General features: G+C 42.8%; 3 protein-coding genes, 2 long non-coding RNA genes and 1 other non-coding gene across 13 annotated transcripts in view; 1 reads left to right on the plus strand and 5 right to left on the minus strand.

Moving 5' to 3' along the window:
- tspan9a (tetraspanin 9a) overlaps positions 1 to 68,368 on the minus strand; it is a 279,052-nt gene extending 210,684 nt beyond the window's left edge. For 2 of the 3 annotated variants that reach the window (XM_090231846.1, XM_090231839.1), the window contains exons 1-2: positions 67,903 to 68,277; positions 34,667 to 34,731 (exon numbers count right to left, since the gene is read on the minus strand). The gene's annotated coding sequence lies outside the window, so the exon portion shown is untranslated. Of the gene's footprint in view, positions 1 to 34,666; positions 34,732 to 67,902 lie in introns of all 3 variants that reach the window. The other variant, XM_021601788.3, reaches the window with a different exon arrangement.
- A 10,585-nt stretch (positions 68,369 to 78,953) lies between these two features.
- On the minus strand, positions 78,954 to 193,318 carry LOC149985512 (uncharacterized). The gene is made up of 3 exons (XR_016495206.1): positions 193,204 to 193,318; positions 192,774 to 192,835; positions 78,954 to 79,087 (listed from the first exon to the last, which is right to left on the minus strand). It is a non-coding gene; the product is annotated as an uncharacterized LOC149985512 (long non-coding RNA).
- Positions 96,455 to 106,051, minus strand: LOC149985513 (uncharacterized). Its single transcript, XR_016482981.1, has 2 exons — positions 105,776 to 106,051; positions 96,455 to 98,178 (listed from the first exon to the last, which is right to left on the minus strand). It is a non-coding gene; the product is annotated as an uncharacterized LOC149985513 (long non-coding RNA).
- Positions 99,338 to 100,980, minus strand: LOC110512948 (uncharacterized). The gene is made up of 3 exons (XR_016482973.1): positions 100,554 to 100,980; positions 100,181 to 100,227; positions 99,338 to 100,044 (listed from the first exon to the last, which is right to left on the minus strand). It is a non-coding gene; the product is annotated as an uncharacterized LOC110512948 (transcript).
- prmt8a (protein arginine methyltransferase 8a) lies at positions 165,310 to 204,400 on the plus strand. Of its 2 annotated transcripts, none has more exons than XM_021601811.3 (10): positions 165,310 to 166,315; positions 168,122 to 168,355; positions 170,060 to 170,215; positions 179,726 to 179,789; positions 186,331 to 186,473; positions 186,720 to 186,807; positions 188,315 to 188,430; positions 197,687 to 197,837; positions 201,855 to 201,976; positions 203,495 to 204,400. In XM_021601811.3, exons 1-10 carry the CDS (start codon positions 166,247 to 166,249, stop codon positions 203,576 to 203,578), a joined length of 1,227 nt encoding a protein of 408 aa, XP_021457486.1. In that variant the 5' UTR covers positions 165,310 to 166,246; the 3' UTR covers positions 203,579 to 204,400. The 2 variants fall into 2 exon arrangements, with proteins under 2 accessions (XP_021457486.1, XP_090087952.1); XM_090231826.1 differs by having other exon boundaries at positions 186,331 to 186,477; positions 188,286 to 188,430; positions 203,495 to 203,710.
- A 4,487-nt stretch (positions 204,401 to 208,887) lies between these two features.
- On the minus strand, positions 208,888 to 236,248 carry cracr2aa (calcium release activated channel regulator 2Aa). Of its 5 annotated transcripts, none has more exons than XM_036977888.2 (19): positions 236,092 to 236,248; positions 235,596 to 235,735; positions 229,451 to 229,736; positions 225,502 to 225,613; positions 225,069 to 225,270; positions 223,708 to 223,854; positions 222,446 to 222,536; positions 222,225 to 222,320; positions 220,908 to 221,095; positions 220,719 to 220,790; positions 220,402 to 220,450; positions 220,136 to 220,224; positions 219,344 to 219,701; positions 213,676 to 213,805; positions 212,578 to 212,659; positions 212,153 to 212,267; positions 211,715 to 211,816; positions 211,136 to 211,212; positions 208,888 to 210,577 (listed from the first exon to the last, which is right to left on the minus strand). In XM_036977888.2, exons 3-19 carry the CDS (start codon positions 229,664 to 229,666, stop codon positions 210,490 to 210,492), a joined length of 2,214 nt encoding a protein of 737 aa, XP_036833783.1. In that variant the 5' UTR covers positions 229,667 to 229,736; positions 235,596 to 235,735; positions 236,092 to 236,248; the 3' UTR covers positions 208,888 to 210,489. The 5 variants fall into 5 exon arrangements, with proteins under 5 accessions (XP_036833783.1, XP_090087891.1, XP_021457510.1 ...); XM_090231765.1 differs by having other exon boundaries at positions 225,502 to 225,666; positions 236,092 to 236,215; XM_021601835.3 differs by lacking the exon at positions 236,092 to 236,248 and having other exon boundaries at positions 229,451 to 229,871; positions 235,596 to 235,745.
- Between the last annotated feature and the right edge of the window lie 52,110 nt (positions 236,249 to 288,358).

Here is a 288,358-nt window from a genome sequence, read left to right on the forward strand (position 1 = left end):
GAAGTTCTTCAAAGGTAAATTATTTTATTTGAATGCTTTTCTGTTTTTTGTGAAAATGTTACCTGCTGAATGCTAAAGCTAACGCTAAATGCTACGCTAGCTATGAATACTGTTACACAAATGATTGTTTTCCTATGGTTGAGAAGCATATTTTGAAAATCTGAGATGACAGTGTTGTTAACAAAAGGCTAAGCTTGAGAGCTAGCATATTTATTTAATTTCATTTGCGATTTTCATGAATAGTTAACGTTGCGTTATGCTAATGAGCTTGCGGGGATAAATACACTCCTGGATACAGTTTTCTTTGGTAGCCAAACGTGATGTACAAAACGGAGCGATTTCTAATACACAAAGAATCTTTTTGGAAAAACTGAACATTTGCTATCTAACTGAGAGTGTCTTCATTGAAAACATCTGAAGTTCTTCAAAGGTAAATCATTTTATTTGAAGGCTTTTCTTGTTTTTGTGAAAATGTTGCATGCTGAATGCTACGCTAAATGCTACTCTAAATGCTACGCTAGGTATCAATACTCTTACACAAATGCTTGTTTTGCTATGGTTGAAAAGCATATTTTGAAAATCTGAGATGACAGTGTTGTTAACAAAAGGCTAAGCTTGAGAGCTAGCATATTTATTTCATTTCATTTGCGATTTTCATGAATAGTTAACGTTGCGTTATGGTAATGAGCTTAGGTCTATAAATAGGATCCCGGATCCGGGTTTGCTCGCCGCAACTGGTTAACCATGCTATTGCATTCTACAATGGCAATCATAAACTGGGCAGTGCATCACTACGGTGCATGGAAATTGAGATTTGATTGTGTAAATGTGCTGATCAATGTTCAGAAATGACTTGAAGTGATTAGCGATAGTTCCTCTGGCGCTCGCAGCAACACTGGTTTCAAATGATGTGGTAAATTGTTTGGATAGGAAGAAACACTGTGCTGCTCTATTCACTAATTCAAAGGCCGGATCAGGCGTCATGAAATCTCTCCACGAAAATAAACTGGTCACATTCAGGACATACATTTGTAAGGGCTGTGTTTGTGCAAAATGTTTCTGTTAAAGAAAACAGTGTGGCCAGCTCAAACGCTGACTGTTGCGTCAATCGAAACTGGACGTCCTAAATACGCGTTCCAATCACGCCGGTTTGAGCGTACGCTGCAGGGACCACTGTAGAATGATCACACCGGTTTGAGTGTACGCTGCAGGGACCACTGTAGAATGATCACACCGGTTTGAGTGTACGCTGCAGGGACCACGGTAGAATGATCACACCGGTTTGAGCGTACGCTGCAGGGACCACTGTAGAATGATCACACCGGTTTGAGCGTACGCTGCAGGGACCACGGTAGAATGATCACACCGGTTTGAGCGTACGCTGCAGGGACCACTGTAGAACGATCACACCGGTTTGAGCGTACGCTGCAGGGACCACTGTAGAATGATCACACCAGTTTGAGTGTACGCTGCAGGGACCACGGTAGAATGATCACACCGGTTTGAGTGTACGCTGCAGGGACCACGGTAGAATGATCACACCGGTTTGAGCGTACGCTGCAGGGACCACTGCAGAACGATCACACCAGTTTGAGTGTACACTGCAGGGACCACGGTAGAATGATCACACCGGTTTGAGCGTACGCTGCAGGGACCACTGTAGAATGATCACACCGGATTGAGTGTATGCTGCAGGGACCACGGTAGAATGATCACACCGGTTTGAGTGTACGCTGCAGGGACCACGGTAGAATGATCACACCGGTTTGAGCGTACGCTGCAGGGACCACTGCAGAACGATCACACCGGTTTGAGTGTACGCTGCAGGGACCACGGTAGAATGATCACACCGGTTTGAGTGTACGCTGCAGGGACCACTGTAGAACGATCACACCGGTTTGAGCGTACGCTGCAGGGACCACTGTAGAATGATCACACCGGTTCGAGCGTACGCTGCAGGGACCACTGTAGAATGATCACACCGGTTCGAGCGTACGCTGCAGGGACCACTGTAGAATGATCACACCGGTTTGAGCGTTTGCTGCAGGGACCACTGCAGAATCATCACACCGGTTCGAGCGTACGCTGCAGGGACCACTGTAGAATGATCACACCGGATTGTTGCGCGTCAAAGAGTTAAGTCTCGTAGATCAATACACTACTCTTGTTCTGTTTATAAACCCTTTAGATGCCAAAATAATTATAGAATGCTGCTGTAGATTACTGAGAATTTTCAAGATAAAGCTCATTTTCTCACACATTTCAAACAAACAGACATAGCTCAAAAACAAAGAACAAATTACAATTACAAGTTTACTTACTTTTAAAAAGCATAACCTGTTCTTTAATATGACACTACATTCATGTCAATAGGAATTACACTAATGTTGTCTTCCATTGTGTAAAGACACTCACTATCAAAACACACAGCACAAAAAAAACTAGAACATTTCAACAGTAGTAAATTTGACTAAATTACTCACACAAAATGGACCAAATATAATATATCATACTTAGAAATATTATTTACATATAAATATTTGATAAATAAATTTTAAAAAATGTAACCAGAGGACAATATTCAGAAAGAATTTCAAAACTCACACAAAGTAGGCTATTTGATTGACGGCGATTCTTACTTCTGCAAACAACTATTTCAAAACGATATAAAAATGTAGATCACCTCTCTCAATAAGATTTAGTGCAGACCAGGCCTGACACAAAATGTAGAAATAGTAGCCTACTTTCACAACAATTCAGTGACTTGGATGTGGTGGCGGAAAGGTTGGTGTTTAACACCATATCTGAAAGAAAAACAGACTCCTACCACTTTTAAAAACAACTCCAAAACCCCTGCCACTGTGACTTTAGGTCCTGGCCGTGTGGTACAAAGGTGAATGGTGGAAACATAGGCTCCACTATCGGGTGTGCTCTCCCTCCTTCTCTCCCTCTGCTTCCTCTGTTTTCTCCTCTCCCTCTGCTTGTTCCCCTTCCTCTCCCTCCACTCTCCTCTTCCTCCTCTTCACTCTCCTCTTCCTCTCTCCCTCCACTCTCCTCTCCCTCCTATTCACTCTCCTCTTCCTCTCTCCCTCCACTCTCCTCTTCCTCCTCTTCACACTCCAGGGTGCCTGGCCTGCACCCTGCACAGCCTGATGCCTGCCCTGCACCCTGCACAGCCTGTTGCCTGCCCTGCACCTTAACAGCCTGATGCCTGCCCTGCACAGCCTGATGCCTGCCCTGCACAGCCTGATGCCTGCCCTGCACCCTATCTCTTCCTCCTCTTCACTCTCCTCTTCCTCTCTCCCTCCACTCTCCTCTCCCTCCACTCTCCCTCCACTCTCCTCTCCCTCTACCCTCCTCTTGCTCCACATCTCTATCCCTCCCATAATCTATAACTTCTCTTCCTCCCTGCCTTCTGCTGCTGAGCCCTGGTCTCTTTCATTGACCTTGAAGAACAGACTAAGAGGAAAAAAGAGGTAGAGAGAGAGAGAGAGGAACGGAGCAATAAATAGGATATAATTGTGGTCAGGATCATCTCTCTCTCTCTTCCTCACACACAAACACACACACACACACACACACACACACACACACACACACACACACACACACACACACACACACACACACACACAGTAAATGTTATCATCTGGATGCAATACAGAACTTTCAGTCATTCAATCCAAATTATTTTATGAAGCCCTTAGTGGTCAGATTGTTTCTCAGTTCATGTTGTGCATATTTGTGTCCAACTGATGGATAATCAGACAGGATAGGGTACACAAAAAAGATGTTCATGAACTATTTCCATGAGACAGAGAGCAATCATTCAAGCTCCTGATCAAGCTCCATTCAAGCTCCTGTACCAACCAAGTGATCATGACAGGATTTGCTAATCTGAGCGCTATTTCCCAAGTTTCACAGCATCGAACATCAACAACACCAAACATATATTCGATGTTTACCTTTTTCACTCACCTCGACATCATCACGTTTAAAGTGCAAGGATGTGTCTCTGAATCCGTATCACCAGCCAACATAGATACAGCCTGTAGAGGAAGTCGTGGCCGCTGTGGCGCCGTCATTTCCAGTAATTAACAGATTTTTTATTTTAAAAGTCAAATGACAGCATACCCTGTTTCCGGTTTTCTGGTTGATGACAACAGCCAGGCGAATACGACAACAGGTTGTTAGCAAGTTAACTTTGCTATATTGACACAGATATTATTGTTAGAAAAACAAAGAACAAGCTGTGTGCAGCCACTATGGTGATTTAAAGAAAGGCCGTCGGCGGCCGCTATGGGTTCTAAAGGGTTGAAATATAAATTTTAGGTATCATCTTAAAAGTTAGTGAAGAGATCAGGCCAGTGCATTCATGCAAAGGTTCAGGTGCTGTACTAAGAGTTGTTCAGAGTGTCATTGGTATTTTATTAAGATCACCAGTAGCTGTTGCGAAAGCAGCAGCTACTCTTCCTGGGGTCCACACAAAACGTGACACAATACAGAACATTAATAGACAAGAACAGGACGGAACTACATTCATTTAAAAATGGCGCACATATCCTACATACCCGAGTGGCGCAGTGGTCTACGGCACTGCATCTCAGTGCAAGATGCGTCACTATAGTCTCTGGTTCATATCCAGTTGTGATTGGAAGTCCAATAGGGTTGTACACAATTGGGCCAGTGTTGTCTGAGTTTGGCTGGGGTAGGCCGCCATTGTAAATAAGAATTTGTTCTGAAGTGACTTACCTAGGTAAATGAAGGTCAAATCAACACATACACACAAAGTATCTAGGTCAAATAGGGGAGAGGTGTTGCTTTATCTGTTCTGTGTTTTTAAACCAGGTTTGCTGTTCATTTGAGCAATATTTGATGGAAGGGAGTTCCATGCAATAATGACTCTATTTAATACTGTACACTTTCTTGAAATTGTTCTGGATTTGGGTGGTTGTAAAAAGACCCCTGGTGGCATGTCTGGTGGGGTAAGTGTGTGTGTAAGAGCTGTGTGTAAATTGGCTATGCAAACCATTTGGAATTTTCAACATATTAATGTAAGAAGTGATGCAGTCAGTCTCAACTCTTAGCCAAGAGAGACTGGCATGCATAGTATTTATATCAGCCCTCTGATTACAATGTAGAGCAAAACGTGCCGCTCTGTTCTGGGCCAGCTGCAGGTCTGTCCATATTAAAGAGATGCTCTGATTATTTTTTACACCACATTGCTGCAGGCTCAAGTCCTGCAGGCTCTAGTTTTATCCTATCCTGATTATTGTCCAGTCATGTAGTCAAATGCTGCAAGAAAGACCTAGTTAGGTCTTAGTTAGGTATTTCTTTGCAGCATTTGACTACATGACTGGACAATAAGTGAATCCATATGTTTTGACCATGACAGTTTACAATCTAAGATAACACCAAGTCATTTAGTCTCCTCAACTTGTTCAACAGCCGCATCATTCATGACCAGATTCAGCTGAGGTCTAGAACTTAAGGAATGATTTGCACCAAATACAAAGCCCTTAGTTTTGGGAGATGTTCAGGACCAGTTTATTACTGGCCACCCATTCCAAAACTGAATGCAACTCCTTGTTAAGGGTTTCAGTGACTTCATTATCTGTGGTTGCTGACACGTATATGGTTGAATCATCAGCTTACATGGACACACAGGCTTTGTTTAATGCCAATGGCAGGTGGTTGGTAAAAAATAGAAATGAGTAGAGGGCCTAGAGAACTTCACTGCTGTACACCACACCATATGTGTGTGACATTAGAGGAGCTTCCATTAAAGAAAACCGTATGCAGTATATCAGTTAACTAGTCTAAAAGTCCAATTGCAGAGAGCCATGTTAGCCTGTTGTTTCGAGCCCTGGGTTGTCTCATCCCCATCATGTAATCTCTCCATGGCATCAGATGGAGACGTACTACGACATTATTTATCTCTCCATGGCATCAGATGGAGACGTACTACGACATTATTTATCTCTCCATGGCATCAGATGGAGACGTACTACGACATTCTTTATCTCTCCATGGCATCAGATGGAGACGTACTACGACATTATTCATCTCTCCATGGCATCAGATGGAGATGTACTACGACATTATTCATCTCTCCATGGCATCAGATAGAGACGTACTACAACATTATTTATCTCTCCATGGCATCAGATGGAGACGTACTACGACATTATTAATCTCTCCATGGCATCAGATGGAGACGTACTACGACATTATTTATCTCTCCATGGCATCAGATGGAGATGTACTACGACATTATTCATCTCTCCATGGCATCAGATGGAGATGTACTACGACATTATTTATCTCTCCATGGCATCAGATGGAGACGTACTACGACATTATTTATCTCTCCATGGCATCAGATGGAGATGTACTACGACATTATTCATCTCTCCATGGCATCAGATGGAGATGTACTACGACATTATTTATCTCTCCATGGCATCAGATGGAGACGTACTACAACATTATTTATCTCTCCATGTCATCAGATAGAGACGTACTACAACATTATTTATCTCTCCATGGCATCAGATGGAGACGTACTACGACATTATTAATCTCTCCATGGCATCAGATGGAGACGTACTACGACATTATTTATCTCTCCATGGCATCAGATGGAGATGTACTACGACATTATTTATCTCTCCATGGCATCAGATGGAGATGTACTACGACATTATTTATCTCTCCATGGCATCAGATGGAGATGTACTACGACATTATTTATCTCTCCATGGCATCAGATGGAGACGTACTACAACATTATTTATCTCTCCATGGCATCAGATGGAGATGTACTACGACATTATTAATCTCTCCATGGCATCAGATGGAGATGTACTACGACATTATTTATCTCTCCATGGCATCAGATGGAGATGTACTACGACATTATTCATCTCTCCATGGCATCAGATGGAGATGTACTATGACATTAATCTCTCCATGGCATCAGATGGAGACGTACTACGACATTATTTATCTCTCCATGGCATCAGATAGAGACGTACTACGACATTATTCATCTCTCCATGGCATCAGATGGAGATGTACTACGACATTATTCATCTCTCCATGGCATCAGATGGAGACGTACTACGACATTATTCATCTCTCCATGGCATCAGATGGAGATGTACTACGACATTATTCATCTCTCCATGGCATCAGATGGAGACGTACTACGACATTATTTATCTCTCCATGGCATCAGATAGAGACGTACTACAACATTATTTATCTCTCCATGGCATCAGATGGAGACGTACTACGACATGATTTATCTCTCCAAAGCCTTGCCATTGAACTGTAAACAGAATGGGCTTTGTAAAGTTCGGTCCCTGTCTATATGGCTGTAACAATGTTCTTCGCTGTAAAATGTATGCGGAAACTGTCGGGAAAACAAGGCAAGCAGCAAGTTTCAGATTAAATTAAAATGAACCAATTAAAACCTACTCCGTGACCAGGCCCCGACGAAGGCAATAAATACACACAAGGGAAAGGAATTAAAATGCTGGAACTTTTTTTATGGTTGGCTGAGCCAACAAATTGTTTTACTTTCTACTTTTCGTGGCACCTTGTGGCATAGGCTATATTTTTTAAGGGAGACACTTGTCCTTCAAAAGTCTCTTGAATTAAGTCTCTCTTCAGCCCCATTCTCGTAGCTTCAGGGCTTGAAGGAGAAGACAACAGAAGACAACAGTACCTCTGGCATATGAGGAACAGATGGGTTTGTCTGATTGCCAAAATCAACTCAACCGAAATTGAACAAATTCAATAGTTATAGGTGGGGAGATATGAAGACCCTCAGGGAATTTGGGGTGTAATAATCTATGATTAGCCACAGAATCCCCCTCCGGGCTCCTCACTGCTATGGATTTATTAGCAAGACATCTGTAATAAGGGGAAGCAGAGCTAGCTGACTAAGCCAAGGGCCTTCCTTTCCGGTCAACACTTATGTTTCATAATTATTAAGACACAAAACAAAAAGTCACCTCCGACATTGACCAACATTTTTATTATATGCAAGCTGTGGGCAACATGGGCGTCGATATGAAATAAATCATGTTTTCAGGCTGTTGTTTTGGAGCCCTCCCATGGTCCTACTCTCCCACACACATTGTTTCAATGTTCAGGTCAAATAAACAAACTAGAATCCAAGGGGAGACCCCATTACAGTAGAATATCTCCATACTGAATAATACAACATTATGAGTCCGGAGGTGATGGTGTCCAATCTCGGCTCTCGTTTTCTGAATGGCACATCTATGCAGCACATGTTTACATCCCATATGCTCGTACCTCACGAGTAATAGGGTGCATAAATAATGCACGGTTTTACACAGTCCAGCGCCATCTAACGAATCCAATGACTTCAGAAATTGACTTCTATTACAGTTCTGCAATCTCACATGGGTTGGATTGCTTGCCGTGCATGCAGCCTGCTGATGACAACAACTAGCATGGCCATCCATCTCCTGTAGCTAGCTTCGTCCTCTCTGGCTTTCAGCAGCCCAAGCCCCAGCTGCAGCCTGACTTCTGAAACTGACTGACAGGAGACATGCTTTGTGTCCCAGGAGACGTGAGGAGATTAGCAGCTTGGTCAGTAGATAAACAGCAATCATCAAGTCCACCTGTCATTATAGGTCTGGGTTGGATCCCCCGCTGAAGCCATGCCATGGGCCTAGGAACCTGGCTGGCAGGATATGGGCAGCCTTGGTCTTCTTTGCTCCAACAAGCTCCCTGTAACGGTTTTCTTTCGGTGAAGGAGAGTCGGACCAAAATGCAGCGTAGCTATTGCGATCCATGTTTAATGTGACAAAGTAAACACGATCAAATACAAAAACAAATAAACATAACACGAAAACCGAAACAGCCTAATACTGGTGCAAAGTAACACAGCGACAGAAACCAGGACAATCACCCACAAACACACAGTGAAACCCAGGCTACCTAAATATGGTTCCCAATCAGAGACAATGACTTACACCTGCCTCTGATTGAGAACCATATCAGGCCAGACATAGAAATAGACAAACAAGACATCCAACATAGAATGCCCACCCAGCTCACGTCCTGACCAACACTAAAACAAGGAAAACACACACGAACGATGGTCAGAACGTGACACTCCTGGCCTTGACTGGCTGCCTAGCTGCCTCTTGTCTGTTCATTGAGACAAAGAATTTCCTTCCTGATCCTCCGTGCAATCGGAGGCATCTGCAAAGTTCACTTAGCCAAGATTCTTGTCTCCCGAAACGTTTACGGATGTAATGCAGCATTTGCCTAGGATATGCTGGGGAGGGGTGCAGCTGTGCTCCTCTCCAAACCCCACACAGACACCGGAGCCTATTGTGGAAGGGCAGGGGGCAACAAGTGCAGCATAGCTACAGAATGAACTGTCATCACCCGCAACCCCAGCATAATCTTGCAAATCATCTGCAAGGCATGACATCATCGGCTGGGTAGAGTTCACAACCTTGCAGCTAATACCGTTCTGTGGACCTGTGGTGCATTAGGTCATTAGACCCTGGCATTACAGTGACAAAGGAGAGTGAGGGGGGAGGAATAACAGATCACATTGACTGAGCCCCACTAGGCTACGCATCAGTTAGACCGGGCTACAGGGGCCCCTATCCTTCATGCAAATGTTATAGTGTCTATTGAGAGTAACGCCACACTGGATTTATGAGAGATAAAAACCTCTAATATTTTCTCTCTCTCTCTCCTGGTTTTAAATGAAGCTAATAGAGAAGCTTTTTTTACAGCATTAAGTGAGGCCGAATGAAGAGAGATAGAGAAAAACGAGGGATTGCGAGCAGAAGATGAAATATGTGCTTGGAAAACACAATTAGCAAGCATTGTCACTCGCTCTTATACCGCAGCACTGTGCAGTGCAAACTCAGCCTCACCAGAGACAGCGTCAAAGTCAAAGAGGGGATATGCAAAGATGGTCTGTCTTTACAGATAATGTAGGCTCCCAAATCCGACATCCCGTCTTTAATTCTCAACAACTCATATGGGATTATATAAACTTGAAGATCTTTAAAACTATTTCTCATCCAGCGCTATCGCAGGAACGAGGAGGGGAGAGGACAGCTAATGCATTGATCATTATTTTGCACACATTGTTTTATTCCGCAGGGTACATCTCCTCCACCACGGTGTGAAGATAGAAGACTAGCAGCCAATGTTACATAAATGGCTTCTAGCAACCCAATAGTTCTACAGTAGCTCCCTGTGTTGAACAACCTTCAGGTCTCCACCACTGGTGTTGATAGGTGGGAGAGCCACATAGCATGTGTGTTTCCTATTGTGGATCTGTCCTTCCTTTGTGTGTGTGTGTGCAGTGACCAGAACCAACCGTTCACGCTCCCCTCTACACATGCTCTACCACAGATCCTCATTACCCCCTGATGAAGGGAACACAGGGCCTGCCAGGCTGCGGCCCGTTTCTCAGGCATGGGCAGGATAGGGAATGCTGCCAGCCCCTAGTGCATGGCATCCGCTCATTGGGCACTGTGTCAGTAGACATAGGAGGAAGTGAAGGGACAGAGATGGGAGGGTGGAAAGAGAGAGTTAGAGAAAGAGAGAGAGGCAGAGACAGAGAAAGAAGGGGAGGCAGACGAGAGACCGACAGACAGAGAGAAAAAGAGAGAGAGCCATTAGAGGCAAATAGAAGTAGTGGCAGAGAGAGAAATACAGAGAGAAATGGGCTCAGCGTGGCCAGCTCAGCTCCAAGGAGAGGCTAGTATGGGCATACTCCGACATTGATCCCTTCTAAAACAAATGGCAGCCATGTCCTTTTTTACTGTCTGACACTCTATAGTGCAAGTTATTGCTCTACAACACTTTTTACTGGGGACCCGAGTAAATATGTGCCCATATTTCTATGGGCACAAGCACTGTTCATGACCCAAACTGTTCACACCTCTCTTGTTGGTGGAGAGTATTTTGCAGGTTTAAAGCAATTCTAAACATTTTCTCATTGGGTGCAAAGAACATTTTGCAGTTTTAAAGCACATTTTCTTGCAATTCTATACATTTTGCCATTTTTAATGTGTATTCATGTGATATTTGAGTGACAAAAAAATTACAACAATATCTATTGGCTAAAAAAAGTTTTTAAAAAGTTAGCTGAGATGGGCTAGAGGATATTGTGCATTCTACTATTATAACGTTCAAGAGTTCCTTTAAAAAATATTTGTTTTTCTTTTTTGGGGGGAGGGGGGACCCTGAGCCCCCCCCTGCCGACCACTCACCACTGGTCTACAACATCCATAGAGTACGACCCTACCTCACACAGTAAGCGGCACTCAACCTGGTGTTCAACCTTCCCAAGTTCCCCATTGTCACCCCGCTCTTCTGCACACTCCACTGGCTTCCAGTCGAAGCTCACATCCACTACAAGACCATGGTACTTGCCTAATGAGCAGCAAGAGGAACGCCTTCAAACTCTACACCCAACCACCTCTGGTCTCTTGGCCCTCCCACCCCTACGGGAGAGCAGCTCCCACTACGCTCAGTCCAAGCTCTTCTCTGTCCAGCTTCCCCCTGAAGCTGGGACAGCAGAGCCCCTGCCCATCTTTCAGAAAACATCTGAAACCCTCCTTCTTCAAAGAGTATCATAAAAAATAATCCCACAGCACCCCCCCTATATCACCTTCTCCCCCAACCCCCTTTCGTGAATTAACACTCGCACTTGACCCCCCCCCCCCCCCCCACTAGCTCTGACTTTGATGATAGCTACTTTATTGAGGAAAGATTGACTTACTATGAGTGTGATAAATGGTTGTCCCACCTAGCTATCTTAAGATGAACAAACTAAATGGATAAGAGAGTCTGCTAAATTACTAAAAAGTAAATGTATCCACAAACTCCAACACCCAACATTACCGTACTAGCGTGGATTCCATAAGCAGCTTCAGAGTGCCGGACACCATAAAGCTCGCTATAAACGCAGGTGAGGAATCCATAGAGAGAGAACCCTGGCCCGTTCTAAATGGCACCCAAAGGTAGTGCACTATGTAGGGAATAGATTGCCATTTGGAGCGCAGTCTCAGTCCAGTGAACCAGATGCAACCATTAGTTCCAGAGAGAGAAACTTCCACCTGATAAATCACACATGCACATCAAACGCGGGAGATACGGACGATTTGTTTGTGGCTCCCAAGAGAATCTATCCTCCGGCATTATTAAGGTTTGATAAGGGCTGAAATTAGATATGGCTGGAGGAGGAAGGGCGAGCAAGCATAGGAATTAATACAGGAAGTCCTGGTAGGAGATACTTGGGACTGTCTGCTGGTAATGAAAAAGTTCAGTAAAGCAAGTCTGGAAGAGGACAGGAAATTGTAGGAAAATTTGTAGGTCTGGTGTGGGAATGGGGTGTTTAACAAGCGTTTCATGAGGAGTTTGTGACAGATCGACAGATCGGGACTGTAGATTCAGCCACTCCTTCTTGGATGCGAACAGTCGGGTGTTCCTCACAACTCACCCCAATAGAATCAGATATCACACAGAACCTGTCCAGTGATCTCTGTCTCCTCCCTGTTCCCCATTCCTCACTAAGCTTTACTGTCCCCGGTAACTACGTGGAACAGGCCAGGTGGACTCCATAGAGCAGGGTTCTCCAACTGGCAGCGGGGAGATTTGATTTGGCCCCTTAAGTTTTCTGAGCAAAAAATAAATACATTGTTATTCTTTTTAATGTTTTAATTGTTGGACATAAAGGACTGTAAAAACACCAGCAAATCAGCTCCATGTCATTTACATTTTGGAAATCTGTTCCAATGTTTTCCCACGTATTAAAGATATACAGTATGTGATAGTGTACGATTTCAAGCAAGGTTTGAAATGATTATGTCTCAGTCAAATATGAGATCTGTTTGGTCTTCTTGCGGTCAATATGCAGTCCACAAATGAATTGTAATTATGTTCCGGCCCCCTGACCACCCCCCCATCTTTTTTCTTTTACGGCTGAATCTAGTTGATGATACTTGCCATTGAGGCTCGCCCTATGTACACTGCATTTTATGCCTTCTGCCTTGCCCTTGATTCTTATTTATTTGTCAGCTGACAGGAGTGTTGATGAACAGAAATCTCTGGATTGTCTTCCCCTGACGGCTTTATTAGGCAGAGGATGGGGCAGACGGGGACTGGTGCTCCATCGCCTGCCTTTGATCATGCAGTGCCCAGGGGATTGACAGTGTAACTGATCCCGTACAGGACAGGGTTCCATGGGTGTTGTACATCTCCTTATGGGGCCAGTAGCACCTCAGCGATGGGGCAATGATAAATCCAGACCGGGGGAGAGGTTTCGGTTTTCACATATATGGGAGTCTGGAAACATGGAAGTGACTTGCGGGCGGAGATTTTTAAAGCTCCTATTTTAATGTCCACCCGTAATTCAGAGGATGGATGTGCTGGCCTCTTCCAAGCAACCCTCCATAATATTTAGCGGTGGTGCTCTGGGAGCAGCGGGGCAGCGAGGCTGTGGTGTGTGTGCGTGTGTGTGTGTGTGCGTCATGATGCCCTCTGCGCCTGTCAGTGGGGGGGGGGGGGGGGGGGCGATGAGTCAGGCGCCTCGCAGACTCACTGGCACCTGGCCACTGTCCTTTAGGTGTCCTAGTGACCATAATGTCTGCGTGCGCTCACTGAGGGCTCCGCAGGGGAACACTAAGGCCTGAAAATCGCCCTGTGCCTGAGGCTGGGGTGTCATCAATACATCCTCCAGATGTGTGTGTGTGCGTGCGTTGTTTGATGGGAAAGGACACAGCAGGTAGTGTCGGCTGTATGCTTTTCTCATTGCAGGATTCACACTTTCCCCAGGCGTGATTTCCATCATCCACTCCACTAGTCCAAGCATGAATCCTTCAAAACCTACAGCGCAATCGTGAATAAAGCCTTCATGAGAAACAACCTTCAAATACTGGAATCATAATGAATGAAATCGTAAAAGTGTGCAAAAATCACTGTTCAAATCCAGGAAAAGGGGTACGAGTGAAACTTTCCAGAGGCAGGATTATGGAAAAATTCATTCCCTATCAGAGGACTTCTTGAATGCTCGTTTCAAGGTGACCAACTGAACATGGGAACATAAATCACACTTGCTATATGCACCGAGGGAAGCAATCATAACCTGGGGGTGAAAGTGCAGTATTGTACTGTGGGGAAGACGGCTGAAGACGGTGTATTTTACTGTGGGCATCGCTCCTTCTCCCCCTTCGCCGAGCTGTGGCATTCTCTGTGCGACAGTGATGAAACGTGCAGCGGGCGCATCACGACAGGCAGTGCACACTGAATAAGGGCTGACTCAAAGTGTCAGGATCCCTCCCATCCCTCATCACTCAGAGCCCAACTTCTGAGTGCTACTCTCCACAGTCTCCATGTCAAATGCCAGCCGTCCTCCACACCTGAGTGCTTAGTTTTAATGCATATTCATTCATACACACCGGGAGCTAGCCAACACTGTAAAAAAAAAAAAAAAGAGTTTTTCACAGAAACTTAATCGATGACATCAACGAGCATGCAAATAAGTTAGCGACGGCCGACATGACGGGATTCAGATCACGACCGCAGTGAGTCAGTGACCACCTAGGCATTGTCTGGTTGGAGTGTTCATCTAGAGAATCCCGGAGACACCTATAAAAAGAGTGAAGCCATCACACGTGTGACTCAGCAGTGGCAGCCATGATGGATCCCACAGAGAGCCATGCATACCTGTCTAGACAGCCTGTGATTAGTATTAGTCACTCTTATCTATAGGAAGAGACAACAGGAGAGCAGCTGAATGAACACACAACCAAACCAGGGGGATTCCAGAACGGTCTTTCCTAAGGTCTCCAAAGGTAGCATCTGTGACAAGCATCTGTGACAAGGCTGGCGGTGAGGTACCACACAGATTAGAGATCTATAAGCACAACGATCCATAGGCTTGTGGCTGTTGTCAAAGTGTTGAACAGGCCTAATTGAGAAAGAACAGGCTGTGTTAGCCATTGATAGAGTGAGCAACCATCTAGCAGCTTGATTGAGGAAATAGGTGAGGGACTGAAAGACTGGGCTTTGGAGATGTATAGATTAGCATTGCAAATTGATATATTGAGTCCTGAGTTGATTGACAGTTTACAGCAATGCAAAGCACAATATGTTCCTGTTCAAATGTTAACATTAAATCAAATCAAATGTTATTTGTCACATGCGCCGAATACAACAGGTCGTAGACCTTACAGTGAAATGCTTACTGACAAGCCCCTAACCAACAATGCAGTCTGAAGAAAAATACCGAAAAATAAATAAATAAAAGTAATAAATACTTCATGAGCAGCAGTAAAATAACAATAGAGAGGCTATATACAGGGGGGTACCGGTACAGAGTCAACGTGTGGGGGCACTGGTTAATCGAGGTAATTGAGGTAATATGTACATGTAGGTAGAGTTATTAAAGTGACTATGCAGCAGAGTAAAAGAGGGGGGGGGGGGGGGGCAAATAGTCTGGGTAGCCATTTGATTAGAAGTCTTATGGCTTGGGGGTAGAAGCTGTTTAGAAGCCTCTTGGACCTAGACTTGGCGCTCTGGTATCGCTTGCCGTCCGGTAGCAGAGAGAACAGTCTATTTTTATTTAACCTTTATTTAACCAGGCAAGTCAGTTAAGAACAAATTCTTATTTTCAATGACGGCCTACCAGGGAACAGTGAGTTAACTGCCTGTTCAGGGGCAGAACAACAGCTTTCTACCTTGTCAGCTCGGGGGTTTGAGCTCGCAACCTTCCGGTTACTAGTCCAACACTCTAACCACTAGGCTACCCTGCCGCCCTATGACTGGGGTGGCTGGAGTCTTTGACAATTTTTAGGGCCTTCCTCTGACACTGCCTGGTATAGAGGTCCTGGATGGCCGGAAGCTTGGCCCCGGTGATGTACTGGGCCGTACGCACTACCCTCTGTAGAGGAACATTAAAGGTTTGATTTTGTGTATTGCAGGTATATTTAATTGTCCATTACGGAGAATAATTTACAGTGGTTTTTAGCATTGCTTAACATAGACTCATTTGTGTAGATTTGATATTTGTACATTGAATTTCCTATTTTCATAACAGCCACCAAAGATCTTGCAGCCTTTGCTGAATAATGACGGAGAAAGATGCTGTGTTCTTGTGTATTTTGGGTTTTAGTTCAATGCTAATTATGCATTGGATTCCTATTGTCGATGATGACCTTGTGTTGAATATAATCACATGAACAATGAACATTTGGGATTATATCTAAGAGCGAAATGGATTTTGAATGACAATAAAAATGTGCTTACGCTATGATGTTCAATTGTATAATAAGATTCGGTAGACTTTTCTTATGACGAACATTGAATATTGACAATTGACAATCACAATGAAACTTCGTTCCTGGCATAGCATGGTAAGTTTTTCAAAGTCAAAGGTCCAGAATTTCATGATTGAATTGAATGACCATTTGGGAAGCTGGTGTAGTATTCTAGCCCATATCTACAAAAGGAATGCTCTCTGACCCCAAGGAAACATTGAGGAATTCCTGATATTGATTGGAATGACACGGTCACTCTGTATAACTTAACACCAGCTCGGGGTCCACTGAATTTTTACAAGGAGATTAGTAAGGTCTTTTCTAACATCTGCACTCGATTTCAGTTACCAGTTCTCAAGTTAAAAGGTTACTTGAAGCTTCCAAGGGGGGAGCACATAACACACTATTTTTCTTAGCGTGAGGATTATTACCAAGTAATACTTGAGATGGAACGATGTGGAAACGATGTGATCTGTGTCAGATGGGGAGAAATTGGTATTCAACACTGCTGCACATAGCTGTAATGACACAACTTTAGCATATTGGTATTCTAAATAGCATAATGTCTACCATTTGGAGATGTAATACAAATAGCTACTGTAATTACAAGTATATCAAAATACAACAATAATGTCATAGTTAGGCTAATATACAAATGTAAGCAAGTGTCTCTTGAGGTTGAATGCAAAGGTAATATTCTCATATTTCCTATTAACAACGATCAAAGATGTATAGATATTTTGAGATTTGACATGACTTCATAGACGATTTATACAAAAACTCCCAGTAATAAAGAACGAATAAAGGTGAGATATAACAATTACACCCCAACAACTGATCAGTTGTAATAGGTCTATCATATCAAAATGGAACCCTTATTGTACCAGGTAAGTTGACTGAGAACACATTCTCATTTACAGCCACGACCTGGGAAATAGTTACAGGGGGGATGACTGAGCCAATAGGGAGCTGGGGATGATTAAGCGGCCATGATGGTATGAGGGACATATTGGGAAAGATATGAACATTTAAAAAAAACAACAACCTGGGGCTACGACGACATTGCGTTGATCTACAAAGCAAACTGCTATCGTTTTCTATTCACTTGATTGGTGTAAAAGCAGATAACAAAGGTTAGCGTTACCACAGAGTGGCACTTTGAAGATGCAGTCACCATAGAGGAGACTGCTGTTTACCAAGCCAGGCTGAATGCAGAGCCCATAAAGTCCCTTCAACACGTCTGATAATGAGACAGAGGTAACTATAGTGACATGTCACACCTGGACACTCCTGGGTCTATTTCCCAAAACAACACCTAGGCAAAACACTTTATTTTGTCTTTCTGCCAGACAATATCAGAGGGCAAACTAGCTTTCTTAACCACAACAAAATGGCACATGGGAAAGCATGAGGCCTATTATATGACACCCTGATGTAAGACGATCACTTATCAACACATTTAACGGCCCCATAAAAGGAAGGGTAATCATACCAGCGCGTGGTAATAATAAACATTTGCATCATCATCATGGTTTGGACTTAAAGAGCCCCAATCAATCTGCAGTCATGGCCTTTGTTCTGATACTGGACTAGTATAGCCCACTGACGCACTGCAGGGCGAGATGCAGGGTGGCTGCAGTTCAAGCCCCACTCAGAGTGGAGAGATTTACTCTCCCAAGGGCAGGTCAGTCAGTCCCCAGGACGGTTATATATGGTCTGTTTAGTCACACTATATACTATACAGCCTTACTGGGAACCCCCCCCAACTAGATGAAATGTGGAAAATACATTCTACCACAGCACTTTTATTCATGGGGAAATGGTATTGTACTTGAAATGGAATAAGTGCATTGTGTGCAGAGAAAAGACGTGCCAACAGATGCTCCATGCCTCATGATGCGCAACTTGATACATCCTGCCATTTGGCCAGTAACCCTACTGCAATGTATTTATAATGGGGCAAGCTGGGAGATTCATATTGTGATCGTAGCAGTGCTCTCTCTATCCTTCTGAGCTCTTCCAGAAGGGCGAGGGGCAGTGAGAGAGGGACGGTCAGACAGAGAGGCAGCGTGGGCCTCAGCTCCAGCCCTGCAGTAACGTTGCTGCTCTCCGTGCTGCTATATTTACCCCTCTAAGCGGCCCAGCACATCACGTTGGGATTCTGTTACCCCCCTCGCGCCCCGGCATATACACTGCTAGTTATGTGAAAGCCTGTTGGGTCGGTCACAAGCCTCGCCGGCTGCCTGCGCCTGCCTGCATTCACTCCAGCTAACGCCATCCCACCCAGCTGGCCCCTCCGGACTGAGACAGGGGGTCAGCGGGGGACGAACCAGGGAGGGGACGGAGATTAATGACAGGGCATCGAGGACAGAATGAACTCAGCCCAAACTGGGATCGATACGGAGCACAGAGAGAGAGAGCTATGGGATGGTGGATGGCTCACTTCTCCTGATTTGGGCAGGGCAGGGGTTCACGGAATGCCACTGGCAGATCAGATCTCATCATGGTTTGATTGCCCCTGACTGACTGACTGACTGACTGGCGCAAGTAATGCTGATCTATGATGGAAATCACCAGTAGATCTTCTGGCCTCACACATCACATGAGACGGTTGATTGGGAACCCTGAAATAGAGTGGCTGAGTCACTTAAAGACGCCAATCAATCTGCAGTCAGGGCCTTCATGGCCTCTCTGCCAGTCAGTCAGTACTGCAGAGTCATACGTTATTCCAATTGAACAGGGTTCTGAAGTTTGCTTATGCAAATTGCATATTTAACTTTGACAGCTTTCTTGTTCAAATGTGATCACAGAAGTGATATAGTTCAATTTGACTACATCCAAAGCCATCAACTACACCCTAGACATAAGGCAAGTGCTGCTGCAAACCACCCAATCCAATATGACGTCTTCACTGACTCTGCCACCGAGACTACACTACTACCCTCTAGTGGTACAGTCGGGAGTATCATTCATACTGCATACAGTACAAATGAGTGATCATTTTGTCCTCAGAACATTGATTTTGAGTCATGGAGGTAGGTCCAGTGGCTCTTAGTAGGATATGATTGAATGGCCCAGAGGAGCGCTTTGCTTCAGCAGACAGCATCTCTGATGTTCTGTCTCAGCCTCCCAGATATCCAATTATCCACTGGCCCTGGATCTGATCTGAAAAAGTGTGATCTATACCGGCTGAGTGATAACATCCGCAGTACATTCAGATTGTTTTCTTCAATGCACTTTGTTTTGCAATGATTGAACAGCTCGATTTAACAGCAGTCTCATCTCTCAAACAAACACTGTAGTATTGTTGACAGTGTAATAAAAACATTTCAATGGAATTGAATTGAAATACAGCCACACATAGGACTTATGTGGCTCAGTTACTAGAGCGTGGCGCTTGTAACGACCGTTTTGTGGGTTTGTTCCCCAGGGCCACCCATATGGAAAATGCATGCACACATGACTGTAATTCGCGTTGGATGAAAGTGTCTGATAAAAAAGCATGTATTATTGTTATTATGTTATAAGTAACAGGTGAAACCATGGCAACACACAAAAAAGCAACGGATGGGTTTCCCTAGAGGAGGAGACATAAACTCCTATGTAGTTCTACGTCACTTTCACCAGATGGCGCTCATTGCGAGGAAACACAATCAGAGATTGCGCTTCCTTTGACTTCTCCAACCGTATCCAACATGTTCACTACCACAAGAGTCACAGACTGGTCGATTGCATATTCGATAATGAAAATAGATATGTTGCAGCCATCTACTCTGGGGTAGAAACGGTCCATGTAGTGGGGGGGGTCGTTTACCTCGGAGTAGTGGTTCAGAAACATCACCAGTAATGTTCCAGCACACAATCTGAACCTTGCCTCAGCCCATCAAAACAAATACCTCCTTGTTAAATAACCTTCTTTAGATAGTCCCCTAAGCTCTTCTACAGACCACACCACATTGCTCTGATGCTCCACACACTCTCCATCCACTCATCTACAATAAAAACCATCCCAATCTAGGTGGGTCCTGTTACCTACCAGCCAAGTGTAATATGCGCCATTCATCATCATCATCATGGCCTTTGATCCTGAGCTGGAGAGCACTTTGTTCAGTGTCATGTATGTGTTCGGGGTTACATCCACTGCTTTTTTGGACATAGAGTGGACTCACTCTGTTTGTAATAATATACTGTTTAACATGATTTTTGAATGACTACCTCATCTCTGTACCACACACATATAATTATCTGTATGCCTGTAAAAGAAAAGCTAATTGTTTGCCCACTAAAATAACATCAAATTGATCAGAAATACAGTGTAGACATTGTTATGGTTGTAAATTACTATTTTTAATGGAATATCTACATAGGCATATGGAGGCCCATTATCAGCAACCATCACTCCTGTGTTCCAATGGCACATTGTGTTAGCTAATCCAAGTTTATAATTTTAAAAGGCTAATAATTGATCACTAAAAAAACCTTTTGCAATTATGTTAGCACAGCTGAAAACTATTGTTCTGATTAAAGAAGAAATAATTGGGATGGCAGGTAGCCTAGTGGTTAGCGCGTTGGACTAGTAACCGCACTGAACAAGGCAGTTAACCCACTGTTCCTAGGCTGTCATTGAAAATAGGAATTTGTTCTTAACTGACTAGCTATATACAACTGGCCTTCTTTAGACTAGTTGAGTATCTAGAGCATCAGCATTGTGGGTCTGATTACAGGCTCAAAATGTCCAGAAACAAAGAAATTTCTTCTGAAACTCGTCAGTCTATTCTTGTTCTGAGAAATTAAGGCTATTCCATGTGAGAAATTGCCAAGAAACTGAAGATCTTGTACAACGCTGTGTACTACTCCCTTCGCAGAACAGCGGAAACTGGCCCTAACCAGAATAGAAAGAGGAGTGGGAGGCCCCGATGCACAACTGAGCAAGAGGACAAGTACATTAGATTGTCTAGTTTGAGAAACAGACGCCTCACAAGTCCACAACTGGCAGCTTCATTAGCTTCAAAACACCAGTCTCAATGGATCTTCTAGGCAGAGTTCCTCTGTCCAGTGTCTGTGCTCTTTTGCCCATCTTAATCTTTTATTTTTATTGGCCAGTCTGAGATATGGCTTTTTTCTTTGCAACTTTGCCTAGAAGGCCAGCATCCCACATTTTGTTACGTTAAATGTATTTCAATGTTTCTTTCCTCATCAATCAACACACAATACCCCATAATGACAAAGCAAAAACATATTTTTTAAACATTTTTGAAAATGTATAAATAACAACAAATCTGAAATATCACATTTATATAAGTATTCAGACCCTTTACTCAGTACTGTTCAAGCACCTTTGGCAGCAATTACAGCCTCAAGTCTTCTTGGGTATGACGCTACAAGCTTGGCACACCTGTATTTGGGGGCGTTCCTCCCATTCGCTCAAGCTCTGTCAGGTTGGATGGAGAGCGTCGCTGCACAGCTATTTTCAGGTCTCTCCAGAGATGTTCGATTGGGTTCAAGTCTAGGTTCTGGCAGGGCCATTCAAGAACATTCAGGTACTTGTCCCGAAGCCACTCCTGTTTTGTCTTTGCTGTGTACTTAGGGTCATTGTACTGTTGGAAGGTGAACCTTCGCCCCAGTCTGAGGTCCTGAACGCTCTGGAGCAAGTTTTCATCAAGGTTATATCTGTTCTTTGCTCCGTTCATCTTTCCCTCAATCCTGACTAGTCTCCCAGTCCCTGCAGCTGAAAAACATCCCCACAGCATGATGCTGCCACCACCAGGTTTCCTCCAGATGTGAGGCCAAACAGTTCAATTTTGGTTTCATCAAACCAGATAATCTTGTTTCTCATGGTCTGAGAGTCCTTAAGGTGCCTTTTGGCAAACACCAAGTGGGCTGTCATGTGCCTTTTACTGAGGAGTGGCTTCCGTCTGGCCACTCTACCATAAAGGCCTTATTGCTGGAGTGCTGCAGAGATGGTTGTCCTTCCGTAAGATTTTCCACAGAGGGACTCTGGAGCTCTGTCAGAGTGACCATCGGGTTCTTGGTCACTTCTCTGACCAATGCCCTCCTCCCACGATTGCTCAGTTTGGCCAAGCGGCCAGCTCTAGGAAGAGTCTTGGTGGTTCCAAAATTCTTCCATTTAAGAATTATGGAGGCCATTGTGTTCTTTGGGACCTTCAATACTGCAGACATTTTTTTATACCCTTCCCCAGATCTGTGCCTCGACACGATTCTGTCTCAGAGCTCTACGGACAATTCCTTCGACCTCATGGCTTGGTTTTTGCTCTGACATGCACTGTCAACTGTGGGACCTTATATAGACAGGTGTGTGCCTTTCCAAATCATGTCCAATCAATTGAATTTACCACAGGTAAACTCAATCAAGTTGTAGAAACATCTCAAGGATGATCAATGGAAACAGGATGCACCTGAGCTCAATTTCCAGTCTCATAGCAAAGAGTCTGAATACTTGTATAAATAAGGTATGTCTGTTTTAAATGTTTTAAACATTTGCAAAAATGTCTAAAAACCTGAATAAGGCTGTAACATAACAAAATGTGGAAAAGGGGAAGGGGAAGGGGTCTGAATACTTTCCGAATGCACTGTAATTAAGATCTAAATGGCAAAACTGATCCTTGATCAGCACCCCTGCTGTGCGATTTCTGGATGGTTACTAGTGTAGACTGTGTAACTGTGGACCCTTGTCTCAGCAGGCCTGATGGGAGATAAGAGTGAACTGTTAGTAGCCCATGTCAGCCCCACCACCAGCAGCAGGCTTGGCACAATCAAGCTGTGTGAATATGCCTTCAGCCAAGCCGGCAACGACACCACACAAGACAACTCCCTCATATTTACAGGGCTAATGGGAAAATGTACACAGCCAAGGTGATAATGAGAGATAGAGTGGAGAGAGGGGATACAGAGACGGGAGAGAGGGGAGTAGCGGTTAGGGCAGAGGCCTCGTTATGAGTCTCTATTGCTAACTCCTCACTGCCCGCTAACCCGACTCACTCATCCCTGACTGACTCGCATGCCTCTATTGCTATTCCACTGCTCACAGGAGACCAAACACAATCCAGACTTTAAACAAACACAACAACCAGGGCAAAGAGAATTAGGGCCAAGGGTCTGACGATTCACATGGAGTGAGAATAAGAGAATGGAGCGGTAACGAGAATGAGTTGGTGTGGGGTGCACAGTGGGCTCCAGTGAGGCAACAGTGTGAAAATAATAACACACAGTTTGAAATCAGATATTCGTTTAAAAATAGCATGTGTGATTAAAATATGTTGAACTGAACATAACAGAGTATGTGTGACTGCATATAACACAGACTATAACATAGACCCTTAGGGAGTCATTTGTACCCTGTAAATTTATTAAATGAAAGAAGAAGTCCCACTAATCTTCACTCACTCAAAAGACACTCTAAAGGTTTGTCCTTCTCTTCAAGTGCAAACAGACGAGCACCGCAGAGGAGAGGCAACACAATCAGCCCTCTTGATAAAACCAAAATTAGTAAGGAAAAGTAGCAGAGATGAATACCTGCTCAACTGTGTCCCTTCTATTTGCCGATCTGGCCTGTCATGCATGAAGATACTAAATTAAAGCTCATATCAGATTTCCCCTATCGTGAGCTTTTGGCAGTGTGCCAGTGATGGGATGGAATATAAACGTGTAGTGACTGGCCTAGTTTTGAAGTTCCATTGTCCTCCAACTAGCGATGCAGGGGTCTAATAAAAGAAAAGCCCAAAGAAGGTGTATTCATCTTCTTCACATTGCAGTTCTAAATTAGGGGCAACAAAATGTCACATTTCAATTTCAACCTCAATTTCACATCTTTCAGTCAAATACACAGTGGTGTGTAGATGGATAAAACTATTTATAATGGCCAATAACATAACCACTTCTTATTTTTACTAAAGAGTGCTGGATCCTCGTCAAAAGAATGTGTAAACAATAAATAACACAACACCCAGCAAACAACACATTTCAAAGTTTTGACATAAAATTCTCTTTAGGCTTTGTATCTCCTGTTGCAACCACTAATAATAATGAACCTACTGGATTAAGTTCACCAGCCAATAACAGGATAACTACAGAGACTGAGGGGCATACCACCAATTACATTGGTATTTTGAGGACGGTCTAGTACAAGATCGGCTTAAGAAGTATGAGCAATTTGCTCAAACGTCAGAGGGTCGACAATAGTTCAACTCTTGCACAGGCAGAACCCAAACTGACGTTTTGTGATGCACAAAGTGAAAAACATGTTTTTAGAATTCTTTGCACGTTTATTGAAAATGAAATTGGTACACCAATTTGTAATTAATAACTTCACTATGCTCAAAGGGATATTCATTGTCCGATTTTTATTTATTTATACCCATCTACCAATAGTTGCCCTTCTTTGCGAGGCATTGGAAAAACTCCCTGGTCTTTGTCGTTTAATCTGTATTTGAAATTCACTGCTTGACTGAGGGACCTGACAAATAATTGTATATGTGGGGTACAGAGATGAGGTGGTCATTCAAAAATCATGTTAAACACTATTATTGCACACAGAGTGAGTACATGCAACTTATTATGTGACTTGTTAAGCAAATGTTTACTCCTGAACTTATTGAGGCTTGACATAACAACGGGGTTGAATAGTTATTGACTCAAGACATTTCAGATTTGTATTTTTAATGAATTTGTTTAAAAAAAAACTAAAAGCATAATTCCACTTTGACATTATGGGGTATTGTGTGTAGGCCAGTGGCACAAAATCTCCATTTAATCTATTTTAAATTCAAGCTGTAACAACAAAATTTGGAAAAAGCAAGGGGTGTGAATACTTTCTGAAGGTACTGTAACTTCAAGGGCACATTCTAAATGTATTTCTAATGCATGCTTTACAAATGGGAGGTCAATACAGTATTTGGCAGTATAATACCAATATAATATAATACCAATACCAGTATAATACCAATAGGGATGTCTGCTTGAATACACAGTATGCACATTGATTAGACACAGTAAGTTTAACATAGTAAGAACACAAGAACTTCCTGTCTTCTAATTTCATGTCAAAAACCCATTTGAGCATTACATTTTGGTCAACATAATTCCTGAACCTGTTGACCCTCACACTGTGCTCTGTTCTGTTCTATCCCAGCCACCACATCACACAGAAAGGCCTTGTGTTGCAGCACATGCTGTGAAGAAAGGTCTTGATGTTATAACACAAAACACATAACTGAGCCTGTGAAATAGGACACCCTACTCAGTTTGACTTTAATGTGCACTGTGCCCATGCTGATGCAGACACACAACTACGTCTTCCTACACCCTCCCTTCACCTGCGCTCTTATTCTCGCTAGCTCTCTCAGCATTTACAACAGAATATGTATCACAGAATGTGTAGCTGCTGTAACATGTGCAGTGCAAAGGGTTGTTTCAGGACAGAGACGGCATTGGGCATACAAAGACTTGAGAGACAAGAAGGTGTCTAGAGTGACAATAACAATTCAACAACGGGATGTGCTGTGTGAAAATAACCGTTAGACTAAGATCATAACCTTGAAAATGAAACACACCGAGAATCTCACTGTCAATGCCCACAACACTATATGCTTCCTCCACGCTAGCTAGTATTGACATTATAATTAAATCACAACAGATTAGCTAGTTTCCATGAAACCGATGCCTTAATTAGCTGCCGAGCGCAGTGTCCTTAGCTAGCTATGTTTTGCTAGCTAGCAAATATGCTAATGTTAGCTAACTAAACATTTGGCTATGGGCTGGCACTGGCAGTATGGGATTATGGAGATTGAATTAAATTTTTTCTTCGTCATCTTGCTATGTAGTTATCTACCTGTGGTCATCTGGCTAGTATCAACAAGGGCGTTCTACAAAATAGCAACATTAGCACAGCTAGTTTGGAAGGTAGACCATAAGCAATACGCACGGATATGCATTGCCAAACAACACTACTGCCCCCTTCTGGTTTGGAGTATTTTAACAAGGCGTTTAATGTGTGAACACAAAAGAGATTGACTGCCGACACTGCGTTCAGAGGTGCTAAGTACTGTCGGCAGGCAAAAGTTTATCAATCCTGTGTCTGAGCATTTAGAAAGTGTTTTTCCAACAAAAGTCCGACTTCAGGCTATACCCAACATACAAAACATCACATGCATATTACGCACCCACACACATACCACAGAAACACCCAAAGATATGAACAAGTCACAGTTGGTTACCTCTTGACAGCAATTGCTGACACCGCAACCATAGTGTTACCTGCATCTATGACAGCGATATGCTATAGTAGCTACAGTGAATTTCACGTGCTTGTTAAATCAAATAATTTTAATACGGGCTCAAGTAGCAGAGCAGAATAGAATTGAAAGATGTTAGATAAGTCCATTAAATGTCTTCCTCAAACACCTCAAGAGTGGAAGGAGTGGAGGTGGGCAGAGCAGGATAAATTAAAAAAGTTTGAAAAAAGGGGCTCAGTCAAAAGGCAGCAAGCACAGCTCTACCTCCTTGTGGGGATTTATGGTGACAACTCTAGGCTTTTATTTGCTTTTCCCTCCCCAATTTCCCCCCAGGTAATAGATATTTCCCTGGGTGACCCCCTTTTCACTGGGCTAACGCAAGTAGCAGATGTTGCTACGCTACTGAGTTCCCAATAGGGAACACTGCAGCATGGAAACTACCTGCCAGAGGTCACTACTATACTGGGCACTGGGCAGTACACACACACTCTCAGGCCAGCCAGCCTGACCGGCATACCAAGCGTGGGTTCACAGCTCAGTTAATGAAAACACTGTGCTTCTCTGGGCCAAAGTTTGTGTGAGCTGGAGGGACTTATTGTTGGTAATTGCTGACGGGACACTTCGCTCTTGGTCAGCAAGATGCAGATGTAATTATTCTTCTGCTCTGCACCCTGGTTTCGCAGTTTGTCCTAGCACCTGGTGTACCTAGTTTTAATTGGAGCTCCTGAACCTCAAGTTCTCTCTTATTAATGTCAAAGAGGCTAATTCTGGTTTAGATCTGACATGAATTAAAACTGGAGAGGAAGCCTTGATGCTTGAGACTTCAAAGATTCCCAAATGTAACTTATTACATGTAACCTTTATGAACGTCCTCTTATGGGGGCTTCCTAGTGTGCTTCCATGTGTGTCTACTGTCCTCTGGGGGCAGTATTAATTACTACACTACTGAGACAGGACCAGGGCTTCCTAGTGTGCTTCCATGTGTGTCTACTGTCCCCTGGGGGCAGTATTAATTACTACACTACAGAGACAGGGCCGGGGCTTCCTAGTGTGCTTCCATGTGTGTCTACTGTTCTCTTGGGGCAGTATTAATTACTACACTACTGAGACAGGACCGGGGCTTCCTAGTGTGCTTCCATGTGTGCCTACTGTCCTTTGGGGGCAGTATTAATTACTACACTACTGAGACAGGGCCGGCTTCTTAGTGTGCTTCCATGTGTGCCTACTGTCCTCTGGGGGCAGTATTAATTACTACACTACTGAGACAGGACCGGGGCTTCCTAGTGTGCTTCCATGTGTGTCTACTGTTCTCTGGGGGCAGTATTAATTACTACACTACTGAGATAGGGCCGGGGCTTCCTAGTGTGCTTCCATGTGTGTCTACTGTCCTCTGGGGGCAGTATTAATTACTACACCACTGAGACAGGGCCGGGGCTTCCTAGTGTGCTTCCATGTGTGTCTACTGTCCTCTGGGGGCAGTATTAATTACTACACCACTGAGACAGGGCCGGGGCTTCCTAGTGTGCTTCCATGTGTGCCTACTGTCCTCTGGGGGCAGTATTAATTACTACACCACTGAGACAGGGCCGGGGCTTCCTAGTGTGCTTCCATGTGTGCCTACTGTCCTCTGGGGGCAGTATTAATTACTACACTACTGAGACAGGGCCGGGGCTTCCTAGTGTGCTTCCATGTGTGCCTACTGTCCTCTGGGGGCAGTATTAATTACTACAATACTGAGACAGGGCCGGGGCTTCCATATGTGCCTACTGTCCTCTGGGGGCAGTATTAATTACTACACCACTGAGACAGGGCCGGGGCTGGAACAGAACAGAACACTTTCCTGGTGCACACAGTTGCCTGGGGTTTAGGCCTTGGTCTTGTGATGCTGGGCAAATTGGGAAAACTCACAGACGACTATAGGAGTAGGGGGGGTCTTTCCTGTTGCCACTGATCCCAGGGCCTTGGAGACTGCCAGAAAAGAAGCAGGCCCTGTTCCAGCAGCAAGCCACCCTCTCTGGGTAGCCTCTAATTTAGCCCCAGGAGTGTACTTCCTGGTAGGCCCATTAAGAGCCTTTGTGTGTAGACTACCCAAAATACCCAAAAGGGTTTTCCCTCCTAATAGAGAGGGTATAAAATGTCCTAAAGCAGTAGGGGAATCAAATCAGGAAGGTATTTTCCACCACATAACGACATAATGAATCATGAAACACAGGAGGATCCCTAAACCTAACCAGATTAAAAAACAATACATCTGATCCCATTGGCCACAGACGTCAGTTCAACATGAAGTTGTTTAGATAACGTGAACTTAACGTGAAATCAACCCAAAAATTCACCATGTCATTGGATTTAGGGGGAGGGGGGGGGGGGGTTGAAATGATGTGAAAACAACGTTGATTAAACCTGTTTTCACCAAGTGGGATTTCATGGTTTCCGTATTTGGGGAAGCCCAGTGGTAATTTGAAAACAAAGTCATGAAACTATGTTTGGTAGATAATTTGATTCATGTCTTCATTCTTTTTCAAAGAAAGGGGGGTGTTGTACAACTGAAATGTGTCTTCTGCATTTAACCCAACCCCTCAATCAGAGAGGTGCTGCCATAATCGACATCCAGGAACTGCATTGCTCAGGGGCAGAAAGACAGATTTTTATCTTGTCAGCGTAGGGATTCTATCCAGCAACCTTTCGGTTACTAGTCCAACGCTCTAACCACAAGGTTATCTGCCGCCATGGCCTAGATACTGAAATCCTTTGAAAAACTTATACAACTAACAAATTCTTCACAATTATTCAAGTTTGATGGGGTACACAATAACAAATGCTTCACAATTATGAGGGTACACATAAATAGGCTATCACAAGACTGGAAGAAAGAAAGTAATTTACACTTGTGGGAATTGGCCTATATGGACAGGGCTTGTTACGTTCCCCAGTTTCTGTGTTGTTGTGGATTTGTATGTGTGTGTATTTTAGGAAATGGCTTCCTGGAATCCTAAAGTAGCTGATTGGTCTGCCCCCTCGCTGATTGGCTCTCTGACCCCTCCCTCTCGTCAGGGGAAACAGCTGTCTCTTCAATTACCAACTTATACTGCAGCTTGATAAAAGCCAGTGTTCCTTTGTCAGAAAGGACCTTTTTTTTATGTTATGTGTTGATTTTTGTGGCGGTCAGTAAAGGTTTTGTGGATATTATTTTGTAGCTGCTCCTTCTGAGGTATGTGTTTGCTAATAGGACTTGTTTTTGGTTATTGAAATTGTTAATTAAGTATTAGTTATTATTCTGTTTCATTTGTTCTCAGGGGGGAAGGGGAATGCACCTTGGGAGTGTTTAGGCAAGAGGTCTGCGGGCATACTAAAGTGTAGTATGTAATCTGTCTATGTACACTAGGGAAGACCTGGGCGGACCACCCCCTGTATTTTGGTTAGTGCGCCAGGTGGTGCTTAAGGTTAGATAAGAAGTGGTAATGTAGGAGAGGGGACTCCTTAAATTTTACTTTCTTTGCTTTGGTTTCATCCAGACCCTTTTGCCAATTAACATTCCCTGTGAACGGCATTTTTCTCTGCCTCTGTCCTTCCCTACACCTACGATCACATACTTTTTCACTCCACAGGGAGTTGAGATGTAGCAGGGTGTTGTGCCCCCCCCCCCCCCCCCCCCCCAAGAGATGTACGTAACCGGGCTAAATTGAAATGTTTCTTACAGAAAAAAATAAAGGCATAGCAATTGAAAGGGAACAGTTTGGAGATTATGGGAAAATGATCAGACCAAAGGTGAGGGCACAGCAGTTCACCTGACACACAACTGAATCCAAACTTTACATTTGCTTTTATGTGCATTTTACATTCTGTACTTTTTGCTACATTTATTGATGACGGCAATTGTAAATACTCCAGATGCATTCAGTAACATACAAAAATGACAACCCCTGCAAATCGTACACAGTTCCTAAGTCATTTCAATGCATCAGTCTTCAACTAAGTTCTTATTTTTTATCTCCTAGCTGTGCCATTGAGGAACAAGCACACTTGTAGTTAGTTTGGTTGGATCACAACCCTGCATCCCCGCCATCACACAATTACTGTTTACACAATCCAAAAACAGTCCATGATAAATCGCAATCTGGTTCAGGTTTGCATCAGAAACAGGTAATTTTGGTGTGTGTAGAAAGTAGCAACAGCCATTATATATTTTAAAACGATTCAAATAAACGCAACAGTTGGACAATGGTTGAATATACTCCAAACAGTTTAAATCCATCAGATATTGACTGACAAATAATGAATGTTCAGGGATTGGTGTGAATTCTGGTATTAAATATATTGTGAAATGTATTTTTCTTAATGCACTTATATACACTGCTCAAAAAAATAAAGGGAACACTAAAATAACACATCCTAGATCTGAATGAAATATTCTTATTAAATACTCCTCTTTACGTAGTTGAATGTGCTGACAACAAAATCACACAATTATCAATGGAAATCAAATTTATCAACCCATGGAGGTCTGGATTTGGAGTCACACTCAAAATTAGTGGAAAACCACACTACAGGCTGACCCAACTTTGTAATGTCTTTAAAACAAGTCAAAATGAGGCTCAGTGTGTGTGGCCTCCACGTGCCTGTATGACCTCGCTACAACGCCTTGGCATGCTCCTGATGAGGTGGCGGATGGTCTCCTGAGGGATCTCCTCCCAGCCCTGGACTAAAGCATCCACCAACTCCTGGACAGTCTGTGGTGCAACATGGTGTTGGTGGATGGAGCGAGACATGATGTCCCAGATGTGCTCAATTGGATTCAGGTCTGGGGAACGGGCGGGCCAGTCCATAGCATCAATGCCTTCCTCTTGCAGGAACTGCTGACACACTCCAGCCACATGAGGTCTAGCATTGTCTTGCATTAGGAGGAACCCAGGGCCAACCGCACCAGCATATGGTCTCACAAGGGGTCTGAGGATCTCATCTGGGTACCTAATGGCAGTCAGGCTACCTCTGGCGAGCACATGGAGGGCTGTGTGGCCGCCCCAAAGAAATGCCACCCCACACCATGACTGACCCACCACCAAATCGGTCATGCTGGAGGATGTTGCAAGCAGCAGAACATTCTCCATGGCGTCTCCAGACTCTGTCACGTCTGTCACATGTGCTCAGTGTGAACCTGCTTTCATCTGTGAAGAGCACAGGGCGCCAGTGGCGAATTTGCCAATCTTGGTGTTCTCTGGCAAATACCAAATGTCCTGCACTGTGTTGGGCTGTAAGCACAACCCCCATCTGTGGACGTCGGGCCCTCATACCACCCTCATGGAGTCTGTTTCTGACTGTTTGAGCAGACACATGCACATTTGTGGCCTGCTGGAGGTCATTTTGCAGGGCTCTGGCAGTGCTGCTCCTCCTTGCACAAAGGCGGAGGTAGCCGTCCTGCTGCTGGGTTGTTGCCCTCCTACGGCCTCCTTCACGTCTCCTGATGTACTGGCCTGTCTCCTGGTAGCGTCTCCATGCTCTGGACACCGCTGACAGACACAGCAAACCTTCTTGCCACAGCTCGCATTGATGTGCCATCCTGGATAAGCTGCACTACCTGAGCCACTTGTGTGGGTTGTAGACTCCGTCTCATGCTACCACTAGAGTGAAAGCACCGCCAGCATTCAAAAGTGACCAAAACATCAGCCAGGAAGCATAGGAACTGAGAAGTGGTCTGTGGTCACCACCTGCAGAACCACTCCTTTATTGGGGGTGTCTTGATAATTGCCTATAATTTCCACCTGTTGTCTATTCCATTTGCACAACAGCATGTGAAATTTATTGTCATTCAGTGTTGCTTTCTAAGTGGACAGTTTGATTTCACAGAAGTGTGATTGACTTGGAGTTACATTGTGTTGTTTAAGTGTTCCCTTTATTTTTTTGAGCAGTGTACATTTTCCTAATGGAATCAGGAATGTGTTTAAGCTAAAATAAAGAAAAGCGGTTTAATTTGAAGAAATACTGTAGAAGGGGTATATTTGACTGAATTAACATGACTGGGTAAAACAAGGCTGCAACCATCAATAACTTGCGGTCTCAGCCTGCCTGCACTCACCTGCTCTGTCTCAGCCTGCCTGCACTCACCTGCTCTGTCTCAGCCTGCCTGCACTCACCTGCTCTGTCTCAGCCTGCCTGCACTCACCTGCTCTGTCTCAGCCTGCCTGCACTCACCTGCTCTGTCTCAGCCTGCCTGCACTCACCTGCTCTGTCTCAGCCTGCCTGCACTCACCTGCTCTGTCTCAGCCTGCCTGCACTCACCTGCTCTCTCAGCCTGCCTGCACTCACCTGCTCTGTCTCAGCCTGCCTGCACTCACCTGCTCTGTCTCAGCCTGCCTGCACTCACCTGCTCTGTCTCAGCCTGCCTGCACTCACCTGCTCTGTCTCAGCCTGCCTGCACTCACCTGCTCTGTCTCAGCCTGCCTGCACTCACCTGCTCTGTCTCAGCCTGCCTGCACTCACCTGCTCTGTCTCAGCCTGCCTGCACTCACCTGCTCTGTCTCAGCCTGCCTGCACTCACCTGCTCTGTCTCAGCCTGCCTGCACTCACCTGCTCTGTCTCAGCCTGCCTGCACTCACCTGCTCTGTCTCAGCCTGCCTGCACTCACCTGCTCTGTCTCAGCCTGCCTGCACTCACCTGCTCTGTCTCAGCCTGCCTGCACTCACCTGCTCTGTCTCAGCCTACCTGCACTCACCTGCTCTGTCTCAGTCTGAGTAATTACTGTTGTATAATTCAACAAGTGTGTCAATAGCAGGATACCCTCGGATTAAAAATCAACATGCTTGGCTCTCGATTACACCTCTCTACACATACTTTATATTGTTTGCAATATCAAATAAAATGTATTTATGACATTTTTACATCAGATATCACAAAGTGCTATACAGAAACCCAGCCTAAAACCCCCAAACAGCAAGCAATGCAGATGTAGAAGCACGGTGGCTAGGACAAACGCTCTAGAAAGGCAGGAACCTAGGAAGAAAGCTATAGAGGAACCAGACTCTGGTTCTGGCTGTGCTGGGTAGAGATTGTAAGAGTACAAGGCCAGACATATCACTATAATCCAAGTGTTCATTTTCCAAAGTTGTTTTCATTTCAGGTCATCTAATTCGTAAATATTTCAACTGTATTAAATGATTACTTCACAAAAAATTGCAACCCATCAAAATAAATACATTTTCTTATCTTGTGAGAAGTGTCGATGATGTGTTAAATGTGTTCTTATAGAGTTAAGTGTTCTTTATAGATTCAACAGAAAGACGATGTATTCCACTGAGCCCATTTCAGCCATTACCGGTGTGTGTTTGACAGGTCCTTACAAACATTTCTGTGGTCGTAACGTTAATGGGAGAAAACAGGCACAAGCAAGAGCATGAAAGAGTTGCAGGAGTAAAATGAAAGCAATCTGGCGTGATTTAAGTGACCAGTGGATTTTTGGGCCCTTCAAACAGGAAATAGATGGCTGAAAATGACAGATCCTCAGGTGGGCAGGGCACCTGTGTTGCTATAGAAAGGAGCCATAACTGCATTCAGGTGTGTGTGCCGCAGCGAATGTTCTTCACAATAGACAAACACAGGCTCATTCTGTTCAGAACAACCCAGGGTATGATGTCATCTTGTAACTGTACATCAAACAGTGGTCATAAATTGACACAAGTTGACACGGTATAGGGCATCGGTTTTATGCTATGCACTTGGACTCGCAGGTGTTCGGCTTGCTTGTATGACATCAAAGAGGGATTTATAATAACCCTCAACGTCTCATCTTTCTCAGTCCTCTTAACTTATAGCATTTCCCTCAGACAACAAAAAATGTGCAAAAGTTATCAAATTAGCGGGAGGCACATTATTTTTGCTCGAGGTGCCCAAGTTCAGAACGGCTGTCAGTCAAAACCCACACAGCGCTGTGACGCGCAGAGGCAGAGCTCTGACGTCATGTATAGCGTGTTACTGTACAGCCACTGTGTTCCAATTAAAGGCACTTATCAGTGCACACATCTGCAATTTTCAACCCGTATATATTGGTATGAGTGTAAAGGGATACAAGGCGATGTCATGTCTTACCGGCTTAGATGTGGTGGAGGCAAACAGAACCGAAGCAGTGGGACCCCTGGTTGTAATGGGATGGCCTGTCAAACAAAAGAGAGAAAAACGGGCTGAACTACAAGCTGACGCTTTTGATGAAAATACAACATGGACGGGGGCATTTTACAGTACAAACCATATACAGAGACAGCTGCTGTAAAGAACAGGCACACAGCGGAATACGTTTTTTTTTGTGAGTAGTTATTTGTAGAAGCCAGAATGGAGTCTAATGTGACGGTAGGCTGTGTATTTTGTGAATGAGAGAGATTGCAGGAGAGTGGGGAATGTCATTCAGGGGCCATGAAAGGACTGGGGAGGCCCCAGTAAACAGCAGTAATACACCTGAAACACACACAACTCCAGGTAAACATCAACTGCTCGTGTGTGTGTGTGTGTGTGTGTGTGTGTGTGTGATGGTAATTATTACCATATTGTGCAACCACAAACACATGGAAATATTGCAGTGGGAAGCAGTGCAAGAAGCAATGCATGTGTGACGGCCATCGTATCCCTTTTTAGGAGTGAATTTAGTCCTAGAAGATAAGAGTCAGAACTGACACTACATTTACTGTGCATGTCATAGTAGTTAGCACAGCCAACCGCAGTCTATTTTGGGTCTTTGATCAACCGGACCAAATGTCTTATGGGTTTATTTCAACACTCAAGATGCTATTCTAGACTTGATAAGTAATCTATCGAGCAGAGATGTTGCGATAGCACGACTACATACTTATGTGCCAAATATGTCAGACCTGAGGTTAGAATGAGTCAGTGAGTGTCTAAGTGGGAAGAGTGCAGGTTGACATTGAGCGGACCGAGAACCTCCAGTCCAATCCGTGAGCTCATGTTGCATTTGGCCCTGCAGTTCAGAGTCTGAGTGGCATCTTTCTCCATTCTGCTGCTCAGCCTCTGTCTCGCTTTCTCTCTCTTTCTTGTGGGCTTTTTCTCTAAAAGCTGTTACGTATTCCCATGCCTGCTGCTGGGCCCGCCCCCCCCCCCCCCCCCCAACCGCAGCTCACGCTGCAGCCTGGGTGCTCTGTTTCCAGCCCCAGTCCTCCGGTCCCACTCAGTTCTCATTGGTGAGTGGAGGGCGCAGGAGAGGAGAGGGAAGGAGGGAATAAAGAGAAACGATAACTGAGGACGGGGCATTTTTAATAGAGCAATTTTTCTTCTTTTTTTCTATTTAAAACCAAACGTAAAGTCAACATGTCATTAGTTTTCGTTTTTGTTGTGGCTCCCAAACCATAAGCCTGTGGAACATAATGGCAATGAACTGGCAACTGGTATTTTTCTTTCTTCCTTAAAATTAATCTCCCCCTGATCCAAGTGTTTCCTTCATTCCGGGAAACCAGACTTCACACTCCAATGCTTTTGTTTTCCTGTTCTCCTGTGAAACCTTAAAGGGACAGTTCACTTTTTGGAAGTTTTAGCTCATTTACGACCTCCCCGGAGTTGTTTCCTCCAAACCGTTTTTAAACGGGTTCGCTGGTTCCTTAGCAATGTCCAGAATCTCCTGGCTAGTATTTTCATCATCCTTGGAAAATGGTACAAAAGCTTAACTTAAAAACTGTCCAACTAAGGTGCCAATGTACGAGCTCGGGGATATAGACAGAAACTCACTTCTTTGAGAGAGAATACCATCTTTGATGTTCGATCTCGAGGATTATCAAAGGAGAAGAGATCTTACACGACACTCAAAGAATATCAGGTGTGCCGACAAAGAAAAGGAACAAATCCCCTCGAGACATTTTCTTTCAATTTTCTGACCTTTTGCACCCTTTCGTAAAGTATTCAACAGATGACAACGCTTAAACACTGCACACTTGGATGTATTAATAACGACTCTGAAAGCTTTTTACACTACATCTGACTTCATTTAGCAGACTGAGCTAGTCTTTACCAAAAACCTGTGATAATTACTCCATCTGTACATTCATACAGCCTCCACACTAAGGATGAACACCAGTTGTGGCCTAGTAAAAGGAAACAAATGTGCTTCATATTTTACATAAAACATTCAGGGGTTTAAGATTAAACAATCAGGAAGGGAGACTAATGAAGTTGCAATGATTCCATACAGTAAATCCAATGAGAGCCATCCCCTCAGTGGCACAGCAATCAGGCCTACATTTGTTTGACCTCCATCAGACCCACAGTGAGAGGAAGTGGGGCCTCCCATCCTTTCTCTCTTCACTGGAGAGGCCTGCGAGCGGGCCTTAGCGATGGGGATCTTTTTGTCAGCGAGTAAGGGCCCTTCCTGTGGTGTTTGGTGCAGTGTGGTCCAGCGAGGGAGATGCCTCAAGTTGTTAACGTTGCAATTATATTCAGAGAATGCTGGAGCCGGGTCAGTCTTCATGGGCTCCAAGTTCCAACAGGAAAACAGAATTTAAAAAGATAAACGTTACATCCACTGAACATAAATATAAACGCAAAATGCAACAATTTCTCTGATTTTACTGAGTTACAGTTACAGGAAATCAGTAAATGTAAATAAATTCCTTAGGCCCTAATCTATGGATTTTACACGACTGGAAATACAGATATGCATCTGTTGGTCACAGATACCTTAAAAAAAAAAGGTAGGGGCGTGGATCAGAAAACCAGTCGGTACCATTTGCCTCATGCGGCGCGACACATCTCCTTCACATAGTTGATCAGGCTGTTGATTGTGGCCTGTGGAATGTTGTACCACTCGATCCAGAGCATCCCAAACAAGCGTCCCAAAGCCGATATTGTTGGGGTTTTTAACAAGCATTTCATGTCTGCTGGTTCAGTTTTTGATAATGGTGGGGCCCAGGCCTCTAACATAAGCTCTGTTACAGGCAACTATAATATAGGCCCTCATGTGAACCATTTGAACTTTGAGCCTGTTTTTTATGCTGAGGTCTATAAAGCACTAAAGAAATTGCAGTCATCATTCACTCTATTATACACTAGAAAAGTAACATAAAAGTGGATTTGGAGACTTACAGATGGCAAACACTTTAAAACAGAGAGGCCCGCTCAGAGCTTATGGCAACGGACACTTTTGGACAATCCCCAGGGCATATCTTGCAATGATGAAATCACTACAAGGCCTTTTTCCATTGCTGTGATCGTGTCAGAGGCGGAACGCATACCTACCTGTGTTTAATGGAGAAGAATCCATTCAAACCCATCAAAGAATAAATCAAAGCCTTTTCAACACTTTGCATACAATGCCTTTACAATACCTAGAGTATGTCCCTGTCTTCGTATAGTCCAGTCCAGTCATCCCATGGGTCTGACTATAACTTAACAGAGAGCGACAGACCAGGGGCCCACCTAGGGAGCACAGACAGTGTGGACAGGATGGGGGGGGACAGCGAGATGTGCATAGTAGGAGACTAATCAGGCTGAGAGGTCCAGAGTGCTGTCTCTGACTGGTGGGGTATGGCCAGTTAGGCTAGTAATGGTGGCCAGGAAACAAAGCAGCTGCTGAACAGACATGTCTGTCGCTGTGGAAGCTCACTGCATTCCACTGGCTGGTCGGTCACATTCTCACACTTCACTTCCACTAGGGCTTCCACTAGACGCAGTCAGTCTAAGCTTTTTACTCAACCGCGTGCTCACACAGGCGAGGTTACACACACACACACATGCGCGGCTTACACTGCGTAATTAGGCCATCTGTGCATTAACAGTGCAGATAGTATTGGGCCCATTTTATCACAAAATGGGACACAAGTTAAATCATCTGGAAGAAAGTTTTCCTCTCTGACCAAAACGTTTAACAAGCCTATGATCTCATCTATCACATTACAAAACATAAAAACATAAATTACCAAAATAACTCAAATGGGAAAAAGTTTCCATGCAAGTGAAACGAGATACATAAAAATAAACTGTTCAAATTAAACAGACACTTTCCAAGGATTTACACCAATAAACAGTTGTAGTAACACACTTTTGCTATTATTTGTTGTACAGAATTCCCTGATCGGTGACGTGGAGTTGGGCAGAGGGCATTCGTGGCAGGTGTGCCCTCTACTCAACTCTATGGTCACGTGAGGACGGAGTGCACCTGTGGCAGGTGGGCACTCAATATATTTATATGGCCAGGTATTTATTCCTTATACCTTCACCCAGACAGAGTTGAGTAGTTGAGCACACCAACAACTCTCACAACAACCAGTATTCATCATTGAATGTGAGTACAAACAGCTTTTATTGCATAGAAGAGGACTAAGAGAACTTCCTCACCTCTGTTTTGTTTGTGTGGGATTTTGGACGCTAATGACCGTCACGTGCTTCTGGCCAAGCCAAGCAGCCATTTAGTCATGTATCTGTTTTTCTTCGATACGTGTAGCTGGTAACCAATACATGTTTATTGTTTATGCACCTTTTTGTGCAGTTGCCTTTGTGATGAAATTATTGCCTGCTATTGCCTTGCTTGTTTGCCACGTGCTACGCTACGTACCGTTGAAGTCGGAGGTTTTACATACACCTTAGCCAAATACATTTCAACTCAGTGTTTCACAATTCCTGACATTTAATCCAAGTAAAAATTCCCTGTATTTGGTCAGTTAGGATCACCACTTTATTTTAAGAATGTGAATTGTCAGAATAAGAGTTATTTATTTCAGCTTTCATCACATTCCCAGTGGGTCAGAAGTTTACATACACTCCAATTAATATTTCGTAGCATTGCCTTTAAATTGTTTAACTTGGGTCAAACATTTCCGGTAGCCATCCATAAGCTTCCCACAATACGTTGGGTGAATTTGGTCCCATTCCTCCTGACAGAGCTGGTGTAACGGAGTCAGGTTTGTAGGCCTCCTTGCTCGCACACGCTTTTTCAGTTCTGCCAACAAATGTTCTATAGGATTGAGGTTAGGGCTTTGATGGCCACTCCAATACCTTGACTTTGTTGTCCTTAAGCCATTTTGCCACAACTTTGGACGTATGCTTGGGGTCATTGTCCATTTGGAAGACCGATTTGTGACAGAGCTATCACAATGACCCCAAGCATACTTCCAAAGTTGTGGCAAAATGGCTTAAGGACAACAAAGTCAAGGTATTGGAGTGGCCATCACAAAGCCCTGACCTCAATCCTATAGAAAATTTGTTGGCAGAACTTAAAAAGCGTGTGCAAGCAATGAGGCCTACAAACCTGACTCAGTTACACCAGCTCTGTCAGGAGGAGTTGACCAAAATTCACCCAACTTATTGTGGAAGGCTACCCGAAACGTTTGACCCAAGTTAAACAATTTAAAGGCAATTCTACCAAATACTAATTGAGTGTATGTAAACTTCTGACCCACTGGGAATGTGATTAAATAACTACAAGCTGAAATAAATAATTACAGTGCCTTGCGAAAGTATTCTGCCCCCTTGAACTTTGCGACCTTTTGCCACATTTCAGGCTTCAAACATAAAGATATAAAACTGTATTTTATTTGTGAAGAATCAACAACAAGTGGGACACAATCATGAAGTGGAACGACATTTTTTGGATATTTCAAACTTTTTTAACAAATCAAAAACTGAAAAATTGGGCGTGCAAAATTATTCAGCCCCCTTAAGTTAATACTTTGTAGCGCCACCTTTTGCTGCGATTACAGCTGTAAGTCGCTTGGGGGCTCTATCAGTTTTGCAAATCGAGAGACTGACATTTTTTCCCATTCCTCCTTGCAAAACAGCTCGAGCTCAGTGAGGTTGGATGGAGAGCATTTGTGAACAGCAGTTTTCAGTTCTTTCCACAGATTCTCGATTGGATTCAGGTCTGGACTTTGACTTGGCCATTCCAACACCTGGATATGTTTATTTTTGAACCATTCCATTGTAGATGTTGCTTTATGTTTTGGATCATTGTCTTGTTGGAAGACAAATCTCCGTCCCAGTCTCAGGTCTTTTGCAGACTCCATCAGGGTTTCTTCCAGAATGGTCCTGTATTTGGCTCCATCCATCTTCCCATCAATTTTAACCATCTTCCCTGTCCCTGCAGAAGAAAAGCAGGCCCAAACCATGATGCTGCCACCACCATGTTTGACAGTGGGGATGGTGTGTTCAGGGTGATGAGCTGTGTTGCTTTTACGCCAAACATAACGTTTTGCATTGTTGCCAAAAAGTTCAATTTTGGTTTCATCTGACCAGAGCACCTTCTTCCACATGTTTGGTGTGTCTCCTAGGTGGCTTGTGGCAAACTTTAAACAACACTTTTTATGGATATCTCTAAGAAATGGCTTTCTTCTTGCCACTCTTCCATAAAGGCCAGATTTGTGCAATATACGACTGATTGTTGTCCTATGGACAGAGTCTCCCACCTCAGCTGTAGATCTCTGCAGTTCATCCAGAGTGATCATGGGCCTCTTGGCTGCATCTCTGATCAGTCTTCTCCTTGTATGAGCTGAAAGTTTAGAGGGACGGCCAGGTCTTGGTAGATTTGCAGTGGTCTGATACTCCTTCCATTTCAATATTATCGCTTGCACAGTGCTCCTTGGGATGTTTAAAGCTTGGGAAATCTTTTTGTATCCAAATCCGGCTTTAAACTTCTTCACAACAGTATCTCGGACCTGCCTGGTGTGTTCCTTGTTCTTCATGATGCTCTCTGCGCTTTTAACGGACCTCTGAGACTATCACAGTGCAGGTGCATTTATACGGAGACTTGATTACACACAGGTGGATTGTATTTATCATCATTAGTCATTTAGGTCAACAATGGATCATTCAGAGATCCTCACTGAACTTCTGGAGAGAGTTTGCTGCACTGAAAGTAAAGGGGCTGAATAATTTTGCACGCCAAATTTTTCAGTTTTTGATTTGTTAAAAAAGTTTGACATATCCAATAAATGTCGTTCCACTTCATGATTGTGTTCCACTTGTTGTTGATTCTTCACAAAAAAATACAGTTTTATATCTTTATGTTTGAAGCCTGAAATGTGGCAAAAGGTCGCAAAGTTCAAGGGGGCCAAATACTTTCGCAAGGCACTGTATCTCTACTATTATTCTGACATTTCACATTCTTAAAATAAAGTGGTGATCCTAACTGACCTAAGACAGGGAATTTTTACTAAGATTAAATGTCAGGAATTGTGAAAAACTGAGTTTAAATGTATTTGTCTAAGGTGTATGTAAACTTCCGACTTCAACTGTATGTTTGGTTCATATTTGGAAACACCCGACGGTACTCAGTGGGTGAGAGGGCTGGTTACAGTGAATGTAAAGAGAAGGTGCTCATGGGTTTTTGATGTGCTCCTATAAACTTCACGTTAGAGCTCATGGTGCTTTTTACATGAAAATGCCTGTATGATGCACCTGCTACTCTTGCCATCTTCCCTCACAGCCCTAATCAGTGTTCCTCTTGCATATTCTGAGAGCTCCTATCCTCCACTGCAGCAGAACCAGCAATGTGCTAACAGTCCAATAGTCTTGTCCTGAGAGTGAATGATGGGACCCTCTCCTGACAGGCACAGATTTTCCCAGCTACACACTCACGCACATACACACACTGACATAATCTCTCCCCACAGCCCGCAGTACCCAGTTCCAGCTGCTTTCCCTGCACACTGGCAACTAACAGGCAGAGCTGAATGCCAAAGCTTTTTCATCGCTGCTAATAAAAATCATTTTGATTCCTGATGTTCTTGGACATGCATAAGAGAGCTTCTGAAAATATTTACACTGAGTATATATGAGGAGGGAGGGAGGGGGGAAGAGGGACTTCATATGGATTTAGTTAGGCTCCACAGAATGAAAGGCTGTTGAGTTCACAGTTTAGCTGCTGGGTCAATCACAATGGCATCAGCAAAGACAAGGTAGTGTGAGAAACACACATGCAAAGATACAACTTTGTTGAAGCACCCAACCTATGTCTGTGATTCACATTGGTCCAATCCCCTAGGCAAGGTGCATTTAAATATAATTATATTGACACTTTTCGAAGCTGAGGAGAAGTGAGGATGTTGGACGTTGCCAATAGGCATAGTCAATTAAATACCTCTTTACGTTGACAGATCTCAGAACCAAGGAACTCATGTCCGTTCAGCCTCTTGTTTCTGGATACTATACTTCCTCATGTCTGATTTCTTTCTCTTTTTATTTCCCCATTTTCTCTCCAATTTTCGTGATATACAAACTGGGAGCTACGGTCTTGTCCCATCGCTGCAACTCCCCTATGGACTCGGGAGAGGTGAAGGTCGAGAGCCATGCGTCCTCTGAAACACGACCCTGCCAAGCTGCAATGCTTCTTGACACGCTGCTCGCTTAACCCAGAAGCCAGCCACACCAATGTGTCGGGGGAAACACCGACCATGTCAGCGTGCACCCGGCCCACCACAGGAGTTTCTAGAGCGCAATGGGACAAGGATATCCCGGCCAGCCAAACCCTCCCCTAACCCGGACTACGCTGGGCCAATTGGGCGCCGCCTCATGGGTCTCTCGGCCGTGGCCATGCTGTGATTAATTCCCAATTTCTAAATTGCCATTTCAGAATAGGTACTGTATTATAATTCACACAAGCGTGAAGTCAGCTCAGTTGATTTGAGTAAGACTCAGTAGGCCTATTCTTAGTTCAATCACCCATGTGGCAGTGAATCAGGAAGTGTCAAACACCAGCTAGCTTATGCATGAACCACAGAGCTGGATTATGACTGAGCCTCATAGAAACTTCATTACCTTTGGATCCTATATTGGCTCCCATAGTGCAATAACAGTACATCAATCATGAGATTATTCATATTTTCAGTTCATCATCAGAAAGTCGTTTTATTGTTATTGATTTGATATAAATCATTTATTGCAAAATCCCTTGGCATTCCACATCTGAAACTGACCTGATAAAGAACAAAATGATGATACGTCATTGTCACATCCTGACCATCCTTCTCTGGTAGAGTAGGTCAGGGCGTGACTGGGGGGGTTTTCTAGTTATTATTTTCTATGTGGGGTTCTAGTTTATTTTTTCTATAATGGTGTTTGGTATGATTCCCAATTAGAGGCTGCAGGCTATCGTTGTCTCTAATTGGGGATCATATTTAAGTAGCATTTTTTCCCACCTGTGTTTTATGGATATTGTTTTGAGTTAGTGTATGTTACACCTCTTTGTTACGGTTCATTGTTTGTTTCGTTCTTTCTTTATTGTTTTGTTGTGTGGTTTACTTACTTTAAATAAAAAAAATGTGGAACCCAGATCACGCTGCACGTTGGTCTGAGTATGCTTCCAACGAACGTGACAGTCATCTTTGAGGTTATATCACTTGGAACACTCATTTTGGATCAACATCAGTTCTGAAAATTGCTTTTGGGCAATTCCACAGTAACAGAATGAGAATTAGATTTTTCCCTTTTTAAAATGTATGCCAAACAAAAAACAATGACCATTGATTGCATTGTTACTGTGGAATGGCCCTTTCACAAAAACCAAAAAAATATTCTCCCATATTCTTCTCACACACTGAAGATAAACTGTCTCCACATGAATTGCTTCTCAGTTATTCAAGTTATTAATATCCCCTTACAAATAACAGACACTTCCTGAAAAAGAGCTTGTGCCCATAATTGGCATGGAGGTCTCAGTGAGGCTGAAGGGCACTTTAAAATAAAATGTGTACTTATATGTGTACCAATATAGCCACAATAAAATGACAATGTGTATACACTAATTAGCATCCAGAAGCCCAATTGCTGTATATGTGTGTCTAGCAGTGAGACAGTATCTTCTAATCAGTAGCAGTATTAACCATTCGAATGCAGTAACACTATGGCCATTACTAGGTTGTACGTGTTATTTAGCTAGCAAACTAAAATTGTGATAGCATGTTGTACCACTTGGTCTTGCCTCATACCATGTGCCTGTGTAGTGTCCAATGAGTTGACTGAGCATGTCTGTGAGAGTTCCCACATGTCTATTGGAAAAGCCAGCACAGTCAAACCCAGACCAACAGCTGCACTGAGGATAGGCTATAGTATGCCCTGTGTCCATGTCTGTCCTGTGGTCACATCTGCACATGGTACATCATTCTCAACCACAGTCTCTAAAAGGAGAACAATGCTCATGGAAACGCCTCTGCGAAAGATCTCATGGATCTCTGAGTTATTCTCCCAGTTTGGGGCAGAAACCACTGGCATCCTCTGGACTGTGTTTTCCAGTGGTCTCCTTCAGGGAAGGGGAGCGAGGCCAATACTTGCTAATGGTTTTAAAATGGGATCAAACCCTTCAACCCCAAACTTCATCAAGTGTCCCAGACAATGGGTGTATTCAGATACTTTCCTGGTGTCCCATTTAGGTCCAGAGTTGGCTACGCTGCATGCGTGAGGTCAACCCCATTTCCATGTTAAGTGGGGACCCCTCAAACTGTGTGAATGCGTTGCATTAAACAACCGTGAAGCAGCACCGAACAGCTCCAACTGCTGCCCCCAGGTGGCGCATTCAGAGGCGGACAAAGAGAGAGGGAGGGAAGGGTCTATGGATTTCTGCGATAGTCCGAACAGTCTTTATCAATGTAAAGTTTCTCTGCGTATTGCCACAGCGTTGTTATTTTTATTTTAGCCAACCATCTGCCTGCTTGTTTGAGTGATAATGCAATGCGCAGGTTTACGCAGTGGCAAGGATTTATAACGCTTCAGTGGAGAAACAAATTCTGCACAACAATATGTAGAAAGCTCCAGACATTCATAGGCCACCATCTTGTCCCATTGCCTTCCATGGGAAAAAAAACCTGAATAACTCTTTCTCAAAAAAGCTAACACTGATTACAGGATTTATATGTATTTATGTGAGAAATGCTGACAGTCGTTTCCTTCCTGTGAACAGTCAGAAATCCATTAAATGTAGCTAGCTTGAAGGGAATATTTGACTTTGTTTAGTTGCATATGTAAGCAGAAAATAATGTTAATAAATCACTCTACCGTCTTTGCCCTGTCTAAGCCAGAAATTGTTTAGTGCCAAAAATAAGGAGTTAAATACATGTAAAAAAAAATATATAATAATAATAATAATGTTTCTGGATCTTTCTTACTGTATATCTCTCAGATATAGGACAGACACTTCCAAATAAACTTCCTTTTGATTTTTTGGGCGGACTTTCTGGTGTTCCATGTAGTGATACTTCAAGGGGTCTTAAAATTAAGATAGCAAAATGATCCTTAGTATGACCTTCTTAAAACAATTCCATAATGGAATTTCAGAAAACAATTCCAAAATGTTTTACATATTGGAAAACAATTCCCCCCTCCACCGGCTTAGACAGGGCTTAGAGTCTTATGGGTTAAGGTCCACATCGAAATGGCCATTGCAATGTATTTTAAGAAACCTTTACTATTCTCCCTTTTCAAAGAGTGACTGAAATGCTAAATTTGCTAAATGCTTTAGTCTGTCAGCAACACTCTTAGTACCACACTGCCCCTAAATGCTTTAGTCTGTCAGCAACACTCTTAGTATCACACTGCCCCTAAATGCTTTAGTCTGTCAGCAAAACTCTTAGTACCACACTGCCCCTAAATGCTTTGGCCCTGCCCGGGGGTGTCCTCGGATGGGGCCACAGTGTCTCCTGACCCCTCCTGTCTCAGCCTCCAGTATTTATGCTGCAGTAGTTTATGTGTCGGGGGGCTAGGGTCAGTTTGTTATATCTGGAGTACTTCTCCTGTCCTATTCGGTGTCCTGTGTGAATTTAAGTGTGCTCTCTCTAATTCTCTCTTTCTCTCTTTCTTTCTCTCTCTCGGAGGACCTAAGCCTTAGGACCATGCCTCAGGACTACCTGACATGATGACTCACGGTCCACCTGGCCGTGCTGCTGTTCCAGTTTAAACTGTTCTGCCTTATTATTATTGGACCATGCTGGTTATTTATGAACATTGGAACATCTTGGCCATGTTCTGTTATAATCTCCACCCGGCACAGCCAGAAGAGAACTGGCCACCCCACATAGCCTGGTTCCTCTCTAGGTTTCTTCATAGGTTTTGGCCTTTCTAGGGAGTTTTTCCTAGCCACCGTGCTTCTACACCTGCATTGCTTGCTGTTTGGGGTTTTAGGCTGGGTTTCTGTACAGCACTTTGAGATATCAGCTGATGTACGAAGGGCTTTATAAATACATTTAATTTGATTTGATTTAGTCTGTCAGCAACACTCTTAGTACCACACTCCCCCTAAATGCTTTAGTCTGTCAGCAACACTGTTAGTACCACACTGTCCCTAAATGCTTTAGTCTGTCAGCAACACTCTTAGTACCACACTGCCCCTAAATGCTTCAGTCTGTCAGCAACACTCTTAGTACCACACTGTCCCTAAATGCTTTAGTCTGTCAGCAACACTCTTAGTACCACACTGCCCCTAAATGCTTTAGTCTGTCAGCAACACTCTTAGTACCACACTGCCCCTAAATGCTTTAGTCTGTCAGCAACACTCTTAGTACCACACTGCCCCTAAATGCTTTAGTCTGTCAGCAACACTCTTAGTACCACACTGCCCCTAAATGCTTTAGTCTGTCAGCAACACTCTTAGTACCACACTGCCCCTAAATGCTTTAGTCTGTCAGCAACACTCTTCGTACCACACTGCCCCTAAATGCTTTAGTCTGTCAGCAACACTCTTCGTACCACACTGCCCCTAAATGCTTTAGTCTGTCAGCAACACTGTTAGTACCACACTGTCCCTAAATGCTTTAGTCTGTCAGTAACACTCTTAGTACCACACTGCCCCTCTGGTGGTTACCACTGCAAGCTAAGCAGGGTCGGGCCAGCTTTTGATGAGAGATGATCAGGACTGCTGCAGCAGGTGGTTTTGGAGGGCCAGTAGGGGGCACTCTTCTATCTGGATAAACAGTAGATCCCACTGCTGGATTGCAATGATGGGGAAACTGTGCTATGAGGGATGCTAACAGAGCAAGCTCAAAGTTAAATAGTTCAATCTGTCACGCAATCGTCTTCTTGTTATTTAATTAGGCTAACTTTCTTTTCAAGACAAATTTCCTAGTCTTTATAATGTTATTAGTGAGGGAGAAGATAAATAATCTAAATTAATTTGCAAGAAAACGCTTACAATGGCAACATGAAACAAATCAAATAGCTTATTTGCATGCAAATGACGTGTCGGTTTAGGAAAACATGAATCGTTTAACTGAAATATCTGAGGAGAACATGGCTTAATGCTTCATTTATGAAATCAACACACATCCTGAGTGTCCCGGCAGCCCAGTGAACTCTACTTCCTGCGTGTGAGGTCACTCATGTGGAAGAGTTGGGAGGAAGTGCGAGGTCCGGTCTGTTTTTTCTAAGATAAACACAGTGACACACACAATATATTAGAGCTCGGAATAACACTGAAAGCAATAGACGTGCACGCGCAAGAACACATGCGCTCGCGCATACACTCACACGGGCGCAGACACACACACACACACCACATAACAGGAAAATGGAACAAGAGGATTCGCATACCAAATGGGATGTTTGAGAGGCGTGTGTTATTGATACTCCCTGGGTCAACCACTGGGAAGGACATTCAGTACATCTATTTAAGGGTCATACAAGGCCAACTATTTAAGGAAACGCTAGGGAGCAAATCAGACGGAGATCCACATAATGCACCAACATTCAGTACATCTATAAGCACCGACACGACTGCATCTTTAGAGCACCATAATCAGTGCGTCCATCCGCTTCACATTGTGAACGTCAGTGAACCAGTAATATGATTTGAGATTTTGTTTAACTTGCAATACAGGAGAACCGGAGTGAGATTGAAAAGGCAAATGACCCATCACTAGCCACTCAACTAATGTTGGGGCAGACAGCAGGGCAAAGAGGAGGCTTGGCTGTTGCTTCCGGGATGCACTAATGACTGTACTAAAGCGGTGTCGAATATAGTTTACGGCAGAGAGGACAGACCAGTCCATCTGGGCTCGTCACATAAAAACAAAGTCAAAACCAATGAGGATTTTGCAAATCCAGGCGGCAGTGTGGAGTTGTGTTGTGGTAGGCGCTAAGAGGAGTTAAACAGGTAGAGAAGTCGAGAGAGAGAGAGAGAGAGCGCGAGGAGGTCCATGTTTACCAACGTTTAATTGCCACAGTGTGGTAGCCTAGCCAAGAAGCCCAGCCTTTCTTCTAGCTCACAAAGGTGCTTTTGATTATCGGCCTGGCGGAAGCTTGAGGAAGGGATGGCTGTGCCTTGTCAATGAGCTTCCCTTGTCTGCCATTAGTCACACTGGGGACAACTCTCTGAGGGCCTTCACTTATATTACCTACTACTTCACACTGGACAGGAGTGTTATGGTTTGACATCCCTGGTAGGCCTACTAAAAGCATTAGCTAGGGCAGTAGTATTTTTTCAAGGAACTCAGTCTGGCTTTAAAACTTACTCTTCAAAGTTGTAATAGTAGAAACTGGGTAGTGCATCATCATTTCCTCTTGTCATGTTAGTCGTTGCATACCTTAGAGAGCTATTTTTAACTTGTCTGAAATGTCCAGAAATGTCCAGATCAACTAGGTTAGGTTTTTTTGCCCATAGATATTGTTGATATTGATATTGATATTGATATTATCACATGAAAACACATTAGGCATGGTAAAATGTATAGAATTGCAAGAAAATAAGCTTTAAACCTGAAAAATTGTCTCCACCAACAAGAGGGGTGTGAACAGTTTGTGTCATGAACAGTGCTTTGTGCCCATAGAAATGGGGGGGGGGGGGGGGGGGGGGGCAGCAAATGAAGCATAGTGGACAGAACAAGCAAGAAGGTGGGCAGAGACAAGCAGGAGCTAGCAAGATCCTATTGGTGCATTATTGCATGTATGTGCATATTTACGTTGGGGAACACCTTCTCTGTGAACTGAGTGTGTCCAATTACTCCATTCGCCCTTGCAATCCTTGTAAAGAAAGGCATTTTTTAAATACTTTGTCAAAGGGCCACATCTACAAAACTTGCACTCTGTTTGTAACAGAAAATTACATTGAGCTCTTACTTTTTTTAAATGAGAAAATCAGCTGAATGTTGACCCAGTTCCATCTTCTCCCACTGCCTGCCACTAGGCTGTGGAAATTCCAACCGGATGCTTCAGATCTATACATCCGGTGAAACATCTGGCTCCTTGTTCTATCTGTGTTATTACTCTGGTTGCTATTGTAATGGATAGAAATGAACAAAACAATGATCTTCTACTTATTGTCTTTCATTGAACATTTTGTTTTGTGTTGCCACACTGTTGAGATGATAGCTTGCATGTATGCATTTCACTGTACTGTGTACACCACGTGTATCCTGTGCATATAATACACGTTGATTTCATCTCAGATTGGGGAACAGAGAGGGGTGAAATCCCGGCTAGAAAAGAAACTAATTCCAGGAACTGACTGTTCCGTGCTCGGAGAGAGACTAGGTCATGTGAACAACTCTGTCTGGAACAAGTGTAATTTCCCTGCTAAGCCTACCGGGGGCATTAGCTAGGCTACTAATTCACATTGGATAGGGGTCCTGGCTAAGGGAATAGATAAGTGTATTGCCAAAGGATTTTTCGTACTCTTTACGTGTTGCTACTGCAAATGAACATCATAAGGTCTTGTGATGTGAGGTACAAACGATTTCCTGAAACAACAATAAGACGGTTTCCTGCTCTAACAGAGTACACAGCGAGGTCAATGGTAGGAAAAGTCAGGCAATACGCAGTGAGCTCCTCTGTCTCGGATAAGTAATTGATGCTAACGACTAGCCTATGGATGTTAGGTAGGGACTAAATCATCTTGAGGTCAGAGCATGGATGAGAGTCTCCTGCAGTAATGTCCATTCATGTTCCTTCTGTAGCTTGGCTGTTGACACTGGTAGTCCCATGATCACAAACAGCCCGTCTTCTCACTGGCTCACATGGGCTCCGTCTCTTCCAGTGAGAAGCCTAAAGCCCGAAGGTTCCACTTTGTACTGTTCATTTTCACCACAGCGTGATGTCATTAACACTCCATAAAATATCATATTATGCTGAGGTACTTCTCAAAACGTATATAATTATTATAAACCTGTTTTATAGCCAGTTAAAATGTCACTTCATGATCAAGAGGATCTGAATACTGAAGCCTGTATGAGGGATCCACCCACACCTGGAACTATCAGTCCTCTAGAATAGATAAAACATTGAGCCGTCAAACACAGGCTTATCAAAAACTGTCATCAGCTAGCTGGCAGGCTATTGAAACAGAAATACATTCCATCTAACACTCTCCAGATAATGAGAGAGAGGTTAAGTACGGATCATTAAAGTTGAATTGCAACCCAATATGGCAAGTGTTAGACATTAATCCTATCAAACACTGAAATAATATATTCTCTCAAGAAAGATTGACTAGTTATCTAAGGCTACACAAAGAAACGGCCCCCTCAAGCCTCTGCTAAATAAAGGTTCACTACTTAAACCCCGAAGCTCATCTTCCAAACTCTCTTCCCCTTCAGCCAGATCGTTTTAGTCCTTCAGAAAAGAGCAGGACCAGACATCCCTTCAGTGGTACTGGAACAACATGGCCCAACCTATCCCTCAGATTGGTATGAGGCTTTCATTTCTGAGTCATTTTCTTCCTCCCAAGAGGAGCTACCATTTCGATCATGATGAAGTTAACAAATCAAATCACATTTGATCTGTCACATGCTTTGTAAACCACAGGTGTTTGCAAACAGTGAAAAGCTTATGGGCCCTTCCCAACAATGCAGAGACAAAAATATAAATAACAGAAAAAATAATAACACAAGGAATAAATACACAATGAGCAACAATAACTTGGCTATATACAATGCTTTCTGAAAATATTCAGACCACTTGACTTTTTCCACATTTAGTTATTTACAGCCTTATTCAAAAATGGATGAACCAGTCTTTGTCGCTCATCAATCTACACACAATACCCCATAATGACAAAGCAAAAACAGTTTTTTAGAACATTTTGCTCATTCATAAAACAGAAAAAATAAATAAACATCACATTTACATAAGTATTCAGACCCTTTACTCAGTACTTTGTTGAAGCATCTTTGGCAGAGATTACAGCCTCAAGTCTTCTTGGGTATGACGCTACAAGCTTGGCACACCTGTATTTGGGGAGTTCCTCCCATTCTTCTCTGCAGATCCTCTAAAGCTCTGTCTGGTTGGATGGGGAGCGTCGCTGTACAGCTATTTTCAGGTCTCTCAGGAGATGTTTGATCGGGTTCAAGTCCGGGCTCTGGCTGGGCCACTCAAGGACATTCAGAGACTTGTCTCGAAGCCACTCCTGTGTTGTTTTGGCCGTGTTCTTAGGGTTGTTGTCCTGTTGGAAGGTGGACCTTCGCCCCAGTCTGAGGTCCTGAGCGGTAAGGAGCAGGTATTCATCAAGGATCTCACTGTACTTTGCTCCATTCATCTCTCCTTCGATCCTGACTAGTCTTTCAGTCCCTGCCGCTGAAAAACATACCCGCAGCATAATGCTGCAGACCACCATGCTTCACTGTAGGGATGGTGCCAGGTTTCCCCCAGACGTGATGCTGATCTTGGTTTCATGAGACCAGAGAAACTTGTTTCTCATGGTCTGAGTCTTTAGGTGCCTTCTGGCAAACTCCAAGTGGGCTGTCATGTGCCTTTTTACTGAGGAGTGGCTTCCGTCTGGCCACTCTACCATAAAGGCCTGATTGGTGGAGTGCTGCAGAGATGGTTGTAGTTCTGGAACAACCATCTCCACAGAGGAACTCTAGAGCTCTGTCAGAGTGACCATCGGGTTCTTGGTCACCTCCCTGACCAAGGCCCTGCTCTCCCTATTGCTCAGTTTGGCCGGGTGGCCAGCTCTAGGAAGAGTCTTAGTGGTTCCAAACTTCTTCCATTTAAGAATTATGGAGGCCACTGTGTTCTTGGCGACCTTCAATGATGCATACATTTTTTGGTACCCTTCCCCAGATCTGGGACTCAACACAATACTGTCTCGGAGCTCTACATACAATTCCTTTGACCTCATGGCTTGGTTTTTGCTCTGACATACACTGTCATCTATGGCACCTTATATAGACAGGTGTGTGCCAAGTTCAATCAATTTCATTTACCACAGGTGGACTCCAATCAAGTTGTAGAAACATCTCAAGGATGTTCAATGAAAACAGGATGCACCTGAGCTCAATTTCAAGTCTCATAGCAAAGGCTCTGACTACTTATATAAATAAGGTATTTCTGTTTTTAATTTGTAATAAATGTGCAAAATGTTCTAAAAACCCATTTTGCTTTTTCAATATGGGGCGTTGTGTGTAGATTGATGAGGATAATTATTTTTGTAAAACCTTTTTAGAATAAGGCTGTAATGTAACAAATTCTGGAAAAAGTAAACTGTTCTGAAAACTTTCCAAATGCCCTGTACATGGGGTACACACATGTAGTGTAGGTAGGGATAAAGTGACGAGGCAACAGGGTCGATAAGACAGTAGCAGCAGCGTATGTTATGAGTAAAAAAAGGGTCAATGCAGATAGTTAACCAATAGCTACCCGGACAAACTATTTAGCAGTCTTATAGCTTGGGGGAGGAAGCTGTTCAGGGTTCCTGTTGGTTCCAGAATTTGTGCATCTGTACCGATAGAGTGTACAGTGCTGTACTGGGCCGTACACTCTATTCTCTGTAGCGTCTTGCGGTCAGAGGCCAAGCAGTTGTCATAACGAGCGCTGATGCAGTCAGTCAAAACGCTCTCAAAAGAGCAACCGTATAACTTTTTTGAGGACCTGAGGGCCCATGCCGAATCGTTTCAGCCTCCTGAGGCATTGTCGTACCTTCTTCACAACTGTGTTGGTGTGTGTGTGGACCCTGATCATTTCTTAGTCCACTACAGCCCCACTACAGCACACATAATGTAGCTGGTAGGAATCTTAAATGTGTCTAATCATTTGGGTTACTACCTCATCAGTGCTTTATCAATAGATGCCTTGTAAAAGTCCCTTTCTATCCACCAGCAGTAGCTTTCATGTCAAATTTGGGTTCAAACAGCCAGAGGCCGAGCCCAGGCCAGCTTGCCAACAACCCAGACAAAGGCAGTTGTCAACGGCTACATTCAGTCAGGAAATCCACCCAATCCACCATTAGTCAGCAAGCCGGACATTACCGACGCTGCAACATAGTGTTGCACTGAGAATGACTAATGGTGGAGTAACAGCCAGGCAAGTCTTTCTGACTTCTGAGGAACTCTAACCTCGAAAGGTAATAGGACGTGTTATATCTGACCTCATCTACCAAAATACACTCCGCTAAATAACAACTCTGAGCCGATAAGTAAGATATCAACACAGCTCAGTCTGAGCAGGACACAGCTCTCCTTCCCATTCACAATATGCTATCCTTGTTCGATAGTACCTGTAAAAGCCTTGACGAAGCTGAGATCCTACTTGGGATGTTTTGGCAGTCACACCAGAACAAACTCAGTATGTAAACGAGACGCTATTAAGCACAGGCGAACCGAGGTCAAAGCTCCCCGTCATTTTATAGCAAGTGCAGCACAACAGGATTCACACAGAGATTTCAATAGAAATATGTCTTAAAAATGGGAGCTTCGCTGCAGCAGCAAACTAAGCATGCAGAATACCTCGGCTCCAAAATACACTTGACTAGTAAACAGCAGCGTGAGGTCACTCAAATAGGCATGTCAAAATATAGCCACAGAATGTGCTCGCAGTGTATGTACAGCAGGAGGCCGCATCCGAGAAGCTTTTCAGAAATGCGCACTTCAGCACAGAAAAACATGGAGAGAATTTCACTGTCTGCCAGTAACACTCACACTTGACTCTTTTCCAACTTACTAGCTCTGACTTTGCTGATAGATACTTTATTGAGGAAAGATTTACTTACTATGACTGTGATATGTGGTTATCTTAAGATAACCACATAACTGTAACTCACTCTTCATAAGAGCGTCTGCTAAATTACTAAAATGTGAATGTAAATGCCAGCCTGAGATGAGTAGTCTGAAAAGTACGGGTGTGATCTGAACGGCTCTTTCTGTGAGCCAGCCAGGGACAGATGGACAGTCAGAGACCGACCCCCTGGACCGATCCAGCCAGGGATGTCTCAAATAGACACAGGCCATGCCTTGTTCCAGTTTGTGATTGGCCCTGAGCTGTAGCCACAGAGGGTACGGAATGGCACTGAGACCCAGAGAGGTCAAAGGGAGAAAAAAAATGTTGATGTAGCAGCAACACAGGCTTGCCCATTGAGGCCCAGTGGCACGGGATCTGCCCAGCACTGTTTAGCTGGTCCAAGATAATGGGAACTTTCATGAAGGGCAGAGGAAACTGGCTCAATGCTTGTCACCAAGATGAGTGAACGGGACAGACGGGAAATAAACATAGTTGGCACTGCTGCTGTTGTTTGTCTAAAACTGCTGTAGCGAATTAACCAGCGTATCTGAGAATAAATGATATGAGTATGATTGTTCATTCCGAATAGTCATGGAGGAGGATTGCTGTGGAAAGCACAGTGCCCTTTGAAGGAAGTTTGATATCAGCTTCATTATGCAAACCGAGCCCAATGAAGGGATCAAAACAATGAAAAGCAGCTGGGGGTTCTGGAGTGTAGTCATTTGTCTTTGGGTGTGGCGCTGGTATTAACTCTTACTGGAGGATGTAAGATATCCAGATGATGTATGAGGTTTGGGGTATGTAGCAAAGAACACATCCATCCTCACATGTTGTCCACCTATTCACACCACTCCTCCGAGAAGAACATAAAACAGGAAATTGACACATTTCTCCTCAGTTACAGGTCTAAGATGTCACTGACCCTGGGTCACCAAGAGAGCAGGAAGAGTTTGAGGAATGTGGGGTCAAAGCATAGGTCAAAGCATAGGTCTTAAGACGGTTAAATGAATTCCCTCTTCCAGTGCAAGGATATGAACCAGAGCTACACAGGCCGTGCGAAAAGGAAGAGAGAAAAGCAAAAACGGTCACCCATAAATCATTATCTGAATCGAGTAAAGGTCATAGTTGGGAAGTCCCAAGGATCCCGTTTATCCTTTTTTTTTAGGAAGGGCGTACTCTGACTTCTGCATTGGGAGTAACGCATTCGGAATGCTCTATTTTGCTTCTGTTTTCTCAACACTTTCCTCTGAAGGGTGAAGAATCCGAATTTACAGCAAAATGTATCAATGAAGACTGATAAATGAGAAAACGTCTAAACAAAAATCCTGTCGGGATGTTAGTAAAAGCGTGACAGACAGAGCTGTAAATTGAGTAGTCTGCCACAAGGGCCTACAAGTGAACCATTCAATGTGCTTCAAAGCATGTAAAGTGCCATGCACAATGCACATAACATCTGGAGAATGCATTGCATGAAGGAGATGCACCACAAAAGTCGCCCAGTTTCACTCATGGCTCAGCTTTAAGAGCTCAATAAACAACGAGGCCAACTATTAAAATAAAGGTCAAAGCTAGAAATGTGGACGCTGACAATGGAGAGCTAGTGCTATTGAGGAAACATGTCAGCCTGTCAGATCCAGGACAATGGACAATGCAAGAAATGCCATTACACTAAAAGTGCCAAAAGTGGTCAATTTTGACACCAAGTGTTAAACAATGTCATAATTTCTAAACCCTCTTATTGATGCTTCTGAAATGGTAGAACTTGTTTTAACACTAGAACACCAGAACCGCCACTTACGTTTGGTATTGTAAATAAAAAAAGTCAGCCAAAAAACTTCCCTGACTTTACCTAAATGTTCTATTTTACACTGTTCCATTTGTAAAAAAAAAAATTGAAATCACAAAAACAGAAAAGTATTTAGTCTTTTTACAATTTTTTTTTTACACACCTATTCCCAACTTAATCCACCAAGACAATGTGCTGTAGGATGTTAGTACCCAGACACCCACCAAGACAATGTTCTGTAGGATGTTAGTACCCAGACACCCACCAAGACAATGTGCTGTAGGATGTTAGTATCCAGACACCCACCAAGACAATGTGCTGTAGGATGTTAGTACCCAGACACCCACCAAGACAATGTGCTGTAGGATGTTAGTACCCAGACACCCACCAAGACAATGTGCTGTAGGATGTTAGTACCCAGACACCCACCAAGACAATGTGCTGTAGGATGTTAGTACCCAGACACCCACCAAGACAATGTGCTGTAGGATGTTAGTACCCAGACACCCACCAAGACAATGTGCTGTAGGATGTTAGTACCCAGACACCCACCAAGACAATGTGCTGTAGGATGTTAGTACCCAGACACCCACCAAGACAATGTGCTGTAGGATGTTAGTACCCAGACACCCACCAAGACAATGTGCTGTAGGATGTTAGTACCCAGACACCCACCAAGACAATGTGCTGTAGGATGTTAGTACCCAGACACCCACCAAGACAATGTGCTGTAGGATGTTAGTACCCAGACACCCACCAAGACAATGTGCTGTAGGATGTTAGTACCCAGACACCCACCAAGACAATGTGCTGTAGGATGTTAGTACCCAGACACCCACCAAGACAATGTGCTGTAGGATGTTAGTACCCAGACACCCACCAAGACAATGTGCTGTAGGATGTTAGTACCCAGACACCCACCAAGACAATGTGCTGTAGGATGTTAGTACCCAGACACCCACCAAGACAATGTGCTGTAGGATGTTAGTACCCAGACACCCACCAAGACAATGTGCTGTAGGATGTTAGTACCCAGACACCCACCAAGACAATGTGCTGTAGGATGTTAGTACCCAGACACCCACCAAGACAATGTGCTGTAGGATGTTAGTACCCAGACACCCACCAAGACAATGTGCTGTAGGATGTTGGAGCCCAGTCAGTCGCTAACGCGTCTCTCTCTCCTCACTGAATGAATGACAAATGGATGAATGGGCAATAACTGTGCACCTTACTTCACAATTGAATTGAAATTAGGCCTAACTGAATGATACGGAGGGTGAAGAGGTTAATGTAATGCAGAAAGACAATAGTGTTTGTGTTGTGCCTATTTATCAGCAGAAATTCATTTGATCGTGCGCCTTGTGGGTTGATACCATTATGTTTTACATTTTACTTTGTAAAAATAAGCTGTTATGGGACTGTTTTATTTACTATAACTCAATTACTAATCAAACGTATTGTAAGGGCAATGAAAACACGCTACATGTGGCAGTAGGCCTTTAGAATAATACAAAGCATATCAATGAATCTACAGTGCCTTGCGTAAGTATTCGGCCCCCTTGAACTTTGCGACCTTTTGCCACATTTCAGGCTTCAAACATAAAGATATAAAACTGTATTTTTTTGTGAAGAATCAACAACAAGTGGGACACAATCATGAAGTGGAACGACATTTATTGGATATTTCAAACTTTTTTAACAAATCAAAAACTGAAAAATTGGGCGTGCAAAATTATTCAGCCCCTTTACTTTCAGTGCAGCAAACTCTCTCCAGAAGTTCAGTGAGGATCTCTGAATGATCCAATGTTGACCTAAATGACTAATGATGATAAATACAATCCACCTGTGTGTAATCAAGTCTCCGTATAAATGCACCTGCACTGTGATAGTCTCTGAGGTCCGTTAAAAGCGCAGAGAGCATCATGAAGAACAAGGAACACACCAGGCAGGTCCGAGATACTGTTGTGAAGAAGTTTAAAGCCGGATTTGGATACAAAAGGATTTCCCAAGCTTTAAACATCCCAAGGAGCACTGTGCAAGCGATAATATTGAAATGGAAGGAGTATCAGACCACTGCAAATCTACCAAGACCTGGCCGTCCCTCTAAACTTTCAGCTCATACAAGGAGAAGACTGATCAGAGATGCAGCCAAGAGGCCCATGATCACTCTGGATGAACTGCAGAGATCTACAGCTGAGGTGGGAGACTCTGTCCATAGGACAACAATCAGTAATATATTGCACAAATCTGGCCTTTATGGAAGAGTGGCAAGAAGAAAGCCATTTCTTAAAGATATCCATAAAAAGTGTTGTTTAAAGTTTGCCACAAGCCACCTGGGAGACACACCAAACATGTGGAAGAAGGTGCTCTGGTCAGATGAAACCAAAATTGAACTTTTTGGCAACAATGCAAAACGTTATGTTTGGCGTAAAAGCAACACAGCTCATCACCCTGAACACACCATCCCCACTGTCAAACATGGTGGTGGCAGCATCATGGTTTGGGCCTGCTTTTCTTCAGCAGGGACAGGGAAGATGGTTAAAATTAGTACCAATGTCGAAACCAAGTACTTGCTCAATGGCTTTCCATATCTGGGAAAAGATTAAACCAGGCCAGTGGGTGAGCTACTGTCTGAGACTGTGGTTTTGAGACTCGTGGAGCCTTACATAGGCAAAGGCAGAAAGGTGACCATGGTCAACTTCTTCACATCAATTTCCCTGGCAGACAAGTTGATTGCAAAGAAGACTAGTCTACTCGGAACAGTGAACAAACAAAGGCTGCCCCGCTCTGCGCAAAACAACATACTGGTTGAGCTGTACTCCACATCAGTGATGGAGTGTGGTAAAGCAACTCACGGTGTACAGATGTCAAATAAATACCAGTGTTTGCATCCTCAGCACCATGCATCCCACTGTTGCCATCGTCAGTGACCAGAAGAAGAAATGGAGACGGTGGCAGACTGCAATAGCACAAAAGCATACACTACCGTTCAAAAGTTTAGTCATTAGAAACGTACTTGTTTTTGAAAGAAAAGCACATTTTTCGGCCATTAAAATACCATCAGATTGATCAGAAATACAGTGTACACATTGTTAATGTTGTAAATGACTATTGTAGCTGGAAACGGCAGATACTTTATGGAATATCTACATAGGCGTACAGAGACCCATTATCAGCAACCATCACTCCTGTGTTCCAATGGCACGTTGTGTTAGCTAATCCAAGTTTATCATTTTAAAAGGCTAATTGATCATTAGAAAACCCTTTTGCAATTATGTTAGCACAGCTGAAAACGGTTGTACTGATTAAAGAAGCAATAAAGCTGGCCTTCTTTAGACTACTTGAGTATCTGGAGCATCAGCATTTGTGGATTCGATTACAGGCTCAAAATGGCCAGAAACAAAGAACTTTGTTCTGAAACTCGTCAGTCTATTCTTGTTTTGAGAAATTAAGGCTATTCCGTGCGAGAAATTGCCAAGAAACAAGATCTCATACAACGCTGTGTACTACTCCCTTCACAGAACAGCGCAAACTGGCTCTAACCAGAATAGAAAGTGGAGTGGGAGGCCCCGGTGCACAACTGAGCAAGAGGACAAGTACATTAGAGTGTTTAGTTTGAGAAACAGACAAGTACTCAACTGGTAGCTTCAGTAAAGAGTAGCCGCAAAACGCCAGTCTCAATGTTAACAGTGAAGAGGGATGCTGGTCTTCTAGGCAGAATTCCAAAGAAAAAGCAATTTCTCAGTCTGTCCAATAAAAATAAAATATTAAGATGGGCAAAATAACACAGACACTGGACAGAGGAAGATTGGAAAAAAGTGTTATGGACAGACAAATCTAAGTTTGAAGTGTTCGGATCACATTTGTGAGATGCAGAAAAAATTAAGATGGTGGAGGAGTGCTTGATGCCATCTGTCAAGCATGGGGGAGGCAGTGTGATGGTCTGGGGGTGCTTTGGTGGTTGTAAAGTGGGAGATTTGTACAGGGTAAAGGGGATCTTGAAGAAGGAAGGCTATCACTTCAATTTTTCAAAGTCATGCCAAACCCTGTGGACAGCACTTAATTGGAGCCAATTTCCTCCTACAACAGGACAATGACCCAAAGCACAGCTCCAATCTATGCAATAACTATTTAGGGAAGAAGCAGTCAGGTGGTATTCTGTCTATAATGGAGTGGCCAGCACAGTCACCAGATCTCAACCCTATTGAGCTGTTGTGGGAGCAGCTTCACCACATGGTACGTAAGAAGTGCCAATCAAACCAATCCAACTTGTGGGAGGTGCTTCAGGAAGCATGGGGTGAGATCTTGTCAGATTACCTCAACAAATTGAAAACTAGAATGCCAAAGGTCTGCAAGGTTGTAATTGCTGCAAATCGAGGATTCTTTGACGAAAGCAAAGTTTGAAGGACATAATTATTATGTAAATTAAAAATCATTATTTATAACCCTGTCAACGTCTTGACTATATTCCCTATTCATTTTGCAACTCATTTCATGTGTGTTTTCATGGAAAACATAGACATTTCTAAGTGAAATCAAACGTTTGAACGGTAGTGTATATCTCTGCTATATACAGGTAGCTTTTCCAACTGCCAAACACCAAATATTATACCCTTTAATTACATTACATAAATATTACTGTTATTGCTATTAGTATTATAATTGTATATAGTTCTAACCTTTTCTATTCTATTTTCTCTTTTTGCAATAGGTTGGTGCGGATGCACTCAACCAGATGGCAAGACAGTACTCTGTAAAAGGAGGTACTCGCCCCTGGCCTGTTACGGTGTTCTACAACGTGCTCGACATTGCTGCTTTCAACACGCACCTGTTGTGCAAACAATGCCTTGACAAGACAATCAGCAGCAGAAATTGTATCATGGTTCTGGCATGTGAGCTTCGTAAGAACCACGTGAACGCCAAGAAAGAAGCTAAAGCCGTCAAGCAGGCCGCCAAGGCAGCAGGTCCTGCTCTCCCTCTTCCCCAAGCACCACAGCTCCAAGCAGGCAGCAGGTCCTACTCTCCCTCTTCCCCAAGCACCACAGCTCCAAGCAGGCAGCAGGTCCTGCTCTCCCTCTTCCCCAAGCACCACAGCTCCATGCAGGCAGCAGGTCCTACTCTCCCTCTTCCCCAAGCACCACAGCTCCAAGCAGGCAGCAGGTCCTGCTCTCCCTCTTCCCCAAGCACCACAGCTCCAAGCAGGCAGCAGGTCCTACTCTCCCTCTTCCCCAAGCACCACAGCTCCAAGCAGGCAGCAGGTCCTGCTCTCCCTCTTCCCCAAGCACCACAGCTCCAAGCAGGCAGCAGGTCCTGCTCTCCCTCTTCCCCAAGCACCACAGCTCCAAGCAGGCAGCAGGTCCTGCTCTCCCTCTTCCCCAAGCACCACAGCTCCAAGCAGGCAGCAGGTCCTGCTCTCCCTCTTACCCAAGCACCACAGCTCCAAGCAGGCAGCAGGTCCTGCTCTCCCTCTTCCCCAAGCACCACAGCTCCAAGCAGGCAGCAGGTCCTGCTCTCCCTCTTCCCCAAGCACCACAGCTCCAAGCAGGCAGCAGGTCCTGCTCTCCCTCTTCCCCAAGCACCACAGCTCCATGCAGGCAGCAGGTCCTACTCTCCCTCTTCCCCAAGCACCACAGCTCCAAGCAGGCAGCAGGTCCTACTCTCCCTCTTCCCCAAGCACCACAGCTCCAAGCAGGCAGCAGGTCCTACTCTCCCTCTTCCCCAAGCACCACAGCTCCAAGCAGGCAGCAGGTCCTGCTCTCCCTCTTCCCCAAGCACCACAGCTCCAAGCAGGCAGCAGGTCCTGCTCTCCCTCTTCCCCAAGCACCACAGCTCCATGCAGGCAGCAGGTCCTACTCTCCCTCTTCCCCAAGCACCACAGCTCCAAGCAGGCAGCAGGTCCTGCTCTCCCTCTTCCCCAAGCACCACAGCTCCAAGCAGGCAGCAGGTCCTGCTCTCCCTCTTCCCCAAGCACCACAACTCCCACTCAGTAAAAAGAAGAAACAATGTCAAGTCGGCAGGTGCACACAAAACAAGGCCCATACAAATTGTGTGCAGTGTAACCAATTTTGTATTAGCGGCTTGCTCACACAAAGCCCCGAAGCTGTGTGCTGACCGTGGAACCTGAATCGCAAACAGAAGACGCGATTGATTCATGTGTAAAGGCACGGGTATAAGGGGACAATACAGTGTCTGATACAATCAACAAAGGAATGTTTTTTTTTATATCCTGTCATGAATTTATTTCCATTGATATTTTTTTATGCAATGAATCCTTTACAATTGTTCTCGCACTGGTGCTTTTGTTAAGAAATAGAGAAAATAATTTCAACTGCACACCTGGCAAGTAATATAATGATTACTATTATTAATAATATCGTAATCTTTTTTTTCTACTACTTTGTCTAAAGAAGTTGTAACTGGACTGTTAATTACTATAACTATATTACTAATCGAATCTACAAATGCAGTTGATCAAATGGACTACACTGTAATGTTTTTATGTTTTTTCTAAGACTTTGTAGAATTATATAGAACATATATTTTTGTTATTCTTTTGGGGTGGGGGGGCATATTTCTATAAATATTTATTCATGCAATTCATCCCTTACAATAGTTTATGCAGTATGTATCAAGGGTTTATTAAACAAGCATGTTTGCACACCTTGTGAGATGATATGCATCTGATGCATATGCTAAAGGCCCAGCAACATTCTCTAGAGGGTACACAGTGCCTTTGGAAAGTATTCAGACCCCTTGACTTTTGTTACGTTACAGCCTTATTCCAAAAAATTTTAACTAAATTATCCTCAGCAATTTACATACAATACCCCATATGGAAAAAGCGAAAGCAGGTTTTTAGACATTTTTGCTATTTTTTTTTTTTAAAAACAGAAATACCTTATTTACATTAGTATTCTGACCCTTTGCTATGAGACTCAAAATGTAGCTCTGGTGCATCCTGTTTCCATTGATCATCCTTGAGATGCATCTACAACTTGATTGGAGTCCACCTGTGGTAAATTCAATTGATTAGACATGATTTGGAAAGGCACACACCTGTCTATATCAGGTCCACAGGATTGTGTCGAGGCACAGACAAAAATGTCTGCAGAATTGAAGGTTGCCAAGAACACAGTGGCCTCCATCATTCTTAAATGGAAGAAGTTCGGAACCATCAACACTATTCCTAGAGTTGGCCGCTTGGCCAAACTGAGCAATCGGGGGACAAGGGCCTTGGTCAGGGATGGTCACTCTGACAGAGCTCTAGAGTTAATCTGTGGAGATGGGAGAGCCTTCCAGAAGGACAACCATCTCTGCAGCACTCCACCAATCAAGCCTTTATGGTAGAGTGGCCAGACAGAAGCCACTCCTCAGTAAAAGGCACATGACAGTCCACTTGGAGTTTTCTAAAAGCCAAGACAATGCAGGAGTGGCTTCAGGACAAGTCTCTGAATGTCCTTGAGTGGCCCAGCCAGAGCCCGGACTTGAATCCGATCTAATATCTCTGAAGAGACCTGAAAATAGCTGTGCAGCAAAGCTCCCCATCCAACCTGACAGAGCTTGAGAGGATCTGCAGAGAAGAATGGGAGGAACTCCCCAAATACAGGTGTGCCAAGCTTGTAGCGTCATACCCAAGGAGACTTGAGGCTGTAATCACTGCCAAAGATGATTCAATAAAGTACTAAATAAAGGATCTGAATGTATATGTAAATGTGATATTTCAGTTTTTTTATTTTTTATTAACAGAAAAAGCCTGCTTTTTCTTTGTCATTATGGGGTATAGTCCCACAATACCTGATTAATCCCTGATTGATGAGAGAGAAATGCATGCATGAGAGCATCAGCTGCTCCGGATGACTGTGTAATCACCTTCTCCGAAGCCGATGTGAGTAAGACATTCACAAGGCCACTGGGCCAGACGGATTACCAGGACGTGTACTCCAAGCATGCGCTGACTAACTGGCAAGTATCTTCAACCTCTCCCTGTCTGAGTCTGTAGTACCAACATGTTTCAAGCAGACCACCATAATCCCTGTGCCCAAGAACACTAAGGTAACCTGCCTAAATGACTACTGACCCGTAGCACTCACGTCTGTAGCCATGAAATGCTTTGAAATGCTGGTCATGGTTCACATCAACACCATTATCCCAGAAACCCTAGACCCACTCCAATTTCATACCGCACCAACAGATCCACAGATGATGCAATCTCTATTGCACTCCACACTGCCCTTTCCCACCTGGACAAAAAGGAACACCTATGTGAGAATGCTATTCATTGACTATAGCTCAGCGTTCAACACCATAGCGCCCTCAAACCTCATCACTAAGCTAAGGACCCTGGGACTAAACACCTCCCTCTGCAACTGGATCCTGGACTTCCTGACGGGCCACGCCCAGGTGGTAAGGGTAGATAAGAACACATCTGCCACGCTGACACTCAACATGGGGGCCCCTCAGGGGTGCGTGCTCAGACCCCTCCTGTACTCCCTGTTTGCTCATGACTGCGTGGCCAGGCACAACTCCAACACCATCATTAAGTAGGCCTGATCATCGACAACGATGAGACAGCCTATAGGGAGGAGGTCAGAGACCTGACCATGTGGTGCAAAGACAACAACCTCTCCCTCAACGTGATCAAGACTAAGGAGATGATTGTGGACTACAGGAAAAGGAGGACCAAGCACGCCCCCATTCTCATCGACGGGAATGTAATGGAGTAGGTTGAGAGCTTCAAGTTCCTTGGCGTCCACATCACCAACAAACTAGCATGGTCCAAGCACACCAAGACAGTCGTGAAGAGGGCACGACAAAACATATTCCCCCTCAGGAGACTGAAAAGATTTGGCATGGGTCCTCAGATCCTCAAAAGGTTTTACAGCTGCACCATCGAGAGCATCCTGACAGGTTACATCACTGCCTGGTATGGCAACTGCTCGGCCTCCGACCGCAAGGCACTACAGAGGATAGTGCATACGGCCCAGTAAATCACCTGGGTCAAGCTTCCTGCCATCCAGGCCCGGCAGTGTCAGAGGAAGGCCCTAAAAATTGTCAAAGACTCCAGCCACCCTGAACAGCTAATCAAATGGCCACCCAGACTATTTGCACCCCCCCGCTGCGTGTACATAATTACCTCAATACCGTTGACTCTGTACCAGTACACCCTGTATATAGCCCTGCTATTGTTATTTACTGCTGCTCTTTAATTATTTGTTTTTCTTATCTCTTACTTTTTTTTGGAGGGGGGGGTGTATTTTCTTAAAATTGCATTGTTGGATAAGGGCTAGTTAGAATTTCAAGGTCTAAGGTAAGGTCTACTACAGTGTATTGTATTCGGCGCATGTGACAAATACAATTTTATTTGATTTAAAAAAATGATTTAATCAATTTTAGAATAAGGCTGTAACCTAACAAAATGTGGAGAAAGTCAAGGGGTCTGACTATTTTCCGAAGGCACTGTATGCTGAAAGGCCAGGCGGTTCTAGTGTTAATATGGGAAAATTATCTTTCTTTTGTATACTAGTGGTGACTAAGCTGAAAATGTGGACTCACTAGTCAATTTTGTGAGAGAAGCATCACATTTGGCACAGAGGTAGATGTACAGTATGCATCCTGAAAATATATATACTGAACAAAAATATAAATGCAACATATAAAGTGTTGGTCCCATGTTTCATTTTCGGAAATAAAAGATCCCAGAAAATGTTCATACGCACAAAAAGCTTACTTCTCTGAGATTTGGTGCACAAATTTGTTGACATCCCTGTTAGTGAGCATTTCTCCTTGCCAAGATAATCCACCTGACAGGTGTGGCATATCAAGAAGCTGATTAAACAGCATGATCATTATACAGGTGCCCCTTGTCCTGGGGACAATAAAAGGCCACTCTAAACATTTGTCCCACAACACAATACTACAGATGTCTCAAGTTTTCAGGGAGCGTGCAATTGGCATGCCGACTGCAGGAATGTCCACCAGAGCTGTTGCCAGAGTGCCAGAGAATTGAATGTTCATTTTTCTACCATAAGCCGCCTCCAATGTTGTTTTAGAGAATTTGGCAGTACGTCCAACCAGCATACCACGTGTAACCACACCAGCTCAGGACATCCACATCCGGCTTATTCACGTCTGTAATAAAGCCCCATTGAGGGGAAAAACTCCTTCTGATTGGCTGGGCCTGGCTCCCCAGTGGGTTGACCTGGCTCCCAAGGCCCACCCATGGCTGTGCCGCTGCCCAGTCATGTGAAATCCATAGATTAGGACCTAATGAATTTATTTCAATTTAATGATTTTCTTATATGAACTGCAACTCAGTAAAACTGTTGTAAATGTTGCATGTTGCGCTTATTTTTGTTCAGTAGAAATGGAGCCACCCCAGATTTGGAGTCACCCGCTGGGGGGCATTGCAGTCACTATATGTACAAATGTATGCTAAAATGTCCTGCCAATGTCTCTATAACAAGTCAAGATTCCCATCTTTCAGATGCAATTGGAAATTAGTTGATAGCCCATAGCCCATAGCGTTAGGGTCCATAGCGCTCCAAATGTAAAGCTAATATATATTATATTGCCTATTAGTGGCTATTTTATGTCTTACCATATGTCAAATTAGCTCAATCGCCAATTTCTCAGCCTCTTGAGTATCACAGAAACACAACACGTTGAATGAAAAACAGACAAAAAAGATCTGTTCAAAACATGAAAAACATACGAAAACGTCTATTTTGAAAAGACAAATTTGACTATAAATGCGTGATTATTTTAAAATATATGTTAATTTTGGGGAATTTAAACCATTTACGTGTGTTACAAATAGTTAAAGGTCCAATGCAGCCGTGATTAACGATCTCACTGTCATATCTTGGTCTGAAAAGCCATCGATACAGATGTAGTAACATTGTTATAAGCATATAAACAGGCTTTATCTCTGCTTCAGACACAGCCTTTGCAACACAGAGACAGACCATCACTATGGCACTCAAGCTATGAGACCCTGCCAGTAATCGCGCCAATTGTTCGACAAGGCATGCTTCTCACATACTAGCACTAGACGCCTCTCAGCTGTTCCTCCTCAAAGTGCTCTGAATTTATGTTTTGATTCGTCACATTCCTTAAAGCTGTGCATGAGAGAGCCATAACCCCTATGCATTCCTTTAGTTTTAGGAATACTGAATGCAGCAATCAACTGGCATCTTTTATGCTCACTAGTAGGATAATCACACGTGAAAACTATCTACCGAAAAGTAAATAATTGATGTAATCAGCCGTGCTAATTTTGTTTGTCCAGACCTTTATGTTAGTATGCTATTGGGACTATATGTACATTTAACACATTAATCGCACGTAACTAACATATGAACGTGATATAACGTTGTGGTAGACTACATTTCTAAACATATAGCAACAAGCCTACAACGTTATATTCTAACAAATTATAGGCTACATGTGCGCTCTCTCTGCATGAAGCCCAAAAAGCGAAGGATAGTCTGGATAAATCAACTGCATAGCAAAACAAGCTACCAGCTAAGTTGATAAAGTTATTTAACTGGAATTCAAAGTAACACCTAGTAATTGACTCAAGACAGTACTGTAGCCTAAATTACTGCAATATAATGTAGCCTTTAATATGCGGTCTTACCTGTGGAGAATCACCGTACAAGTTACTTTGTTGTTAACTGTCAGACTTGTATCAGCGCAGAACAAGTCCAGAAAAAAAACTATGCCTCGGAACTTCCAAGCAAATAATAAAGTTTGAATTCGTTCTTCCACCACGATATATTACTGTTTCCTAATGTGTTCCAGCTTTGTGCCTCCAAGGTGCCTCTGCTGTTTAGCGAAGACGTAAATCGCGACTTTCTGTACTTCTGACACCGTTACTCCCTCTAACTAACCTATGGTGATGATGGAAATGGATGTCCCCGGTTGGATACGGAAATCGAGCACGCTGGAAAACAGTAGAGAAGTTTACTTCTGCCGCTTTCCTATGCTAGTCGGAACTAGGAAACTCGGGAATGTCCTAATTGGTGATTCGTTGAATGCGGCACGTGTATAACTACAACCATTTAGCAAGTCGGACATTTCCCAACTTCCTAGTTCCGAGTAGTACTGGAACGCGGCATAACTACAGGGACTGTCTACAGGGAGGCATATTTGGGAATTCAATTTTCGGAGGAACCGTTATTCCAAAACTCTACAGTTTAGTTTTAACAATTTGAAAGTATCATGTAAAGTGAATTTCTGACAGATTACTCTTGAGAGTTGAGTCTTAGGGAATGTAAATATTCTTAAACAATGGATTATTCCTGTCAAATAACAAATAAAATAAAATGGTATTTGTCACATACACATGGTTAGCAGATGTTAATGCGAGTGTAGCGAAATGCTTGTGCTTCTAGTTCCGACAATGCAGTAATAACCAACGAGTAATCTAACCTAACAATTTCACAACAGCTACCTCATACATACAAGTGTAAAGGGATGAAGAATATGTACATAAAGATATATGAATGAGTGATGATACAGAACAGCATAGGCAAGATGCAGTAGATGGTATCGAGTAAAGTATATACATATGAGATGAGTAATGTAGGGTATGTACACATTATATTAAGTGGCATTGTTTAAAGTGGCTAGTGATACATTTTTTACATGTATGGCAGCAGCCACTCAATGTTAGTGGTGGCTGTTTAACAGTCTGGTGGCCTCTGTGATTTATCGGTGTTTTGTCACAAGCAACATCAGTAGGCTATACCTAAACCACAATGAAGGCCTAATGCTAATTCGTTTTGACATATGTTTTATTGCTGTAGTCTTATACGTTAACTAATATGTTAATACTTAGCTACTTGATACATAAAGAAACGTGCAATTGACTTCCATTTAGGCCTATGACATGAAGATACAATACAATAATACAATACTTGCTTTATAGGTCAATTTGCAACAACCTGGTTTCCGAGCATTTCGTATTATTCTGTACGTAAATGCATGATACCTAATTTATTATGATATATTGCGTTTGGTATGGTATGTATTCATTTGTGGATGTCCATCACTCATCACGAATGATATGTTATGAATTACAATTTGTATTATATGTTACACATTTGCAAAAAGTACAATATGTTACGAAATTCAAAACGTACAATATGTTACGAATTTGCGAAAGGTATGATAGGTTATGAATTCTAGCTAGGTAGCTAGCTCGCTAACGTTAGGTAGGGGTTAGGGTTAAGATTAGGGGTTAGGTTAAAGGTTTGGGGGAAGGGTTAGCTAACATGCTAAGTAGTTAAAAAGTAGTAAGTAGATGAACAGTTGCTAATTAGCTAAAATGCTAAAGTTGTCTGTGATGAGATTCGAGCTCACAACCTTTGGGACATTCAAGTTTTTCTTTGTTGGGACACGTGGTCCGTAATAAACCCTGTTCTGCGTCTAGGTCCGGATCCGGAATGCAGTCTGCCGGAGTATGGCTTGTTTAGCTCATGTCCTAGCCCTTCCTATTGGAGGACCCTGGTGGGGAAAAGTGCTCAGATTGATATGGCACACACCATTGACTAACGTCACATTACATTATAAAGATTTACGGAATGGATTTTAACAGACTTTGACCATATTGTTACTTATCTGTCTCGCTATGACATCATGTACCTAGATGTTCCCAAGGAGCATGTAACACAGCCTATATTTCCACTTCCCTTGTGAGACTGTTACGGAGGCTGGGTTTGTCCTGCTGCCAAGCCTCACAGTCCAGGCTTCGCTGGAAGACGACACACATGGCTTTGTAACAAAGGAAGCAACACTGATTTACATGTCTGTTTCCACTTTCCCTTTGGTCAATTACGTTCCTCCATGAAGTGTGTTAACATCTGGCCTTGTTGTTGGCTAACATGGTACTGCTACTTGTAAAGCCATTGTTATCAGCGTGAGAATCAGATCCACTATGTGAAACAGAAATCCTCTACAATCCTCGACAAATCTAAAAAGCATAACCATTAAACAACACATGGATGGAACCATTTGAGTGGAAATCAGTCGCCATTTCTTTAAAAACATTGTCAAATGACAGTTCACTTAAAACCTCTTCATGGAGCCTCTACCAACTGTAACTTCAGGAGCCAACAGCTTTCATTCAGACAGTAAAATTAAGACAAAGAAGGGTACTTAGGTTCAGATACTGACAGAAAGGAATATACTGTAAATTTAGTCCCACTAAATATATACTGAGTATACAAAACATTAAGGACACCTGTTCTTTCCATGATATAGACTGACCAGGTGAATACAGATGAACGCTATGATCCTTTATTGATGTCACTTGTTAAATCCACTTCAATCAGTGTGGATGAAGGGGAGGAGACAGGTTATAGAAGGATTTTTGAGCCTTGAGACAATTGAGACATGGATTGTGTATGTGTGACATTCTGATGGTGAATGGGCAAGGCAAAATATGTTAGTGCCTTTGAACGGGGTATGGTAGTAGGTGCCAAGCGCACCGGTTTGTGTCAAGAACTGCAACGCTGCTGGGTTGACACAACTGTGGGAAGCATTGAAGTCAACATGGGCCATCATCCCTGTGGAACGCTTTCGACATCTTGTAAAGTCCATGCCCCGACAAATTGAGGCTGGGGGGGTATACTTGGTATACAGTGTAGTATTTATTACTGTAGTGAAGCTTATTGTAGTGGAAGGACCATGACTGGTGGCCACTGGCATAGATGTGAATTACAATATACAGTGGGGTTACAGTGGCGTTCTGTGGAAATCCTCCATGCAAAACGGGAATCTCCCTCCCTGCTCCTGATTTACTGTAAATCAAGCTAACCATGCCAGGCTTTTTCTGCCTCTGTATGGGCCCATTTTAATGGAGAAGTGATTGCATTACAACACTCCATTATCCCACTACATCTTTTCTGCTGGCAGGTTTCCCACAACTGTATGAGTTGGAAGTCAGTACGACTGAAATGCATTCCCAACCAGGGTATGGCAAGGGAATTCTGTGATACAGATTGAATGGGTATCTAAAAATCTATCTACCTGCATGAATGATCACATACAGTGAACATATTTTGTTACAGTATTTATTATTTTATTTAACAAGGCAAGTCAGTTGAGAACAAATTCTTATTTACAATGACGACCTACCGCAGCCAAACCTGGACGACTGTGCGCCGCCCTGTGGAACTCCCAATCACGTCCGGTTGTAATACAGCCTGGAATTGAACCAGGGCCTGTAGTGACACCTCTAGCCACTTGGGAGCCCTTGTAGATGAATAAATATATATATATATTCACAGTATGTGCCCTCTGCAAAGGACTGATGATGAGAGGTGTACATACTATATTTGTATACTATATATTTTTTTCATCATAGTTATAATCTATGCTAGGCCAACATGTGACTGACGAGGTAGAGTCAGACCTCACTGTTATAATCATCAGCTTTTCCTTCCATTCTTACCTCCTTAGTTTGGTTCTGTGAACCACTCTCCCATTAAAAGCAGGTCACCATGGTCACCATGTATTAAACCCTCATATCAAACAGACTTTAATTAGCTCAATCAGAGCCAATCAGGCATGGCCCATTTGTCTGAAGTCAGTTGTCGTCCAATCACCCGGTGTTTATTGTTGTAACTGCGGTGGCTTTCCCCTCTTACTGGCTGAGACTCAGGTGCAAGATGTCCTCCGAGGCTCCGTCAGCCCACAGACATGGCTGGGGACCTTGAATAAGCCCAGACATTCCCGAGTGCTACTACATCATTAATCCAGAGGTTTGCTTGTTGAGCAAGAGGTTGCAATCTAATCCATTAAAACAAATGATAAAGTACTGGGAAGAATTTTATGGTGTAATGTCGTACAACCATCACTTACTGTATGTACATACTAAAGTTCAGCACCTTTGTAAACCAAAGTCTTCATAAAGTCTACCGTTCCTTTTTGCACAACATGTGTCCTGGCTGCTGCCTGTAGTGTGTTTGCTCACAGGGACAAATACTGTAAGACAGTACTATGTATAAAAGTAGACCACACCACTGTGCATGCAAACAAAGGCCGGATTAATGCAGGGGTTTACGGCCTGAATTATTTTCATTTTTATGTACACTACCGTTCAAAAGTTTGGGGTCACATAAAAATGTACTTGTTTTTGAAAAAGAAAAGCACATTTTTTTTGTCCATTAAAACAACATCAAATTGATCAGAAATACAGTGTAGACATTATTAGCGTACTTGTTTTTGAAAGAAAAGCAAATCTTTTGTCCATTAAAACAACATCAAATTGATCAGAAATACAGTGTAGACATTACTATTGTAGCTGGAAACGGCTGATATTGAGTGGAATATCTACATACATTAGGAGTACAGATGCCCATTATCAGCAAACATCCCTCCTGTGTTCCAATGGCACATTGTGGTAGCTAATCCAAATGTATCCTTTTAAAATGCTAATTGATCAATAGAAAACCCTTTTGCAATTATGTTAGCACATCTGAAAACTGTAGTTCTGATTAAAGAAGCAATAAATCTGTCCTTCTTTAGACTAGCTGAGTATCTGGAGCATCAGCATTTGTGGGTTCAGTTACAGGCTCAAAATTGCCAGAAACAAATAACTATCTTCTGAAACTCATGTCTATTCTTGTTCTGAGAAATGATGGCTATTCCATGCCAGAAATTTCCAAGAATATGAAAATCTCGTACAATGCTGTGTACTACTCCATTCACAGAACAGTGAAAACTGGCTCTAACCAGAATATAAAGAGGAGTGGGAGGCCCCGGTGCACAACTGAGCAAGAGGACAAGTACATTAGCGTGTCTAGTTTGAGAAACAGACGCCTCACAAGTCCTCAACTGGCAGCTTTATTAAAGAGTACCCGCAAAACACCAGTCTCAATGTCAAGGAAATGTACACTGTATATATTATATATACAGTACACAGTTTATCTGTAGTGCTCTGCTAATCATCAGATGGGGGAGGAGAGGAGGTCATGCCAAATAATGTCCCCAGGCCAAAAAGTGTCCCACCCTGGGATTTGATCAATTATTAGCGACCGTAGCTGTATGGTGTGATGACCTAATGATTCGAATGTTGGGGCTCATTACAGCCCAAATTATGTTATTTTCAATTATGTAATTTTTTTCATTATTATAATTTTTATCCAACCACAGTGTAATGAACATAATGGGAGACAGAGAGCTGGTTTCAAGCGCAGGGGGCAGCAGGTGTTTCTTGCAAAGGACCACAGGCGGAGGCAGGTAGCTGGGTCCAGGGGCAGGCAGAAGGTCCTACACAGGGGGTTCAAAATGGCAACAGTACAGGCAGGGAAAAGACTAGCAACTTAGTCCGGGAGATCAGGCAATAGGTTGATAACAGGAAATCCGACAGGCTAAAGTACAGGCAGTGAATAGGCAAAAGGCGTCATTAGTGAGGCAGGCAAAAAAAACATCATACACCGGAAGAGTACAGCTCTCCGAAAGAAGCGTGTCACAAAACAAACAATACCTCACAATGACAGGATGCAAAGACCTTAACTAAATACTATGTGATAATGACATACAGGTGTGTGAACAGCTGATTAGAATTCAGGTGAATGGGATCTGGCGAGTGAGCTGAGTTCAGGGGATTTATGTGTTTGACAGTGTGAACTGGAAAGTGAGCTGCGTTCAGGGGATCTACGTGTTTGAGCGTGTGAGTTGGAAGCAGACGTTACACACAGGAGCTCGCTCTCAATGTTCAAAATACACCAGAGAGCATAATTTAGCCACATAAAATCAATAGTTTATTACGTTTTATCACAAGCACATACAGGTATCTGCCTAAATGAAGGAAACGCCAACATAAAGTGTCTTAAAAGGACGTTGCACCACCACAAGCTGCCAGAACAGCTTCAATACGCCTTGGCATAGATTCTACAAGTGGACCTAAACCATGCCTGGAAAATACACCCCACAACATAACATATACTTTCTATCCCTTGTTTACTCAAGTGCCTCCTTTATTTTTGCAATTACCAGTATGCCTAATGTCAGAAAGGCCACAGTTTGGGCAGCATGCTCAACAAATATAGGCTACAGCTTGTTGCAGTGTGGCCATAGACATATCATTCACAGAAGGGTTTTGTAACCTCTTACCCTGGCAATTTGACTGTGAAACTCATGTGTGCACGAGCAATGTATGCCAGTCCTGACTTGAATGGGAACTGCCATCTATGGGGTATATTTCTATGGTTGATTGCGGGTATATGTTTTTCGTTTGCATATTTCACAGTACAATCCTATTATTTCTTAATTCGGACACGGATTTAATGAGTGTTCACTTATGAGAGATGAGTGACCCTTTAGAGATAGGCAGGCTGCTTTCATCAGCCTATTCAACTCAATAAACAAATGGCTTTGCTTATGGTCACAAACTTTAGTCTGGCAAAATAAGTGGCATTTTACAAAACATGTTCTAAATCTTTCAGAGTACATAAAGTCTAACATTGCTTCTATGAAAGAGATAACTATGTTTTATGATCTGCGGAAAGTGCATGTGATTGTAAAGAACAGAGGGTGGGATAGCCTAATTGTTTTCTCTCCCTCAAGTGTGGTTGGTTGTGATGTAGACAACACATGATGTCCTTTTTTATATTATAATGTACATAAACCATAACCACACCATAACTTTCCCGTTTAGCAGAGAAACTGTAATATGGTGTTGGCAAAGGAATGAACAAAATGAAGCATAGAAGGCTTGTGCTGTAGCCTAAATTGTACTTCATGATACATTGGCTGTCTAACCAAGTGTCCTTCAAATGACGTGCTCTGCCTCTGACAATTCAGTTTTCAATCAATTGTTATCTCATGTCAAAAGCACGGATATAGATGCTGAGTGCAGCGCAGGACCATAAAAAAAAGACAATATCTTGACTTGTCACTGTTACTGCAGGGAGGCTTGAATCGGGGGTTCACTAGTAGAGCCCTTCAGCAGAGAACAGCTCCTGCATGGCCCAGGGGATATGGTGGTGATGATGTTCCTATATCACAGCTGGTGGCAACACAGATCTCCATCACCGCTGATGGGAGTGACTGGCCAGTCAGAGAAGTCAATTATATCACATCTGGTGCATAGCTTAGTTATCTGATTATAATAAGTTAGAGAGACGTTTTATTTCTCTATTTGGTTAGGTCAGGGTGTGATGTGGGGTGGGCATTCTACGTTTTGTTTTCTATGTTACTTTATTTCTATGTGTTGGCCGGGTATGGTCTCAATCAGGGACAGCTGTCTATCGTTGTCTCTGATTGGGAATCATACTTAGGTAGCCCTTCCCCCCCCCTCCTTCAGTGTGGGTAGTTAACTTTGTTAGTGGCACTTAGCCCTGTAAATGTCACGGTTGTGGCTTTCGCTTGTTGGTGACATTTTAAAATCAAATGTACGCTCACCACGCCGCACTTTGGTCCACTTCTTTTGACGGCGTGACAGTAATACTGTCTCTACCCTTCTGTTTGTACACTACGTCTAATTCTGTTTACTTTAAAGGTTGAATGCAGATGTTTTGTCTTCTCTATATTCAGTCATTTCTGGATAACAATTAAGTACTTTACTATGATTTGTTTTCAAGTAGGATTGTCAAAAATAATACAAAAATTGCTTCTTAGCAAAAAGGAATTTCTCAAGTAATAATTTTGCTAGGACTGTCTGAGAGTGGAAAACTGAAACTTAGCTGTTATTGGCAGAGGTTTGAAACTCCTTTCTTATTTCTTCCTTTCTTGGACTAGTAACCGGAAGGTTGCAAGATCGAATCCCCGAGCTGACAAGGTAAAAATCTGTCGTTCTGCCACTGAAGAAAATTAACCCACTGTTCCTAGGCCGTCACTGAAAATAAGAATTTGTTGACTTGCCTAGTAAAATAAAAAATATAAAAAATTATTGGTCTATTACTAATTAACTAATTTACTGCATTGTGATGTCATCATGGAAGGCCACAACTCCCTCCTACCAAAACCCGCTGAAATTTCAGGCCGTCTTTTCAAACAGCTCTTACACTAAATGGGCATTATCATTGTTTTTTCTTCACAATTTCACAGTATTATTCCAACCTCATAGTGTGGCTATATATAACACAGACAAATCACTTTTTTGACTGCACTGGGCTTTTAAAGTATGTTGATGTTCTTATTTGTATATGGTGTTGGTGAATGTGGTATGAAGTTACACAAAGAATAGTAGCAAAACATCTATAACTATGTGTATCTTTAATATCTCTAGATCCTTTAGTGAATGTCCATATGTCAATGTGTTTCCCGTTCTGGGAGTGTGTCAACGTCCAGTGGCTCTGAGCGTATACTCAGGAGTTAAGCTTTCACACTGACTGTTGATTACAGGGTGGAAAGGGCTTTGATTTTACGACCCTAAAAACTCTATAGGGACTTCTCCAAGTCTGCTCATATAGCTTCTTAAATGGGATTTGCTTGTATTAGATTACATGGTTAGCGAGTTCAATTTCCCTGTTTTTAACATTAGGCTGTTTGTGAACAACGGCGCTCTATGCTGCTAGTTGACGTTCAATCTATGGGAAGCTACTTTAAAAAGCATTAAAGTAATATCCATTGTACATATTGGTCACAAATGTACTCTGAGGTAAGTGAAAATTGAGGGCATTTTAGGGCCTTTGGGCTTCATTGAACATGCTGCTGACATTTAGCAAGAAAGCATTTTTCATGTTAAGTCAAAATTCAGGTTCCTCATGCTGTATAACATAAAATACACTGAACAAAAATATAAACGCAACATGTAAAGTGTTGGTCCCATGTTTGAGCTGAAATAAAAAAAATCCCTTGTGATTCCATACGCACAAAAAGGGTATTTCTCTCAAATGCTGTGCACAAAGTTGTTTACATCCCTGTTAGTGAGCATTTATAATTTTCAACTGACAGGTGTGGCAGGTGTGGCATATCAAGAAGTTGATTAAACAGCCAGTGGGTGAGCCTGGCTGCCAAGTGGGTGGGTCTATGCCCTCCAAGGCCCACCCATGGCTGCACTCCTGGCTAGTCATGTGAGATTCATAGATTTGGGCCTAATTAATTTATTTCAATTGACTGATTTCCTAATATGATTTTTTATTTTTTTATGTTGCATGTTGCATTTATATTTTTGTTCAGTATATATAAGAATTGGGCACACCAAAGAAAAGTCACATATTTTACAATACATTACCAGATAAGTATCCTATACTATTTTTACCACACCGTACCCAGTTGTACAACAAATCAAATCAAATGTTGTATTCATTCATATCCTTGCTGGCAGGAGCTTGACAAGCAGCTGGGGGACAAGGACTCAAGGAGCCTAAGGTGGCAGATAAACCTTTCAACTGGAACCCAGAAGCTATTGAGATGATCATTTGCCAGAGGCAATGTCCTGGAATGTGAGCACAGCCATTTTTCCTCCATCATCACGCAATGCACATGCTCCGATCCCCATTCTGTGGGCCGTGCCACTGCCAACCACCCATCTGGAGAGAGGGAGCGTGAGAGAGTGTGTGTGTGTGTGAGAGAGAGAGAGATAGCGACAAGAGGGGCAGCACAAACTGGAGTAGAAATATTCCACAGCAGCACAACTCGCATCACATAATGTCCCCTTTAAACCTCACTTATAACCACAACACGTCTATTTCTATGGACACAAGCACTGTCCATGACAGTTCACACCCCATTATTTATACTTCACTGTATATACACTGAGTGTACAAAACATTAGGAACACCTTTCGTTGGGGCATGGATCCTACAAGGTGTCGAAAGAGTTCCACAGGGATGCTGGCTCATGTTGACTCCAATTCTTCCCACAGTTGTGTCAAGTTGGCTAGATGTCCTTTGGGTGGTGGACCATTCTTGATACACACGGGAAACTGTTGAGCGTGAAAAACCCAGCAGCACTGAAGTTGTTGACACACTCAAACCGGTGCGCCTGACACCTACAACCATACCCCGTTAAAAGGCACTTAAATATTTAGTCTTCTTCAATCACCCTCTGATTGGCACACATACACAATCCATGTCTCAATTGTCTCAAGACTTAAAAATCCTTATTTAACCTGTCTCCTCTCCTTCATCTATACTGATTTAAGTGGATTTAACTGGTGACATCAATAAGGGATCATAGCTTTCACCTGGATTCACCTGGTCAGACTAAGTCATGGAAGAGCAGGTGTTCCTAATATTTTGTACACTCATGCTATTGTCACATACACCAGATAGGTGCAGTGAAATGTGTTATTTTACAGTGTCAGCCATAGTCGTACGGCACACCTGGAGCAAATTAGAGTTAAGTGCCTTACTCAAAGGCACGTCGACAGATTTTTCAGATTGTCGGCTCAGGTATTCTAATCAAATCAAATGTATTTATATAGTCCTTCTTACATCAGGAAAAACTCCCTAGAAAGGCCAAAACCTAGGAAGAAACTCATAGTGGAACCAGGCTATGAGGGGTGGCCAGTCCTCTTCTGGCTGTGTCGGGTGGAGATTATAACAGAACATGGCCAAGGTGTTCAAATGTTCATAAATGACCAGCATAGTCAAATAATAATAATCACAGTAGTTGTTGAGGGTGCAACAGGTCAGCACCTCAGGAGTAAATGTCCGTTGGCTTTTTATAGCCGATCATTGAGAGTATCTCTACCGCTCCTGCTGTCTCTAGAGAGTTAAAAACAGCAGGTCGGGGACAGGTCCGGTGAATTCCATAGCCGCAGGCAGAACAGTTGAAACTGGAGCAGCAGCACGGCCAGGTGGACTGGGGACAGCAAGGAGTCGTCATGCTAGGTAGTCCTGAGGCATGGTCCTAGGGCTCAGGTCCTCCGAGAGAGAGAGAAAGAAAGAAAGAGAGAAAGAGATAATTAGAGAGAGCATACTTAAATTCACACAGGACACCAGATAAAACAGGATAAATACTCCAGATATAACAGACTGACCCTAGCCCCCCGACACATAAATTACTGCAGCATAAATACTGGAGGCTGAGACAGGAGGGGTCAGGAGACACTGTTGCCCCATCCGATGATACCCCAGGACAGGGCCAAACAGGCAGGATATAACCACACCCACTTTGCCAAAGCACAGCCCCCACACCACTAGAGGGATATCTTCAACCACCAACTTACCATCCTGAGACAAGGCCGAGTATAGCCCACAAAGATCTCCGCCACTGCACAACCACTGCACAAGGGGGGGTGCCAACCCAGACAGGAAGACCACGTCAGTGACTCTACCCACTCAAGTGACGCACCCCTCCTAGGGACGGCATGGAAGAGCACCAGTAAGCCAGTTACTCAGCCTCAGGTATTCAGACCAGCGACCTTTTGGTTACTGGCCCAACCCTCTAACCACTATGCTACCCGCCACCCTGCAATGACTGACATAACAAGAGGAAAACTGCAGATGCACTACCCAATTCCGAATTTGCATCTTGTGCATTTTACTATTACAACTTTATAATAGTAGAATGCACAAGATGCAAATTCAAAATTGGGTAGTGCATCAGCAGTTTTCCTATTGTTATGTCAGTCATTTAGTTGGTCACATTTTATTTGGATAGACCGCATAGTCCGTCATACAATCAATACATTTGTTGACAAGCAACTGCTTGCTAGGGTTACAGTTTGGGTTAGGTTTAGGGTAAGGGTTAATGTTAGGGTTAGGATAAGGTTGAAGGTTAGGATTAGGGCTAGAATTACGGTTAGCAGATAGTTAGTTGACATGTTACTGATAGTCTGTAGATGTAGATGATCAAATACACTGTCCCACTTCAGAAGTGCCAACTCCTGCAGCTTCAAATCTATTTACTATAATGTGGCCTTGCCGCTTTAGTGTTTATGTGATTGTGGCCTGATCGGTTCTCGTGTTTTATCATCCGCATTTTATCCTGTTAATGGAGAATACAAAAATAATTTATACACCTTTAGATTTTTCGTTTGTTTACATTTTTAGTCAAAAGAAAAATGGCCGAAGCATAATGTTTGATTGACTTCACAGGTTAATGCTATCAAAGGCGTGCCGTAACAAAGTGGACAGATGCACATTTGATCCATTACTTCTGGGGAATGGCACTGGGTTATTGTAAACACATAGGGTGTTTAAAAACAAATAAACACATTTTGATGGTCTTACCAAGAGCCGTCCCTTGAATAAATATAATAAATAAACTTCACTTCTTCCATCTTAGTGACACTAGAACTGGATATGTTGCACTGCCTAGAGCAGCTTGTTTCGATTCTCAGAGTGGCCCTTAAGTTCTATGTAATTACAGTGTGTTGGTCCATGGGGACCCTCAGTACATCAGGGAGGCCCCTCTGGGGTCGCAGCCCAGTGCCACAGCAAGGAAGGACAACTAGTCAGAATGAATGTGTAGCTACCTCATTTGTGACTTGCCTTCTCTGTTTTAAAAGCTCAGTTATAATAACAGTGTGTTTCACGAATCATGGAAAGAAACATTTAAACACAAAACACAAAAAAATGATTGCCCAAAAAAGTTGATGAATAATTAAGTATTGGATACTCTGAATGCTCAATATGCTGCAGAGAACTGGGTGATTGACTGTTAAGTGATTTTGTCAGCTGTGTTTTTCCTGTTGGGAAACAAAGCTCCCTGGTTATGAGCTCTGCAGGGATCCTCTGGAAGACTCCTACAATGTGAAAACATCTGACCAAGACACACAAGGAACTCTGTGTAAAATCTGATCTCTGTCACACACAGCACCGTACAAGCAGGCATTTTCCATAAAATAAGGTGGGTGGGTCATTAAGGGGACTTTTACAGCGTGAAAGCTTGCACATTATAGTTACTATGGGAACTGGGACTCAGTGGTTACTCCACTGGTGCCGTAATTAGGTCGTAAAGAAAGTGAGTGAGAAAGAGACTGTAAGTGTATGTGTGTGTTAAGTGTGTGTGACAAGTGCATGTGTGTGTTATCACCATTACCCCATGTTTAGGGGGTCAGGTAGACGTTAGAGAATGGCCAGGCAGCCATGAACTTCAGTCTCCCACTGTGGGGTTAATTAGAAGTGAGAGACTGTACCTGTTTATGCTTCACCGTTCACTTACTGACTTTTCTCCTTCCTATGACATCTGTCTTTTGTATCACAAAGGCCTCAAAACGGGCCAATTTGACATGAGGCAAATTACAGGATATAACAAACTCAGGGACATGAGTCTGAGGTTAAAACAACATTTGCAAATAACTTTCATGGCAGAGTAATGTACTACTATAGTCGTAAAATGATGTTTTCCAACAATACATGGCCATAACGGTGTGTACATTTTAGGAACACTAAAAAGTTATTTCCAGATTTTTTTTATTTGCCGAAACAAAGAAGGGATTGCACCAATCCAGTTTTTTGGGGTATTGTAGTGACTTGAACATCTTTAGACACAGGTGACTGACTGGCCCAGTTGGTCAGTGGTCATACTCTTACCAACTTCATTAATCTGCTTCTCTATTCAGTGGGTAGAAGAGTTTCATTCCAAAACGCTATATATCCATGTTCTGAAATGTTGGTTAATTAACTTTTATTGTTTAAAGAAATAATGAAAGAAATGTGCGTGTTTTTTCACTATCTAATTATGTCATGGGGTTGTTAAATGACATACATGTATTTGTTTAAAATCTATCACTTGTTGGTTTCATTTCAGAGAGACAAATAATCATTTGTTTTTTCTCTCCAAATGCTAAAAAAGGACTTTTTCCACATTTGATTGTTTACAGCCTGAATTTACAATGGATTTAATGTAGATATTTTGTTGTCACTGGCCTATACACAGTACAGAATAATTTAATTTTGCACGCCCAATTTTTCAGTTTTTGATTTGTTAAAAAAGTTAGAAATATCCAATAAATGTCCTTCCACTTCATGATTTTGTCCCACTTGTTGTTGATTCTTCACAAAAAATACAGTTTTATATCTATTTTGTTTGAAGCCTGAAATGTGGCAAAAGGTCGCACAGTTCAAGGGGGCCGAATACTTTCGCAAGGCACTGTATGTGAATTTTGTTTGCCCCCCCATCTATCTTCAGAGCGCGTGCTGCTAGGTGACCTAAACTGGGACATGCTTAACAACCCGGCCATCCTACAATCTAAGCTTGATGCCCTCAATCTCACACAAATTATCAATGAACCTACCAGGTACAACCCCAAATCTGTAAACACGGGCACCCTCATAGATATCATCCTAACCAACTTGTCCTCCAAATACACCTCTGCTGTCTTCAACCAGGATCTCAGCGATCACTGCCTCATTGCCTGCATCCGTAATGGGTCAGCGGTCAAACGACCACACCTCATCACCGTCAAACGCACCCAAAAACACTTCAGCGAGCAGGCCTTTCTAATCAACCTGCCAGGGAATCCTGGAAGGATATTGATCTCATCCCGTCAGTCGAGGATGCCTTCCTCACCATCTTAAGTGCCTTCCTCACCATCTTAAATAAGCATGCCCCATTCAAAAAATGTAGAACCAGGAACAGATATAGCCCTTTGTTCACTCCAGACCTGACTGCCCTTGACCAGCACAAAAACATCCTGTGGCGTACTGCATTAGCATCAAATAGCCTCCGTGATATGCAACTTTTCAGGGAAGTTAGGAACCAATATACACAAGCAGTTAGGAAAGCTAAGGCTAGCTTTTTCAAACAGAAATTTGCATCCTGTAGTACTAACTCAAAAAGGTTCTGGGACACTGTAAAGTCCATGGAGAATAAGAGCACCTCCTCCCAGCTGGCCACTGCACAGAGGCTAGGAAACACTGTCACCCCCATTAAATCCACTATAATTGAGAATTTCAATAAGAATTTTTCTACGGCTGGCCATGCTTTCCACCTGGCTACCCCTACCCTGTTCAACAGCCCTCCACCTCCCACAGCAACTCGCCCAAGCCTCCCCCACTTCTCCTTCACACATATCCAGATGGCTGATGTTCTGAAAAAGCTGCAAAATCTGGACCCTTACAAATCAGCCGGGTTAGACAATCTGGACCCTCTCTTTCTAAAATGATATGCCGAAATTGTTGCAACCCCTATTACTAGCCTGTTCAACCTCTTTCGTATCGTCTGAAATTCCCATAGATTGGAAAGCTGCCCCGGTCATCCTCCTCTTCAAAGGGGGAGACACTCTAGACCCAAACTGCTACAGACCTATATCTAGACCTGTATCTATTCTACCCTGCCTTTCTAAGGTCTTTGAAAGCCAAGTTAACAAACAGATTACTGACCATTTCGAATCCCACCATACCTTCTCCGCTATGCAATCTGGTTTCAGAGCTGATTATGGATGCACCTCAGCCACGCTCAAGGTCCAAAACGATATCATGGGGTGGCAGGGTAGCCGAGTGGTTAGAGCGTTGGACTAGTAACTGGAAGGTTGCAAGTTCAAATCCCCGAGCAGACAAGGTACAAATCTGTCGTTCTGCCCCTGAACAGGCAGTTAACCCACTGTTCCTAGGCTGTCATTGAAAATAAGAACTTGTTCTTAACTGACTTGCCTAGTAAAATAAAGGTAAAATAACCGCCACTGTGCAACTTATTGTGGGAAGCTTGTGGAACGCTACCCAAAATTTAAAGGCAATGCTACCAAATACTAATTGAGTATTTGAGTGAACTTCTGACCCACTGGGAATGTGATGAAAGAAATAAAAGCTGAAATAAATAATTCTCTCTACTATTATTCTGACATTTCACATTCTAAAAATAAAGTGGTGATCCTAACTGAGCTAAGACAGGGAATTTTTACTACGATTAAGTGTCAGGAATTGTGAAACAGAGTTTAAATGTATTTGGCTAAGGTGTATGTAAACTTCCGACTTCAGTTGTAGGTATTCCACTTGTCCAGATGGGTTAGAGCAGTGTCCAGTGTGATTGCGATTGCATCGTCTGTGGACCTATTGGGGCGGTAAGCAAGTTGGAGTGGGTCTAGGGTATCAGGTAGGGTGGAGGTGATATGTTCCTTGACTCGTCTCTCAAAGCACTTCATGATGACAGAAGTGACAGATAGTCATTTAGCTCAGTTACCTTAGCTTTCTTTGGAATAGGAACAATGGGGGCCCTCTTGACGCATGTGGGCACAGCAGACTGGGATAGGGATTGATTGAATATGTCCGTAAACACACCAGCAAGCTGGTCTGCGCATGCTCTGAGGATACGGTTATGGATGCCATCTGGGCCGGCAGCCTTGCGAGGGTTAACACGTTTAAATGTTTTACTCATGTTGGCCATGGTGAAAGAGAGCCCACAGGTTTTGGTAGCGGGCCGTGGCATTGTCTTGTCCTCAAAGCGAGCAAAGAAGTTGTTTAATTTGTCTGGGAGCAAGACGTTGGTGTCCGCAATGGGGCTGCCTGCCTTTCTTTTAGACCCTACTACGTACGTCTCGTGTTACATACATACATACATACATACATACATACATACATACATACATACATACATACCATAAACACACAAATAAATACAGAAAAAAACCAGAAGTCACTTGAACCCGGTCTGACACAAAGAGAAGATTCATGTGGTAGACAACTCACAGGGTTCCCAGCCCATGTTCCCTGTTATTGCAAGTACAGGTGCAAACTTGTGGACACCTAAAAAGTAACGTAGTGCTCTGTTATGAACATGTTTGTTTTTAAAATACCTGTTAGCACCCCAGACTCCTGCTGCATAGTCCAGAACAGGGCACACGCATGTCTGATGCAGTTTGGAATATGTGGCATAATCAATATCTTTGAGTGTTTTTTTCTATAACAAGAGCTCTGCTTACTGAGTCAGCCAGGGCAGATGTTGCGTATGGAAAGGTAACAAATATACACAAATATTTATAAATGCTAGTAAACTCCAAAATGTCTTCACCAAAACAAAACTGAAAAACACTTTTCTTAGTAGCTGGTTTTCTAAAAGTCATTATCTATGTTTTTGTCTGGTTAATCATGAGTCTCCATCTTTTACACCAATTGACTGCACATAATAACATGTTCTGTGTCATGGATCCCTCAAACTTTCATCACACACAACTGTCCCCTATTCCCACTGATTAGTATTTGTAGAAGTGTGCCCTGTGGTTTCCATTGGGCGGCCCATTATTGTTACAATGTTCATTGGTGGGTGTGAGTACCTGTGCGTTTTTGGGCTTTCGTGCCTTTGTGGATTGCGCAGATGATTACGGTTCTAGTCCCGTGTGTTAATCATTGTGCGCGTGTGTTATTTATTCGAGGTACTCCTCGCTCTTTTGTTTGGGTTTCAACCCTGTGTTTTTGTTACGTGTTTGGTCTTCATGCCCTTACACGGGACGCCGTAATTTACACGGCACGCCCCATAAGTCTCTGTCTCTCTCTCTCCGTGTGTGTGTGCTTATGTCCATGTGGAAATCATCAGCAAACATTCCAACAACAATTATATTAGTGTCTCCACACTGAGGGACACAATTCTCATAGTGTTGTCTCTCACTGTTGCTACCGGCTTCACATTATTGTAGCCTACATTCACTCTGGAAACGGTTGAGGCATCATATGATGTGATTTCATATCCACATTATTGTTGCTTGTAAAATTCTAAAGCAAAGCATTTCCCGCCAGTGTTGAAGTGGTCTGTAACTGGATCCATGTGTGAACTGAAGGGTTTTGATACCCAATAATGGTGATGCAAGACAGCTCTATGCACCCCACCCTGGTTTCACACCATAGTATGGAAATTACAGATGTAGGATTTTCATTTGAGCCAGTTTGCTACAGCACGAAATTAATCCTGGAGAAATAAATGTAATTATCATTCATCAAGATTTTTGAAGGGGTTGATATTTTTGTAAGGGCAAATTTAAGACTGACATTTCAAAGTGGAAATTACAAACTTCAGAAGCCTTTTAAAACCTCAAATACACTTCAGGTGTTTAATGTCCTGCATTGCAGGAAAGTTCACATGCAACAGGGTGATCAAATTAAGATCCTACATCTGTAGGTCATATGGGAATGATTTCTCCCTGTAAGGTTAGCCCTTCAGCCCTATTAATGTCCCCCGTCTACAGGGCTCCTTATCCCGTAAATTAGTTATATCTGACTGGGTCAGTCAGTAAGAACTGTTTATCCACTATCAGAAGTGCCTAAAATGACTCAGTTAGCCAAATAGAGGCTATGCCAGTGAAGGGGAGGATGGCTCATAATAATGCCTGCCATAATTCTCCGTTCCAGACATTATTATGAGCCGTCTTCTCCTCAGCAACCTCCACTGAGATATGCAATATCCAAAAGCCATGAAATATGATCCGACTGAAAAGCCTTCCCACTGGGCAGATGTCAGTTCAACATCTAATTTTAATTTACACTAGGTTGAGTTGTCAACGAACATCAATTCATCATCAACATCAACTAACAACTATCATCAACATCAACTAACATCAATTCAACAATGTCACCAAATCATTCGAATTTAGGCACTTTTGTAAAACCAATCATTTTTCCACGTTAATTCAACAGCATTCACATTGATTTGTTTTGGTTGAAATTGTGGCAACAACGTTGATTCAAACTAGTTTTTGCCCAGAGGGTTTGAGACTTGGCATCCTGTAATGGCCAAACTTCATGCAATTTCCGACAAACTGTTCAAATTAAGCCTAGAGTCCAGCATACTGTGCCTTCGGGAAAGTTCAGACCACTTGACTTTTTCCACATTTTGTTAGGTTACAGCCTTATTCTAAAATTGATTATATAGTGTTTTTCCTAATCAATGTACACACAATAATAAAGCAAAAACAGGTCAAATGTCTTGCTAATTCATTTAAAATGAAAAACTGGTATTATATTTACATAAGTATTCAGACCCTTCACTCAGTACTTTGTTAAAGCACCTTTGGCAGCAATTACAGCCTCAAGTCTTCTTGGGTTTGACGCTACAAGCTGGGCACACCTGTATTTGGGGAGTTTCTCCCATTCTTCTCTGCAGATCCTCTCATGCTCTGTCTGGTTGGATGAGGGGTGTAGCTGCACAGCTATTTTCAGGTCTATCCAGAGATGTTTGATCGGGTTCAAGTCCGGGCTCTGGCTGGTACACTCAAGGACATTCAGAGACTTGTCCCGAAGCCACTCCTGTGTTGTCTTGGCGGTGTGCGGTGTGCTTAGGGTAATGTTCCTTAGGGTAATGTTCCTGTTGGAAGGTGAACCTTCGCCCCAGTCTGAGGTCCTGAGCACTCTGGAGCAGGTTTTCATCAAGGATCTCTCTGTATTTTGCGCCGTTCATCTTTGCCTCGATCCTGACTAGTTTGCCATTCCCTGCCGCTGAACCCCCCAAGGACATTCAGAGACTTGTCCCGAAGCCACTCCTGTGTTGTCTTGGCTGTGTGCGTAGGGTCATTTTCCTGTTGGAAACACAATGGTGTTAGTTTTGAACCTGATGAGAAGAATAAGTCTTCCAGCCTAAACACCTGAGTACAAAGACCCCCTAATAGTCAAACGGTTGAAGAGCGACTGAACATACTAATTTCACATGTGTTTCTGTGTTGCTCATTAAGAAAAAAGGATTTCAGTCTTAGGTGTGGGATTTGATGTGGCAGTTACTAATGTCCGTCCCCCATGAGACACCATAGGAATGTAACCTGTTCTACAGTGAAGAAGTGGAGGGTAGTGCTCTCAGATGCAGGGTAGCCCAAGCTTTGTGGGCATGAAGATGCCAGAGATACCCAGACTAGTAAATTGGGCTATTAAAGGAACAGAAGTTGGGTATTGGAGAAAGGCCATCAGTGTGTGTTCTGCAAACAATACAGTGGATGACTTGAGCATGGTGAATGGATAGACTTGATTATGGACAGCAAGTAAGAAGGAGATGCGTGCAGAGAGAGGGGAGATGTGTGTTGTGGAAGAATGGTGTCTCTGATGGCTCAGAAATTTAACCTGACAAGAGTGAGGGTGTGGTCAAGACCTCAGCGTCCAAGCCTCTCCCCGATGGTCATGCAAAAGATGATTGTGGCCCAGTGGCAGTGACATTTTGAGAACATGGATCTCTGACTTTTGGCTGACCCATATGTAGTCCCTGGCTGGGCACAAAATAATTTGGGTACTGTTACATCGGTGAAGGTAGCTCGAAGTGAATGATTTTCTGTTTCTTCCGCCCAGAAGGAGCGGGCACTTCAAGTCACGCACCTCGGGATAAGATCTGTGACTTGCTTTGGTCTCCGGAGCAGGGCACCTTTGAAAGGAGTGATTACTGAGGTGGTATTTAAGTGTGGAGGTGGAGCAACTGAAATGTAGATGACCTGTGTCTGTGACACCCGCCGTTTGGTACAACGCAAACCCTGTGGCGAGCATAGTGAAATTGAGAAGACACTGTCTACTCTTGAGTTTTGAAGCAGTCTTTACCTGACAAAGTCATGTTAGGATATCTCAGTTATCCCGTGAGAGCTTTTGTGCCGAACCCACTAAGGTGTTTCAGATGCCAAGCTTATGGACAAGTTGCAGAAGTGTGCAGGAGGGCATGGGACAACGGAATGTGTAATATCAGTGGAAAAAACTGTCAATTGTGGGAGGTGATCATGTTGCTGGCGATTAGAAGTTCCCGGTGAGAGGGAGACAGGTTGAGGTTGTCAGAGTAGAACAGAAGGTGTCTTATGTTGAGGCAATAAAGAGTAGAGGATGATGGGTCAAAGGTGAGTAGCACGCCTAGGCCAATACAAAGTGATACGAATCTGTGCTTCAGTGTTTTAAATAGATGTTGGGGTGGCAGCTGCAGAGAAGTACTTGGGTGTACAAGGTTTTACTGCAGCAGAGTTACAAGGTGTGTTGAAAGAAAGGTGCCCATCCTCCAAGGCCATCGGTCTGGTGTAGGATCAAATAGGGACACAGTAGTGGAATGGGGTGTTAAAAGAAAAAGAAGTGTAGGGTTAGTTGGTGCAATGTTTTACATTCCCACTTCCATTTGACTTTTGTATCAAAAAATGTAACATGATCGATCACAAGGTAGCAATATGAGGCTTTCCAATCCAGCATATCACAGTCTCCAGTATCTGACACCTTGAAAAGCCAGGTGTGCACTTCAGTAGGTGGCGGCATGCACAAACAAAATGTTAGAATGCCATGATACTAAAGAAGACACCATAGGACCAAAGCCTGTATCACTTCCTCAAAATAGTCAGAATGAATCTAAGATAAATGAATTCATCTAAATCTGTAACTAGTTTAGATTTTTTTTTGGCAAGGTTTTGGTCGCACAATTTTCCATCTACTGTAGTTATGTAGTCTGGTGCAGTATTTCTCAAGTAAAAATATGCGTGCAGTGTCCGATCTGCTGAAGGTCTGTCTCACCATCTGTGTATTCTGCGGTAGGATTGGATAGAGCTCAATCATTGCAGCTGTGTGTCCCGTGTTGGTGGGCAAGTAAGCATTGTCGAAATCAAAACCCAACCCTCAAAGTAAATTATGACGAACACACTTACAAAACTCTGTTTTGGATGAGACTGACTTTATGACTGCAATTATCCTATTTACACTCTGTAGTAAATTGACACTAGAATAAATGTTTTGGACTAATATCGTTGCCACGCCGTCTTCTATCAGAGAAGTTGTTTGTTACCTTTAGTTGAGCTTCAAGGGTTCACTCCAAGGTAAATATCGACAAAAGTGAGAATCCATTTAGAAGTCAGTTTATTTACACAGAGCAGATCAGTATCTCTCCAGAAGCGCAGTCTGTGGGCCGACCAACCCTAGCGTTTACATTTAAGGATTTAATCTAAAACGCTTCATCTGATTTTAGTTTAAATAGATTGAATCTCATTGGAACCACATGGGGCAGAGAACAGTCTTAAACAGCTAAAATAAACTGCCATTAACATGGCTTTCGTTTTTTTTGTTATGGACTGATTTGATCTTTTGGTTACGTTTAGGAAAAGAGAAATTCAATTAGCGGTTTCCAGGGGCTTTATACTGTGCAGTTTGTCAGTGGGACAAAAAGGGACATATTGATGTACTGTATTGGTCTATGGTTGTGACAGAAGCCTTGTTTATGCCCGGGTCTAACATGCATCCTTTGTCCTTTGTTCTGATTGTGCCCACATTGTCAGATGTGTCCACACGTGGTAATAAAATGGTGTCTCTTATCCATCCATTGTGTCCACATTCTGACCAGATTTCATGGTCCCTCCATGTATGCAAATTACTGTATTTGACATATTTTTTTTCTAAATATTTGTTTATTTTAAGACATTGATGTCATACAGTAAGTCAATGGTGCTACCTGTAAATTATTTTAGTTTCAAGGGTTTCACTCTCCAGATCCGTCTACACTTATAAGATATCCAGACACAATGCATACCCGACTACCTCCAATCCGATCATAATCCGTCTTTTAATCGTCTACACTCGTCTGTGGGCACAATGTGGGCATAAAACTGAAACTCTTTCATTCCCTTTCAGGGGCAAACAGCGTACTGGGTTATCACGTCAACGTAGAAACAATGTTGAATGCATGGTAGCATATCCAATTACTCTCACACTGTACCAACAATTAGCGATCACAACTATGGCTGTTTGAGCAGCATGCTTTGTTTATACAGTTAATGTAACTATGCTTATGAGGTGGGGTTTGATAGGTTGGACCATTGAGGGATTTCCTCCATTCACAAAGGGAAACAGCTGGTGTGCCCCCACTAATTTGGTGAAGGAGGGAAAGGGGAACACCTAGTCAGTTGTACAACTGAATGCATTCAACTGAACCTTGTCTTCCGCATTTAGAATACCTTCAAAACGCTCCAACAGGGTCAATAGGTCAAACCGTTTTAATAAAGAGAAATCAAACATCCGCCACCTTTGCATCATTTGTACTTGGCTGGTCAGTCAACGCCCTGCAGCTCAATGAAGCGGCCTGTGTGAGGACCATGTCAGACAGTGTGAAGTGAACAACATAAAGAACCTTGTTAGGCTACAGACCAGAGAACTGATCTAGAAGGCCTCAGACAGTTGGCCTGATATTGATTTAAACTAGACTGAATGCTGCACGGTGCTTACGCATACATCCATTAACCCACAAAGGAGTTACATTGACATGACGGAACCTTGTGATGGCTAAAGGTGTCTCACTCTTTTCCCAATGCCCTGGCATGCTGTTCCTACTGAGGAGACCAGTGTATCATGCAGTAACGGTAAGACTGGTCCCATCTTGCTCATGTTCTCCCATTGTTAGTTACAGAGGACCATATGTTTAGCCTAGATTTTCATTCCCGATTTGTCCTTGACAGCACAACAAATAAAAAGGGCATTTTGGGATTGTGAAAGGAAATGAGTGTAGACTGGGAAGGGTTAGCATACATGAAGATACTCGAACGTCTTTAGCTGCAGTTGTGCATCCTATATTGTAAATTGAGCCCTAGTTATGGGGTACAACATCTCTTTATATCCCCGTCGCTAAATGCTTTGGCATTGGATGAGAAAAGAGGAGCCCAGATGAAGTCAATCATAGGCACGAATGACTTGTGGGATCAGAGAAGAATCCACTTCTCTGTAAATGTTTAACAGAATGCACATAAAGACTGGCTGCTCCTGTATGGAGAAAGTCTATTCTTCCTGTGCGACCCTGAGCATGGCTGGGAGGCAGCGACGATGGCAACCAGGCCTAGCACCTCTGGACGGTTAAACCTGCCATTGGTCAAGACCAGAACCCTGTAGGGCTCTAACTACTGCTGGGACTGGGGCACACATTGGCCTGTCTGCTGATCTGAACCTCAACTTCAACCTCTCTCTCTCTCTCTCTCTCTCTCTCTCTGCTTTCCATCTATTTCTCTCTGTCTCACATACGTCTCTTCTCCCTCACTTAACCCTGCTTCTCTCTCTCCATCGCTCCCTTTGCTTCAGTTAATCAGGCAGCATCATACATTACTAGCCCCTTGCGCTAGGAAGAAACCATTGGAAGAAATGTAATGTCTCAAACACAATCCTGTCAAACAATTAGAGTTTTGAAATTCCTGCGAGATTCATGAATGTTGATCACTGGTCTGTGTTGCTAGTAACCAGAGAGAGGAAATTCAACTTGAAATGCTGTTATTTTTCTGTCACCTTCTATTGTCAGTGGAAGCTTGTAAAAAGTTCCTTTAGCATGCTATGCCTGACCTTGCTTTGGGGAAGCTTGCCAGCCTGCCATATATTACCTGGGTAATAACACTAGCTTTGGGACAGTCTCCCTGCTTAGTAACTTAAGTGGTTTTCAAATCCTTACCATAGTGGACTACTCCACGACACACTCTGCTGAGACTCTGCTGAGCACAAGCAGTACACAGTTTCAAAGTTCCAAACTAGATAGTCATATTTTCTCCTCACCAAAGAACAGACATCAAGGTCAGCGGCATGCATCCTCTTAAACGTGCCTATTCATCATCAAACACTAAAACACTAACCCGTAACAACACAAGCAAATGTAATCCAAAGATTACTGTATATATATAAACAACAGTGGACATACATATTTTGGGTTGCATTCAGGGGAGAATGACTGCCCCTCATACTGCAGGCTGTTGTTTCCAGAAAGCAGGATCCAATCTTCATTCTTCATGTCCAATGTTCGTATAAATAAGTAATACATCCGAAGACAATCATTGTACCAATAATTGCTCCTTTTACACCAGTCAAAGGCTTGGAAACACATACTCATTCAAGGGTTTTTCTTTGTTTTTTCTACATGTAGAATAATAGTGAAGACATCAAAACTATGAAATTACACACATGGAATCATGAAGTAAGCAAAAAAAGTGTTAATCAAAAAATATAGTTTAGATTTTAGATTGTTCAAAGTAGCCACCCTTTGCCTTGATGACAGCTTTGCACACACTTGGCATTCTCTCAACCAACTTCATGATGTAGTCACCTGGAATGCATTTCAATGAACAGATGTGCCTTGTTAAAAGTTAATTTGTGGAATTTCTTTCTTCTTAATGCGTTTGAGCCAGTTGTGTTGTGACAAGGTAGGGTTGGTATACATGGCTATCATGAGGACCCCACAGGAAAGGAAGACCCATAGTTACCTCTGCTGCAGAGGATAAGTTCATTAGAGTTAATTAACTGCACCTTAGATTGCAGCTCAAATAAATGCTTCATAGAGTTCAAGTAACAGACACATCTCAACATCAACTGTCCAGAGACTGCGTGAATCAGGCCTTCCTGGTCGAATTGCTGCAAAGAAACCACTACTAAACGGCACCAATAAGAAGAAGAGACTTGCTTGGGCCAAGAAACACGAGCAATGGACATTGGACCGGTGGAAATTTGTCCTTTGGTCTGATGAGTCCAAATTTGAGATTTTTTGTTCCAACCACCATGTCTTTGTGAGACGCAGAGTAGGTGAACGGATTATCTCCGCATGTGTGGTTCCCACCGTGAAACATGGAGGAGGAGGTGTGATGGTGTGGGGGTGCTTTGTTGGTGACAATGTCTGTGATTTATTTAGAATTCAAGGCACACAACCAGCATGGCTACCACAGCATTCCGCTTAGTTGGACTATCATTTGTTTTCAACAGGAGTATTACCCAAAACACACCTCCAGGCTGTGTAAGGGCTATTTGACCAAGAAGGAGAGTGATGGAGTGTTGCATCAGATGATCTGGCCTCCACAATCACCCAACCTCAACCCATTTGAAATGGTTTGGGATGAGTTGAGTGAAGGAAAAGCAGCCAACAAGTGCTCAGCATATGTGGGAACTCCTTCAAGACTGTTGGAAAAGCATTCCTCATGAAGCTGGTTTGGCTTGTCACCTAAAACCCTCACAAACGTTTACAGATGCACAATTGAGAGGATCCTGTCAGGCAGTAACACCGCCTGGTACGGCAACTGCACCGCCCACAACCGCAGGGCTCTCCAGAGGGTGGTGCGGTCTGCACAACACATCACCGGTGGCAAACTACTTGCCCTCCAGGACACCTACACCACCCGATGTCACAGGAAGGCCAAAAATATAATCAAGGACAACAACCACCCGAGCCACTGCCTGTTCACCTCACTACCATCCAGAAGGCGAGGTCAGTACAGATGCATCAAAGCTGGGGCCGAGAGACTGAAAAACAGCTTCTATCTCAAGGCCATCAGACTGTTAAAACAGTCATCACTAGCACAGAGAGGCTGTTGCCTCAGTACAGACTTGAAATCATTGGCCACTTTAATAAATGGAACACTAGTCCCTTTAATAATGCCACAAGCATTTCCCTACACTCGTATTAACATCTGCTAACCATGTGTATGTGACCAAGAAAATGTGATTTGACTTTAAAAAATGTTTACATATCTTGCATTACACATCTCCTATGTATATACTGTGTTCTATACTATCTACTGCATCTTAGCCTATGCCGCTGTGTCACTGCTCATCCATATATTTATATATTCTTATTCCATTCCTTTACTTAGATTTGTGTGTATTAGGTATTTCTTAGATATTACTTGTTAGATATTGCTACATTGTCGGAATTAGAAGCACAAGCATTTCGCTACACTAGCAATAACATCTGCTAACCATGTGTATGTGACCAATAAAATGTGATTTGAGAATGCCAATCGTGCAAAGCTGTCATCAAGGCAAAAGGTGGCTACAAATCAAATATATTTTGATTTGTTTAATACTTCTTGGGTTACTACACGATTCCATATGTGTTATTTCATAGTTTTGATGTCTTCACTATTATTATACAATGTAGAAAATAGTAAAAATAAAGAAAAACCCTTGAATGAGTAGGTGTTTCCAAACTTTTGACTAGTACTGTATACGTATATACAGTCAATGGTTGCATTAGCAAGTTTTTAAAAAGCGGTCAATATATCTTTAGAAAACAGTCTTTATGACTATGTACATGTACACTGAGTATTCCAAACAATAGGAACACTAACCCTTTTTGCCATCAGAACAGTCTCAGTTCGTCAGGGCATGGACTCTACAAATCAAATCAAACTTTTTGTCACATGCGCCGAATACAAGTGTAGACCTTACCGTGAAATGCTTACTCACAAGTGATGGTGGCCATTTGATTAGTTGTTCAGCAGTCTTATGGCTTGGGTAAAAGCTGTTCAGGAGACTTTTGGTCCTAGACTTGGCGCTCAGGTACCGCTTGCTGTGCGATAGCAGAGAAAACACCTATGACATAGGTGACTGGAGTCTCTGACAATTTTATGGGCTTTCCTCTGACATAGCCTATTATATAGGTCCTGGATGGCAGGAAGCTTGGCCACAGTGATGTACTGGGCCGTATGCACTGCCCTCTGTAGCGCCTTACGGTCAGATGCCGAGCAGTTGCCATACCAGGCCGTGATGCAACCGGTCAGGATGTTCTGATGGTGCAGCTGTAGAACTTTATGAGGGTCTGGGAACCCATGCCAAATCTTTTTAGTGTCCTGAGGGGGAAAAGGTTTTGTCGTGCCCTCTTCATGACTGTCTTGGTGTGTTTGGACCATGATAGATCGTTGGTGATGTGGGCACCATGGGACTTGAAACTCTCAACCCGCTCCACTACAGCCCCGTCGATGTTAATGGGGGCCTGTTCAGCCCGCCTTTTCCTGTAGTCCACAATCAGATCCTTTGTCTTGCTCACATTGAGGGAGAGGTTGTTGTCCTGACACCACACTGCCAGTTCTCTGACCTCCTCCCTATGGCTGTCTCATTGTTGTCGGTGATCAGGCCTACCACTGTTGTGTCGTCAGCAAACTTAATGATGGTGTTGGAGTCATGTTTGGCCACCCAGTCGTGGGTGAACAGGAGGGGACTAAGTACACACATGTACTCCATGTTCACTCACAATCGAGTGCCCAAACACAACTCCAACACCACCATTAAGTTTGCTGACAACAAGGTGTCAAAAGCATTCCACAGGGATGCTGGCCCATGTTGACCCCAATGCTTCCCACAGTTGTGTCAAGTTTGCTGTATGTCCTTTAGGTGGTGGACCATTCTTGATACACACGAGAAACTCTTGACAGTGAAAAACCGGCACTCATATGGCACACATACACAATCCATGTCTCAATTGTCTCAAGGCTGACATCAATAAGGGATCATAACTTTCACCTGGATTCACCTGGTCAGAATATGTTATGGAAAGAGCAGGTGTTCTTAATGTATTGTATACTCAGTGTATATTTCTCCTTAACAGCATGGGAGTTTACATCGCTGAACTAAAACAGGGTCAAGGCGTGGTTGACTGTAAGTGCATGTAAACTCAAAGGCAGGCAGAGGTCATTAAGATGTGTTTTAATAATATACTGCAGGTCAGACATCAAGTATTACAGGAGGAAGGAGTAGGGCCATAAGAGGCAAGCAGGAGGCAGGGTCTGTTACAGAAAAACATGGGCCTGTGGTCTCAAGGTCAACCTTATCCTTTCACACAGCCAAGGAAAACAATTCACTTCTACATGTCAAATATCTTGTATGCAGGCTTATGGGTAGTGCGTGGCTGCATTGCTGCTGGCCCAGTGTGTGTCCTCAAGTGGTGGGCCACCGGCCATGGCTCTAGTTTCAGCAAGCTGCTCAGTGGAGACATGGAGCCAACCCAGAGCCTTCAGTAGACCAGGCTTTCCCTCAGACCAGGCCTCCAATCCCCATAGGATCCCTACATCAATCCGACCCATGTCCAAGAGTCACTCATCAAGGTTGGGTGCAAGAAGTGAGCTTAATGGTGTTGTTCACTGGGATCCTCCCCAGAGAGTCCACAGCTCCCCAGGAGATCTCAACACATAGTCCTGTTTCATTAGGCCTCATGTCAACAGGGCCCGCTGTGTGGCTTAGAACACACACACATGGTGTCTGCAAATGTCGATTCTATATAAAATTCTAATGCATGTGCGCATGTACGCACACAAGCACAATCACACACACACACAGGCTGTTTACACATAAGGCCATACTGTGGGCCTGTAAACTCACTGATTTCGTGGGCTGATGCAGTGTAGCATACATGAATTACAAAGCCATGAGAATAAGAAATTGCTTTACTAGCACAAGGTCAACTTCCACTTTATCCCAATGCCTCCAAAAGACACTTATACAGGTTGGAGAGTTCGGAGCAAGGACATCTGCACTGTGGTGCTGTTTTGGGGGTTAAGTGCCTTGCTCAAGGGGACAACGGCAGGAGATGGTATCTAGGATTTTGATACCAGCAACCCTCCAGTTGGTCAGCTCACTTCCCCCTCGATTTTTTCCTGTCAGACCCTGGATTTGAACTGGCAACCTTCCGGTTGCTGGCTCGCCTATCTAAGTTCCCTCTAACCCCACCCCTTTTCAGCTCTTAACTAGGAACGTATGATTCCACCCTGTTTGCCCTGACATCCTCTGAGTAGAGAGAAAGTGCCTAGCCAAGAGCTGAAAAATCTCCAAATCAAACACGGCAATGGCACATTCATCACACTTAAAGAGACTAAGCACTCAGCCATAACACACTAACGGAAGGTTTACTGAAACTCAGTAGAAATACAAGCAGCGTGAGTCCAACTAACCATGTCAGCCAATACCATACTCACATAGATCCAGCATGCAGTGCACATACAGAGAATCAAATCAAATTTATTTATATAGCCCTTCGTACATCAGCTGATATCTCAAAGTGCTGTACAGAAACCCAGCCTAAAACCCCAAACAGCAAGCAATGCAGGTGTTGATGCACGTTGGCTAGGAAAAACTCCCTAGAAAGGCCAAAACCTAGGAAGAAACCTAGAGAGGAACCAGGCTATGAGGGGTGGCCAGTCCTCTTCTGGCTGTGCCGGGTGGAGATTATAACAGAACATGGCCAAGATGTTCAAATGTTCATAAATGACCAGCATGATCAAATAATAGGTCTGGGACAGGTAGCAGGATTTCATAGCCGCAGGCAGAAGAGTTGAAACTGGAGCAGCAGCACAGCCAGGTGGACTGGGGACAGCAAGGAGTCATCATGCCAGGGAGTCCTGAGGCATGGTCCTACGGCTTAGGTCCTCCGAGAGAGAAAGAGAAAGAGAATTAGAGAGAGCATACTTAAATTCACACCGAATAGGACAGGAGAAGTACTCCAGATATAATAAACTGACCCTAGCCCCCCGACACAAAATACTGCAGCATAAATACTGTAGGCTGAGACAGGAGGGGTAAGGAGACACTGTGGCCCCATCCGATGATACCCCCGGACAGGGCCAAACAGGAAGGATATAACCCCACCCACTTTGCCAAAGCACAGCCCCCACACCACTAGAGCGATATCTTCAACCACCAACTTACCATCCTGAGACAAGGCCGAGTACAGCCCACAAAGATCTCCACCACGGCACAACCCAAGGGGGGGCGCCAACCCAGACAGGAAGATCACATCAGTGACTCAACCCACTCAAGTGACGCACCCCTCCTAGGGACGGCATGAAAGTGCACCAGTAAGCCAGTGACTCAGCCCCTGTAATAGGGTTAGAGGCAGAGAATCCCAGTGGAAAGAGGGGAACCGGCCAGGCAGAGACAGCAAGGGCGGTTCACTGCTCCAGAGCCTTTCCGTTCACCTTCACACTCCTGGGCCAGACTACACTCAATCATATGACCCAGATGAGTCTTCAGTAAAGACTTAAAGGTTGAGACCGAGTTTGCGTCTCTCACATGGGTAGGCAGACCATTCCATAAAAATGGAGCTCTATAGGAGAAAGCCCTGCCTCCAGCTGTATTCTTAGAAATTCTGGGGACAATTAGGAGGCCTGCGTCTTGTGACCGTAGCGTACGTGTAGGTATGTACAGCAGGACCTAATCAGAGAGATAGGTAGGAGCAAGTCCATGTAATGCTTTGTAGGTTAGCAGTAAAACCTTGAAATCAGCCCTTGCCTTGACAGGAAGCCAGTGTGGGGAGGCTAGAACTGGAGTAATATGATCCATTTTTTGGGGTTCTAGTCAGGATTCTAGCAGCCGTATTTAGCACTAACTGAAGTTTATTTGGTGCTTTATCAGGGTAGCCGGAAAGTAGAGCATTCTAGTACGTAGAAGTAACAAAAGCATGGATACATTTTTCTGCATCATTTTTGGACAGAAAGTTTCTGATTTTTGCAATGTTACGTAGATGGAAAAAAGCTGTCCTTGAAACAGTCTTGATATGTTCGTCAAAAGAGAGATCAGGGTCCAGAGTAACGCCGAGGTCCTTCACAGTTTTATTTGAGACGACTGTACAACCATTAAGATTAATTGTCAGATTCAACAGAAGATCTCTTTGTTTCTTGGGACCTAGATTACAGTATTAGTATTACAGTGAACTTTGGGGTAACATAATTATATTTTAACACAGTAAAAATGAACAGTAAACATTTTGTCACGTGTGACACTAGTAGATGAATAATACAGTGATTAACATGGCACACCATTGCTTCCTTATGATCTTGGGGGAGAAGAAAACTCCAGGACTTCTTATTGAGTCCAATCCTACTGTCAAACTCCTATCCATTTCACATCATTCCTTTGTACACCACACCAATGTAAGCCAAGTCACCATCCCGCACCACCTCCCAGTAATAACGACATCCAGATAAGCCTTCACTGCAGAGAACAACACTGTACACAAGTGAATAAACTATGGAAAACCTCAACGAACAACATGAAAATAATCCTGCACGAGTGGAAATAGGGGTAAATATACACACAGAAATGAAAGCAAATGAAAACCAGGTGTGAATGAACCAAAGACAAAACAAACGGAAAAAGAAAAATAGATCGGTGATGGCTAGTAGGCCGGCGACGCCGACCGCCGAGCACCGCCCGAACAAGGAGAGGAACCACCTTCGGTGGAAGTCATGACAGTAGGTGTGCTGTAAGTGGGTCCAGGATGAGTTGACATGCATCTGTGGACAAAAGGGGAGTTGAATCAAACCACGTCCTCATATAAAATGTTGTTTTGTAGGTACAGTACAAGTATTGATTAGTTACTATTCCACTATAGTTCTGAATATACAGTTAATTAGGATTAAAGAGACTTACATTTCCTCAGCCCTGATTTCAGCCTGTACTTTCCACCATGATCCACACTGTAGGAGAAACAGGTTATTGACTGACAAAGATCTAAAAGCAGCAAACATTTAAACCCATATTGTTGTGTTCTGGTGCAATATCCAAGTTCATTACTCGATATATACAGGTATTCTCTCCTACCTATTGCATACAGAACGGGAGTACAATTCCAAAAAGGTTATCAGAGATGCAGAAGAAGAGTAGTCCTGTGTTGGGGTGCTAAGTATGCTGACTAAACTTCCCCTTAATTCTACCGATCATGTCCTCATGTTACTGAGCCTACTACACCACATATGACACAACCGCTGCTCACACTATTAGGTAATCTATTCTTATGACTTACTTCAGCTTCATATGTAGGATGCACCAGAGTAGCTGGAAGCAGTCCCCCCTGCAGAGTCTCCCGGGTGATTGTAGCTCAGGTCCAGCTCTTTCAGGTGGGAGGGTTTTAACCTCAGAGCTGAAGACAGAGCAGCACAGCTCTCCTCTGTGACTATACAGCCTACAGAAAGACACAACTAGCTGCAGCAAACTGAAATGACGAGTGACCCAGGAATGTGTGTGCTTTGGGGACCTTTAACAGAATGTGACTGGCAGAATGGGCGTTGTATGTGGAGGATGAGGGCTGCAGTCGATATCTCAGATAGGGGGGATGCAGGCAGTGATGCAAATGGGCAGGAGGTCCTGTAACAGTCCTGTAGTGTAGCATCCGTGTCATCTGACCACTTCTGTACTGAGCGAGTCACTGGTATTTCCTGCTTTAGTTTTTGCTAATAAGCAGGAATCAGAAGGATAGAATTATGGTCAGATTTGCCAAATGGAGGGCGAGGGAGAGCTTTGTATGTGTCTCTGTGTATTTCAATTGAAATGCAATGTAATATATTGCATTATCATTTCCATGAGTGAGTATGCAAAATGCCTGCCAAGTTGAAAAATAAATAGAAAAGTGTGTTTAATATTTAATTTCTATGGTAGTATCCAGTACAACACAGACACCTTTAAAAATGTAATGTACATTTTATTCTATTTCTTTTTTTATTTCACCTTTATTTAACCAGGTAGGCAAGTTGAGAACAAGTTCTCATTTACAATTGCGACCTGGCCAAGATAAAGCAAAGCAGTTCGACACATACAACAACACAGTTACACATGGAGTAAAACAAACATACAGTCAATAATACAGTAGAAACAAGTCTATATACAATGTGAGCAAATGAGGTGAGATAAGGGAGGTAAAGGCAAAAAAAGGCCATGTTGGCGAAGTAAATACAATATAGCAAGTAAAACACTGGAATGGTAGATTTGCAGTAGAATAATGTACAAAGTAGAGATAGAAATAATGGGGTGCAAAGGAGCAAAATAAATAAATACAGTAGGGGAGAGGTAGTTGTTTGGGCTAAATTATACAGGTGCAGTAATATGTGAGCTGCTCTGACAGCTGGTGCTTAAAGCTAGTGAGGGAGATAAGTGTTTCCAGTTTCAGAGATTTTTGTAGTTCGTTCCAGTCATTGGCAGCAGAGAACTGGAAGGGGAGGCGGCCAAAGGAAAAATTGGTTTTGGGCGTGACCAGAGAGATATACCTGCTGGATCGCGTGCTACAGGTGGGTGCTGCAATGGTGACCAGAGAGTTGAGATAAGGGGGTACTTTACCTAGCAGGGTCTTGTAGATGACCTGGAGCCAGTGGGTTTGACAACGAGAATGAGGCGAGGGCCAGCCAACGAGAGCGTACAGGTTGCAGTGTACGCTCTCGGATACCCCGGCCAGGTCGATTAGAAAGGCCTGCTCGCTGAAGTGTTTCAGGGAGCGTTTGACAGTGATGAGTGGAGGTCGTTTGACCGCTGACCCATTACGAATGCAGGCAATGAGGCAGTGATCGCTGAGATCTTGGTTGAAAACAGCAGAGGTGTATTTAGAGGGCAATTTGGTTAGGATGATATCTATGAGGGTGCCCGTGTTTACGACTTTGGGGTGGTACCTGGTAGGTTCATTGATAATTTGTGTGAGATTGAGGGCATCAACCTTAGATTGTAGGATGGCTGGGGTGTTAAGAATGTTCCAGTTTAGGTCACCTAGCAGCACGAGCTCTGAAGATAGATGGGGGGCAATCAATTCACATATGGTGTCCAGAGCACAGCTGGGGGCAGAGGGTGGTCTATAGCAGGCGGCAACGATGAGAGACTTGTTTTTAGAGAGGTGGATTTTTAAAAGTAGAAGTTCAAATTGTTTGTGTACAGACCTGCATAGTTGGACAGAACTCGGCAGGCTCTCTCTGGAGTAGATTGCAACACCGCCCCCTTTGGCCGTTTTATCTTGTCTGAAAATGTTGTAGTTAGGGATGAAGATTTCAGAATTTTTGGTAGTCTTCCTAAACCAGGATTCAGACACGGCTAGAACTTCCGGGTTGGCAGAGTGTGCTAAAGCAGTGAATAAAACAAACTTAGGGAGGAGGCTTCTAATGTTAACATGCATGAAACCAAGGCTATTACGGTTACAGAAGTCATCAAAAGAGAGCGCCTGAGGAATAGGAGTGGAGCTAGGCACTGCAGGGCCTGGATTCACCTCTACATCACCAGAGGAACAGAGGAGGAGTAGGATAAGGGTACGGCTAAAAGCTATGAGAATTGGTCGTCTAGAACGTCCGGAACAGAGAGTAAAAGGAGGTTTCTGGGGGCGATAAAATAGCTTCAAGGTATAATGTAAAGACAAAGGTATGGTAGGATGTGAATACAGTGGAGGTAAACCTAGGTATTGAGTGATAATGAGAGAGATATTGTCTCTAGAAACATCATTGAAACCATGTGATGTCATAGCATGTGTGGGTGGTGGAACTGAAAGGTTGGATAAGGTATAATGAGCAGGGCTAGAGGCTCTACAGTGAAATAAGCCAATAAACACTAACTAGAACAGCAATGGACAAGGCATATTTACATTAAGGAGAGGCATGCTTAGTCGAGTGATCATAAGGGTCCAGTTAGTAGTGAGGTTGGTTGGGGTAACGGCGATTCAGACAGCTAGCCGGGCCATCGGTAGCAAGCTAGCATAGTCTTTAGCCACCTCGTGCGTTTCCGTCAGTAGATTAGTGGGGTTCCATGTGGTAGAGGGGATCAATCCAATTGGCAAAATAGATATAGTTATAGTGACACAAGAAAAATTATCCGAATAGACCTATGCTCAAATGCTTAAATGACAAATAATTTATCATGTTTGCCATTTAATTTCCTTGTTGTCATAGCATGAATTGTGACAAAAAGAAAAATTATTCTCAACTGTCAATTCACAATGCTTTTCCATACTCTGTGTGGTTTAAGATTGTCAAAATTCAATGATCAATCAAATTCGATTACATTGCTTCATTTTGACATTTCCTTTCCTCGTTTCACCTTTTTTATGTGTTAGACCCAGAGGCGGGACCAAGTCATTGTTTTTCAAGTCACAAGTAAGTCTCAAGTCTTAGCACTCAAGTCTCAAGTCCTAAACTTTGAGTTGAGTCCTAAACAAGTCATAAGAGCAATCAATTGGAGGCCACGGAAGGAGAGATGTATGGCATTGAAGCTTGCCTGGAGGGTTGTTAACACAGTGTCCAAAGAAGGGCCAGAAGTATACAGAATGGTGACGTCTGCGTAAAGGTGGATCAGAGACTCACCAAATACATGGGTAGCCTTGAGAAAGACCCCCCCCCCCAATAGTGATCGACTATCGAGGATCGCTATGGGGCACAATCGGGCGATGTAGGCTTGTACACAATCGCCCAACCTTAACACACACACACTCTCTGTGTGGTTACAGTAGGCGAACGTATGTCAATGGTTTTAGGAACAGCAGTAACATCAGGCAGGATTTAGGCTATCAACTGCCTAGCCAGTTGTAGCTCAATCTTGGGTGCAATGATCACGTTCCCACACTGACTGACTGTGTGGAGGATCATTGACTTAAAGTTAAGTTAGCCTACAATTCACCGGCGCTTGCATTCAAAGGAAAGGTGTGCCAGTAACGATTGAACCCGTAGGTAACAATGCGCACCGGTGCGCCTGCCAAGTTATATGGAGCAGTGAGCAAAACAGACCACCGCCTTTCTGATCTGTGTCACCAGAAAGCTTTTTCAACTTAAACTTTGATTTAGCCCTACATCTAAATAGTTTAGTCACTTTTACTTGATGAGACAGACTAGTTTCTTTAGTGAAAGGTTTAAAGAGCGCAACGTTTTCACCGTCTTGGGGATAATGTGGATAATAACCACTATAATGTGCTGTAAATCGAAATATAACAAGAATCCCCTACCACATAGCCCTGTAGCCAGTGGTGTACCTGTGCCTGGAGGAGTATGCTAAAATTTTGCCAAGAATTTTCCAAACTGCGATGTATAGGAAAAATTATATGAGAAACAGTGACATACACTCTGAATGACCTAAACTGATAAATCCATATTGGTCTTTCACAGTCAGGCCAACGCAAGCTGTACTGTGCAGTAGGCTAATAGTAGGTCTACTATTGATACAGATAAACTGAGTCAGAAATTCACAGAATTCAGATGTTCCAAAAAAATAACAGAATTGTATGTTCTAAGTCCATAACAATGCTTAAACCACACTAGGAGACCAATTTTGAGGTCTGGGAAGAATATATGAAATATATATTTTTGAGAGTAGTTACCCTTAATTTAAGTGTGCAGGCACCTAGCACTATTGTTTAATTAGCAGTGTTTCTGGAGGACGTGAGATGGATTTTGCAAAAGAAATGCCCACTGGATTGATGCAAATAATCCTGATATCATTCTGACACATAGGCATAGACTACTTTGTAGCTAGTTAACATTTAATAGAGAATGTTTTTGGGCGAGCCTTTCCATCTACCAGAAGACAATTTTCCATATTTTTTATTGATTTAACCTTTGTTTAACTAGGCAAGTCTGTTAAAAACAAATTATTATTTACAATGACAGCCTAGGAAAAGTGGTTTAACTGCCTTGTTCAGGGGCAGAACAACAGATGTTTACCTTGTCAGCTCTGGGATTCGATCTAGTAACCTTTCAGTTACTAGTCCAACGCTCTAACCACTCCTGACTGTTAAGCCTATAGCATCGCTATATTTCCTGTTAATTGTTTGAAACCTGGACATTTTTACTTCATATTACAGGCATGTCTTGCCCTGCTTCCAAGAAGTGTAGTAGCGTAGATCCACCATAGAAATGTGGAGGCAATTATTTTTATAAAGACTTCCTCATTATGCATTCTCCTGTTCTATTGGTTTTCTTTCAACTTTATTTAATTCTCTAGCAGCCAAATGCATTATCATAATGATATTAGCAACCCATGATAGTTGTTGCACTTGAAATTCCCCTTCTTCCTAATGGATATTTATATCTCTGCCCATGAAACCGCTTGCATGTGCAGCAGTAACGTTAGCGGTGCGTGGGTAAAATCACTGACGAAGCCAAGCCAATAAAAAAGCCATATTACAAACCAATGTTGGAATAAATGCGTTGTTTGCTCTAAAACCCATTCGTTCATATTCCACCGTGATATTCAATAAGGCAGTGACAACAAGACAGCAGTCACACATGTTACCTTTCTTGCCTCGCCTCCAGACCGTAGTCAGGACGGCTCAGGGGAGCCTTCACTTGATAGCTCCAGGGCCAGAGAAATTTACGGATGCTCTGGGGTAATTCCCACTTTTGGGGATCTTATTCGCTGCTAATGACGAGTTAGTCTGGAATTCCACTGAAGTAGTTAGCTTTATTAAAACGTGTACATTATTTGAGGTAGTCTGAATGACGAAATAAAATAGTGGGCTAACGGAGCAAAAAGAGCGTGGCTCACAGTACGGCCACATCCCTGTCACACACAATTGCGTTCCAAACCAAAAGTTAACTTACTACGTTACCCATAATGCACGTCAGTGTTTTAAAGCTATACCCCTACTTTACCAACAACACACAGTAGCGGAATAAATTCAACTACACATACGTTCATTTCATCACAAAACCGGAGAGCAACAGCTGTCTGGTGAAGTCCACAAAGAATATTGCATGCAAACAGCATGGTCAAGCAAGTTAATGTTTTCGACAGATTACTAAACAACTACTGATTTAGAACCACAGTGTTACCGCAAGTCAGCACAAAGACAACAGGAGCACAGCTATTCCAGCACCATTTCAACTTAAACATTTAAACATCATCAAATCAGTTTAATACACTGAAAACAAACTTAAAGATATCAAACACATTTTAGTCCAATCAATTTAGCTAAATATCATGTGGCTGTCCATGGGACTGATTTCTCTGTATGTGTGTACTCGCAAGTACATTTTGTTTTTTACTTGTAGACTAGTTGAACGCCAGTGCCATCCTCCTCTCTTTCATGTTGGCAAAATGGTCTATGGCTCTGTCATACAGTATACTTTTAGTTGTCATAGGCTACTTATGTAAAATGCTTGCTAGCCTGACTTCCTCGCATGGGCAACAACGAACCAGCTAAGTTAGGCCAGACAAAATTGATTCACTGTTTAACGAATTCCCTGCCCCCCCCACCCAGAAAAGTGAGGCGAGCGAGCGGAGAAAAAAAATGAATAATTAGGTGGATAAGGAATAACAGTACTTGTATCACATTGTCCTATGCTATATGGACATGAACAATAGGATAAATATTCAATTTCAGACTGATTTTCAGATTATTATTAGTAGTACACAAATTAACATGAATGTACATTATTCACATAGGATGTATAATAGAATACAATACTGTATCATATTAAAACAAGGAAAAGTAATGTATTATCAGTTCATTAATCTACTTAACTGTATAGCCTAGCAAATTCAAGAAAGATTGACAATAAATAATTGTAATCAAATTAAAATGTTGATGCATAATAATGAGTTAATTACCTGAATGCATCTCTATAGCCTAGGCGTTAACAAAATATTCATACAAATATGATTAGGCCTCTCATAGACTAGTAGGCCTTAGAGTATAACCTATCATCATCAATATAACAAATGTTGTTTATAACATGCACAATTAAAGGAAAAATGTATATAGATCAAGCGTGACTAAATTCGAGCCCAGTAAATGCCCCGATCTCTGGCCAGTCAATTGGTTAAGTTACATTGTTGTTTCGTCTATCGCTTCTAATAGAACTGAAAAGGATGCAATAACCATGAATTTAACCGACTGTTTGTTTATAATGAGGGACGTCCCACATTTAACCTGGACACATAAATAGAAGGAATTTGCGCTGGCTTCAGCCAGAAATGAAACATCTGCACGTCGCCTGCAGGTGCCAGCGTGTGTGTTTCACTGTACATAGTGATGGGCATTCCGGCTCTTTTCAGTGATCCGGCTCGTTCGGCTCAGCTCACCAAAAAGATCCGGCTCTTTTGGCTCCCAAACGGATCTTTAAAAAATACATGTTTTGTATTTTTGTGATAGTTTGACTATGATTGGTGTGAAAACAATTGAAATTAAATTATTAAATGAAATCATACTCTACCTTAACCACAATGTATTTAAAAATGTATTGGTTTGTTATGAAAAAGAATGCTATTAAACAATTGCATTTAAAGTACAACTTTGTTAATGTGCAGTAGATAAACAAAGTGCATGCAAATGTAACAATTCAAAACTAATACATTCGGAACAACATAATAATAGAATATTGCACCATATCAAAGAAAAATAAATAACAATGTGCAAAACTGCAGTATCCCACTTAAAACATTAAACTGGTCCCTCTTTTCTCTCTCTTCTTTATTGCCATGTTATAACCAGCAGCACACAGCAATGCTGACCATACTTTGCTTTTATGAGAGATTTGCATTCAGAAATGCAAGCTGCCTCACTTTCCAGGGGCTCATGCGGTTTCTTCTCTCAGTAACTATTTCTCCCGTTTTTGAGAAGACCCTCTCAGAGGGGACAGATGTAGCCACTATGCAGAGTCTCCCTGTCATGACTTTAGTAATCCGTGGGTAGACAGAAGCCTTGTTCTTCCCCCAGCTCAGAGGATCACCAGATCTTTGGAGGAGGGGCTCCTCCAAATAGGATCGGACCTCTATTATGACATCTGCTGAGGGATTCCTTTGTGCTGTATCCTCAGTTGCTCTCTCGTCAAACAGCATCCAAACAGCAGACATTTGTGGCACTACTGCTGGTGCTTCTGCTCCATCTGATCCCTCTTCTTTCTGTTGCCTGAGCCAGTTGACTGCTGGGGATGTCCCTCCCTGCTGCTGAGGTTATTATTTGAAAAGCATCATAAATTGCTCTGGCATCACTGAAGGCTAACTTCTTAAACCTGGGGTCAAGTGTAGAAGTTTCTGATAGCACAATATTATATTCAATTCTGTGGAACTTTCTGTCCATTGATGAACATAGGGTGTCCATCAACTCTGTCACATGTCCTGCGGTTACATTTGCTTCTCTCTGGAGGCTAGCTGTGATTCGCTGCAGACCCTTACACAGGAGTATCATTTTTGAGGCTGTCACATAGCTGAAAAGAGAGAACAGTAACTTATTAGTTCAGGTTCATGTTTTGTCTACAAATACTACATCCTCATCTACTGCTCATATACATATATAATACTAGATTAAATAATGATGTAGTAATAACTGCTTACTGTACCTCTCTCTACTGATCTCCACAGTGACCTGCTCAAATGGTTCCAGGACTCTGCACACCTCCTCCACCACGTCCCATTCCTCTTGGGTCAGAGCATTAACAGGTGCATTGACAATGGCCAGGGTAGAGATGACAGCATCCTTTGACTCAAGAAACCGCTTTAACATATAAAATGTTGAATTCCACCTTGTTGTGCAGTATTTTTTAGGCTTCAGCTCAGACATCCGCATCTGGCGATGTGTAGACTTTAGTTTTTCAGCACCTACTGTGCTCCTGTGGAAGTATTCCACAGCTGCTTTCACTTTGTCCACAGTGGCCTTCATCTCCTTCAGAACATCTCTTACAATCAGGCTGATTGTGTGGGCAAGACATGGATAATGGGTCCACTTTTCCCTGGCCACTCCCAACAGTTCCTCTTCCAAGTTCTCTGAGGTGTGTCTGTCGCTGAACTCAAAGCAGTCCAGAAGACAGCTAGACAGCGAACAATCTTCAATGAAGTGACATGTAACCGACATGTAAGAAGTGGTTACCCTTGATGTCCAGCAGTCAGTGGTAAGGCAAACTGCAGTAGCTTTTTGGACTCTTTCCCGCACTGAAGTCTGTGTGCTCTCGTACAGTTGTGGAATAAGTGATTTTGAAAGGTTTTTCCTGCTTGGAATTGTGTACATTGGATTTGGACTATTGCTATAATTTCTTAAACCTCTGTCCTCCACGATCGAAAATGGCTGGAAATGGGTGGCAATCATTTTAGCAAGTGCAATATCAATTTGGTCTTGTTTTGCTACAGACTTTGGCATAAACGGGTCCATAGAAGACTGCATTGCTGTGGGTCGCGGAGTAGACCTACTTGACTGAGTGGATACATCTCCACGCGTGGAAGTGCTGGCTCCACCACTATCACTAGCAGGCCCGCTAGTTTCTTGAAGCTCCGCTACAGCTAGCTTCACAGTTGGGTGCACAGTTCGCATATGCCGGTGTAGGTTGTGCGTAGAAACGGCTTTATTTGAGATTTGGTTTGGCAAATTCTACACTGTGCTCTAACAATGGCTACAATATTAAAATGCATCCAAATGCTACTGTGTTCCGACTCATTTTCTAGCTGTTGTAGTCACAGCTGTCCTTCCTCTCTCCCCTCGGCGGCTATGTGTGACTGTGCGTGAGTTGGCTCGGCCCTCCCTCACGCATCTTTGGTTCATTGGTTGATACTGCGTGTCTGATTGACAGGAACAACAGGTGAGGGAGGCTGTTAGTCTGAGCAGACAGTCAGAACGAATGTATGTGCGCTTGAGCATTTAGGCCTATATTGTTTATTTATTTTTTCGTTATTTTCATTAGTTAATTCTATTCACTTAAATCTTTTGATTATTCATATCTTAATTTAAAAATTAAAAATGTATTTTTAGAAATAGATTCGGCTCTTATATGCGAGCCGGCTCTCAACGTTCACCTACAAGAGCCAGCTACCAACGTTCACCTACAAGAGCCCCTTACTTATGGATTGTGGATCAATGACATGGGGTATCAGTCTACTCAGTGACACCCACAGAACGTAGTTCTTATTGCGCGACTCTGAAACCACTGTGAAATGAGACACATTTACTGTACCAGTCAACTTACTATGTGTACTGAACACTAATCCAGAGGAAAAACAATACAAACTTTGGGAAAAAAGCACTTGGGTACTGATTACACTGCCACCCCATTTCATTGAGCCCCAAACCTTAGGTAAGGCTGTACAGTCGTGGACAAAAGTTTTGAGAATAACACAAATATTACATTTCACAAAGTCACAAGTAAGTCTCAAGTCTTAGCACTCAAGTCCCAAGTCAAGTCCCAAGTCAAGACAGGCAAGTCCGAGTGAAGTCTCAATTCAAGACTAACAAGTCTAAAGTTTGAGTTGATTTTATTTTTACAGGGACAGTGCACATTTCACGTTCTGACCTTAGTTCTTTTGTTATGTCGTTGTTTTAGTATGGTCAGGGCGTGAGTTGGGTGGGTTGTCTATGTTCCTTTTTCTATGTGGTGTTTTTGTGTTTGGCCTGGTATGGTTCTCAATCAGAGGCAGATGTCGTTAGTTGTCTCTGATTGAGAATCATACTTAGGTAGGCTTTTCCCACCTGTGTGGGGTGGGTGATTGTTTTCTGTTTTGTGTATTCACCGTACAGGACTGTTTTGTTCGTTCGTTCTTGTTATTTTGTTTTTGTGTTCATGATAATAAATTATCAATATGGACACTTACCACGCTGCGCATTGGTCCTCCTCTTCTTCCATCACAGAAGAGCGTTACATCACATTAATCAATGTTTCAGTTAAAGTGCCAGTTTGAGCCAGCCGGCTAATTTTCAACCACAGTCGTTCTTAAAAACAATTACAATATAGACAATCATTGAGCAGTGAACACACACACAGAGCAACATAGGACAAGCAAGACGTAGCATAACGACAGAGCAACATAGAACAAAAAGCAGCAAGACAAAATTCATAAAAGCAACAAAGTGTTTCCACACCTCACAAGCTACAGACAACAGACAACATGGAAAGCGGCAATACACAGCTAGGGATTATGATCACAAATCTGACTGACCATGTATTCATACATTTTGTGAAAGTGTGATAGGTGGTGCAGTTATGTGTGTCGGATGGCAGTGTATTCCAGACATGGGAAGCTCTCACAGAGAAAGCGGATTTACTAAAGGTGCTTATCCTTAAGGGAACTATACAGTCACCTCTCATGGCAGACCTTGTGGATCTGCTGCCATATGTTTGGGTTTTCTGTTTAACAAAAATACTGAGTGGAGGGGGAGCCAGGATCTTGAATACAAGACATGCGTTGGTGTATTGCACAAGATTTTCCCAACTCAGGAGCTCATGCTTTCTGAGGATGTAACAGTGATGATGGCTATTGGGCTTCCTATCAAGCACTTTGAGAGCCTGTTTGTAGACAGACTGAATAGGTTTTAATGTTGTACAGCAAGCTTGGGCCCAACTAGTCAAGCAGTATGTTAAGTGTGGGAGTATCATAGATTTGAAGTACAGTTTTGCTACCTCTGCAGTCAAGCAATTTAGTATAAATTGGAAATTAGCTAGGTTGAATTTGGTTATCTAAATGACCTTTTTCACATGCTTTTTAAAAGAGAGGTTGGAATCAAGTATGATGCCAAGGTACTTAAAATCAGATATCACCTGGAGCTTCTCCCCTGACACATAGACATCTGGCTCAGTAGCATCTGTTGCCCTCTTTGTGAAGAACATGCAAACAGTTTTTTTTTCACATTGAGATGCAAACATGAGTCACTGAGCCACTTTGTATCCTGGACCATTACAGTAGTGAGTTCTTATGCAGCTTGTTGTTTGCTCTTTGCATGCACATACATCACTGTATCCTCTGCATACATTTGAACTTCAGACCCAGTACAGACAGAAGGCAGATCATTAATGTACAGGCTGAACAGGAGGGGCCCCAGTATTGACCCTTGGGGCACGCCCACATCATAGCTAAGAGTGGGAGACAGCTCATTGCTCACTCTGACACACTGAGTTCTGCCTTCAAGGTATGATTTCATCCATCTCAAGGCATCGGGGGAAAAGTTGAACTTGGACAATTTTGTGATGAGAATCTCATTGTTAACAGTATCAAAAGTCTTCTTCACCAAATGTAATACCATTTCATATTTTTGACAAGAGTAATAGTTAGTATATTACATTTACACAAATTATGAATGATTTAAAAAAAATACATATCTATTACTTTCCAAATAAACTTTATATTTCCATGGAAATACATGGGTAGCCATGAGAAAGACCCCCCCCCCCCCCCCCCATAGCGATCAACTATCGAGGATCGCTTTGGGGCGCAATCAGGTGATGTAGGCATGTACACAACACATACACACACACACACACCCTCTGTGTGTGTGGTTACAGTAGGCTAACGTGTGTCAATGGTTTTAGGAACAGCAGTAACAGGCAGGATTTAGGCTACCAACTGCCTAGTCAGTTGTAGCTCATTCTTGGGTGCAATGATCACGTTCCCACACTGACTGACTGTGTGGAGGCTCATTGATTTAAAGTTACGTTAGCCTACATGCTACACTAGCAAAGTTATAAATTATATAGCTGCCGGCTATATTATCCACGACTTGATTGATTGCTTGGAGATCATGCAGTGTGATTTTCTGGATTTTTGTTTTGGATTCCGTCTCGCAGTTGAGGTGTACCTATGGTGGAGGTTGACCTCTGCATGCTTTGTGGGTAGGAGGACCTGCGTCGTCGGCAGTGTGTCGAATACTTGTTCTCCCCACTGTATGTATCTGCTTTAAATGTGTGTTTCTTGTGCAACTTCAAATGTCAAACAAAGTTGGAGGTTGATGCGCCTCCGTCTGTCATTTTCTTCCCGCATGTTTTGCAAGTTGCAATCCGTTGATACAGCGTCTTTATATCTGAACATAATAATTTTGGGTATCATCTTTCCAAGGGCTCCATCTGAATTCACCCGCCGACGTTCCTATGCAATGCCACGCTCAACTTTTTCTCGGCTGGCACAATTTGACTGGCTGCTGTCAGATTCAAACTGTAATCCATTAAATGAAGAGTTGATGCGCTGCACACTGTTTTTAATAGCATCATTTCTAATATTTGGGCTTGGGGAGGGTATCAAGTCAGTTCGAGTCAAAGGCTCAAGTCCAAGTTAAGTCATGAGTCGTTGGTGTTAAAGTCTGACTCGAGTCCAAGTCATGTGACTCGAGTCCACATCTCTGGAAATTAGCATTGCAGTTGTTAGCGGAGCTGTTTTACAAGAAAATGGCTGAGATGACAATGTTATTGGAGTTAGTATGTTAGATTTGTCTTTTTAAATTTAAGCTAACTGTTAGTGAAGTTGGTGGTTACTATTGGTTTCAGATCTGAGGCAATAGAAAAACTATCCATCATGTTTTGTGTTTTGGCAAAGAGTCGGTGTGACGTCACGCATCCAAGAAGCCTCAACCAATAACCCAATCACCCAACAGATATAGCTGACTTTGCCTCTGGGTATCCACCGAAAGGATATTTTGCGAACAGATATGTGATAACCCAGCATCTCCCAAAAACATATGTTTTATGGTGTCTGACAGCATTGACATAAATCAAATGTATTGCATTTTATACAAAATAAATACATAAATTGGCATTTCTTTACATGGTGTGATAGCTGATACTTTTTCTCTAACAAAATATATACAGGTAACTGCCAAAATAAAGCAAACATTTGAGTAAATGAGGGATACAAAGTATATTGAAAGCAGGTGCTTCCACGCAAGTGTGGTTCCTGAGTTAATTAAGCAATTATCAGTCCATCATGCTTAGGGTCATGTATAAAAATGTTTAATTGACCATTATTTTGGCTCCCATGGCCGGAAGAAGAGATCTCACTTTGAAAGTGGGGTCTCAAAAAAGCATAGGGAGTTTAAAGGGTATGTGTGTGTGTGTGTGTCTCAGTCACCAGAGCTCAATCTAATTGAACACTTATGGAAGATTCTGGAACAGAACCTGAGACAGCTTTTTTCTATCAACCTTAGCAAAACACCAAATTATGGAATTTCTTGTGGAAGAATAGTGTCGCATCCCTCCAATAGAGTTCTAGACACTTGTAAAATCTATGCCAAGGCGCATTGAAGCTGTTCTGACGGCTCATGGTGGCCCACGCCCTTTATTTGGTCAGTTACCTATATTTCAAATGTTGTTAATATTTAGAAAAATATTTATTATTTGAGTCCCATCTTTCCAGAATCCCTGAAGGACATCCACTTCTCTTGCATGGGTACTGGATGATTGCATAAGACACTCAAAAGGCTGTTCCTTGACAACGTAGAACAACACACCACTGTCCAGAAGCACATAACGCCTGTATGGGCCCATACCAACATCCTCTAGTAATGTACAGTATGTGGATGCAGTGAAGTAGAGGGAGGTGGTGGTGGTGGTGTGGGAGGATTAAGAGGAGGAGAAGGAGTAATGTAGTTCATCTAACTCCAATAGGCCCATGTCAATTAACACTAAGTGAAACTCAGTATTCTTGCCTATGTCTCCAGTTTGGATGTCTCAGCCTCATGACCGACCAGCCTATATAGAAACACATCCATTAATGTATTCCCTGCCCTACCATACTGTAATGTGCTGTTGATTGCCCCATTAATGATGTCAGCAATGGAAAAGTCAGTGAATGCTGATCGTCCTGTATTTGTGTAAGGCATGATTGGATTGGTGTTTGAATACAGAGCTCTGTATTCCTTGGCACGGGCTGGCTCAATATTCACACCACTGGTCTGTTAATCTGGCTGCTCCAAATGCCTTTCTGAGAGCCCTCATCAGGCCATCTGCAGAGGAGGCACCATGAGGCAGCCATTTTGGATCTGTGTGGTCCAGTGACTGTGTTTGGTTTTCTTCACTCTAGTGCTGTAGACCGCCAAGCCATTAGCAAAGCAATGCACACACTGAAGTGAATAATGCAGTGTTCTCTTCATCCAGGCATTTCAATGGGCATTTTAATGGTGGGGTCCTCCTCCGCTCCAGTAACAGTCTGCTGAAATAATCCTTTAAAAGGGCCCATTTAGAGTGCTGGAATCACAGCCTGGCAGTTAGGGAGAGGTCAGCAGGAATTCCCGCTGGGATCAACTTTTCATGCCTCCCCACATCTACCACACAGGCTTTTACGGGTCAGACAAGCCTTGTTTCCTGACCGCGGTGGAAAGATGTTTTCAGCCTGCCGACAGGGCCCCTGCACTTATCTCTGCACACGCCCATCCTCTACCATGATTTATTTCCAAGTGAATCTGATTGATTGGTGGCAGGGGTCTGTGCCTACATACTGCAAAACTATGGAAAGGGTCCCGAGACAGGCCACAGATCTCCGGCGTACATTGTCTCTGATCATATCCATATTGGAATCAGGCTGAGGAATTGCCCACTTCCATCTCTCATTGTTTTTACCACAGCAATGCCTCCCCGTGCCAGACAGAAGAGAGTAGGGAGAGGGAGATGGAAAAAGGCAGTTGACATTAAAGGGGCTCGATTTCAATCTGCACGCTCAACGAGGCTGCGGTTCGGCCCCCCAACCACACTGTAGTAACCTGTCAGTGGTCCACAAACTAGCATACTCACTAATGACATGACTAAACCACTGCTTTGAGGAATTTAATATGCAAACAGTCATCTCAAATCACCCCCAGTCTCTGATGATCATTGCTGGGAGGGACTTTTTTTCCCCAAGCACAACAAAATAAGATAGAGGCATGCCCAGTTCTTTATATGCACCCCCACCTCTAATCAAGGGTTTTAAAGTGGGTGTATGATGGGTTGGGAGTGGTCAATCTCGCTTTAACCAACTTGTTGAACATCTTGGCCATGTTCTGTTATAATCTCCACCCGGCACAGCCAGAAGAGGGTTGGCCACCCCTCATAGCCTGGTTCCTCTCTAGGTTTCTTTCTAGGGAGTTTTTCCTAGCCACCGTGCTTCTACACCTGCATTTTTGTTGTTTGGGGTTTTAGGCTGGGTTTCTGTATATCACTTTGTGACATCAGCTGATGTAAGAAGGGCTTTATAAATACATTTGATTGATTGATTGTTAAGAATGCGGTATCGGAAAATGTCCATCACAACTTCTCCTGTGTCATTGTGTGTGGTGTAGCGGCTGTGACCTGTGAGTGTCAGCTGTGGAGGAAAGGAGGGGGAGACAGAACTTGATAAAGATGATCGCAAGGTAAACATTTACTGAAGATGTATGATGTATGCAGAGTTAACTGCCACTGGAGACAGCTCCAGGGTCATGTCTGTAGGCGGCAGATAGAGCTGTGGGCAAAGATAGGGACTTTAGGAGAGCTGCTTCACACCCTGCCACTGGGGGAGGATGACAAGGTCAAGTCTCCCAGTTTGGCCAGTGGGATGGATAGACCACAGAGAGGTACATTTATCTCAGCCTTTCGTCTAAAAGTCCTTTAGAAACAATGAAGGAAGCACAACAATGTGGGAAATCTTGTCCTGCAGCATCAAGAATAACGTCTGATTATCTGTTTGACAAAATGTGATCTACTTTTCCAGGACAGGTAACAGCACTTTTCTATTCTTAAAGAATGAAAAAAACCTAAACGATTCACTTTCAAGCAAGCTTTACCTATAGACAGTTACTTAATTATACCCGTGTGGCAGTAGGCAGGTGTAGAGGGTTGAGACTGGACGATATTTAGAGGAGGAAAGAGGCTGAGACTAGTCCTCCAGAGCAAGGCAGACAAGTGGACACACACTGAGGCACATTTCATTCTCCCCCAAAATCCTTAGCTACTCCTGCGCCCCAACCTCACCCCTAAACCCACCATCCACTCACTCCCATTCCCCTTGCCCCCCACTCAATAGCCAAGTGAAAACACATCTGTCATCTCCTTCTTAGGTTTCCAGCTCCACTCCCTCTGTCTGCCTCTCTCTATGTTTATTCAGACTATTCTGTCTGGGACAGTGAATGGAATAATAATCCTGCGGCCCCATTTACACTGTGACTTCTGCACTGTCTGTCACTTGCGGTGGCTGAGTCACCCACGATGTTACTTCTAACCCCTTGATGAGTGGAACTGCTGTATATATCACAAGACAGATGGCACATACAGTAAACCCTGTTTGTTATTTCCATGTTAAACTTAAGCTCTGCTTTGTTTGAGATTGGGTGGGATGAACATACACCGTTTTTTTGCATCCCACACACCCATTCTCTCTACTGAGAGCGATGGGGATTGATTTATAAAAGTGTATGGATAAACAAAGCGATGGGTTGTGTGTCTAAGGGGAGGCGTGGGATTCGCTGCATGGGCCCGATAAAAAGTACACATTACTGACTTGTAATTGGAACCAGGTACAAATGATGTTCCTCTGCTTGTCTATGGGCTGTTTTCATTTCCAATGTTGGATGCTTCCCTCTCTGAGGTTATCTGCGATGCTGTCTAATTACTCCAGTGATAAAAGTGTTGTTGGATATTGAGTAGGCCTAGGGCTGCAAAGCTACCGGTAATTTACCAAAGTCAGCAGAATCTTCAGTAATTTTGTTAATTAACAGGTCATCTATGGCGATATATGGTAACTTGTGTCATTTATACTTGAAGAACTTTTAAAGATGCACTTTGCATTAGAGGTCGACCGATTATGATTTTTCAACGTCGATACCTCAAATAAATAATGAAACATGTTCAATTTGGTGTAAATAATGCATTAACAAAGTGTTGAAGAAGAATGTAAAAATGCAATATGTAGGCCTCCCGGGTGGCGCAGTGGTTAAGGGCGCTGTACTGCAGCGCCAGCTGTGCCATCAGAGACTCTGGGTTCTGACGCACAATTGGTCTAGCGTCGTCCGGGTTAGGGAGGGCTTGGTTGGTAAGGATGTCCTTGTCTCATCGCGCACCAGCGACTCCTGTGACAGGCCGGGCGCAGTGCGCGCTAACCAAGGTTGCCAGGTGCACGGTGTTTCCTCCGGCACATTGGTGCGGCTGGCTTCCGGGTTGGATGCACGCTGTGTTGGGTTGTGTATCGGAGGACGCATGACTTTCAACCTTTGTCTCTCCCGAGCCCGTACGGGAGTTGTAGCGATGAGACAAGATAGTAGCTACTAACAATTGGACACCATGAAATTGGGGAGAAAAAGGGATTATTTTTTTATTTTTTTTTAAATAATGCAATATGTGCCATGTAAAAAAGCTAACGTTTAATTTCCTTGCTCAGAACATGAGAACATATGAAAGCTGGTGGTTCCTTTTAACATGAGTCTTCAATATTCCCAGGTAAGAAGTTTTAGGTTGTTATAGGAATTATAGGACTATTTCTCTCTATACCATTTGTATTTCATATACCTTTGACTATTGGATGTTCTTATAGGCACTTTAGTATTGCCAGTGTAACAGTATAGCTTCTGTCCCTCTCCTCGCCCCTACCTGGGCTCGAACCACGAACACATCGACGACAGCTACCAGCTATCGCTCCACAAAAGCCGAGCAACTACTTCAAGGTCTCAGAGGGAGTGACGTCACCGATTGAAACGCCATTAGCGCGCACCCCACTAACTAGCTCGGGAGTTGATATGCTTGAAGTCATAAACAGCTCAATGCTTGAAGCACAGAGAAGAGCTGCTGGCAAACGCACAAAATGCTGTTTGAATGAATGCTTATTAGTCTGCTGCTGCCTACCACCGCTCAGTCAGACTGCTTTATCAAATATAAAATCATATACTTAACTATAACATAATAACGCACATAAATACGAGCCTTAGGTCATTAATATGGTCAAATCCGGAAACTATCATTTCGAAAACAAAATGTTTATTCTTTCAGTGAAATACGGAACCGTTACGTATTTTATCTAACGGGTAGCATCCATAAGTCTAAATATTCCTGTTACATTGCACAACCTTCAATGTTATGTCATAATTAAGTACAATTCTGGTAAATTAGTTCGCAACGAGCCAGGCGGCCCAAACTGTTGCATATACCCTGACACTGCGTGCAATGAACGCAAGAGAAGTGGCACAATTTCCCCAGTTTAATATTGCCTGCTAACCTGGATTTCTTTTAACTAAATATGCAGGTTTAATAAAATATATTTCTGTGTATTGATTTTAAGAAAGGCATTGATGTTTATGGTTAGGTACATTCGTGTAACGATTGTGCTTTTTTCGCAAATGCGCTTTTGTTAAATCATCCCCTGTTTGGCGAAGTTGACTGTTTTTGTAAGGAATAAATAGTCTTCACACAGTTCGCAACGAGCCAGGCGGCCCAAACTGCTGCATATACCCTGACTCTGTTGCACAGAACGCAAGAGAAGTGACACAATGTCCCTAGTTCAAATAAATTCATGTTAGCAGGCAATATTAACTGAATATGCAGCTTTAAAAATATATACTTGTGTATTGATTTTAAATTAGGGCCGATTTCAAGTTTTCATAACAATCGGTAATTGGATTTTTGGATACCGATCATGGCCGATTACATTGCACTCCACGAGGAGACTGCGTGGCAGGCTGACTACCTGTTTTGCGAGTGCAGCAAGGAGCCACGGTAAGGTTCTACGGTGACGAGCTTCTTCTGTTGGCACTCCAATATGTCCCATAAACATCACAAATGGTCCTTTTGTTCGATTAATTCCGTCGATATATATCCAAAATGTCCATTTATTTGGTGTGTTTGATCCAGAAAAACACCGGTTCCAACTTGCGCAACGTGACTACAAAATATCTCAAAAGTTACCTGTAAACTTTGCCAAAACATTTCAAACTACTTTTGTAATACATCTTTAGGTATTTTTTAAAGTAAATAATCGATAAAATTGAAGACGGGGTGATCTGTGTTCAATACAGGAAGAAAACAAACTGAAGCATGCTTTCTGGTCATGTGCCTCTATCAAACAGTACACATGAAGTGACCCTCGTTCAAGATGGCCGTACTTCTTCATTACACAAAGGAATAACCTCAACCAATTTCTAAAGACTGGTGACATCCAGTGGAAGTGGTAGGAACTGCAAGCAAGTCCTTTAGAAATCTAGATTCCCAATGAAAGAGGGTGACCTCAAAAAAGAATGAGTAGCAAGCAGTTGAATTTGGGCATGCTTTTCATCCAAAATTCTAAATGCTGCCCCCTATCCTAGAGAAGTTTTAAATTGAAGAACCGAAACCACCCGGTACCATTCATAAGTCCTACCCAGTCATTAGTTCTACTCAGTCATCTTGGCTGAGTACAGGGGTGGAGGAGCAGAGCAGACCAGAGAAGAGGGTGGTAGATCAGGGAGTGATAGCCAGCCTAGGTGATATGATATAGGTGACCCAGGCAGTGGCGATTCTAGCTTGTATGGCTCCCTGGGCGAACCCCCACCCCCAACAAATAAAAAAATAACCACTCTGCACTAACTGTCATTTTTATTCAGACATTTGGAACTACATAAATGAATAATCGTAACATTTAAAACTATATACATCTAAATATATATACAAAAATAAGACTCATAAATATCAAAAAGAAGTAACCTGATTATTACACTATTGCACTTCAAACAAGAAACACACAAATTAAATTGCACAACTCATTTCATTACTAATTGCATTAGTACTGTACAAAGTTAGAGGTGCGCTATTTGATAGATTCCCCTGCTCCCCGTACCCCGGGCATCCTGTGGGGAGACCTGAGGTCAACCTACCCCCGCCCCCTCCCCATCTCGTACTTCTGAGATGCCGCCCAGGGCGGCTGCCTATGTCGCCTATGCCTAAATCCTCCACTGCCCCCAGGGAAACCTTTAGAGCGGCAAATCTGAATTTGGAAATCTAAAGAATCCTGGCTGCTGCTGACACAATTCTTCAAAGGAAACCCCAGGCCAAACCGACTGTCATTGGGTATAAGGATGAACTGGCAGACGAGCAGCTTGGTAGTTTCACTTCCTCATCACCGTCACTGACAGGCAAACATTCTCACTGTATGTGTACTGTTGCATTTATTAACATGGTCTAACCAGCTGTGAGATGATAGAGATGACTGAATGGATATTGGATATGTATTGGATATGCCAACAGCAAAACTAAGAAAACAACAGCATATAAATCAAACATGTACATATAGAAACAAGACATTTCACTCTTCTGATATGCAAAGAACATTTAGGCCTGTTATTCATATCCCAGGCAGAGTCATATTTTATTCAAGAAGATTGTGTCACCCTGGTGTCGAGAGAAACAGTTCTAGTTTCACTGCAATGCAAAAAAGGGAGAGGATGAAAGATGATAGTGCCCCCCCGGCCAAACACAGATCATAACAAGGATGATCAGGTGGGATGTTACGGTGAGGCACACAGGTGTCCTATTCTCAGGCCCAATCTGAACACCGCAAAATGATTAATGACTGTATGCACCTGGCCAGATAAGGGCTAGTGTCGGCCTCTGCAAATGATCAAAACTCAGTAATGACAAAAAAGGATTTAGGGGACTCGCATAAGAAATCCCTTTCTCTTTCAATAGATAAGACAGTCCCACTAGGCTTTGCTGACAGTTTTCTGAGACACATTAGAAGATTTGCCTGTCTGTTTAGCAGTCAGTACAATCGCTCTAGCCTGTATTCAACTGTGAATAGTCCCAGCTTGTCAGAAGGTTGTCATGGTAGCACCACAAAACATTGCTATTATAAAAACAATTCAACACAAGATTTGTCGAAAGTGTTTTACAGGTCATATCTTTTCCAAATAGGAGAATGGAACGACAAGAAGTTGCTAGAAGCTGGTATTTGCTTTAAATAAGTGTTTGCTATGTAACTCCTATTCTAACCCTGAAGGAGAATATTGGCTAAAGGTACACACAACAAAACTATACATTCATAGAATGTAGTTGAACACAGACAACCAACTTCATCCTCAAGAAGTTCGGTGACATTGACCTGCCTTTGACATATTGACCTGCCTTGTTTAAAAAGTGTACCAGCAAAACGCTGTACTCTCTGATGCTCTGAGGGGCTGCTCTGTACTCACAGCTAATGCCCAACATTGTCATCATATTACCCTCTCAGTAGTGAGCAAAGCACATCCCTTTTCCTAGTTGACCAGGAAGCCCTTAAAATGTCACGAGAGGAAATATTAACCATCAGAAGTGCTGATATTTAGCCATTGGAGGCCAAGCTGCCTTGATGCTGCTTCAGCCACTGCAGCTGATTGTTGGGGTGTGGGTGAATTTTATTTTATGAGACTGCTAGATGGGGGGAGTCTTAGCTGCGTGAGATGTTTATCATTGGGGCCCAGATTGCACAAGATCGGGTTTAAGGGCTCTAACCTTCCGAAGAAGCACCCTAATGCCCCTTGATGGATGATAACGTCAGAGAAAGTCACTGCTGTCTGAGAGAAGTGCTGTCTGAGAGAAGAAAGATGGAGACAGGGAGACAGACAGTATTACTGCCATAGCTGTACGGTATTCTGACAGTGTGCACTTTCTCATTCAATTCATTAACTTTGAATGATATAATGCCTAGTATAGATCATCATCAAATGAACGAAAGGGGGACAGAATGTTGAAATAGCACACATAAAGCAAACTTAATTCCTTTAAATAATATTTATCCTGGACCTTCTATCAATATTTCAATTTATTGAAACACTAACAGTGAGCTACAGGGTGAAGTTATGCAGATATGCCAGCCTTTTTTATTGCACAGAGACTGTTTTCCTTTCCATCCCTGGTATAAGTCTTAGACAGACAGACCCTCTCAATCCCCTCAGTGGCCCTCCTGGGATGGCTCTTAATTTGTTTGATCTGAATTTCAATTCCTAATCCCCCCCATCATCCCCTGTCATCTCCACCCACCAAACCCCATAGGTTACCTAGCCTAGTTCCTTATCTCTCAGAGCCACCGTTCAGCTTAGACGTCCCCCTCATCCTGCTCCACAGACACACACGCTGACAATCCCATCAATATGCACATCAGTGGTGCCGTCTCGCTCCTGGATCTATCTTTCTGTGACAAAAAGAATGTAAAGTCGTCAGCGTTATAGACCTGACTTTCATGTCCTGGAATATAGCCTAGACAGGACTTGGAGTTTTAGTTTGTTACCTTTACACTACATTCAGAGTCGTTATAGGTGCTGCGTTTGAATAACTAGCATCAATACCCTCTATACTGAATCTCTACTTCGAGTAATTGGGAGAGTGGTATCACCTTTTATTTTCTGGGGGCTAATGAAACAGCACCCCCTCTGACTCAGTATTTGTAGCCCATCTGTCTGGTTGAAAAGAGTATATGACACTATTGTCGCCCGTAGAATTGAATGCAAGGGAAACCAGCAAGCGTTTGGCCTCCATTGATAAAACAAGTATAAAATAATAGCCAATCAGCACTGAGTTAAACTAAGTGAGCTTTGGTCCTGTCGCAACAAATAAAAGTGTCTAGATGTTGATGGCTAATTTCAACTAGCTTGCCTGGCACATCGTTGCCCATGAAAGTCAACATGTTTTTGAGTCAATAGGTTTTTGAGTCAACATGTTTTTTCTACTTGCGCACACACACACACACGTACACACACGTACACACACACACACACGTACACACACGTACACACACACACACACACATACACACACACACACACACACACATGTACACACACACGTACACACACACACACACACACGTACACACACACACACACACACACACACACACACACACACACACAAGCAATGTTGAAATTAAACTGGTACTGGAATAGTGGAGGCAGCGCCTGTTTTCTTTGCGACTTGCGGTAACTTCCATGGATCTAAGTCAATAGTTGTTTATTAGAACAGAAAAGTCGGCGACATTCATTTTCTTGACCATGCTGGAGGTCATGTAACTATTTGTTACATGCAATATGTTTTGTGTACTTCACCGGATAGATGTTGCTCTCCAGTTCTGTGATGAAACAAAGGTGTGGTTGAATTTACTCTGCTACTATGTCTTCTTCTTGTCTCGGCCTTAAGGCGTCAGCATGCTTCAGTTTGGGTGGCGCCTAGTCGAACTCAGCTAGTCGAACCGAACGATTGTGCTCGCATACTCCCTTAAAATACCTAGTACTGTTTGTCCATTTTGAGACACCGTAACCAGTATACACTTCCTCAAAATAGTTAGAATTAATCTAAGATAACTCATATGTTTTTAGGTTTTTTCCTTGGAGATCTTAGTCGCACAATTTTACATCTAACTAAGATGTTTGGTGCAGTATTTCTCAATGGAAAAAAAATGCATGATAACGAGTCGTTTTTCATTCAATGACAACAAAGACTTTATTAAAGAATCCCTACTTTTGACCAATTCCCGACGAAGAGGCATAGACCGACTTCGGCTTTCGGCTACCGAATTCGACTACCGACTTCGGCTTGCCTTGAGAAAATGTTTTGTTTGCCCGAACAGCCGACAAAACCCTTACGGAAGTCCAAAACGAACAAAAAAGTCACAAAATGTCATCATAATATACAGCATGCACAAACTCTTCCAAACTGTTTTGTCTGGGAAGCATGCAGACGCCTTTAGGCCTATATATCACATTGTCAAGGCACATGCACTAACAGGCTACTGATAGTATTTGAAATAACTTCAAGTAGCATTTGAACCCAGGCCTGCTATGGACGAATGTGCTTGCTGACGCCCGTTCTCATCCTCACCCCGTTCTTACTCTGATCCCCAGCAGTTGGTGCTCTGCTCTAGAGATCACATTGAGAATTCATTCATTAAGTCACATAGGAATGCAATCACCCTGATGGGAACTTGACAAATGGCAAAACACGGGTCTGCATGTTTTGTTCGAAATGTCATGGAAATGAATTAAGATTTCAGCTTCATTCCAAGGTGTCTGACTAGAAACGAGCAGTTTTCCAGGCTTTTCATCGCAGCATAGACCCACCTACTGGACCATCATCTCAGGTTGAATGTTCTGCATCTTTTCATTCAACTATGTGTTGACACAGGCAGCCCAATTCTGATATTTTTTTCACTAATTGATATTTTGATCTGCTCGAAAAGATCTGATGTGATTGGACAAAATACCAATTAGTGGAAAAAAGATCAGCATTGGGCTGCCTGTGTCAAACCCTAAACTTCCTGCAAAATCCAATCAGAATAACTTAGAAATGAATAGTCAAAGCTACACATGGCATGGCCAGTACTGATGACATTCTGACTGTCTACATTTGTGTTGGTGCATTTTACCTCGAAACAAACATGAAGGGGCCCAGGACATGAATTGGCCTGTTTGAAATAATTATAAATGTTACATGACTCTATAGTGAGTCATAGCAAACACGGGGAGTGCCTGGAGCCCAGTCAAGCTCTGGTGAACATGTGATTTCAGTTTCACTGAGTGGTTTGGATTGTTAAGGGGGTTATACCAACGGAAAGTGCCACCAACTTATTTAATGGCACTACTTCCAAAAAACAAAGCCCCCTTCCCTAATGTTGTGTTAGGACTCATTGGTGGCTCATGGCTCCTTCTCCCATGTCTCACGACCAACAATGGTTTCTGGCAGGCTAGGAATGTTTTTTTTCCCCCCACCGGGTAGTTCCAGTACTCTGAACAGCATGCTAACCAGGGCCTCATTTCCCAGAGACTTTGTATTAAGATCTTTGTTAGACATCTCAATTGTACATCTCACCTCCAAGATGGCAGCCTGAAAGTTTGGCGTATTGGCAAGCGTTTTTTAAATCCACGCTTTTATATGAACGTTTATAGATACTGGCCCTTTTTGTACATGAAGTCGATGTCCTTTTGACAAAGTATGCGGTTTTAATCAAAAGACCACAGGAAATACACCCTATTTAACATGTTTGTATATTCCAGCAGCCACTGTCCCTCCAAAAGGGCGTTTATGGTCGGGGGAAAAACGCCAAATAGAGGGTGGAGACCTAATATTTACACTATGCCTGTTGCTGTCTGGAGATGTCCATTAGTGCCCTGTTCTGTTTTCTAGAGATAAATCCATTCGCTATAATAAAGAGGGTCAGAAGGGAAGGAGCAACGACCGTCTCTTTCAAATGCCAACGTGAATTCTGGAAGGAGCTTCATTGAGGCGATTGGACTGCATGGGGTCAACCCTCATCTCAAGTGAACAATTTCAGCTGACAGTTCCAACAGAGACCTTGACTCTAAAAAAGGTTTTCCAAGTCTTGATCTTACATAAACACAAACACAAAAGGCGGGGAGTTTGTGTTTATGAAAGATCAGATATTGGATTCAACTATAGATCAGATTTAAACCATGACGCGATTAAAGCTGTGTGGTTGGACATTTTTTAAATGTAAACCTACTATAGTTGGAACCTGTTATAGACCACCAGATCAGTACAAGTTTTATGAGTTGTTGGAGGAGACTTGTTCCAACTGTACAGACTTTGGTGAATCAGAGGTTATTGTTATTGGTGATTTTAATACAAATATGCTCAAAAAGGGCCATGTTATTTTTAAAGCTCTTAAGAATTTAACAAATATTTTTTGTTAATACAAGCTGATTAATGAGCCCACCAGGGTCTGTCCTTCTACCCAAACCATCACTGACCTTGTGTTGGTGTCGGATAGATCAAGGATGTCAAACAGTGGGGTTGTAAACTATGGGCCCAGTGATCATTCCATCATCTTCTGTGGAAGGAAGGCTCAGAAAACAGTTTTTAATTGTCATAACTTGCTAAAAAATTAGGGCTATGAAGAATTATAGTGCAGATACTTTTGTTAATTGTTTGAGCAAATTGGCTGGTCTGCTGTATTGAAATGCAATGAGGTGGAGAATGCCTGGGGCCACTTTAAGTCATTGTTTTTACATGCTGTAGAAAAGCAGGCTCCAGTAAAAAAAAAGTTAGAATTCAGCAAAAAACTGAACCATGGATAAATTATAACATTTTAAAGGCAATTAAGTGTAGAAATGAATGCTTTCTGGAGTTTACGAAATACAGGGCAGATAATATTTTTTTTTTTTTTTTACCTTTATTTAACCAGGCAAGTCAGTTAAGAACAAATTCTTATTTTCAATGACGGCCTGGGAACAGTGGGTTAACTGCCTGTTCAGGGGCAGAACGACAGATTTGTACCTTGTCAGCTCGGGGGTTTGAACTCGCAACCTTCCGGTTACTAGTCCAACGCTCTAACCACTAGGCTACCCTGCCGCCCCGTATATTTATAGACTATAAGAAATTAAGAAATGAGGTCAACAGGATGATACAGAAGGCAAAGAAATAATATTTTAATGACTAAATAAACTCAAAAAGAAATGTCCCTTTTTCAGGACCCTGTTTTAAGATAATTCGTAAAACTCCAAATAACTTCATAGATCTTTATTGTAAAGGGTTTTAACACTGTTTCCCATGCTTGTTCAATGAACCATAAACAATTAATGAACATGCACCTGTGGAACAGTCGTTAAGACACTAACAGCTTACAGACGGTAGGCAATTAAGGTCACAGTTATGAAAACGTAGGACACTAAAGAGGCATTTCTACTGACTCTGAAAAAAAACAAAAGAAAGATGCCCAGGGTTCCTACTCATCTGCGCGAACATGCCTTAGGCATGCTGCAAGGAGGCATGAGGACTGCAGGTGTGGCCAGGGCAATAAATTGCAATGTCCGTACTTTGAGACGCCTAAGAAAGAGCTACAGGGAGACAGGACGGACAGCTGATCGTCCTCGCAGTGGCAGACCACGTGTAACAGCACCTGCACAGGAACAGTACATCCGAACATCACACATCCGAACATCACACCTGCGAGACAGGTACAGGATGGCAACAACTGCCAAAGTCCCTCCATTAGTGCTCAGACTGTCCACAATAGGCTGAGAGAGGCTGGACTGAGGGCTTGTAGGCCTGTTGTAAGGCAGGTCCTCACCAGAAATCACCAGCAACAACTTTGCCTATGGGCACAAACACTCTGTCGCTGGACCAGACAGGACTGGCAAAAAGTGTTCTTTACTGATGAGTCGCAGTTTTGTCTCACCAGGGGTGATGGTCTGATTCGCGTTTATCGTCGAAGGAATGAGCGTTACGCCGAGGCCTGTACTCTGGAGCAGGATCGATTTCGAGGTGGAGGGTCCGTCATGGTATGGGGTGGTGTGTCACAGCATCATCGGACTGAGCTTGTTGTCATTGCAGGCAATCTCAATGCTGTGCGTTACAGGGAAGACATCCTCCTCCCTCACGTGGTACCCTTCCTGCAGGCTCATCCTGACATGGCCCTCCATCATGACAATGCCACCAGCCATACTGCTCGTACTGTGCGGGATTTACTGCAAGACAGGATTGTCAGTGTTCTGCCATGGCCAGCGAAGAGCCCGTCTGGGACCTGTTGGATCGGAGGGTGAGGGCCATTCCCCCCAGAAATGTCAGGGAACTTGCAGGTGCCTTGGTGGAAGAATGGGGTAACATTTCACAGCAAGAACTGGAACATCTGGTGCAGTCCATTACGAGGAGATGCACTGCAGTACTTAATGCAGCTGGTGGCCACACCAGATACTGACTGTTGATTTTGACCCCACCTTTGTTCAGGGACGCATTATTCCATTTATGTTAGTCACATGTCTGTGGAACTTGTTCAGTTTATGTCTCAGTTGTTGAATCTTCTTATGTTCATACAAATATTTACACATGTTAAGTTTGATGAAAATAAATGCAATTGACAGTGAGAGGATATTTCTTTTTTTGCTGAGTTTAGTTGAAAAGTAGGAACAATCTGAGTCAATTATGGAAGTGTCTGAAGCTGTTAGGTTACAGTAACAGATTAAAGACCAAAGCTCTCAATCTCAGCTTGGATATTGGAGGAAAGGTAACATCAGACAAGACCATGGTTGCAGACAGTCTGAGTAGCTATTTTACAACTATAGCTAATACATTAGTTAGCAAGTTACCTTATCAATCAGGTTGCTATGGGGAGAGTCATTTCCAGCAGTTTTACTCACAGCAGGGTATTCAAGTAGATTATTTTTCATTTGAAAGAGTCAACTATGCTAGAGAGGCTGAAAGTACTTGACCATTCCAAAGCAACTGGTCTTGACAACATTCCTGACAGATCTCTAAAGGATGCTGCGGTAATAATCATCCCCTGTGTAACTCACATTGTGAATCTGTCTATTGAACTAGTGAATTAACCAGCTCTCTCGGGAAGGGAGAGAGTGGCCGCCCTCGTCTCCTGTCTCACAGGAAGAGCACTGGAGTGGGCAAACGTCGTGTGGAGAGAGGGAGACACGATGTTGGACCACTTCGAGGAGTTCACCCGTCGCTTCCGGGCCATCTTCGACAATCCACCCAAAGGTAGAGCGGTGGGGGACGAGGAGCGCCCAGGAATTCATCCTGGAATTCAGGACCTTGGCCGCCGGAGCAGGCTGGAACGACAGGGCCCTCATCGACCATTATCAATGCAGCCTACGAGAGGACGTCCGACGTGAGCTGGCCTGCAGGGATGCCACCATCTCCTTTGACCAACTGGTGGATTTGTCCATCCGGTTGGATAACCTGCTTGTCACCCGCGGATGTCCAAAGGGGGCTCTGTTGTTGCCATCTTCCAGCACCCACGCTCCGGTGCCCATGGACTTAGGAGAGGCTACTCATAGGGAGACTGGAGGAGGAGCCATCACATGCGTCATCTGTGGCCGCAGAGGACACACTGCCGGTCGGTGCCGTGCTGGTTCCTCTGGGAGTCGAGGCAACAGGCAGGGCACTCTGGCAATCCAGAGTCCTCTGTTGATCAACTGTTTGTGCCTGTTTGTTTCAACTGTTTGTGCCTGGGTCTCCTCCTCATTCCCAGCATAAGGCGCTCGTCGATTCAGGCGTAGCTGGGAATTTTATAGACAGAGCGTTCGCGATCAGTTTAGGGATCCCCATTTTTCCTGTAGTTAGACCCTTCCCGGTACACGCTATAGATAGTCTACCACTAGGGTCCGGGCTAATCAGGGAGGCCACCATCTCCTTGGCCATGGTTTTGCATGGGGATCATGAGGAGAGAATCAGCCTCTTCCTCATTGACTGTCCTGCATTTCCTGTGGTACTAGGCCTTCCCTGGTTGGCTCTGCATAACCCCACTATTTCCTGGCAACAGAGGGCTCTCACGGAGTGCTCAGGGAGGTGTGTAGGCGTTGCCGTTGGTGCTACCACGGTGTAAAGTCCAGATTAGGTCTCCACCGTGCACATCCCCCCAGAATATGCCGATTTGGCTCTCACCTTCTGTAAAAAGAAGGTGACTCAACTACCACCTCATTGATGGATGGATCACGGGTGGATTGTGCGATAAATCTCCTGGCAGATGCTGCACTTCCCAGGAGTCACGTGTATCCCCTGTCGCAAGCGGAGACGGTGGCTATGGATACATATGTCTCTGAATCCCTGCGTCAGGGGTAATTTTGGGCCTCTACTTCACTTGCCTCCTCGAGTTTCTTTTTTTGTGAAGAAGAAGGATGGAGGTTTACACCCGTGCATTGACTATAAAGGTCTCAATCAAATTACGGTGAGGTACAGTTACCCCGCTACCTCTTATCGCCACTGCGATTGAGTCAATGCATGGGGCGCGCTTCTTCACGAAACTGGACCACAGGAGTGCATATAACCTGGTGCGTATCTGGGAAGGAGACGAGTGGAAGACAGCATTTAGTACCACCACAGGGCATTATAAGTACCTCGTCATGCCGTACGGGTTGATGAATGCACCATCAGTTTTCCAATCGTTTGTAGACAAGATTTTTTTGCATGGGCAGGGTGTAGTGGTGTATATGGATGACATTTTGATATACTCCGCTACACGTGCCGAGCATGTGTCCTTGGTGCGCAAGGTACTTGGACGACTGTTGGAGCATGACCTGTGTGTCAAGGCCGAGAAATGCCTATTATTTTCAGCAGGCCGTCTCCTTCCTAGGGTATCGCATTTCCACATCAGGGGTGGAGATGGAGAGTGACAGCATTGCAACCATGCGTAATTGGCTTTTTAGGGTTTACCAATTACTACCAGAGATTTATCCGGGGTTTTGGCCAGGTTGCTGCTCCCATTAACTCACTGCTAAAGGGGGGTCCTGTACGGTTGCAGTGGTCAGCTGAGGTGGACAGGGCTTTTGGGCAGCTAAGAGCTCTGTTTACTTTGGCTCCCGTGCTGGCCCATCCGGATCCCTCTTTGGCATTCATAGTGGAGGTGGACGTGTCCGAGGCTGGGATAGGAGCCGTGCTCTCTCAGCGCTCGGGTACGCCACCGAAACTACGACCCTGTGCTTTCTTCTCGAAGAAGCTCAGCCCAGCGGAGCGTAACTATGATATGGGGGACCGGGAGTTGTTGGCTGTGGTTAAAGCGTTGAAGGCGTGTAGAAATTGGCTTGAGGGGGCTAAACACCCTTTCCTCATCTGGACTGATCACCGCAACCTGGAGACGAGCACACTGAATCCTTGTCAGGCAAGGTGGGCCATGTTCTTTACCCGTTTTGTATTTACCTTATCCTACAGACCAGGTTCCCAGAATAAGAAGGCAGACGCACTGTCCCGGTTGTATGACACAGAGGAGCGGCCCATGGATCAGACTCCCATACTCCGGCCTCCTGCCTGGTAGCGCCGGTCGTGTGAGAGCTGGATGCGGACATTGAGCAGGCTTCGCGGACATGAGCCCGCTCCCCTCCAGTGTCCCGTTGGGCGTATGTACGTTCCGTCTGCTGTCCGTGACCATCTAATGGGCCCACACGTCTCCCTCCTCTGGTCATCTGGGGATCGGGTGGACGGTGCGCTGTCTGACTGGGAAGTACTGGTGGCCCACCTTGGCAAAGGACGTGAGGGTTTATGTTTCCTCCTGCTCAGTGTGTGTCCAGTGTAAGGCTCTGAGACACCTGCCCAGAGGTAAATTACATCCCTTCCTAACAGATCTTCCTCTTTCACAGGGAAACACTACGATCCTGGTCGTTGTGGATCGTTTTTCTAAGTCCTGTCGTCTCCTCCCTCTGCCCGGTCTTCCTACGGCCCTACAGACTGCAGAAGCCCTATTTACTCATGTCTTTCGGTGCCTGAGGATATAGTGTCCGATCGGGGTCCCCAGTTCACTTCGAGAGTTTGGAAGGCGTTCATGGAACGTCTGGGGGTCTCAATCAGCCTTAACTCAGGTTTTCACCCCGAGAGTAACGGCCAGGGGAATGGGCGACGTTCGTGCCCTGGGCCGAGATGGCGCAGAACTCGCTTCGCCACTCCTCCACTAACCTCTCCCCCTTTAAGTGCGTACTGGGGTACTAGCCGGTTCAGGCGCCGTGGCATCAGGGTCAGACGGAGGCTCCTGCGGTGGATGACAAGTTCAGGCGCATGGAGGAGACATGGCAGGCCACCCGTGTACACCTCCAGCGAGCCGCACATTGCCAGAAATCCAGCGAGGACCGTCACCGCAGTGAGACCCCGGTGTTCGCAAACCGTAACCGTAACCTGTCCCTCCGCCTGCCGGATGCTGGGTCCGCGGTTTGTGGGGCGCATTACTTTTGTTATTTCTGTGGTTTTGGCACTTGTATGTTTTTAATGTGCTGTCATTTGGAACGGAATTAAAGTGTGCCTGTTTGCTACACTCTGCTCTCCTGCACCTGACTTCGCATCTGCTACACACGCTTAACAGGATCATGAGATTCTGTTAATCAAACTAAGAACCATGGGCATTAACAATTTAGCAGTAAAATGGGTAAGCTCTTACCTGCAAGGAAGAAAACAGATGTTGGATGTGGATGGAACCCTGTCTAAACCCAAAATCTTGAACTGCGGGATACCCCAAGGGGTGTGCTGGGTCCAGTTTTATTTATATTGTATATAAATGATCTGAAATCTGCCTGTACATGTGACATGTTCCTATATACAGATGATTCTGCACTGTTGGTTTCCCACAAAGACAAAAATGTGTTTGAGAAATCCCTCAGTGATGAACTTCTTAATGTCATTAAATGGCTATATGACAATAAGCTGTCGCTTCACCTTGGAAAAATAGAGTCCATCTTGTCAGGGTCAAAAGTGAAACTGAGGAAATACCCAGATTTTAAGGTGGTGTAGGTGACATAGTAGTCGCAGCAAAACAAGTATCTTAAGTATCTTGGATGTGTGCTAGATAATCATCTGACAGGGGAGAGCATGGCACAAAATGTTATTGCCAAAGTGAACCATAAAATTAGGTTCCTGGCTAAAACCTCCAAATATTTGGATAAGAATGCAATGGGGACATTGGCAGGGGCTCTTGTTCAGTGCCACTTCAACTATGAATGCTCTTCCTGGTACAATAGTGCCCCCAAGATATTAAAAAATTAATTGCAGACATCTCAGAACAAATTAGTCAGGATTATTCTTAAACTTCCAGCACTTACACATCTTGACTACTCCCACTTTGAAAGCCTTAGATGGCTAAAAGTGGAGGAGAGAGTTGCTCAGATAAAATTGTGTCTTGTACATAAGATTGTCCACAGTATGGTCCCCAGGTACTTATATAACTACCTTAACTTAGTAAGGGATAACCATAACTATTCAACTGGAAGGAGTGAAACTGACATTGTTCTTTTTAGATATAAAAGTGGTATAGGGAAAAAAATGTATACTCTGCTGCCATTCTTTGGAATAATCTTCCAAAGAATTTGAAACTTAAAACCTCCATAGGTAGTTTCAAGTTCTCACTGAAAAAAATGCTTAATAGTAGTATGTCTCAAAAGTGAGTGGTAAGATTAAAGTAGGTGGCTGAGAGGGACATGCCCAGGATAGCCTTTTGGTTGCCTGTTGTTTATTATATTGTGACTGTCTTGTGTGTGTGTGTGTGTGTGTGTGTGTGTGTGTGTGTGTGTGTGTGTGTGTGTGTGTGTGTGTGTGTGTGTGTGTGTGTGTGTGTGTGTGTATATATATAGACAGTTGAAGTTTACATACACCTTAGCCAAATACATTTAAACTCAAGTTTTTCACAATTCCTGACATTTAATCCCAGTAAAAATGCCTCGTTTTAGGTCAGTTAGGATCACCACTTTATTTTAACAATGTGAAATGTCAGAAGTTTACATATACTCAATTAGTATTTGGCAGCATTGCCTTTAAAATGTTTAACTTGGGTGAAACGTTTCAGGTAGCCTTCCACAAGCTGAATTTTGACCCATTCCTCCTGACAGAGCTGGTGTAACTGAGTCAGGTTTGTAGGCCTTCTTGCTCACACACGCTTTTTCAGTCCTGCCCACAAATGTTCTATAGGTTGAGGTCAAGGCTTTGTGATGGCCACTCCAATACCTTGACTTTGTTGTCCTTAAGCCATTTTGCCACAACTTTGGAAGTATGCTTGGGGTCTTTGTCCATTTGGAAGGCCTATTTGTGACCAAGCTTTAACTTCCTGGCTGATGTCTTGAGGTGTTGCTTCAATATATCCACATCATTTTACATCCTCCTGATGCCATCTATTTTGTGACGTTCACCAGCAAAGCACCCCCGCAACATGATGCTGCCACCCCCGTGCTTCACGGTTGGGATGGTGTTCTTCGGCTTGCAAGCCTCCCCCTTTTTCCTCCAAATATAACGATGGTCATTATGGCCAAACAGTTCTATTTGTTTTTCATCAGACCAGAGGATATTTCTCCAAAGAGAAAGATATTTGTCCACATGTGCAGTTGCAAATTGTAGTCTGGCTTTTTTATGGCGGTGGCTTCTTCCTTGCTGAGCGGCCTTTCAGGTTATGTCGATATAGGACTCGTTTAACTGTTGATATAGATACGTTTGTACCTGTTTCCTCCAGCATCTTCACAAAGTCCTTTGCTGTTGTTCTGGGATTTATTTGCACTTTTCGCAAAAATATGTTCATCTTGTCACACCCTGACCATAGTTTGCTTTGTATGTTCTATGTTTTGTTTGGTCAGGGTGTGATCTGAGTGGGCATTCTATGTTGGATGTCTTGTTTGTCTGTTCCTGTGTTTGGGCCTGATATGGTTCTCAATCAGGGGCAGGTGTTAGTCATTGTCTCTGATTGGGAACCATATTTAGGTAGCCTGTTTTGTGTTGGGTTTTGTGGGTGATTGTCTATGTTGATTGCTTGTGTCATCACAGTTCTCATTTGGCTTCACGGTCGTTATTTGTTTATTGTTTTTGTATTCAGTGTTCAGTACTTTCTTTAATTAAATATCAAGATGAACACAAACCACGGCGCGTTTTGGTCCGCCTCTCCTTCATCGAAAGAAAACCGTGACACATCTCTAGCAAAGAACGCGTCTCCTTCCTGAGCGGTATGACGGCTGCATGGTCCCATGGTGTTTATACTTGCGTACTATTGTTTGTACAGATAAACATTGTACCTTCAGGCATTTGGAAATTGCTCCCAAGGATGAACCAGACTTGTGGAGGTCTACAATTTTTTTCTCTGAGGTCTTGGCTGATTTCTTTTGATTTTCCCATGATGGCAAGCAAAGAGGCACTGAATTTGAAGATGGGCCTTGAAATACATCCACAGGTACACCTCAAATTGACTCAAATGATGTCAATTAGCCTATAAGAAGCTTCTAAATCCATGACATCATTTTTTGGAATTTTCCAAGCTGTTTACATCCACAGTCAAGTTAGTGTATGTAAACTTCTGACCCACTGGAATTGCGCTATAGTGAATTATAAGTTAAATAATCTGTCTGTAAACAATTGTTGGAAAAATTACTTGTGTCATGCACAAAGTAGATGTCCTAACCGACTTGCCAAAACTATAGTTTGTTAACAAGAAATGTGTGGAGTGGTTGAAAAACGAGTTTTAATGACTCCAACCTAAGTCTATGTAAACTTCTGACTTCAACTGTATTAGCAATTGATTGTTTATATATTAAGAGTATGTGAGACAAGGAAGATGTACCTGTCCATAGTTGTTTATTAGGAACAGAAATTGTATTAATTATCAGATGTTGTGAATCAAACAACAATTGTCTGTTGTCATTACAATCGCCGACTAACCTTGTTTTATTCCACCTTTCCCTCTTCAAAAGGATCACAGTGGAAATAAGCTGTTAAGCTTTATTGTGTTATCCTTGATGATTTTCTTAAATTGTATGTGGAGGCGTCAACAGCTGGAGGGGCCTTATGTATGGATTTCCAAATTGTCAGATACATTCAAACAAACCTTCTTACTATTTATATTGAGTAGCCGTGGTTCTTAAAAACTTGTGTATATCTAAAGACCACTCTATAGAAATATAGAGCTGCCAAAGTGCCTTGTTAGATGCTTTTTTTGCCATTACGCGTCACTTTATTCAAATAAGATCTTTGCTGTAAACATATAATCAAGATGTTTAGGCTATCTTTCTGACTGTGGCCGCCGATAACTTCAGAATGAAGTTGACTACAAATACAAAGTTGCCAAAGTATTTGCAATTGTTATAAACAAGTGAAAGATAAAATTATGCTTCAAATGAAAACCGAGATGACTGCAATTAAAAGATACACAGGCAATTTCAATCATATTGAAATCAATTATATGTTCAATCTATTGAGTTCGATTTGCACATACGATACTATCTGTAATTTTTTGCCTCATGTGTTTCATGATGTGTGACATGATGTAATGCATTATTATTGTGTAAGTATAATAAGCCGTCTCAAAATACTATTTTCTGCCATAGGTGGTAATATCGCTCTAGGTGCTGATCCGCAACTGGGAAACGAGGCCCTGGTCAGTTTAGGATAGATTGACTTCATTCATTGGGGCATCCTCTTTTTGAATTCACCTCCCAAACTGTCTGTGTCTGAACTCAATCCACACTGTGGGCCTGCTGATACCGGTAACACTGTACTTGACGAGGGTATACAACAGTAATTCATATGAAACCATTCATAACACTTTCATGAGTGTTGCAATCATTCATTCAGTATCATTTGTATTTTTACAGCCGCAGTACCCAATGTAGTTACCCTAAGAACACAAGAACACATGTACACTGAGTTTACAAAATATTAGTAACCTTTTTTGATGTCACTTGTTAAATCCACTTCAATCAGTGTAGATGAAGAGGAGGAGACCGGTCAAAGAAGGATTTTCAAGCCTGGAAGATAATTGAGACATGGATTGTGCATTTGTACCATTCAGAGGGTGAATAGGCAAGACAAACTATTTAAGTGCCTTTGAACGAGGTATGGTTATAGGTGCCAGGCGCACAGTTTTGTTTGTCAAGAATTGCAACGCTGCTGGGTTTTTCAAGCTCAACATTTTCCCATGTGTATCAAAAATGGTCCACCACCCAAACGACATCCAGCCAACTTGACACAATTGTGGGAAGCATTGGAGTCAACATGGACCAGCATCCCTGTGGAACGCTTGACACCTTGTAACGTCCATTCCCCAATTAATTGAGGCTGCTCTGAGGGCAAAAATGGGTGCAACTCAATATCACACTCAGTGTAAGAGTTCAGAATTGAATAAGATTGTCTAAGTCATGATCATTCCTAAGACTGTTCAACCAGTGGCTTCCCCGACACATTGAAAGCTCACAAGAGGGAACAGAACACTCAATGTTCTTTGACACAAAAAATGTAAGTGTCTGTTCAAAATGTTAGTTTTGCACATTATGCTTCTATGATTCGTCTTATTCCCTGGTTGAAGTGACAAATACACTATATATATATATACAAGACTATGTGGACAACCCTTCAAATTAGTAGATTTGGCTATTTCAGCCACACCCGTTGCTGACAGGTGTATAAAATCGAGCACACAGCCATGCAATCTCCATAGACAAACATTGGCAGTAGAAGTCAGTTCGTCAAATTTCTGCTCAGCCACGAAGTGGTAGGCCACACAAGCTCACAGAACGGGATCGCAGAGTGCTGAAGAGAGTAGCGCGTAAAAATCCAATTTGTCATAATTCTCAGTTATTTGATTGAATGGGATAAATACTCTCGCCGCCCTTCAAAACAACAGGTTCGTGATCTGCGTGGCTATGGGACCAATGCAGCATACGGTAAGAGAGCAATGTTGACATTTTCAGTGGGTGCTGCTCTATTTTCTTATCATGAGCTCTCTCTCTGACACAGATTCGGCTGGTGGTTTCAGTGTAGGTACAAATAGGTCACGTGACGACTGCAAAAGTTTTTTTTATTTTTATAAAAGCATTGGTTTGTATGTTTAAGCTAGATCTGTATCCCAATTCAGAGGGATTGAAGCACAATGCACCTCAGAAACTATAATTGTAGTGGGAGTGTGTAAATGTGGCTGTGGACACCTTCAGACAAACTGATGAGCCTGGCTATGGGACTCTCAAACAAAATAATCCAAAGGTCAACAACAACAAAAAGTTCAGTCTTCAGCTAAGCTAGAGAAGGGCGCTGATGGGTGACTGTCAAACGGAAGGTAAGTCAGACTGTTCAGACGTGGTAGGAAACATTGTTCCCCGTTTTGCACTCTAGGACTCCACCTTAAAAAAGTTATGCTATCTAGCTCCCCTCCTTTGTGTCCCTGTGGAAATAGAGCTGCATTATTAATATAACTCAGCATAGCTCCTCTGTAAGTTGCAGCATTAAAGGAGCCAGTGGTGGGTTTATGCCCAGATTTGTTCTACTACAGCGGCCCATTTCCACACATGCAGCTGGTTCATGAAATATGGATAGGGAGATAGGGAGGGCTACAGAACTGCAAGGGAAACACTAACTGGGAGGGCTACAGAACTGCAAGGGAAACACTAACTGGGAGGGCTACAGAACTGCAAGGGAAACATTAACTGGGAGGGCTACAGAACTGCAAGGGAAACACTAACTGGGAGGGCTAAAGAACTGCAAGGGAAACACTAACTGGGAGGGCTAAAGAACAGCAAGGGAAACACTAACTGGGAGAGCTAAAGAACTGCAAGGGAAACCCTAATTGGGAGGGCTAAAGAACTGCAAGGGAAACACTAACTGGGAGGGCTAAAGAACTGCAAGGGAAGCACTAACTGGGAGGGCTAAAGAACGGCAAGGGAAACACTAACTGGGAGGGCTAAAGAACTGCAAGGGAAGTACTAACTGGGAGGGCTAAAGAACTGCAAGGGAAACACTAACTGGGAGGGCTAAAGAACTGCAAGGGAAGTATTAACTGGGAGGGCTACAGAACTGCAAGGGAAGCACTAACTGGGAGGGCAAAATAACTGCAAGGGAAACACTAACTGGGAGGGTTAAAGAACTGCAAGGGAAACACTAACTGGGAGGGCTAAAGAACGGCAAGGGAAACACTAACTGGGAGGGCTAAAGAACTGCAAGGGAAGCACTGTCTGGGAGGGCTAAAGAACTGCAAGGGAAACCCTAACTGGGAGGGCTAAAGAACTGCAAGGGAAGCACTAACTGAAAGGGCTAAAGAACTGCAAAGGAAACACTAACTGGGAGGGCTAAAGAACTGCAAGGGAAACACTAACTGGGAGGGCTAAAGAACTGCAAGGGAAGCACTAACTGGGAGAGCTACAGACCGGCAAGGGAAACACTAACTGGGAGGGCTAAAGAACTGCAAGGGAAGCACTAACTGGGAGGGCTAAAGAACGGCAACGGAAACACTAACTGGGAGGGCTAAAGAACTGCAAGGGAAGCACTAACTGGGAGGGCTAAAGAACGGCAAGGGAAACACTAACTGGCAGGGCTAAAGAACTGCAAGGGAAACACTAACTGGGAGGGCTAAAGAACTGCAAGGGAAGCACTAACTGGGAGGGCTACAGAACTGCAAGGGAAACACTAACTTTGAGGCCTAAAGAACGGCAAAGGAAACACTAACTGGGAGGGCTAAAGAACTGCAAGGGAAACACTAACTGGGTGGGCTAAAACTGCAAGGGAAACACTAACTGAGAGGGTTAAAGAACTGCAAGGGAAACACTAACTGGGAGGGCTAAAGAACGGCAAGGGAAACACTAACTGGGAGGGCTAAAGAACTGCAAGGGAAACACTAACTGGGAGGGCTAAAGAACGGCAAGGGAAACACTAACTGGGAGGGCTAAAGAACGGCAAGGGAAACACTAACTGGGAGGGCTAAAGAACGGCAAGGGAAACTAACTGGGAGGGCTACAGAACTGCAAGGGAAACACTAACTGGGAGGGCTAAAGAACTGCAAGGGAAACACTAACTGGGAGGGCTAAAGAACGGCAAGGGAAACACTAACTGGGAGGGCTAAAGAACGGCAAGGGAAACACTAACTGGGAGGGCTAAAGAACGGCAAGGGAAACACTAACTGGGAGGGCTACAGAACTGCAAGGGAAACACTAACTGGGAGGGCTAAAGAACTGCAAGGGAAACACTAACTGGGAGGGCTAAAGAACGGCAAGGGAAACACTAACTGGGAGGGCTAAAGAACGGCAAGGGAAACACTAACTGGGAGGGCTAAAGAACTGCAAGGGAAGTACTAACTTTGAACCGTTGCTACACCAGTAGTGATTTTACAGTATGAATGAGGACATTATGGTAAATAACTATCCTAATGTCATTGTTGATCATCATAGGTTCTGTCTCATCCAGGCAGAACTGCGTGACTCACTTGATCGATTGTCAGTAGATATTCCCGAACATCATCTGTAGATTCTCTCCGTCACCTCGGTCCTTAACTTGAGGGCAGTCGGTTAACTGGACTCTCCCCAACACCCCAAGCCATAATGAATGTAGTGTGACAGGAGCACCAGCGATGAACGTGAGACTTAATTAACAAGCCTGTTCATCACAGCAAGAAATTAGGTTTTGTTTAGGAAGTGTATGTGTCTGTTCTGGGGTCCACAGTCATTCCTGCCTCCTGCAGGATAAGCAATTGCTCTGTGTGTCAGAGGTGCTTACGCTCAAAGGAAACTCAACTCAGACAGCGTGGCCCCTGGAAAAAGTGGTTATTAGGTGTGTGTGTGTGGGTGTGTGTGTGTGTGTGTGTGTGTGTGTGTGTGTGAGAGAGAGTGTGAGTGGGCACACCCGTGTGCATTTCTGTGAATGTCTATGTGCATGCGTTTCCATGACTGCTGTATATGGTGTGTGTGTGTGTTTGTGTGTGTCACAGGTGGGATGAATGCCCTAATTACTGTGCATGCTTTGGCCCAGGTTCCTAATTGAGTGTTTAAAATCAGTGATTCATTGAAATATGTGATTGGCCGTCTGTGTTTTCTTGCTCCTTTATAACCATTTTAAAAACAAAAATTTGTTTGAGGTGCAGCCGCCCTTAAGGGTTTGTGTCTGTTCAGCCAGCAGTCATTTGCTGACATGCTTACGTTAGTCGACATAGTGATGACGGGTGTGTGCGCAGTGGTGTAGGCTGATTGGTGGTGCTCATGCTTCCTATCACTCAGAAGTTATGTAGCAAGCTAAGGTGACACCACTGCCATGGACGTTTCCCAGTTGTTTAATATTTTCGAAATCATAGTATCAGAACACCTTTAAAGCCTCAATGGATAACCACAGCAGTCAACTAGCTAGCTGTTCAGCTTTCTAGCACATTTACTCATTTGTTTGTGAAAAACAAGCTATTTAGCTACCACATGTTCTTGTCAATACTGTTAACAGAGAAGCTAGCAAGCAACAAGTTATGACAAAAGTCTAAAAACCACTTGAGGGCAAATAAATCAGATTTGACCATTTAGACATGTCACATGGCCAGGAATCAGATTTGAAGAGGGTTTGAAATGTGCCTTAAAATATCTGATTCCATGTTCAGACAACAGGAAAAATAAGGTTTGAATCGGATATGCAACAAAAAAATAAGATTTCAGTCACATTAAACTGACAATGTGAACACTGCTTAAGGTCCCCCAGTCAAGTCTTAATTTTAAGCACTGATTCAACTGCAAAGACCAGGGAGCTTTTAGAAAGCTTCATCAAGGGCAGTGATTGGTAGATTGGTATCAATAATAAATCAGACATTGAATATCTCTTTAAGCATTATTAATAATTATGTTATGGGTGATGTATTAAACCACCCAAACACATGATTTAGTCCTTTTGAACTGCGCTACAGGACAGGAAGGAAACTGCTCAGGCATGTCACCATTGGTGATTTTAAAACATCTACAGAGTTCAAAGGCTAAGATGGGAGAAAACTGAGGATGGCTCAACAACATTCTAGCAGTAGTGTAAAAAATACTTTAACGTACTATTTATATTTTTGACAATTCTTACTTTACTACATTCCTAAATAAAATATTGGACTTTTTATTCTATGCATTTTCCCTGACAACTAACAGTACTCATTACATTTTGAATGCTTAGCTGGACAGTATATACATTTGAGATGAGTAATGTAGGGTATGTAAAGATTATATTAAGTGACATTGTTTAAAGTGGCTAGTGATACATGTATTACATAAAGATGGCAAGATACAGTAGATGGTATAGAGTACAGTATATACATATGAGATGAGTAATGTAGAGTATGTAAACATTATATTAAGTGGCATTGTTTAAAGTGGCTAGTGATACATTTTTACATCCATTTTTAAATGGCTGTTAAGTTGCCTATGGTACAGTAGAACCTGTGTTGCCTATGGTACAGTAGAAGTGTTTTTCAGATCTCCCTATGCTCTAGGGTGTGTGTAGTCAGATCTATGGTACTGAATTAAGTTTAGTCACAGCCCTCTCGGCCAGGGTGTGACATTTGACTTTGTAGGCAAGGTTTGGGTATTGAATGGAAAACATGGAATGGATACATACACTTGGGCTCCCGAGTGTCGCAGCAGTCTAAGGCACTGCATCTCAGTGTCAGAGGTGTCACTACAGTCCCTGGTTCAAATCCAGGCTTTATCACATCCAGCCATGATTGGGAGTCCCATAGGGCGGAGCACAATGGGCCCAGTGTTGTTTGGGTTTGGCTGGGGTAGGCCGTCATTGTAAATACGATTTTTTTCTTAACTAACTTGCCTAGTTAAATAAAAATTTAATTAACATATGCCTGGTAGATGTGCCCAGATTTCACCTATACAGAGCTGATTATTTCCTTGAACTCATTTAATGATGTCACAACTTTTGAAATCATGTTCTTTCGATCCGGAATCCTTTTTCATCAAGTGCAAGTCCTTCTATCCACCACAGGAATTTGCCTCCGTCATCCTGGCGAGTGTTTACATCCCGCACAGCGCATGCGAACACACAGCACGATGGCTACTTGCTGACCAGATCACAGAGGGGGAAGGGAAATACCCGGATTCAGCTCTTACCATCCTGGGCGATTTTAATCATACCTTTTTGAGAGACGAGCTGCCCAGATACAAACAGCTGGTGAAATGCCACACTTGAGAGCAGAATACCTTGGATAGTGTATACAGCACAATCAATGGAGCATAACATGCTGCCCCCCACCCACCCCTGGGGATCTCTGACCATGTGATGCTCCAACTCATCCCCACAAAGAGGCTGAAAACCGCCATGCCTGTTAAGAAAACAGTGAGGAAATGGACTAGTTAGGCCATAGGGGAGTTAAAGTACTGCCTGTACTCAACTGATTGGGACATACTCTATTTATAAACCCTGGTTCACTGCTGAACTCAGAGCTCTGCGCTCAGCTAAAGAGGTGAAACATAGGAGCAACAACAAAGAGGACTATAGAACTATCACAAAGGGCCCTCAGCCATCAAGATTCTCCTCAGCCATCTTGCCCCTCAACTGGCAACACCCTCAGCCATCAGGTCGCCACCTCCCCTGCTGCCACCCTGCCCCAATCCCATCTACTTCTTATTTACCCTCCCCTTTCCACCTCCCCTTCCCACGTCATCACAGAACATGAGGTGAACAAGCTCTTCAATAGGAAAAACTGAAGGACTCAAATAGCGCACCTCTAACTTTGTACAGTACGAATGCAATTAGTAATGAAATTAGTTGTGCAATTTAATTTGTGTGTTTCTTGTTTGAAGTGCTATAATGTAATAATCAGGTTCTCTTCTTTATAAGTGTGTTATTATATTTGTCTATTTGTGGGATATAGGATTTGTGCAATTTAGTTTTATTTGTGTTTTTTGTTAGCAATAGGGTAATAGTGTAATAATTTGATTATCTTTTTATTTGTATTTATATACTACAATTTGTTTCTATTTGTCTTTGTTACTTCTTTTTGATATTCATGAGTCTTATTTTTGTATATATATTTAGATTTATATAGTTTTAAATGTTATGATTATGTATTTGTGCCCAGGGGGCCATAGAAGCTAAAACCACCACTGCTCTCCCCCTTCCTCTAATCACTTTACAGCGTTGGGAGGAGCAAACATGGTCAAACAACTCAAGTTTGCTGATGACACCACCATGGTCTGTTTCATCTCCGACGGCGATGGGTCCAAGTACTGAGGTGAGGCTGACCGACTGGTGGCCTGGTGCAGTCGCAACAACCTGGAACTCAACATAGTCAAAACCGTGGAGATGGTGGTGGAATTCAGAAAACAGTCCCACAACATCTCTCCCCCTCTAGATTGATTTCTCAGCCATCAGCACGGCCAATCCATTCAAATTCCTCGGGACCATAAATCTCTTACGACCTCAGGTGGGAGGACAACATGACAGCGGTGACCAAGAAGGCTCAACAGAAGATACTATCTGCACCAGCTGAGGAAACTCAAACTCTCTCCGACAATTCTTGTTCGGTTCAACACGTCAATACCCACCTCTTTTATCACCGTCTGGTTTGGGTCTGCGTCTGCCCACAACAAGGGCAAACTGCAGCTCATCATCTGGTCTGCGGAGAAGGTCATCGGCTGTCACCTGCCCTCCATCAAGGACCTGTATCCCTCCAGGACAAGGAAGAGTGCAGGTAAGATCATTGCCGACCCTGTCCACCCCGGACATTTCCGCTCTGGCAGATGGTTCAGGTCAATTATGAACCATAACCACCCGCCAGCTGAACAGTTTCTTTCCCCATGCTGCGACCCTCATAAACAGGCCATCGAGCTCCTAGGGTTTAAGTGACTTTGCATTGGACCCATTACGGCACGTTGTCATCAATGACCTCAAACACTAATCTGCACAATACTGTATATGCTCTGTATATATTTACCACGGCAGAATCCCTCCCTCTGCTTATATAGATACATTCCCTCTGTAGATTGTATATGCCTACTGTAATCAGCCTATACTTCAGAGTTTTATGGTTACTGTTCCGATATTGTATATTCTGTATGTGGACTTCTGTATGTTCGGCGTCGTAACTGACTTCTGTGGGTAAATGCTCACCTTCGATGGCCACTGGGATGCTGGAGAAGTGTGCTCTTCACGGATGAATCCGGGTTTCAACTGTACCGGGCACATGGCAGACAGCGTGTATGACGTCGTGTGGGCGAGCGGTTTGCTGATGTCAACGTTACGAACAGCCTATGGTGGCAGTGGGGTTATGGTATGGGCAGGCATTAGTACGAACACAATTGCATTTAATAGATGATCATTTGAATGCACAGAGATACCGTGACGAGATCCTGAGGACCATTGTTGTGCCATTCATCCGCCGCCATCATCTCATGTTTCAGCATGATAATGCACGGCCCAATGTCACAAAGATCTGTACTAAAATAATGGACATGGGTTCTGCTGTCACCAAGAGGTACACCAGACGAATAGACTTAATTTACAAGTAAAGGTAGGCCTAAATGGATTTTCCTTTGTAAGCCTACTGTCAAATCATTCCAATAGACAATATCCCTTTGAATGCATTTGATTTATCAAGCTCGAATTTCATTTTGATTGGACTTTTTTGACCTTTTGAACTGCAGTTTTTAGTCATTTAGATTGTTGGTATGGCCTTTTTTTAAACTTGATTTATTGTGTGTGTAATATTTCACGTATTATTATTTGTGTGTTTGCGAGCGTTGGAAGAATGCGAGTTATTCAGATGAAATGTGTCCACATATAGTTTTTTTTAGTGCTACTTATCAGCGTATCTGGATGCTACATTGGTCTATGGCTGAGCTGAGTTGAGCAGTGTATCGTTTTGTTGGATGAAATATGCCATCATCGGAGGCTTTGCATCTTGGCTACATTGATATTTACATTTGGTGATCTGTTGTTGTTGTCAATTTCAGTTAATAGCCTATCGCTGTTGTATGGTGAACTCGGGCTTCATCAAGATTTATTTGAGTAAATCTGGCTTTGATAATAGCCTGTGCTTACCCAGCCACTAACCTCACCACAGGTCACTGCCACCTGCACCGAAACCTGTATTTGTTTGATTTAATTGTTTGTATTGTTTGATGTATCCTCTCTCAATTTTGTGTTGAGCTAACTCTGTGGTTCATGGAAACCGAGACTGGGAGAAAATGATCGAAAGTTGTGAACTATGACCTGTCTACGACCCTCCTTCTATGTTCTTCCACTGTCTTGCCTGTGGCAACTGTTACTCAGAGCTACCTATGCTCTTGGTTTAAACCTAAGGTGGTGTAGTCGGAGCTATGGTACTGAATTGAGTTTAGTTACAACCGCTCTCTTGCAGGGTGTGAAGTGTGTGTGTGTGTCTTAGGAAGGGGCTTCTCATGCTAGCTCCATGTCTCTGCTTCTCTTGGGCACTAGGCCATGTAGCCTATGGTTACTGTTACTTTAGCTCAACAAGCAGATGCGGCCCGGGCTTGGGGAGGGTTTGAATCCCTTCAGCTCTGTGTCCATTTTCAGAGCTGAAACTTGCTATCGCTCTTCCAGGCATACAGGTTCCCACAAAATCTATCAAATAGACAAACTGAACAGTTAGTTTACTGTTTCCCCCAGTGGATAGATAGAAAGCAGCAAACAGACGGACGTTCCATGTCTCTGTGGGCATGACAGGTGTTTGTGTGTGTGTGTGTGTGGGTTCAAAGTCAAATAACACATTCAAGGAGTCAATTAAAAACACAAGTAGTCTGATCTGGCTCCACAGCGGTGACATGTCCCCTCAGAGTGTACTGCTTACTACACAAACACATAATGAGCTAGGCACATCAAAATGTTACTTTTTAATTGCACAAGGTCAAATTTACAGAACTGACAGGAAATATGACATTGTTTGTAACTTGTGTTCTTTAAGCCTCATTAGGAGTGCTGCAATGTCACACCTTTATGAGTGAAATCATACACTTTTTCAACAGAACAAAAGCACTGACATTCAAGTGTTGTGGGACACACTCATTGCAAGTGAAACACCCAATGTGAATTCCTCATGGACTTACTCATGTAATAATTTGAGTGTGGTGCTTTGGGTCAGTGAAATATGCAGTGACTTCAGTCTTTCCATCCTCAGCAGTGGCATGGTGACACAGCAGCATACATTTTGGGCTGGGCTGTAATAATCTACATAGTGCTGTGGATAGTCTGGCCATTCTTTTGGACCGTGCCATTTATCTCAGCAGTGACTCCACAAACATACGGACCTAATTCTGGGAACTTAGGAGGCTACTAATAATTAGCCTTTTCAATTAATGCTCCCAAAGAAACCAGACTAGTTTACGTCAACAGGAGATGAAACCCACATTATTTTAAGAGTATGCAATGATATGTGCTTCTAGGGCAACTACAACATCCGTTGCTGTGAAAGCCAACATCACGTTGACACATTTTAATGGCGAAGCACACACACTTTATCATTAACTCTAATCAGAGATATTGGACGGATGCCAGTCCATGCCTGCAGGCAACAACTGTAGCTAAAAACAGACCTGTAATTAAAAATGTCCATGTATCCACAACACACAATGAGATCTCCAGACAACTACTTTGATCTGTCAAGCTCAGCTCTCCTCCAGTGGGACTGAATGACAGCTCAATCCAGTTTTAGCTAGCTACAGTCTACACTGAAGAACACTGTGCTCACTTTAACAACAACAAATGACCACAGGGATAAACCAGAGTCCCAAAACTCAGAGGAGGATGGGGAGGATCATCCTACTCAGTGAATTTCATAAAAAGTGTATAACATTAATGTTATCCTTTTTAAATAACACTATACTGAATATATTCACATCACCAAATAACTGATTAAAACACACTGTTTTGAAATGGTCTGCAGTAGCATCAACAGTGCCCTCTATGGTATCGCCATGGTGTACCCGGAGGACAGCTGTGTTCCGTCCTCCTCTGGGTACATTCTTCAATACAAAACCCAGGAGGTTCATGGTTCTCACCCCCTTCCATAGACTTACACAGTAATTGTGATGACTTCCGGAGGATGTCCTCCAACCTATCAGAGCTCTTGCAGTATGAACTAACATCTTGTCCATCCAATCAAAGGATCACAGAATGAATCTAGTACTGAAAGCATAAACAACAGCTAGCTAGCACTGCAGTGCATAAAGTGTAGACAGTTTTGTACAAATTATTTTCTTCCAAAATTAAGGTTCTGCAGAGAGAGAGCTAGCTATTTTTCATTGTATTTTTTTTTCTTACCTTTCACTTACTTTTCTTTTTTTTCTTACCTTTCACTATTAGCCTACTCAACAACCTAATTCAAATAGTGAGAAATGCTATTTATGTTAGCTAGCAGGCTAAGGCTATTTAACACGGCATCTGTTCCAAGTGAAGGTAAGTGTTCGGTTTTATTAATTTACTGCAATCGGGGCCCGCTGGTGTAATTGCTAAACTGCACTGCGTAATTGTACTCATGGATTGGATTCTAGGTTTACTAATGGGTTAGTTCTAGTTTGTTGACCATAGCGTTAATATGATATTAATATGATGTAAGCTGTGTAACAGTTTGGATCCCTACAAATCAGCCGGGCTAGACAATCTGGAGCCTATCTTTCTAAAATGATCTGCCGAAATTGTTGCAACCCCTATTACTAGCCTGTTCAACCTCTCTTTCGTATCATCTAAGATTCTCAAAGATTGGAAAGCTGCCGCGGTCATCCCCCTCTTTAAAGGGGGTGACACTCTAGACCCAAACTGCTACAGACCTATATCGATCCTACCCTGTCTTTCTAAGGTTTTCGAAAGCCAAGTTAACAAACAGATTACCGACCATTTTGAATCCCACCGTACCTTCTCCGCTATGCAATCTGGTTTCAGAGCTGGTCATGGGTGCACCTCAGCCACGCTCAAGGTCCTGAACAATATCATAACCGCCATCGATAAGAGACATTACTGTGCAGCCGTATTCATCGACCTGGCTAAGGCTTTCGACTCTGTCAATCACCACATTCTTATTGGCAGACTCGACAACCTTGGTTTCTCAAATGATTGCCTCGCCTGGTTTACCAACTACTTCTCTGATAGAGTTCAGTGTGTAAAGCTGGAGTGCCTGTCGTCCGGACATCTGGTAGTCTCTATGGGGGTGCCACATGGTTCCATCCTCGGGCCGACTCTCTTCTTTGTATACATCAATGATGTTTCTCTTGCTGCTGGTGATTCTCTGGTACACCTCTACGCAGACGACACCATTCTGTATACTTCTGGCCCCTCTTTGGACACTAACCTCCAGACGAGCTTCAATGCCATACAACTCTCCTTCCGTGGCATCCAACTGCTCTTAAACGCAGGGGAAACTAAATGCAAGCTATTCAACCGATCACTGCCCGCACCTGCTCGCCCGTCCAGCATCACTACTCTGGACGGCTCTGACTTAGAATATGTGGACAACTACAAATACCTAGGTGGTTGGTTAGACTGTAAACTCTCCTTCCAGACTCAGCATCTCCAATCCAAAATTCAATCTAGAATTGGCTTCCTATATCGCAATAAAGCATCATTCACTCATGCTGCCAAACATACCCTCGTAAAACTGACCATCCTACTGATCCTCGACTTCGGCGATGTCATCTATAAAATGGCCTCCAACACTCTACTCAACAAACTGGATGCAGTCTATCACAGTGCCATCTGTTTTGTCACCAAAGCCCCATATACTACCCACCATTGCGACCTATACGCTCTCGTTGGTTGGCCCTCGCTTCATACTCATCGCCAAAACCACTGGCTACAGGTTATCTACAAGTCTCTGCTAGGTAAAGCCCCGCCTTATCTTAGCTCACTAGTCACCATAGTCATGGTGACCATAGTCACCATAGCAGCACCCACTCGTAGCACGCGCTCCAGCAGGTATATCTCACTGGTCACCCCCAAAGCCAATTCCTCCTTTGGTCGTCTTTCCTTCCAGTTCTCTGCTGACTGGAACGAACTGCAAAAATCTCTGAAGCTGGAGACTCATATCTCCCTCACTAGCTTTAAGCACCAGCTGTCAGAGCAGCTCACAGATCACTGGATCTGAACATAGCCCATCTGTAAACAGCCCATCTCTCTACCTACCTCATCCCTATACAGTATTTATTTATTTATCTTGCTCCTTTGCACCCCAGTATCTCTACTTGCACATTAATCTTCTGCACATCTACCATTCCAGTGTTTAATTGCTATATTGTAATTACTTCGCCACCATGGCCTATTTATTGCTTTAACTCCCTTATCTTACCTCATTTGCACTCACTGTATATAGACTTTTTGTTTTATTTTGTTCTATTGTATTATTGACTATGTTTTGTTTATTCCATGTGTCACTCTGTGTTGTTGTATGTGTCGAATTGCTATGCTTTATCTTGACCAGGTCGCAGTTGCAAATGAGAACTTGTTCTCAACTAGCCTACCTGGTTAAATAAAGGTGAACTAAAAATAAATAAATAAATGATTGCCACACCGGCAGTCATGAGTCTTGACCGCAGTCAAATTCTACGTGACCATTAAGCCACGGTAATATCCTTTTATGCACTCTGGACATGCGTTGGTAGTACCCAACTAGCTAATGACCAAAATTAAACTAATTCTAGTTATCACCTTTGAGTGTGGACTGTATTATTATGCATACTAGATGGACTGCTTATCTTATGCTCCAAACCTTCTAGTCTGGGAGAGAACGTATAGGCCTAGGCGATGCTGTTGGTTCATTAATTGTGTAAGGCGGCTTACAGAGTTAGCCTACATTGATAGGGAATTTATATTTGATTTTGAATAGCCGAGTAATAGGGAATTAAATATATATATATTCATAATTAATAGGCTGACACATTACATTTAGCGACAGAATATCTCACAACCGTGCATTTCCATCTCCTCTTTTTCCTTTCATTCCTTTCTCAAGCATGCAGAGATGAGGGTTGTGAATTAAATATGTTTTGTTGTGAAAACATGTTACTGTCGATGTTCCTGAACAGATTTCACTTGGTTTCCAAAATTAAGCACTAGGTAGCTGCATGGTTTGAGAGCCCATTGCATACAGAGTTTGTGCCGAATATCACCTGTCGCACAGCGAGAGTCTGCATGCTCCTCAAACGGTGGTTGATGCATGAAGTGAAATAAGTGTTGTTATGAGCCCAGACATTTCTATATGCAATCCCGAGGGAAAGCAGAGTTTTGATGGTTGCCACTAAAAAGAAGAGGATCCCAGCAGCTACAATAGTTCTCAGCTGCTCTGCTATAGACCAGAGTAGCCTCCCGGCATGATTTAAACTGCAGACGGATTACATTTACTTTTCCCCTGCCCCTGTTCCTACCCATTCTATATTGAAACAAATTTGACATATTAGTAAAGACAAGACTCAATTGAGAATAGTCTGATGGGTGAAAATATGATCACTTGATGAGAGAACAGAGTGTGCAGCCTGATGCAAGGAACAGAGCGCTAGCTTTTTTTTGCGAAATTATCTAATAGTCAATAGCCTATAGTCTCATCACGCATTCTTGATTTTCTAAGTCATTCTAAGGTTTGTATCATTCACAACTAAATTTGTCAAATAACTCAATCTAGTGTTTCAACTCATCACTTTTACACTCAACATAGCCACTTCATATGCACATTTGCGCCGGGATGGGAATAATATATTTTCTTTATTTTATAAAAAAAACAAGTTTTATCCCATCGTTGCAACTACTGTGCAGACTCGGGAGAGGCGAAGGTCGAGAGCCCTGCGTCCTCCTAAACACGACCCTGCCAAGCCGCACTGCTTCTTGACACACTACTCGCTTAAGCCAGTTGCACCAATGTGTCGGAGGAAACAATGTACAACTGGTGACCGAAGTCAGCGAGCATGCGCCCGGCCAGCTAAAAGGAGTTGCTAGAGCGCAATGACATTCCAACCGGCCAAACCCAATTGTGTGCTGCCTCATCAGTCTCCCGGTCACAGCCAGCTGTGACACCGCCTGGGATTGAACCCAGGTCTGTGGTGATGCCTCAAGCACTGCGATGCGGTGCCTTAAACTGCTGCACCACTTGGGAGGCCCTCCTTTCTATTTAATTAATTAATTAAACTTAAATTATATTATTGTTAATAAATTCATATCATATAAATGAATTGCACTGGACATATTCTTATTGAACTAGCCTAGAGCCTATGGATGGCGCATAGCCAGATAACCTACAGTAGGAAATCAATTTTCTTCATATCATAATATTTCTTTAGACCTGCATAAAATAATTAATGTTTTTTTATTATGATGTTGTATATTAAATGCATTTATTAGCCTTTTTAAATACAGATGTTTGCATCAGCGGCTTGTATGAGTGGTGGCCTGGAGATGCAAAACATGTTTATATGAATTAACTGTCAATTACCGTGAGACCGGTAGTCGTTTGCATGACAATAACCAGCTGACAAAATGTTATAACCGCCACAGTGGTTAGCGATTATGGTATGAAGGTTTGGCTTGGAGAGGTTTTTGCCCCACATACAGCTGTTGTGTTGTGCACAGAAGTCCACAAGCAAAGGGAAAAGGTGAGAGGAGAGCACGTAGATGCGAGAATGAATTATTGGCTACAATGAGCAAAGTGATGATGCTGTATGTGGCTGCTACGAAAGTGAACTACGTGTGCGGGTGACACATTCCACCATTTTTGTTGCAAAACGTTTCTTAAATGGAAGCAAACAGAACGAAACTGGGAGGGACCTACCTGAACTCATTTTAGATGCAATACGAAACGTTTAGCAACTGTTTGACTAATGATTACACCCCAGTTGTCACCTTGACAACTCAAATTTGTCTCTCGGCCTGTGCACCTGTGTTATAAACTTTAAATTGTAGGCTAGGTTGTAGCAACCTCATGATAGGTATAGGGAAAATGTGAGTATCATGTAGTAGCCTAAACCTGTCAATTGTGGAGTTAGGTGAATAGAATATAAATGACAGTCATCCAATGTGCAGTAATAGAAATAAGGCCATGCTCATAAAAAAAATCAGTCTTGAACGGCACAAACCGCTTCCTTTTGGGAAGGGTAGCTCTCATTATACTATCGAACTACAAAAATCACTTATCTCCCTCACTAGCTTTAAGCACCAGTTGTCAGAGCAGCTCACAGATTACTGCACCTGTACATAGCCCACCTATAATTTAGCCCAAACAACTACCTCTTTCCCTACTGTATTTGTTTTATTTATTTATTTATTTTGCTCCTTTGCACCCCATAATTTTTATTTCTACTTTGCACATTCTTCCACTGCAAATCTACCATTCCAGTGTTTTACTTTTACTTTACTTTATATTGTATTTACTTTGACACCATGGCCTTTTTTTTTGCCTTTACCTCCCTTATCTCACCTCATTTGCTCACATCGTATATAGACTTGTTTCTACTGTATTATTGACTGTATGTTTGTTTTACTCCATGTGTAACTCTGTGTCGTTGTATGTGTCGAACTGCTTTGCTTTATCTTGGCCAGGTCGCAGTTGTAAATGAGAACTTGTTCTCAACTTGCCTACCTGGTTAAATAAAGGCGAAATAAATAAAAATATATCAAATTGTAGACTTGTCCATGCAAGATGAATGAGCCGTGCAAGAAAAGCTATAGAAAAAAACAATAACTATCTGTCCAACTATATTCCACTGACAAACAACAACAATGACCAGTAATGAGCACCATCTGAAGAACCAAACTCTCATGACTCCTGCTCTCTCTCCTTTTTAATATGGAACACCGCTGCAGCTGTCAAACAGTGCAGGGCTCGCTCCCCAGTGATTGACATGGCTGAGTGAGGACACATGGAGAACTGACTCTCACAGAGAGTACTCATGAATAACAACACTGTTGAGGCCCTTTACGTTTAACCCTTTGACCCACCACATAATGTCCTAGTTAGCAAACTTGCCCCTCTGTGTAATACACAAGTTAGACCAGTATCGGTTTATCAGGAAGTACCCCAGAGGGCTTGAAGGCCGGTGCTAGCAGGTATTCCAAGGAGGAGCGAAGTTTGCAGGCTTTCTGTACTGTATGTACTGTAGGTCTTCTCATCTGGAGTTATGGTTATAGTGCTAGAAATGTGAAGATTATAACTGGAGATCATATGTCACCACAAAATACATAACCAGATGACTTTATTACAAGAATGTTCTAAGACAAAATATAAAAATACGTATTTCCCTCCCCCCCACTGAGCAACAGATGAAGTGAAGCCTAACCACAATGACGTGACAGCATAGCGTAGCTAGCGTAGCATATCATCGGTGAAGAGCTGCTATTTCAAACCTGACAAACACACAAAAGGCTTATCACTTTATGAAGGTCCAATCTTTCATTGGGATTGATACTGACCACCACTTTCTGTCCATTGTAAATGGATGGTTCCTGATTGATGTGTAAAATAACAAGTGGAGCGCAAACCTATGGCAAGAGTGAGTGAGAGAGACATGAGTGACGTAACTGTTGGTTCCAAGCCAACCGTTGCTTGGTACCAGATGGCAACGCCTACTGTATCTGTTGGTCAGCAGTGTGTGCTTGTATCTCTGCGCGAGTGTGTATGTGTACTTGATGCAGGACGGGGGATGGCACCCTTAATCACAATATAAGCTCTCTTTTTGTAAAGGCAGATCAGCAAGTGTATTTATTAGCCTTGAAAAATACAATGGAATAAGTTGGAAAGAAGAGCTTATGTGTGAGACTGGTTTGATAATGATTTGATATATAGGCAGGAAACAACAAATATAGGCAGGAAACAACAAAATATATGATCAGTTGTTCACAAATAAAATAATTTAAAAAATTAACTGCAGTCTATGTGCTTCCAGACAGCTCCCATGCACCCTGGGATGCCAAGTTAAAAAAACGGTTCGAACCAAACTAGTCTAATGTCTCTAATTTTCTCATATTTTCAGTCTTTGTATGCGGCAGTCACACACCACTCTGTGCTATTGATCTTGAGTCATTTAAACAAACAAGCCATACACCTCAACCTAGAGTTTAGCAGTCATATCTTTGTATCAAGAATGTCAAGGTCGAGGTTAGGCATATGTAGGTAAGGTACTGATCACAGATTTGGCACATCATTGTGCACCTGTTGTTAAACCATGACATATTATTGAGGCAAAAATTACAACCAGTAGCCTACAATTAGCTAAATAAAAACTAAATTGATTGAACATGACATTTATTTAAAAATTAATGAAATACATATGCCTATGTAGACTATATCCTATAGGCCTACTGTAGTATGTACAGTTGAAGTCGGAAGTTTACATACACCTTAGCCAAGTACATTTAAACTCAGTTATTTAATCCTAGTAAAAATTCCCTGTTTTAGGTCAGTTAGGATCACCACTTTATTTTAAGAATGTGAAATGTCAGAATAATAGTAGCGAGAATGATTTATTTCAGCTTGTGTGGGTCATAAGTGGGTCATAAGTTTACATACACTCAATTAGTATTTCGTAGCATTGCTTTAAATTGTTTAACTTGGGTCAAACGTTTCAGGTAGCCTTCCACAAGCTTCCCACAATAAGTTGGATGAATTTTGGCCCATTACTCCTGACAGAGCTGGTGTAACTGAGTCAGGTTTGTAGGCCTCCTTCCTCACACACGCTTTTTCAGTTCTGCCCACAAAGTTTCTATAGGATTGAGGTCAGGGCTTTGTGTTGGCCACTCCAATGCCTTGAGTTTATTGTCCTTAAGTCATTTTGCCACAACTTTGGAAGTATGCTTGGAGTCATTGTCCATTTGGAAGACCCATTTGCGACCAAGCTTTAACTGATGTCTTGAGATGTTGCTTCAATATATCCACAGAATTTTCCTCCCTCATGATGCCTTCTATATTGTGAAGTTCACCAGTCCCTCCTGCAGCAAAGCACCCCCACAACATGATGCTGCCACTCCCGTGCTTCACAGTTGGGATGGTGTTCTTCGGCTTGCAAGCCTCCCCCTTCTTCCTCCAAACATAACGATGGTCATTATGGCCAAACTGTTCTATTTTTGTTTCATCAGACCACAGGACATTTCTCCAAAAAGTATGATCTTTGTCCCCATGGCAGTTTTGGAGCAGTGGCTTCTTCCTTGCTGAGCGGCCTTTCAGGTTATGTCGATATAGGGCTTGTTTTACTGTGGATATAGATAATTTTGTACCTGTTTCCTCCAGCATCTTCACAAGGTCCTTTGCTGTTCTTCTGGGACTGATTTGCACTTATCGCACCAATGTACGTTCATCTCTAGGAGACAGAACGCGTCTCCTTCCTGAACGGTATGACAGCTGCGTGGTCCCATGGTGCTTATACTTGCGTACTATTGTTTGTCCAGATGAACATGGTACCTTCAGGAGTTTGGAAATTGCTCCCTAGAATGAACCAGACTTGTGGAGGTCTACAATTTTTTCTCTGAGGTTTTGGCTGATTTATTTTGATTTTCCCATGATGCCAAGCAAAAAGGCACTGAATTTGAAGGTAGGCCTTGAAATACATCCAGAGGTACAACTCCAATTGACTCAAATTATGTCAATTAGCCTGTCAATTATATGTCAATCAGAAGCTTCTAAAGCCATGACATCACTTTCCGGATTTTTCCAAGCTGTTTAAAGGCACAGTCAATTTACTGTATGCAAACCGCTGACCCACTGGAATTGTGATACAGTGAATTATAAGTGAAATAATCTGTCTGTAAACAGTTGTTGGAAAAATTACTTGTGTCATGTACAAAGTAGATGTCCTAACTGACTTGCCAAAACTGTAGTTTTGTACACAAGAAATTTGTGGAGTGGTTGAAAAACGAGTTTTAATGTCTCCAAACTAAGTGTATGTAAAATCAAATCAAATCAAATGTGTCTGTCACATACACATGATTAGCAGGTGTTAATGCAAGTGTAGCGAAATGCTTGTGCTTCTAGTTCCGACCATGCAATAATATCTAACAAGTAATATAACCTAACAATTTCACAACAACTACCTTATACACACAAGTGTAAAGGAATGAATATGAATATGTACATAAAAATATATAAATGAGTGATGGCCGAACGGCATTGGCAAGATGCAGTAGATGGTATAGAGTACAGTATATACATATATAAATATATTATTATATATATATATGAGTAATGTAGGGTATGAAAACATATAAAGCGGCATTGTTTAAAGTGGCTAGTGATACATTACATCAAGATGGCATGATGCAATAGATGGTATAGAGTACAGTATATACATATGAGATGAGTAATGTAGGGTATGAGAACATTATATAAAGTGGCATTGTTTAAAGTGGCTAGTGATACATTACATCAAGATGGCATGATGCAATAGATGGTATAGAGTACAGTATATACATATGAGATGAGTAATGTAGGGTATGAGAACATTATATAAAGTGGCATTGTTTAAAGTGGCTAGTGATACATTTAATTACATCAAGATGGCAAGATGCAGTAGATGGTATAGCAGTATGAGATGAGTAAGGTAGGGTAAGTAAACATTATATAAAGTGGCTAGTGATAAATTGATTACATGAATTTCCATTATTAAGGTGGCTGGAGTTGAGTCAGTATGTTGACAGCAACCACTCAATGTTAGTGATGGCTGTTTAACAGTCTGATGGCCTTGAGATAGAAGCTATTTTTCAGTCTCTCGGTCCCCGCTTTGATGCACCTGTACTGACCTCGCCTTCTGGGTGATGGCGGGGTGAACAGGAAGTGGCTCAGGTGGTTGTTATCCTTGATGATTTTTTTGGCCTTCCTGTGACATCGGGTGGTGTAGGTGTCCTGGAGGGCAGGTAGTTTGCACCCGGTGATGCGTTGTGCAGACCTCACTACACTCTGGAGAGCCTTCCGGTTATGGTGTGGAGCAGCTGCCGTACCAGGCGGTGATACAGCCCGACAGGATGATCTCGATTGTGCATCTGTAAAAGTTTGTGAGTGTTGTTGGTGACAAGCCAAATTTCTTCAGCCTCCTGAGTTGAAGAGGCGCTGCTGCGCCTTCTTCACCACACTGTCTGTGTGGGTGGACCATTTCAGTTTGTCCGTGATGTGTATGCCGAGGAACTTGAAACTCTCCACCCTCTCCACTACTGTCCCGTCAATGTAGATAGGGGGCCGCTCCCTCTGCTGTTTCCTGAAGTCCACGATCATCTCCTTTGTTTTGTTGACATTGAGTGTGAGGTTATTTTCCTGACACCACACTCCGAGGGCCCTCACCTCCTCCCTGTAGGCCGTCTCATCGTTGTTGGTAATCAAGCCTACCACTGTAGTGTCGTCTGCAAACTTGATGATTGAGTTGGAGGCGTGCATGGCCACGCAGTCGTGGGTGAACAGGGAGTACAGGAGAGGGCTAAGAACGCATCCTTGTGGGGACCCAGTGTTGAGGATCAGTGGGATGGAGATGTTGTTACCTACCCTCACCACCTGGGGGCGGCCCGTCAGGAAGTCCAGGACCCAGTTGCACAGGGCAGGGTCGAGACCCAGGGTCTCGAGCTTAATGACGAGTTTGGAGGGTACTATGGTGTTAAATGCTGAGCTGTAATCGATGAACAGCATTCTTACATAGGTATTCCTCTTGTCCAGATGGGTTAGGGCAGTGTGCAGTGTGATGGCGATTGCGTCGTCTGTGGACCTATTGGGGCGGTATTCAAATTGGAATGGGTCTAGGGTGTCAGGTAGGGTGGAGGTGATATGATCCTTGACAAGTCTCTCAAAGCACTTCATGATGGCGGAAGTGAGTGCTACAGGGTGGTAGTCATTTAGCTCAGTTACCATAGCTTTCTTGGGAACAGGAACAATGGTGGCCCTCCTGAAGCATGTGGGAACCGCAGACACCAGCCAGCTGGTCTGCGCGTACTCTGAGGACGCAGCCGGGGATGCCTGCAGCCAAGCGAGGGTTAACACGTTTAAATGTTTTACTCACATTGGCTACAGTGAAGGACAGCCCGCAGGTTTTGGTGACGGGCCGTGTCAGTGGCACTGTCTTGTCCTCAAAGCGAGCAAAACAGTTGTTTAGTCTGTCTTGGAGCAAAGCATCGTGATCCGCGACGGGGCTGGTTTTTCTTTTGTAGTCCGTGATTGACTGATTGACTGATACCTCTAGTGTCTGAGCCGTTGAATTGCGACTCCACTTTGTCTCTGTACTGACACTTAGCTTGTTTGATTGCCTTGCAGAGGGAATAGCTACACTGTTTGTATTCGGTCATGTTTCTGGTCACCTTGCCCTGATTAAAAGCAGTGGTTTGCGCGTTCAGTTTTGTGCGAATGCTGCCATCAATCCACGGTTTCTGGTTGGGGAATGTTTAAATAGACGCTGTGGGTACAACATCACCGATGCAATTGTTAATAAACTCGCACACCGAATCAGCGTATTCGTCAATGTTGTTGTTCGCCGTAATGCGGAACATATCCCAGTCCACATGATCAAAGCAATCTTGAAGCGTGGAATCCGATTGGTCGGACCAGCGTTGAACAGACCTGAGCGCGGGAGCTTCCTGTTTAAGTTTCTGTCTTTAGGCTGGGAGCAACAAAATGGAGTCGTGGTCAGCTTTTCCGAAGGGAGGGCGGGGGAGTGCCATATATGCGTCACGGAAGTTAGAATAACAGTGGTCTAGGGTTTTGCCAGTCCTGGTAGCACAATCGATATGCTGATAGAATTTGGGGAGCCTTGTTTTCAAATTAGCCTTGTTAAAATCACTGGCTACAATAAAAGCAGCCTCAGGATATGTGGTTTCCAGTTTACATAGTCCAATGAAGTTCTTTCAGGGCCGTCAATGTGTCTGCTTGTGGGGGGGAATATACACGATTGTGATTATGATCGAAGAGAATTCTCTTGGTAGATAATGCATTTGATTGTGAGGAATTCTAAGTCAGGTGAACAAAAGGACTTAAGTTCCTGTCTGTTATGATCACACCACGTCTCGTTAATCATAAGGCATACACCCCCGCCCTTCTTCTTACCAGAGAGATGCTTGTTTCTGTCGGCGCGATGCATGAAGAAACCAGGTGGCTGTTCCGACTCAGATAGCGTGTCTTGAGTGAGCCATGTTACCGTGAAACAAAGAACGTTACAGTCTCGGATGTCTCTCTGGAATGCTACCATGCTTGGATTTCGTCTACCTTGATGTCAAGAGACTGGACATTGGCAAGTAGTATGCTCGAGAGCAGTGCACAATGCGGCCCGTCTACGGAGCCTAACCAGAAGACAGCTCCGTCTGCCGCCTCTTCTACAGCGTCGTTGTTTTGGGTCGCCGGCTGGGATCTGATCCATTGTCCTGGGTGGTAGGCTAAACAGAGGATCCGCTTCGGGAAAGTCGTATTCCTGGTCGTAATGATGGTGAGTTGACGTTGCTCTTATATCCAATAGTTCCTCCCGACTGTATGTAATGAAACCTAAGATTACCTGGGGTACCAATGTAATAAACACGCAAAAAAACAAAATACTGCATAGTTTCCTAGGAACTCGAAGCGAGGCGGCCATCTCTGTCGGCGCCGGAAGTAACTTCCGACTTCAACTGTATCTTTTAATGCAGTCGTCTCGGTTATCATTTGCTTGTTTGTAACAATTCAAAAGACATTGGCAATTTTGTTCTGAAGTTATCAATAAATATCTTGATTCTATATTTAGCGGCTATCTTCTGGGAAGGGCAAAAAAAACATCTAAGGCACACACAGCTGTTCTAGAGTGTTCTGAGGCAGTCCAAATCAAATTAAATACATTTTTATTTGTCACATACACATGGTTAGCAGATGTTAATGTGAGTGTAGCGAAATGCTTGTGCTTCTAGTTCCGACCATGCAGTAATATCTAACAATCTCACAACTACTATCTTATTCACACAAGTGTAAAGGAAACTTTGGTAACGATGGTTTTGGGAAGCTGCTCTGACATTTAATGATGCTCCTACAAAGGTTCTAACGATGAACATAGCCTTAAAATGCTTTTGGGAAACCGGGCTCAGATAGCTATGTAGCAAGTAAACAGTAATAGTGTCACGATTCTTCAAAGTCGAACCCAGAAGCAGACCAGGACAAGGAGAGTAGAAAAAAGGTGAGTATTTATTTACAAGTGAATGGGTAGATATATCCAGGTGGTGTAGCGGGTAGCGGTGATGAGTTGATGGGAGTAAATAGGTGGATCCAATGGGGAAGCGGAATCTTCTGACGACCAGGCAGGAATGAGGTAAATGATCCGGGTGAGTAACTGAAGACAGAACAAACAGAGGTAAGTTCAAGGCAAGCAATACGTAACAAACAACAAAACAACTTCTATCCAACTTGAGGCTGATACTCTGGCACAACATACTGTTCATGGCTAACGATCCGGCAGGGAATGGATGTCAGGTCCGGGCTTATGAAGAGGAGAGATGATCAGGACCAGGTGTGCAGATAGCTGATGGGATACAGGTGCGGGTAATCAGAAACCCCAACTGGCTACATTGCCTGGCAACCAGACAGGGTGCGTTCCAGGACGCCGGAAAAACTCTCCAGGACAGAACATAGGTAAAAAACAGACTCAGGAAACGGGATTCGTGACAAATAGTCTTTACACAGGAATCGTATTTCTCTTTCTTTGCCAGAGGTAGCCTACTCAAGGCTTTACCAATCACTAAGAGTGCTATCTGTATTATTAAGGCCAGGTTTCAATCCATTTCAATTGAATTTCCCGATTGAGACAACATCTGCTGCGGTTTCCCGTGAATGCAAACTCCTTGAACATGGTAACATTGCCTTTAAAAGCTGTATTTCCAACAACCCCTGACCGGATTGAATCCCGGCCTTACACTGGCTGCTATAAATGGCTAGGCAATGCTTGACACCGGAACTAGATAAGTGTTTGCTCTCAGTAAAACTAGCCATCTAGGACATGACAAAACAAAAGCTTGTATGAAAACTTAGCTAGCTACCAAATTAAACTGGATTCTCTGGCTACAATAGCCAGGACAACTATATACTGTAGACTATATGCACGTTTCTTTTGTGAAACTATTACTGTATGCGAAATGGCCCCTAGCCTCTCTCGGGACTGTTTTCCACTGAGGTATAATAAAACTGGATACTGCGTCCAAGATGTCTGCCTGTTGTTTTCAAGGTCATCTACTCACGTTCGCAATGGAGATTGATTCATGGACTGTCTACAGTGCCTTCGGAAAGTTTTCAGACCCTTGATGTTTTCGACAATTTGTTACGTTACAACCGTATTCTAAAATTGCTTAAATTATTTTTCCTCTTCATCAATCCACACACAACACCACATAATGACAAAGGGAAAACATGTTTTTCAATTTTTTTGCAAATGTATAAAAAATAAACAGAAAAAAAGTATTTACATGATATTTCAGACCCTTCGCTATGAGACTCAGGTGCATCATGTTTCCATTGATCCTCCTTGAGATGTTTCTACAACTTGATTGGAGTCCACCAGGGGTAAATTCAATTGATTGGACATGATTTGGAAAGGCACACACTTGTCTATATAAGGTCCCACTGTTGACAGTGCATGACAGAGCAAATACCAGGCCATGAGATTGAAGGAATTGTCCGTAGAGCTCCGAGACAGGATTGTGTTGAGGCACAGATCTGGGGAAGGGTACCAACAATGTCTGCAGCATTGAAGGTCCCCAAGAACCAAGGCCTCCATTCTTATATGTAAGAAGTTTGAAACCACCAAGACTCTTCCTAGAACTGGCCACCCGGCCAAACTGAGCAATTGGGTGAGAAGGGCCTTGGTCAGGAAGGTGACCAAATACCCAATGGTCACTCTGACAGACTTACAGTGTCCTCTGTGGAGGTGGGAGAAACTTCCAGAAGGACAACCATCTCTGCAGCACTCCAGCAATCAGGCCTTTATGGTAGAGTGGCCAGACAGAAGCCACTCCTCATTAAAAGGCACATGACAGCCCACTTGGAGTTTGCCAAAAGGCACCTAAAGACCATGAGAAACAAGATTATCTGGTCTGATGTAACAAAGAATGAACTCTTCGGCCTGAATGCCAAGTGTCACGTCTGGAGGAAACCTGGCACCATCCCAACGGTGAACCATGGTGGTGTCAGCATCATGCTGTGGGGATGTTTTTCAGCGGCGGGGACTGGGAGACTAGTCAGGATCGAGGGAAAGATGAATGGAGCAAAGTATGATGAAAACCTGTTCCAGTGCGCTCAGGACCTCAGACTGGGGTTCACCTTCCAACAGGACAACGTCCCTAAGCACACAGCCAAGACAACGCAGGAGTGGCTTTGGTACTAGTCTCTGAATGTCCTTGAGTAGCCGAACCAAAGACCAGACTTGAACCAGATCAAATATCTCTGGAGAGAACTGAAAATAGCTGTGCAGCGACGCTCCCCATCCAACCTGACAGAGCTTGAGAGGATTTGCGGAGAAGAATGGGAGAAACTCCCCAAATACAGGTGTGCCAGGCTTGTAGCATCATACCCAAGAAAACTCAAGGCTGTAATAGTAGGTCAATTCACAGTTCACTGAGCTGGAATGAACTCGCTCACAATCCTCTCTGTTTAAACAGAGTAGACTAAAGCCAGCCTGGGTCAAGCCAGCCAAACAGAGGAAGAACAGAGCAGAAAAAGAAACAGAGCGAGAGAGAGAGAGTGAGATGAGAGAGAGGGACAAGAGAGAGGTGAATGACTACATTTGAATCCTCTTTTCAATATCTGTTCAATAGAATGTATGCTTTACTATAGGACTGCACCTGTTTTGCTTACTCACAAGATAACAAGAATAATGTATTACACTATACAGAATCATCTCAAAATACAAATATTAATAAAATATATAAAAAATGGACACATCTATCTATAGATCTGCAAGGTGCAATCAGTGACTGTATGCCAATTGTTTTTTGGGGGGGGTTCCACAATCGTTGATGTCGTGCAGCATGTGGATATGCACAAAATGTCAGTGAGCATTACAGAAATATCCCCCTGCTGTACTCTCCTACATGGGTACTCCCACTCCCTCCTGTGAGAGTGCAATGTACTGGGACTACCACGCAAATGTGGAATATTTTGGAAATATCTCTAGGGACTAGGGGGAGGTGCTCTAAATTTCAGACTAAAAGTTTCACTGTTAAATGGGAGGGAACACTTCTCCAATCAGAACACCCTGCCGAGGTAACTGTGAGACAACAGCAGGAGTCAATAGACAGCTCTGAGCAGCGTCAGTAAAAAAAGAAGCTAATCATACCAACTCATTGTATTTCATCATTGTCATTCCTTGTTACTTTGCTTTTTTATCAGACGATACGATAGGATATTTTCAGTAGCAGTCGTTTGCTAATGAAAAGGCGGGTATATAGATCAGGCGAAAGCAGACAAGGTAATTGAAGCAATTTCAGCGCATCACTTTTAATGTAGCCTCTAATGGGGAGAATGGAGGACAGCTGACACAATGAGACTGTCTGTCCTCTGCTGAGAACTGTGCTCAGAGAAATAGAGAGTCAGATGGACAAGACACTGATGTAGCAGCAGATCTGAGAAGCAATAAGACTTAAGCCAACGGCGTGTCCACCATTTGAACACAATCTGTCCCCACCAATCTGTTCGATAGTCAAACATTTTTCAAGGACCTCCAGTGTGTGGGTGTGCATGCATAATTGCAGTATCTGGGTGTCAGGGTGTTTGTGCAGGCTTTAGTACACCATTTCTGTACTCAATGCATGGTGTGTGCAGGGGCCGTGAGTGGTTTTGGTGGCAGAGGTAGGTAATTGCCTGAAAAGAAACACAGCTTTTACTCAGTCAAATTGCACACCAAAAAACCCAGGAAAACTCAGTCTTGAGCAGCACCACAATATATACTTGCAAAGGAATGGAATAGCTGAATAAAAATGAAAGAAGTAGCTAAATAAAAAATTGACATGGGCAAGCTAAAATTGTCATCCCTTACTTGTCTGCACAATCATTTTGCCAAGCAGGGGAGGGGGGATTTAGGGATGCTGTCTCTTTTAATCTCAGTTGTGGGGAGGGAGAGGGAGCAGGAGAACCTCACTGACTAGACACCTATCCTCTCTCTGAGGGGTTTGAACTCATTTCAAAGGACAGGATCAGCTGAGAAGGTGAAAAACCAAACCCGCGAGCAGCATGCACTGATTTCACACGCGCACTGAGTTGGTGGTGCCTTCTGTTTCAAGTAGCAAGGCTTTGAGCATCCTGTCATATCTTCACATTCAAGCTGAGAGTAAAGTTGAACTTTCCATATGAGGCTGCCTAGCAATTCGACAAAGTGGAAATTAGATCAAGCAAAGCATGAGCCCTTCTATGTTTTGGAGCTGCCTGCGCTGAAATGGACTCTTCTACAGTAGTTATTGCGTTATTCATAGGTTTAAATAGGCAATGCTTGCAGTATAATCTCGTGGAAAATAAAATGGCACGAACATCTGTAAGGAGTGATCAAGAGTGAGACAACCCAAAGCTTTAAGGAAATAACATGTTGTCTGCTTTTCTCAAAGACATCACAGCAATAGGGACATGGGTCTCTATTTTTAGACACCAATGTTCCGACAATAAATGAACAACTTGCTCCTAGATGTGATCTGATAGTGTGCGTTGCACCTGATCTAGAGTAGCCTACATCGCTGGAGAACATGGAACGCCGTTTACCTTATTCATTTTCCTCAAGGGTTGCAAAGTGATGAGAGGTTTCCGGAAAATCTCCTAGAAAGCGACATGGGAGACATATAACTTTTGCACAATGGAATCCAGAACACTTTTATCTGCTAATAGAGGTGGCTACTCCTGTGAGACTTTGTCGTTTTTTTGTCTTTGAAATATAATTTCACAGCAATTGTGTCTGTAAATTACAAGTTGAGGAAAAGTGTGGACAAAAATAACTCCGACTAAATCCTTTCAAAAATAATAATTTCATCCTATCGAGACCAAATCTCCTGGGCTTTTATGGGAATTAAACACTCCTCCCGCTGTATGCTGCTCAGGGGGAAAATGGCGGAGTCTGAGAGCACTGAGGTAGGTGTGCAATCTTCGATTAATTCATAGGCAAAGCTACACAACAACGTGAGTGATGAATAGTCTACTGCGCTGTTACTGTCAGGCTAATTTCTCATTTCAAGCATGGAAAGCACATCGCGCACAAGTGCATGCTGGTACCTCTGCAATATATGTGTTGGTACGCTTTGGGTCCACGTTATGTGTTGGTACTCTTTGGGTCCACTTTTGTGCAACATAGACTATGCCCTGTAAAATGTCTATACCAATTGGCACGCTCCACTCATACAACATTTTTATCCTAAGCATACAGTGACTTCAAACTGTTCATTGACCATTAGTTGAGTTCCGTAAACGTAATTGATTCGTGTGACACTCTGTTTAATAGGAGCTACCCTAATGATAGCCTACTCGTGTCTGCCACTAATTATTTTGGCGTGTTGGTAATCCAGAGAAAGGTTGCACTCGGTCAGTCATAGGTCAATATTCAGAGAAACGTGATTTAAGGCGCAAGCCCGCGTTTATAGCTCGTGCGCTGTCCTTGGTCCTGTAGCAACCTCAAACTGGAATGGCTATTTTGGCTTGCTCCTTGAGTGGACCATCCGGCGAAACGCATAGCCGCGGTTTGTAGGGGTGCTGAGGGTGCTGCAGCACCCCCTGATAAATCACAATAAAAAACGAATTTATATACATATGAAACATTCCACCAAATTACTGCACTAGGCCTTTATTACTCCCTGCATGAGCAGAGAGAGGAGAACAATTCTCAACAGCAGAGCAGGGAGTTTACTTTAGATGTAGTTAACATGAGAATTGTAGCATTCTATGCTTGAGAGTAAAAGTTTGAGGAACAGAGGATAGGTGGTGAAAAAAAGATGACTGTGGTACCCATATAGTTTTGATACACTTTTTTTCTTGTCTCTGTCTGTTTTTGCCCATCCTGTTTGTCCATCAGTGAAAGTAATGTTTGTTGCCATGTATCTTCCTGCTTACCCAGTATGTGAATAGAACAGGTTATTCTGTGTGAATGGAGCCAGTGGTTGGAGCTGCCTGTTGCTCCACCCCCTGTTGACAGACCATCCCCATTACTCAGCACAACAAGGACAAAGACAAAGCTGCACAGTCAGAGTGGCTGCCGAGCACAAGACTGAGGAGAAGGACTGACTATCTTTAACAAGGCCAGATCAATATCACTGATAGCCATGAGAGTGAAATCTAAATCTTAAGATATATGTGCACCAGGGAACAGAAGATGACATGGGTTGAGTTGAATGCTCAAATGAGTTTTTCCCCTTTTTCCTCTCTTGATAATATGTCTGGAAGGGAAGGAAATCCTGGATCCTTTTTCTTCCGCTGAGCTATGGGCTGATCAGACAGGCTTCTGTCTGTACACTCCCATCAGGCATTACAGGTGACAATCAGAGTTTTACAGGCACACCTTCTGTGTAGAATTCTGCATCTTCTGCTTTCCTCAGACAGACTTACAGACATACATCCTGTCAATACTGTTAGTGTTGTCTCTAGACAAATACGCTTGGTCCGCTCACCTCTGCTGCTCCATGGGAAAGCCAATGACTGTTGAAAGAACAAATGAGATAGGAAAATAGCAAAGAAAATAAACTGCTGCAAGATCTGTTCTTCCCGCAGATTGGGAGCAGAATGCAGAGTGTTGTGCTAACACAAAATCAATTCATTGGCTTTTACAGTTTTATCATCATACAGTATGTCCTTCACCCACTGTTTCTCTGTAGAAGACCTGACTTTTAGAAATCTGCTCCGGCCCCATGATGTCTTTATTGTGTGTTACCATTCTCTAAAAACCCTTAGCAACAGCAGCAGCCACAGCCAATCCGCATCATCCAATCTCAGCGCGTGCAGCCCACCTCGCTGCCCAAGCCTGTGCCCTCTGTCCACCATGTCCCGCGGCCGCCCCATACTCCCCACGCTGCCTCCCTGCCTAGCTGCCCTGGCCGGGGGAAGATGGCCAAGTTCCTCAACCCTGAGGAGATGACCTCCAGGGACTACTACTTTGACTCCTACGCCCACTTTGGAATCCATGAGGTAGGGCTGCCCAGGGGCTGTATGCATCAAGCTTCTCAAACTTAAAGTAGTAATGCTGATCTAGGATCAGCATAAGATTAGTCTTGATTTTAGATGAGCCCTCATACTATTTTTTATTATTATTATTATTAGTATCATTATTATTATTGTTATTATTATTAGTATCACTATTATTATTGTAGGTATTAGTATTCTTAGTATCATTATTATTATTATTAGTAGTAGCAGTAGTATCATCATTATTATTATTATTAGGAGTAGTAGTATTATTCGTATCATTATTATTATTATTATTTTTATTATTATTGGAATTATTAGTATCATTAGTAGTATTATTATTAGTATCATTCTTCTTCTTATTAGTATTATCATTTTTCTTCGTATTATTAGTATTATTACTATTATTAGTATATTATTATTAGTAGTAGTAGCATCATTATTATTATTAGTATCATTAGTTTGTATTATTGTTAGTATTATTAGTATCATTATTATTATTAGTAGTAGTATCATAATTATTATTATTATTATTATTAGTAGTAGTATCATTATAATTATAATTATTATTATTATTAGTAGTAGTATTATTAGTATCAATATTTTTATTATTATTATTAGTAGTAGTATCATTAAAATTATAATTATTATTAGTATCATTGTTATTATTAGTATCATTATTCTTATTATTAGTATTAGTATAACCATTATTATTATCATTATTATTATTATTATTAGTATCATTATTATTATTATTATCAGTATCATTATTATTAGTATCATTATTATTAGTATCATTATTATTATTATTCTACTTTAAGATGCTTTGTAAATATATTCTCAGTTCTTACCAACTGTGTTCTTACATGACTCTATGTAAAGTTAGTTCCACTAAAGGCCAGCCCACATTAGACCACTTCACAGAACTGCAGCTCCTCCCCAGAGATGTACTGTGTTCCAGCTAGTTCCACTAAAGACCAGCCAACCAGCCTAACACTTCACAGAACTGCAGCTCCTCCCCAGAGATGTACGGTGTTCCAGCTAGTTCCACTAAAGACCAGCCAACCAGCCTAACACTTCACAGAACTGCAGCTCCTCCCCAGAGATGTACTGTGTTCCAGCTAGTTCCACTAAAGACCAGCCAACCAGCCTAACACTTCACAGAACTGCAGCTCCTCCCCAGAGATGTACTGTGTTCCAGCTAGTTCCACTAAAGACCAGCCAACCAGCCTAACACTTCACAGAACTGCAGCTCCTCCCCAGAGATGTCCAACTGTTCCAGGGTATATGGGAGGAGGGTGTCAGAAGGGTAGAGAGCATATTTCAAGTAAGACCTGTGAGATGGGGTTTGTTCTGTGACATTTTTGAATTCACTAGGTCAGATTGGTTTTTATACTTTCTGCTCTGTGAATGTTCCTGACAGACAGAGAATGGTTGATTTGACTTAAGAGAGATATGCAGTAACCCCCCACTGTTTTTCAATGTGGACCAGTGTGTCTGAAATGGAACGGTGGGATTACAGTGACTGGCGGATTCATGTTTAATATACTGTATTTCATCCACTCACACTACACTCAGTCTACGTTCATATTGTCAGGTAAGTTAATATGGCTTTGATTGAAAAACACCTTGTTTTTCACCTGGATACAGTGTTAGAAGTGGTTTTGACATCTCCCACCCTGACACCAATCATTTGTCACTGAACAGGAGATGCTGAAGGACGAAGTGAGGACGCTGACCTACAGGAACGCCATGTACCACAACAAGCACGCCTTCAAGGACAAGATCGTCCTTGACGTCGGCAGCGGGACCGGCATCCTGTCCATGTTTGCAGCCAAGGCGGGAGCCAAGCACGTGTACGGGGTACGAGAAGCTGTCTCACTCCTTGCTCCCTGTCTGGCCTCGGACTAGAATGTTATCAGGCAGAACCATCATAACCGACAGCGTCAGGAAATGCTGTGAAGCCTAGCCTGACAAGCCGCTTGCTCTCCCCAGACCGTGTGCATGCGTGCGTCGCGTGAGTGTGTGTGCGTGCGAGTGTGTGTCTGTGTACTTGTATCTTTACATGTGTATATGCATATGTACATATATTTGTTTATGAATGTATGAGTTTGTCACGGTGCAGACTTGGTTTACCTCAGGTGGTTATTTGCTGTCTGCTTGTCAGGCAGGTTGTCTGGATAAGCTCTCTCTATTTTAGAGCTCTCAGATGCTGAGTTGTGCATTGTGGAGCAGAAGTAATTTCCACTCTAGGCAAATCTGAAAATGCATGCTGGATTTGGGCCAGTAGCTTGTTGACACCCCTGTGGTTCTCATTTAGTACATTGGTCTTGGACAGGATTTTTTGTCAGTTTGTGTAACTGTGTGTGTGCGTGTGCGCATGCGTGTGCGTGCATGTATATATTTATTGTTCTGGCAATAATCACCAAAAAATGTCATTGGGAGGAAGGGTGTTTGACATGCTTTTCACATTTGAAAGACCTTTGGCAGCAATTACAGCCTTGAGTCTTCTTGGGCATGACACTACAAGCTTGGCACACCTTTATTTGGGGAGTTTCTCCCATTCTTCTCTGCAAATCCTCTCAAGCTCTGCCAGGTTGGATGGCGGGCGTTACTGTACAGTTGTTTTCAGGTCTCTCCAAAGATGTTAGATCGGGTTCAAGTACGGGCTCTGGCTGGGCCCCTCATGGACATTCAGAGACTTGTCCTAAAGCCAATCCTGTGTTGTCTTTGCTGTGTGCTTAGAACCGTTGTCCTGTTGGAAGGTAAAACTTTGCCCTAGTCTGAGGTCCTGAGCGCTCTTGAGCAGGTTTTTATTGAGGTTCTCTCTGTACTTTGCTTCGTTCATCTTTCCCTCCATCCTGACTAGTCTCCCAGTCCCTACCGCTGAAAAACATCCCCACATCATGATGCTTCCACCACCATGCTTCACCGTAGGGATGGTGCCGGGTTTCCTCCAGACGTGACGCTTGGCATTCAGACTAAATAGTTCAATCTTGGTTTCATCAGATCAGAGAATCTTGTTTCTCAGAGTTTCTTGAGTCTTTAGGTGCCTTCTGGCAAACTCCAAGTTGGCTGTCATGTGCATTTTGCTGAGGAATGGTTTCTGTCTGGCCACTCTATGACCATAAAGGCCTGATAGGTGGAGTGCTGCAGAGATTGTTGTCCTTCTGGAAGTTTCTCCCATCTCCACAGAGGAACTCTAGAGCTCTGTCAGAGTGATCAGCGGGTTCTTGGTCACCTCCCTGACCAAGGACCTTCTCCCCCGATTGCTCAGTTTGGCCAGGCGGCCAGCTCTAGGAAGAGTCTTGGTGTTTCCAAACTTCTTCCATATAAGAATGATGGAAGCCACTGTGTTCTTGGGGAGCTTCAATGCTGCAGACATTTATTGGTACCCTTCCCCTGTACCCTTCCCCAGTAACCTTCCCCAGTCTCGGAGCTCTACGGAACATTCCTTCGACCTCATGGTTTGGTTTTTGCTCTGACATGTTCCGTCAACTGTGGGACCTTATATAGACAGGTGTGTGCCTTTCCGAATCATGTCCAAACAATGGAATTGACCACAGGTGGACTCCAATCAAGACGTAGAAACATCTCAAGGATGATCAATGGAAACAGGATGCGCCTGAGCTCAATTTCGAGTCTCATAGCAAAGGATACTGAATACTTATGCAAATAAGGTATTTCTGCTTTTTATTTTTAACACATTTGCAAACATTTCTAAAAACCTGTTTGCGTTTTGTCATTATGTGGTGTTGCGTGTATATTGCTGAGGATTTTTTCCCAATGTAATCCATTTCAGAATAAGGCTGTAACGTAACAAAATGTGGAAAAAGTCAAGGGCTCTGAATACTTTCTGAAGGCACTGTGTATATGCCTCGTGTAAGATCTTATGATCTGTGAACGGTACATTATGCAGACAAAATCTTATTGCCGTTATGTCCCTTATAGTGTGCGCTAACATATGGAGTATGTCTAGTTTATAACCATTTTCACAAATGTATTCAACATTACAAATATGAATATGAATCTCAGAAGTGCCCTTTTCATTATAAGAGCTATTGTTTGGAACAATATGCTGCACAAGTACATCACATTTCCAGAGTGGGCTCTCTGTTAATTCTGAAGGTCTGATACATTTATTTATGAGCACCAACAACACAGTGAATGGTAAATGGATTCAATGGATTTGATCTCATGGATGGTCATTCCTTGCAGGGTTTTTCTTGATCAAAATGGGGCTTACAGTACCTACAGAAAGTAGAGTGCCTTGAGAATGTATTCACACCCCTTGACTTTTTCCAATTTGTTTTGTGTAACAGCCAGAATTGACATTTTATTCAATTGAGATTTTGTGTCACTGGCCTGCACACACTACCCCGTAATGTCAAAGTGGAATTATGTTTTTAAACATTTTTGCAAAAAAAAAGTCAATAACCATTCAATCCCTTTGTTACGGCAAGTCTAAATAAAAAATAAAAAATAAACAAGTCACATAATAGGTTTTATTGACTCACTCTGTTAACATAATTTTTGAATGACTACCTCATCTCTGTACCCCACACATACAATTTTCTGTAAGGTCCTTCAGTCGAGCAGAGCATTTCAAACACAGATTCCACCACAAAGACCAGGGAGGTTTTCCAATACCTCGCAAAGAAGGGCACCTATTGGTAGATGGGTAATACATTTAAAAAAGCAGGCATTGAATATCCGTTTGAGCATGGCGAAGTTATTAATTAGACTTTTGATGGTGTGTCAATACACCCAGTCACTACAAAGATACAGGCGTCCTTCCTAACTCAGCTGTTGGAGAGGATTTCACCATGAGGCCAATGGTGACTTTAAAGCAGTTAAAGAGTTTAATGGCTGTGATAGGAGATAGCTGAGGATGGATCAACAACATTGTAGTTACTCCACAATACTAACATAAATTACAGAATGAAAAGAAGGATGCCTGTACAGAATAAAAATGTTCCAAAACATGCATCTTGTTTGCAATAAGGCACTAAAGTAAAAAAACATGAAATTCACTTTATGTTCTGAATACAAAGCAAATCCAACACAACACATCACTGAGTACCACTCTTCACTCTTTCAAGCATGGTGGTGGCTGCATCATGTTATGGGTATGCTTGTCATCGGCAAGGACTAGGGAGTTTTTGAGATAAAAATAAATGAAATAGGCCTCCCGGGTGGCGCAGTGGTTAAGGGCGCTGTACTGCAGCGTCCCTGGGTCAGAGTCCCTGAGTCCCTGGGTTCGCGCCCAGGCTCTGTCGTAACCGGCTGCGACCGGGAGGTCCGTGGGGCGACGTGGCCTAGCGTCGCCCGGGTTAGGGAGGGCTTGGTCGGTAGGGGTGTCCTTGTCTCATCGCGCACCAGCGACTCCTGTGGCGGGCTGGGCGCAGTGTGCGCTAACCAAGGTGGACAGTGTTTCCTCCGGCGCATTGGTGCGGCTGACTTCCGGGTTGGATGTGCGCTGTGTTAAGAAGCAGTGCGGCTTGGACGCATGACTTTCAACCTTCGTCTCTCCCGAGCCCGTACGGGAGTTGTAGCGATGAGACAAGATAGTAGCTACTACAACAATTGGATACCACGAAATTGGGGAGAAAAAGGGGTAAAATAATAATAATAACAACAATTTTAAAAATGAAATAGAGCTAACAGGCAAAACCCTCGAAGAAAACATACAAATAAATGTAAAGTCTGCTTCCCAACAAATACTGGGAGATAAATTCACCTTTCCACAGTACAATAACTTTAAACACAAAGCCAAATATGCACTTAGCAAGATGACATTGAATATTCCTGAGTGGTTTTGACTTTTTTGAATCGGTTTGAAAGACTTGAAAAAGACTGCCAAAAGTGTATTGACTCAGGGGTGTGAATACTTATATAAATGAGATGTTTCTGTATTTCATTTTCTATAAAATTGCAAATCATTTTAAAAACATGTTTTCACTTTGTCATTATGGGGGATTGTGTGTAGATGGGTGAGAATTCTTTAAATATTTAATCCATTTTGAATTCAGGCTGTAACACAACAAATGTGGAATAAGTCAACGGGTATGAATACTTTCTGAAGGCACTGTATCTAGGTAAGACAACCACATATCAGCATCAAATATATAGGATACCAACATTCAATTTCAGGTAAATAATTAATAAATAGCATTTTGCAAGAAAATCATTATAATTCATATCTGAAATCTATGAATAAAACGTCTGAGAACAGTGATATTTTACACAACATGAAGGTCCCAGAAGCAATCATTTCTGATGACAAAGCACAAATGTGAAAATTTGGTCGATATAACGTTTTGGAAATAAAGTCTTCAAATGTAAAAAGCATGTCAAACATCCTTCCTCCCAAGGAAGTTTCTACGCTGGCGTGGAATCTCCCAGTGGTACAACTAGCCTATGTGCAATTACACTGTGTACAAAATATTAGGAACACCTGCTCTTTCCATGACATAGACTGACCAGATGAAAGTTATCATCCCTTCTCACCTTCACCTTGAATCCACTTCAATCAGTGTAGATGGGGAGAAGACAAGTTAAAGACAATTTTAAACCCCTGAGACAATTGAGACATGCATTGTGTATTTGTGCCATTCAGAGGGTGAATGGGCAAGACAAGAGATGTGAGTACCTCTGAACAGGGTATGGCAGTAGGTGCCAGGCGCACCGGTTTGAGTGTGTCAAGAACTCCAACTCTGCTGTCAAGAACTGCAATGCCTTGTATGTCAGGAATGGTCCACTTCCCAAAGGACATCCAGCCAACTTGACACCACTGTGGGAAGCATTGGAGTCAATGGAACGCATTGGAACGTTTTTGACACCAGAGTACATGCACCTGATGAATTGAGGCTGTTCTGAGGCTGCGTGTGTGTGTGTGTGTGTGTGTGTGTGTGTGTGTGTGTGTATGTGTGTGGATCATCTGGTCAAATTACTGTTCTTCCAATACCGATACTGTGCAGCACTTAGTTGAACAGTCTGTATGCAGATATGTGCCTGCCTTTAAGCCAACCTTGTGGAATTTATTCCTTAGAGGTAGCTATGTGACAATTGGAGACTGTCTCCAGGGAGAAGGAGCTGTGTGACTGCATGTGGGTGAGAGACAGTTTGATGCCTTCTGGCATCATTGGGAGCTGGGAGGCAATGTGAGGGACATTCAGATCTCTGTCAGTGAGAGCGCCCACTCAGGCATGGCACTGAAGGTAGGTTCTGGATCTGTCACTGTCTTCGGCAAAGGGAGAAATCAGTACCAATTAGTGTGAGCTGACACACACACGCGCGCACACACACACACACTCACAGGCTACACATTATCGATGACATTCTCTCCTCTACATGCCATTTTACAGCAGGCCAGGCCTGGGGGAACAGATGTGTGTGGCCAGTGGTGGCAGGCTGGCAGCTGACTGATTACCATGGGCACTGCTACTAATGGGCTGTAGAGGTCCAGCTGTGCCCAGGTTGACAGCTCCAGAACAGCAATGCAAAGAGAAGGCAGGCCACAGCTGGGTCCTTCTACCCCGGCATTACCAAGGGCTCCAGCATTAGCCAGCTTCACCCTGTCCTCTCTGTTTTCCAGAGAATAAATGGGTGGTCTAGAGCATGAATCACCTCGTACAGCTCAGAGATACTTGCAGGGTTGGGGAGTAACTGATTACATGTCTTCGATTACACGTATACTGGTTACAAAAAAAATGTAATAAATTACATTACCCGCAAAAATATTGTAATCAGATTAGAGATACTTTGAAAAACAAGATGATAACTTCTTGGATCACTTTTAAATTCAGAAAGGATGTTTGCAAAAAGTATATTATGACAACTTTCTGCTTTCTCAATGACATTCAATTCATAATTGAAAAAAAGGCACAAGTTTAAGTTTGTTCCACCTGAGCGAGTCTGACCACATGTCAGAGATAACTATGATGACACACCGAATGCGTTTGATGGATCCTTTTTGTCTTCTTGTAATGCCTCTTAAGGGGATAGTAATCAAAAAAGTAACTGAAAGTAATTAGATTACATTACTGAGTTTCAGTAATCCAAAGTTACGTTGCTGATAAAAATTTGGACAGGTAAGAGATTACATTTAGAAAGTAACCTACCTTACCCTGGATACAAGCCCATAGTGGGAGTTATTTAGCGTACATGGGAGTAGAAGTCTATACCTGCAGAATCCTGACATTTTCAAGGTTTAATATTGATTGCTATATAATTATTATTATTATTTTTCAACCTTATTTAGCCAAGTAAGCTAGTTGAGAACAAGTTCTCATTTACAACTGCGACCTGGCCTAGATAAAGCAAAGCAGTGTGTCACAAACAACAACACAGAGTTACACATGGTATAAACAAACATACAGTCAATAATACAATAGAAAAATACTATATACAGTGTGTGCAAATGAGGTAGGATAAGGGAGGTAAGGCAATAAATAGGCCACAGTGGCGAAATAATTACAATATGGAAATTAAACACTGGAGTGATAGATGTGCAGAAGATGAATGTGCAAGTAGAGATAATGGGGTGCAAAGGAGCAAAATAAATATAATAAGTAACAGTATGGGGATGAGGTAGTTAAATGGGCTATTTACAGATGGGCTATGTACAGGTGCAGTGATCTGTGAGCTGCTCTGACAGCTGGCGCTTAAAGTTATCGAGGGAGATATGAGTCTCCAGCTTCAGTGATTTTTGCAGTTCGTTCCAGTCATTGGCAGCAGAGAACTGGAAGGTAAGGCGGCCAAAGGAGGAATTGGCTTTGGGGGTGACCAGTGAAATATACATGCTGGAGTGTGTGCTACGGGTGGGTGATGCTATGGTGACCAGTGAGCTGTGTCATTTTGTAAATGAAATAGGAGGCCGATTCTAGATAGAATTTTGGATTGGAGATGCTTAATGTGAGTCTGGAAGGAGAGTTTACAGTCTAACCAGACACCTAGGTATTTGTAGTTGTCCACATATTCTAAGTCAGAACCGTCCAGAGTAGTGATGCTGTACGGGCGGGCAGGTGTGGGCAGCGATCGGTTGAAGAGCATGCATTTAGTTTTACTTGCATTTAAGAGCAGTTGGAAGCCACGGAAGGAGAGTTGTATGGCATTGAAGCTCGTCTGGAGGTTAGTTAACACAGTGTCCAAAGAGGGGCCAGAAGTATACAGAATGGTGTCATCTGCGTAGAGGTGGATCAGAGAATCACCAGCAGCAAGAGTGACATCCATTGATACAGAGAAAAGAGTCGGCCCGAGAACTGGGTTGGCACCCCCATAGAGACTGCCAGAGGTCCGGACAACAGGCCCTCCGATTTGACACACTGAACTCTATCTGAGACGTAGTTGGTGAACCAGGCGAGGCAATCATTTGAGAAACCAAGGCTATTGAGTCTGCCAATAAAAATGTGGTGATTGACAGTCAAAATCCTTGGCCAGGTCGATGAATACAGCTGCACAGTATTGTCTCTTATCGATGGCTGTTATGATATTTTTCAGGACCTTGAGCGTGGCTGAGGTGCACCCAAGACCAGCTCAGAAACCAGATTGCATAGCGGAGATTGTACGGTGGGATTCGATATGATCGGTGATCTGTTTGTTAACTTGGCTTTCGAAAACCTTAGAAAGGCAGGTTAGGATAGATATAGGTCTGTAGCAGTTTGGGTCTAGAGTGTCTCCCCCTTTGAAGAGGGGGATGACGGCGGCAGCTATCCAATCTTTGGGGATCTCAGACGATAGGAAAGAGAGGTTGAACAGGCTAGTAATAGGGGTTGCCACAATTTTGGCGGATCATGTTAGAAAGAGAGGTTCCAGATTGTCTAGCCCGGCTGATTTGTAGGGGTCCAGATTTTGCAGCTCTTTCAGAACATCAGCTATCTGGATTTGGGTGAAGGAGAAATGGGGAGGTTTGGGCAAGTTGCTGTGGGGGGTTCTTGGCTGTTGACCGGGGTAGGGGTAGCCAGGTGGAAAACATGGGCAGCCGTAGAAAAATGCTTATTGAAATTCTCAATTATCGTGGATTTATCAGTGGTGACAGTGTTTCCTAGTCTCAGTGCAGTGGCCAGCTGGGAGGAGGTGCTCTTATTCTCAATGGACTTTAGAGTGTCCCAGAACTTTTTGTAGTTAGTACTACAGGATGCAAATTTCTGTTTGAAAAAGCTAGCCTTTGCTTTCCTAACTGCCTGTGTATATTGGTTCCTAACTTCCCTGAAAAGTTGCATATCACGGGGGTTATTTGATGCTAATGCAGTACGCCACAGGATGTTTTTGTGCTGGTCAAGGGCAGTCAGGTCTGGAGTGAACCAGACCAGATCTGTTCCTGGTTCTACATTTTTTGAACGGGGCATGCTTATTTAAGATGGTGAGGAAAACACTTTTAAAGAATAACCAGGCATCCTCTAGTGATGGAATGAGGTCAATATCCATCCCGGATACCCGGGCCAGGTCGATTAGAAAGGCCTGCTTTAGGGAGCGTTTGACAGTGATGAGGGCTGGTCGTTTGACCGCGGACCCAGTGCGCACGGCATGACTGTGTCCCTGCTTTATTCATGTGAAGGCTTTCAATTGAATTCTCTAAAGTTGATAGAGGAGAGCCTTCATTATATAAAAATGTCTTTATTGTATAAAAACTACATTTTTGTCAGTTCAATAAATCAAGCACATTGGAAGTGCAGTGAGCGCAGTTGGGCGCTCCTGGTGGGGTTCCAGTCTATGGGCCTCGGGCCCCTAAAGTGTGGCCATTGTGAAATCCAGACAGGACGGCAGAGTACCACTGACATTGGGTGAGCTGCTTTTTTATACAGGCAGAGATCAAGCTGTGCTAATGTGCTCTGTGTGTGTGTGTTCGTGTCAGTGTGCCTTGTGAGTGTGTCTGTGTTAAAGGGGGAGAGAGAGAGAGAGAGAGAGAGAGAGAGAGAGAGAGAGAGAGAGAGAGAGAAATAAGAGAGAGAGAGAGTGAGTGGGTGAAAGGTTCTTCGGGTCCTGCTTCCATTGGTAGGACTGCGGGCAGGCGGCTTGTGAGTAACCTGTACTTGGCCCATTACCTGAAGTACGCAGCTTTGACAGCTGGGCACAGGAAAGGACAGGCTGATATATTCTTTGTTTCTTTAACTTTACTTAAGAGCACTTCAAGTTCTGGTCTCCCAGTGCTAACTACCATCTCAGACCCCACCTGGTTGGACATAGTTAGAGAGTGGCATATCCCACCATTATGATCCAAACATTCTCCACGTGCGATGCACAGTGGAACTGTTTAGGGTTAACTTAAGCCTTTTTCAGTCCCGTAATGAGTTCAAGCATCTCTTTATTTTGGTGATCACTGGTATTAGTGGCAAAATGTTTGAAATTATTTATGTTTTGCTTTTTCCCCAGATTGAATGTTCCAGTATATCGGAATACTCTGAGAAAATCATCAAGTCTAACCACCTGGACAGTGGTAAGAGCTGAAGGTCTTTCTTATTCACGGTGCCTATTCACTATTCTCCTCAGAGATGCAGTACAACAGGGATGTGTGGCAGAGTCTCTGAAAGGGGAGGATACACCAAGAACATGGGAAGTTGTGTGCGATAGGTTAATTTAAAACATAATATGAAGGTAACCTCTATTCTCACTTATCTGTAGTACGGTCATATTTTATAGGGGAACAACAACACATTCATGGAAAATGGTCACTCAGCTATCAAATCAAATCAAATGTATTTATAAAGCCCTTCTTACATCAGCTGATGTCACAAAGTGCTGTACAGAAACCAAGCCTAAAACCCCAAACAGCAAGCAATGTAGGTGTAGAAGCACGGTGGCTAGGAAAAACTCCCTAGAAAGGCCAGAACCTAGGAAGAAACCTAGAGAGGAACTAGGCTATGAGGGGTGGCCAGTCCTCTTCTGGCCGTGCCGGGTGGAGACTATAACAGAACATGGCCAAGATGTTCAAATGTTCATAGATGACCAGCAGGGTCAAATAATAATAATCACTGTGGTTATAGAGGGTGCAACAGGTCAGCGCCTCAGGAGTAAATGTCAGTTGGCTTTTCATAGCCGATCATTCAGAGTATCTCTATCACTCCTGGTGTCTCTAGAGAGTTGAAAACAGCAGGTCGGGGACAGGTAGCACGTCCGGTGAACAGGTCAAGGTTCCATAGCTGCAGGCAGAACAGTTGAAAATGGAGCAGCAGCCCAACCAGGTGAACTGGGAACAACAAGGAGTCATCAGGCCAGGTAATCCTGAGGCTTGGTCGTAGGGCTCAGGTCCTCCGAGAGACAGAAAGAGAGAAAGAAAGAAATAATTAGAGAGAACATACTTAAATTCACACAGGACACCGGATAAGACAGGAGAAATACTCCAAATAACAGACTGACCCTAGCCCAATACTGGAGGCTGAGACAGGAGGGGTCGGGAGACACTATGGCCCCGTCCGACAATACCCCCAGACAGGGCCAAACAGGCAGGATATAACCCCACCCACTTTGCCAAAGCACAGCCCCCACACCACTAGAGGGATATCTTCAACCACCAACTTACCATCCTGAGACAAGGCCGAGTATAGCCCACAAATATCTCCCCCACAGCTCAAACCCAAGGGGGGGGAGCCAACAGCTAACAGCTTAGCCAAGTTGAGATTTAAGCCCTAACAAAATAATAGCAGCATAAACAAAGTGGCACCAGCAAAATAGATCTAAATAAATATGGATGGGGTAATTGAGTGGACCAGCTCATTTGTAACCTCCAGTGTGTTTTGGAAAGCTTTTGGCAAGCCAAGGACAGAGTGCAAACTGGGACCAATCCTGGGGGGGGGGGGGGGCTAAGTGTTAATTTCATGCTGACAAATACTTCCTTTCCTGGAGAAACTGTATTCAATAACTTCCAGTAGGAGGACAAAAGCGATTGTCGCCAACTAATTTCTGCCAGAGTGAGATTTGTTTTCTTTAACCTCCAGCTGAGCTGGTTTACATGAGAACACTAAGGGCTGGCTCTACATAGGGAAAGGTGGCACTGGGATACCATAATATGGTATATGACGTAATGAGCGCTCACCACTAAAAGTGTGTCTGAGATCTTTTGTGTTCGTATGTGACAAAATGGCGTCACGGCCCAATAACAGAGTGACACATCGGTAACACTTTACCTAAAGGGGGTATACATAAGACATTCATAACATCTTTATGAAACCAGTCATAACACCTTCGAGTGTGGCAGTATCATTCATTATAATGTGGTGCTTACTGTATGTGTAGACAGGGCGCATAATGACTGGAAAGGGGACTTCAAATGTGAAAAAAATCAAATTTCAAGAAGAGGTAAATGTTTGCATCTAAAACAATATTCCCAGTGCAATATGGTGCAGTATATTTGAACTTCATTTTGTTTGTCTCGGAGGAGTTTTGCTTCAGAGCCCAGTCTTCAAGTCATCATTGTAGCCAAAAGTCTGATTTGATCTGAATGACAGAAATAGCTTGTTGTGTAAAGAGAATAGAGATGTTTAATCTCTGTGCTGTAGCCAGGGTCACCTAGTTTCCCGTTATACACTAAACTCCTTGCCATTATTGCATTACACAATTTTGGTCTCTACCAGACATCAAATACACTGAGAAAGTCAAAGCGTACCCAAAAGCACTTCAGCCCAACTTGAACAAAAAGGGGACTTGATAATCCCGAAAAAGCTTTCCTAACCACAGGATACTTCAACAGGTAACTATGCCAGCAGCATACCACCCTGTATCCCACTGATGGCTTGCCTCTGAAACAAAGCAAGGTAGGTCCTGGTCAGTCCCTGGATGGGAGACCAGATGCTGCTGTAAATGGTGTTGAAATGCCAATCCCAATACCCCAAGGCATTGATGGGAACATTGCCCTGTGTTGGGTGCCCTGTTTCGGATGGGATGTTAAACGGGTGTCCTGACTCTCTGTGGTCACAAAAAATCCCCTGGTGCTTATCATAAAAGTAAGGGTGTCATCCCCGGTGTCCTGGCTAAATTCCCAACCTTGCCACATTATCATCCCCCTCATTCCTAATTGGCATATATCACTCCTCACCTGATAGATGATGTGTAGTGAGCGTTCTGGTGCAAATTGGTTGCCATGCATCACCCAAGTGGGTGCTACACATTGGAGGTGGATGAGGTGTGCTTCCCCCTTAATTTGCAAAGTGTTTGGGTGTCTCAAAATCGCTATACATGTCCAATCAATTAATTATCCCAGAGAAAAGAAAATGAGCTCTGCATAGATCTGTGTGTATTCAAACAGACAGGCTTGCATTTCAGTAAGAGGCTTTCATGAGAGAACGATAGAGTCGTTGCTTTGATCAGAGCTAACAAGGTTGTGTTTATGTCATTTGCAAGGACAAGCACACTTACTGTACGGATTCTTTCAGGTAAACGTGAAAAAAGACAGATGGTTCTTTTGCTGTTTGTCAACTGTTGCGATACATTTTGGACAGTGCGCTAGAGTTGTTTGTCTCGGTGTTAGAATGATTTGGGGTGTAGGGTTAGGGGTAGAGGGTAAGGGTCAGCTGGTATGATTAGGTGGTTTCGGGTAAAGGGTTAGAGCAGAGTTTCCTACACAGCTGATTCAAATGATCAAAGCTTGTTGATTAGTTGATTATTTGAATCAGCTGTGTAGTGCTAGGGCAAAAAAAACAAAAAACGGCACCCCCTGGGGTCCCGAGGACCAAGTTTAGAAAACCCTGGATTAGAGTTATGGTTGGTTCAATTCAGCCAATTCAGGAAGTAAACTGAAATTCCAATATCAATTCTAAATTTCCTCATTGCCAACAATGAGAAAAAATCAGAATTTGAATTTCAGTGTACTTCCTACATTGAAATTGAGTTGGGTTAGGTTTAGGGTTAAGGTTTAGGGTTAAGGTTTAGGGTTAAGGGTTAAGGTTTAGGGTTATAGAGGGTGAGGGTTTAGAAGAGACCGGTATAGCTCCCCCTGCAGGAGCAATTCACATGGGTGTTCCTGCTGGCCCACTGACCTTCATGTCTTAAAATAGTGATGGACTGCCATTTCTCTTTGCTTATTTGAGCTGTTCTTGCCATAATATGGACTTGGTCTTTTACCAAATAGGGCTATCTTCTGCATACCAACCCTACCTCTTCACAACACAACTGATTGGCTGAAACGCATTAAGAAGGAAAAAAGATCCACAAATTAACTTTTAACAAGGCACACCTGTTAATTGAAATGCATTCCAGGTGCTTTTCTGGCCTTTTCTGGCCTCTTCCTCCTTCCTGGCTTCCTCCTGAGGCTTCTCCCTTCCCTTACTGGCAGCTTCATTAAATATTACCCACAAAACACAAGTCTCAACGTCAACAGTGAAGGATCTTGGACTTCTAGGCAGAGTTCCTCTGTCCAGTGTCTGTGTTTTTTTGCCCATCTTAATCTTTTCTTTTTATTGGCCAGTCTGAGATATGGCTTTTTCTTTGCAACTCTGCCTAGAAGGCCAGCATCCTGGAGTCGCCTCTTCACTGTTAACGTTGAAGCTGCCAGTTGAGGGCTTGTAACGCGTCTGTTTCTCAAACTAGACACTAATGTACATGTCATCTTGCTCAGTTGTGCGCCGGGGCCTCCCACTCTACTTCTATTCTGGTTAAAGCCAGTTTGCACTGTTCTGTGAAGGGAGTAGTACACAGCGTTGTACGAGATATTCAGTTTCTTGGCAATTTTTCACATGGAATAGCCTTCATTTCTCAGAACAAGAATAGACTGACGAGTTTCAGAAGAAAGGTCTTTGTTTCTGGCCATTTTGAGCGTGTAATCAAACCCAAAAATGCTGATGCTCCAGATATTCAACTAGTCTAAAGTTAAAGTCCAGTTTTATTGCTTCTTTAATCAGAACAACAGTTTTCAGCTGTGCTAACATAATTGCAAAAGGGTTTTCTAATGATCAATTAGCCTTTTAAAATGATAAACTTGGATTAGCTAACACAACGTGCCATTGGAACACAGGAGTGATGGTTACTGATAATGGGCCTCTGTACGCCTATGTAGATATTCCATAAAAAAATCTGCCGTTTCCAGCTATAATAGTCATTTACAACACGTCTACACTGTGTTTCTGACCAATTTTATGTTATTTTAATGGACCAAAAAATGGCTTTTCTTTCAAAAACAAAGACATTTCAAAGTGACCCCAAACTTTTGAACAGTAGTGTACTTAATGAGTATATACTGCATACTATATACTATTAGTTAATTTTTGTATACTGTAAACGAACGGTATCCTTTCAGTTGAGAGTACTAGCGCATGTCTACTGGAAGTTGATGCTGTTGCTATGCAACTTTATGCTAGCTTGTTAGCATAAGAAATTACTAGCTAGACATCTTACGACTTCATTAGCAATGTCCATTGAGAATGCACCACGACTATACCACTTAGCTAAGCTAAGAATGACGTGAATAATCAAATCAATAAAAGTTTTCCTCCATCTGTATTTGATATTTCATTATTTGTGTCCATTCCTATGTTTAACCCTAAATGGCTCATCGGCACGCGATGCACTGTATGTGGCTCGAGACAGACATACCACACACAACTATGTAATAGTTCATATACTGGCAAGTTTGATGTATTAGTATCCACCTAACATTAGGGAGCTAGCTAATATACATACATACAAGCATCTGCTGTAATGATATGCTACGCAGTTTAAGGCTAGTAGTGTAGCTAACAAATAATCAGCCAACATAACATGTAACATAATATATTTGAAAAGTAATTACTTTTTTATTTAATTGCTCAACATTTTCTTAACATTTGTAATAATTAGTTAAAGCAATTAAAATTTACATTTTGTATTTACATTTGTATCATCTCTCATTGGACTTTCTTCAAATCTGCAAATGTTACGAAGCCATGTCCATTTTCTTGAAGAATTGCATTATGGGCCCTAAAAGCACAGCAATACTGTCCACTGCTTGTATATTTCGAAATTTGTCGAATTTAGTATGACATCCGGGAACTTTTGGCATGCTAACTATATCCATACTATGACCAATAGTACTCAATACATTTTTATAAGAACAGTCTGTAACGGTTTTCTTGATGAGAAGGAGAGTCGGACCAAAATGCGGCGTGTCTATTGCAATCCATGTTTAATGAAGTAACACACTAAACACAAACACTACCAAAACAATAAACTTAACGAAAACCGAAACAGCCTATACTTGTGTAACCTAACACAGAACAATGACATCAGGACACTAAGGACAATCACCCCAAAAACACACAGTGAAACCCAGGCTACCTAAATATGGTTCCCAATCAGAGACAATGACTAACACCTGCCTCTGATTGAGAACCATATCAGGCCAGACATAGAAATAGACAAACAAGACATCCAACATAGAATGCCCACCCAGTTCACGTCCTGACCAACACTAAAACAAGGAAAACACACACGAACGATGGTCAGAACGTGACACAGTCTAACTTTACACGCATTTACACACGCATTTACACCGTGCTTCTTCACCTGCATTGCTTGCTGTTTGGGGTTTTAGGCTGGGTTTCTGTACAGCACTTTGAGATATCAGCTGATGTACGAAGGGCTATATAAATAAAATAAATTTGATTGATAAAAACTGTGGATGGAAACGTGCTTAATGATTACAATCTTTCTGTATGAATGTATCTTCCCAGCTAGCAAATCATTTTCTGAGAACCGTGTTTCTTACAGCTTGGGTAGAACATGTGGTTCTTTGCTTATTTTGCATATAACCTTCCCACAACTTTCTGGAAAAAAATAAAATAGAAATTGGTAATGTTCTAGGAATGTTCTCCAACTGGTTTGACATTGACAATGGTCTCAAATTGTTCAGAACACTTTAAGAAAGTAAGTTGAGACCCCGACTGAGTTAGAAGCAGAGCCTAAGTGATTGTGTTCTGTGCTGTGGTGTTGACCTCCTATGTACAGTACTCTTCACATAGACCTAATATGATTGGCTCCATGGTAATGGTGTGTTATGGTATGTCTTGCAGTTATTACTATCTTCAGGGGCAAGGTGGAGGAGGTGGAGCTGCCAGTGGAGAAGGTTGACATCATCATCTCAGAGTGGATGGGCTACTGTCTCTTCTACGAGTCCATGCTCAATACCGTCATCTTTGCAAGAGACAAGTGGCTGGTAGGCATGTTTGTGTGTGTGTGTGTGTGTGTGTGTGTGTGTGTGTACATATGTGTGCGTGCACATGCATTAACCAGACATGCTAGCAGAACGAACAACGCTCAAACCTCACAGACTTAACCAGGGATGAAAACCATAACCTGGCTCGGTGTTTGGTTCTTCTCACATGCAGCACAGCTGATAAATGACATGTCTTGTGTGCAGGATTGATTGCAGGGTGTTTTTTCCTCCCCATATTTTACACAGAAACCCGGCGGTCTGATGTTTCCCGACCGTGCTGCACTGTATGTGGTGGCCATCGAGGACAGGCAGTACAAGGACTTCAAAATCCACTGTGAGTGTGTTTGTGTGTGTATGTTTAGTTGGCCCTGGGCCCTCACATAAGTCCTGCTGCCCGTAACTCGTTCTCTATTCCCAGGGTGGATCTTACCTGGCTTATGTTTCTGCTTCGCTAATAGACCGTGAATGTAGAACAACCATAGCAGCACATGCAAAAAAAAGAAACACACACACACACACACACACACACACACAGACACACATACACACACACACATTAGTGTTGGTGCATTTGAACTTTTCAAAGGCATAAGTGGTGATTGATCTGATATTACAGGTCAACAAACCTCTCCATCTCTGTGCTAGCCCACACTAAAGCTCTCCTGGAGGATTTGGTGGAATTGTTCGTCTTCATTTCAGCACAGAGACCAGAGACAAGAGCCATGGCAGCAGAACAGAGGACAAGAAGCAGAAGCAATACACACACCCACTCCACATACACACCGCCACAACTAGGGAATTACACACCATGAGACAGAGCTCCTTAGGCTTACAGAAACCCAGGCCACATGACTGAGCACTGAAGAGAAGTCCAGCTAGTGCTGTTTCGCTCTCTGCATGTGCAGAGGGATGTTTTAGGGAAAGGAAAGCTTTGAGAAGAGATAGAAGACGATTGGGGCACATTGTCCATGTTGGTCCCAGTCTGGTTCCAACAAACAGATGCTTATACTGTAGATGCCTTTTGGGAAGGGATGGCATGCTGGATCACTTAGTGCTCTAAAATAATGTTCTGTCTTCATGAGAGAAGGGCTGTATTCATTAGGGCATACCATAGCAAAACATTTTGCAACAGAAAATGGAAATTAGCATTTCTTATTGGAGAAAATCAGATAGTGCCTTCCTGTTTCAGTCCATTTTCTTATGTTTAATACTTAAGGAATATGACCTATGACCTTCAGTTTTAGGGCATGAGAATGCACATCAACAGCTGAGGTGCGACCTGCTCATTATTCCTTCCTCCTCCTATCATTAAACTTAAGTGGTTCCACTTTAATGGGACACAATAGAGATGCTTACACACACACACTATCCTATCTTAAAGATGCACTTCGGGATCTAAAATGATACAAACATTTGACAGTCCATCTTTAAGTACTGTGGCCATGCATAATCTATGATCAGTTAGCCTGAGGAGAAAATATATTAGGGAAGAGAAGGAGAATCTCTCTGTTTACTGCCATGCCCTGCACTGCAGTGATGGTTAGCTGGCAAAGTGCAACAGAGTCTAAGGAAGCTGTCTACCCGACCCTATAGAAGGGCAATGAAATACTGTAAATCCGACCTAGTGAGGGACGAATACAAAATGGCCCTCAATTCTGAAATGGCCCTCAATTCCCTGTTTAGTCCGCTACTTTTGACCAGAGTCCTTGGGCCCTGGTCAACTACATAGGGATTAGGGTGCCATATCGGATAGACACAATGTATTCCTCCCTCTCTAGGGAGGACTTATGTAATATCCCTTCTTCCACAAAGGTGTTCCATAATGAGCTGTGTTTCCACAGGGTGGGAGAATGTGTATGGCTTTGACATGACCTGCATCCGTAACGTGGCCATGAAGGAGCCCCTGGTGGACATAGTGGACCCCAAACATGTGGTCACCAACTCTTGCCTGATCAAGGTCAGATATGTCTTCACTTCACTTACCTGGATTTCTGCATAAATGAGTCCTAAGATTTGATCTGATCTTCATCTTAGTCACAACAATAGACAAACAAAGTGTGCTTAAACTAATAACACACAAACTATTGTATTTTTCTTGTCTATGTTGAATACATCAATTAAACATTCACAGTGTAGGTTGGAAAAAATAGGTGAACCCTTGGATTGTCCACCCGGCATCCAGCGAACTGTCGTACAGTCCTGAACAGAACTACAGAGCTCACTCTACTTCCACCCGGCATCCGGCGAACTGTCGTACAGTCCTGAACAGAACTACAGAGCTCACTCTGCTTCCACCCGGCATCCGGCGAACTGTCGTACAGTCCTGAACAGAACTACAGAGCTCACACTGCTTCCACTCGCTCTGGAAGATGTTACCTTGAAGATAGGCTATCCAGTGTAGTCGATGGTTCTCAGTTGTGATGAGAGTAGTAGAATACGTTGGTTTGAAGAGTAGTAGAATGGTCCCACTTAAATTCTCTTTTCTAGATACTTTACTTAGGACAGCTAATCAGCCATACCAGTGATTGTTCGGGAGTTGACGTTATTGTCTCTACCTCGTGTTGAGATTTCAAACCATTTTGGACGTGATTTGCAGCTAAAACGTCTCTCTGGTCTGATATGTTCATTCTTAACCCACCGTTTTATGCAGTTCATTCAAAAGTGGCGGTTCGTGAGGCTCAAACGCTCTCTGACCTCACTCAAGGGGCGGTGACTACTCACTTGTACAAAGTTATAGAAACAATTTCCTCTTATAGTCTCTAAGATCACATCCCTCTCTTAAAAAAAACACTTTAATAATTTTTCATATTTCATACACAACGTAAAGGATGGAGACTTCGTACATATAGTGTATTTACTTTTCAAGTTACAGTATCTCCTTAATAACATTTTGAATGACATCACAAAATAACAACCGAAATGACATTATTATTCTTTTGGTCGCCTCTGACCATTCCCCGGCGGGAAACATCTGTGGATAAAAGGCACATTTCTGTGTGAATTTGGAGAGGGAGATAGCTTAAAAGTTCTAATCCTTGATTTACAAAAGGGTGTGAATTGTCAACCCCCCACCCTCCCCACGAAGGAGAGGGGTCATCCACTGCAAAGCTGATCCGACCCATCTGGATCCTCACAGGACAGTCATGACACTGTCATAGACACTATTATATGCATATATATACAGTAACAGTCAAACGTTTGGACACATCTACAGTTGAATTCGGAAGTTTACATACAGATTAGCCAAATACATTTAAACTCAGTTTTCACAATTCCTGACATTTAATCCACGTAAAAATTCCCTGTCATAGGTCAGTTAGGAACACCACTTTATTTTAAGAATGTGATATGTCAGAATAATAATAGAGAGAATTATTTCTTTCAGCTTTTATTTCTTTCAACACATTCCCAGTGGGCCAGAAGTTGACATACACTCAATTAGTATTTGGTAGCATTGCCTTTAAATTGTTTAACTTGGGTCAAACATTTCGATAGTCTTCCACAAGCTTCCCACAATAAGTCGGGTGAATTTTGGCCCATTACTCCTGACAGAGCTGGTGTAACTGAGTCAGGTTTGTAGGCAGCTCCTTGCTCGCACACACTTTTTCAGTTCTGCCTACAAAGTTTCTATAGGATTGAGACCAGGGCTTTGTGATGGCCACTCCAATTCCTTGACTTTGTTGTCCTTAAGCCATTTTGCCACATCTTTGGAAGTATGCTTGGGGTCATTGTTCATTTGAAAGACCCATTTGTGACCGAGCTTTAACTTCCTGACTGATGTCTTGAGATGTTGCTTCAATATATCCACATAATTTTACATCCTCATGATGCTATCTATATTGTGAAGTGCACCAGTCCCTCCTGCAGCAAAGTACCCCCACAACATGATGCTGCCACCCCCGTGCTTCACGATTGGGATGGTGTTCTTCAGCTTGCAAGCTTCCCCATTTTTTCTCCAAACATAATGATGGTCATTATGGCCAAAAAGTTATATTTTTGTTTCATCAGACCAGAGGACATTTCTCCAAAAAGTATGATCTTTGTCCCCATGTGCAGTTGCAAACCGTAGTCTGGCTTTTTTTATGGCGGTTTTGGAGCAGTGGCTTCTTCCTTGCTGGTTTCAGGTTATGTCGATATAGGACTCATTTTACTGTGTATATAGATACTTTTGTACCTGTTTCCTCCAGCATCAAGGTCCTTTGCTGTTGTTCTGGGATTGATTTGCACTTTTCACACCGAAGTACGTTCATCTCTAGGAGACAGAATGCGTCTCCTTCTTGAGAGGTATGATGGCTGCGTGGTCACATGGTGTTTATACTTGCGCGCTATTGTTTGTACAGATGAACGTGGTACCTTCAGGCGTTTAGAAATTGCTCCCAAGGATGAACCAGACTTGTGGAGGTCTACAATGTTTTTGTGGAGGTCTTGGCTGATTTATTTTTATTTTCCCATGATGTCAAGCAAAGAGGCACTGAGTTTGAAGGTAAGCCTTGAAATACATTCACAGGTACACCTCCAATTGACTCAAATGATGTCAATTAGCCTATCAGAAGCTTCTATAGCCATGACATAATTTTCTGGAATTTTCCAAGCTGTTTAAAGGTAGATTCAACTTAGTGTATGTAAACATCTGACCCACTGGAGTTAAAGACACAGTGAATTATAAGTTAAATAATCTGTCTATTAACAATAGTTGGAAAAATTACTTGTGTCATGCGCAAAGTAGATGTCCTAACTGACTTGCCAAAACTATAGTATGTTAACAAGAAATTTGGTTGAAAAACTAGTTTTAATGACTCCAACCTAAGTGTATGTAAACTTCCGAATTTAACTGTACTCATTCAAGGGTTTTTCTTTATTTTTATTATATTCTACATTGTATAATAATAGTGAAGACATCAAAACTATGAAATAACACATATAGAATAATGTAGTAACCAAAAAAGTGTTTAACTAATCAAAATATATTTTAGATTTTAGATTCTTCAAAGTAGCCACCCTTTGCCTTGATGACAGCTTTGCACATTCTTGTCATTCTCTCAACCAGCTTCATGAGGAATGCTTTTCCAACAGTCTTGAAGGAGTTCCCACATATGCTGAGCACTTGTTTGCTGCTTTTCCTTCGCTCTGCGGTCCAACTCATCTCAAACCATCTCAATTGGGTTGAGGTTGGGTGATTGTGGAGGCCAGGTCATCTGACGCAGCACTCCATCTCTCTCTTTCTTGGACAAATAGCCCTTACACAGCCTGGAGTTGTGTGTTGGGTCATTGTCCTGTTGAAAAACAAATGATAGTCCTACTAAGCGCAAATCAGATGGGATGGCGTATCGCTGCAGTAGCCATGCTGGTAAAGTGTGGCTTGAATTCTAGAATAAATCACAGACAGTGTTATCAGCAAAGCACCCACACACCATCACGTCTCTTCCTCCATGCTTCCTTTTGGGAACCACACATGCAAAGATCATCCGTTCACCTGCTCTGCAGCTCACAAAGACACGGCGGTTGGAACTAAAAATCTCAAATTTGGACTCATTAGACCAAAGGACAGATTTCCAACAGTCTAATGTCCATTGCTTGTATGTTTTGGCCCAAGCAAGTCTCTTCTTCTTATTGGTGTCCTAGTAATGGTTTCTTTGCAGCAATTCAACCATGAAGGCCTGATTCACATAGTCTCCTCTGAACAGTTGATGTTGAGCTGTGTCTATTACTTGAACTCTGTGAAACATTTATTTGGGCTGCAATCTGAGGTGCAGTTAACTCTAATGAACTTATCCTCTGCAGCAGAGGTAACTCTGGGTCTTCATTTCCTGTGGGGTCCTCATGAGAGCCAGTTTCATCATAGCTCTTGATGGTTTTTGCGACTGCATTTGAAGAAACTTTCAAGTTTTTTAAATGTTCTGGATTGACTGACCTTCATGTCTTAAAGTAACATTTCTCTTTACTTATTTGAGCTGTTTTTTGTGACTGCACTTGAAGAAAGATTGGCTGACCTTTATGTCTTAACCTTTCTGATCTCCCCATCCCGGATCCGGGTTCGTGAATACAGACTCAAGCTCATTACCATAACGCAACGTTAACTATTCATGAAAATCGCAAATGAAATGAAATAAATATGCTAGCTCTCAAGCTTAGCCTTTTGTTAACAACACTGTCATCTCAGATTTTCAAAATATGCTTCTCAACCATTGCAAAACAAGCATTTGTGTAACAGTATTGATGGCTAACGTAGCATTTAGCATTAACATTCAGCTGGCAACATTTACACAAAAAAACAGAAAAGCATTCAAAAAAATCATTTACCTTTGAAGAACTTCAGATGTTTTCAATGAGGAGACTCTCAGATAGCAAATGTTCAGTTTTTCCTGAAAGATTATTTGTTTAGGACAAATCGCTCCGTTTTCTGCGTCACGTTTAGCTATGAAAAAAACCCTGTATCCAGGATTGTGTAAATCTATCAGCAAGCTCATTAGCATAACACAACGTTAACTATTTATGAAAATCGCAAATGAAATGAAATAAATATGCCATCTCTCAAGCTTAGCCTTTTGTAAACAACACTGTCATCTCAGATTTTCAAAATATGCTTCTCAACCATAGGAAAACAATAATTTGTGTAAAAGTAGCTAGCTAGAGTTAGCATTTCGCGTTAGCATTTAGCGTTAGCATTAGCGTTAGCATCCAGCACGCAACATTAACAAAAACATAAAAGCCTTCAAATAAAATCATTTACCTTTGAAGAACTTCTGATGTTTTCAATGAGGATACTCTCAGTTAGATAGCAGATGCTCAGTTTTTCCAAAAAGATTCCTTGTGTATTAGAAATAGCTCCGTTTTATACATCACATTTGGCCACCAAAAAAAATCCATAAATTCAGTCCTCAAAACGCAAACTTTTTTCCAAATTAACTCCATAATATCGACTGAAAACATGGCAAACGTTGTTTAGAATCAATCATCAAGGTGTTTTTCACATATCTCTTCATTGATACATCGTTCTTGGACACATGCTTTCTCCCCTGAATCAAATGGTAAAGTGGAAGCAGCTGGCAATTGCGCACCGAATTCGACGCAGGACACCAGGCGGACACTTGGGAAATGTAGTCTCTTATGGTCAATCTTCCAATGATATGCCTACAAATACATCACAATGCTGCTAAGACCTTGGGCGAACGACAGAAAGTGTAGGCTCATTCGTTGCGCAATCACAGCCATATAAGGAGAGAATGGAAAACAGAGCTTCAGAAATTCTGCTAATTCCTGGGTGATGCATCATCTTGGTTTCGCCTGTAGAATGAGTTCTGGGGCACTTACAGACAAAATCTTTGCAGATTCTGAAACTTCAGAGTGTTTTCTTTCCAAAACTGTCAAGAATATGCATAGTCGAGCATCTTTTCGTGACAAAATATCGCGCTTAAAACGGGAACGTTTTTTATCCAAAAATGAAATAGCGCCCCTAGAGCTCTAACAGGTTAAAGTAATATTTGAGCTGTTCTTGTCATAATATGGACTTGGTCATTTACCAAATAGGGCTATCTTCTGCATACCAACCCTACATTGTCACAACACAACAGATTGGCTGAAACGCATTATGAAGGAAAGAAATTCCACAAATTAACTTTTAACAAGACACACCTGTTAATCTGCACATCTACCATTCCAGTGTTTAAATTGCTATATTGTAATTACTTTGCCACCATGACCTATTTATTGCCTTAACTCCCTTATCTTACCTCATTTACACTCACTGTATATAGACTTTTTGTTTTCTTTTGTTCTACTGTATTATTGACTATGTTTTGTTTATTCCATGTGTAACTCTGTGTTGTTGTATGTGTCGAATTGCTATGCTTTATCTTGGCCAGGTCGCAGTTGCAAATGAGAACTTCTCAACTAGCCTACCTGGTTAAATAAAGGTGATGAAAAAAATGAAATGCATTCCAGGTGACTACCTCATGAAGCAGGTTGAGAGAATGCCAGGAGTGTGCAAAGCTGTTGTCAAGGCAAAGGGTAGCTACTTAAAGAATCTCAAATATAAAATAATTTGGCTTTGTTGAACAGTTTTTTGGTTACTACACGATTCCATATGTGTTTTTTCATAGTTTTGATGTCCTCACTATTATTCTACAATGTAGAAAATAGTAAAATGAGTAGGTGTGTTCAAACATTTGACTGGAATTGTATTTATATTCCGGACTGACATGGTTCGTTCTGATATTTTTGTATTTGTGTGTATTGTTAGATATTACTGCACTGTTTGAGCTAGAAACATAAACATTTCACTGCACCTGCGATAACATCTACAAAATGTGTTTACCTGACCAATAAAATGTGATTTGATTTGTATATGTGGGTAGGATTTGTTGAGGCCCCGCAGTGTTAAAGCCTACAGTTTAATCAGAAAGCACTGACTCAGCGTTGTCTCTGGGCTCATGCAGAGTGGGATTTACATAACCATCTACCCCTCAGAATAAATAAAAAAAAACATGACTTTAAAAACATAAGCTCATTCAACATGAACCTATTAAAAAACATTCTGTATCAATGAGGTTTGCAGTAGGCTATAGGCTGAATACATTATAATTGCATATTGGCTACACTTGAATTGCCCTGCCAATGTTATTAACCTCACACCAATTTTAAAAGTATATTTCAATACGTGATGTACTGGTAATAGATCATTTGTTGTATTACTTCTTGTGAGGCATAAATGTAAATCATTAGCGTGTTTTTTTTATTTTAGTGGTGACTGATGGTGCCTATATGTGATGGTCAGTCTCAGCGGATGGAAAGTGGGAGGGAGATGGAGTGTGTGTGAGACTGAGAAGCCCCTTAAATTGAAATTGAAAGAGAGCAGCTGATAGGCTGCCTCTCACCGTCCCTCAGCTCTTCCTCCCTCCTCTGACTGACTCCTTCCATCTGATGGCGAAGTTCGAGGAACACTTTATTTCTGACTCACGCAGAAATTCATGTTGTTACTCGTATGACCAGGGAACGTGAAATCCTCCTCGATATTGGAAAGACACATGTCGCTAATAACAACGCAAGTCTATCGATACACTTTGTAACGCGAGTGGATGGGGAGCGCGTTTTATATCTTATAAAAGTGTTGAATAAAGTGACAGTGTTGAATACAATCTTAAACATGAAGTCAATCATAAAAACAGCAGATATTGCTGTACTTGTTGACAGTCTCTGTCTAGTTATGGTTTTAAAGTTTCGAAATCAAATCTCACACGTTAGAGTCGACTATCAACTTCGCTGTGGGCTCGTGGAAGCTGCAGACAAAGTGATTTGATCTCATTGGTCAGCCGTAGACTATTTGCACTTGATTTGCTCTCCGGGCCCGCCGGGTAGGCGGAGTTTGTACCTTCAGACATTAAATGGTTGAAAATGGGAACACTTCGAGTACCTGGCTCGCAGTGCAGCTGAATCAAGTACAAATACAATAAAAAATGGTGCTTTTTGTTTGGTGATTGACTGACTAGGAAAGCCATGGAGATCGCGATCGAACGGTTGGTGATCACTGGGTTACAGTAAAAGGACAGTAAACAATCCACATACCAATTACAATTCAGAGTTGTATGACCTCAGCTGTAACTAGACCATATGTTACCGTAACGTGATCCTTCACATGCTGGCCATCCTTCACTACTAGGTACAGGGATTGTTCCATGCATGATGCTATGCATCTATTCCCATGTCTAGACCGCTAATTGTGTAGTTTGTCCGAGGTGCCCTTCATATCTCGTTTATTGATTGGATTGTTCTGCCCTTTTTCTCAGTTCCGATGTTACATAACTCAAATGTATTTCTATTGTTCTAAAGCCATTAGACTGTAATAAGAGGAAGCAGGGAAATAATCTTTGAAACAGTCAGTGTTTTATATTCAAGATTTTGACACTGGTGCCTTATTTGTCCTTCGCGCCTGTAAAATGAAACCCCTTTGAAAATAACAACCCACTCACAAGCTGTTGCATGTCTTCTAAATGGATTACAGGATGAATCGTGTCATTAATCTTGTACACAGACAGTGTGCAAAAAGGAGCTTAGGCTGTTAAAAAGATGAAATGAGTGCCTCATGTTCAGAACTTTACCTTTACTGTGAGTGAGATAGAGAGAGCTGAATTGAATTGTTGTCCTGCACTATAAAAAAAAAATGACTTTCAGGAGTTTGTGGTGCATGACCAAAATAAACAGTTTTTACTCTTATGGAAGCTGGGATTTGTTTGCGAAAGGTAGCAGGAGCTTGACTTTGTTATTGCGCACTTTTGTTGTTTGTTTTTTTACTGCTGATCGCGCGATACACACAAGTTATTTTTCCACTGCAACTATGTGGGTCTCACCAGAACAGAGAGCTGTGTTCCACTACCATATGCTCTCCTCTCTCTCACTGCAGAATCACGAGGCATCAGATACCCTGTTAAAATATGGGATATGAACCAGGGGAGGTCTATAAAGGAGCAGGACACCAGTACAACAGTACCCTGACAATAGTTACTGCCTTGGTTCCCCAGCCAAATGACCCCATCTTCTCCTCGTTCTCCCCCCTATAGTGGGGTTTCCTTGGCTGGTCCCTCTGGGGGGAGGGGGTACTGGGGTTTGGTTTCAGCTGCGTGAACCTTGAACCCAAAGGGAGAGGTTGGAGCAGAGTAGCAGAAAGCAGAGGCTTCAACCTTGACAGAGAGAGTAAGGGACTCGGGGATAATACAGGACACAGTGCTCAGAGGCACCGCCACATAGATCATATGACACGCATATAAGACCTGCACCTGGACACACTCACACCTCTCATCTCCTTACAATACTTACTGTAAGACTTGACCAGCCTCCCATGGCACACTGCTTAATGGCCACCCACAGAGGAAGAGTTAGGCCTACCGATGTAGAATCTTAATTTGACCTGTATTTTCGCAGCAAAACAAATCCTGCAGCAACATAATTTTGCTTGATCAGTGGTTAGGCTATTAGCTGGTCCAAATGAGGGTACATGAAAAGTGGAAGACTGTTTATATAACTGTGATTAGTACGGGTTTTCAGTGAATTTATGTAAGTCACAAAATTCTCAGCAACAAAAGAGTGATAAAAATATAATCCTACATCTGTACATGTACATGTACAGAACCCCAATCACTATGGATTCTGTATGTGATAAGCATTAACAATGCTAGATGTAGATGTAACAGAGCAGTGTGGTTATTCTCTCTCTTCAACAGGAGGTGGATATCTACACAGTGAAGACTGAGGACTTGTCCTTCACTTCAGCCTTCTGCCTTCAGATCCAGAGGAACGACTACATCCATGCCCTGGTCACCTACTTCAACATTGAGTTCACCAAGTGTCACAAGAAAACTGGCTTCTCCACCGGTATGTCCTCAACTCTCTTTCTCTTCTCAGTCTTGTTCTCTCTCTCTCTCTCTCTCTCTGATTTTTCACACAGGCTTCTATAATATATTATGAACTGGGTGCTTCGATCCCTGAACGCTGATTGGTTGAAAGCCGTGGTATATCAGACCGTATACCATGGGTATGACAAAACATTTTTTTGAATGCTCTAATTACGTTGGTAACCAGTTTATAATAGCAATAAGGCACCTCAGGGGTTTTAGTATATGGCCAATATACCACGGCTAAGGGCTGTATCCAGGCACTCCGCGTTGCGTCGTACATAAGAACAGCCCTTAGCCGTGGTATATTGGCCATATACCACAACCCTTCAGGCCTTATTGCTTAAGTATACTACGGTATAAATACTATAGTATTTACTGTACTGCTTTTGCTGATTTTACTGTAGTATTCATTGTAGTGGTTTTGCGGACGAGAGTTTGCGGACTGTTGTGTTTTTGCGGACATTACTGTAGTATTTACAGTAATATTTTTGCCAAAATCTAGGACCAAAAGTATTTGCCAAATCTAGGACCAAAAGGCTCCTTAACAGCTTTTACCCCCAAATCAAATCAAATGTATTTATATAGCCCTTCGTACATCAGCTGATATCTCAAAGTGCTGTACAGAAACCCAGCCTAAAACCCCAAACAGCAAGCAATGCAGGTGTAGAAGCACGGTGGCTAGGAAAAACTAGAGAGGAACCAGGCTATGAGGGGTGGCCAGTCCTCTTCTGGCTGTGCTGGGTGGAGATTATAACAGAACATGGCCAAGATGTTCAAATGTTCATAAATGACCAGCATGGTCAAATTATAATAGGTCTGGGACAGGTAGCACGTCCGGTGAACAGGTCAGGATTCCATAGCCGCAGGCAGAACAGTTGAAACTGGAGCAGCAGCACGGCCAGCTGGACTGGGGACAGCAAGGAGTCTGCTGACTGCTGAACAAGGAGTCATAAGACTGCTGAACAATTAATCAAATGGCCACCCGGACTATTACATTGACCCCCCCTTTGTTTTTTACACTACTGATACTTGCTGTTTATTATCTATGCATAGCTACTTCACCCCTAACTACATGTACAAATTACCTCGACTAACCTGTACCCCCGGACATTGACTCGGTACCCCATGTATATAACCTTGTTATTGTTATTTTGTTGTGTTACTTTTTTATAATTTTTTACTTTAGTACCAGAGCGCCAACTCTTTCTTGAACTGCACTGTTGGTTAAGGGCTTGTAAGTAAGCATTTCACGGTAACCTGTTGTATTCGGCGCACGTGACAAATAAAGTTTGATTTGTTTTGATTCATTAGCACTCTTTGTACTGTAGTACTAGCATCTCTCCAGTTCACTGTGTCGTTATCAGACCAGCTCCTGACAGACCCAGGGTTTCATCCTTTTAATTGGCAGCAGCAGCAGCAGATTACAGGCTAGGAGAGTCCTGTTGCTCCCTGCCCACCATCCTCCCATCCTCCCTGTGGGTTCCATCCCGATCTGTATTCACAGACAAAGACCCACCTTTAATGAGCTCTTTGATGAGTCAGAAAGGCCTGGAGTACAACAGCAAACACTGATACCACTGGAAATTAGAAGACCTTTGAGTCCCCAGTTGATTTGCATGATCCAGAGAAGTTGTGTTATGAGCTGAGTTAATTCGGCAAGAATCGTGTTTGGATTTGTCAGTGAGCGACCTCTAGTGGTGGTATGACGTAATCGCTCCTCTGTGATTATATGCATAATGTCTACAGTAGTTCGCCTTCATCAGAGTTTGTGATGCAAATAGGAGACTTTAAACTGTGATTTTCTGTGGCTTGCATTATGCAGAGGCAGTGGCTAGATGACCATGTGTTGTCACTCTTAAAAGTGGACAATGTCTTACTTTTGACCTCCAATCATATACAGCTCTTCCAGCTCTTCTTATATTGATTTGAGCCTGTCCATCAAACCAAATCCCCTGAGCCAATGCTAAACCCGGCTAGCCTCACTCAACCTCTGATACACATCTAAATGCGCACATGGAGGCCTAAGTCCTCTATGGCCATTGATTTCCTATATTCTCCTGTAGGACAGGTATTTCTAGTTTCAAGTTTATTCGCCACGTGCACAGGATACAGCAGCTGTAAAACAGTACAGTAAAATTCTTACTTGAGAGATCTTTCCCAACATTGCAGTGATTATATAGATAATAGAACAACACAAGAAGTACAATATATTGAAGAAACACGAGAATGCAAATATATACAGGTATCTTATTCAATGTACAGGGGTACTGGAGTGGTTGAGGTGGGTTTATACTGTACATAAAACGTGACTGGTAGTAGGATATACTATACATGTAAACATGGATGAAAAGTGACTGGTAGTAGGAATATACTGTATAAATACTTATGGTAATACACTAATGGTAATATATACAGCACATGGAAAAAGAGCACACAGAGATACTCAGACATATGCTGTATGCTGCTGGAAAATATCACCCATTGAACCATCATAACAAACACAGCCTTATCTATTCCGTTCAGGTTCCCACTGAGTACAGCTTTCATAATCTGTGTGTTTATGCAGCATGATCAGCAACTCAATTTATCCATGAGCCCTCAAAAGGCATGCCTTTAAAGTCTGGGGTACAAAGTTATCCCAGGACAGCCGGCTGAAATTCGATTAAAGTTGTATTGACCTTTGAGCCTTGGCCAAGCGGTAGTTTAACAGCGCAGGCACAGGTGGGCGTACGTTGTTTTGGGCGGGGGTATTGGCTATCAGCAGTATGCAGCTGGAGTGAAGCTGAGACACACAAATACAAACACACGCATGCGCGCATATCGTTTATAGACCCATACAAACACACATGTACAGTCAGGTTCAAAATGATTGGCACCGTTGATAAAGTTGAGCAAAAGAATATTACAAATACTTAGCTATATTTTAGGCTCCAACTATTTTTATTATTATATTATTTTAGAAAACAATTGATCAGAGAAAAATATTTTGTTTAACAAGTCATATTTTATTTTCTCAAAAAGATAGGGGTCAAAATGATTGGCACCCCTGTTTTCAATGCATTCCAATACCTCACCTTGCGAGGATAACCACACTGAGGCATTTTCTAAAATGGTTTATGAGGAGAACACATTGGGAGGGATCTTAGATCATTCCTCCATACAGATCCTCGATATCCTTCATCTGCTCTTATGGACTTCCCTCTTCAATTCAAACATCAGGTTTTCAATGGGGTTCAAGTCCGGAAACTGAGATGGCAATAGTAAAATGTTGATTTTGGGGTCAATTAACCATTTCTTTGTGGATTTTGATGTGTGCATGGGGTCATTGTCTTGCTGGAAGATCCACATGAGCATATACACACAAGCACACATACTGTACACATGCACAAACACACACACACTTCAACTAGCAGAATGCATGTGGGCGAGGTAGTGGGAGAATGGAGATTGACAAGGACAAACGTCAGTAGGGAGGGTCAAGTCAATCAATTCCTCTTATCTGTCTATTATATCAATGTCATTTGATACCCTGATTTGAACCAGAATTTTAGCATGACCGATCCTCAGTGCTGTATCTACGCTTGTAAATAGCATGATGATCATATAGTGAATCACGTATATTCACAGTCAGAACCATGGGTAACATTTTTTCAGAACCAAGAGATTAAAAAAACGAAAAGAAAAAAACGTTGTCTAATGTTACAAAAGTTGTGTCTTCGTGACTAATAAGTGCATCAGAGGTCCAATGTCAAAGGTGAAAAGTAAAATTTATGTTAGTTTTTGTTGGGGGGCAAAACTTTGGCTAATGATTGTTTTGGTTTTAAGGGTCAGGGGTCATGTCCACTCTAAGAGCCAAATGAACTCTGCGCACTTCACTTGAGTTTCTGAACAAATCTCCCATTGACAATAATGCATTATTTATGTGAAAATATGAATTAAACATACAGATCTGAAGTTCAGATTTGGCCCTAACTGCATGCCTGTTTTCCTACAGCCCCTGATGCTCCGTTCACACACTGGAAACAGACAGTCTTCTACCTGGAGGACTACCTGACCGTAAAGAGGGGCGAGGAGATCATTGGCAGTATTAACATGAAGCCCAACGAGAAGAACATAGTGAGTGTTCTGGAATCTATGACCAGTAAAAAGTCATTCAATTTGAGACACTTGTAGGTGCGGTTTCCAGTCTTGGACTAAAAAACAAGGTTCAATGGAGAATCTGCTGAAAATGCTTTGTAGTGCTGGAATAGTTTTAATAGTGTTCGGTATACTGCCCCATCTAGGGACCAGAGTCCTGGGGCCTCATTTATCAACCGTGCATACATTTCATACTAAATTCTGGCATATATGAGCATTACATCCCCGCCTAGAAATTGCCCTCTATTTACCTTTTATGGTAGCAGAAACGTCATCATTTACTGTATGATTTGGAAATGTTGGAACTGGGCCATGACCGTTTCGAAAAGAAACACAACGGCAAATTTGATGACATTTCTGTAAAGGTGTGAATAGAACGTTTTAATATTTTGCAGTGACTTTGTCAAACGAAAAATGCATGCTCCCAATAGCAAGTGCCAAACACTGGCCGCACATTCTGCAAGATTGATTGTCTATTCGAACGATTGTAAAGTAAATGCTACAGCCCACACTTCTATGCAAAATAAAAATTGTTCTTCAATAACTTGTTGATCAGTAGATGATTGTATTTCTCCTGCCACGGTATAGGCTTTGAGATGAAATAGGCTATGATTTCACGCTCCTATCGCACAAGAATACTGTAGCCTACCCATACTGTCAAATAGTTTAAATAGGGTACCAGTCTATTTACTTTCAAGCATGCTTGGCTGTTGAATGAGTGAAGGATGAATGGTAGCCTAATATGTGTTGTGTAGCGAGAATAAACAAGTCATGTCAGAAAAGGAGATGTCCTGCAATGTGATTATGATTTAGGCCTATTCAATAGAATATGAAGAAACATAAGGCTACCTACATGCTGCTGTGTGATCTCCTTACCAACGGCAAATGCATCATTACTTTTGAATGTTTTTATTAGCCTACCAGTGTGCGTAAAACACAATTCCCCCCAATACAGTTGTCCAACCATTAGAAGTTGTGTGTACGCATGGTCTGAGCTGTGCGTGGAGATGCACACTTTTCCCATCAAGTTCAAAATGTATAAATACCAACCTTTGCGGGAAGACTGGCGCATGCAAGGTTCCGAGTTTATTTTGTGCACACGCACCTTTGATAAATGAGGCCCCTGGCCCCTACCTACTGTATGATAACTACAGACGCAGGTAGAGGTCATACATACATTTGTACTTGTCTAACAAAATAAAGTCATAAGGTCAAATCAAGTCATTTCAGGCAGGCGGGGCATTTAAACCAACATTATATGGCTAGAAAGAAACCCAATTCCACTACTACCTCTCTACAATAGACTGCTTGTTTGAACTTCAATCATCATCTTTTTGATAGAGGTCAAAGGAGAGAGAGCACTAATCACTCCCAGACCAAACAGCAGATGAGGATAGCAACAGCGTCAGTGCCCCACTCCTGATTGAACACTCACTTAGATTTCGCTCTCTTTTATTCCCCTGGTGAATTACCTCTCTCTCTCTCTCTCACACACAGCGTGACTTGGACTTCACCTTTGAGCTGGATTTCAAAGGACAGATATGCGAGGCAGCCATCTCCCACGACTACAAGATGCGCTAGCTAGGTGTCCAATAGGGAGAAGCCGGCGCGCTATGCCGCGCCTGCAGCCCCACAAATACACAGAGGGAAAGAAGAGGCACCTCTCGACAACAGACAATAATGAGGATGGGATGGAGGGAGGAGAGGGAGTGCATTGGAGGGATCAGAGAGGGTGGGATGGAGGGAGGAGAGAAGTTCGGATAGAGGTAGGAGATGAAGGGATGAGAGAGGGTGGGATGCAGGAATCAGAGAGGAGATAGAGAGAATAGATGAAGGGATGAGAGAGGATGGATGGAGAGAAATGGAGGGATAGGGTAGATCAGAGGAGGCAGGTTATGATGAGAGGAGCTCATCAGTGCAGGGCTGACACTCCAAGCAATATCAACATGCTTACTTTGACACCTCTAACTGGCACGTTACTGTTAGGCCAACTGTTCAGAGGACAACTTTGAATGTAACACCTTATGAATTCAAGAATGTTCTAGTCATTATGAATGTTATTGATTGATCTATACTGCATGTGAGAGGTGGCAACCAATGTTATCTTCTACAGCAAGTTTGGAGCCCATATGATCAATTACTGTATTTTTCAGGAACTTCACATTTATATTGCATATAATGATAATATATATATATATATATATATCCTACAGTCAGTAGTTATGATTTTTATTCAAATAGGCTTTTTAAATGACCCAATTTTGCATGTTTTTTAATCATCTTCATATCTGGTAAAAGTACAGTAATTGAATATATCAGAAATTCAGTACTGCATACTGTATTGTGTAAGGATGTGAATATATATATATACTGCTCAAAAAAATAAAGGGAACACTAAAATAACACATCCTAGATCTGAATGAATGAAATATTCTTATTAAATACTTTTTTCTTTACATAGTTGAATGTGCTGACAATTTCACACAAACATTTTCAATGGAAATCAAATTTATCAACCCATGGAGGTCTGGATTTGGAGTCACACTCAAAATTAAAGTGGAAAACCACACTACAGGCTGATCCAACTTTGATGTAATGTCCTTAAAACAAGTCAAAATGAGGCTCAGCAGTGTGTGTGGCCTCCACGTGCCTGTATGACCTCGCTACAACGCCTGGGCATGCTCCTGATGAGGTGGCGGATGGTCTCCTGAGGGATCTCCTCCCAGACCTGGACTAAAGCATCCGCCAACTCCTGGACAGTCTGTGGTGCAACGTGGCGTTGGTGGATGGAGCGAGACATGATGTCCCAGATGTGCTCAATTGGATTCAGGTCTGGGGAACGGGCCAGTCCATAGCATCAATGCCTTCCTCTTGCAGGAACTGCTGACACACTCCAGCCACATGAGGTCTAGCATTGTCTTGCATTAGGAGGAACCCAGGGCCAACTGCACCAGCATATGGTCTCACAAGGGGTCTGCGGATCTCATCTCGGTACCTAATGGCAGTCAGGCTACCTCTGACAAGCACATGGAGGGCTGTGCGGCCCCCCAAAGAAATGCCACCCCACACCATGACTGACCCACCGCCAAACCGGTCATGCTGGAGGATGCTGCAGGCAGCAGAACGTTCTCCACGGCGTCTCCAGATTCTGTCACATACTCAGTGTGAACCTGCTTTCATCTGTGAAGAGCACAGGGCGCCAGTGGCGAATTTGCCAATCTTGGTGTTCTCTGGCAATGCCAAACGTCCTGCACAGTGTTGGGCTGTATAAGCACAACCCCCACCTGTGGACGTCGGGCCCTCATACCACCCTCATGGAGTCTGTTTCTGACCGTTTGAGCAGACACATGCACATTTGTGGCCTGCTGGAGGTCATTTTGCAGGGCTCTGGCAGTGCTCCTCCTGCTCCTCCTTTCACAAAGGCGGAGGTATCGGTCTTGCTGCTGGGTTGTTGCCCTCCTACGGCCTCCTCCACATCTCCTGATGTACTGGCCTGTCTCCTGGTAGCGCCTCCATGCTCTGGACACTACGCTGACAGACACAGCAAACCTTCTTGCCACAGCTCGCATTGATGTGCCATCCTGGATGAGCTGCACTACCTGAGCCACTTGTGTGGGTTGTAGACTCCGTCTCATGCTACCACTAGAGTGAAAGCACCGCCAGCATTCAAAAGTGACCAAAACATCAGCCAGGAAGCATAGGAACTGAGAAGTGGTCTGTGGTCACCACCTGCAGAACCACTCCATTATTGAGGGTGTCTTGCTAATTGCCTATAATTTCCACCCGTTGTCAATTCCATTCGCACAACAGCATGTGAAATTTATTGTCAATCACTGTTGCTTCCTAAGTGGACAGTTTGATTTCACAGAAGTGTGATTGACTTGGAGTTGCATTGTGTTGTTTAAGTGTTCCCTTTATTGTTTTGAGCGGTGTATATAAAAATGTGTATTTGCAGTCAGGCAAAGTACTGTAGCTTTTCAGGTGGGTGCAAAATAACAGTATGAGAGCTCACATTTGCACAGCTTGCACTCCAAAGTGGTGGTCTGTGGTTTCTGTTAGAGCTGTGATGTCAACATTGTAATCAGTATAGACCGGGGCCCTTGTCTAGATGCCTGCAAAAGCTCCTGGCTACAAAGCCTACATCTATAGTGCTGTATTTATCATACTATAGACACAGTGGGGCAAAAACGTATTTAGTCAGCCACCAATTGTGCAAGTTCTCCCACTTAAAAATATGAGAGGCCTGTAATTTTCATCATAGGTACACTTCAACTATGACAGACAAAATGAGAAACAAAATCCAGAAAATCACATTGTAGGATTTTTTATGAATTTATTTGCAAATTATGGTGGAAAATAAGCATTTGGTCACCTACAAACAAGCAAGATTTCTGGCTCTCACAGACCTGTAACTTCTTCTTTAAGAGGCTCCTCTGCCCTCCACTCATTACCTGTATTAATGGCACCTGTTTGAACTTGTTATCAGTATAAAAGACACCTGTCCACAACCTTAAACAGTCACACTCCAAACTCCACTATGGCCAAGACCAAAAAGCTGTCAAAGGACACCAGAAACAAAATTGTAGACCTGCACCAGGCTGGGAAGACAGCTTGGTTTGAAGAAATCAACTGTGGGACCAATTATTAGGAAATGGAAGACATACAAGATCACTGATAATCTCCCTCGATCTGGGACTCCACGCAAGATCTCACCCCGTGGTGTCAAAATGATCACAAGAACGGTGAGCAAAAATCCCAGAACCACACGGGGGGACCTAGTGAATGACCTGCAGGGAGCTTGGACCAAAGTAACAAAGCCTACCATCAGCAAGGGCATTGAAGATGAAACGTGGCTGGGTCTTTCAGAATGACAATGATCCCAAACACACGCCCGGGCAACGAAGGAGTGGCTTTGTAAGAAGCATTTCAAGGTCCTGGAGTGGCCTAGCCAGTCTCCAGATCTCAACCCCATAGACAATCTTTGGAGGGAGTTGAAAGTCCGTGTTGCCCAGCAACATCCCCAAAACATCACTGATCTAGAGGAGATCTGCATGGAGGAATGGGCCACAATACCAGCAACAGTGTGTGAAAACCTTGTGAAGACTTACAGAAAACATTTGACCTCTGTTATATACCCTTTGTTGGCAAAGACAAAGTATTGAGATAAACTTTTGTTATTGACCAAATACTTATTTTCCACCATCATTTGCAAATAAATTCATAAAAAATCCTACAATGTGATTTTCTGGATTCTTTTCCTCATTTTGTCTGTCATAGTTGAAGTGTACCTATGATGAACATTACAGGCCTCTCATCTTTTTAAGTGGGAGAACTTGCACAATTGGTGGCTGACTAAATACTTTTTTGCCCCACTGTAATTAGGTAATCACAATTTTCAACAATAACCATGATCTCTTAAGTTCTGTAAAATGGTTGATATGGAGACACTGAAGCCACACCAGGGGAAGATCTTAATTCCATAATTCTCATGTCTTCTTGCCTCGCCTCCTCAAAACCCATTGGATGAGAAAGCCAGAGGTCCCGTCCCTCTGACCAGCTCCACTGGGTTTTGAGATGCAGACGAGGAGAGGACGCAAGGTTTATGCAATTGAGATCGCTCCCAGCATTCAGTGGGTGGGGCCTCACATCGTTACCATTATTTCCTCTGGCTCCACTGATCTCGGCTCTGCGACTGGCCTGTCCTCAGAGCCTCGCAGATCTCATCAGTTAGTCCCGTCCTTAGAATAGTAGCAAAGTGTTCATTCTGGCCTCTCTGCTCGGCACGTCAGTTGACAGCAGCTCCTTCCCTTGACCTGTGCTCTTACTAAGGTTGTCTCCAAGGCAACAACTGGAGGTGTCCTCCAGTCCGTCCAATTGTAGTACTGTTACACCAGAGGTGTCAAACTCTTTCCACAGAGGGCCGAGTGTCTGCAGGTTTTTCCGTTCAATTAAGACCTAGACAACCAGGTGAGGGGAGTTCTCTACTAACTAGTGACCTTAATTCATCCCTCAAATAGAAAAGGTGGAGCGAAAACCCGCAGCCGTTCGGCCCTCCGTGGAATGAGTTTGACACGTGCGTTTACACCATCCTTCCTTTACGCAGCCAAGATCCTCACTCCCAGTCCCCTCGCTCTCCCATGCCTTTCTGTGAAGCTCATCAGCACATCACTTATGACTGTTCAGAAGATATAGGACATGCCATGTATGAATAGACCAGTGGCCAGTAATGAGTGAGTCACATTTGATGGATGTACAATCTGTTCAGTAAAGTGTCCGACTATGTTCAGTTTCATGTTGAGCGCTTACTTGTGAAAGCATAGATTTGTATAGTATTCTATTGTAGACGCTGTGCTATACACACAGTAGATTAATAATAAACTAAACATGTAGATTAACAAGTTGATACTGGATCAAAAGCAAAAGTAGTTAGAAAGACTAACTTCAATAGAATCCATTTAATCATTTTCAGTAGCATGCACTGTTGTCTTTGGAATTAAGTCAGTGATTTAAGCTAACTTTAAGGTTTGGCCTTTAGCAGATCTAACACGACTAGTGTTATTCCAGTTTACCCCTCATGGCATTCAGTTGGTTATTTACACCAAGTACTAAAACAACATGGTTGCCCATTTCATGTCAGCTACTGAAATTGTGCTGTGTGTGTTAATTTGGTATGACAATTCTGAGTTGAAAAATAGTTCTATTCAAGCTTTGTATTGTATTGTTAATTTTACCTCCCGTCATGTAACAGTTAAATAAAAGTTATCGCTCAAGATCAACATTGTCCACTAGGTGGCATCTGAAATTCAAGTTTCACAATTGCATCCACTTTCCTACTTCAAGGAAGTGGTGTTTGAATTTGTTAGATTATTTCATTTAAAAGATCACTGAAATATACAATATCTGTTTATTATTCAGAGAAACCATACAACATTTTTCCTATTTACATTTTCACATACATTATTGTGCAAGAACACAGGCCCAGTAGCGTGGCGCAAATGCAACTGAATTGGTTCATTTAGAGTAGTCATGGCGCTATGGCACACTGTCAAATACATAAGGAATACTCTCTATACCGGAGGGCTCCAAATTACAATCTCAGTATCCTTCAACATCACAGAACATACACATACAGTACAGTACGTATCTAAAGATACCTCCAGTCTCTCATACGTATCTATCGGTATCTGAGGTACTTTACAGGTACAGTGATGGCATACATTGCAATGTGTTAGATTTAAAATGGAACATTTGTTCAAGGATACTTGGCACAATATACATTCTTATGGAATTATTAGGAGAACTGTTTTAGTGCGCCCACAAACAAATACTTCTAAGAGAAGGCAAATCTCTTGGCAAAACTAAGCAAACTACAGTACAACAGAACTCATTCATAGAAATAACACTGTGCCAATTACATAAAAAAGCTAAATAGTGGTGACGGTTTATATGCAAACGCTTTGAGAGAGGTATAGTATGTCAGAGCTTTACTACCTTCCACTGTCAATGCAAAGTGTAAAACAAACATTTGTGTAAAAGGAGAAGCTGCCAATTAGACTTTCTAGACACGTACAGATGTAGGATCTTCACTTGATCACTGCTGTTGCTGAGAATCTGTGCCCCAGAATTGACATAGATTCACTAAAAACTCACATTATATTAACAGTATTGCACTTTTCATGTAGCCTAATCATGTAGCCTAATCTAGCAACATTACGTCGGCAGAAAAGTTAATGGACTAAACGTTCAAATCCTGTTGCTGCAGGATTATTGTGCTGCGACAATACTGGTCAAATTAGGATCCCACATCTGTAGTTGACTACTGGTAAATCGTCCCGACATTACATATACAACACAGTAAACCTTATTACATTTGAGGGATAAGCTAATCTATTCATCAAATTGATCTGAGATGATCTGACAAATGTTATAACCCTTCTCTACTATTGGAAAATGTTAAATTGGTCCTGAACGAAATTCAGATTTCACGAAACCTAACCCAACTATTAACAAGGTTTACTTTTATTTTTTCAGTACATTTGTCAGACAGTGTAAACTGTACTGAATTAAATATAAAAGTAGTATAGTTACTGGTTTTGACTTAGCTAGTTGAAAAAACATTTTCATTAAAAATAAGTTGTCATTAGGAAAATCTATATTTTATTATTGTAGTGCAAGACTGTCTTTTTAAAAATGTCATTATCCATGTATGGCAGTGTCAGCACCTACCCTGGCCCTTTCATCGTGTGAAATGCTAAGACATGTTTATTTTTTATTTTTTTACCCCCTCAAAGACGTGTTTTTTTTTAAAACCACAGATTCAAGAAACAGGTGTTCACACCGTAGGTGGACTGGGTGACAGTGAGAGGTATAGTGCTGTAGATCTTTGAGTTCTGAAGGAACTCTAGTCAGAATATACTGTATATTTAATTAGGTGAGTTCACCATCACCTTGTGTGTTGAGAAGATAGAAGCTAGCTAGTAGCCTTCTTGTTGCTAGCAGCAGGACCTCTTCTTATGTGAAGAGCCGTTTACCAGTTGGACTGTCTTCTCTTTCTCTCTGTCCTCCTGCTCTTTCAGAATTCTAGGGGACACAGAAGAGATTTTACTCAGAAATTAGCTAAAGTCACATACTGTAGGTTAATTGTTTATTACTGAGTGTGAGAACCCAACATAAATTACAGTGCAATAGACTTGACTATAGAAATGTCACAACATTAGATTCCGATACTATTATTGAAGTTGGGAGCATTAACTGCTAGGATAAAGTTGTTTATTATGTGTGTTGTGGGTATTTAGGAATGATACGATTGGTCATTGTTTGCCTTTCTTTCCCTGTACTTGTTAATATCAACACAGAGTTTTTTGTACCTCCAGACACACCGACACATTTGGCCTAATGTGAGTGTCAGATTTCACTGCAAACCACATAAAGCCTAGCTTGGATGAAGCCCAAGCAGACAGTTATTACATTTTTGGCCTGACAGTGTTAAGCTTGCTTTCCCTTCGTATAGCCTTACTAATGGCCAACATTGAAATGACAAACAGTCGTGTTAAGACAATAGTAAGATGTGGAGGTAGTAAGACTTATGTCCTGTTAAAACGCTGGGCAGAATCCCACACAGCGCTCAACTTAACTCACCTTGCCAAATGTACCAGAGAGTGTACAACGTTTTGTCCAGAGCAAGCACTGCACTCATAGAAAATCAACTGGCAGTCCTGCAACGGAGATTTCATAACTGTCATTAGCAAATGAAAGACCGGGAAGTCAATGGGATGTACAGTAGAGTGCTCTGATTGGAACTGGCTGTAGTAGGTCGATCATGCTCTCCTCTTCCACACAGCCTCCTACTCAGGCCTGTTTAGTAACATTAAAGGTAATCATTGTCTGGACTAACGGCCATTGGAGCAAAATGAAAAATAAGAGCAGCTCGACTGATCTAAGGCACTTAGCAATTATCTATCACCATAGAAACTTCAGACCCAAAGTGGAAAAAAATGGAATATACAAATATACAAAATTATAGAGGGATGATAGAAGTCCAAAAACAACTCCTAGATCTTTAAGGCCCACACACACACATCTTGTTAAAAAAATAAAATAACAAAATTGTGTTGCTTTTTCTTATTCCGTGAGAATATGGCCTACTACTTTGTGGCTGTGGGCACTGAGAAGCCTGTGAGTTGAAGACAACGCCCAGGGAATTGCCGATAGACAGACCTTGGCCAATTTTTCGCCTACTCTCGTCTGAACCTCCCGCTCACTCTCCTTGTCCGTTTTGTTTCCCAGCAGCATGATGGGAATATCCTCGCCGGCCCCCTCCTGTGAAGAGAGATGGAGATGTTGGGCACTGATGCACTCCATTAGGGCTAGAACCTCAGTGGTATCTTTCAGATCCCCAGTGGGTGAGCAGCATTCAGCGTTGCAGGTTTTTAACGTCAGTGTTACACTGAGCAAGGTCACGGACAAATAACGGTAGTACATGACACACAATCCGTAACGATAATGAATGGTAACTTGTATCGTGCCGCTTTACAAATACATTGAATGTGCTATTGAGCAGGAGGAGGCTCTCCGTATGATCTACATTTCTCTGAGCTTGTATGTGTAGGCCTGCTATTTCAGAGGTGAGCAGTGAAGTGCTTGGGCTCGTCTTACCTGTACACTGGTCAGCCACTGTCTCACCGCAGTGAAGCTCTGCTCATCAGTGATGTCATACATGACTGCCACACCGTCAGCCTTGCGGAAGAACTGCTTGGTGATGCTGCGATACCTGAAGGGGTGGAGAAGGAAAACTGAGAACTCCCCCATTTGTACCTTATCCTCAAGCAAAACAAAATTATTATGGAATTTGATCTTATACTAAAAATGTTGTCTCATTAGATACTATTGTCAAGTGTCATGTGCAACATGGTCTCATTAGAAAATACAGTAAAAGAAAAAAAGGAAAAGCAGTGCAGTAGTATTTCACTTCACTGACATCAGCAATGTGCCATGCAGCCTGACTGCATGTAGCAAAACAAAAGCTGCTGAGGTAAAAAGTTGAATGTGTTTAAATTCACTTATTATGGTCAAGCTCCCACCTCTCCTGTCCTGCTGTATCCCACATCTGCAGCGCCACCTGGCTGTTGTCCACCGTTATCGTTTTCACACTGTAGTCTATGCCTGTTGATGCAGGATGGACAAGATAATATTCCTCTGATTTAAGTCACCCAAGTCATTTACTAGATTTCTCCTTCCAATTATATTTTTTCTTGTCATTTTCTGTCAGTATTATTTGTAGAAGTGCTGGGTTTGTAGAAAAATAGAAAAGGTTGAACAATGATGAAAGGAACCAACAATTGATTTCCGGGCAAACTCTGGTAGAACAAGGAACTTCAAAAGGATATGTCCTTCTCTGAGTTTTTGAAATGTTACTCGATGGTTGCAATCAACAATATTTGTCCCCTGTGCTCAAATAGAAAAGGAGAAACATGTTTTTTTGTCAATGATTGCATCACAATTGCATCAATGAGAGTTGAGAGTATATTGCCCATTGTTCTAGAGGGACCATACAATTCAAAATCCATCTGACTCTCTCCTAAAAATGACTATTTTCAGAATCAAATCATTTTTGTGTGCTTCCAAACAGGGTCTAAATAGAGAGGAGATTAGAGTTCTGGAGCTGTTCGTACTAGGATTCTGAATAATTCAGTATTCTCGCAGTCAGTCAAAGAACAAACTAGGGTTGGGTGTGTAAAAATCTACTGTACAACAGAAAGGCCAATTGGAAGTATCCAGTTATGGTCTGCGTCACTGCAAGTCAGTCAATACAACAGTACCACAATATGGTTTATCCGCTTAGGCTGTTGCCTATGTAGTGCAAAATCAACAACAGTTGGCCTTCCACAGTGTAAGCAATCAGCATTTAAAAGAGCTTAATGAGCAAAGCCAGTATGAGGTGTGAGAGGGAGGGTGAGGTCAGCCAGCCACATGTCTGTGGGCTCAGCTCTGCCCTGCCCTGGGTCATGTTGATTAGAACCACACCGTATCAAAACAGTTTGCAACATAAAACTAGAGATTCTTATTCTTAAGTCCAGGTAGTTCCTCCCGGGTTTTCGTCCGCTTTGTTCCGTTGGTGCCTAATGAAAATCCTGCTCTGCTGTAGAAAAGGAACCCTGGAGAGGCCAGCCACTACTCACCCACGGTGGCAGAGGTGCCTGGGTAGAAGCAGTCGTCACAGAACCTCATGAGGAGGGAGGTCTTCCCCACGCTAGAGTTCCCTACCAGCACGATCTTAAACAGGCGGTCTGGGGGTGGTGCTGCAACCTCCTGGAAACAACACAGAGAGATAAAGCAGAGGGAAGAGGTCATTCTAGAAGTTTCATTGCATTTTGCCATACTCCCTTTTGTGCTTAGGTTAACTTTTCCTCAAGTAATAAGCAAGATATTTCAGATTGCGGCTATCCAAGTCGACATATGCTGGGAGAGGGTATACTAAAACGATGACATGGCCCTAGCTGAAGCACCAAATATTTGAGCAACATATTTTAGCATATTTTGAATACATCATATACCCCCTAATTCTAAGTCCACGACATAACTACTATCCTAGAAAACCATAGTGTTGTACATTTCTTGAAATACAGTGCATTCGTATTCAGACATACAGTGGGGCAAAAAGGTATTTAGTCAGCCACCAATTGTGCAAGTTCTCCCACTTAAAAAGATGAGGCCTGTAATTTATCATAGTACACTTCAACTATGACAGACAAAATGAAAAAAAAAAAAAATCCAGAAAATCACATTGTAGGATTTTTAATGAATTTGCAAATTATGGTGGAAAATAAGTATTTGGTCACCTACAAACAAGCAAGATTTCTGGCTCTCACAGACCTGTAACAACTTCTTTAAGAGGCTCCTCTGTCCTCCACTCGTTACCTGTATTAATGGCACCTGTTTGAACTTGTTATCAGTATAAAAGACACCTGTCCACGACCTCAAACAGTCACACTCCAAACTCCACTATGGCCAAGACCAAAGAGCTTTCAAAGGACACCAGAAACAAAATTGTAGACCTGCACCAGGCTGGGAAGACTGAATCTGCAATAGGTAAGCAGCTTAATTTGAAGAAATCAACTGTGGGAGCAATTATTAGGAAATGGAAGACATACAAGACCACTGATAATCTCCCTCGATCTGGGGCTCCACGTAAGATCTCACCCCGTGGGGTCAAAATAATCACAAGAACGGTGAGCAAAAATCCCAGAACCACACGGGGGGACCTAGTGAATGACCTGCAGAGAGCTGGGACCAAAGTAACAAAGCCTACCATCAGTAACACACTACGCCGCCAGGGACTCAAATCCTGCAGTGCCAGACGTGTCCCCCTGCTTAAGCCAGTACATGTCCAGGCCCGTCTGAAGTTTGCTAGAGAGCATTTGGATGATCCAGAAGAAGATTGGGAGAATGTCATATGGTCAGATGAAACCAAAATATAACTTTTTGGTAAAAACTCAACTCGTCGTGTTTGGAGGACAAAGAATGCTGAGTTGCATCCAAAGAACACCTATACCTACTGTGAAGCATGGGGTGGAAACATCATGCTTTGGGGCTGTTTTTCTGCAAAGGGACCAGGACGACTGATCCGTGTAAAGGAAAGAATGAATGTTACAGGCCTCTCATCTTTTTAAGTGGGAGAACTTGCACAATTGGTGGCTGACTAAATACTTTTTTGCCCCACTGTATACATGTTAGCCTTATTCTAAAATGTATTCAATTAATGGTTTTCCTCAATCTACACATAATACCCTATAACGACAAAGCAAAAACATTGGATATTGGATATTGGATATTTCCATGTATCGTGAGATTTTGAGTGAACCTCCTTCCATCAGCAAGGGCATTGAAGATGAAATGTGGCTGGGTCTTTCAGAATGACAATGATCCCAAACACACCGCCCGGGCAACGAAGGAGTGGCTTCGGAAGAAGCATTTCAAGGTCCTGGAGTGGCCTCGCCAGTCTCCAGATCTCAACCCCATAGAAAATCTTTGGAGGGAGTTGAAAGTCCATGTTGCCCAGCAACAGCCCCAAAACATCACTGCTCTAGAGGAGATCTGCATGGAGGAATGGGCCAAAATACCAGCAACAGTGTGTGAAAACCTTGTGAAGACTTACAGAAAACGTTTGACCTCTGTCATTGCCAACAAAGGGTATTTGACAAAGTATTGAGATAAGTATTTGGTCAATAACAAAAGTTTATCTTCCACCATAATTTGCAAATAAATTCATAAAAAATCCTACAATCTGATTTTCTGTTTTTTTTCTCTCTCATTTTCTCTGTAATAGTTGAAGTGTACCTATGATGAACATTACAGGCCTCTCATCTTTTTAAGTGGGAGAACTTGCACAATTGGTGGCTGACTAAATACTTTTTTGCCCCACTGTATACATGTTAGCCTTATTCTAAAATGTATTCAATTAATGGTTTTCCTCAATCTACACATAATACCCTATAACGACAAAGCAAAAACAGGTTATTCAAAATTTTAGCAAATTTATAAAAAATGGAAAACAGAAATATCTTGTTTACATAAGTATTCAGATCCTTTGCTATGAGACTCAAAATTGAGCTCTGGTGCATCCTGTTTCCATTGATCATCCTTGATATGTTTCTACAACTTGATTGGAGTCCACCTGTGGTCAATTCAATTCATTGGACATGATTTGGAAAGGCACATACAGTGCCTTGCGAAAGTATTCGGCCCCCTTGAACTTTGCGACCTTTTGCCACATTTCAGGCTTCAAACATAAAGATATAAAACTGTATTTGTTTGTGAAGAATCAACAACAAGTGGGACACAATCATGAAGTGGAACGACATTCATTGGATATTTCAAACTTTTTTAACAAATCAAAAACTGAAAAATTGGGCGTGCAAAATTATTCAGCCCCCTTAAGTTAATACTTTGTAGCGCCACCTTTTGCTGCGATTACAGCTGTAAGTCGCTTGGGGTATGTCTCTATCAGTTTTGCACATCGAGAGACTGACATTTTTTCCCATTCCTCCTTGCAAAACAGCTCGAGCTCAGTGAGGTTGGATGGAGAGCATTTGTGAACAGCAGTTTTCAGTTCTTTCCACAGATTCTCGATTGGATTCAGGTCTGGACTTTGACTTGGCCATTCTAACACCTGGATATGTTTATTTTTGAACCATTCCATTGTAGATTTTGCTTTATGTTTTGGATCATTGTCTTGTTGGAAGACAAATCTCCGTCCCAGTCTCAGGTCTTTTGCAGACTCCATCAGGTTTTCTTCCAGAATGGTCCTGTGTTTGGCTGCATCCATCTTCCCATCAATTTGAACCATCTTCCTTGTCCCTGCTGAAGAAAAGCAGGCCCAAACCATGATGCTGCCACCACCATGTTTGACAGTGGGGATGGTGTGTTCAGCTGTGTTGCTTTTACGCCAAACATAACGTTTTGTATTGTTGCCAAAAAGTTCAATTTTGGTTTCATCTGACCAGAGCACCTTCTTCCACATGTTTGGTGTGTCTCCCAGGTGGCTTGTGGCAAACTTTAAACGACACTTTTTATGGATATCTTTAAGAAATGGCTTTCTTCTTGCCACTCTTCCATAAAGGCCAGATTTGTGCAATATATGACTGATTGTTGTCCTATGGACAGAGTCTCCCACCTCAGCTGTAGATCTCTGCAGTTCATCCAGAGTGATCATGGGCCTCTTGGCTGCATCTCTGATCAGTCTTCTCCTTGTATGAGCTGAAAGTTTAGAGGGACGGCCAGGTCTTGGTAGATTTGCAGTGGTCTGATACTCCTTCCATTTCAATATTATCGCCTGCACAGTGCTCCTTGGGATGTTTAAAGCTTGGGAAATCTTTTTGTATCCAAATCCGGCTTTAAACTTCTTCACAACAGTATCTCGGACCTGCCTGGTGTGTTCCTTGTTCTTCATGATGCTCTCTGCGCTTTTAACGTACCTCTGAGACTATCACAGTGCAGGTGCATTTATACAGACTTGATTACACACAGATGGATTGTATTTATCATCATTAGTCATTTAGGTCAACATTGGATCATTCAGAGATCCTCACTGAACTTCTGGAGAGAGTTTGCTGCACTGAAAGTAAAGGGGCTGAATAATTTTGCACGCCCAATGTTTCAGTTTTTGATTTGTTAAAAAAGTTTGAAATATCCAATAAATGTCGTTCCACTTCATGATTGTGTCCCACTTGTTGTTGATTCTTCACAAAAAAATACAGTTTTATATCTTTATGTTTGAAGCCTGAAATGTGGCAAAAGGTCGCAAAGTTCAAGGGGGCCGAATACTTTCGCAAGGCACTGTACCCGTCTCTATAAGGTCCCACAGTTGACAGTGCATATCAGAGCAAAAACAAAGCCACGAGGTCAAAGGAATTGTCCGTAGAGCTCCGAGACAGGATTGTGTCGAGGCACAGATCTGGGGAAGGGTCTAAAAAAAACCATCTGCAGCATTAAACACATTCTTAAATGGAAGTTTGGAACCACCAAGACTCTTCCTAGAGCTGGCCACCCGGCCAAACTTTGCAATTAGGGGAGAAGGGCCTAGGTCAGGGAGGTGACCAAGAACCCGATGGTCACTGACAGAGCTCCAGAGGTCCTCTGTGGAGATGGGATAACCTTCCAGAAGGACAATCATCTCTGCAGCACTCCACCAATCAGGTCTTTATGGTAGAGTTTCCAGACGGAAGCCATTCCTCAGTAAAAGGCACATAACAGCCCGCTTGGAGTTTGCCAAAAGGCACCTAAAGGACTCTGACCATGAGAAACTAAATTCTCTGGTCTGATGAAACCACGATTGAACTCTTTGGTCGGAATGCCAAGCGTCACATCTGGAAGAAGCCTGGCACCATCCCTAAAGTGAAGCATGGTGGCAGCATCATGCTGTGGTAAGGTTTTTCAGCGGCAGGGACTGGGAGACCAGTCAGGATCGAGGGGAAGATGAACGGAGCAAATTACAGAGAACCTTGATGAAAACCTACTCCAGAGCGATCAGGACCTCAGACTGGGGTGAAGGTTCACCTTCCAACAGAACAACAACTCTAAGCACACAGCCAAGACAACGCAGGAGTGGCTTCGGGAGCTTGAGAGGATCTGCGGAGAACGGGAGACACGCCCCAAATACAGTTGAGCCAAGTTTGTAGCGTCAAGAAGACTCTAGGCTGTAATCGCTGGCAATTGTGCTTCAACAAAGTACTGAGTAAAGGGTCTGAATATTTATGTAAATGTGATTTAAGTTTAGCAAAAATGTCTGAATACCCCATAATGACAAAGCAAAAACAGGTTTTGTGTGTAGATTGGGGGGGACGACGACAATTTAATCAATTTTAGAATAAGGCTAACTTAACAAAATGTGGAAAAAGTCAAGGGGTCTGAATACTTTCCAAATGCACAGCATATATATAGAGTAAGTTCCTAGATGACATTAAATCATGAAAACCTCCTGAAACATTCATTCAACACAAGTAGCTAAACCTGTTGCCAGGGTAACTGTGGGGTCAAGTCACTCAAAGTGAAAAACCCAACCCTGTGACCACTGTTCTATCTCAGGTCTGCTCAGACAGAAAAACAGGACTTTGAAAACACATTGTGCTGTACAACCACCTTCACCCCTCTCTATACGGGGTCAGGAGAACCAACAAAAACACACTGACCTACAAACAACCCTGAAGGACTGAAGAGGAAGGCAAGGTTCTTTTAAAGGGAAGATTACTAGGCCAACTGACACCTTCTCATTGTCTATTGATCAGAGACAAAACAAAGCCTGTCCACATTATGACCAATCAACCTCGTCTCTGAGCATAAAAGTCTTACGTTCACCACAGTCTCCTTGCCGACAGGCTGGCCCCTGGGGGATGTAGGCGTCTCTGACTCTCTGGTGTCAGCTGGCTGCTGCTCCCTAGTCGGAAGAGAACTTGGAGGATATATTGAGTTCATCTGCAGCTCTATGTGTTCTTCCTCCTCCCCGTCTTCCTCCGCCTCCTCGCTCCACTCACAGAGCTGGGCATGGTAGTCATCCTGCAAGAGCTGGGGTAGGTGGTCCTCCTCTATGGAGATGATCCTCTGTAGGGGTATGTGGGGGGGTTTGGAGGCTACCACATCCTCCAGGCTGTAGCCATTCACTCCCCCCGGGCTCTTCTTCTTAGAGTGGGGGAGCCCTACCTCTTCCTCACTGGAGAGACAGGGATGAGATGGTAATTGGAGGGACAAATGTGAATTGGCTGACAATTGCTTTTTTTTTTGGAACATAACGGTATGGCTGTAGAATGTGAAGCGACTCGCATATTTATATAAGCATTTGCATATTCAGAACAATGTAAATACAGTACGGACATGTTCTGCACAGAGTTACAACTGCAGCCCTATTGAACAGCTTTCTGTCCTACATTTGCATTCTGTGTCACGTGCTTTGTTCTACTTTGTGTAATGCCATCTACTTAGAAAATATGAATCATTCACCATTAATAACTACTCAAGCTACAGTCAGTCATACTGAAGTGTGTATTGTAGGTGAATTGAACATTAGTATAAATTAAGGCCTCCACAACTGAATCAGACAGTATTCACTCAATTTGTATTAAAAGCATTTCAGAGCAAACGGTGTACCATTTAGAGGCCTTTTTGTCAAAGGGATTCAGAGTATTTGATCCAGGCCTCGGGTTCCAAGCAGGATTTTCAACAGTATTCCTCAGTTTCTGCAAAACAAATTTAAAATCTACAGTTTGATTGCAATTGGATTTGATTTAAAAAAAAAATGTTTAGGTTACATGCTTTTTCCAGGAATCACATTTGTAGGATTGGATCTATCAAACAGAGCAGACAGACATGGGATTTCACAAATCGACAATGAAAAAATGCATGCGAATACTTACTTGATACGAGGACATATCTCGTTCATCTCGTAAGTGTTTGTTCATTTCCCTGGAGACAATATAACAAGGAATGGGTTCATTGCAAAAAATAAACGTTTTCTAAGAACAAGTGAGAAAGCGCTTCGAGGAGTTTGCCTGAGGTCAATGCTATATGCTTTGCTATCTACTCGATGGATGCGTGGCCTTGGTTTGTAGTGAAAATGACATTGTACACTATTGTACAGTATGCTATTTGCTCATTGATTTGGAGAACAGTGGCCCCTGGACTGATATAACCCATTGCCTCTCTCCTAGTGTGCGTCTGTCTCCACTCTTACCTCAGCAGGTCAAGTTGTTTCAGCAGGCTTGCTCGCTCTCTCTGCAATCCCTCTGTGACCTGGTACATTTCCCTGTGTTGGGAAAAAAATCCACATATTCGTGTACTGTGGACTCACAAGGAGACCCAATCAGGATCCCAGACAGTCAGCTAGCCGACCAGACAGCCAGCCACAAACAAGCAGACTTACCTCTCCCTCTCCTTGTGCAGGCGTGACGACTGCTCCTGCAGGAGGCCCAGCTGCTCCTGGGCCAGGCTCAGCTCCTGACTGGTGTGCTCCAGCTCTTGGGCCAGATCCTCATTGGTCTGCTTCAGCTTCACATTCTCCACCTTGGTCACGTGCTGCTCGCTGTGAAGCTCCCGACACTGACACTCCAACTGGGGGAGGGGGACACAGGGGAGAGGGGCCACAGTCACACAGAGGAGAATGGCAGAGGGAACAACACACAAAAACACTACGGCCAAAAGCAGACACCCTACAAAACGCACTTTCATCTGATCATACAGCTTTTAAAACACAATTTCCCAGACACTACTATGCAGTAACAATCATAGCCTGATCGTCCTTAGCAATCAGTCTCTATTGTGTGATTGCTACGATACACCGAGCATTGATGAATGGAAAAGATGAAACAAGTGATATCTGCCGGCCTGGTCTGACCCACACGCATCCATTAAATCCAGGGGCTGTGTGAAGACACTCATAAGGCTGCTGTCTTGACTGTAGCCTCAAACACTACTATCACTGTTCTACATATATAAGCCAAAGTGCTCCAACAGATCTAAAACAATAGATGTTTTAAATTGAGCGACAGTGCGATGAGGCTAGCCAGCATAGGGTCTGGATGCCTCCTTTACAGAATGTGTTGGCAGCATAGAAATATAATCTCTAGAACAGACATTCCCATTAAAGTCAATGTTCTGCCATTCTATTTCCATGGTTGGCAGAGAGGAACATGAAATGTGAATTACAGACATAATAATTAAGAGGCGCTCAGGTACCTCAGAGAAAGCCTTGGTGACTTGGGTACAGTAGGAACTAAGGCCTTATTCCCCTTTGTAAAGCAAATGAAGAAGTACTGGTAAGACTAATTGTTGCCAATTAGTTTACGCCAGTTAGGGGAGATAGGGGAAAATAATACAGTGGAAATGATGCAGACAATTACATTGATGAAAGCCACAATCTGTAATATTAAAGCTCATCTCCACCCTCTAAAAAAATGAAAAATGAGACTAATTTCCAATGGACAAATTAGTCTTAAAAGCTTCAGTGGTGTTCTGTTTGTGAGAGTGTGATGGTTACACATGATCCTCTCTTAGTTTCCATTAAATAATATGCTGCAGACAGACACTCAGCAACAACTCTTAGAGTCTACTAATAATAACACCTGGTGACAAGTCGGTCACCAAAATTAGATTTAAAATCTAAAATAATAAGTTTTGCACAGAGCAAATCTACCCATCAGCCTGTGACCACGAAGGACTCATCATTCGTGTCCTGACTCACCCGCCTCTGTTTCTGGAAGATCTGCTCCAGCTCCCGCTCCTTACTGGAGAGCTGATGCTCTAGGTCCTGGCTCCTAGACAGGAAGCGCTCAGTGTCCTGCAGGGGGGGGGGGGGAGAGAGAGAGAGAGAGCGAGCGGGAGGGAGAACAAGAGAGCAAGAGGATCTTCCCCAAAACTGAGGTTACTAACAAGGCGTATGCAGTGGGAGATCTCTTCCTTTACCTGCAGGAGGATCCTGTCCTTCTCATTTTTGATTTGCTGCTCCATTTCTTCATATAAGCGCTGGATCTCGTCGTCATGTGTTGCTGCTTTTCTGTTCGGATGTAGAATTCTTGTTAATGCTAATAAAGCATTTTCCATTAGCTTTGGCAGCACATAAGAAAATGGGCCACTCAAGTGTTATCAAATGTTTAGTTAAGCTTTCAGTCTGCCATTTCAAATCATACAGTAGGTCAACTGTAAGCTGGTATGACGCATTCCAAACAGGCATAGCAACAAATAACAGGTTCAGATGAGTACCAGAAAAAAAAAGTGCACTTATTTGCAGTGTAGTTCACATCTGAAAATCAAAAAGGATAACTATAATTACTTAACCATTCAAGGCCTGACCACTCCGGCCAGCTTAAATTTTCTTTTTGAATTCCCTGCGTCTCTACAGCTTTGAACAGAGCAAGAAAGACGGGCACGAGTTTTGAATCAGCTGCAGTGTGAGCCACCTGTCATAAAACCCAACCATAGCAGCCTCATCCAACATTTGCATTCCTTTCACTTAGAAACGGCCTCAAAAACAGGTTGTTGTTCAGCTATGGGTAACTATGTAATGCACCACTATGGTACAAAAGCTAAGCTGTGCTCAGTTGAAACATGACAAAATAAACCAGTAGGTAGAGATTGTCAAGTAGTATTCCTTTGAGTAAAATTGCTATGATCATTGTCTGTCACAATTTGGAGAAAGTGAGAGTTTTGGGAGCACATTCACAAGCACTTAATATTGCTTTGGAGCTGGGAGATTAGGCACATCCCAACGGTGGACTAAAAGTTTTTCACCCACACTAAAACTTTAACACTTCTCCCCTCCCAAGGCAGCACTAGCTCTTAATGGGTGGAATTTAGCAGGCTTAACTAAGGACTACAAATATGTCAGTCAGAAAAAGTTATACTTTTAGTAATAAACATTTTTTTTTTTAAAGGGGGAGAAAAACACAGAAAAAACAGATACCTGGGGACGATCATTCTATAGATGCCCTAAAGCAAAAAAGGTTTAAATGACATTCATATCGTAGCAAGCATATACAGCAAGCTACTTTGCCATTTGTTACTCCTGCAGAGGTTATCTGTAAAGGAACATTGAGCTAGCCTGGTCTCAGATCTGTTTGTATCATGTAGCCAATGACTATTTGAGATCTGGGACCAGGCTACAGTGAGCTACTAATTGCTTAAATTCTACATAGGTACCAATACCTGAAGAATGGCGATATTTCTACCTTTTAAGTGCGCTCTCCATCTCCCTCTTCTCCTGGTTGGCCTCTTTGATCTGGAAGGTGACCCTGGCCAGGAACTCCTCAAAGTTGGACAGGAGATGCGGCTCATCTCTTCTCAGCTGGGCCCACAGACTACGCACCTCACCAGGGCTGATGGGAAGGGGGTCAGAACAAAGATTAGTCTGAATGACAAGACCTGGAATACAGTCTGTACTCAGGTTTCTGTGTAGAACAACTGTACTGAGGTATTTCTTGGTGTGGGGGAAAGAAAAAAATATACTTTAAGTCGAATTATACTTTTAGGTCAATGTGAACAATGTTGGCAGGCGGGCAGGCAGTGGGTAGCTGTGGGCTGCCTGCAGCAGTGCTGACTTGCAAAATTGACATTTGGTCAAGATGATCTTAGCCTAGAAAATCCCATTTCCTGTTAGTTGAAAATAGTGCTATTTTGATACAACAGTTTAAACACAATCTTTGTCTGTGCCATGGTCTTCACGTCAGTGTTCAGATAATGACTGGAATCATTTATTTACGTAATTTTTTGGCAGGGCAATATGTGGAAAGACCAATTGAGAAAATTATCTCATACAATGCATGTTTGATGGATCTCTGTTCATAGAAATTTGGACTGATTGATAAGACTCCTATACAAATATGGAAACTTTCCAATCCTCACAGTAGAGTTACATGCCGTGTCAACTTCAGGAAAACACACCGGAGGTTTAAGCAAATTGATCTGATGTAAATTGTCAGCATTCCTTTCTGGTTCTAACCCAGCTTTACAGACTGTCAATAGGATGTACTTATCAAGTTGACATCCTCACCTACTACCGTTTACTATTATTGAGCCACATTTGTTTGCTAAAGGTGAGTCTAGTCATGCATTAAAGGAGGCCCGGCTCTCTTGTTTCTCTCCTCTGAATGCCTGGAGTTCAAACGGCCAAAAGCACTGGTGCCAGCACCCACCAATGTCTGGAATACATCCATAGACATGAACGTCAGTGACGATAATGATTTGTTCAAGGTTAAATAACCCAACTCAATTTAGACAAACTTTTCCAATGTGAGTTTTTTTGGGTAGACGACAGTGACCTCAGGTATTTCATCTGTTTTCTACTTAAACATGTCTGTAGACTTTATGCTTGTTCGTTAAGCTTATAGAATGAGAAATATCAAAGCAAGCATGATTGAAACAGATTGGCTAGCACTACTTTGGAGCGGCAATTTAGTGCTTTTTGTTTTGCACAGCTGACTTCAATCAATCTAATCCTTCTAAAGGAATAGACTGGTCATTTGAGAGCATTATTGAGGGTTGGACAAAGATTCACATAGTATGGACGTCACAGACAAAAACAAACACTCACTCCTCAAAGACGTTGCTGGCGCCCAAGCTCTCCATGAGCATGCAGAAGTGCCTCTCTTCCTCGTCCTCGCTGCCCATCAGCCTTTCCTCCCACTGGGTCTGGTAAAGGGAGTCTGGGGGGCCCTGGTTGGCTTCCTTGGCAATGGGGCTGGCCTCCCCCATCCCTTCTGTTACAGAGATCCTTCGGCCAAACAGGAATTCACCTGGAGAAATAAGAGTCCAGGAGATGATTTATAACACCCTTTACTCCCTCTCTTTCTATGTATCTGTACCTACTCAGAGCTGCATAATCTGCTTGCACTAGCACAGTTCATGTTATTATGTAGAAAGGGAAGATGCATCAAATCAAACTACATCACTTTTTCAAAACAAATCACTGAACATCCAACATACATTGGACAGTAGAAAGCGAGAAGAGGACATAATCAACGTACTGAACCCTGAGGAGAACTCCTGCAGGGTGAGGTATCCGTTGCCGTCAGAATCCAGGGTGTCGAAGACATTCTCCAGCTCCTCTGCACTGAGGGGCAGCTGTCCATGGAGCCGCTGCGGAGCAGGACACGCAACACAAATCAGGTGCCATGGACACAACTGGGGACCTGAAGGACTCAAGAGTCTTTACGTTAAAACAGACACCGTAATTGGGGGAGAACATGCTCATAGTAACAGAATAAATGGAATTGTATCAAACTAAAAAAAACACACAGCTTCCATGCGTTTCACGCAATTCCAATCACTCAATTCCAGCCGTTATTGCGAGCCATTATCCCTCAGAAGCCTCCTGTGCCAACAATACAGTACGGTACAACAGCTGCCAGCCAAGCACAAAAACCTGGGAACACACTCAACAGTATCATCAGCATCAGAAGAGACGGTCATGTGCCCAAGTACAGGAGAGCAGATGTTCTTCCTGTTCATAAAGTGTATCATTTGCATTCACACAACCGATGTAACGTGAGTTCATGACAAAGGAACCGTTAACTAGGACAGGCTGCTCCATAAAACGTTTATATTAATAAACTTGAGACATTCATTAGTTCAGATTAAACTCAAAACATTATAGAAATGAACATTTCTGCCCAAAGTCAAAAACAAACAGTCAGCATTCGCCCAAACTGCCATTTACACGACAAGGCCAAGCAGTGTGTGAAAGCAAACAGACTATGAAACCCTGAAAATAAGCAGTAAAGACCACAACGATGCAGAAAAGCCAAAGCCGCTGCCTCACCTCTGTGAGCTGGGCATGTCTATGTTTACAGCGAAATCACTTGTGAAATTTGTGGTAGGAACTCCTTGTTAAACTCTCTTATCTGTGCTGAACACATCCCTTATGTCAGCAGACAGAGATCACAGCCGGAGACACCACTGCCACCCTAATGGTCACGGTGCGAGAAACATCGTAAGGCTGTTTGTGCAATCAGCAGAAACAGTAATGCTGGCAGTCGCTAGAAAACATTCATTAATTTTTTTTTTTATAAAAAAAAAAAATGGATGTGTTCATAACTTTTCCAAATGACTTTTTTTGTCCACTTTGCCCTTTTGGATAAACAAGGTAAGCCTAATCAGGCATTGTAAATACCCGACTACATCTAAAACCAACTTGCATATGGCAGAGAAATACATTTCTACACAGGTCGTATGAGGATAGACCAGCAGAAATGCATTTCAGTTGCATAACACATTCACGCAGACAATTGTAATGTATTATACAGGAGTGCACACAGTTATGCACTGCCGTTATTACAACAACAAAATGTTTGGGCCTGAATTCATTACTTTCACAACTCATAAATGAACACGGGGAGTTGGTATAGGGACATTTTTTGTATATCTCCATTAACATCGGATCAAAGGGATCTATTCTATTGAGACTCTCGTCACGGCGTGGGCTCACAAGTGCTCGATCAAAGGAATACTCTGCCCATCGATGAATATGTAAGAAGCGTTCGGATCTGCACAGTCACGCAAATGAAGTTGCTGTATGACAAAGCACGGCTCTGTGTGGCTCTTTGCTGCCCGTATGTCTCGTGGGTTCCGGTCACTCTTTCACATGCTCTCCTGAATAAGATAGATACAGGCTACGTCCTCAGAATCATCTCTAATGAGCACGCCACAGAGATATAAAAGTGTCCCATTTAATTCTATGGAGCAAACGCAGGCCCTGTCCTCCACATGCAGCCTTGTGAAATGACCAGATTGTTGTCTCCAAATCTAACAAAGGGTCTATGGAGGATTTGTTGCAGTTGTTAGGTTTGGCATTATTTAGCATAATGACTCCTTCCCTTTTTCCAGATTTTATTACATTACAGCCTTATTCTAATATTGATTTGTATCAATCTACATACAATACCCCATATTAACAAAGCAAAATCAGGTTTAGAAATCTGGTAATTTATATATATATTTTTTTAATGAAAAATTCACAAGTATTCAGACCGTTTACTCAGTACTTTGTTGAATCACCTTTGGCAGCAATTACAACCTCGAGTCTTTTTGGGTATGACTCTACAAGCTTGGCACACCTGTCTTTGGGGAGTTTCTCGCATTCTTCTCTGCAGATACGCTCAAGCTCTGTCAGGTTGGATGGGGAGTTTCACTGCACAGCTATTTTCAGGTCTCTCCAGAGATGTTTGATTGTGGTCAAGTACGGGCTCTGGCTGGGACACTCAAGGACATTCAGAGACTTGTCCCTAAGCCACTCTTGCGTTGTCTTGGCTGTGTGCTTACGGTCGTTGTTCTGTTGGAAGGTGAACCTTCGCCCCAGGCTAAGGTCCTGAGAGCTCTGGAGCAGGTTTTCAAAGATCTCTGTACTTTGCTGTATTCATCTTTCCCTCGATCATGTCTCCCAGTCCCTGCCACTGAAAAACATCCCCACAGCATGATGCTGCCACCACCATGGTTCACCGTAAGGATGGTGTCAGGTTTCCTCCACACATGACGCTTGGCATTCAGGCCAAAGAGTTCAATCTTGGTTTCATCAGACCAGAGAATCTTGTTTCTCATGGTCTCAGAGTCTGTAGGTGCCTTTTGGAAAATTCCAAGCGGGCTGTCATGCGCCTTTTACTGAGGATTGGGTTCCGTCTCACCACTCTACCAAAAAGGCCTGATTTGTGGTTGTGCTGCAGAGATGGTTGTCCTTCTGGAAGGTTCTCCCATCTCCACAGATGAACTCTGGAGCTCTGTCAGAGTGACCAATGGGTTCCCAGTCACCTCCCTGACCCAGGCCCTTCTACCCAGATTTGGCCAGGCGGCCAGATCTAGGAAGAGAGCAGGGGTTTCAAACTTCTTCCATTTAAGAATGATGGAGAGCACTGTATTCTTGAGGACTGTCAATGCTGCAGAAATGTGTTGGTACCCTTCCCAAAAACTGACACAATCAACAATGTGAGCTCTACAGACAATTCCTTCAACCTCATGACTTGGTTTTTGCTTTGACATGCACTGTCAACTGTGGGACCTTATATAGACAGGTGTGTGCCTTTCCAAATCATGTCCAATCAATTGAATTTACCACAGGTGGCCTCCAATCAAGTTGTAGGAACATCAAGGATGATCAATGGAAACAGGATGCACCTGAGCTCAATTTCATAGCAAAAGGTCTGAATACTTATGTATTTCTGTATTTCTGTATATATATATTTTTAAATGAATTTGCTAACATTTCTAAAAACCTGTTTTCGCTTTGTCATTATGGTGTATTGTGTGTAGATTGCTGAGGATTTTAAAAATAAGCAATTTTAGGATAAGGCTGTAAAAGAACAAAATTTGGATCAAGGTCAAGGGGTCTGAATCCTTTCCGAAGGCACTGTATGCTATTGTCAACAGCAGTCATTCAGATGCCCTGACAAAAGGCTAAATTACAACAATTAGCTATGGGAGCTGGTGCATAGGTTAGGATGCATCCACAGAGTACCATGTATTCTCTATCAGAGTAGGTCAAAGGAAACAATTATGCTAGGACTAGGCTGGGCCAATTCTTACTGGTTTCTCAGGGTAAAGAGGCTAACAGGAAATATGAATTATTCTTCTGAATTAAGCATCCAGTCCACAGGTGGGAAAAGCCTCAAATGGTACAGAATGCAACTCCAACAAAACCACCACAACTCATGATTGATTCTTGCTCTGAAGGATCAAAACACAGTTCAAAAAACAACTACAACAACTTGCACTGTCAATCAATATCAAAAGTCAATCATTTGAAATGTGCTACTCTGAAATAATGACAAAAGTAACATCTAGGGTATACATGACTAGGTAACTAATATATACACAGTACTAAGGATGGGAACATGCATAATGCTGGCGTGGACTAAAATCGTCAATAACTCCCATGGGACGGTTTGGTCACACTCAGTGAGCCCCATAGACAGTAGGTGATCTCACCTGCATGTCCCGGTGGGTGATGAAGCCTTTGTCCTCGATGTCACAGATCTGGAAGAAGTCCTGGGTCTTTTCCAGCATGGTGCTGTGTCCTGTAGATCTCTCGTTGCCTCCAGCCTCACAGTCCTTCCAGTCACACTCGGCCGGGATCTGGTCCCAGTCTCTGTGCCGAGGAGCACTCCTGGATCTCACTTTGGGGGTACTGGTGAAAGCTGCCATGGCGTGTGTGGTGTGGCTCCTCTCGCTCCCTCTCCCCCTACTCCTTCACATGGGTCAGGTGTAGTCAGGTCTAGACAGGGGTTGAGAAAAGAGACCCAGAGTAGAGACGCAGGTTCAGGCTGCAGCACAGAGGCTCTCAGCAGCGATGTCACCGCTTGTCATCTCTTAGCAACCGCCTCTTTAATTAGTCGATGAAGCCCAGGCTCTGAGCGAGAGAGAAAAGGTAAAATGGATCCCTTCAAAATAACCCCATCTCTGAATGATGGAGTGTGACATGTCAGACTATGGTCTTTCTTCACATAGCATTTTATGTTGTTCATTTTGTGGTAATAACCTAGGTCTTAATACAATATAATGACTTGTAGTCTAATAACGGAGCCAACTAAAAAAAAAAACGTACAGTACAACAAGCCTAGAAGGAGCGATGCAAAATTCATAGCTCACAAGGAGAGAGTTAGCCTGCTTTGAACACATCAACAAAGAACGGTGCTAAAGAGAAGTGCCCATAAACAGTTTAGACAAACAGATCCAATTTAGGCAGACTACTGGGACAAAGAGGAGCACCGAGTGTGTAACTAGATATTAGGCCCATCTTCGAAAAACCCACGAAGTAAAATTCACAGAGCAGATGGCAGAAGTCCCAAGTTCGAACTTAGTTCCCTCCCCCTATCAGTGGGAAGTAGCATGTTCTCTATCAGAGTAGTTCAAAGGAAACTATGCTAGCACTAGGCTGGGCCGATTCTTACTGGTTTCTCAGGGTAAAGAGGCTAACAGGAAAGAGACATTATTTTGAATTAAGCCTCCAGTCCACAGGGGCAAAAGCCTCAAATGGTACAGAATCCTACAATTCTTACAACACAGTATCATGCAATGCATCAACATAGGAGACTGTTGACCTCTCAATCCAACAAGGTTGACTGTGTTGTGCGTCCACAAAAGACCACAGTACTACTGTTCTCTAGGTACGGCACACATTGTGACCACAGCACGCACGAGTGAATGGATTAATGATCGGCGACAAGTTGAGAGCCGGAGGAGTACTTTGGCCTGTCTGGAAGGGCCGTGCATGGAAATATTGACTGGTAAAGGCACACGACGGTTAGGTCTATATGGGCTCCTGTGTGCACTGGTATGGAAGACTGCCTTAAAGGGGCTGACCCCCTCCTGTAGGCTGCAGGCTGAGTCACTGCAGGGCAGGCAGAGAACAGACAGCGCACCGCCACACATACACACCAATTCAGACACACACACTTCAGACTATCTGCAGCTGGAATACATGTGCTCACTATTCCTCCTCATGCTCCAACTAGCTTAATGTCTGATGCTCCACATCAACATTTTTGGATGGTTATTTTGTTGACAAAAAAAAACTGCTCACTCCAAAGTAAGACAAAACTTTGTAGCCTAAACCCTGAAAGCCGAACCGGAAGATTCTGAACACTATTAAATATAAAATATTAAATACTTTTTTATTGTGCATTGCTCTGAAGTTGACACTTTTCTTTTGCACAGGACCAGTAATCCTATCATTTTTAATCGCGTGACAACACGACTATCATGAATAGACATGCTCAGTTTATGATCTCGACCGAGAATCTCATCATCCTGGATGCATCTCGACCCACAGGGATCAGACAATATTTGACACGGAAGTTGAAAACTTGAGATCTTATGTAGTGGTCTCATAACAATCCACATGGCATGATGACACGTCGCCAACTCAAACACATTGGCTATTTACAATGCAATGAATGACAAATAGTACACCCTCTTGAATAAAATAAGAGACCGTGCATCTTAGCTAGGAGTCTATGACCTACAATGTAGGCTAATGAGAGAAGTAGAACAGAGTAGAATATGCCTTGTGCAGTTTCCATAACAATTGAATTTCAAACAGTCTAAGCTAAATGTTGCTGTAAGCTATTGGCTTGTTTCAATGGTCAACTTAGGAAAATAACCTGCTGTACTACTTTGCATACAGTTAGCTAACTTATCTTCCAAGTTGCTGCATCAAACCAGAAGTAATTCAGGGAGGCAACATAGGGCCTTCAATGTATGACATTATTTGATTAAGCGAGATACTAAAATAGACAACACTAAATCAATATAGGAAGCAAAAACTGTGTAAAGTCAGACATTCATTAAAGTAAAAAAAACAACAACAACAATGCACTAAGTTCAACAGAAAATTGTGGTTGCCTACAAATAGGCTGCCTATGAAAGTGACTCACCTCCGGAGCAGAACTGTTACTGGGCTACCTCTGAAGCACTCAGACTCTGTGCTGCCAGTCTCACTACTCTACATCCTTTATTTGAACTACACTGCTCAAAAAAATAAAGGGAACACTTAAACAACACAATGTAACTCCAAGTCAATCACACTTCTGTGAAATCAAACTGTTTACTTAGGAAGCAACACTGATTGACAATAAATGTCACATGCTGTTGTGCAAATGGAATAGACAACAGGTGGAAATTATACGCAATTAGCAAGACACCCCCAATAAAGGAGTGACTCTGCAGGTGGTGACCACAGACCACTTCTCAGTTCCTATGCTTCCTGGCTGATGTTTTGGTCACTTTTGAATGCTGGCGGTGCTTTCACTCTAGTGGTAGCATGAGACGGAGTCTACAACCCACACAAGTGGCTCAGGTAGTGCAGCTCATCCAGGATGGCACATCAATGCGAGCTGTGGCAAGAAGGTTTGCTGTGTCTGTCAGCGTAGTGTCCAGAGCATGGAGGCGCTACCAGGAGACAGGCCAGTACATCAGGAGACGTGGAGGAGGCCATAGGAGGGCAACAACCCAGTAGCAGGACCGCTACCTCCACCTTTGTGCAAGGAGGAGCAGGAGGAGCACTGCCAGAGCCCTGCAAAATGACCTCCAGCAGGCCACAAATGTGCATGTTTCTGCTCAAACAGTCAGAAACAGACTCCATGAGGGTGGTATGAGGGCCCGATGTCCACAGGTGGGGGTTGTGCTTACAGCCCAACACCGTGCAGGACGTTTGGCATTTGCCAGAGAACACCAAGATTGGCAAATTCGCCACTGGCGCCCTGTGCTCTTCACAGATTAAAGCAGGTTCACACTGAGCACGTGACAGACGTGACAGTCTGGAGACGCCGTGGAGAACGTTCTGCTGCATGCAACATCCTCCAGCATGACCGGTTTGACGGTGGGTCAGTCATGGTGTGGGGTGGCATTTCTTTGGGGGGCCGCACAGCCCTCCATGTGCTCGCCAGAGGTAGCCTGACTGCCATTAGGTACCGAGATGAGATCCTCAGACCCCTTGTGAGACCATATGCTGGTGCGGTTGGCCCTGGGTTCCTCCTAATGCAAGACAATGCTATACCTCATGTGGCTGGAGTGTGTCAGCAGTTCCTGCAAGAGGAAGGCATTGATGCTATGGACTGGCCTGTTCCCCAGACCTGAATCCAATTGAGCACATCTGGGACATCATGTCTCGCTCCATCCACCAACGCCACGTTGCACCACAGACTGTCCAGGAGTTGGCGGATGCTTTAGTCCAGGTCTGGGAGGAGATCCCTCAGTAGACCATCCGCCACCTCATCAGGAGCATGCCCTGGCGTTGTAGGGAGGTCATACAGGCACGTGGAGGCCACACACACTACTGCGCCTAATTTGGACTTTTTAAGGACATTACATCAAAGTTGGATCAGCCTGTAGTGTGGTTTTCCACTATAATTTTGAGTGTGACTCCAAATCCAGACCTCCATGGGTTGATAAATTTGATTTCCATTGATCCTTTGTGTGATTTTGTTGTCACCACATTCAACTATGTAAAGAAAAAAGTATTTAATAAGAATATTTCATTCATTCAGATCTAGGATGTGTTAATTTAAGTGTTCCCTTAATTTATTTGAGCAGTGTATGGACAAGAGCCATTTGCCCTAAAAGAATACAACTTATCCTGGGTGTGCTGGTCCACCAGCAGGTCAAAGTCATACTGGAGCTTATGACCACAGGTAAAGTTATTGAAGAGTACCTGAATGAACAGTCGGCAACCCCTTTTGACCACTTCACTAGGTTAAGCCCAATCCGCAAGTGTTTGGATGTTGAAGTGCAACAAAATAGCAAGAGGGAGCCAACCAACCTTTGCAAGGGAAAAAAAAGTTACGAAGCAAACTTTTTTTGTAAGACAATTACTGGATTGTGGAAACAGGATAAATGTGTAAATATGATGTATCAGCCTCCAGTATTTATGCTGCAGTAGTTTATGTGTCGGGGGGCTAGGGTCAGTTTGTTATATCTGGAGTACTTCTCCTGTCCTATTCGGTGTCCTGTGTGAATCTAAGTGTGCATTCTCTAATTCTCTAATTCTCTCTTTCTCTCTTTCTCTCTCTCGGAGGACCTGAGCCCTAGGACCATGCCCCAGGAATACCTGACATGATGACTCCTTGCTGTCCCCAGTCCACCTGACCGTGCTGCTGCTCCAGTTTAAACTGTTCTGCCTTATTATTATTCGACCATGCTGGTCATTTATGAACATTTGAACATCTTGGCCATGTTCTGTTATAATCTCCACCCGGCACAGCCAGAAGAGGACTGGCCACCCCACATAGCCTGGTTCCTCTCTTGGTTTCTTCCTAGGTTTTGGCCTTTCTAGGGAGTTTTTCCTAGCCAACGTGCTTCTACACCTGCATTGCTTGCTGTTTGGGGTTTTAGGCTGGGTTTCTGTACAGCACTTTGAGATATCAGCTGATGTACGAAGCGCTATATAAATAAATTTGATTTGATTCATTATTCCGCCTCCTACCACCCCAATTCATCCATCAAAGTTTGAAAAGTGCAGAATGGGTATATTGTCATTTGACAATTACTTTTCACTATGACATAAGTAACTAGGTCAATGTGTGGTAACTAAACCACTTCCTTTCTTGATATGTGATCTAATCTTTGTTCTTGGGACTGTACAAACAAACGCTGGCCTGCCTATCAGGCCGTGTCAGTCAGTGGTTTCAGCACATCCGACCTGGTCATAGGTTTTTCAAGTTTACCCAGAAAGATAACTGGCGATTGAAAGTCACTTCCTGGTTCTCAGTTTAACCATCATGGATAGTGAAAAATTATACGATTCCAATGTGGTGTAGTGCAATTGTCTAACAGGTCTGCAATGTAATATTGTGATGCAATGGCAAACCAGTGTTGCAGGTCATCATAAAAGTAATGACTGGATGAAAAATGTGGTTCTGATCTGCATTTTCTAAAGATGTAGTAGACTAACATTTTTAGTGAACTTTAGTGATAACCCATTCCTGTACAAAATCAATCAACAATATCCTGGCTGGCACAGTGCCCAGCACACCCTATGAGACAGATGCCAAAATCACCCAATATTAAGTTTACTTATTTGACCTCTAACAGGTAATCAAACCAGAAGCGTGTTCATTACGCCGATTTTGTTCGGGCTAATGATTAGGCCTAGACCCCACCGCATGTGAAACTTCCAGTTCACAACACGTAAAAAATATTTTTTAAATGATGCCACTTTTAAAACAATTGGGAACTCGGAAATCTCGATCTCCTACGTGGATGTCGGAATAAACGAACTCCGACTGTGAAAAATATTTTGAACGGTCATCCAACTCGGAATTGCAAGTCGGGAAACTCTGGCATCTTTCTAGTTACGACTTTCCGAACTGAGATCACTGACGTAATAAATTGGCCTTTTTGTTGTTGTTGTTTAAGTTATCAGTTGTCTTGAAAGCACCAACAAGTAAATCTAATTGAGTGACCCTTCTCAAACTGTTAACGTTACCCGCCACTTGAACCAGAATCTATGAGGAGAACGTATCCCGTAAACCCAGATTCTGGTTCCCCAGTCACTGCAGATAGTTGTCCAGTCCAACTAGCTAGCTAAAGTAGGCTACTTTCTAAAATAGTAAGCGAAAGTAAAGTAATACATTACCATGTGTTACTGGAAGGCACTAAAGACAGTCAAACGTGTATCTGTCACAACTTCAACAAGCTGCATTTCCTCTGTTTACAACATAACTGGAGGAATTTCACAGACCTGCCTGCGGGGAGGGACTCCAAGTCGATTCGCGTCTGTAGATATAGGGCAATTCCATGGCAACAGTGTGACTCAGATTATTTAAATTGAAATGTTATTTCAAACAAAAAAAAAACAATAATTGCAGTTCAACGAACCACATCTATGCACAATGACTACTTTTAACAATTTCTACTGAACATTTGTACAAAAAAAACTTTACTTTAAGAACAATGCTGATGCAAAGTAACAGTGAGTGTTCGTGCCATCATTCTGTTACCAAAACGTATCTGCACTGTTATTCAATATGTGTTGTAAACTTTTCAGTGGAAAGTAGGGTTTGTTTTTATGTCCAATAAAGCCATTTTTTTTTATCTCAATATCAAATAATTTCTGGGTAACAATTACATACCTTCCTGTGATTGTTTTTAAATTAAAATGGTCAAAAAGAACCCCCCCCCCCCCCCAAAAAAAAGCTTCTTAGCAAAGAGCAATTTATCAAGCAAGTATTTTGCTAGGACTGTTTGGGAGTGGACTGAGTGGGGAGAGGAAAACTGAAAACTAGCTGTAATTGGCAGAGTGGTTTAGAACCTTCTTTCTTGTTGGTCTATTCTAATTCACAAGGCTTGCCAAAACTCCATCACACCATAACAGACTCAAATTTCAGGTGTTCGTTTCAAACAGCTCTTTATTATAATTTTCACAATTTCAGTATTATTCCAACCTCATAGTGTAATGTATATATATATATTAAAGGCCCAGTGCAGTCCAGTTAAACTTTGCAATCATTGGATTTTGTTTGACACATTTTAAAGTGAAAAATCTGAGTCTCAATGTCACCCTCATGGAATTGAACATGGAATTGCCCTATAGTAAACTTTATAAGTGCCATATTTGACTACCTGGTTTTTCAGGTGGGATTATCTGTCTAGAACAGGAATGTCACTCTTTTCCCACATCCCGAGCAAAACAGGTGATTAAACTAATTGCATTCTAAACAGAAGATCATGATTAGTTGATTATTCATGATTAGTTGATTATTAGAGTCCGGTGTGTTAGCCCGGGGCCGGGGAAAAGTGAGACACCAGTGAAGCCCCTAAGGACTGGAGCTGCCCATCCCTGGTCCCAAACAAATCTGGTGCAGCAGCTGGACTTTCTCAAATCATATTATGCACATATATGCAGTGTACACTATGCAGAGAAGAAGAAATGAATGAAAATGTGTTTTTTGACATCATAATCAGACCATGACCTCCATGATCTGTATGCCTCAAATTTGCAGCTGAATCCCATTCACAGCTGGCAACTAATTACAGAGGCTGATTAATTAACAGAGCGCTATGACAACCCTGACACTTTTCCTCTTCAAAGCCATAGATACCTTTGAAATGCTTATTGACATGGGCAATAATTTATGCTCACTTACTCTTCTCCCCAGACGAGACAAGCATTATAAATGAAATGGTCACTATGTTGATGAATAAAACAATAATAAGTTGTTGTATAGACATTTAGGCCTACTCCATCTCCAAATAAGGAGAACATTCAATAACCCTGAACATTCTTGGAAAGAGTTTCCTGGCTTTTGTCCAATCGACAAAAGCTTATGTCCTCTTGGCTTGCAATGATGCACCATATGGGATGCTGATGCTTATTTTAAGATGCCAACAAGTTGTGCCAAATGAAACAACACTTCAAATTGATGGAACTTAATCAATGTATAGACATTGGTCTAGTAGTGAGAACATGACAGAATAGCTAACTAAGATCCTCATAATGAACAAGGTGGGTTGTAATGTCACACTCAATGTGTTTTTGTTATTTTTTTACAGAATGGTACAGTATTTGTATGGTGACTGTACTCAGCAGATCAGAGGTATGAGTTGTAATGCCGGCAGTGTTCAGATGAGGGCATTAGAGGAGCATGTACAGTACCATACAGCCTGTATAAAATGTATGTACACTAGAGCTTTCGAGAATTAAGTACAGAACAGTATGGTAAAGGCCTTTGTGAATAGGAAACAGAGACGTTATGCATCTTTGATTCGAGGCATTGTTTTTTGGAAAACTGAGGTTTGTGCCGAGCATTTGGAAACTGCATTAGTTTTTAATGTGGAAGAACATATATTCATCAAAACAGAATTATACCCTCTTAAGTTAACTGGACCAAGTCTTTCATAGCCTTTAGTGAGAATTAATTTGTCTTTGAGAGAATCAAAGACCAATAAATCAGAGTAGATAATGGTTCCATGGTTCATGATGGCTATGAAACTGTATATATAGACATTTCTAAATAGGTCAAACTTGGCATTCAGTATGAAACTGTATCTATAGACATTTCTAAATAGGTCAAACTTGGCATTCAGTATTAAACTGTATCTATAGACATTTCTAAATAGGTCAAACTTGGCATTCAGTATGAAACTGTATCTATAGACATTTCTAAATAGGTCAAACTTGGCATTCAGTAGCAGTATTACTTGCAGGCAATTAGCCAGGCTTGGCAACTGTATATACTCTGACAAAATAACTAATTTAATTTACAGTAACACTGGCATGTATCCATAAACAACTTTTGATTACATTTGAACTTTTGACGGTTGATCGTTATTTAAAATGTGAATGTTCATCAACTTGCCAAAAGTGCTGTTTTATATGTGGCTGTTTCACAGATATAATCCAATAAATGCTGCATGGATTAGTCTTGTGCCGGTGGGGTCTCCACTTCAGGCAAGCAGCCTGATGCTATAAAAATGTGTCTGCTCCATCTCACAGCAGCCAAGCAGGTGTAAAAATACTCTCTCCAGCCATGTCTGTCACTGGACTAGACTAGGCCTCCAGAATGTTCCACATATTTTGTGATGATTAAGGCCCTAGAGAGCTTTGAACATCTTCTGAAATGTTGTTTTGTGAGTCTGGTGCTGCTGACAGATACAGGTGGGATTCCAAATTAGATTCTAAAGCCAGATGCATGTAAGGAGTTTTGAACAAAAAAGATTGCCATTGCAAGAAAGTACACATACAACTATTTTAGGATGCACAGCACTGATGAAGGTTGTGATGGTGACTGCACTAGAAGCTAGGCTACAGGTCTCCTCTATATCTTGCTTACACAATTGATGGCTGTGAAGAGCACCAGTTTCCACTGTCTTCCAAGGGCTCAAGGTTTACAGCTTTGACTCATCCAGCCCTAACACTTCGGGAGGAACTCAGGAGACTGAAGAGAGGAACGGGAAGCTCTAGAAGTCATCTGAAGCTTACCAAAGAAAGGCACTACTAGACCCCTGGGAGCCATCTCACTGAGTGGAGAGGAAAAGCAGACCGCAGGAAGAGAGTGACAACGCTGCCAGGTCAGGGTCACACCGCACGGGTGTAAAGGGCGTGGAAGGACTGACATCCCACTTGGAGTCTCCCTCTGTCTCGCTGAGAATGAGAGGGGCAGTGGCCAGGGTCTTAGGACCAACCATGGTATCCCTGTTTCCGGAGAGGATACAGGAGAAGAGCCCACTTCTCTTTCAATCTGCTACATCACAAAAGAGAAAGACAACAACATAAACAATGTGTAAAGAGCAACCCATGCCTAATTGTTTTAGTGTACCACTGCAGTCTCTGCACTGCAAATAAATAGTCTGGTCATGAAAGGCTAGTCATGGCTCACATCAGCTCCATCATCCGGGAAACCCTAGACCCACTTCAATTCGCATACCGCCCCAACTACCCTATGTAGAGCTTACGGTCGGGTGCAGAGCAGTTGCCATACCAGGCGGTGATGCAACCGGATGCTCTCGATGGTGCAGCTGTAGAACTTTTTGAGGATCTGGAGACTCTTGCCAAATCTTTTCAGTCTCTTGAGGGGGAAAAGGTGTTGTCATGCCACTTTCTTGGTGTGTTTGGACCATGATAGTTTGTTGATAATGTGGACACCAAGGAACTTGAAACTCTCGACCCGCTCCACTACAGCCCTGGTACTGTAGCTACTAACGCACCCACTCATTCAAGGGTTTTTCTTTATTTAAACTTATTTTCTACATTGTAGAATAATAGTGAAGACATCAAAACTATCAAAACTGTCAATGTGTTTATGAAATATTGGAAATATGAGGAATCATTTGCTTGTTACCACCCCTAGGTGGCAATCTTTAGCAGTGATAATCATAGTGGCAGAATTTTCCGTTGAGCACCTGACAATGGCTTCCATGCCCTAACTCTGACGTTACCCTGCAAGAGTGTCATTTTTATTTTCTTCCATTTATAGTTGAGCAAAATGTTTGACTTAAAGTGAATTAAATAAATATATTAAGTGAATAAATCTACACTAAACAAAATGCAACAAGTTATAGTTCATGTAAGGAAATCAGTCAATTGAAATAAATTCATTACTCCTAAAATATGGATTTCACATGACTGGGAATACAGATATGCATCTGTTGGTCAAATATACCTTCACAAAATGTCACGCCCTGATCTGTTACTCCTGTTCTTGTGCTTGTCTCCACCCCCCTCCAGGTGTCGCCGAGCTTCCCCATTATCCCCTGGGTACCCATACCTGTTTTCCGTCTGTCTGTTTGTCAAGTCAACCAGTGGTTTGTCTCAGCTCCTGCTTTTCCCCAGTCTCTCTTTTTCCTCGCCCTCCTGGTTTTGACCCTTGCCTGCCCTGTCTCTGAGCCTGCCTGTACCTTTGCCCCACCTCTGAATTACCGATCTCTGCCTGACCTGAGCCTGCCTGCCGTCCTGTACTTTTGCCCCACTACTCTGGATTGTCGACCCCTGCCTGCCTTGAGCTGTCGTTTGCCTGCCCCTGTTGCTGTAATAAATATTGTTACTTCGACATAGTCTAAATATGGCTCTTACCTTCAAACCTGATTTAAAAAAGGTAGGGCGTAGATCAGAAAACCAGTCAGTATCTGGTGTGACCACCTTTTGCCTCATGCAGAGTGACACATCTCCTTCACGTAGAGTTGATCATGCTGTTGACTGTGGCCTGTGGAATGTTGTCCCACTCCAGATTTTTATCGTTTTACTTCTGACTTGTGTGATTAACCATGTGACAATGATTTTTACAAAGGAAAATGTTATTGAAATTAAACTGTTCCACAAAAATGCGCATCTAAAATGTTTTTATTAATAATACCTGGCACACAGATCGGTAGAAATGGTAGGATAAATTGTATGCTTCCCCATACTTGAAACTCACGAACCACCTATGGCTTTTAAATATAACACCCATCAAAAAAAATGTGCACGCGCTTGAGGTCCCTTGAGAAAACGTGCCTGCCTATGGAAATCAAAGGCCCATCCCACTGATTAGTTCTGGCGCCTGCCCTGCGTAGATGTTGTAGACCCTCCACAAGCCAGCACCACTTTGGCACTCAACAAACAGGCAGTATTTCCGGTGGGCGGAGACTGTAACGTAGGGAGACTTAAAGCCGTTCTACCTCACTTTTACCAATACGTCACAGGTTCATTATGGGTGCTGAAACTCTGATTCTACCCACAGAAATACATACGAGGCCCTCCCTCGTCCTCACTTTGGCGAATCTGACCATGACTCTATTTTCTCCTGCTTCCTGTTCACTTCAATACGGAAGTGGTCTGATGAAGCAGACACAAAGCTACAAGACTGTTTTGCTAGTACAGACTGGGATATGTTCTGGGTTTCATCCGAATGCATTGAGGAGTTTACCACAGTCACAGGCTTCATCAATAAGTACGTAGACTACGTTGTTCCCATTGTGACTATATGAACGTATCCAAACCATAGATTACAAACACTATCCGCGCTAGGCTAAAGGCTAGAGCTACCACTTACAAGGAGCGGGGAGCGGACATGGACGCATACAAGAAAGCCAGCTACAACCGACAAGACTTCAAACATGCAAAAGGACAATATAGGAGAAAGGTGTAATCCTATTACACCAGCTCCAATGCTTGACATATGTGGCAGGGCTTGCAGACGATAATGGATTACAATGGTAAACCCAGCCGTGAGATGCCCAGTGATGCAGAACTCCCAAACAAGATATAAATGCCTTTTATGCTCTCTTCGAGGAAGAGTCTTGCGTGAAAGTTGTGTAGCCCTTTACAGGTTGAAAATTGCAGATTTGGACACTAAGCGCCTACATTGGAATGCCGTGGCTGTACAGTAACATGCTATACATGACGCTAGAGCTCTGGTGAGGCCTGTCCCCTCCAAGCTCATTGCCAAGTTTGGGACCCTGGGACTGAACACATCCATCTGCAACTGGATCCTGGACTTCCTGACTGGCCGGCCCCAGGTGGTGATGGTAGGCAACACCTCTGCCACGCTGACCCTCAACACCTCTCAGGGGCCTCTCAGGGGTGTGTGCTTGGTCCCCTCCTGTACTCCCTGTTCACCCATGACTGCGTGGCCATGCACGACTCCAACACCATCATCAAGTTTGCTGTCGACCCGACGGTGGTAGGCCTGATTACTAACGGTGATGAGACAGCCTACAGGGAGGAGGTCAGAGACTTAGCAGTGTGGTGCCAAGACAACATCGGATCTTGGACTACAGGAGAAGGAGGGGAGAGCATGCCCCCATCTAAATTGACCAGGGATGCAGTGGAGCTGGTCGAGAGCTTCAAGTTTCTTGGCATCCACATCACTAAGGATTTAACATAGTTCACACACACCCGCACAGTCTTGAAAAGGGCATGACAGTTTCTCTTCCGCCTCAGGAGGCTGAAAAGATTTGACATGGGTCCTCAGATCCTCAAAAAGTTCTAGAACTGCACCATCCAGAGCATATTGACTGGCTGCATTACTGCTGGGTATGGCGAATTCACCACCCTGCACTCCAGAGGGTGGTGTGGACAGCCCAGTACATCATTGGGGCTGAGCTCCCTACCATCCAGGACCTCTATAATCACAAATTACTAGACTCCAGCCACCCACGCCATAGACTGTTCACTCTACTACCGTCTGGAGCATCGGCTCTCGGACCAACAGGCTCCAAGACAGCTTCTACTCCCAAGCCATAAAATTGGTAAATAGCCATAATACTGCTAAATAGTTAATTAAATGGTTACCCGGACTATCTGCACTGACCCTATCTTGCATTGACTTTACACACACACACACACACACACACACACACACACACACACACACACACACACACACACACACACACACACACACACACACACACACACATAAAACCCACACACATTCAGATACAACACATAACACACACAACGCACAAGCACATATAGACACAACATAAACACACACACACACTGATGCCTAGTCACTTTCCCCTGCCTTCATGTACATATCTACCTCAAACACCTTGTACCTCTGCACATTGATCTGGTACTGGTACTCTCTGTATTTAGCTCCACATTGATCTGGTACTGGTACTCCGTGTATTTAGCTCCACATTGATCTGGTACTGGTACTCTCTGTATTTAGCTCCACATTGATCTGGTACTGGTACTCTCTGTATTTAGCTCCACATTGATCTGTAACTGGTACTCTCTGTATTTAGCTCCACATTGATCTGGTACTCCCTGTATTTAGCTCCACATTGATCTGTAACTGGTACTCTCTGTATTTAGCTCCACATTGATCTGGTACTGGTACTCCCTGTATTTAGCTCCACATTGATCTGTAACTGGTACTCTCTGTATTTAGCTCCACATTGATCTGGTACTCTCTGTATTTAGCTCCACATTGATCTGGTATTCTTTGTATTTAGCTCCGCATTGATCTGGTACTCTGTATTTAGCTCCACATTGATCTGGTACTGGTACTCCCTGTATTTAGCTCCACATTGATCTGTAACTGGTACTCTCTGTATTTAGCTCCACATTGATCTGGTACTGGTACTCCCTGTATTTAGCTCCACATTGATCTGTAACTGGTACTCTCTGTATTTAGCTCCACATTGATCTGGTATTCTTTGTATTTAGCTCCGCATTGATCTGGTACTCTGTATTTAGCTCCGCATTGATCTGGTACTCTGTATTTAGCTCCACATTGATCTGGTACTCTCTGTATTTAGCTCCACATTGATCTGGTACTGGTACTCCCTGTATTTAGCTCCACATTGATATGTAACTGGTACTCTGTATTTAGCTCCACATTGATCTGGTACTCTCTGTATTTAGCTCCACATTGATCTGTAACTGGTACTCTCTGTATTTAGCTTCACATTGATCTGGTACTCTCTGTATTTAGCTCCACATTGATCTGTAACTGGTACTCTCTGTATTTAGCCCCACATTGATCTGGTGTTCTCTGTATTTAGCTCCACATTGATCTGGTACTGGTACTCTCTGTATTTAGCTCCACATTGATCTGTAACTGGTACTCTCTGTATTTAGCTCCACATTGATCTGGTACTCCCTGTATTTAGCTCCACATTGATCTGTAACTGGTGCTCTCTGTATTTAGCTCCACATTGATCTGGTACTCCCTGTATTTAGCTCCACATTGATCTGTAACTGGTACTCTCTGTATTTAGCTCCACATTGATCTGGTACTCTCTGTATTTAGCTCCACATTGATCTGTAACTGGTACTCTCTGTATTTAGCTCCACATTGATCTGGTACTCCCTGTATTTAGCTCCACATTGATCTGTAACTGGTGCTCTCTGTATTTAGCTCCACATTGATCTGGTAATCCCTGTATTTAGCTCCACATTGATCTGTAACTGGTACTCTCTGTATTTAGCTCCACATTGATCTGGTACTCTCTGTATTTAGCTCCGCATTGATCTGGTACTCTCTGTATTTAGCTCCACATTGATCTGGCACTGGTACTCTCTGTATTTAGCTCCACATTGATCTGTAACTGGTACTCTCTGTATTTAGCTCCACATTGGTCTGTAACTGGTACTCTCTGTATTTAGCTCCACATTGATCTGGTACTGGTACTCTCTGTATTTAGCTCCACATTGACCATGGACTCTCTGTATTTAGCTCCACGTTGATCTGGTACTGGTACTCTCTGCATGTAGCTCCACATTGATCTGGTACTGGTACTCCCTGTATTTAGCTCCACATTGATCTGGTACTGGTACTCTCTGTATTGAACTCCACATTGATCTGGTACTGGTACTCTCTGTATTTAGCTCCACATTGATCTGGTACTGGTACTCTCTGTATTTAGCTCCACATTGACCTTGGACTCTCTGTATTTAGCTCCACGTTGATCTGGTACTGGTACTCTCTGTATGTAGCTCCACATTGATCTGGTACTGGTACTCCCTGTATTTAGCTCCACATTGATCTGGTACTGGTACTCTCTGTATTGAACTCCACATTGATCTGGTACTGGTACTCTCTGTATTTAGCTCCACATTGACCTGGTACTGGTACTCTCTGTATATAGCTCCACATTGATCTGGTACTGGTACTCCCTGTATTGAACTCCACATTGATCTGGTACTGGTACTCTCTGTATTTAGCTACACATTGATCTGGTACTGGTACTCCCTGTATTTAGCTCCACATTGATCTGGTACTGGTACTCTCTGTATTTAGCTCCACATTGATCTGGTACTCTCTGTATTTAGTTCCATTCTTATGTATGTGATTTCTCTTGTGTTACTATTTTTGTTTTTATTACATTTTTTTAACTCTGCATTGTTGGGAAGGCTAATAAGCAAGCATTTCATGGTAAGGTTGTATTCGGCGCATAGATTTGATTATCCCAGGATGCGGTCATGGTTGGCCTGCAGTCATTCGGCAACCTGGCTCGTAACCGTAGCCAAATTAAAGCTTAGGGCTGCATGCAGAGTAAGGTGCTTTCCTCGCTGCCATTGCCTCTTATCGCACAAAGCTTTATTGTGCAAGACAAGCGATTACACGCACCATTTTCAGCCTGGCTGCAGATACGATGTGGAAGGCCAAAGTTGCCAGATAACTTTGTGATAAGGTAGCAAAACTGCCCGTTACAGAGCGTTACCGATCCAGCCACTTAGCCTGGATTCGATCAAGATTAGCGTACTAAAATTACAGCTAATTGATTAGCCAGGCGCCTACTGTAGGGTACGTTGTCCTGTATTTCTGCTCACCCTTACAGTATATGAATGAGCATCAGGGATTTCCATCGTCTCTTGAAACTGGACTACGCCATTAGACATGATTGCATGTAAGCACCAGTCCCCATAGGCCTATCCCTTGAGAACATGTGTTTTCCATTGCTTAGTGAGTTCCACCATACAGTACAGCATTTTGGACTCTCTAGCTTTCCAGTGTTTCATTTGCCTCCATAGCGCTCCTCTCTCTCTGTATTTACAGACTAATTTCAGCACCCGACTTTAGTAGCACATTGCATGCTTTGTGTATTGAGTATCTAATCTAGCGTGAATCAACCACATTAGCTCTGTTGCGTTACTTTCATTTAGTAGAGTGGCAATTGGTGAGCTAAAAATTTGAGATTTATGTTGGTTTATATAAAAATTCCAGTTTCCAACATATTTCATTCTAATTAAGAGTTGAGGTGATCTGAAGGGGAAAATGGTGGTTAAGGGAATACTGCAAAGTGTTCCTCGTGTCAGAAGAGAACATTTAAGCCATGTACAACTGTTTTTCCAGTTGGTCGCTAAGTGTGCCATACTGCAGTTTCAAACATCTGTCTGAGTTCCTGCAATCCCTTTAATTTCAGCCCCAATGATAACCTAGGCAAGTGAAAACATTATCTTTTTATATTTTATTTGGCCCAGCCTCTCAAAAAACCCTTTAAACAACCCACAGGAGTCAAAACCTCATACTCAAAGGAGGAAAAAAGGCAACTTTTCTGGCCCGTACAGCTTAAAGGTAAATGTTTTATGTAGAAATGAATTGTTATTTCAATCATGTAACGGCCCTGTTTTAAGATGAATATTTTAAGGATTTGGTTAAACCGAACAAAACGTAGCTAATGATTTTGTATGTGCACCAAAAATATGACTAGAGAAAGTGAACTGTAGCTCCCCTCCCTTATAAAGAACAGTTCACACTAACATTGTGAATGCATGTCTCCCAGACCAGTGCCTCCCTCACTGTCCTCCTGCGCCTACATTAAAATACAACCAGAAAATCCTCAAGATGAACTTGAACCATTGGAATTTCACATTTAAAATGCCAGTAATTTTTTTGTTAGTTCTGCATTTTTCCCACCTCGGATTTGGATACGTAAACACACTACACTAAAGCATTATAGCATGGTAAGATGTGTGGCTGATTCTTTTCTAACAGTTTTCTAAGAATTCTTAAGCCTTGTCTCAAGACGTTATTTGGTATGCCAAATAAAAATGTGATTCACATTTTCAAACAGTCCATTTAGAGTAGCCTCGTTTCACTGCCCAAAATAAAATTAAACCATCTAGTGTTCAGCAAAATAACAACAATGTCAAATACAGGTAGCCTAGTCAAATAATTAACATCCAATCACATTAACCGTTACTCTCTCGCAGGAATTCCACTATGTAGCCAAACGTAGCTGCTGCTCATTCCGTTTGCTCGAAAATTGATAAATGGTTCAAAAAAAGTAAGGCCCGGGTCCATAGAGACACATACCAGCTCTACTGGTAGTACTGCTACTACCAGCAGTACTACACCTGTTGACGACACAAGTTGTTCTGCTTCCACGAGCACATCCAATGCTAGCATCAGTAATTCTACAGTTGTTGTTTGCCCAGCTAGCATGGACACTGACATGCTTTCCCTTACCCGGGAAAGCACCGAACAACAGACAGGGATGTTGGACCATCGAAGAGGCGCACATATGATGAGAACTACAGTGATTTGGGGTTCACTTATATTGGGAGTAGTGCCTTGCCTCAGCCACAGTGTGTGATATGTGCAAAAGTACTATCTCACAACTCGATGAAGCCTTCACTCTTGCGCAGACATTTAGAAACAAAACCTGCCAATTTGAAAATAAGCCACGGGCCTTTTTTGAGCAAGAATTAAGACGACTTTTGAGTAGTACAAAAGTAACAGATACCATTAATTAAAAGGGTCTAGAAGCATCTTATATGGTGAGCTACCGGGTGGCTAGGACAGGCCAGCCCCATACAATTGTGGAGGACTGAATTTTTCCTGCTGCAGCAGATATGGCTCGGACAATGCTAGGGGAAAGGCCAAAATAAAACTATACAGACAATGCCTTCATCAAACAACACTGTTTCATGATGCATCAGTGACATGGCGACCTCGTAGGAGATGTTTTGAAGCACCTACTGCTTCGCATACAAGCCAGTGTTACACTATGCGTTACAGTTGGATGAGTCTACAGATGTGGCAGGCCTGACACAGCTCCTGGTATTTGTCTGTTATGTTTATGGGGGGTCAATTAAGGAAGACATCCTCTTATGCAAACCACTGGAAACCAGGACAACAGGAGAGGATATTTTTAAAGTACTGGACAGCTTTGTGACATCAAATGGACTTGTGGTCAAGATGTGTTGGTATCTGTACTGATGGCGCAAAAACCATGACAGGAAGTGGAGTGGTAACGCACGTGCAAGCATTTGCTCCCGACGCCATTTGGGTACACTGTTGCATCCACCGTGAGGCTATTGCTGCCAAGGGAATGCCTGACAGCTTGAAAGACGTTTTGGACAATGCAGTGAAAATGGTCAACTTTGTTAAAGCAAGCCCCCTGAATTCTCGTCTATTTTCTGCATTATGCAATGACATGGGCAGTGACCATTTAAGGGTTTTACAACATACAGAAGTGCGCTGGTTATCAAGGGGCAAAGTATTGACACGTTTAAAAAAAATTAGAGACGAGCTTAAAGTTTTCTTTACTGACCAAAATTTTCACTTGACTGACCGCTTGCATGACTATGAGTTTCTCACACGACTGGCCTATCTGGGTGATGTTTTTTCTCAGCTGAATGATCTGAATCTAGGATTACAGGGACTCTGTCACGTTCTGACCTTTATTTCCTTTGTTTTGTCGTTATTTAGTATGGTCAGGGCGTGAGTGTTTAGGATGACACGGAGGCGGACAATGAGGCGGAGAAAGACTGTGTTGAAGTGGGGTCCACGTCCAGCGCCAGAGCCGCCACCGTGGACAGACGCCCACCCAGACCCTCCCCTATAGGTTCAGGTTTTGCGGCCGGAGTCCGCACCTTTGGGGGGGAGGGGGGGGGGGGGGGGTACTGTCACGTTCTGACCTTTATTTCCTTTGTTTTGTTGTTATTTAGTATGGTCAGGGCGTGAGTTGGGGTGGGCAGTCTATGTTTGTTTTTCTATGATTTTGGGATTTCTATGTTTCGGCCTAGTTTGGTTCTCAATCAAAGGCAGGTGTCATTAGTTGTCTCTGATTGAGAATCATACTTAGGTAGCCTGGGTTTCACTGTTTGTTTGTGGGTGATTGTCTATGTTAGTTGCTTGTGTCAGCGCAGTTCTCATTATAGCTTCACGGTCGTTATTCGTTTATTGTTTTGTATAGTTTGTATTCAGTGTTCAGTGCTTTTCTTTTATAAAAAAATCATCATGAACACATACGACGATCGTGACAGACTCTCTGCAACTATATTCAATGTGCGGGACAAAATTGAGGCTACGATTAAGAAGTTGGAGCTCTTCTCTGTCTGCATTAACAAGGACAACACATAGGTCTTTCCATCATTGTATGATTTTTGGTGTGCAATTAACTCAAGCGTACGGACAATGTCAAATGTGATATAGCGAAGCACCTGAGTGAGCTGGGTGCGCAATTATGCAGGTACTTTCCCGAAACGGATGACACAAACAACTGGATTCGTTATCCCTTTCATTCCTTGCCTCCAGTATACTTACTGATATCTGAACAAGAGAGCCTCATCGAAAGTGCAACAAGCGGTTCTGTGAAAATTTAATCAGAAGCCACTGCCAGGGCTCCCGAGTGGCGCAGTGGTCTAAGGCACTGCATCGTAGTGCTAGCTGTGCCGCTAGAGATCCTGGTTTGAGTCCAGGCTCTGTCGTAGCCAGCCGCGACTGGAAGACCATTGGGGCGGGGCACAATTGGGCCATGGTCGTCCGGGTTAGGGGAGAGTTTGGCCGGCAGGGATGTTCCTGTGGCGGGCCGGGCGCAATGTACACTGACACGGTTGCCCGGTGTACAGTGTTTCCTCCGACACATTGGTGTGGCTGGCTTCCGGGTTCCAGGCATTGTGTCAAGAAGCAGTGCGGCTTGGCTGTGTGGTGTTTCGGAGGACGCACGGCTCTCGACCTTCACCTCTCCCGAGTCCGTACGGGAGTTACAGGACAAGACTGTAACTACCAATTGGATACCACGAAATTGGGGAGATAAAGGGGCATAAAAAAAATAAAAGAAGCAACTGCCAGATTTCTGTATAGAGCTGCACTCACAGAATCCTGCCTTGTCAAATCGCGCTGTTAAGACACTGATGCCCTTTGCAACCTTGTACCTTTGTGAGAGTGGATTCTTGGCCCTCACTACCATGACAACTAAATACAGGCGCAGACTGTGTGTGGAAAACTGTTAAGACAGACTCTCTCCAATACAACCCAACATTGCAGAGTTATGTGCATCTTTTCAAGCACACCCTTCTCATTAACCTGCGGGGAGTTATTCACAATTTCAGATTAACAAATTAGGTTTTATATGTAAGATGGCAAAATAAAGAGCAAAATGACTGATTATAATTATGTTATTATTTGTGCCATGGTTTTATAATAGCTCTTTGTCACTTCCCACAAGCCAGGGTGTGACAAACTCACACTCATTCTTATATTTAATAAATTAATCGTATAGTGTGTGTGTCAGGCTTACAACGATGACAAAAACTTGAGTGTGGTGCTAGAGGGGGTAGGCAGCTGGAGGTTGAATGTTTGAAGGGGTACAGGACTATAAAAAGTTTGAGAACCACTGAACACTGATTGAAGTGGGCTCCCGAGTGGCGCAGCGGTCTAAGGCACTGAATCTAAGTGTTAAATCAAATCAAGTGTATTTGTCACGTGCTCCGAATACAACAAGGTGTAAATCTTACAGTGAAATGCTTACTTACAGGTTCTAACCAACAGTGCGAAAAAAAGGTATGTGTGTGTGTAGGTAGAGGCAGGTTGTCTTTGATTGAGAATCATACTTAGGTAGCCTGGGTTGCACTGTTTGTTTGTGGGTGATTGTCTATGTTAATGGATTGTGTCAGCACAGGTCTAATTTGTAGCTTCATGGTCGTTATTTGTTTATTGTTTTGTATGCAGTGTTCAGTACTTTCTTTATTAAATATTTACCATGGACACTTACCACGCTGCATATTGGTCCTCTGATCCTTTTCGCCTCTCCTCTTCAGATGAAGATGCAGATAGCCCAGTTAGCCAATGTGCGGGAGCACTGGTTGGTCGGGCCAATTGAGGTAGTATGTACATGTAGGTATGGTTAACTTTTTATGGCTGCAGGGGCAGTATTGAGTAGCTTGGATGAAAGGTGCCCATATCAAATGGCCTGCTCCTCAGTCATAGTTGCTAATATTAGCATATTATTATTAGTATTGGATAGAAAACACTGACGTTTCTAAAACTGTTTGAATGATGTCTGTGAGTATAACAGAACTCATATTGGCAGGCAAAATCTTGAGTTGAAATCAAAACAGGAAGTCAGAAATCTGAGCTTGTATGTATTCACCAGAGTCCCCAATGAAATCCCTTGAGATATGAATGATGTTGCACTGCCTAGGGGTTCCACTAGATGTCAACCATCAATAGAAATTATAATGAGGCTTCTATGTTGTTGTGGGAGTGAATGAGAGCAGAATATATCAGATGTCCATCAAGCAGCCATTTTGTGATCACACTTTTTCCTCATGGTAGTCACTTGCGTTCCATTGCTCACGAAAACAAGAAGGAATACTCCGGTTGGAACTTTATTGAAGCTATATGTTAAAAACATCCTAATGATTGATTCTGCACGTAGTTTGAAATGTTTCTTCGACTGGTAATATCACTTTCTGACGTTTTTGTCCGATATAACGCTGACCAGAATTAGCGTTTGGATATGTTTACCAAACCCGCTAACAAAAGAAGGTATTTGGACATAAATAACGGACATATAACGAACAAAACAAACTTTTATTGTGGACCTGGGATTCCTGGAATGCTTTCATCAAAGATAAGGGAATATTTATCATGTAATTTCTTGTTTATGTTGACGCCATCTTTGCGGCTGTGGTGTTTTTACTTTTGAATGCCGTCTCAGATTATTGCATGCATTTCTTTTTCTGTAAAGTTTTTTTGAAATCTGACACAGCGGTTGCATTAAGGAGAGGTATATCTATAATATATACATATATATATATATATCTATATATCTAATATATATCTATAATTACATGTGTATAACTATATTATCATCTACATTTGTGATGAGTATTTCTGTTGAATGATTATGGCTATGCAAAATCACTTGATGTTTTTGGAACTAGTGAATCTAACGCGCAAACTCAGATTTTTTAAATTTTAAATATGAACTTTATCAAACAAAACATGCATGTATTGTGTAACATGAAGTCCTATGAGTGTCATCTGATGAAGATAATTCAAGGTTAGTGATTCATTTTCTCTTTATTTCTGGTTTTTGTGAATTCTATATTTTGCTGGAAAATGGCCGTGCTCATTGTGGTTTGGTGGAGACCTAACATAATCGTTTGTAGTGCTTTCACTGAAAAGCCTATTTGAAATTGGACACTTTGGTGGGATTAACAACGAGAATAGCTTTAAAATGATATAAAACACATGTATGTTTTAGGAATTGTAATTATGAGATTTTGGCACCCTCTATTTTCACTGCTAGTTGTCATATTGATCCCGGTATCGGGATTGCAGCCATAACAGGTTAAAGTGACGATGCATATAAGATAAACAGAGAGTAGCAGCAGCGTAAAAGAGGGGTTGCATATAATGCATATAGTGCGGGTAACCATTGGTTACCTGTTCAGAAGTCTTATGGCTTGGGGGTAAAAACTGTTGAGAAGCCTTTTGTCCTAGACTTGGCACTCTGGTACCGCTTGCCATGCGGTGGTAGAGAGAACAGTCTATGACTGGGGTGGCTGGGGTCTTTGACAATTTTTAGGGCCTTCCTCTGGGTGAACAGTGAGTACAGGAGGGGACTGAGCACACACCCCTGGGGAGCTCCAGTGTTGAGGATCAGTGTGGTAGATGTGTTGCTACCTACCCTCACCACCTGGGGGCGACCCATCAGGAAGTCCAGGATCCAGTTGCAGAGGGAGGTGTAAAGTCCCAGGTTCCTTAGCTTAGTGATGAGCTTTGAGGGTACTATGGTATTGAATGCTGAGCTGTAGTCAATGAATAGCATTCTCACATAGGTGTTCCTTTTGTCCAGTTGGGAAAGGGCAGTGTGGCGTGCAATAGAGATTGCATCATCTGTGGATCTGTTTGGGCGGTATGCAAATTAGGGTGGGTCTAGGGTTTCTGGGATAATGGTGTTGATGTGAGTCATTACCAGCACCATAGTCAAAGCACTTCCTGGCTACAGACGTGAGTGCTACGGGTCTGTAGTCATTTAGGCAGGTTGCCTTTGTGTTCTTGGGCACAGGGACTATGGTGGTCTGCTTGAAGCATGTTGGTATTAGACTCAATCAGGGACATGTTCACAATGTCAGTGAAGATACCTACTAGTTGGTCAGCACATGCCCGGAGCACACGTCCTGGTTATCCGTTTGGCCCCGCAGCCTTGTGTATGTTGACCTGTTCATAAACGTCTTCCTCACGTCTGCTACGGAGAGCGTGATCACACAGTCGTCCAGAACAGCTGATGCTCTCATGCATGCCTCAGTGTTGCTTGCCTCGAAGCAAGAATAGAAGTGATTTAGCTCGTCTGGTAGGCTCATGTCACTGAGCAAGCTCGCAGCTGTGCTTCCCTTTGTAGTCTGTAATAGTTTGCAAGCCCTGCCACATCTGACGAGCGTCGGAGCCGGTGTAGTATGATTCAATCTTAGCCCTGTATTGACGCTTTGCCTGTTTGATGTTTCGTCGCAGGGCATTGCGGGATTTCTTATAAGCTTCCGGGTTAGAGTACCGCACCTTGAATGCGGCAGCTCTACTCTTTAGCTCATTGCGAATGTTGCCTGTAATCCATGGCTTCTGGTTGAGGTATGGCCGTACAGTCACTGTGGGGACGCCGTCCTCAATGCACTTATTGATAAAGCCAGTGACTGATGTAGTGTATTCCTCAATGTCGTTGGAAGAATCCCGGAACATGTTCCAGTCTGTGATAGCAAAACAGTCCTGTAGTTTAGCATCTGCTTCATCTGACAATTTTTTTTATAGACCGAGTCACTGGTGCTTCCTGATTACATTTTTGCTTGTAAGCAGGAATCAGGAGGATAGAGTTGTGGTCAGATTTACCAAATGGAGGGCGAGGGAGAGCTTTGTACGCGTCTCTGTGTGTGGAGTACAGGTGATCTAGATTTTTCTTCCCTCTGGTTGCACATTTAACATGTTGATAGAGATTAGAGGCATCAATACAAACACCCTGGTTCACAACTGTGATTGGGAGTCCCATAGGGTGGCGCACAATTGGCCCAGCATCGTCCGGGTTTGGCTGGTGTAGGCTGTCATTGTAAATAATATATATATATATATATATAAATAAATTGTTCTTAACTGACTTGCCCAGTTAAATAAAAGTGGATTTTACAAGTGACATCAATAATAATCAGGGATCATAGCTTTCACTTGGATTCACCTGGTCAGTCTATGTCATGGAAAGAGCATGTTTTGTAAAGTCAGTGTATTTCCATAGGTTGTCAGTTTTTATTCTCAACTGGTCCCTTGCCCAGTTTTGTGCGAAAAGGTGAGAGTGTTTGATGAGGTGAAGGGATAGAGGGAGGGATCATGGAGTAGGGGTGGAGGGATGAGATCACAGGTTTTCCTATGTAAAAAGACATCTGATAGGTCCCCCCTGTAGAGGGCTGTATAAATTGTAGTGACTAATAAATAAAACAGACACTTGGTTTGGAAAGTGTCAAATGTTTATTGGCAGTAAAGCCAGCATTAAATGTGTCATATATATGTGTGTGTGTGTTTTCTGAATAAATTACAGGCATGATATTACGTCCCCAAAAATTATAAGGATGAGTGTTACTGTATGTGGATGCATGTGAGGATGAGCGGCTGTATAATATTGAGTGCTGTATTGTTTTTACTATATTCTCATTGATAAGATATTCTTGTCTGGTTGACATGGGTCACCTGTGTACTTTTGTTAGTTTGTCTCTTTCTTATTTTGTCAACGGTTCGAGACAACTGCTTTTATGTCCCTGCTACATTTCAAGATGTACAGTCCAACGTTAAACAAGGAAATTCCAGGCCCACTATATTCTTTACAGGCCCAGCCATAAATAATTGATTGATTTATGAGATTGATAGCGAGCCAGATGAAATAGTCCTGTTCCGTCTCGCAGGTCATACAGACTTTATATGTTATTTTAATTAAATTCTGCCTCAGCTCTTTACGCCGTCTGAATGGGTTATATTTCCCATTTGACTGGTTAGAAGGACTTCCTAGGTCAGTGGATTCAAGTCGTTGTTAAATGCATTTTCAACTTCAAAGGGTATCTCAACGTTTTTTTACTCAGCACATAAAAGTGGTATTTTTTTTTTCTTCTTAGAATCTTTTCATTGGCACAAGAGGGCACTTGTTCATCTTTTTATCAGACCCGGTTGAATGACTTTACATAGTCAGGTAAAATTCACGGCCTAAACTCACAACTCAACTATTCAGTCTTGTATGTTGTATTTTTGTATAATATTTTTCTTTTCATCTCTTGATCCATATCATGCATTCCTCACGGGCGGCAGGGTAGCCTAGTGGTTAGAGCGTTGGACTAGTAACCGAAAGGTTGCAAGTTCAAATCCCCAAGCTGACGAGGTACAAATCTGTCATTCTTCCCCTGCACAGGCAGTTAACCCACTGTTCCTAGGACATCATTGAAAATAAGAATTTGTTCTTAACTGACTTGCCTAGTTAAATAAAATAAAAAAAATTATGCTCACAAAGTGTCAGTACATTTTACAGTCAGAAATTTCAATGTTGGAAAAATGGTAACGCTATATCAGGCTAAAAAGAATGGAACATATACATTTGCTTTATATTCTTGGTATAGGCTACTACTATATTGTTTGATCAATTAACAGTGGATTTTCACTATAAACACTGCTGAAAAGCAGGAAAAAAGCTCCACCTAAAGATATAACTTTTTAAAATATATTTAATGTACTGTACTGTAGGCATCTGTTGAAGCAAAAGGCACTTGTGCAACATTCTCAATTTGTATAATTTTTTAAAATCTCATTAAAATCCATGTAATGTCTTCTTATTGTAACTTGTAACATATTTCATTTAATTGCAACATATTAAATTAGATTTGAAGAACTAATCTGGTAGTCAACCTCTTGGTGCTATATGAACAACCTGAACCTGATGTCTCAATGCTTCCATATCAACCTACTACCTTTCTGTCTCATAATTCTGGAGATATCTTACACCAATGTGCCGTCATTATCCCTGTTTCCATTATCTAACATTCCAGCCATTACATTGATTTATGAAGAGAAACATTTGCAGGCGCACCAGAAACAATAGCCAATGTCATTTTATAGATTCTGTTATCTGTCTGAATGTAGAGGCCGTGATTAGAATAGTCACTTGTGAATGACATATATTTGTGCACTTCTGACATGGAAATACTTTTATTGACAACTATAATGTTTGATCTCTCATAATTGAGATACTGCTGTACTCTGGCATTGTCTGCTTGTTGAATTGACTAGGATTTTGAATATTCTCAGTTTAGTAGGTCTGCAGACAGTATCCGACTCCCACACAGTCCCCTCAATGACATACAGTTTGCCAGGATATAAAGGATGCCAGAGTGGCAAACATAAGAAACTAAGATGGTCCATTCATTGGTATGAGAAACTGAATATTCTTAAAATCAAGGATAGATGACGAGCCCGAGGCGGAGGATATACGGCTCCCTCAGGAACAGGCCCCAAAACAAGTGATCTGCGTGAAGAGTAGGTGGAGATAGAGAGGGCGGGCTGAGTCAGAGAAAATCGAATAAACTCCCACACCCCTCAATTCTGCTAGCAAACATGCAATCTTTGGACAATAAAATGGACGAGTTATTGGGAAGATTAAACAACCAACAGGATATTAAAAACTGTAACATCATGGCTGAACGACGACAATATCAACATACAGCTTGCTGGCTGGTTATACAATGTACCGGCAGGATAGAACAGCGCCGTCTGGTAAGACAAGGGGCGGAGGTCTTTGTATTTTTGTAAACAACAGCTGGTGCACGATATCTAAGGAAGTCTCGAGTTATTGCTTGCCTGTGTTAGAGTTTCTTATGATAAGCTGCAGACCACATTACCTACCCATAGAGTTTTCATCTATATTCTTTGTAGTTGTTTACATACCACCACAGTCAGAGGCTGGCACTAAGATAGCATTGAATGAGCTGTATTCCGCCATGAGCAAACAAGAAAACGCCCACCCAGAGGCGGCGCTCCTAGTAGCCTGGGACTTTAATGCAGGGAAACTTAAATCAGATTTACCAAATTTCTATCAACATGTTAAATGTGCAACCAGAGGGAAAATAACTCTGGACCACCTATACTCCACACACAGAGATGCATACAAAGCTCTCCCTCGCCCTCCATTTGGAAAATCTGACCATAATTCCATCCTCCTGATTCCTGCTAACAAGCAAAAGTTAAAGCAGGAAGCACAAGTGACTAGATCAAAAAAAAAGTGGTCATGCTAAGCAACAGGACTGTTTTGCTATCACAGACTAGAATTTGTTCCGGGATTCCTCCTAGGGCATTGAGGAGTACACCACATCTGTCATTGGCTTTGTCAATAGGTGCATCGATGACGTCGTGCCCAAAGTGACCGTACGTACATACCCCAACCAGAAGCCATGGATTACAGGCAGCATCCGCACTAAACTAAAGAGTAGAGCTGCCGCTTTCAAGGAGCGGGACTCTAACCCGGAAGCTTATAAGAAATCCCGCTATGCCGTCCAACGAACCATCAAGTCGTACTACACCGACTCTGACAGTCGTCGGATGTGGCAGGGCCTGCAAACCATTACAGACTACAAAGGGAAGCACAGCCGAGAGCTCTCTAGTGACACGAGCCTACAGGACAAGCTAAACTACTTCTATGCTCGCTTCGAGGCAAATAACACTGAAACATGCATGAGAGCACCAGCTGTACCGGAAGACTGTGTGATCATGCTCTCCGCAGCCGATGTGAGTAAGATCTTTTAGCAGGTCAACATTCACAAGGCCGCAGGGCCAGACGGATTACCAGGATGTGTACTGCAACATGCGCTGACCAACTAGCATGTGTCTTCACTGACATTTTCCACCTCTCCCTGTCCGAGTCTGTAATACCAACATGTTTTAAGCAGACCACCATAGTGCCTGTGCCCAAGAACACTAAGGTAACCTGCCTAAATAACTACCAAATCGTAGCACTCACGTCTGTAGTCATGAAGTGCTTTGAAAGGCTGGTCATGGCTCACATCAACACCATCATCCCAGAAACCCTAGACCTACTCCAATTTGCATACCGCCCCAACGGATCCACAGATGATGCAGTCTCTATTGCACTCCACACTACACTCTCCCACCTGGACAAAAGGAACACCCATGTGAGAATGTTATTCATTGACTACAGCTCAGCGTTCAACACCATAGTGCCCTCAAAGCTCATCAATAAGCTAAGGACCCTGGGATTATACACATCCCTCTGCAACTGGATCCTGGACTTCCTGATGGGCCTCCCCCAGGTGGTAAAGGTAGGTAACAACACATCCGCAATGCTGATCCTCAGCAAAGGGAACTCAGGAGTTTGTGCTCAGCCCCCTCCTGATCAAGACTGAGGAGGTGATTGTGGAGTACAGGAAAAAGAGGACCGAGCATGCCCCATTCTCGTCGACGGGGCTGCAGTGGAGCAGGCTGAGAGCTTCAAGTTCCTTGGTGTCCACATCACCAACAAACTAACATGGTCCAAGCACACCATGACAGTCGTGAAGCAGGCACGACAAAACCTACCCCCCCCCCCCCCCCGATGGCTGCGCCATCGAGAGCATACTGACTGGTTGCATCACTGCCTGGTATGGCAACTGCTCGGCCTCCGACCACAAGGCACTACAGAGGGTAATCAAATCAAATCTGATTTGATTTGATTTGATTTGATTTTGATTTGATTTGATTTGAAGGCGCTACAGAGGGTAGTGCGAACTGCCCAGTACATCACTGGGGCCAAGCTTCCTGCCATCCAGGACCTCTATACCAGGCAGTGTTAGAGGAAGGCCCTAAAAGTCACCATAGTCATAGACTGTTTACTCTGCTACTGCATGGCAAGCGGTACAGAAACGTCAAGTCCAGGTCCAAGAGGCTTCTAAACAGCTTCTACCCCCAAGCCATAAGACTCCTGAACATCTGGAGTACTCGCATTGCCCCCCTCCCCCTCTTCCCTCTCCACAACACTGCCATTGTCTGTTGTCATCTATGTATAGTCACTTTAATGAACTCTACCTACATGTACATACTACCTCAACTAGCCGGTGCCTCCGCAAATTGACTCGGCACCCCCCTGTATACAGTTGAAGTTGGAAGTTTACATACACATAGGTTGGAGTCATTAAAACTCATTTTCCAACCACTTTCCAACTATAGTTTTGGCAAGTCAGTTAGGACATATACTTTGTGCATGACACAAATTTTTCCAACAATTGTTTACAGACAAGTGAAATAATCTATAATTCCCTGTATCACAATTCCAGTTGGTCAGAAGTTTACATACACTAAGTTGACTGTGCCTTTAAACAGCTTGGAAAATTCCAGAAAATTATGTCATGGATTTAGAAGCTTCTGATAGGCTAATTGACATGATTTGAATCAATTTGAGGTGTAACTGTGGATGTATTTCAAGGCCTACCTTCAATCTCAGTGCCTCTTTGCTTGACATCATGGAAAAATCAAAAGAAATCAGTCAAGACCTCAGAATTATTTTTGTAGACCTCCACAAGTCTGGTTCATCCTTGGGAGCTTTTTCCAAACGCCTGAAGGTACCACGTTCATCTGTACAAACAGTAGTACGCAAGTATGAACACCATGGGACCACGCAGCCATCATGCTGCTCAGGAAGGAGACACATTCTGTCTCCTAGAGATGAACGTACTTTGGTGCGAAAAGTGCAAATCAATACCAGAACAACAGCAAAGGACCTTGTGAAGATGCTGGAGGAAACAGGTGCAAAAGTATCTATTTCCACAGTAAAACGAGTCCTATATCGACATAACCTGAAAGGCCGCTCAGCAGGGAAGTAGCCCCTCCTCCAAAACCACCATAAAAAGGCCAGACTACGGTTTGCAACTGCACGTGGGGACAAAGATCATACTTTTGGAGAAATGTCCTCTGATCTGATGAAACAAAAATGGAACTGTTTGGCCATAATGACCATCGTTATGTTTGGAGGAAATAGGGGGAGGCTTGCAAGCCGAAGAACACCATCCCAACCGTGAAGCACAGGGGTGGCAGCATCATGTTGTGGGGGTGCTTTGCTGCAGGATGGACTGGTGCACTTCACAAAATAGATGGCATCATAAGGAAGGGAACTTATGTGGATATATTGAAGCAACATCACAAGACATCAGTCAGGAAGTTAAAGCTTGGTCGCAAATGGGTCTTCCAAATGGACAATGACCCCAAGCATACTTCCAAAGTTGTGGCAAAATGGCTTAAGGACAACAAAGTCAAGGTATTGGAGTGGCCAACACAAAGCCCTGACCTCAATCCTATAGAAAAGTTGTAGGCAGAACGGAAAAAGCATGTGTGAGCAGGGCGGCCTACAAACATGACTCAGTTACACCAGCTCTGTCAGGAGGAATGGGTCAAAATTCACCCAACTTATTGTGAGAATCTTGTGGAAGGCTATCAAAACGTTTGACCCAAGTTAAACAATTGAAAGGCTAACAAATACTAATTGAGTGTATGTAAACTTCTTATTTTTTTACCCCTTTTATCTCCGCAAAGTCTTGTCTCATCACTGCAACTCCCGTACGGACTCGGGAGAGACAAAGATCAAGAGCCACGCGTCCCCCAAAACACAACCCAACCAAGCCACACTGCTTCTTGACACAATGCACATCCAACCCGGAAGCCAGCCGCACCAATGTCGGAGGAAACACTGTACACTTGGTCAGCATGCACTGAACCCAGCCCGCCACAGGAGTCACTAGTGCTCGATGAGACAAGGATCTCCCTGCCGGCCAAACCATTCCTAACCCGGACAACGCTGGGCCAATTGTGCGCTGCCCCTTGGGTCTCCCAGTCACGGCCTGCTGTGACAGAGCCTGGGCTCAAACCCAATGTGATGCAGTGCCTTAGACCACTGCGCCACCCGGGAGGCCTGAGTTCATGTAAACTTCTGACCCACTGGGAATGTGATGAAACAATTAAAAGCTGAAAAAAATGATTCTCTCTACTATTATTCTGTCATTTCACATTCTTAAAATAAAGTGTTGATCCTAACTGACCTAAAACAGGGAATATTTACTGGGATTAAATGTCAGGAATTGAAACTGCACTGTCGGTTAGGGTCTCGTATGTAAGCATTTCACTGTAAGGTGAAATGTATTCACCTTGTATTCATGTGATGAATAACATTTGATTTGAGATGAAGAAATAAATGTAGCTATGTTTCCTTCTTACACATCTTGAGGTTATTGTGTTTTTTCTTGTAGTCAGCAGTTTGCCAGCGTCTCTATGTGCACTACAGTTGACCTGTTAAACCAACTAAGATCTGACAACCTCCGTCTTTAGTAGAGTGTGGTTGATTACAGCTTTAAGCTTATATTTTGGTATTCAACAGATAGAAATTAAAGTGTATGTGGATTTATGTTCTGTCAAGGTCTCAGGTCTGCTTTGGTCTGCTTGAGAGGCCACAGAACAACATGAACTGATTTGAAATGGCGCTTTATTTCAATACACTTAAATGAAGACTGTGTAAGAATCAACAACACAATAAAACAACTGTCTGTCCCATATTCGTACTGGTTATTTTTAGTTATAGCCACATAGTCCTCAGATTCAAAGGATAAGTATATTGGAGATCAAACTGCTTTCTTGCTCTGTAAATACTTCCTGCTGTTGCTCTCGAACATCGTAGAACAAGTAACGCATTTTTTTTAACCAATTACAAGTGTTTCAGTTTTTGTAACGAACTGGACTCTTTCTTTGCCTCATAATTATTTTCAGAATTGAACAGAGGAATAGTAACTGCTGTTGATGGAATCAATGCAGTGTAAGAGCACAAATGTTATGAAAGTATCATTTGAAACTCTGGACTTACGCAGCCTAATTAACTGGGTTCTGAAAGTTCTGATTTAACCTCTGTTTCAATTTTCCTCATTAGGAAATGCGACAGAGCGAGATATGGGTTTTGGAGGCGTGCTTTGATGTGGGTGTCTCGTGTGTGTGTGTGTGTGTGTGTTCGAATGTGGGAAGCGTTTGTACTTTCATTCTGTCAAAAATAGTACACATTTACAGTCACTCTTCTAGATAACTTGAAACAGTCTAACCAGGTTGTGTTTGGAAGTAGCCTAGACTACCTCTTTCACCAACTAGCTTCAGCCAGGCCGGTGTCCGATCGTGGCAAAATTGGTTTGACTTTGAGGCTAGTTAGGGACCGGCAATACATGACAATCACACAATAGTTATGTAATTAAATGCTTTTAATATTTGTACATTAATATCTACAATTTAGAGTTGTTTTTAAGTTTTTAAGCCATTGAAATTTGGAGCTATTGACGTTTAAAAATATTGTCCCATGTACATTGTGTAATTTACTGATGGTAATAAATGAGCCGCAAAGGGATATAAAAGGTCAGACCAAATCAAACATGGGCATAACGATTGGGTTGCGTGCAGCTGCTCTCTGAATTGTGGGCATGTGGGCAAGATTGAAATAAACCCAATCCAAGGAACACTCTTATGGTATCCTTCATTCCGTGACATATTTTTTCCTAATTATCTCACAAATAGTTGGACGAGACTGACTTTTTCACTCTGTAGTCGATTCTGAAACTAGATTCCACTACCATTCCTCTGACACATTGCCAGTTTTCTACCAGATAAGTTGTTTATTGCCTTCAGTTGCTCTTTAAGTCCTGTGGCTCTTTCTGGTGGAGGGGCCACAGACAACACTTATCCTCCGCACAGGGTTTCGGTCAGCTTGCTCCATGGGAGCCTCTCTGTCTCCTTCTCGACTCTCTCCACGCCAGGTGTTTACTTTCTCAATGGCAGTAGTTTCTTAGTTTAAATCTGACAGTTACTGTTGGCAATTGACTGTGAGACTTATAGTAATAACAATTGCATTTATCAGTCATACTGTATGTGGGTTGTAGGGAGGGTGAAACATTAAAGAAGTGACACAAGGAGGGGGGGATCACATGACCCTTGAACGAGATGGCCGCATGAACTAAGAGCTCCGCACAAGTAGTTTCCAATTCCTAATCTTACCTCCACTCCATGTTCAAACTCATTTAGCTTTAGTAAAAAAAGTAATGGCGGCTACAAAAGGCGACACTACAGGTGACATTTTTACCCGGACTCGAGCATTAGCGATGGAAAAAGCCTCCAAGAAGAAGCTAGCTTCAGAAAAAGCCAGCGCCGCTAGCCAGAAACAAGAGGACCCACTCCCCCCCCGAGGCCCAACGAATGCCAACCTCGCACTTTGTCGAAAACATCCTTTCTGAGTTGAGATCCCAACGTACAGAACTAAACACTAAATTAGATGCCATTAACTCTCAGCTCAGTGCGATAGGGGGCAAGGTGACAATCCTGGAAAACGCTTTGCCTGACATCAACAACAAGATGTCCAGGTGCCCCGCGTTTATGGTTGCGGCAGAGCGGAGAATCCTATCCATGGAAAACTTACTGACAGATGCCATGGAAACAATAGCATATGCTAAAAAGAAAATAGAGCATCTGGAAGAGAAAATAGAGGACCTGGAAATCAGGGTGCGAAGGAATAATTGTGTTCTATTCAATCTGGGTGAAAAAGAAGAGGGAAACATGCCACTGATCCGCTGCCTGCAAGACAAACTTCCCGAGTGGCTCCACCTGTCCACCGACAAGCCCATAGAACTCAAGAGAGCCCACCGAGCACTGAGGCCCCCACCAGCAGCCAGACAACCACCGCGCCCAATCACCATACGTTTCCTGAGATTCACCGACAAGGAACGAGTCCTACAGGCGGCGAAAAACAACACCATCACAGTGGGAAACGCCAAACTCACTTTACACCAGGACCTGTCAGCTGGAATACGCCGAAAGCGCCGAGAGTTTGACGAAGTGAAGAAATACTCAATTGACCGAGGCATCTTCAGGGGATTCAAATACCCAAACGAGCTTAGGATTCCTCACCAAGGAGCCTTGCGACACTTCAAAACTCCCGAAGAGGCAAAACGTTTTTTGAAAGACAATCCTGGTCAATGAGAAACGGACCAATGACTAAATGCGATTAATGCTATTACTTAAGGAGGTAAGACAACATATAGCCGATATCCAAAGACCCACCCGCCCCGCTAAATGTCATTATAGCCGTCCAATTTATATTTATTTTCCTTAGCTGAGAGGGATAGGCTCTATAGCCTAACCTAGGCCTACTAATGTTTCGGCCTACTTTTATTTCCCTGTTTTTTTGTTGCTATTATTACTTGGGGTTCCCCATGTCCCTTGGGGGAGGTATATGTAGGCTTGGCTATTGATTTTATTTTCTCCCTCTTTTAGTGTGGTCTGGGCGTGGGCTACTGTGTCATTTACTCAATGTGGGGTGGAGAGGATGAGGCATTTCTTTGGTGGGGAGAGGGAGACGTTGTGCGTTGCTAACTGTTCCCGTTTTTTTTTTCTTTTTCGGAACACAGAATTGAGACTGAGCGGGGGGGGGGGGGGGGGGGGGGGGTAATAGATCCAACGGGATCTGTCGAGTCGTTTGGGAACTCGGCTGGGGTGTTCAGAGATTATTATTTATTTTCCTTTTATGTGAACTCAGCTGTAACTACTATCCACTTTTACCCAGCGATGACTTGCACTAAAGTTCGATTACTGTTCGATGACTAGCACCTTAAATCCATTGACATGGAACTGCCATGGTCTAGGGCATGCAATAAAACGGAAAAAGATACTATGTCCTCTAAAAAAGGAAAAAGCAGACATTGCGCTATTACAAGAGACACACCTCTGTGATGCTGAACATGCCAAACTCCGCAGAGCTTGGGTGGGACAGGTGTATTTCTCATCTTTCAAATCAAACAGTAGAGGCACAGCCATACTTATCCATAAAAATGTTCCATTCATAATTGACAAAAACATATCTGATCTGGAGGGGAGATTTATTTTGATAACTGGGTCACTATATGGTCAACCAATTACTATTTTAAATATATACGCCCCTAACACAGATACTCCTGCCTTCATGTCAAAAATGATAACCCTGTTCAATGAGCATTGTGTTTCCTTTGGCGTGGTGGCTGGAGATTTTAATTGTACCCTTAACCCAACCCTAGACAAATCATCTCAAGTCCCCACCACAAATCCTAGATCTGCAAAGATGTTGAACTCTCTTACTAAAGAGATGGGACTGATGGATATCTGGAGAGAGACTAATAGCTCATCTATGGACTATACATACTACTCTAATGTCGATAACACCTACTCCCATATAGATTACATTTTTATCCCAAAGATTCATAAATTCAGCCACATGTACAATCGGACCCATAGCACTTTCAGATCACGCCTTTGTCCACCTCCGCTTTGACCTCGGCAAAAACATCCCGAGGTCAAAGAGCTGGAAATTCAACACCACCATGCTATCAAACGAAGCGCTACATACATTGGTAACTACATGGAAAGACAACTACACACAAGACAACAAAGATTCTCCTGTTTCTCCGGCCACAATGTGGGATGCTGCTAAAGCCACACTAAGAGGTCATCTAATTGCATATGCTTCCTCTAAGAAAAAAGCAATGGAAGCACACAGGCTAGATCTTGAGAGGGAGCTGGAATGCTGTGAAAGAATACATAAACAATCCCCAGACAGCACCTCCTGGAGTCATCTTAAAGCAGCCAAAGCCAAACTGAATTTGGACTACACTCGGGAGATAAAAAAAAAGGTTTTCTTTACTAAACAGAAATACCATGAGTATAGCAATTGTCACGACTGCTGCCGAAGTTGTTGCCTCTCCTTGTTCGGGCGGTGCTCGGCGTTCGACGTCACCGGTCTTCTAGCCATCATTGATCCTTTTTTCATTTTCCATTGGTTTTGTCTTGTCTTCCCATACACCTGTTTTCAATCCCATTCATTACCTGTTGTGTATTTAACCCTCTGTTTCCCCTCATGTCTTTGTCAGAGATTGTTTTATTGTCAGTGTAGTGTGATTGTTGTATAGGTGTGCGTCGGGTCCTTGTACCCATGTTTATGTACATTTAGTGTTATGGAGCATACTCCGTGGACTTTATTAAAAGACTCCATTTTACACTCCATTTGACTCTCCTGCGCCTGACTTCCCTGCCACCTATTACATCTACGCATGACAGCAATAGGCCCAGTAGATTGCTTGCTTACCAATTAAAAAAGGAACAGTCAGAACTTACGATCATGGCTATCCGAACAGCAGAGGACGAGGTCACATATGACCCAAAAAAGATCAATTTAACTTTTCATGATTTTTACAGCAAACGATATACCTCTGAGAGAAAACACACGGAGGCAGAACTCCACTCTTTCCTAGAGGGAATCTCGCTACCTAAACTATCAGAGACCGACCAAGATCTCAACTCCCCCTTCACTCCTGAGGAGAACCTGGAGGCAATTACCTCCATGCCACCTAATAAGTCCCCAGGCCCAGATGGATTCCCCAGAGAGTTCTACAAAGCTTTTTGGCCCCAGCTCAGCCCTATCTTCATGCCAATGCTGGAGGATTTTTGCAAAAACGGAGTTCTCCCAGATTCAATGCACACAGCTCGCAGCTCGTGTTGCTCAAAAAGGATAAGGACCCCCTATCCTGCTCGTCGTTCCGGCCCCTAAGCTTGTTGGATTTCGACTATAAAATAATTACCAAATTGCTCGCCAAAAGACTAAACACTCTTCTTCCCAAAATAATAAAAGCGGACCAAACTGGATTTATTAGAGACGGATACTCTTCTGATAACATTCGCCGTCTTTTTGATATTATTGATCAAGTAAACGCACAGAAGACCCTGTCCTGCTGGCTTTACTGGATGCTGAGAAGGCGTTTGACAGGATGGCGTGGAGCTTTCTGTTTTCAGAAAAGTTCAATATTGGCCCAAATGTTATTAAATGGATCAAATCACTATACTCTCATCCAAATGCCATGGTGACTACTAATGGACTGAACTCTGACAGATTCCCTCTGGAATGGGGCACAAGACAAGGGTGCTCACTGTCCCCCCTGCTCTACTTGTTGGGGGCGGAGCCTCTGGCAGAGCTGATAAGGAGCAATCCAAGTATTATGGGTGTTTCTGCTGACGGCCTGCAGCACAAGATTTCGCTTTACGCGGATGAAGTCTTGCTCTACATATCCAACCCTGAGAAATCCCTCCCTCTCATTTTAGACACAATTGCTCAGTATGGCAAGTTTTCAGGTTATAAGATCAATTTTAACAAATCCACTGTCTGCCCTCTCAATATTACACTCACCAGCTCTATGAAGACACTATGTCCTTTCCAATGGAAAACACAGGGGTTTCAATACCTCGGGATCTTCATAACACCAGATCTGAATAGCCTTTTCAAGGAAAATTATCTTCCACTCCTGGACCGAATCAAGAACGATCTCCAAACCTGGATCTCCCTCCCAATTAGCTTAGTAGGAAGAATTAATGTCATCCGTATGAATGTCCTCCCTAGACTGAACTACTTATTTCAGATGCTCCCATGCTATCTCCCAGTTTCCTTTTTCAAAACAACTAACCAAAGCATCACCAAATTTATATATGGCAATAAAAAACCTAGGATCAAGTTTTCCACTCTATCGAAACCTGAATCTAAGGGTGGTCTTGCCCTTCCCTCCCTTCAATTGTACTACTGGTCTGCCCAAATCCGCAACATGCTAACATGGATCACAAACAGACAAGAGTCAACGTGGATTCAGATAGAAGCCCAATCCTGTGGTTCATTGCCCTTAAGCTCAATTATATTCATTAATAACTTTAGTGAAGTGGGCAACATAGCCAAAACCTTTGATTTACAGCACCCTACTAGCGTGGAGGGACTGTAAGAAATACCTGGGCATTTCCTCCCAAATATGTTCTCACTCGCCTATAGTAGGCAACCCAGACTTGCCAAAAGCCCTGAGGGATGCCAACTTTAATATTTGGCATACTCTAGGAATTAGGACCTTTTCAGACCTATTTCATCAGAAAACCACTACACTGAAATCCTTTCAAGAGCTCTGCAGTGAATTCAATGTGCAAGATCCCATTTTTTTTTACATCTTCAAATTAGACATGTAATTTCCTCATTTACCTCCAAGAGGAGGTTTAGAACTCAGTTGAATGAAGTTGAAACTGCTGCACAGAAAATACTAGATGTACAGTTTGATATGACCCCATGTATCTATCTTCTTAATGCCCAGCAGGAATTTGTTCTTGATCCTGACAGAGAAAATTTGCTTATGACTATTACATACTTTGCTAAGAAATGCATTCTTCTATTGTGGGCCTCTAATACCCCTCCTACATTTAAAATGTGGATTGACCAGATTGTTGACTTTCTCCCTCTTGAAAAGCTCACTTATGACCTCCACAAGAGACAGCCCAAGTTTGATAGACTCCGATCTCCACTATTCAACTATATTTCAAACTGGACAGAGTGAACGGGGTGACTAGGGAAATGTGCAGATACATGTTGTGGAAGGTGCTGTAAAACCTAAAAACAAATTATATATATATACAGTGCCTTGCGAAAGTATTCGGCCCCCTTGAACTTTGCGACCTTTTGCCACATTTCAGGCTTCAAACATGAAGATATAAAACTGTATTTTTTTGTGAAGAATCAACAACAAGTGGGACACAATCATGAAGTGGAACGACATTTATTGGATATTTCAAACTTTTTTAACAAATCAAAAACCGAAAAATTGGGGGTGCAAAATTATTGTTACTCCACAATACTAACCAAATTGACAGAGTGAAAAGAAGGAAACATGTACAGAATAAAAATATTCTGTTTGCAACATTGCATGAGGCTTGGTGCTCATGAAATCAGTAGGCTATTAAACAAATACTCAAACAGGCTCCAAAAGCAAGATCTGTCTTATTTATGTAGATATATATGGATGATTTATAAAGCCAGGCACATTAAACGGTTAGGCTATTGATTATAGACCTAATTAAGTTGGGATTTCTTCTCTACTAAAGTAATACTAAAATAAATATGGCAAAGAAATGTACTTTTTGTCCTGAATACAAAGTGTCACGTTTGGGGGAAAATCCAATACAGCACATTACTGAATGCATCATGTTATGGGTATGCTTGTAATTGTTAAGGACTGATGAGTTTTTCAGGATAGAAAATAAACGGAATGGAGTTAAGCACAGGCAAAATACTAGAGGAAAAACTGGCTCCGTCGGCTTTCCACCTGACACTGGAAGACGAATTCATCTTTCAGCATTCTGGCTGTAACACAACAAAATGTGGAATAAGTCAAGGGTTATGAATACTTTCTGAAGGAACTGTGAGTAGGGGTAAAAGTGACTAGTCTTTCAGGATATATAATAAACAGAGTAGCAGCAGAGTATGTATAATGTGTCTGTATGAGTGTGTGGCGTCAATATACGTGTGTGTGTGTGTGTGTGTGTGTGAGCGTACGTATGTAGTGTGTGTGCGTGTGTGTTGGAGTGTCAGTGTAGTATGTGTGTGGGTAGAGTCTAGTGAGTGTGCATAGAGCCATTGCAAAACAAGAATTTACATTGACCCCATTTATTATTTATTTATCTGGGTAGCCATTTGATTAACTGTTCAGCAGTCTTATGGCTTGGGAGTAGAAGTGGAGGGGGAGGGGGAGGGGAGGGGAGGACTTTGTATGGGTCTCTGTGTGTGAAATAAATGTGATCTAGAGTTTATTTTTCCCTCAAATTGCACAGTTGAGATGCTTGTAGAAATGAGGTAAAATGGATTTCAGTTTTTCTGCATTAAAATCACAAATCTTCTTTTCTTTCCTGTGACACCGGGTGTTGTAGATGTCCTGGAGGGCAGGCAGTGTGCCCCCGATGGTGCGTTGGGCTGACTGCACCACCCTCTGGAGAGCCCTGCGGGTGCGGCGGGTGCAATTGCCTTACCTGATATTGATACAGCCCGACAGGATGCTCTCAATGGTGCATCTGTAGAAGTTTGTGGGAGTATTAGGGGCCAAGACAACGTTCTTCAGTCCCCTGAGGTTGACGAGGCGCTTATCGGTCAGGGTTAGATCTTTCCTGGGGGACACCTCCCAGAACTACTAATATCCCAACAACAGGTTTAGGCTACATGTGGACATTAAACAAACATCACCCAGCTTGAGTGTAGATACATTTATCAACAAAAAAGTATGTTTGTGTTAGAAAGACAAAATAGGTTATTCTTTAAATATCACATCGATGTGCTTCTAAAGACAGTAACTATGCCTACACTTAAAAATAAGTTATGTGTTGAGTACAACTGCAGGTGTCTAACCAGAACTGGCATTGTATTTGTTATTTTTTGGCATTCTATTTGTCTATCTAAGGATTTGGCTGTCTAACCACACACTGACATGCACAGCTCTCTTGGTGAGGTTCTGTCTTCAAGTCTCCAGTGGGTGATAAAGTCCCTTCCATCTACTATATGTAATGTATTACAGGTTATGGACAGGTGCAGCCAGGTGGCAGAGTTCAATAACAACAGGGAGATGCAGGAGGATGGCCCTCTTCTCATACCACTCTGTAGGCTACTGACCAATTCAAAGCCTCCTCCAGGAGGAAGCATTGTATTGACCAGTAGCCTGCAGAGTAATATGAGAAGAGAGCAATTGCTGAACTTATGTAGATATTCTAAATAAGGTGTTTTGATAACTTTCAAGTGTGACAGTTCCATGTAGAACAAACCATACTTCACATAATACTGTAGAAGCAGTGTTCTGCTAATTTAACAATGTGCAAATAGTATACCTCCCTGTATGGCAGGGTTCCACAACTTCATTTGGACCCCCAAAATATCCACCAGGTTTTAGCATGTGATTGAAATAAAATATAATCACTCAATAAACATATAGCGAGAAAAATAACTCTCTACTTTGGAAGTCATTCCTATGCTGATAGAGGAACTGTAACTACAGAATAGATTCAAGCTGGTGATGCTGACACTGTTACTGTGCAACCAGCTGGTTACGTTGCTGAATGCTTGTTGTTTTACTATTTGCTGCCAGAGCCATAGCTATCTTCGTAGTAGACAATTACCCCCCACAAAGTCAAAATTGGCAAAATTCAGGGTTAGGGTTAAGCATAAGGCCAGCAGTATGGTTAAGTTTAGGTTAGGTTTAAAATCACATTTTAAGAAGAGAAATTGTAGAAATAAGAGGGGTTCATAGTGCTGAGCGATTAAGCAAAATGTTGGTTATTTTCCATTGTTTAACAACTAATTGACCAATGTCGGTTCAATTATTTGAAATCCATTTCATTCAGTTATTTTTCCTGCAAGCGCAAAGCACAGTTTCTCTAGAGATAAATCTGATCCACCCTGAACTGTGCGATGTAGTAGGGAGTTTCCAACAGGCCAATATTCTCAATATAGTTTAGGGCACAAAACGTGGTAATTAACAACAATGATCATAATCCATTGCACATCTACTTGTCTGGTATGTGTTTCTTTCAGGGCCGGCCTGCTCTTTAGGCAGGATTAGGCGGCCGCCTATGGCGGCAGATTGACGAGGGCAGCATTTTCCAAGCTAAATTAATAACCAAATCACATTTCAGTGGTTGCATACACATATTTAGCAGATGTTATTGCGGGTGTAGAGAAATGTTTGTTTTCCTACTGTAGCTCCAACAATGAAGTAATATCTAACAATACACACAAATCTAAAAGTAAAGAATGGAAATTAGAAATATTAGGAAGAGCAATGTCGGCGTCTGGAGTATAAATATATAAAATATATATAGAGTATGTGTGTGATGCATAGACATTGTGGACAGTATATGGATAGAATATGTAGTATATCTGAAGAATAGTTAGGATAGAATAGTATATGTACATCAATAATTGAATAGGATGGCCTTGACTACAAAACAGTATATAAATATGAAATGGGTTAAATTGACCAGTGTTCCATGTCTATGTACATAGAGCAGCAGCCTCTAAGGTGCAGGGATGTGTAACCGGGTGGTAGCTAGTGACAGCGACTAAGTTCTGGGTACTGGGTAGATGATCAGTAGTTTTAACTTTGTATCCGTAGATTTTTTAAGAGCTGATCATAGCGGAGGAAAAAAATACTTTTGCATTTCCCGCTGTGTAAACACATTGCAAATAGGCTGAGGATTACTCTTCCTAATAAAGTTTGGTAGCTGATATTCAGATCTTAAATAGCCAAATTGGTTAGTCACAGAAGTCAGGACTGATAAGGCCAATGCAATGGCCTGTTTTACAAACGATAGACCTACCACAGATGGGCATTCCTCAAATGTAATTTCAGGCGACATTGTAGGCCAGGGATGGGCAACTCCAGTCTTCTGGGGCCTGATTGGTGTCACTCTTTTACCCCAGCCCCAGCTAAAACATCTGACACCAATAATCAACTAATCATGATCTTCAGTTTAGAATGCAATTAGTTTCAGCTGGAGTTGCCCATCCCTGTTGTAGGCTATAACTCAGTAAGCACGGACCAATGCTGATGCCTTTTGGACATCTTTTTTTTCTCCTTCAGTGACAGGGGACAGAGCTTGGTGTGGGAAGCAGCAAATGCAGCAGGAGGAGAGTGAGAAATATGACTCAAGTTGCAAACTGAGTAAACATTGACATACCCTTATAGAAGGTAAAGTACAAACCCAAAGCAGTCTGCGCATCAATACCGGTGTATAGTAAAATACAGTATACCGCCCAGCCCCAACGTGATCTAATTCGTATGATATTGTACACTGCTATTCCTGTAATAATGTAACCTAATGTAACGTAGTATACAGTATAATACTAAACGGAGGGAAACAAAGATACGTACCAACTCCTACGAATTGGGTAGGTTGCAAGGATAGCCCTTTAAAAAATAGAAGCTTGTGAGTGAGTGGCTAAGCAGTTTAATGATGGTGGCAATAGGAAATGCTGTTGTAGTGGTTATATGCTTTTTGGTCAAATACACCCACCAGGTGGTCAATGGAGATGCATTTATTGGGCAATTCAACTCTGGTTGCTTGGTTTGGTCTGCAAACACATGGGGATCATTTATTGCTGCCCGTTTCAAAGTGAAATCCTGCCGCTGCACAGGCCTGTCAAATGAAGAGTAACAGACGGTAAATAAGAGAAAAGGGTCTGTGGAAAATACAACCTTGAGTTGCACACTGAGATGTATCTTTTCACTTCCATGATCCAAGGTCTAAAAATACAATCTGCCTCCTGTTTAACAATCAATAGCAAAGATATCAAGGGTATCAGACAGAAGTTTAAAGGGTGCTTTGGGTCTAAATGTTTACTGTTTGGATTGATGTAGGCTAGTTTCCATGACAGTAGTGTTCAATATAGTTCTGTATGGAAAGACACCCTCTAAAAAAAATTGATGTTGGATCTTAAATTACTTTATGGTTGGTGTTACAATTCACTCACAATAGTTGTGCATGTCCCATGTCAATACTTTTTTTATATTGTCATTGACCTTCACGATTGTGAAGATGATTAATGAACTTCTTACTTTTCTTCCTTGTGGCAAACTATTGATGGCATTTAATTTTACTGGTAAATTCCACTTGGAGATATCAAATGTTAGCTGGATTCACAATAGGTTTGGTATCAGGCTGAAAGCTAACAGAATGAGAGTGTGGTGAGAGCCATATCGTCCTCTGGGGAGGGCGGGGCTTCAGATCAGGTGCACAGCTTCTTTTCCAGCCATTCTTTCCATTCCGGCCCACAGTCGCCACCTCTGCCAAAACACCATCTTTTTCACATAGCGCAGACTTACTGCACAGAGACTACTGATCACATAGCATCCTCAGAGACCTTCAGTCTGTTGAAGGACAAAGCGTCTATGCATTTAATGGTGGGCGGTGTTAGCTATCTGTATAGTGCTTATTAGTTGGTAGTAGCCCTTCCTGGATGCTGTTTGAATGTATAGGCAATGTGTCTGTCCACACATATTACTGTGTCATGTAATGGGTAGCCACAAACTGCTCTCTCAACCACAATGATGCCCTGCCTTAGGTAGCGAGACCACCCACCGGTACGCTGAGTGAGCATTGCTGTCTTTATGGGTGGCTTAGCTTGTAAAAAAAAAAGCTGACCTCACAAGACAGGCAGACAACCGCAATCAGGCCAACACTGTGTTTTGGTTGGTTAGGGCTCATGAAGGCCAAGACATCAGTCAGACAACAGCTTGAGAAAGCTCCCTGTGATAGGGTTCCAAACTAAATGGGAGGTGACCTAACCCAAGGCCAAATGGCTTAGAGGTTGATGTACAGGGCGGCATTATGAGGGTAGACAGGGCGATTTCAACACCCTGTTTTCTGTTGAAAGATGTGAGCGTGCATCATATTCTCGTTGGATATGTCAGACATGGATTATTGGGAGAATGGAGATTTGTCTTGCTGGCTATAAATCAAAAGCCAGCTCATCCAGGAGATAAAGACATTGTAAAAATGAAATGCACTGAACAAGTGTTTTGTAAGCATGCAGTCACGTATGTACTGTAACTATGCCTCATACTCCAGAAATGGATTTGATATACAGTATGATTTATATATCTATCAGCCTCAGCAGTCCATGATGTCACTCTGCGGGAATTTCCTTCACGCCAGTCATTAAGTACGTTTGTCCTACTGAGAACTTTAAAGATCATTTAGAACAATTGGATCTATTAACTTTTGGCTTCGGATGGTAACTGTAAATGTCCACCAATATGCTATAACTCACATGGTTTTCTGGATGAGTTTTGTGAAAGCAGTCTGCAGTTTTATAGAGGAGAGAACCGTACTGAATACTACTCTGTTCTTACTGTGCCTTGGAGACACTTCTAATGCTATCACAGTCCATGTGAGGTAGTTTGTTGGAGGTAGTAATGTGGTGATACTGTCGGTATTCCAGAGGGTGGCACAATTTTACCTCTTAGAATCAATGGCTTCTCTACGTTGGAAACACAGTAACAGTGAGAGAGTGGTATTCTTGTGGGTTTGTCACGGGAAGAATGACAGTATATTTTCATATCAACTTTATTTGTCTTGTTTTTTTCACAGCAGGTAATCTGGTAGCAGTTACCCTTAAATAACTGTGGGTTGGTTGGTCTCTGCACCTTTTAGTGCCGTTTATATCTTTCATGATAAAAGCTCTGAATATACTGTCATTAGATCTGTTAATAAAAGGCTTTAAATGGAGTTGCTGTTGTCTGAGGAGTATAGTTATTGGCAGACCAGACATGAATATTAGGAATATAAGTGTCTGTCCTTCATGCCATGTGAGAGCCCATTCAGGTACTGCTGCTCTTACATGGAGTTACATTAGTTTCGTAAGTTTACTTCACTTTAGATCATCTGAGATTTCAAATCAATTCTGTATACTTGATTTGAGCTCTCGACATCGGGCTTCTCACTACCATAATGCAAAAATGAATATGCCACATTCCAAAGAAACCTGGGTATAGCTAGAGGTTAGGTTTAAAATAACATTTTAAGACGATACATTGCAGAAATGGGCGGGGTTTATAACTTTGGCTGTGGTAACTAATGACAACCCTTCCTCATATCAAGCAATGGGACAGCACTGACCATCAAGCCATGAAACGTCCCTCTTGGAGGATGCATGTACTCAAACACTTGGCTGCTGTTAAAACGGCCAACTCAGTCAGCTGATTCTAGCCATCCCTTCTGGTTAGTTTTAGTCGGGCATCCTAGTCTCCCATCCAGAGAACCCCCACTTTTCTTAGTGTCTTATTGGCCAAGGTCACGCCAAATCCTTATCATCACATGTCGATCAGCCTACCAGTGACCTTCACAGGACTTCAGTTTCAGTTGGTCGAACACGCTGTGTGGTCAGAAATGTGCTTTCCCCATCCTGATGAGCACTTCCACAGTTTTCCCTCCTACTGAACTTTTACTCCTGTGGGCTGAATCTCTTTATATCTGATTGTGTGTGCATCTAAATGTAAGTGCCTTGAGATCTGTGTACTATTATGTGGAGCTAAGTTTTGTGGTCTATTGTATGTAATTACCGTGTGTTGAGCTTGTTAGTTAGCTCCTGCACCCGCTAGCGTTAGCACTATCTTTAGCATTTTGCATTGGAATACATGAGCATTTTAGCATGACTGTTAGGGATTAGCTGTGGAGCCATCTAGACAATCGTAAAAACAAAATCAGTAACTCATATGGATAAACTGCCCTGCATTCTGCTGAGCAAACACTTCTCCTTTCCCAGCTAGCAATGAGGAATCACCCCAGAAGCGGCCCTCTTCCGGGAAGCCAGAACTGACTGAATCTGCCTGGAATCGGGTGTCATACTCGGCCCGAATCAAAATGACTGTCCAGAATCGGCCCAAGTACATCGGGCAGTTTCAGTCTACCGGAATTCAGCCGATTTTTGCCGGAATCCCCCCAGAAGAAGTGGCCTGATGCAAATGTAAATACACATATACAAAATTACCCGATTTAGTCATTTGAAATATTATTATTATTATTATTATTATTCATTTTCTACGCACAAATTATACACATCCACAAAAAAAAAAATTGTGTCGGAGGAAACACCATACACCTGGTGAACATGTCAGCGTGCATGCGCCTGGCCCGCCACAGAAGTCGCTACAGCGAGATGGGACAAGGACATCCCAGCCGGCCAAACCCTCCCCTAACTCGGACCACGCTGGGCCAATTGTGTGCCGTCTCATGGGTCTCCCGGTTGAGGCCGCTGCGCCACTCGGGAGGCCCCATCCACAAAGTTTTTAATGCTTATCAATTGCCTTGCACAAAGTATCAAAATACTACACTGGACTCTTAAAGATTTTAATATAAATGCTAATTGTATTTTTTGATCACGGAAACAATGAGAATATATGGAAAAATAAATAATGAAATGTTAATTATATAAAGCACCCCGTGTAACCATCTGCCAGAGTGTAGCCCCAATCGGCCCGAGCTCCAATTAATACATTTGGGCCAGATAACTCTCACCGGAATCGTCCCGAGCCCCAATTAATACATTTGGGCCAGATAACTCTCACCGGAATCGTCCCGAGCCCCAAGTAATACATTTGGGCCAGATAACTCTCACCGGAATTGGCCCGAGCTCAATCCCTGCATCCTAGCCATAAGTAATACTACACATGACGTCGGCCGAGTCTGACTCACAGCCGAGTGCCCCGACACTCAGCCGGAATCGGCCCAGATCCACTGTGCTAGCTGGGTTGGCTTCAAACAAGCTGTCAGCAGTAATGGAAAAAGTACTAAATTGTCATACTTGAGTAAAAGTAAAGATACCTTAATAGAAAAATACTCAAGTAAAAGTGAAAGTCACCCGGTAAAATACTACTTGAGTAAAAGTATTGGTTTAAAATATACTTCAGTATCAAAAGTAAATGGAATTGCTCAAATTTACTTAAGTATCAAAAGTAAAAGTATAAACCATTTCAAATTCCTTATATTAAGCAAACTAGATAGCACAATTCTATTTTTTTAATTTACTGGCAGATAGCCAGGGGCACACTAACACTAAATAATTTACAAAAAGCATTTGTTTCGTGAGTCTGCCAGCTCAGCGGTAGTACGGGATGACCATGGATGTTCTCTTAAGTGTGTGAAATGGGCCATTTTCCTTTCAAAATGTAATGAGTACTTTTGGGTGAATGGAGTAAAAAGTACATTATTTTCTTCAGGAATGTATTGAAGTAAAAGTAATAGTTGTACTTCAGAGTATTTTTACTTAAGTACTTTGCACCACTGGCTGTCAGTAGGTGTATGTCATGAAGAGCTTAGCCTATGTGGAGTCGCCCTGGTTTTCAGTGATACAGTATTATCAAACTAACTTCCCTTTCCCCTGAAAACGGAAGTGGGAACTCCGCTCAGACTTCTTTCTACGCCTGCTAAATTAGGTTAACTTTTTAAATTATTATTACGCAGCCTGTATATTTATATGCTTCCATTGACAAAGATGTATGTCTGTTTTCAAAACACTGATTCAGGTGTGCCACGATGTATGTGATGTTGCATTAACCCTTTACACTTATGGGAATTTGTCTATATGGATAAATTCAACTTTTTTTTTCTTTTTACAGAAGAAATATGAAAAGCATAAGCAATGGTAGCAATTGAAAGGGAACAGTTGGGAGATTATGGGAAAAATTATTAGACCAAAGTTGTGGACAACAACTTCACCTGACATAAGATGGAATCCAAACATTAAACTGTTGATTTTATGTGCATTTTTCATTTACTGTTTTCAATGCATTTTATACTAATGAAATGTAAAAAATACTCTGGATACATTTACTAACGTGATAAGACTATTTCTGGAAAATGTGGGGTAGGTGCAACATAAGACAAACACACGAGAAGGGTTTGAGGGAGAGGAATAGGTGGTGTCTCCAAGTGGCTTCACCCCTCTCCAAAGTGTGCACAGTTCCTAAGCAATTTCAATGCATTTTTATGACTCAAAGAAGAGTCTTCAACTACAAGGTACTTTTTTGTGCTTCCCTAACTGTGCAGTTGAGGAATTAGAACAAGCACACTTGTAGTTGTTTTGTTTGGAACACAATCCTGCATCCCAGCCATCACACAATATGATGTTTATGTAATCCAAAATCAGTCTGGGTCAGGTGGGCATCATTTGAAAGCTTGTTCCATTGACAACATGACTAGCTAAGTAATAAAATACGATATTACACAATGAAAGGAGTCATGAGTGCATTTAGGTGTATGTCCTGTGGCAATTTTCTTTTACAATAGACAAACATGGCTCATTCTGTTCAGAACAACGCAGGGTATAACGCCATGTCATCTTGTAACTGTACATCAAACATAATGACCATAATGATCATAAATGACATGCGTGTTAGGATATGGAAATGTGAAGTGCACATTTGGATTCACAGGCGTTTGGCTTGACACCAAAGCTGTGGTATTTAATATTATCCTCAACGTCTCATCTTCTAAAATACATAGTTTGAAATTTACAGCATTTCCCTCAATGTCAAGAGTTGCCCATTTAACAGGAGAGATGGGGGCAACTTCTTGTTGCGGAGGTGCTCAAGTTCAGAACGCTTTTCAGTCAAAACCCGTGAAGTGCAGAGCCAGAGCTCTGGCGTCATGTAGGCTATAGCATGTTACTGTACTGTGCAGCCACTGCATTCCAATGTAGCCGTTTATCAGTAACCCAAATCTGCCATTTTCAACCCGTATGTATACATACGGGTGGGTACAAGTGCAAAGGCCTACATATAGGGATCAAACTGTGAATACATTTGCGCAAAAAATCTCCAAGGAGTTTCATGAGGTTAACCGTGTCTCAAAAGGGCATTATACACCACTCAGAAGCAGTGGCAGCAATGACATTGGCAAACAAATCAACCAAAACAATCTGTCTTCCTAGCTCAATTATCTAGTTTTAGCAATTGTAAATTAAGTGAATTTGGTACGGTAACCGAGTTACTGTATCAGTCATCTGTTGCCAATTGAGTCGCCATAATGTTCTATGCTATAGGTTTCACCTGCAGTTTTGCTGATGCATTCCTGCTGATGCATTCAATCAACCGCTCCAGAGCAGAGAATGAAATTAGGCATTTTAGTATTCTTTTTTATTTTATTCAACATTTATTTAACTAGGCAAGTCAGTTTTAAGAACAAATTCTTATTTACAATGACGGCCTACCCCGGCCAAACCCGGACAACGCTGGGCCAATTGGGCGCCGCCCTATGGGACTCCCAATCACGGCGGGTTGTGATACAGCCTGGAATAAAACCAGGGTCTGACCGCTGCGCCACTCTGGAGCCCTAAAACATACATCTGACCTTGAAATGGTATAAATAGAGTAAATGTAATGGCTGACTAAATGAGCAGAGTACACAACCTCTCAAGTAATCGCCTTACATGAATTCATTTTTAATCCATGATGGATGACATGTTCTTGAACAACATTTCTGGTCCTGAAGTTGTGTTAAAGGCAGAGATGTGTAAATGTTCTCTCTGTGTATTAATTGGAGATCGGTTAAATTCTTAACTCAATAAAACAACAACCTTTTGAATGTAATTTTTACGACGTGCCCCATAAAAAGACGTACCGAACAACCATGTTTGTTATTGTGGTTGTTAACCGGTGTCTGTATGTAGCCTCGCTACTGTATATAGCCTGTCTTTTTACTGTTTTATTTCTTTACTTATCTATTGTTCACCTAATACCTTTTTTGCACTATTGGTTAGAGCCTGTAAGTAAGCATTTCACTGGAAGGTCTACTAGACCTGTTGTATTTGGCGCACTTGACAAATAAACTTTGATTTGATTTGTCGTGGCAGTGTCTACAGTCAGTGGCTCCATTTTTAGCCAGCAAAGTGGGAGATCTCTAATCAATGCAAAATGGAATACAAATTACATAATACAGTTTGTTAAATGAGAAGGAGTAGGATACAACGACGTGCAATCATCAGGTAGGACGGGAAGCGTAGCAAAATAGCCTTAATAAGCCTAGGTTGCTAGCTAGCTAACTGTCTAACAGCTAGGTATCTTATTTAGCTAGCTATCATCAAGACAGGCACTACCAGATGTGATGATAACCTTTGGAATCTACAGGCTTGTCTAACTAGCATGAGTCTGTATGGCTACTTTTCTTCTTCTTTGGTGAGGTTTACCAGTGGTTGGCATCCAATATATTGAATTACCGCTCCCAACTGAACTATAGTATAAATCCATTACACTTTGTGATACAACATGGGGAAACTGAAAAAATAACTATAGTTTTAATTACCCTATCAACTAACCCTACACTCATTAAAACCTTATGTCACTAATTAAAACCTTATGTCACTACTTTAAACCTATCTCATCCTACCCCAGGCCACTGACCTGAGAAGACAGGACACTACCACTCAACACGCCCTGTAACTCTTCTGAAGTCAAATCTCGTACCCCCAAGTACTTCCCTGCAGCTGCCGCCACATCTATTTTCTGTGACTAACGTTCCATCTCTGCGGTACAGTTGATAACCATTGCTAAGAAGCTAACCTTACTGAAACGTATCACTCATTGGCTTATCCCTCTGTCATAGTAGAGATCTAATATTCCCAGGGTTCCTCTCAGAATCTCTTACCCTTGATCCTCCCTCTACTTTCTTCACTGCCTCAGCGGAATCTTCTGCACTACTCTGACCCTGGCCACCTCAACCTGCCTCTCTGACCCTGGCCACCTCAACCTGCCTCTCTGACCCTGGCCACCTCAACCTGCCTCTCTGACCCTGGCCACCTCAACCTGCCTCTCTGACCCTGGCCACCTACACCTGCCTCTCTGACCCTGGCCACCTACACCTGCCTCTCTGACCCTGGCCACCTCAACCTGCCTCTCTGACCCTGGCCACCTCAACCTGCCTCTCTGACCCTGGCCACCTCAACCTGCCTCTCTGACCCTGGCCACCTACACCTGCCTCTCTGACCCTGGCCACCTACACCTGCCTCTCTGACCCTGGCCACCTACACCTGCCTCTCTGACCCTGGCCACCTACACCTGCCTCTCTGACCCTGGCCACCTCAACCTGCCTCTCTGACCCTGGCCACCTACACCTGCCTCTCTGACCCTGGCCACCTCAACCTGCCTCTCTGACCCTGGCCACCTACACCTGCCTCTCTGACCCTGGCCACCTCAACCTGCCTCTCTGACCCTGGCCACCTACACCTGCCTCTCTGACCCTGGCCACCTCAACCTGCCTCTCTGACCCTGGCCACCTCAACCTGCCTCTCTCTCAGTTGACACACACAACTTTTCCTACCGAAACTAAACATGATTCTGTCCCATGTCCTCCTGCACATTTCTCAAATCTTGGATTCTCCCTTCTACATACTGCTGTGACATGCCCATAAACATGACACCTGTAAGACTGCAGTGGATTCAGCACAAAAGCTCTAACAGCATAACTCATATATCCTAACATTACTTTATCAGGTAAATCCTCTGAATCAAGATCAAAGAACAGACTCTGTTTTCACCACCACAAGTCTACTTCTGATAAGCTTCCCAGTAAAGCATCGAAAACAATCAAGCAAATCAGTGCTAAAAATAGCCCATATTAACTTATGTAGTCTAAGAAACGAGGTTCATAACGTCCACTTGCTTGTAACAGATGACATTCATATTCTGACTATCTCTAAAACTCACTTGGATAATACCTTTGATACAGTGGTAGCAATATGTGGTTATAACATCTACAGAAAAGAGATGCTAACGGGGACGGTGTTGCGGTCTATATTCAGAACCACATTCATGTAAAGCTTAAAGAGGATCTCACATTGACTAGTTACCGGTACCACCTGCATATAGCCTTGTTGTTCTTATTTTACTGAGTTATTTTACTTTAGTTAATTTAGTAAATAATTTCTTAACCAACTATTTCAAGAAATAGTTAAGGGCTTTTAAGTAATCATTTCACTGTAAGGACTACACCTGTTGTATTCAGCGCATGTGACAAATACAATTTGATGTTAAATACTGTTGAAGTAATATGGCTACAGGTTCATCTGCCTCACCTACATCCTCTTTTTGTTGGAAGCTGCTATAGACCAAGTGCTAACAGTTAGTATCTGCATAATATGTGTGAAATGCTTGATAATGTATGTGATATCAACAGAGAAGTATATTTTCTGGGTGATTTTAAATATTGACTGGCTTTCATCAAGCTGTCTACTCAAGAAAACTTCAAACTAACCAGTGCCTGCAACCTGGTTCAGGCTGTCAGTCAACCTACCATGGTAGTTACAAACAGCACAGGAATGTGTAACGTCTGCTTCCAACTCGCACTCTCAAACACCTAGATCCCCTGAACGCAGCTCACTTTCCTGCCCATTTTCCAGCTCACACTCTCAAACGCATAAATCCCCTGAACGCAGCAGATCCCAATCACCTGAATTCTGATCACCTGTTTACACACCTGTATGTCATTTACACACACTATTTAGTTACGTTCTTTGGACCCCATTTGTGAGGTATTGTTTGTTTTGGTAGACATTCTATTCGGAGCTCTGTTTATTTCCATATTAGTCCTCCCGTGAATTGTAGTTTTTAGCCATCCTCACTAACAACACCTTTTTGTCTTCCCTGCCTGTGCTTTTGACGATCAGATTTCCTGTCATCAACCGCTTGCCTGAGCTCCCGGACTACGTTATTAGCCTTTTCCCTGCCTGTAATGTTACCTTTTTGGAGTCCCTGTGTATAACCTTCTGCCTGTCCCTGGATCCAGCTACCTGCCTCCTCCTGTGGTCCTTACTAATAAACACCTGCTGCGCCCTGTGCTTGAAACCAGCACTCTGTCTCCCATCGGACTCATTACAGAATGAAATCATCAACATGTATTGGTCATATATTTACTAATGCTGCAGAAATGTGCTTTAAAGCAGCATCCAAATCCATAGGATGCAGTGATCAAATATAGTAGCCATATCTAGGAAAACCAAAGTTCCAAAGGCTGGGCCTAATAGTGTTTAAGAGGTCATACAATAAGTTTTGTAGTGATTCTTATGTTGAGGATGTAAGTAATATTTGCTTGTCTGTGGCGTGTAATGAAGAGCAACCAGACACTACACTTGACACTTATGAAATTGCTTATTCCAGTTACTAATAAGCAAGCACTCATAATAGGACTGTAAAAACTGTCAAATCCCCTTGGATTTATGAGGAATTTAAAAATGGTATGGTTGAGTGTGATGAGGCAAACGGTATGGCAAATAAGCCTGGCAGCCCATTGTCAAACATACTGCAAATTGAGAAATCATGTGACTAAACTAAAAAAGAACTATACTATGAAATAAAAATAAATTATATAAAGAATGATAGTAAAAAGCTTTGGAGCACCTTAAATTACATTTTGGGAAAAAAGGCAAACTCAGCTCCATCATTCATTGAATTAGATGGCTCATTCATCACAAAACCCACTGATATTGCCAACTACTGAAATTATTTTTTCATTGGCAAGATTAGCAAACTTAGGCATGACATGCCAGCAACAAACACTGACACTACACATCCAAGTATTTCTGACCAAATTTTGAAAGACAAACGTTTAACTTTTTTATTTCTGTAAAGTGAGTGTGGAAAAGGCGAAAAAAAAATGTTATCTATTAACAATGACAAGCCACCGGGGTCTGACAACCTAGATGGAAAATGACTGAGGATAATAGCGGACGATATTGCCACTCTATTTGCCATATCAATTTAAGCCTACTAGAAAGTGTGTGCCCTCAGGGCTAGAAAGAAGCAAAGGTCATTCCACTACCCAAGAATAGTAAAGCCCCCTTTACTGGCTCAAATAACCGACCAATCAGCCTGTTACCAACCCTAAGTAAACTTCTGGAAAAAATTGTGTTTGACCAGATACAATGCTGTTTTACAGTTAACACATTGACAACAGACTTTCAGCACGTTTATAGGGAAGGACAATCAACAAGCACAGCACCAACAGTAATTACTGATGATTGGCTGAGAGAAATTGATGGTAAAAAGATTGTAGGGGCTGTTTTTTTAGACTTCAGTGCGGCTTTTGACATTATCGATCATAGTCTGCTGCTGGAAAAACTTGTGCTATGGCTTTACACCGACCTGCTATATTGTGGATAAAAAGTTACTTAATGAATAATGTGGAAATTGAGAAAGGTGTGGTGACTAAACTGCTTGGAGTAACCTTGGATTGTAAATTGTCGAAACATATTGATACAACAGTAGCGAAGATGGGGAGAAGTCTGTCCATAATAAAGCGCTGCTCTGCCTTAACAACACTATCAACAAGGCAGGTCCTATAGGCCCTACAGTGGTGACAGTACCCCCCCCCCCCCCCAAAAGGTGCGGACTCCGGCTGCAAAACCTGAAACAAATGGGGAGGGTAGGGGGGGGGGGGGGGGGGGGGGGGGTGATTAGTGTCGGTTGGGGCTCTGGTGCAGGTCGTAGCCCCCACTCAGCTCGCGGATCCGCCAGCATCGGGGGCGGCTCTGGTGCGGGCCGAAGAACCCGCTCATCCCGTGGATCCAGCCATGGACCCGGGCTGAACACTGTGCCTGGACTGGACCTCGGTATCAAGGAAGACTCCTGCAATGGAGCGGGACTGGACATCAGTGCAGAGGAAGGCTCCTGCCATGGAGCAGGACTGGACGGCGTATCTGGACTGAGCACCGGCACAGGAGAAGGCTCCGGCCATGGAGCTAGACCGGACGCCGTGCCTGGACTGGGCATCGGCACAGGGGAAGGCTCCCACCATTTAGCGGGACTGGACGCTGTGCCTGGACTGGGCACCAACGCAGAAGAAGACTCTGGCCTTGGAGCTGGACTGGACGCTGTGCTTAGACTGGGCATTGGCGCAGGGGAAGGCTCCTGCCATGGAGCTGCCGTGGACCGTCTCTGGAGGTTCCGGACCGTGGACCGTCTCTGGAGGTTCCGGACCGTGGACCGTCGCCGGAGGCTCCGGACTGGGGAGGCGCATTGGAGGCCCGATTCGTGGGGCCGGTACAAGTGGCACCGGACTGGTGACACACCTCAGTGCGAGGAGCAGGCACAGGACGCACCGGACTGGGAAGGCGCACTGGAGGCCTTGTGCGTGGAACCGGCACAGGGAGAGTGCGAGGAGTAGGCACAGGACGTACCGGACTGGGGACACGCACTTCAGGGAGAGTGCGAGGAGGAGGCGCATGACGTACCGGACTGGAGAGGTGCACTTGAGGCCAGACGTGTGGAACCGGCACAGGTTGCACCAGACTGCTAACCGGATCCTCTGGTCGGATGTTGAGCAGAACACACTTGCACAACATATCTCTCATTTCTCTCTCCCAACTTCGCCATTGCCTCTGACAGTCTCTGGCTCTTCCCTCTGCTCAGCCGCCAGCTCCATGTGCCCCCCCCCAAAGAAACGTGGGGTTGTCCTTGGGCTTTCTGTAGCCGCGAACCCTGTCGTCGTCGCTGTCCTCCATAATCTCCTTCCGTCTGTCGCCAAGGAAGGGTTTCGCATCTCCCCATCACTTCATCCCATGTCCGGGAATCCTTCCCTCTTTGGGCACGCTGCTTGGTCCTAGTTTGATGGGATATTCTGTCATGTTAATCGCAATATTTATTCAACCAAGCTGCAGCGCGATAAGGTTTCCACATATTATTTATTAGAAACACACAAAACAACAAAGAAAGAACGAAACAAACAACGAACCGTAACAAAGATGTGTAAAATACACTAACTCAAAACAATATCTTAAAAATAAGATATTTTATAAATGTAGGCTAATGAAGTCGGCTAATGAAGAAAACAAATTGTTGCTTACTGGAACACCCAAAGTCATCCAATTGTTTATAATAGGATTTGAAGAAATAGCCTACCTGTGTGTTGTCAACTATTTCAGCACCGTTTCGCGCTGCTCTGAGACAAACAAGACTACTTAACCCTCCTGTTGTGTTCGGGTTGAATTGGACATATTTACAAGTTTCCTCTCTGAAAAATTGAGTTAATCTGATTGTCATAAGGTTCCATGACTTAGTCCACACAGGGTATCTGAACACACAAAATACATTTTGATGATTTTCATAAAATGTTGGGTTTTATTTAACTTTTCTACACATGTGGTGTTCCCGGTCAAAAATGACTGGTCGTCAGAAATGGATGGGTGAGACTACAATTAGTGTTTAAATTTGAGTTCAGGTACATGCCCATTCATCAGATGGACACACTCCCAGACCCCCACATGCATGTGTGTTTGAGCACAGACACACACACCTCACTCCCCTTCTTGGCTTCAATGGCAACCCCCACGGGAACCTTTCCCCAATAGAATCTTTCCCCCACGAGAACCACACCTGTTGGAATTCTCACAAACAATCGCAACATTGTTTCAATAATATCTAGAATTGTTCTCGCAGCTCTGGTATATAAAGCTTTTTTGAGGCCTTGCTCACAATTCATTCTGTGGCAGCACAATGACCAAACGATATACTGTATATGAGGCTCTTGATCATATATTTGATCATGACACTGGTGAGGAAGAGAGAAGCCAGGAACCTGACAGTGAAGAGGCATTAGAGGAGGATGTGTCAGAGGTTGAAGACAACACAGAATATGATCCAGACCAAGAGACAACCGATGTGGAACGATCCAGTGATGAGGAAGAGGGCCCTGCTGAGGTTGTTGTTACATTCTCACCTCATTTGGCCGCCTTTCGTTCCAGTTCTCTGCTGCCTGTGACTGGAACGAATTGCAAAAATCGCTGAAGTTGGAGACTTTTATCTCCCTCACCAACTTCAAACATCTGCTATCTGAGCAGCTAACCGATCGCTGCAGCTGTACATAGTCTATCGGTAAATAGCCCACCCATTTTTACCTACCTCATCCCCATACTGTTTTTGTTTATTTTATTTTATGCTCTTTTGCACACCAGTATCTCTACCTGTACATGACCATCTGATCATTTATCACTCCAGTGTTAATCTGCAAAATTGTAATTATTCGCCTACCTCCTCATGCCTTTTGCACACAATGTATATAGACTGTATTATTGACTTGTTAATTGTTTACTCCATGTGTAACTCTGTGTTGTCTGTTCACACTGCTATGCTTTATCTTGGCCAGGTCGCAGTTGCAAATGAGAACTTGTTCTCAACTAGCCTACCTGGTTAAATAAAGGTGAAATAAAACAAATTCTGGTCAAAGAATGGGAATTTGTCCTGGTCTTCATCCCCACCTGAAAGGAGAGGTCGGCTGTCGGCTGAAAATGTTATCAGGATGACCCCAGGGCCAACGAAATACGCCATATGCCGGGTTGATGACATAAAATCCTGCCACTATTTAAAATTTGAAACAGTTTCAAAACAAATGTCTTTGTTAAACTTTGACACAAAATAGTCTGATAAATAGCACTATGTTTCATCTGAGAATTTGTTATAGTCAAAATAATACATACATCATGCTTTTTTTACTCAACAACAAGTTGTGTGAGCTCAGGTCAATGAGGCCTACAGGCCATAAATAGCAAATAGTAGTTCAAAACTTGTAATGTTCACAAGAACTTAAGTTGATAAAAAGATCTAACACAACATTAGGCGATAATATATGTATCATTATGGATTTCTAATCAGCTATAATGGGCGGACCGGGAACACAGAATTAATTAACATGAAACAAACACAACAGGCGGGTTAATAAACATGTACATAAAAAAAAAAATAATAATATTCGATAATATATTTGTATTATTGTAAAGTGTAGCCTAAAGGCCAAAATGGGC

This window comes from Oncorhynchus mykiss, chromosome 1 (genome assembly GCF_057628025.1).
Source record: "Oncorhynchus mykiss isolate SJ-2025 chromosome 1, ASM5762802v1, whole genome shotgun sequence".
Lineage (NCBI taxonomy): Eukaryota > Metazoa > Chordata > Actinopteri > Salmoniformes > Salmonidae > Oncorhynchus > Oncorhynchus mykiss.

Excerpts from the sequence above, each read along its gene's own strand:
- prmt8a (XM_090231826.1), top strand. The coding sequence starts at position 166,247 with ATGGGAATTAAACACTCCTCCCGCTGTATGCTGCTCAGGGGGAAAATG. Across the intron at positions 166,316-168,121 it reads CGGAGTCTGAGAGCACTGAG|CAACAGCAGCAGCCACAGCC; the intron begins GTAGGTGTGCAA and ends AAAAACCCTTAG. Across the intron at positions 201,977-203,494 it reads AGCCCAACGAGAAGAACATA|CGTGACTTGGACTTCACCTT; the intron begins GTGAGTGTTCTG and ends TCTCACACACAG.
- cracr2aa (XM_036977888.2), bottom strand. The coding sequence starts at position 229,666 with ATGGCAGCTTTCACCAGTACCCCCAAAGTGAGATCCAGGAGTGCTCCT. Across the intron at positions 221,096-222,224 it reads TCTTCCAGAAACAGAGGCGG|TTGGAGTGTCAGTGTCGGGA; the intron begins GTGAGTCAGGAC and ends CCCCTCCCCCAG. Across the intron at positions 219,702-220,135 it reads GACAAAAAGGCCTCTAAATG|TGAGGAAGAGGTAGGGCTCC; the intron begins GTACACCGTTTG and ends CTGTCTCTCCAG.